Here is a 266108-nt window from a genome sequence, read left to right on the forward strand (position 1 = left end):
TCCAAACACACTGGGGACGATGCCTTACTTAGCATCGGTATTCCCTGCTGTCCAGCCGGACGGGAACAATTGGAAACGGGATGGGCTCCGCCGCAATGCAAACAGAGGTGTCGAAAACTACACCGCTGCTCTTGTGTACAAGTGGCATTGTTAAAAGCAAAACATTTGCCTTTATTCTGAGCCTGAGCTGAAAGACAGCCCGGGCCTGGCAGCCGACAAACAGAAGGAGCGTCAACTGGGAGACGCTGAGGCTGTGTAACTTCTAGCCACACCTCCACGTCCTTACCTCCAAACTCAATAACGGCCTCCCATCCTGCTTCCGACTAAATTCTTCATCGTAAGCCCGCCATGCAAACCTCCGGGAACTGCGCTGTATGCTATTAATAAGGTGCAGGTACCTGATAACATTTAAATGCTCCTGAGGACGAGTTACCAAATAGCATGATGCAAACATGCAGAAACCCGCAATCCAATTACTAAAGGACTTGAAAGCGTCCAGGCCAGCTTCTCCCTTACTCTTGGCCACCTTAAAGTCCTTTTTTGTTTTGTCCGTGAGCACAAAAATGTCCACATATAAACCCTTAATAATCTTGCGCTTACAGCATGGACTCAAGCTGCGGAAGACTGCCGTATTATCACAGTGAACCCCTAGTGACCGTTTAGAACGTTTGTGAGAGGCATCGCGTGAGCGCAAGTGCTTAGAAGACTCAACATGCCGGTCGGCCTCGCCTTTAGCATATTTAGCAGCTCGCTTGCACGTCCTGGCAGAGCTGCTGGCGTCTGACACCAGCGATGACGAAGAACAACAGCTGCTAGTGTCATCATCCAGGCAAGAAGACCCACCTGATGTACTCGACTGCTCGCCACACACAGAATCAAACAAAGTCGCTTCCCCATCCACAGCTGCCTCCTCGTGACTGTCGCTGGCATCGCCATATGAAAAAGAAGGTAACAGCATCTGCCGTCGTAGCCGCCGATGCAGTCAAAGGTGCGGAAGAAAGTGTAGCTGAAATGGCTGATACTTGGGAAGGGACCAAACCTGGGGTACCTTGCGCTACTAAGGACCCGAATGCGCGCACCACTGACAAAAATTGTTTGGGCATGGTCACTGGTAATGGCGGGGGGCGCACCATCTGAAGACCCGGGCCCAGGTAGTTGTAAGAAAGCCACTATAAAAGGGGCAAATAAAGTGGCAATGTAAGACATAATGTTTATAACCCCTGCAGCATCCCTGGAGCCTGTGGGCATAGTAACGGCAGTTAAGCTGGGAGGCCCCACACCGACAGTAGCCCCCTGTGACTGTGGCCCTGCACTCTGAGAAGCCCCTTGAGCCGGATTATTCATTACAACAGAGCTGCTGGCAGAGCCCACCTGCAGCAAGCTCTGATCTTGACTACTAAAATGGCGGCTAAGCCCCGCCCCCCCAAGCAGGCTCGGGGAGCTGAGCAGAACTGCTATCTTCATTTCGGGCCTTAGCACCTGTGTGCCTTATGCTGGCCCTGGAGGCCCGAGCCGGGGCTCGAGACCAGGCTGGTTTCAACCCCACGGCCACCCCTACACTGCCAATGGGTGTCCCAGCCGGGATCCCAGTGGGGACACGCGCCTGAGCGCGTCGGCAGCTCGCAGCACTGCCGTGAGCCGGGACATATGGACAGGCAGGCACAGCAGCCAGAGGGCGCTGACCCGCCCACCGCCGAGAACTAGCAGCCACGGCCCCAGGAGTAGCCACACCACGTGACCTCATGGCGTCAGGCGTCGCGGGAGGCAAGCGCGCCCGCGCTCCACGCCCACCTGGTGAGGCACCCGATGAGGCAGCGGTAGGCCTGACAAGGGACCCGGCCCCATCAAGATAATGGCGGGGGAGGATTCTGAGAGCGGCACGGGCGGGACATGATGCCAGGGAAAGGCAGCACTATGCAGGGAAAGGTAGGTCACAGGAAAGGAAAGGAATGTATGAAAATGGAGGAAAAGAAGCAGTGAGGGAGGATAGAGATAAAAGAAAGCTAGTGAAAAGGAATGCAGGGAGGAAGAAGGCAATAAGACTCAATGTATAGCACCAACTGATACAGCACTTCTTTCTGTGAAGACAGGAACAAAAGAGGCTTTGTCTCAGCCCACACAGCCTCACATTCCAAGTTAAAACACACACACCTATCCTAATAGGGCAAACTAAGTCACATGGTGTTACCTAAGCCAGCCCGAGGACTCGAAGTTTAACCCACTCCGTTCTCATGCAATAACTCTGTTTGTCTAATGCAGTGGTTCTCAAACTCGGTCCTCAGGACCCCACACAGGTCATATTTTCCAGGTCACCCAGCAGCTGCACAGGTGTATTCATCACTCACTGACACATTTTGATAGATCCACAGGTGCAGCTAACTATTTCAATTGTGATTGTGAGGAGACCTGGAAAACATGCACTGTGTGGGGTCCTGAGGACCGAGTTTGAGAACCTGTGGTCTAATGTGAAGCATTATCACACGCAATAGTGGGTAATAGAATGGGTCTCTGAAATGGATGATATGGAATCCCTTCTTAAAATTGCTACACTCGGGTGACTAAAGGTAATATGTATCTGACTGTAATAAGTCTGTAAGGGGTATATTTACTAATGTGTCGGTTTATAGAAGTGGAGATGTTGCCCATAGCAACTAATCAGATTCTAGCTTTTATCTTCTAGAAGATGTTAAATAAATAAGTAGAATCTTATCGGTTGCTATGGGCAACACCTCCACTTCTATAAACCTGCACTTTAGTAAATATACCACCTAGGGCCAAATGTAATAGGGTGAGAGTTTAGAAAATATGAGAGTTTTCTCACACTTTTTAAACTCTGCCAATCTAATAGAGTCCGAGAACAAAGCAATAGAGCAAACTCGCATGTTTTTCAGACTGAAAAAACTCACAATTTAAAATCTCATCGAGATGTTTTCCCATTTTGAAGATAAAACTCAACCAATGTTAGAGATTACTGCTAAACTCTGACATTCTCTAACCTCTCACCTTATTACATTTGGCCCCAAGTGTCCGTTTCTCTGTATTCCCATGCTTGCTTTTCTGAACAGACTGCAATATAGGAAGAGAACAGCAGGTGTCAGGGTGAGACTATGCAAAGATACTAACAAACATCTAATGCAGGAAAGGACACTGGGGTCTATTCAATTGGAGTATCCAAAATTCAAATACAATGTACTCTATGAATTAACCCCTAAACCTTTCTGTGTCACAGTGGGTTCTGCTACCCACTGAAAAAATACAGAGGACAAACACATTGGAGCGCTTAGTCTGAAGCAGTTGATGAGTCAAAAAAGTTTTATTTAATATCAATTAAAAATCAAACATAATGGTACCTATGCTGCATAATACTGCACTCAATTTACAAAGTAGTATACAAAAATACGGTTTATAAATGTAAACACCATAGTATGTAGTCCATACAGATTTTATACAATCCAACATAATTCCACTGTTTGGATATACAATAGCATTGGTAGTGAAATATAGACACTGTAGCTATAGGACAGTCTAAATGTATCCACACAGTGCACAGGGTGAATGTTAATATTAAGTGCTTACAAGGGATACTTTGTATGTCTCTTGCCGCATGCTTCCCATATTAGCTGCTGGAGAGGAAAAAGCCGAACTGAAGTCCAGTGTAAAATATGAATTCACTGATAGATTGGGCTACCAGTATGACAGGCTATTCCATAGAGCAGTGGTTCTCAAACTTGGTCCTCAGGACCCCACATAGGTCACGTTTTCCAGGTCACCCAGTAGGTGCACAGGTTTATTCATTATTCACTGATTTTATTATCACATATTTTAAAAGATCCACATATGGTTATAATTATTTCTCTTTTGATTCTGTGAAGAGACCTGGAAAACATGCACTGTGTGGGGTCCCGAGGACCGAGTTTGAGAACCTGTGCCATAGAGCATGTGTGGATGCGGCTCCTGTGACAAAGAAGCACCTGGTAGGAGAAGGTATAGTGTCCCGACCGCTACACATGCAGCCTTCCCATTAACTGTGGTGCTCCTGCTTTTTAAACAGACTGTGAGCCAGCAGTCCTCACAATGCGGGCTGGGGTCTTGTTGAGAGCCTGCTAGTAACACCAGTGCAATTTTTCATTTAGTATCACTGTGATACAAATGAAAAATCCACTGGTATTTACCAATCCTTACCCCTCTGGCAGGGGTCCAGCGAAGTCCTCCTCCTTGGCGAGGTCCTCGGCTGGGCTGCTGGCAGCTTAACGCTACCCGTGATGGGAGCCTTGTGAATTGTGCATGCACGGTGGTCCGTCTGCGCATGTGCATGACACGGGGACCCAACAGTGCCTGGAAGGCTTCGCTGAAGCCAGAAAGGCACCGCCGGGTCTCCATTGCCGGCAATAGGGTCCGCATCACTCTCGCCATCTTATACTGTGACAAACAGCGGTGATCTTAGATGACCTCTGTTTGTTAAATCAAGAAAGGTGGTATAACCCCTTTAGCGATGCTTCGTTGATAACTGGGACCCTTAATATTAACACTCACCCAGTGGACTGTTTGGATACATTTAGACTGTTCTATAGCTACAGTGTCTATATATCACTACCAATGCTATTGTATATCCAAACAGGAAGGGAGAGGTTAGGATACTTACATACCGCCAGGGGTGTATCTAGGGGTCCGAGCGCCCCTGGCAAAGCAAGAGTCTGGCAACCCCCCCCTTCATATTTTCAGAATAATTACACTCTATGAAGGGTACACTGGGGGCAGCCTTACAGTCCCTGCTCTGGTATACTTCACTGCCTGTGTTATTCTGCTCCCCCCTCCTCCCCTTTGTCCCCATTTCTTCCCACCTGTGTGATTGTGCTTCCCCCTCCTCATCTGTGTTACTGTGCCTCCCCCCTTCTTTCAATCTGTGTTATTGTGCTACCCCCTCTTCCTCATCTGTGTTAGTGTCACTGTCCCCCCCTTCTTTTCATCTGTGTTATTGTGCTACCCCCCCTTCCTCATCTGTGTTATTGTGTCCCCCCTCGTCCCCATCTGTGTTATTGTGTCCCCCCTTGTAGATATGTATTCTGCTAGGACCCAGGAGGATGAGACTTTCCATGGGGCTATGCATGCTGGGAGGAAGTTCCTGTTTGTTCTCAGTTCAGTTACTGATGTTGTTGTAAGTAAACATGTTATGCTGCACTCCTGAGTCCATGAGTCTTATCTGATATACAACACGTCTACATGGTGACAGAAGCAGGATACCATGGCTCAAGGACTCCGCCACATCAACCCCCTCGTGTTTGATGAAACTATCGCTGACAGATGGGTGCAGTTCAGGAGAGAATGGGCTGTGTACCGCATGGCTAGACTGTCCGAATAATCAAAGCAGGTACAAGCATACACATTGCTTAATCTGGCTGGTGCAGAGGGAGTCACTAAAGAAGACCCAGATGTATTAATTGCAAAGTTTGATGAGATTTGAATGCCTGTAAAAAATTTCATTATGTACAGACAGACATTCATCTCTACAAACCAGAACACTGGGGAAAATATACAGTCATACGTGTCCAACCTGAAACTATTGGCAAACAAATGTAACTTTGGAACAATAGCTGACGAGCTGATCAGAGACTGTATCATATGTGGTACCCGTAGTGACGCAGTACGTGCACACTTACTACGAGAAAAGGAGGGCACAAAAGAGTTACGAGGGAGGGTGAAATATGCAGTGTACAGCGCACACGAACGCAGTAAGGCCATGTTACAACTGTGGGGGGCGCCATGCATTTGCGTGGGAGATGTGTCCTGCCTTTAACAAACGCTACAACCGCTGCAATAAGCTTAACCACTTTGCAAAGTGTTGCAGATCCAGACAAACTGTGACACACAGTGAACCACAAGTAACACAGGTAGACAGACAGATGCATAAAGTCAACTACGTGGGCACGGAGTCAACAGCGTACACCGATGAGACAGTATATTGTGAAAGCGTCAATCTAATTGCAAACCAAGGAGAGATTTTCACTAACTTATGTGATAAAAAGAGTGGTAATACATTGAAGATTAAAATTGACACTGGTGCCAAATGCAACGTGATGTCCAAGACTCTGCTGCACAAAACCAGCCCGCAAGCAACAATAGATCACACAGACACTGTAAACTTAGTGGCATATGAGGGTCATATCATCAAGACTGTGGGCACCACCACCATTGAATATACATGTGCACCGCTGCTATTCCACATAGTAGATAGTGACATTAGGCCATTGCTTGGACTGCCTGACAGCATGCACCTTGGGTTGATACATTTGGGGCCTGAAGTACACATGATACAACAAGACACCCCAGAGTTCTGCGACTTCAAGGATTTATTCACATGCGACACCATCGGCAAACTACCCGTCATATACCACATGCGTTTAGATGAATCTGTCATCCCTACAGTGTGTGCACCCCGGAGGGTTCCAATCGCCATGAAGGATAAGGTCCTAGCTGAGTTAGAGCACATGACTGCGCTTGGTGTTATTACCCCTATTGAAGAAGTGACCCAGTGGGTATCTGCAATGGTTGCTGCTATAAAAAAAGATGGGACTGTCAGGATTTGCATAGACACTGTGCACCTCAATAAAGCGCTGCTAAGACCCCGCCACCCACTGAGGACAGTAGAACAAGTCATTGCTGACATGCCAGAAGCCAAGGTCTTCAGCACGTTAGATGCAAAATGTGGGTCTTGGCAAATCCCATTAGACAAAGAATCGTCACACCTGACTGCTTGTATGACACCAGCTGGGAGATATGCCTTTCTACGCATGCCATATGGATTGACTACTGGCAGTGAGGTGTTTCAACGGTGTATAGAACAACTGTTTGCTGGATACCCCTGTGAGATTATAGTCGACAACATCCTCGTCTGGGGCCATACTATGCAAGAGCATGATGAATGTCTACACAAGGTATTGGACAGAATACGTGCTATCAACTTAAAGCTCAACCCAGATAAGTGCAGATTCAGAGTGGCTGAAGTCCTATACGTGGGTCACCTCCTCACTAGCCATGGTGTTAAACCCAACCCTGACAAAACGGCAGCCATCCAGGGCATGCCTTTGCCTGTGGACAAACTTATCCTCTAATGCTTCTTAGGGATGACTAACTACCTGTCAAAATTCATCCCCACTTACAGTGAGATAACTGCACCCCTGCGGCATCTTCTGTACCAAGACACGTAGTGGTGTTGGTTGGAACAGCACCAGGCCGCGGTGTCAAAACTTAACTTCATACTCACCAGCCCTCCTATTCTGCAATACTTCAATGTACACTTACCGGTGGTGATCTCAGCTGACGCCTCACAGCACGGGCTTGGTGCAGTTAGCCTCCAGAACAATGGAGCAATTGCTTTTCATTCCAGGGCTCTGATGGACACAGACTCTCGTTACGTGCAGATCGAAAAAGAGCTGTTGACGTTGGTGTTTGCTTGCCACAAATTCCATGATTTCATCTACGGGCGGCCGGTCACCGTCGAAACTGACCACCAACCGCTTATTACCATCCTGCAAAAGCCCCTGCACAATGCATCTGCCTGTATTCAAAGGATGATGCTAAAATTACAGAGGTACCACCTAGATGTCTACAAGCGTGGCAAAGAAATGTTCGTGGCTGATGCCGTCTCCAGAGCGTTCCTACCCCATTCTGCTCCGCTGCAGGTTGATGATGACTATGATGTAATGACTGTGCAATTCCTGTCCTCTGACCGAATGGAGGAGCTGCGTACAGAATTTTTGGTGGATAAGTTATGTCAATGCCTCTCTCAGGTTATACTACGAGGCTGACAACAGTCTTCCAGGAAGCTACCCCAAGTCTTACGCCCATTCTTTGCCATGCAAGATGAGTTATCACTATCATATTGGATTGTTTTGTGAGGTCAGAGATTTGTTATACCCTACACATTGCAAAAGTACTACACCAAGCAACTGCACCAAGGCCACCCTAGTCTGGAGGCCACGGACCAGGGAACTGCTCTTTTAGTCTACCATGTTTCATGATCTAGAATAGGAGGTCACTGTTTGCGGCCCTTTTGCGGCCCTTTATGTACACCAATCTAAAGAGCCACTGCATCCGCATGACATACCAGATCTTCCCTGGTCTGTCACTGCTGCTGATGCTTTTGTATGGAGGGGTAAGGAGTACCTGGTTCTCACAGACTCTTACTCAGGATGGTTTGAAATCGATCACTTAACCACTGTTACCAGCACCACCATAATTACCAAGCTCAAACAGCACTTTGCCACATGGAATACCTCAGAAACTCATTACAGACAATGCCACACAGTTCACGAGCAATGAGTTCAAGCTGTTCGTTTGTACTTGAGATTTCACACACATCACCAGCAGTCCACTATATCCCCAATCCAATGGACTCGCAGAAAGAGCTGTTCGTTCCGCCAAGCATCTGTTAGAGAATTGTGCATGAGAACGGACCAACGTTTGTCTGGCACTCCTTAACTTACGTAACATACCGCAAGATGGATTACCATCCCCTGCCCAACAGTTGTTACCACGTCGCACCAGAACCCAAATCTCAATTACCAAACAGCAATTACAGCCTCAATTACAGACACAAGTGCCGGCAGCACTGGCTGCTAAGCGCATGTCTAATAAAAGGAATTATGACCGTACAGCACACGCTCTCCCTCAGTTGGTCCCAGGACAAGCTGTTTGACTACAGACCGCTGGAAGATATGACAAACTTGCTACTGTTCTAAAGGAAGCCGCCCGGCCCAACAGCTATATTGTTAAAGCAGATGGAGCTGTGTATGAGCGTAATCGTCGCCACCTCCTGAGTGTACCTGAAGAGACTATTACTGTGCCCAATGTAACAGTGGATGGAACAAACTCCTCTCACATCACACCAAGCCCGAGGTTGTCAGAACTGTGGCTTCCTCAATTGATAATGAACCGCCATCTGACTCAACAGCACCAACAGGTATCGCTTGCTATGACCAGGCTCCCATTCCGCACATGTATCTGTGTTGTTGTGCTCCCCCTCCTCCTCATCTATGTTATTGTGCATACTCCCCTTCTCCCCATCTGTGTTCTTGTGCTCCCTCCTCCTCCTCATCTATGTTATTGTGCATACTCCCCTTCTCCCCATCTGTGTTCTTGTGCTCCCTCCTCCTCCTCATCTATGTTATTGTGCATACTCCCCTTCTCCCCATCTGTGTTCTTGTGCTCCCTCCTCCTCCTCATCTATGTTATTGTGCATACTCCCCTTCTCCACATGTGTGTTCCTCCTCCTCATCTATGTTATTGTGCATACTCCCCTTCTCCCCATCTGTGTTCTTGTGCTCCCTCCTCCTCCTCATCTATGTTATTGTGCATACTCCCCTTCTCCCCATCTGTGTTCTTGTGCTCCCTCCTCCTCCTCATCTATGTTATTGTGCATACTCCCCTTCTCCCCATCTGTGTTCTTGTGCTCCCTCCTCCTCCTCATCTATGTTATTGTGCATACTCCCCTTCTACCCATCTGTGTTCTTGTGCTCTCCGTGTCTGTTCTGCTGTCTCCCCTCATCCCCATCATTGTCTGGTTTTCTGCATTCAAACCCCCCCTCATTTATTTATTTATTAACAGTTTCTTATATAGCGCAGCATATTCCGTTGCACTTTACAATTGGAAACATTGATAGAACAAAACAGGGTAATAACAGACAGACATAGAGGTAAGAGGGCCCTGCTTGCAAGCTTACAATCTATACCCATCGGTGTCCATTATTGTGTGCTCCGGTACCCCACCCTCTTCACTTACCTCTTCTCTGCTCCTCCTTCACTGTCAGGGCACCTCCACAGGTCTTTGAAAAGCTGGGGTGATGGTTACATCTAGATCCTGGGCGACTGGCAGGGGAACAGCCGGGCAGACAGGCAACGCGGCGTGCATGACCTGTGAAGTCATGCTGCTGCGTCTAGGCATGGCCTGGGCACGTCTGAGCCTCCCAGAGGAGCTCAGCGGCAGTGCTGCTCAGTCCGTTCTGTGCTCTTACAAGTCAGTGTCTGGATTTGGGCAGAGGAGGCGGAGCTAGCCTGTGATCTGGGGTATTGCCAGCCCCTGCTCCGCCTCTGGACGTTGCCCGACTAATGGATCATATGTGTCCAGCTGGCCCTGGTCACCCTCCACTCTCTTCCCCTCCCTCTTTGTTCAGCACTGAGGCCTGCTGATGCTTCTGGCTTATAAGAGAGCAGCAGCAACACATACAGATTTGGCCACGGGTGGCAACGCTGGGCGCTGCCTCCCTATCGGCCGACGCCCCCTGGCGAGTGCCATCCTGGCCAATAGGTAGATACGCCCCTGCCTACCGCTGTCAGCATGCGGGCTTCCACTGTTGGAATTTCAGCCAGCGGCTTATCATACCAATTCTATCCAAACAGTGGAATTATAGTTGGATTGTATCAAATCTGTACGGACTACATACTATGGTGTTTACATTTATAAACCATCCTTTAATATACTAACATTGTATTAATTGGACTGGATTACCATTCATATGCTGATATTTATTACACTGTTAGTTTCAAAGTATTGCAATAATTTGTCAAGCTGACCAACCATGTCACAGTCTTCCCATTCTGGTCAGTCCCTACACTGACTGTCACAAATACGAGCATTGCTTTGCATCATTTGGCTCCAGGTATCACATAGATTTTAAATACACATTATGCTTTTTTCCATGTGTTTAAGTGCTGGCTCCTGGCTTAATGGTGTGGCACTGCAGATGTTTGAGTGCCGTGGATTAATATATATACAATACTGTGAAAAATAGATGCAGACAGGTACTTATCCATCATGCAATACCTCCAGGGAGGCATCTGATTGGCTCCAAATTTATTCTACAGCAGGACAATGACCCCAAACACACAGCCAATGTCATTAAGAACTATCTTCAGCGTAACGAAGAACAAGGAGTCCTGGAAGTGATGATATGGCTCCCACAGAGCTCTGATCTCAACATCATCAAGTCTGCCTGGGATTACATGAAGAGACAGAAGGATTTGAGCAAGCCTACATCCACATAGGATCTTTGATTAGTTCTCAAGCATAACAACCTCCCTGCCAAGTTCTTTCAAAAATTGTGTGCAAGTGTACCTAGAAGAATTGATGCTGTTTAGAAGGCAAAGGGTGCTCACAGAAAATATTGATTTCATTTAGATATCTCTTCTGTTCATTCACTTTGCATTTTGTTAATTCATAAAAATAAACTATTAACACTTCTATTTTTGAAAGCATTCTTACTCTGCAGCATATTTTCCACACCTGCCTAAAACTTTTGCACAGTAGTGTGCGTGTATATTGTGACACAGTTAGGTTAGAGGGTCCCTCTCCTGGGTAGAGGACTCCTTCCTTTCACACACAGCAGCTGGGAAACAGTACGCCAGACTGGATGCAAGTACAAGCTGGTCGGCGCCAGTCTTTATTGTGCAATGTCAGAAATAACACAAAGAAAACATAAACGTAAATCCTAGCCCTGTCGGGGCTCTAACTTCACAGGTAGTTCCCTCACTACCAGAACCTGGCAGGGCCTAATGCCCTCACCAGCAACAAAAGCACAGCACAACACTTACAGTTAGGTTTTCAAGTGTCTCTGAGCAAACTCCCTGTCTGCTCTCCCAGGTGAGACAATCAGCCCTAAACAAACTAGGCTTATATTGGCCACTCTCAGCTGGAAAACTAACAAGCCTGTTACCAGGCTGCGAGAACCAAAACCTGGAGTGGCCGTGGGTGGAGCCCTCCCTCTCCTCTCACCCACAACCCCCAGGTCCCAAACCGGCTTTTCAAAAAGCCGAGACTCAAGCCTGCTACACTGCAGACTTTCTCCTGGGGATTTTAAACACATAGGACAGGAATCTGGGATAAATGTCCCTGCCACAGACCACTTTACCAGTGATCCTATCACATATCCCCCCCCTTTGTTTCGACCTATGGGGCGGAACCACTGAAGACCCCAAACAATGAACGCGTGACAACGCATCTGCTTTAAACAACAGGCCCCCTGGCCTGTGTTCCACTGAAAATGTAAAAGTTTGTAACGCCCACTTTATGGCCAACGCCTCCTTCTCCACTGTGGCACCGGGTAGGCATTGAATATTGAACCACTGTTCAACTTTCGGAAGTCATTGCAGAAACGCACACTCCCGTCGGGCTTTGGAATCAACACAATGGGACTTGACCATTCACTATGTGATACTTCAATAACCCCTAACTCTAGCATATTTTTAATTTCTTTCGACACCGATGCTCTTGGTGCTTCTGGTAACCTATAGGGCTTTAGATTAACTTTAACCCCTGGGTCAGTGATGATGTCATGTTTAACGACCGAGGTTTTCCCAGGTACGTCAGAGAACAGCACCCTATTTCTAACCAGAAACTCCTTGACCTCTCGTTGTTGAATTGCCGATAGGGTTTTTGCCACTGTCACTTCGGGAACTAAGGGCCCTGGACTTACTGGAGGGGCTCGGACGGCCGACAGTACCGTTCTATCTTTCCAGGGCTTTAACAGATTTATATGGTATATCTGTTCCGGCTTTCTTTTCCCCGGCTGGTAAACTTTGTAATTGACCTGTCCCACTCTTTCTAAGATTTCAAAGGGCCCTTGCCATTTAGCCAAAAGTTTATTTTCCACAGTGGGAACCAACACTAACACTCTGTCCCCAGGAGCAAAGCTGCGTAACCGAGCATTGCGGTTGTATACCCTCTGCTGTGCCTGTTGAGCCTGTTTCAGGTGCTCTCTCACTATCGGCACCTCTATAATAGGCAATGGAACTAGTGGTCCCTTAAAACGTGGTCTGGGAGCATGATACTGACACTAAGGGCAGTATGCGCAAAAGTCAGATACCTCTTTATGAAGCCCGGGCCAGAAAAACCTCTGCATTATTCGCTCAGTGGTTTTCTCTACCCCTAGATGACCTGCCGTTATACGACCATGGGCCAGATCCAACACTGTTCTTCTGTAGGCTTTGGGAACTATTAGTTGTTCCACAACATCTTCCCCTTCTTAGTCACCTGATATAACCAATCCTGACACATTGCCATGTGGGGATAGGACAAAGGACTATCAGGGTCTATGGGTTTACCATCAACTACTTTTACATTCTCCCTGGCTTTTACCAAAGTAGGGTCATTCAACTGCTCCACGGCAAAGACCTCTCTTCTGACCTCTAAATCAGGCAGATGATCCACTGGCCCAACAACACTTCCCACCTCAATGGGAGGCACATCAGTTAGCGGGCCACCGTCACGCTCCGCATTCTCTAGTTCGCCAACCATAGTAGGAAAAGGGAATAACTCTGACTCAGAAGAAACTCCCTCCTCCACTATATCGACAACCTTCTCAAGTGAACCGGGGTTGTTCACTTCTGGAACAAAACGGCTTTCCCACAATTTCCAGAAGTGAGCAAAGTCTCTCCCCAATATTGCATCGTACATCAGACCAGGCACCAAACCCACAGAAACTATAGCAGAGCCACATGGTGTCTCGTTGTTCACCTCGGCAGTAACATAATATCGATTATTCCCATGTATGCAGGTCACATCAACAGTTTTCCCCTTATGCCTCGAGGGGTTCACCAGCTCAGCTTTTCTAAGTGTCACCAAGCTACCAGAGTCTAACAGTGCCTCTACTCGGTTGCCATCTACAGTGAGTACACACATGTGCTTATCAGTCTCAGCCTGCCGGTCAGCCGTACAGGCTGTCTGTGCAAAGAAAGACCCCCTGCGGTAGACATGAGCAGTATCACATTGCATAGGTTCAGTTGTAAGTGAACAATTAGCGGAAATATGGCCGAAGTCACCACACCGGAAACACTGAATCATATTAATGTCTAGTCGTTTACGGGGCAAGAACCTTCCTGGCCTGGCAGGCCTGTCTCCAGGTTCTACACCCTCAGTCTTAGGTACATCCCACCGCCCAGCACCCTTCTCCCCTGGAACAGTCTTACCAGTGTCTGTGGGAGTTCGCCGGTGCACCATGGGGGCTTGGTGGGGCATACTCCTCAGCTCCTCAGCCGCCACGTACCTCTCCACTAGCTCGACCAACTGGTCCGCGGTCTTAGGGCCTGCATGGCTCACCCACTTGCGCAGAGTCGCGGGTAATGATCGCAGGTACCGGTCCATCACGACCCTTTCCACGATCTGTGGTCCCATCAGCGTCTCGGGCTGTAGCCATTTTGAGGACAGATGGACGAGGTCATGCATCTGTGACCGTGGAGGCTTGTCCATATGGAACTCCCAGCGGTGGACCCGTTGGGCACGAACAAAGGTGGTGACTCCCAAGCGAGTTAGGATCTCCTGTTTTAGTTTTTTATAGTCCTTGGCATCAGCCAGGCATAAGTCGAAATATGCTTTTTGTGGCTCCCCAGCCAAAAAAGGTGCCACCAGACTTGCCCACTGCTCCTGGGACCAACTCTCCCTTTCGGCCGTTCTTTCAAATGCGGCGAGATAGGCCTCCACATCATCGCCCGAAGTCATCTTTTGGAGGAAGTGACTGGCTCGTACGGAGTGAGTGGTGGTGGGAGGACCAGTATTAACATCTCTGGGCAGGGCGACCAGGTGCTGTACCACCTCTCTTATGGCCTGGCTGTTTTCCGCTAAGGCCTGGCGGGTTTCCTCAATGGCGACCTGTTGAAGTCTGTTAGTCTCCTGCTGAGCTCTGGTAGCTTCCTGCTGAAGTTGGTTCATCTCCTGCTGAAGTTTGTTCGTCTCCTGCTGAGCTCCTGTAGCTTGGAGCAAGGCCTTAATAATTTCCTCCATTTTGTTCTGGGGTGTAAGTTGGAAGCTGAACCTTGCCTCTCTGAGCATTGGCTGACGCCTCCTCTATGGGACTTCAAGGACACAGTGTTATTTCCACACTCACAAATTGGGTGTCTGTCCCTTTAATTTTTAAACGGAAAGTTTTCCTCTCGCTGCAACTTCAGTGTGTGTGGTTGCCCGCATTCTCCACCATATTGTGACACAGTTAGGTTAGGGGGTCCCTCTCCTGGGTAGAGGACTCCTTCCTTTCACACACAGCAGCTGGGAAACAGTACGCCAGACTGGATGCAAGTACAAGCTGGTCGGCGCCAGTCTTTATTGTGCATTGTCAGAAATAACACAAAGAAAACATAAACGTAAATCCTAGCCCTGTCGGGGCACTAACTTCACAGGTAGTTCCCTCACTACCAGAACCTGGCAGGGCCTAATGCCCTCACCAGCAACAAAAGCACAGCACAACGCTTACAGTTAGGTTTTCAAGTGTCTCTGAGCAAACTCCCTGTCTGCTCTCCCAGGTGAGACAATCAGCCCTAAACAAACTAGGCTTATATTGGCCACTCTCAGGTGGAAAACTAACAAGCCTGTTACCAGGCTGCATGAACCAAAACCTGGAGTGGCCGTGGGTGGAGCCCTCCCTCTCCTCTCACCCACAACCCCCAGGTCCCAAACCGGCTTTTCAAAAAGCCGAGACTCAAGCCTGCTACACTGCAGACTTTCTCCTGGGGATTTTAAACACATAGGACAGGAATCTGGGATAAATGTCCCAGCCACAGACCACTTTACCAGTGATCCTATCACAATATATAATATATATATATATATATATACATATATATATATACATATATTCGTTTTTTTCTGCTGGGGTGGCTGTCCCTGCGTGCGTATTTTAATACATCCAGGCAATCATTAATTTCTTATTGCTGCAGATAGCGTTAATGAGAGATTATAATTATCGGGTCTAGAAGCACACACAGCACAGTGATGATGTAACCCAAGTGCCCTTCTCACAGGGAATACGTGACCCTAATCATAAGCAAGATGTGTGATGGGGCATCCGCTGCACTATGCACTCCTTGCATACAAAGTAAGACGTGGTGGGGTTAGATTCAAGGGAGGTGTGAGCCAGGCTGTGATGGGCGGAGTCATTTCTTCTTCTTCCCAGACATTACTGGAAGGAAGAGTTTTCCATGCAAATTAAAATAATTGCACATCATTGGAACACTGCAGCCTGTCATTTTACAACCTATAAATACCATCTCCTCGAGGTACTAATAACCTAACTAAGGGGTTAATGTATCTAGCAGTGAGACATGAACCAGTGGAAAAGTTGCCCTCTCCATCTTTCCTGGCTGGTGACTGCCTCTGTTCTCTGACAAGCACTTCAGTGATGATGATGGGAGCGCCAGGGGTATGAATAACAATTCAGCATCCTGTTTGTGTCATTGAGTTCTTGTTACTTTATAACAGAGAGCAACACAAGATCAGATTTGTCCCTGTGATCATGAGATTTCCTGGGCTGCATGGCATAGCAGTGCTGATACGTCTTTGTATGCAGCGGATGTGCCCAAATATGGTAAAACTGCAGGAGGTGTCTTGAGTTGGAAGACGCCCACTGCCGGCTTCTGTGATCCGCTGCCTGGTATGAGGATGCAGCACTGGATCAACTGCGTGACCATCGGACATCTGAGTAACCCCCAGGTATCGGGCAGAACTCAGCCGCTGGCATTGGCACACGCAGAACACAGGGCTGACGTCACCGTTTTCTAGGACACTGCCGGCCAACCGCCATTGGCTTGTCAGTCATGCTGCAGCGTTTGGGGCGCTATGAGCGACATCGCAGATCTGAACATGCGCAGTACGGCTTCTGCGCAGATCTAAAACACTGGAGATGTGCATAAACATCAAGGTTACGTACACCTCTGCATTAGGCCCTTAGGTGGTTCTCCAGCTCTTAGAGGACATGGGATACTGATATGTCTCCAAAACAAAAAGAAACATAAAAAGTTTCATGAGATGAGACACAAAGATTCCTGCTGAATCAAGGACCCAGACAGAATGTTACCTTATGCCCGCAGATGATGGTTAACAACTGCTATGGAAAGAACATTTTCCTAAGTGGCTACAAACTGTTTATTTATTATCCAGACTTTACAGAGGATGTATGGAAAAAATACTCATCTATCTGCGTACAGGGCTATTATGCTAATACTTTCATGACTGTGTAAATTCAGCAGGTGCAAAATACTTCATCTGTATGTGGGTCTACGGTTTCTGATCAAGTGTCTTTGGATGAACACTTAGGGGAGCAATTCAATTCGGGGATAACAGGAGGCCAAGGCTGCAATGTGTCATTGCAACAGCGTTGGAATACCAGCAACAGCGCTCTAAATTGTGCAGATTTCACCCTGATTTTTTTGCGCATTTTGGACCGCAGCCTAAACATACGCAAATTGGGCTACCATCTGTGTGGCACAGGAACGCACTAAATCACAGGCATTGTCCCGCATTGAACTCACTCCAATTCTTACTTTGTGTCATTTCCTGCAGTCTCAGCTTTATTTGGATGCTTTTCTATATGGCAATACAAAAAGATGGTTATACACACAGGCGCCTGAGTGTATAACAATCTTTTTGAATTGCTTAAATTTACTGTTCCTGGTGGGGACACTGGTCTGTACACTTTTGGCAGCTTATTGCGCCAGTGTGTGTTCTCTAAAATTTTGTTCCTTTTCTATATGGCTACATATCAACTTGTCGGTCTTAACTTATATGTTCCACAGATTTGCTAGTCTAAATAAGAGTATTTATACTTGAAAGCATTGCTTTTATATGTGAGATTCCTGAGATACTTTTATTTCATTTCTTTTGCTTTTTTTATATAAAATATATTTAAATTGTATTATCATGTCTGTTGTGGTTTTCTGCCTTATTGAACTATAGTAATTTACCTTCTTTATTAGCGTAGGTCGATCGTAGAGATTTTTTTGTTATACAAAAGAATAAAACATCTGAAATCTAAAACAAAAGAGCAGGTTTAAGAGGTTCTATAGTCGTGGAGTGAGAACCTGATTGTGGACATCACCCCATCTGTATGCACAAAACATCCCTATAGCTAACCACCAAGGTGATGCACTAAGGCACATACTCAGACCACTATAGACAGTTATTCCAGTTGTTTTTATCCTTCTCTCCTCACACTCAACACATCTACCCTACCTCCAGTTCTCCCTCACACAATCATGACAGGACATTCCTAAATCAAGTCAACTCCAAACAGTGAACAGTTCCAAGAAGCTGTTGTGTAAATTAGCAGCACTCTACCGGCTGCGGATTACTCTACTCACAGATGTGGATGGAATGGCAATATTTAAGCAGATTGAGCAATTGTTAGCCATACGTGTAAGCCGCACTATGGGCCTGATTCTGTAAGGATCGTAATTGCAAAGCTGCACGCAGACTATAGATATATGATGTATGCACGCAGGCTATAGATATATGATGTATGCACTCAGGCTATAGATATATGATGTATGCACTCAGGCTATAGATATATGATGTATGCACTCAGGCTATAGATATATGATGTATGCACGCAGGCTATAGATATATGATGTATGCACTCAGGCTATAGATATATGATGTATGCACTCAGGCTATAGATATATGATGTATGCACACAGGCTATAGATATATGATGTATGCACTCAGGCAGCTTTGCAATTGCAATCCTTTGCAGATATGGTAATGCACAGGAGGCATCATGCCCCCTGTGCATTTCTTAACCGAGCTGCGTTGTTCAACGCAGCATCGGTTAATCTGCGTACCATCAGCCGGCTGCAATGACCCATAGGGTCCCACAGCCGGCCTTCGCAGTTTAGAGGAAGAGGCCAGGATATCTCTGTCACCTGACGGCGATCCTGGCCTCTACCCTCCCACGCCCCCTAACGGAGGCGACACGTCTCTGTTTAGGGGTAACGGAGGCTGTCGCCGCCCCCTCCGCACCCCCAAACGGCAGCAGACTGTCTTTCACTGACAGTCTGCTGCCAGTTTGCAAGCGGACTTGCAGACCTGTTCTGCACATATAAAGAACGGGTCTGGTGCCTGCGCAGATTCCCAAACATTTGGAATCTGCGTTCAGCAGTGCCTTGCTGAATCAGGCTCTATGCACGCGCGTCGCACTGTCATTGAATTGCGATTATGCTCACACAGAAAGGATCCACTCGCAAAGTGAGTGACAGCTAGTCAGCATTTGGGGGAGGTAATGGTGTGTGGATAGAAAAACGCAAAGTAGCCACTGCGTTCTTGTTGGCAGCAGGAGAGCCCTCTGCATGTCTCGAGACCCGTTATGTCTGCAACAGCTTAGACTTACTCAGAAGACTGATGGCCGCCTAATCTGCGTCCAATGTTTCTGGTTTAGTTTGTGATCGGCGTATGTGAGATGCTTTCAGTGGGCGTCTCTAAGCACTGGATAGAGAGTAGCTCATTAGCATATTTTTGCACATTTTCGCAATTGCGATCTGTGAGAGATTGCAGCTGCGATGGCATTTGTGTCCACATCTGGATCAGGCGGCGGCCCACTGTTCACTACTGTCACTGTGATAGTTTAGCTGCTTAGTGTGACCTCCTAGCACTTCTCTGGGCCTAGGATGCTCTGCTAAATTAGCCCTCGTCTCCATTACCAGGTAAATCAGAGCTCATTGGCGTCATGCTACCAAGCAGGTTACAGTAACAGGGCGACCACTGTGTAATGTAAGTGTGGAGTCACCAGTAACCAGGATAGTGCTGCTACTTTACACCTCTGCTTCATAATTCAATTTTCTATGGAAGGACAGAGATAGGTAATCTGTGTGCAGTTTGTGACCCTGCATGCTGAGAATTGTAGTTCCACAACAAACTTTTTCTCTTTACAAATCCAGCCACGGTGAGTCTGCTGTCTGCTCTCTGTCTCCCCCCTCCCCTTTGTTAACCACTTCTTTTCTGTCTGCTATTCTCTTCCCCATCATAATCCCTCTGGTTTGTGTAGTGGATTAACCCTTCTGTGCTTTGCTGCTCTTCCCTACCCCCTGTGTTATACCCTTCTATTCCTCCAGTGTACTCTAATCTTCCCCCACTGGTTAACCCCATCTCCTCTACTCAAGCGTTAACCCTTCTGTTTCTTAATTTCTTCCTCTGTGTGTTATGCCACATGCTGTGTTGTGTGATTCCATCCATTCTTAGCCTCTCCTTCCCTGTCCCAAGAAATGGGCTCTGTGGCATGTACTGTAGCAGCACAAAAACCAATAAGAACACCAGGGCCGTAGCTAAGGTAGTGCGGCCGATGCCATCAACAGGGCACCACAGGGCAGGGGGCGCTGTTTGGTCCTGTCAAATTTCTGTTTATTATCATTCTTGCTTGTAGCTTCCTCTTATTTCATCCCCAGCATCTCCTGGCCTCTCCTATCTCTTCCCCGGCCCTTCCCCATGAAGCCATGGCCCTTTTTTGGGTGCATTATGTCCCTTTGAAAAATGACGGGGGCGCCAATGCTCTTTATGGCACAGGGCACCAAAAAGTCTAGTTACGGCTCTGAAGAACACCATCAGCCACTTGGTCACCTTTGCTATTATTTATATAACAATCCTGTATATGGATAGGTTGTACGATCTCTTTAAAAAATAACTCCAACCAAGATAAAAAATTTGGTGCGAAGAGACAAAAGCAGAAACTTTTACTTACTTGCTAAGCTCCATTTGCAGGATCAGCCAGGGTTCCCAGTGGGTCTTATAGTCCAACATCTCACTACACTCTTCTTCCCCAGCTCATTGCCCTGAATTGGTAGTTGGCAGAGCAGATTTATGGATATCTGCTTGGATAAGGATGGTGGAGTTATTCTTCCACATCTCTTACCATCATACTCATGATTAATTTAAGGCATAAATAAAAGAGAACAATATTTTTTGTACAAAAATAGAAATGTTTTTATATAGTGCTATACATAGAGTACATGGCCATAGGTGTGTGGACACCCGAACATCGCTCATGTGTGTGATTGTTGAACATCTCATTCTAAAACCATGGACATTAATATGAAGTTGGTCATTTGCTGATTAACTGCCTACACTTTTCTCAGAAGGCTTTCTGACAGATTTTGGAACATGACTGCTGTGAAATCCATTTAGCCCAGTGACGTCCCTTCACTGAGTGACAACTGGTGCGGGGACGGGGAGGCTTGTACTGCGTGCGGCGGTAAAAAAGGGTGTGGCATTGTGGCAAGGAGGTGTAGCCTCGTGGGTAGGGAGCATGGCCACACGGCCTGAGCCCCCCGGTTTAGTCTCTCCGGGGGGTCCCGGAGGTGCGGACTGCCCCCAGGGACCAGTGTATTTGCCATAATGCTACAGTGCAGCACCCAGCTCCTGTCACTGAGGAGGAGTTGGCACTCTGGTATAACCCCTCGGCGGGTGACACCTGGGTGTGGCCGGCACCCCCCTTGTGATGCCACTGAATTAGTCACAAGAGCATCAGTGTGGGGGGAAGTGTTGTTGGGTGTTAAGGCCTGCCTTATGGTCAGTGTTCCAATTTATCCCAAAGGTGCTCACTCACGCAGAAAGAAAGTCATCGCATAGTGAGTGACATGAGGTTAGCGTTTGGGGTTGGTGACATGGGAGTGGTCAGAGAAACACTGGCGTGCCCGTCTGTTTGAACACCGTTGCATGGGTGTGCATAAATTAGCCACTGCAACGGCATACGCAGCTTGAGTACTCACTGCGTTCAACGAGGTTAGCGATATCTGAGTAAGGTCAGACCTGCTGTAATTCTACTGAGGGACCGATGTTACCAATGTACTCGCAGGACTGCAAGGTATTACGGATGTGCGATAGTGGTATTGGGCATCTCTATGCTGGCTGTGCTACGGCTTTGTGATTGCATTCATTACCATATTTTCGCAGCAGACCTCCGTGCGTAATCACAGCTGCAATAGCGATCCGTAGTGAATCAGGCCTTTAGGCAGGAAGCATTATCCTGCCGTCCACCATGCCCAGATTCATCGATCAGAATGCCAGATGGTGAAGCATGATTCACCATTCCAATTAACACGTTTCTACTGCTCAAGAGTCCAATGGTGGTTTGCTTCACACCACTCCAGCCATTGCACGTGGTGACCTGAGATTTGTGTGTGGCTGCTCTGCCATGGAAACCCCATCTATGAAGCTCCTGATGAACAGATGTTGCTTCCAGAGGCAATTTGGAAATCAGTAATGTTGTGCAGAGAGAAGATTTCTCTTGCTGCTCTTAAGCCGAGCACACACTAGACCAGGGGTCTTCAAACTTGGCCCTCCAGATGCTGTGGAACTACACATCCCAGCATGCACTGCACATAGTTTTAGCATGCTGTTATATCAAAAAGGTGGCAGTGCATGCTGGGATGTGTAGTTCCACAGCAGCTGGAGGGCCAAGTTTGAAGACCCCTGCACTAGACGATATGTCATCTAATCTGGCCGATCGGATGACATACAGTATTGTCCACATCGGGCAGTGTGAATCAGCTAGGTCGCTGACGATGTGTTCTCCCACGCGTCATCAGCGACATCGATGCAGGTCTGATGGGCGTAATTGTCAGCAGGGGCCATGCTGCCAAATGCAACAGCATGGCCCCCGCTGTTGCGCTCCCGGCATCGGCAAGTGTGGGTCCCATCACTAATGAGGTTGGTACACACTAGACATCATCTAGTCTGTACCGGCCATTAGACAATTCTATTTCAGTATGCCAGCACTTACATCTGACCCCCTTCAGCTCTAGCAGGGCAGAAATCTGACAAGTGACTTGTCAGAAAGGTAACATCCTATGACTGTGCCACATTGACAGTCACTGAGCTCTTCAGTACAACCCATTCTACTGCTAATGTCTGACTATGGAGATTGCCTGGTTATATGCTTGTTTTTCTGCACTGTTAACAATGGGGTGGCCAAACAGGCTAATTAGGTGGGGGATCCACATACATGTATGTATGCAAAAGACAGACATGTGCAAAATAAAATAAGTGTTGCAGTTTACAAATTCCTGTCCACCCCACGTCCTTTATCCCTTTTATTTTATTGCCTTCTTTATTTTGTCTCATGTTTTGTACTTTTTTTTTCTCACTTTTTCCTTTTCTATATTTATCCTCTTTTCATTCTCGTGTTTGTCTGTGTCCTGATATCTGTACTATTCTCTCTCTTTTGAGTAAATGCTGTGTGGCTGAGACAGAAGGGTCTACATTTCAACATATCTTTTACGTTCTCATGGCACATAAGACCCTTTTTCTAAGTAAGACTGAAATAAGGATTTTGGGAACCCCCACCCATCATGTCATAGCCTGGCAGGGGACCAGCCAGAAATCTTTACCACGAAACTGTTATGGCAACACATGCAAGTGAGTCTTAAAGAGATAGTTAATTGGATTACTGTATATTTCAAAAAGAAAAAACTACGTCAGGTCTTTCCAGGACTGTATAAACCTGTCAGGGTTCCTTCACTTCAACAGGCCTCCTACACAAAAGTGGAAAAAAATCACAAATGATAATAAGAAAGAAATGTCTGATGGATACTTTGTGTAAAGATAATTACTCCTCTTTGTGAAATGTACTTTTCCTTAAAGTGCTGTATGATAATTCGATCAGTGTCATTAATACTCATTTATACAGAGATACAACTAGGTGCCTTACTACAGAACACTACAGTAAATATATATACTATAAAACTTAGTCCTCTCCTTCTTCATAGCCACCTGTAATCCTGAGCCCCCTTTGATGGAGCTGATAGGGTGAGAAAAAAGGAGGGGTATGTGTCTAGCTGCCCGGCTATTGGTGGGCAGTGAAAGCCCAAGTGTAAGGGGAGAAGGAGTACAAGAGATTTCTGTTCTAAGACTCTGAGAGAGGGAGGAACAGGAGGAATAGACATTATTATTCTTTACACTATTAAATCCCCATACTGGGATTTTCTGTCAGTCTGCGCTCACACTATCAGTTCTCATTATTCTCTGACTGATTTATTCATTCTATACATTCCTGCAAATTCACTCCATCCTGTTCTAATCCTGTATGTTTCCTTTCTCCTGTAATTATCCTTCTTTCTCTGCTGTATTAAACCTTCTGCAAGCGATCTCTCCCTCTATTCCTTCTATACTGTAGGTTCGCTTAGAAATCTGCAAGTTCTCTTATGTCTTTGTAAACCTGCAAGTTCTCTCTCCTATCTCCATCCTCCTGTACGTACTGTTTCCTATCTCCATCCTGCTGTAAGTACTCTTTCCTGCCTTCATCCTCCTGTAAGTACTTTCCTGCCTTCATCCTCCTGTAAGTACTCTCTCCTATCTCCATCCCCCTGTAAGTTCTCTCTCCTATCTCCATCCTCCTGTAAGTACTCTTTCCTTCCTTCATCCTCCTGGAAGTACTCTCTCCTATCTCCATCCTCCTGTAAGTTCTCTCTCCTATCTCCATCCTCCTGTAAGTACTGTTTCCTATCTCCATCCTCCTGTAAGTACTCTTTCCTGCCTTCATCCTCCTGTAAGTTCTCTCTCCTATCTCCATCCTCCTGTAAGTACTCTTTCCTATCTCCATCCTCCTGTAAGTTCTCTCTCCTATTTCCATCCTCCTGTAAGTACTCTTTCCTATCTCCATCCTCCTGTAAGTTCTCTCTCCTATTTCCATTCTCCTGTAAGTTCTCTCTTCTATCTCCATCCTCCTGTAAGTACTCTTTCCTGCCTTCATCCTCCTGGAAGTACTCTCTCCTATCTCCATCCTCCTGTAAGTTCTCTCTCCTATCTCCATCCTCCTGTAAGTACTGTTTCCTATCTCCATCCTCCTGTAAGTACTCTTTCCTGCCTTCATCCTCCTGTAAGTTCTCTCTCCTATCTCCATCCTCCTGTAAGTACTCTTTCCTATCTCCATCCTCCTGTAAGTTCTCTCTCCTATCTCCATCCTCCTGTAAGTACTCTTTCCTGCCTTCATCCTCCTGTAAGTTCTCTCTCCTATCTCCATCCTCCTGTAAGTACTCTTTCCTATCTCCATCCTCCTGTAAGTTCTCTCTCCTATCTCCATCCTCCTGTAAGTACTCTTTCCTATCTCCATCCTCCTGTAAGTTCTCTCTCCTATTTCCATCCTCCTGTAAGTACTCTTTCCTGCCTTCATCCTCCTGTAAGTTCTCTCTCCTATCTCCATCCTCCTGTAAGTACTCTTTCCTATCTCCATCCTCCTGTAAGTTCTCTCTCCTATCTCCATCCTCCTGTAAGTACTCTTTCCTATCTCCATCCTCCTGTAAGTTCTCTCTCCTATTTCCATCCTCCTGTAAGTACTCTTTCCTGCCTTCATCCTCCTGTAAGTTCTCTCTCCTATCTCCATCCTCCTGTAAGTACTCTTTCCTATCTCTATTCTCCTGTAAGTTCTCTCTCCTATCTCCATCCTTCTGTAAGTTGTCTCTCCTATCTGCATCCTCCTGTAAGTACTCTTTCCTGCCTTCATCCTCCTGTAAGTTCTCTCCTATCTCCATCCTCCTGTAAGTACTCTTTCCTGCCTTCATCCTCCTGTAAGTACTCTCTCGTATCTCCATCCTCCTGTAAGTACTCTTTCCTGCCTTCATCCTATTGTAAGTACTTTCCTGCCTTCATCCTATTGTAAGTACTTTCCTGCCTTCACCCTCCTGTAAGTACTCTTTCCTGCCTTCATCCTATTGTAAGTAGTTTCCTGCCTTCATCCTCCTGTAAGTACTCTCTCGTATCTCCATCCTCCTGTAAGTACTCTTTCCTGCCTTCATCCTATTGTAAGTACTTTCCTGCCTTCATCCTATTGTAAGTACTTTCCTGCCTTCACCCTCCTGTAAGTACTCTTTCCTGCCTTCATCCTATTGTAAGTAGTTTCCTGCCTTCATCCTCCTGTAAGTACTCTTTCCTGCCTTCATCTCCTTAAAGTTCTCTCTCCTATCTCCATCCTTCTGTAAGTACTCTTTCCTGCCTTCATCCTCCTGTAAGTACTTTCCTGCCTTCATCCACCTATGAGTTCCCTCTCCTGACATATTCCTCCTGTAAGTTCTCTTTCCTGCCTTCATCCTCCTGTAAGTACTCTTGCCTGCCTTCATCCTCCTGTAAGTACTCTTTCCTGCCTTCATCTCCTTAAAGTTCTCTCTCCTATCTCCATCCTTCTGTAAGTACTCTTTCCTGCCTTCATCCTCCTGTATGTTCTCTCTCTCCTGCCTTCATCCTCCTATGAGTTCCCTCTCCTGACTTATTCCTCCTGTAAAAACACTTTCCTGCCTTTATCCTCCTGTAAGTACTCTTTCCTGCCTTCATCCTCCTATTAGTTCTCTCTCCCGCCTTCATCTTCCTGTAAGTTTTCAATCCACCTTATTCCTCCTATAAATTTGCTTTCCTGCCTTCATCCTCCTGTAAGTTCTCTCTCCTGCCTTCATCCTCCTGTAAGTTTTCTCTCCTGCCTTCATCCTCCTGTAAGTTCTCTCTCCTGCCTTCATCCTCCTGTAAGTTCTCTCTCCTGCCTTATTCCTCCTGAAAGTTCTCTCAGCTACTGTATATCCATCCTCCTGTAAGTTATCTCTCCTGCCTTCATCCTCCTGTAAATTCTCTCTCATGTCTCCATCCTCCTGTAATTTCTTTATATAGTTCTAATCCTCCTGTAAATTCTCTGTCCTGCTGTCATCCTACTGTAAGTTCTCTCTCCTGCCTTTATCCTGTAAGTTCTCTCTCTGCCTTTATCCTGTAAGTTCTCTCTCTGCCTTCATCTTCCTGAAAGTTTCCACTTTCCAGTCTTCATCCTTCTGTCAGTTCTTCTCTATCCTATCTTTGCACTTTCATAAGCTCTTGTGTCCATCTTCTTCTGCACATCCTCTCTCTGCTGTCTTGTCCTACAATCTATATACATTGGCTCTAGTCTTCATCCTATTCTCTTAGTTGCAGACCTGTCAATGTGAGTTCTGTATGATTAGACTGTCAGGCTGCACAATGACTGCTGTCCCATTGACCTTTCTCCTATGGGTGGCTGGTCTTTTGTGGAACCAGTCCTTGGCTCAGCACCCCGAACCGGCCTTAGGTATCAGACAGGAGAATGAAATGTTGGTCCCAAAAACCAATGTAATGTTTCATGAACTGAGGAGGATCAGCCACAGCAGTACAGAAGAATGGAAAAATAATCACACGTTCCTTCCAAATTCCAAGAAGAAAAAAGTTAAAATCATTTCGAAACAAGTAAATAAAGAAAGAAAATCACTTCACACAGGACTCCACAGTATAAGGTAAGATAAATAAGTGTTCTAATTATGTCTGTATGTGTACAAGTGGGTGAGAGGTCAGGCCTGTGGCCTGATGTATGTGTACCAGAATAAGGTAAGATGACTGTGTATTAGGAGGAGGTGAGAGGTATGTATCCTGATATCTGTATATTAGGAAGAGGTGAGAGGTATGTGTCCTAACATCTGTGTATTAGTAGAAGGTGAGCAGTCTGTCTGTGTATTAGGAGGAGATGAGAGATCTGTGTCCTGATATCTGTGTATTAGGAGGAGATGAGAGGTCTGAATCCTGATGTCTGTGTATTAGGAGGTGAGAGGTCTCTGTCCTGATGTCTGTGAATTAGGAGGAGGTGAGAGGTCTGTGTCCTGATGTCAGTGTATTAGGAGGTGAGAGGTCTGTGTCCTGATGTCTGTGTATTAGGAGGAGGTGAGAGGTCTGTGTCCTGATGTCAGTGTATTAGGAGGTGAGAGGTCTGTGTCCTGATGTCAGTGTATTAGGAGGTGAGAGGTCTGTGTCCTGATGTCAGTGTATTAGGAGGTGAGAGGTCTGTGTCCTGATGTCTGTGTATTAGGAGGAGGTGGGAGGTCTTTGCCCTGATGTCTGTGTATTAGGAGGAGGTGGGAGGTCTGTGTCCTGATGTCAGTGTATTAGGAGGTGAGAGGTCTGTGTCCTGATATCTGTGCATTAGGAGGTGAGAGATCTGTGTCCTGATGTCTGTGTATTAGGAGGTGAGAGGTCTGTGTCCTGATGTCTGTGTATTAGGAGGAGGTGAGAGGTCTGTGTCCTGATGTCTGTGTATTAGGAGGAGATGAGAGATCTGTGTTCTGATATCTGTGTATTAGGAGGTGAGAGGTCTGTGTCCTGATATCTGTATATTAGAATGTGGTGAAATGTCTGTATCCTGATGTCAGTGTATTAGGAGGAGGTGAGAGATATGTATCCTGAAGTCTATGTATTAGGAGGAGGTGAGAGGTCTGTGTCCTGATGTCTGTGTATTAGGAGTAGGTGAGAGGTCTGTGTCCTGATGTCTGTGTATTAGGAGGAGGTGAGAGGTCTGTGTCCTAATATGTGTATTAGGAGGAGGTGGGTGTTCAGCGTCCTAATAGCTGTGTATTAGGAAAAGGTGAGAGGTCTGTGTCCTGATGTCTTTGTATTAGGAAGAGGTGAGAGGTCTGTGTCCTGATGTCTGTGTATGAGGAGGAGGTGAGAGGTCTGTGTCCTAATATATGTGTATTAGGAGGAGGTGGGTGTTCTGCGTCCTAATAGCTGTGTAAGAGGAGGAGGTGAGAGGTATGTATCCTGATGTCTGTGTATTAGGATGAGGTGAGAGGTCTGTGTCCTGATATTTGTGTATTAGGAAGAGGTGAGAGGTCTGTGTCCTGATGTCTGTGTATTAGGAGGAGGTGAGAGGTCTGTGTATGAGGAGGAGGTGAGAGGTATGTATCCTGCTGGCTGTGTATTAGGATGAGGTGAGAGGTCTGTGTCCTAATATTTGTGTATTAGGAAGAGGTGAGAGGTCTGTATCCTGATAGCTGTATTAGGTGCAGGTGAGGAAAATGTTTCCTGATATATGTGTAGTAGAAAGTGTGAGGTTTGTGTCTTGTTGTATGTGCATTACATACATGCCTACTCTCTTGGGACTGTCGGGAGCCTCCCAAAAATTGGGTGCCGCTCCCGGCACCCCGCAAAAGGAGGTAAGTCTCCCGCATCGTCCGCCGCCCCCCCCCCCGGTGACAGACCGAGATCCTGGCTTCTTCCCTCCCCCGCAACGGCGGCGACATGCCTCCGTTTTGGGAAACGGAGGGCATCGCCGCCCCCAAAAGGCAGCAGACTATCAATCACTGACAGTCTGCTGACAGTATACGTGTGGGCTCGCAGACCCGTACTGCACATGCGCAGAATGGGTCTGGTGCCTGCGCAGATTCCCGAACATCGGGAATCTGCGTTCAGCACTGCACGCTACTGCTGAAGTAGGCCCTGTGTCCTGATATCTGTGTATTAGGAGGAGGTGAGAGGTCTGTATCCTGATGTCTGTTTATTAGGAGGAGGTAGTAGGTCTATGTCCTGATGTCTGTGTATTAGGAGGAGTGGAGAGGTCTGTGTCCTGATGTCTGTGTATTAGGAGGAAGGGAGAGGTCTGTGTCCTGATGTCTGTGTATTAGGAGGAAGGGAGAGGTCTGTGTCATGATGTGTCCTGATGTCTGTGTATTAGGAGGAGGTGGGAGGTCTGTGTCCTGATGCCTGTGTATTAGGAGGAAGTGGAAGGTCTGTGTCCTGATGTCTGTGTATTAGTAGGTGAGAGGTCTGTGTCCTGATATCTGTATATTAGAATGTGGTGAGATGTCTGTATCCTGATGTCAGTGTATTAGGAGGAGGTGAGAGATATGTATCCTGAAGTCTGTGTATTAGGAGGAGGTGAGAGGTCTGTGTCCTGATGTCTGTGTATGAGGAGGAGGTGAGAGGCAGGGCCGTAGCTAGGGTAGTGCGGCCAGTGCCATCGCACAGGGCACCACAGGTCAGGGGGCGCTGTTTGGGCCTGTCAAATTTCTGTTTATTATCATTCTTGCTTGTAGCTTCCTCTTATTTCATCCCCAGCATCTCCTGGCCTCTCCTATCTCTTCCCTGGCCATTCCCCATGAAGCCATGGCCCTTATTTGGGTGCATTATGTCCCTTTGAAAAATGAGGGGGGCGCTAATGCTCTTTCTGGCACAGGGCACCAAAAAGTCTAGTTACGGCTCTGGTGAGAGGTCAGTGTCCTGATGTCTGTGTATTAGGAGGATGTGGGAGGTCTGTGTCCTGATGTCTGTGTATTAGGAGGAGGTGGGAGGTCTGTGTCCTGATGTCTGTGTATTAGGAGGAGGTGGGAGGTCTGTGTCCTGATGTCAGTGTATTAGGAGGAGGTGGGAGGTCTGTGTCCTGATGTCAGTGTATTAGGAGGAGTGGAGAGGTCTGTTTCCTGATGTCTGTGTACTAGGAGGAGGTGAGTGGTCTGTGTCCTGACATCTGTCCAATAGCATTAACATTTTCACCTACTTTTGTATAAATTGCGTGCCACACTCAGGGGCCTATCATCGGGGGCTGTAAGTAATCATCTCACTGCAAGGGATACTTAAGTATCCAACTCACAGTGGGGGAAACTTGACACCCGAGCAATTCATCATTGCTCCAGTGCGGGGACAGCTGCTCCGAAAAGCAGCTGATCCCGCTGTTAGTAGCGCAGCTACAGAAGTAGCTGCGTTACTTATCTCTCCCCTTTCGGTGCGGCTACATATGCGTGATCCGAGGTCACGAATGCGCAAATCCACCAGAGAAGTAGTGAGAAGGCAGCAAAGGGATTCGCTCGGATCCCTCTTCACATCCCCGGAACCTCTTCCCATAGGAAGGAGCGGGGATCCAAGAACAAGAGCAAAATGGCGCTTGTTCCCGCAAGCAAACTCCAAAAACTTTTAGTTTTCGGAGTTTGCTGAATATCAGGGGGTCCGTTTGGGACCCCTGATGATGAATGGCCTGGTGACCTAAATATGTGGAAATGCTAGTTTCCGCATTTTTAGGTGTCTGAGCTATTGATCGTTTGATGAATAGGCCCCTGTGTTGGGAAATTCAGTGGGCCGACAGTTGTGATAGTGCATCTGTGTGTAAGGTCCATGGCCCGGGGCAACTGTACACATTGAGCACAAAGTGTTCCTTTAATTTGTCGCATCAGTTTGGCTACAAGTTTATTCAGGCAGTGGGCGGCCAGGGTTGGGGACAGCTCCGGGAGACTTGCCCACTTCTCCGGGCGGTCATGAGGGTCCACCTCTGAATCAGGTGCAATGTCCCTTACAATTGCTTGTTATTACAGGTTGATTAAGCAGGCTGTGCTTTGCTAGTTTGTATGTACATATGGTGAAATATAAAAATAACATTTGGCTCCACTCCATTGATGCTGCATCTCGTTTAGGCAACGCCCCAAACTCCCCACCCACCAGGCATTCGTGAACCTACTTTACTAAAAAATAATAGCACTGGGCATTTAGATTTATCAATGGCAGGTGATGGAAAGGTGAGGTGAAAGCCAAGACCAGGGATATGTAGCCAGGAAGCCGGCTACATATCCAGATGCCTATCATTAGCTCCACGCCTAAATCCCGACACCTGGCATACCGATTGTAGATAAGCTGGGCGTCGGGAGTGAATAGCCCCGCGGAGGGGGGGGGGTTAGGTTTAGTGTCTCCCGGGGGGACTTAGGGTTAGGCGCCCCCTAGGAGGGTTAGGCTAGGGGAAGTGGGGGTTAGGGTCAGGCACCCCCAGGGGGAGGATAGGCACCCACCCCAGGAGGGTTAGGTTTAGGGTGCGATGAAGGGGGTTATGTTTAGGCACCCCTGGGGTGAGGTTAGTGTTAGGCACCCCTAAGGGATGGTTAGGGCAAGAGGGTTAGGGATAGCCTTATACTTACCCTGTCGGGATCTCCATATGCCGGCCTTCCGGCATCGGTATTTCACCTGCCGGGCTGACGTCCGGCGGAATAACATACCGATTCCTGACCAGATAGGAGGAGATTACAATAGTCAAGGAGGGTGATGATAAGAGGATGGATAAGAGTTATGGTTCTATCTTTTTAGTAATATTTCGAAAGTGGAGGTGACAAGACGGCAAGCAGGACTGCATTGCCTTATTGAGGCGTGAGCGAGTGGCACAGTGCCCTGGTGGCAACACCCTGCATCTGGTTAGTAGGGTGTCTGGAACGCTCTTCGCATGCACCCTGCAGTTGTCACAATTGGATGTCCTCGAGTTACCTGTCTCAGGTGGTGATCGGATTTCAACGGAGGCCGGCATGACTGGAATCACAGATAATGTAAATAGCTCTATTTGCAAGACTTGGGTAGCAGTGAAAACTGCCTTTGATGATAAATGACAGGAACTGGAGGGACCGGACTGGGACCGGCAGGAAGACTTGTTGAATTGAACTGATGAACTAAGAACTGGACTCTGGACTGGAACAACGTAGACTGAACTGATGAGCTTGGAACTTGACTCTGGACTGGAACAACGTGGACTGAACTGATGAGCTTGGAACTTGACTCAGGACTGGAATGTGACAATGGCTGAAGGGAAGTCAGGTAATGCTGAGACGAGGGCTAAACAGGGTAATCTGGAAATACTATGACAAAGGCTAGAACTCAGGTGCAGGCTGGATTGGATAATAGGGAATAACAGGTTTCAGGAAGGAATGGGTAAGTTTGGGGATTTGCAGGCTGGACAGGATAATTGGAAATAACAGGTTTCAGGAAGGAATGGGTAGATTAGGGAATTTTAGGTTCAGGGAGGGAATAGGTAGGAAACAGGGGCAGGAGTTGATCCACAGCAGGAAGCAAGGCAGGGTAACATGATGCAGGTTTACAGAGTGCCAGGGACCAACCAGGAGTAGGACTAGCAGCAGAGCACAGGCCAGGAATTGCTGTAACAGGACGTCTGGATGCCAGGTATTACTGTAGCAGGTTTTCGGGATGCACCAGAGGTTGCTGTCAGCAGGCTTACTGGATTGCCAGGTTTGGCTGTAACAGGTTTTCTGGATAGCGCCAGGGATTGCTGTAGCAGGTTTCAGGGAAATACTTGAATGCAGAAACAGAATGAACCATACACCACGGGAAGACGAGATGTTCAGGCCCAGAATGCTATCAGGGAAGGAAACATATACCCTGGGTCTGGCAGCAATTGGTGGATATGGACAGGTGGTCTGGTAGTAGCATTCTGAGTGGTGGAAGGCACAACATGCAGAGGGAGTATTCATCTCTGCAGCTCTGAGAATCAGAACCACAGCTGTGATTCCAATCAGGGCTAGCAGTGGTCACAGACAGAGGAGAGGCCAGGTGTAATAATCAGACCAAATCCTCCAGGCAAATGACACACACAGCTCCATGGGGAAGCTGACAGGGGTAAGTCTCAAGGCAAAAAGGTGCCAACTAGACAGGGTCATGACAGCAGTGTATAGAGCCACCCAGAGCAGCCCGGCAGCTCTGTACTTTCTCCGGCCCCTCGCATGATGTCATGGGTTCAGGGAAGGGGTGCAGCACAGGGCGGCAGCCGGCAGTGAGCACTGCTTCAGCGTTAAGGGACTGAATGTATAAAGTAAAACAAGAGGGTTGAATCAAGGGTGACATTAAAGCACTAGGCTTCGGGGACTTACAAAATTGTAGTGTTGTTAGAGAGCACTGTCTCCTTTCTGTACATTCATACTGGCACTACGCTGATTGTAGAATGTGCCTCGTACCTTTGAGGGGGGCGTGTTATGCTACGCCCAAAGGATGTATCTAGCTTCACATGTGGCGGTATCTATGCTTAAATGCTTGTTGCGAGATATTTCTATACAACATTAGTAATAATTTATTTTGGGAAATTTAGCAGGTATTGATACTAAGATTACTGCCTGCAATACTGGATTTCTTGTTTACAACTAATCGCTGTGATATTTCTTTTCTTCTCACTCAGCACAATCTACATGATAAATGTGATATTTATGCAATAAATTCCAAGTGCAGTTTGACCTTTTGTGAATTCATCACTAAGCATTTATATCTTGCCGTGTCAACTGTGAATATGCTGCTAAGAGGACTTGTGTTTCTGATCCTAATACCATTTAAAGAGGTTGCTTATAGGGAATCAGTATGTACTACCACCTAAACCTAAACCCCCCCGACCCCGCAGCCTAGACCTAAGTCTCCCGTTGGGGTGGGGGGGAGGGGTGCCTAACCTCCCCACGGGGGTGCCTAACCCTACTGGGGGGGGGGGTGGTGTGCCCCGGGAGCCCTCAAACCTAGCACCCCCCCCCCCCCGCACGGCTGTCCGGGCCTTCGGCTTACCTTCATTCTGTATGCCGGGCATCGGGCTCCCGGCATAGGTCTAATGACAGGCGTCAGGATTTCGATGCCTGTCATCAGTACCCTGCCGGAATTTGACAGTAGGGAAGCCGGCGGTCTGCATTTTGACCGTCGGTTTCCTGACTGAATCCCGCTTATAGTCCACCACAAATCTGTGTCTTAACCAGCTACATAAAATATACTACCTTTATATCAAGCTTATTGAGGTAGTCATTATTTTGATGTTCTATTTTAGATATATATTGTTTAACTATTTTTGAACCTATATTTTTTTTATTTTTTTATTACCAGTGGTTTACCACATTTTATTATTATTATGAATTCATTTATTTATTTATTTATTAACAATAACTTACATAGCATATTCTGCACGCTTTACAATTGGGAACATATGATAAGAAATTGTAGACTTACTTTAATGATCATCTCTCTGTAAAACAAACAAACAGATTTTAAATAATTTTGTTGTATTGCCCTTTTTGTGTGCCTAACTAAAGATTATTAATAAAAAATTCTTACTGTCAGTCACAGCTCACACTAGCAATAGTATTAGACACTGAGCTAAGAAGACACTGATCACAGGGGTCAGGCAAGCTGTATTCCCTACAGCCATGGGTCCAACAAGGAGTTGCTGAGAGTCTACAGCAGAGGCTGTAGAGTCCAGACAGCAGTCATTGGCGGCCTATTCATTACGATAAATGGCCCGGTAACCATGCGGAAATGCTAGTTTCTGCATGTTTTAGTTATTGGGCCATTCATCATCAGGGGTCCGAAAAGGACCCTCTGATATTCAGCAAACTGTGAAAACTGAAAGTTTTTGGGGATTGCTTTCGAGAAAAAGAGCCATTTCAGGCGGCACTTGTTCTTGGATCCCTGCTCCTTCATATGGGAAGGAATTTGGGGGATGTGAAGATGGGTCTGCTGCGTCTCCTCTGTCTGTGAGGGGGAGTGATCACACTGATGCCCCCTCCCCTGGATTTGCACCGGGCTGAGGGGCTCACAGCGCTTACCTACCCAGTGCCTCCAGGGATAGGCCATGCCCCCTTCCCCTAGGCCCGGGCCGGCTCTCTACGGCCCTGTGTGCATATGATATGCTAATCCATTATTTGTCAAGGCTATTGTTGACAGTGAAACGCTCCCTATTGAGAATAATTAATATCTGTACTAGTTTGCTACATGTGCATACTATGAAGTGGCTCTGATTGTTACCTACACCATAGAGCTGAGAAAATTTACAAGGAACAATTTCCAATCAGCCATCGGCATCTCATATGGTAGCTAGAACCATCTGAGAAATAGCATTATAAAGTGTCAACATGTGCATGACCAATTCGGAGTGCTAACAACCTGAGAAGCCTCCCACATTTATTTCTACACTGACTGTGATATTATGTTAATAATATCTCAATAAACTGAATATTCTTAGCAGTCCCAATATATATGTGGTGTCAATACATCTAGGGCTAAATGAATTCTGAACCATAGGAAAAGCTGCTATGGAAGTAATATATGCCAGCAGTAGCAACTAAATGATATTGTGCTATTCTCTGTCAGTAACTATTTCTGACATTGCAACAAAATGTGCAACATTCATGTGCAGGATTGTTTGTATGCATGCATGCTATTGGGAATAACTAGATACAATACTCTCTCTGTATTCTACGCTGTGGATTTAATTTATTTCAAAACACTAAATATTTCAATCAGTGTAAGGATATTTCTATACGAATTTATTAATCCAATATTAACAATTGATCATCTTTATGAATAATGACATCTGAGGTGTGAGATCAACAACACACCTTTAATAAGTCTGTATTTTCATTTGATAATAATTGATTTCCTGACCTTCTTTTATCTTATGCACCTATTAATATTGGGAGTTTATCAAGTAATTCAACTTCACTGTTGGTATAGACAGGAATTATAAGCCAATAACAGGTGAGTTATATATAATAGTTTAACCAATTAATATCCTGGTCTAGTTGAAGTATTTCATTATAACATACTCCAATTACATCTAGTTACACAATATTATCCTATAGGGAATAAGATTTATCAGTGGACCTCGCTTTTTAATTATGTGTATTTCACATTATTTTTAATTCCCCCCTATTTTTCTTTGCACATACACTTGTATTGTCAGTTTGTATTTTTTTTTTTTTTAAAACCTTTATATTTCACTGTATAATCCCTTTGATTTGGGATAATCTTAGTATAATACCTAATAAATGTTATATTTTATTAAGTTAATTATTTTTGTGCGCCCAGTAACGCAACCCCTGATTTTCTTTTTCTTTTTCAACTCCACGATTCAATTTGGTTGACCAGGGCTACACCCCCATGATTTAACATATTATTTATTTGATTATATTTGGGGCCTAACGTTTATAAATTTCAGGCCCTCATTCAGAGTCTCTCGCAAGATGCGATCGGTCACTTGCAAAAAGGGACCGGGTATGCAAATCAAGCGATCGCTCTTTGCGCTGTAAGGATGCCCTCTATGTCTTAGTGAGCGACGGCAGTTAGCGTACGCTCTACTATCAAACCTCCCACCTGTCACTCGCAGCACACGTCATCTCCGGGAAGAGTCTGATTAATCGTGAACATCGAGGGCCATCGGAGCTGCTCGCAGCGCTTAGGGTTGACCTAACCTACCCCAAGCACTGCGAGCAGTTCAGGCTAAAAACAACCAAGTCACGTGTCCAATGACGCTACTTTGCTAATTATGCACACCCATTAAACGCCCTTCTGACGGTCAGACACGCCTGCGTTCGCACATCCACACCCCCGTTCACAAGTACCTTCCCCTGTTACCACCCACAAACGGCACTATCTGTCACTCAAAGCAATGACCTGAAAGTGGCTTGTGAGCTAGCAAAATCAGATCGCAACTAATGACTTGCGCACGTGCACTGCGAATTATACGCATGCGCAGATGTGCGATTATCGCTCCCAGCGAGCGAGTGTGCCCTAACGAGAGTCTCTGAATGGGGTCCTCAGTCTACAGATACTTTCCTTCTCTCTGTCCTTTTCATGTGCATATGAATGTGCAAGACACCCACTTTCAGTTTCTGCAGATGCTGTAATACCACCTGGTGTGTCTTTAAACGCCACCATCGGTCGCACCATCGAAAATAGCACCAGCCCTATGCTCTCCATTGTGAACGATGAAGCATCTGTGGGCCTGATTCAGCAGGGATTACAACTGTGATTACTCACGTAATCGGCCGATTGTTGCGTTTTGTGCATATGCATCGCAGTGCGTGTGTGCGAACCAGCCACTGCGATCGGGACTGGAGTGACTATGCAGAACCATTGCATAGTGATTGACAGGAAGTGCCATTTGTGGGAGGTGGTGGGGGTGGGTTGGTCGGTGAAATGCAGGCGTGCCATGGTGTTTGATCACCGTTGCAGGGTTGTGCATAAATTAGGCACTGCGATGCCATACGCAACTCGAGTACTCAGTGTGTGCGATGAGGTTAGCAATTCCTGAGCAAGTTCACAGCTTGTGCAAGTGTGTGTGAGGCTGCGATGGTACCAATGTTACCGATGGTTTTGCAGTCTTGCTAAACATTAAGGATGTGTGTAAGGTAAGGTGGGCGTCCCCATGTAGTGCTGCGATGGTATAGCTATCGCAATGATTTAGCATATCATCACAGTGCGTCTGTTTAGCCACCTCCCAGTCACCGCCCATGAACGCCTAGCACTTATTACTAATACTGCGCATCTCAATCGCAACTGCGCCTTTGTCCATACATACTGTGTGACGCATGCGCCATACTAGGTTTTAGTACCTTTTGCACACGTGCAGTAGCAAACACTGTGAGCATCAGCATCAGCCCTGTATGAGCAATGTAGTTCAATGTAGGTAAACAAGCCGAGGCTCACAGGCGGTTCTAGAAGAACAATTCCCAGCTGACAGCCCCTGATCACACTTGTAATACCATAACAAGCGAAAAATCCATCGTATGCCTAAATTTCCCAATACCGTATGGCTTACGTCCCTGAAACCATTGTAAACTCAGACACAGAGGAACTTACTATAAATGGGAGCATCACCCAAAATCAGAGAACATACGAGAAACCCCCAAACAAAGATGAGCTCATGACAGGATACTGAAGAGATGGAATCTGCCATTTACAGTTTTTTTCCATATTATTCTACAATCGCTTTACATAAGTCTCCCTCAAATATTATAATTATACCAACCTAGAGTTATTTGTACTGGTCTGCAGTTTATTTTATCTGTATATACTCTCTTCTCCGTCCCTGAGTGTCTGTTTATATTGGCAACTACACTATAACACCCATCACGGTAACAGCTTATAAAATACTTTCCTAACAGTACCCGCAGTGTACAGAGACCTGAGTAACAATCTGGTTTGACCCTGACTTGTTATTTCTAAGATATCTAAACACACAGACATATTAAATCCCTCAGTAATAAAATCTGAGTATTCCACCCCTTGCTGGAGATACTGAGACTGATAAGCATGATAAGTTCTTGTATAATCCGGGGACGCTGACAGACCTGCACTGGGTCATTTACAATGAGCCCCGATGTGAACAAGCCTCAAGGACGATGGAATTAAACAGATGAGAAACCCATCATCTCTTCTGATATACACAAAAGGGAGCATTCTAGTTGCTTAAGACAGAATTAAAAGACATTTTTGAGAGAAACATCACACAATTATACACAACACACAAACTTTATTTACATACAAAAATATGTGAGGTCGTAATGCTAACCATTACACCAACTGTTTCGCCCTAGGTTACTCTACCCCCCCTCACACTAACTACCAACACCCCAGTCCCAGCAGCATTCACACTCCCCCAAATGCACATTCACTACCAACATCCCAGCAGTACACAGACACACACTCTCTCCCCTGCTTTCACTGCCAACATCCCAGCAGCACCCAGACACACACTCTCTCCCCTGCTTTCACTGCTAACACCCCAGCAGCACCCAGATACACACCCTCTCCCCTGCTTTCATTGCCTACACCACAGCACCACCCAGACACACACTCTCTCCCCTGCTTTCACTGCCAACACCCCAGCAGCACCCAGACACACACTCTCTCCCCTGCTTTCACTGCCAACACCCCAGCAGCACCCAGACACACACCCTCTCCCCTGCTTTCATTGCCTACACCACAGCGCCACCCAGACACACACTCTCACCCCTGCTTTCACCGCCAACACCCCAGCAGCACCCAGACACACACTCTCTCCCCTGCTTTCACTGCCAACACCCCAGCAGCACCCAGACACACACTCTCTCCCCTGCTTTCACTGCCAACACCCCAGCAGCACCCAGACACACACTCTCCCCTGCTTTCATTGCCTACACCACAGCAGCACCCAGACACACACCCTCTCCCCTGCTTTCATTGCCTACACCACAGCACCACCCAGACACACACTCTCTCCCCTGCTTTCACTGCCAACACCCCAGCACCACCCAGACACACACTCTCTCCCCTGCTTTCATTGCCTACACCCCAGTAGCACCCAGACACACACTCTCTCCCCTGCTTTCACTGCCAACACCCCAGCAGCACCCAGACACACACTCTCTCCCCTGCTTTCATTGCCTACACCACAGCAGCACCCAGACACACACCCTCTCCCCTGCTTTCATTGCCTACACCACAGCACCACCCAGACACACACTCTCTCCCCTGCTTTCACTGCCAACACCCCAGCACCACCCAGACACACACTCTCTCCCCTGCTTTCACTGCCAACACCCCAGCAGCACCGACACACATTCTATCCCCTGCTTTCACTGCCAACACCCCAGCCGCACCCAGACACACCCACTGCATTTACTACCAACACCCTAACAGCACCCAGACACACATTATCTCCCCAGCTCTCACTGACAACACCCCAGCAGCACCCAGACAAACTCCCCTGCTTTCACTGCCAACACCCCAGCAGCACCCAGACACACCCACTGCATTTACTACCAACACCACTAACAGCACCCAGACACACATTATCTCCCCGGCTCTCACTGACAACACCACAGCAGCACCCAGACAAACTCCCCTGCTTTCACTGACAACACCCCAGCAGCACCCAGACACACCCACTGCATTTACTACCAACACCCTAACAGCACCCAGACACACATTATCTCCCCAGCTCTCACTGACAACACCCCAGCAGCACCCAGACAAACTCCCCTGCTTTCACTGCCAACACCCCAGCAGCACCCAGACACACCCACTGCATTTACTACCAACACCACTAACAGCACCCAGACACACATTATCTCCCCGGCTCTCACTGACAACACCACAGCAGCACCCAGACAAACTCCCCTGCTTTCACTGACAACACCCCAGCAGCACCCAGACACACCCACTGCATTTACTACCAACACCACTAACAGCACCCAGACACACATTATCTCCCCGGCTCTCACTGACAACACCACAGCAGCACCCAGACAAACTCCCCTGCTTTCACACCAACAAAGCAGGAAGGGCCATGCACTCCAGGCTCTGCCCTGCCCCTTTTATGTATATTGATGCCATTTCCTTGCTGGAGATCTGTCCCTAGAGACTGGACTCCAGGGTGGGGGCCCTGGGAGAGGGAGGACTGCGGCACATGCCCCCAGGCTCTCGGCTTATTCCTGCTCTGGGGCACATAAAGCAGAACCTGGAACAATGGGAGGAGGTCAGTGTGCCCCCTTCAGGGCTGGCGCCCCGTAGGCGATTGCCTTCCATTGTCTCCTGTATTTATGCCCCTGCACCTTGTTGAAGCTCTTCTGTTGCTGCTCATTGCAGCGACAGAGAATATTACTTTTGGAAATTTATCAGGAAAAGACATTGTGGCATCTGAGCGAAGCTCATCTCTACAGCAACAATGGCAGGCAGCAATAATAGTGGTCTTACCACTCGCAAGGCCAGCCAGTTGTCAGTAAGTGCATGCGTGAGTGATACAGCTTCCTTGTTCCCGCTTGCACACCGAGGCTTCCAGTTCCAGGTTCAACATAAAAAAAAGTTTGTAAAAAAAAAAAATTATAGAAAAAACATGAAAAAATGCTTTATTTTACTAATAAAACGTTGTTTTTTTTTCCCCCGTCAGCTTGGGTTAGCACTGACAAAAGCCATCGCCTGGAGTAGGACTTTCATAAATAGACCTCAAAAAGTTGTATTACTGTTAGCTATAACCAGTACAGTAGCTTATCTAGTAGTCCAGGCATCTCAGGCAAAGTGACAGACCCAAGGGTGCCGAGAGAGGAGACAGAGTACTACTTATCTGGGTCCGGGCTTGACGGAGGGCCCCTTCCCCCCCCCTGCTGACCTGTCAGCGGCAGCGGCCTGTGTCTCCCCAGCCCAGCACACACTGCTGTGTGCTGGACTGCAGTGGGTCCAGGGAGGCTGCTGCCATTGATCAGCAGCAGCAATCCCCTCTGCCTGTCCCCTCACACTGATGGCCCCCTCCCTGGATTTACACCCACTGTTCTTTTATTCACTGGGCAGTGGTCCAATCCAGGAAGGGGGCAGGGCTTTATGGGTCATAACACGCCAGGCAGCAAGCAGTCGGGAGGGGGATTGGCTTCCTGGCCAGGTCAGGCAGCAGCCAATCAGGGGAGGGGGCAGGGCTTTGCAAAGCTCTGTTGCCCCATAGCCAAGTACTATTGGATCTCCGCCATTGACGGCAAAACCATCGATTGTCAATTGCCTTTCCTACTCTTAAATTTGGCAGTTCTCTCAGAACAGGTGACAGTCCTGTTAAATCTGAAAATGGGGGTTTGACTCCTGTAATATAGGGGTCTAGTTACTAAGGGGAGAAAAGGTGGAAAAACGCTAATGACAGAGAAAATCCCTGTACATACTGCTTCTCAGTATGTACTAAAGGGATTTTCTCTACCTGTAGCCTGCCAGCGCTAAGTGCAGGCTGCAATATCACACTGCAACTAGGGGCACTTAGCGCTGCCATAAACACCTATGGCAGCGCTAAGTGTCACAGGTATTACTAAGAGGCGATGTCACTTACCGTCTGCTGACTTCTCCAGCGCTGATATCACTGCCGGTATAGCTGCCGGTATCTGCTTCTCTTCACTAGAGAAGCAGGACTTGAGCTGTGTCAGTTTGGCTGTTTTTAAATAAAGTTTGTTGAAAAAAAAAGTCACTGCTGCTCCTGCCTGCCGGAGCCCGGAGACGGTGAGTAACACTTCGGCCCACGGGTGGAACACCACTGAAAACGGGATGTTGGGGAGGGGTGCGCCCTCTATGGGTGGCGCCCCTGTGCGACTGCTCAGGTCAAACACCCCTAGAGCCGGCCCTGCGGCAAGGGGGGGACTTAAGGTTCACCCTCCTCGGCTGGTTTATTTTTAGTAACTGCTGCATTAGCCAGCTCCTGCTTCGCAGCAGTAGCAGGTGAAGCAGGAGTGGCATTAACGCAGAGTCTTAGTAAATAGACCCTACAATTGCACGATAAATACCTGCATAACTCTCACCTCCATCACTCATTTAAAACAGCACTAACCATATAGAAGAGGAACAGAAAGTAAACAAATAGATAAAAAAAATTGGAGAGGGGTTCGAGGAAACACAGTAAGTGATAGCCATAGCAGCTGCCACAACCTACGGTACCTCAGTGGCATAACTAGGGTCTTTGGAGCCCAGGGCAAATTTTAAATTTGTGCCCCCCCCCCTCCCCATAGAAAATATGTTTTGCGTGCCTTCGGCGTGTGTCAAAAATGGGCGTGGTCAAATGAAAAGGGCATGGCTACAGAAAATGGGTGGGTCAACATGACACTCCACCAATTTCTTGTTAGTCTGGGAACATTCCTTTCTATTCCATATGCACCTTACCTCACAATGTGGAACCTCTGAAGAAATACATCCTCCTTGGGATGATGGCGTCTTCAGTCGGTATTCACTATTCATGTTGGTCACATCGTCCGGAAGATGCCTGTTTGTGTAGGAATATTAATAAGGTCATCATCATACAACAGCAGATCAACCAGACTCATTCCCCCTGTGTAACTTCCTGCCCCCTGCATCTCTCAGCCGTACCATCATCTCCCTCCCTGTGTTGTCTCTTCTTAGCCACACCATCGCCTCCCCCCGTGTCATCTCAGCGCACCATCACCAGACCCTTGCGTCATCTCTCAGCACAACATCACCGCCCCCCTGCATCGTATTTCAGCACACCATCACTGTCCCCCCCTGCATCTTCTCTCAGCACACCATCACCGCCCCCTGCATCATCTCTCAGCACATCATCACCGTCCCCCCTGCATCGTCTCTCAGCACACCATCACTGCCCCCCCTGTTTTGTCTCTCAGCACAATATCACCGCCCCCCTGCATCATCTCTCAGCACATCATCACCACCCCCCCTGCATCATCTCTCAGCACACCATCACTGCCCCCCTGCGTCGTTTCTCAGCACACCATCACCACCCCCCTGCATCATCACCGTCCCCCTGCATCGTCTCTCAGCACACCACCACTGCCCCCCCTGTTTCGTCTCTCAGCACAATATCACCGCCCCCTGCATCATCTCTCAGCACATCATCACCGCCCCCCCCGCATCATCTCTCAGCACACCATCACTGCCCCCCTGCGTTGTCTCTCAGCACACCATCACTGCACCCCCTGCTTCGTCTCTTGGCACACCATCACTGCCGCCCCTGCGTCGTCTCTCAGCACACCATCACTGCCCCCCTGCATCAACTCTCAGCACACCATCACCCCCCAGCGTCAACTCTCAACACCCATCACCTCCCCCCTGTATTGTCTCTCAACACACAGACACACACTGACACATATACATACACACACACTGACACATATACATACACACACTGACACATATACATTCACACACACACACTGACACAGATACACACACTGACACAGATACACACACACTGACACACATACACACACCATTCACCACAAACGCAGCCAGCCAAGTAAAAGTCACCCTTCCCTACCCCCCCTGCGGAAGTCCGACCCCCCCCTCCCATCCCTGCTCCCTGCAAAAAAAAATATACTCTTACGTGGCTGGTCCGGAGCAGAGAGAGCGCCGGGGACAGAGAATGACCCTCCAGTCACCTCTGGTGGCACCCACAGCTCTCAGTATAGAGAGAATGGGGAGACTACCTGGGAGGAGCTGCGCGCTTCTGCTGCAGCTCCCCCTACAGTCCCCCAGCAGCACCAACAGGCACACTTGCCTGTTTGTTCTATTTTTAGTCCGGGAGCAATGGAGGTGCGGGGCTGGGGGGGGTATGGTGTCCTGGCCAGTGGCGCGCCCCTCTGCTGGGCCTGCCATGGTCCCCAGGGCACGTGCCCCGCTTGCCCTGCCCTGGTTATGCCACTGCGGTACCTACATGGTAAACACAGTCCTGACTGCAAGTCCTGACTGCAATTATGTCTGTGGAAGCCTATGGAGATGGGTGCAGCATTCATTGCCTTTCGGTGCTATAACCTTGTCCTTCACTGTCTGCAAAGGTAAACAGGTCACTTTAATGAAAACAATAAAATTAAAGGGGCAAGAATTTAGATAGAGCCCATCATTGTAGTCTTCAGCTTTCTACATGTCGTCTGGGATCTTCAAGGTAACTGAAGCCCCAGATAGCTGAATCAGTCAGGACATAATCCTACAGCCAAACACTGCTGTTCAACCGGACGTCTTGGCTAAAATTACCCACCCTAGCCCCCAATCACCGCACTCATGTGGTATATTAAACTGACACTTGGCTTAATTATAGAAAAAGGGAAAGTAAGTACTCTCTTTTTTGGGGCACAAGAATCTACCTTGGATTGTAAAACTTAACTTTGAAGCTACATACACACACAACAATTTAGTAAATGAACGATTTTAGTAAATGATTTTCGTTCATTTTTTTCAAGGGAAAAATGGATGAAAATCGTTTAGCAAAATCGTTCATTTACTAAATGTAATGGACGATTTTTTGAACTACAAACGATTTTTGCATAGTCCCTTAATGAAAATCGTTGAGTTGGTCAGTCTGACTGAACTACAAACTACAAACGTGAACGCGCATGAACGATAATCGTTCATCGTTTTAACTCAGAAAGTGAACTATAAACGATATCGTTAACGATAATCGTTAAAAAAATCGTTGTGTGTGTATGCACCTTTAATTTGTCATAAAAGAATCATAGGAAATGAAAAACTTAAATTATAAACATACAATAATATACGTATAATAATTGCAGAACGCCATATTAAAAAAGCTAACACTTGTATCATATCAAACAGCACATCAGAGAGTGGTCAAGATTTATGTAAATAGATTTAATAATCCAAGGTACCAATACCACAATACAAAATGTAAGGGAAACCACCCCTAATTGGTTCTGATGCAGCTGTAGCCAAGGTGAAGTTTTAAGTTTGTATATATATTTTCTATACAAGGGAAAAATATCCCAATATCTGTAAAACAAGCACAATCCAACCGCATATGAATTAATAGCAGATGATTAACAGTTAATAATCTATAATCTTCTGAGGAAGAAAAAAGCAAACAAATGAATATTCAGATCACAATATAGGACAGCATTTTTCCTCATACTGTATATCATGTAATCATCTCAACATAGTATCTTTTTTATGCATCTGTAAAGTAAATATTCTTTCAGACTAGGGGGTAAATTTACTAAGAATCGAGTCTGGGAGGGTTTGCTGTTTTTGAAACTCGATTAGCTACACCGAAACTCGGGTGATTTGAGGCTCCTGAGAAGTGAGTTTAGCTGAGAGTGAGAAGTCTGATGGTGAAGCAGAACAAGATTACTCCCCCTAGTAGCAGGTTTCGTAGGAGATGACTCACCCGAGATTGCAGTGTCTTCTCTCTGCAAAACTCTCCCGAGCAAGCAGTCTGCACATGTCAGTGATATATGTGAAGGCTCATGTGTTCTAGCCTGTAAAAAAACGGGTTAAAAGTTAAAAGAAAAAATGACATAGGGCCCCCTCCCCCCCCTAAAGCTTAACCAGCCCCGGACTTGCCAGCCAGTCCTGGTTTCTAAAATTACGGGGAACAAAATGAGTAGGGTTCCACCGTAATTTAGAAACCAACACCAGGCTGCAGGGCCAGTCCTGGTTTTAAATATAGGGGGGGGGAATTGTGTAGGGTACCCCCTATATTTAAAACCAGCAGTGGACCCAAAACGGCCGGACTGTAATGCCACAGCCCGGAGACCCTATTACCGGGTCTCCACGGCCAAAGCATTATCAGCCCAAGCCGCTCAGGGAACTGTCAGTAGCCGGAGCCAATCAGCGGCCACTGATTGGCTGGCGGGACGTGCAAACCCCGTGCAGTCCAGTCAGCTGACATTCGCTAGGTATCAGTATGTGTAGCAACACACATACTGATACCGAGTCCATCTGGTCGGCTAAGTCGTTTTGTTTTTTTGCCAAGTCTCGGGGATGCTACGGAGACCAGTGCCAGGATGAAGGTGAGTATAGATTATTTTTTGCAGGGCCAGGCATTATGGATTCTACATGGGACAAGTGGACAGACCGGCTGGCATAGAGGTAAGTATGTGTGAGTGGAATCGGTATGGCCGGAGGTTCAATTCCCGGCAGCGCCTGGCCGACCAAAGCAGAGTTCCCGGCAGCGGAAGCCCGACAGCACTGGAAATCCCGATCGTCGATAGGTAAGTACTGACTTACCTAACCTCCTAACCTAACCTAACCTCCTAACCCTCCTTAGGGGTGCCTAACCCTAACCACCCCCAAGTGCCTAACCCTAATCCCCCCTCTAAGTGCCTAACCCTAACCCCCCCTTCCCCGTTGCCTAAACCTAAGTGCCCCTGGGGGGTGCCTAACCCTAAGTCCCCCACGGGGGCGCCTAACCCTAACTCTCCCTTCCCCCTAGCCTAACCCTCCTGGGGGGGTGTCTAACCCTAAGTCCCCCCTGGGTGCCCTAAACCTAACCCTCCCCCCCGGGGTGTCCGCTCGCGGCGCCCGGCATCCCTTCGATCGGGATGCCGGGTGCCGGTCTCCCGGCATCGGGGAAATGTCAGGCGTCTTCATCTAGATGCCCGGCATTTCACCCTCACCTGGATATGACAGTCGGGAAGTCGGCTGCCGGTATTAAGGCAGCCGGCTTCCAGATTGTATACCGTGTGAGTGGGGAGGTGTATGCAATAAACTTTTATTTGTCACGATGTGTGTGTTTTGTCTTTATTTAACTATTTTATAGTGGGGGTACAGGTGCCACCCGTCTGCTGGCACTTGTAGTTCCACAAGTGCCAAAGGGCAGGCATGCTGGCACCAGTAGTCCCACTGTAAAATGCAATTGTTTAATTCTATTCTTTATATTAATAACATCATACCCAATGCTCCAGGGGTGCGGGGAAGAGCCCCAGGCTTCAGTCCAAGTCTGGGGTTTGGGGGGGGGACCCCTTCTTCTGGGGGCCCCCACCTCCCCTGAGATTCCCGGCTTGGCCTGATAATGCTTTGGTCCCGGAGCCCCGGTGAAAGTATCTCCAGGCTGTGGAATTACAGCCCGGCCGTTTTGGGTCCGGTTCTGGTTTTAAATATATGGGGTACCCTACGCATTTTTCCCCCCCTATATTTAAAACCAGGACTGGCCCTGCAGCCTGATGTTGGTTTCTAATTTACGGTGGACCCTACACATTTTGTTCCCCGTAATTTTAGAAACCAGGTCTGGCTGGCAAGTCCGGGGCCTATTAGGCTTTTTTGGGGGGGGACGCTATGTAATTTTTAAAAAAACTTTTAACCTTTTTTTTCCAGTTACAGGCAGAAACATACATGGATCACAGTGATCTGTGTATGTTTCTGCCAAACTCGCGGATCACAGGCAGGTGAATTTTTGTCACAAGTTTTTACAGGAGAGTTTTCCCATCTCATGAGAGTTTAGAAACTCTCTGCTTGGTAAATTCCCGAATCCTATCTTCACTAGTGAAAAGGTTCTCGAGTTTTGCCGATGGTGAATTGAAGAGAGTTTTCTAACTCTCCGGTATTTTCCCATAGCAAAGGAGATCTCTCTCCCGAGTTTGCAAACTCTCCCAAACTCTCACTTTAGTAAATTTACCCCTAGGTGCAAAATTGACAAAGCCACTCTCTGGTGAAATGTGCATCTTGACTACGGAGCCCCCGCTGTGCACATGGGGACTCCACTGACAGCACACCACCACTATAGCAGGCTCAACATCAGGTATTATTATTATCCTTTATTTATATGGCGCCACAAGGGTTCCGCAGCGCCTCACAAAGTACATCAGGTACCTTTTTCTTTTCAGGGACTCGCTGGGTGTTATCACCTCATTAATTTTGGGCCACCCACTGCGCTGTCTCAGATAACAGTGGGGTGAGAGTGACCTATACACACCAGCTCTCTCCCCATATCTTTCTTATTTTGGGATTGGAGCTTCCTGAACCGCTCACCTCATATTCCCTGAGATTATATCTCACAGCAGCATTCAGGATTTCCTCCTTCTCATGATCTTCTGTTTATTTCTAATGCTGCATACACAACGATTTTCTGAACGATTTTCTGTCAGATTATCTGTCAGATTTTCTTAAAGTGTAATGAACGATTTTTTTAACTACAAACGATTTTTGTAACTTCCCTTAATGAAAATCGTTCAGTTGGTCAGTCAGAATGAACTACAAATGGGAACGCGCATGAACGACAATCGTTCATCGTTATAACTCAGAAACTGAACGATTTTTTCAACGATTAAATGATAACGACGTCGTTATAGTTAAATCGTTCAAAAAATCGTTGCGTGTGTATGCACCTTCATACATATGGCACTCTCATTTACTGGACACTGCGCCAGGGAGTATGCGCTAATTTCACCAGACTCCCGGTGAGATAGACTGGATAAACAGCAGATGCCAATATCTTTCTTCATACTGCCAGGGTATAGGAGGCAGATCCGCTCATCCCCCATTAACTACACCTGTATATGGGATACAGCAGCCACTTGCACCATACTATACTGAACAGTATATTGTTTTCACTATCCCTTTTGGTACTCACCTGATACTAATTACTGTGGTATGTAATTACTGCCTTTACCACACGTTAAACAATCCAGACTAGTGTAACTAAATTGATCCACAATTTTGACCCCTACACAGATATTTTTTGCACCTAGTCTGAAAGAATATTTACTTTACAGATGCATAAAAAGATACTCTGTTGAGATGATTGATATATGAGGAAAAATGCTGTCCTATATTGTGATATGAATATTCATTTGTTTGCTTTTTTTCCTCAGATGATTATAGATTATTAACTGTTAATCATCTGCTATTAATTCATATGCGGTTGGATTGTGCTTGTTTTACAGATATTGGGATATTTTTCCCTTGTATAGAAAATATATATACACACTTAAAACTTCACCTTGGCTACAGCTGCATCAGAACCAATTAGGGGTGGTTTCCCTTACATTTTGTATTGTGGTATTGGTACCTTGGATTATTAAATCTATTTACATAAATCTTGACCACTCTCTGATGTGCTGTTTGATATGATACAAGTGTTAGCTTTTTTTAAATAGCATTGTGCAATTATTATATGTTATTGTATGTTTATAATTTAAGTTTTTCGGTTCCTATGATTCCTTTTTGACAAAACATAAAAAGTTAAGTTTTACTATCCAAGGTAGATTCTTGTACCCCAAAAAAGAGAGTACTTTCTTTCCCTTTTTCTATATGCTGTTCTTACTCTAATGGATGCACCTCCATAAGGATAATATATCCCTGATACTACTATTTGCATTTTTATTAATTTGGAGTAATTCTACCTTTATCTTAATTTATTTGGCACCAGTGCTCAGTCTCCCCTTTTCCCTTCCTGGACTGGACCCATACTTGGTATTATCCAACCTGTCAGCAGACGAAAGCTAATCCTCTTAGAGCTTGAGGCACAGAACAGCGGAAATGGTTCGTTATCTGCCTGTGCTGTCCTTATCGTCTCTGAGTTTTTCCATACATGTAAATTTACACATCTTTGTATATGTCCGTCATCATCTTCTGAGTTGGACACAACTTGGCCAGATCTGTCTTGCGTGAAATAAGGTGTTTCAGGCGGGAAGTGGGCAGCCACCATGCGATCGCATTGAACCACCCTGAGTGTAAAGATAATGCCATGCGAATGTTGTAGGTGTGTAGCAAACTCTCAATGTGTTTCTGAGTTGTGTGTACAGGGGAGGGAAACCTGTTCTGACCTGTTGCCTGTAGCGGAGCTTAAACAGAGTATACCGGTCACATGACCTGGTCCATTAGGTACAAAATGCTCTACTCCTGGATTTCCTTCTTAACTGATGATTGCAGCCACCTGTGTTGAAACACCCTTCTCAATCAATCAATCAATCAATCAATTAACTAGTTCAACACAGGTGACTGCAATCATAAATTAGGTAGAAGTCTAGGAGCAGAGCATTTTGCACATGATGGAAAGGGTCGTGTTGGAGGGTAGGCAGTCGGTGACTGTATCCTATGCAAGTGGTACCAGGATTTCTAGCGGTGCTAGCAGCTCTCTGGTGGTGTGGAATTGTGCTAGTCGCAGGCCTCTCTGTAGCTAAATAGACGACATCAGTTTTCCACTGCGGCACTTCAACACAGTGACAACAAGATGGCGCCATGCATGTGCACTAATAAGGTCGGTGGCCATCTTTGGTTAGGGATTTGAAGCCTCCCTGTAGGAACCTAAGTATGCAGTATACGCAGTAGTGCTCTCCAACTCCAACAATAACGTCAATAGAAATTTTGGACTATGCTCTTAGCTGGCGGTATATAGACAAAGGGGCATATTTATTAATTATCAGGTTTCAGACCCGATAATTATGATTTCTTATTACCACTATTTGCAGCAATAAGAATTTATGTTCCGCCTGGATGTTTTACGAAACACATCCAGGGACAGGGTTTCCGATAGGAGTAAATTAAAGTGACTGCTGATGTAATTACATGGAGTAATAGAGACAGAGATCACCAGAGGGTGAGTTCCCACAACATCTCTTCAGTGACCCTGCATTGACTGGATGGACTCCGCACGGTTAGTACATCCTGCCCCGAGAGTGAAAGGTGAAAGGTCAGCAGGAGATATTAGTGCATTAACTTTATAATAAATAGTCCTGATTCTTAATTTCTACAAAAGTAGGTGAAAATATTAATTTTCACCTGCTTTTGTAGATATGAAGTGATGATGAATAGATCCCATAATAATACCTCTCCCCCAAGTCCGTTCAGCTACTCTGATACTGTACGTTCGTCCTGTACTTGTGCGAAATTGTCATGTTTCTGGGTTTTTTTTACTCCTGGAGAAAAGTTCTCTCTTTATAGATCCTATTAGATTTACCACTTTGTCTTAGTTGGAAGAGAGTGCCAGCCTTACTGTGTATTTAACTGTTTGCTGTCAAAGAGGACTGCACGTCATTACAGTGCATCCGGAAAGTATTCACAACGCTTCACTTTTTCCATATTTTGTTATGTTACAGCCTTATTCCAAAATGGAATAAATTCATTTTTGTCCTCAAAATTCTACACACAATAACCCATAATGACAACGTGTAAAAAGTTTTTTTGAGATTTTTGCAAATTTAATAAATAAAAAACATTAAGAAATCACATGTACATAAGTATTCACGGCCTTTGCCATGCAGCTCAAAATTGAGCTCAGGTGCATCCTATTTCCACTGATCATCCTTGAGATGTTCCTGCAGCTTAACTGGAGTCCACCTGTGGTAAATTGAGTTGATTGGACATGATTTTGAAAGGCATACACCTGTCTATATAAGGTCCCACACTTGACAGTGCATGTCAGAGCACAAACCAAGCATGAAGTCCAAGGAATTGTCTGTAGACCTCCGAGACAGGATTGTCTCGAGGCACAAATCTGGGGAAGGGTACAGAAAAATATCTGCTGCTTGGAATGTCCCAATGAGCACAGTGGCCTCCATCATCCGTAAATGGAAGAAGTTTGGAACCACCAGGACTCTTCCTAGAGTTGGCCGGCCGTCTAAACTGAGCGATCGGGGGAGAAGGGCCCTAGTCAGGAAGGTGACCAAGAACCTGATGGTCACTCTGTCAGAGCTACAGCATTCCTCTGTGGAGAGAGGAGAAGCTTCCAGAAGGACAACCATCTCTGCAGCAATCCACCTGTCAGGCCAGGATATTAGAGTGGCCAGACGGAAGCCACTCCTTATGCTGTACAATTATCTGTCCAATATGGCTGGTTGGAATTAAAACCTGGTAATGTATGGGAGCAATTGACAATCTATTATATGGTTTTAAACACTGGAAAACAGACGAATACAATTGTTCAAATTGGATAAATTTGTTTTATTTAACCAATTTGGCTGAATGTCCATTTTTGTCTGTTTTCCAGTGTTTGTGAGCAAATGGATGATTGTAATTTGCTCCCATACCTTACCAGATTTTCATTCCAACCAGCCAGATTGGACAGATATCTGACAGATATGCTAAGCATACACTATAAAAATAAGTAAAAAGCACATGGCAGCCCACCTGGAGTTTGCCAAAATGCACCTGAAGGACTCTCTGGTCTGATGAGACAAAGATTGAACTCTTTGGTATGAATGCCAGGTGTAATGTTTGGAGCAAACCAAGCACCGCTCATCAGCAGGCCAATATCATCCGTACAGTGAAGCATGGTGGTGGCAGCATCATGCTGTGGGGATGTTTTTCAGCAGCAGGAACTGGGAGACTAGTCAGGATAGAGGGAAAGATGAATGCAGCAATGTACAGAGACATCCTGGATGAAAACCTGCTCCAGAGCGCTCTTGACCTCAGACTGGGGCGACGGTTCATCTTTCATCAGGACAACGACCCTAAGCACAAGATATCAAAGGAGTGGCTTCAGGACAACCCTGTGAAAGACCTTGAGTGGCCCAGCCAGAGCCCAGACTTGAATCCAATTGAACATCTCATGAGAGATCTGAAAATGGCTGTGCACTGACGCTTCCCATCCAACCTGATGGAGCTTGAGAGGTGCTGCAAAGAGGAATGGGCGAAACTACCCAAAGATAGGTGTGCTAAGCTTGTGGCATCATATTCAAAAAGACTTGAGGTTCTAATTGCTGCCAAAGGTGCATCAACAAAGTATTGAGCAAAGGCTGTGAATACTTATGTACATGTGATTTGTTCGTTTTTTTTGTTTATTAAATTTGCAAAAATCTCAAAAAAACTTTTTACATGTTATCATTATGGGGTATTGTGTGTAGAATTTTGAGGACAAAAATTTATTTATTCCATTTTGGAATAAGGCTATAACATAACAAAATGTGGAAAAAGTGAAGCGTTGTGAATACTTTGCGGATGCACTGTACCTCATGTTGTGAGACTGACCCAGCCACTAATTGAGAACTGTGATCCAGTGAAGGAAATTAGAGAATTCAAAGTACTCATCACATTAGTTTCTCTATTCAGAACATACTGTTAAGTCTACATTATATAATATTTCCTTCACCTTCACCTTCACAAACACATGATCATAAAATATAAGTTGGGCTGCTTTCCCAAGTTTTAGTAAATCTTCATTGTACAATGGACAAGTGACTTTTAGGGCTCTATTTACTACAATCCGCATATTGAATGCGGATTGTAGTGTGATATTACCGAGTGAATTCGCATTGCGAATTCAGGTAATATCACAGGGATTTACTATAAATCCCTTGCAGGGACAGAGCTTGCGATAAAGCTCTGTCCCTGCGGATCCCATCCGCACTCTAGTCGCGGTATTTTCGGAAAAAATACCGCGACTAAGAGCCCGCGCATGCGCCGACCGACCACCGCTACTACCCCCCCACCGACGCTAAGCCCCGCCCCCCGGTGCTAAGCCCCGCCCCCCGCAATCGCGGACCACCGCGACCCCCCCTCCCTTCATTCCACTTACCTGCATCCTCCTGGCCTCAGGTGGACTTCTCCGGGCTTCGCGATCAGGTGATCTCCCATACTGCACTGGGGCCCGATCACCTGATGACCGGGCCCCAGTGCACTGTGGGAGACCAGCTGACCGGAGAGGAGCCATCACCGGAGGCCCGATCACCGGTCCCTGGATTCAGGTAAGTAAAAAAAAAAATGTTTCATTTTTATTTTATTTTTTTTACAGCAATCAGCTTGCGGTCTATTTAGACCACATAGCTGATTACTGGTACCGGCTCCCGGCTCTGCTCTCCCCGTTAGAGCAGAGTGGGAGCCTGGTAACCGGGGGAGACCCTGGATAACGCCACCTCCAGGTGGCGTTATTATCACAGGGCTTCCCCCGGTATTTTTTTACAATTTATTTTTAGTAACTTGCACACAGATCACATTTCCCATTACAATTATGGGAAATGCGATCTGCTTTACTAAAAATAAGTGATACTGGGGGTTGGAGTAGAATTTTACTAATTCTACTCCAATTGCCCTGTAATAAATACAGGTGAAACTAAATAATGTGAAAAGGGTGTGAAAACACCCTTTTTCACTTTATTTTAGTAAAAATAATGTTAATAAATAGAGATCAGTGTGGAGTGAGAAAGTGCTCCTTGCTCAGTGCTCATTGCAGACCAAAATGATATGTTACCCGGTGGCTTTGAACAAGAGTTATATACAGGCTAGGCCTCTCCTGCGAGGCACCATGTGAAATATATGAATGTTATACAGTATGTACCTGGGAAAACAGAAGACGGAACTGTGCGGCATTTTACATTTGAAGCTTGTAACATCACTGGCATCTCTCCAGCTACAAACCTAAATACTGGTCATTGTTATATAAATGATCTGATATAAACTAAAGTAATTTCCTTCCTAATGGATTTGATGTAAAGATGCAGCAGCCCCCGTCAAGTTGAGCCTTAAACCCATTAAGACACTTGGCAAGAGCAGAAAGCTTGTTTACCGCCCCCATCCTTCTCTGGTTTTCCCATTTCTCGAACCCGAGGGAACCTGTGGGGGGCATGAGAGGAAGCACCTGAGCAGGCATACAGGATGTCCCTCTGCTCATTAGTGGGATCTGGTTATACGATAAGACACAGTGTAAATCAAGGACTTGTGTTCCTTTCAGCATATCTCCTATTGCTTCCTATAACTCAAAAAGAGGTGTCTGTCACTTATTCACTGGTGATATATACAGATAGTATCTTTTGCTTTGGCTTTACTGAGAAGATCATATCATGACGCAGCTTTTGTCATATGTGCTAGTACATTTTTAGTTTTACTTTTATGCTATTTATTTATTTTGCATAATTTTTAGGCTTCAGTATCAGTCAGGATTTATATAGCTTTAAACTTTAAAGCTGGGATAGTGAACCTCAGGCTTAGGGGCCGTATAAGGCCCGCGGAATCATTTGGTCTGGTCCTCGGAGCTATTTTCTGCTAGCCTCATCTGGGTAGCAGGGTGCCGAGAATGCCACTCTGCAGCCAGAATCTATGGAGCAGTGCTGTCTGGAGCGTTCTTAGGATACTTCAGACGGTCACAACACTGTCCCTACAGCTCCCCAGAGCATCCTCAGGATGCTCCGGGCATTGCTGTAATCACCAGCGACTGTGGCCCCATGTGACATCACACGAATCGGGGGTGGCCTGCACCAGGTCTGCGAATAATGTTATATATATCAAAATGGCCCTCGGCAGAAAAAAGGTTCCCCACCCCTGCGTTAAAGGAATAACAAGAAATTATTTTAACAAATTGCCATCTTCCTACATTGACGTAAACCTTAAAAACATAAAATGTCATGTAATTATACCACTTTGGTGAACACTTACAAAGAATTGGATTTTGTAGTTCACACCTCTCAGCGGGTTAAACCCCAAAATTTAAAACGGTAATTAAAAATTAATCATGCCATGTTTTACTTTAAATATCATTGCGGCTTTACATTTTGGGGTCAAACCCCGTGGCTTAGTAAATTTACCGTCTTGTTTCTACAGGGGAATAAGCCATAAATGGTATGGTTAAACAATTATTTGGAGGATTTAGGGCATAATTCAGTGATGGAGCAGATCACACAGCCACTGGTTACTCAGGATAGACAGGAAAGAGTCGCGCTGCAGGGGCCAGCTAAGCTGCGTACAAGACACCCAGATAACGGGGCCGACATGCCCCCCGTCCCCATTTTCTGTAATGCTGCCTGTCGCCGCCCCCAAATGCAAGCAGCATGTCAATCACTCTGTGGAATTTGGGTCACTGCGAGCGACATTGCAGCACAGCATCTGCATATGCACAAGCGCAGATCTAAAAACATCAGACGTGTAAGTAAACGGAAGCGGTATGAAATACCGCCGGCCGCATGGAATCCTGGCAGCGTGAGGCAGACAGCTGGAGAGATCCCGGCAACGGCAGCCCGACAGCGCTGGAAATCCCGATTGTCCCTAGGTAAGTACTTACTAACCTAACCCCCCTAACCCTCCGTAGGGGTGCCTAACCCTAACCTCCCCCCGTGCCTAACCCTATAACCCCCTCTAAGTGCCTAAACCTAACCCCCCCTTCCCCGCTGCCTATCCCTAAGTCCCCCGGTGGGTGCCTAACGCTAACCCCCCCTTCCCCTAGCCTAACCCTAACCCTCCCGGGGGGGTGCCTATCCCTAAGTCTCCCCGGGAGCCCTAAACCTATCCCCCCCCACGTGGCTGTCCGCTCACGGCGCCCGGCATCCCTTCGATCAGGATGCTGCGTGCCTGTCTCCCAGCATCAGTAAAATGACGCGTCTAGATATAGACGCCTGTCATTTAACCCATGCTGGGATAATGCAGTCGGGAAGCCGGCTGCCGGGATCACGTCAGCCGGCTTCCCCATTGCATCCCTAAGTAAACATCGGGGTTACGCACATCTCTGAATTAAACACATAAAACAGGTGTTTTTTGGCAGTTCCTACAAATAATAAGTATCTCTGCGGGATAAATCCCCTATTTTAAAACTGCAGCCTCATAGGTTTCTGTGGGGGCTACATAATTGCTGAATTTACCAGGTTCCAGAATAAAAATCATTCCAGAGTTTTTCCGGGAAGCTATCGCCATCATCTAATTGCATCAGCCGCTGTAAGCTATTGGTTACACTCTGCAATAGTTCCTGGGAGGGGGGTGGCCTCTCGCACATGCGTGGTCAGAAGACCGTGCGTGCACAGTAATGCTGCCGACTCATGAAGAAATTAGTGATCATTTCACTTCTAACACATTGCAGGGTCAGACACCTATCAGAGACCCTGTCCCTGTGTGTGTTTTTTTAATACATTTGGGCCAGCCTTAGGGCTCAACCCAATTAGGTGCGAATGGCGAGTAGCGAGTTTGTATCATGAAACTTGCACATTTCGCAGCGAAGTGCGCTCCCGAGAATTCTCTAATCCAATTAAAAATGCCTATTCGCACTACTCGCAGCGGAGGGTGTGAATTGACTGCCAAATGAGATTTGCGAGAAATTCATGAAAATGTGGGGAGACCATCCTGGTCCCCCATAATGGATAATTGCATTAGCAGGACCCTATAGAAGGCTGTTTGTGGGCAGTAGGAAGGTAATGTTTTTAAATGGTGTCAAATGGATGATTTGTGTTTTTTTTTGTTTTTAAAGGCAAGAAAATGATAAAAAACAAACTTTTTTCGTTTAACGAATTAAATGAAAAATGCAAAAAAAAAAAGGATGAAAAAGGGTGTTTTTGGGGTACTTTGAGGGGACCTTGAAGAATGTTAAAAATAAATAAAAAATAAATTCTAAAAACAATTATTTTTCACCTAAAAAAATTATTGTAATTAAATTTGGGGTGCCTAAACTAACAAAAAAGTTGATTTTGGGGTAATTTGAGGATTTTTTTTTTTACCCCCAAAAATGACATGTAATTATTGGACTAATTAAGCTAATTGGAAACTTCCAAATGCCTAATTAGACATTAGTGGGGGGTTGTCCAAAGGGTTAAGCACAGTGTCCCGACATTTTAACCTTAAAATAAAGATTTTCCTTTCCATCACCCTCAGGGAGGTGCGAGTGGAAAGTTGCGAATTCAGTCTGACTGATTCAGAGCGAGTTGCTAATTGGATTGCAAAATGAATTTGCTACGCAAATTCGAGGTGAAAATAGCAACTCGCACCTTGCAATTCGCACCTAATAGGATTGGATAGGATTGCCCCCTTAATTTCTTAAGAAGTTATCGGCACTAAGACCTAATAATGAATAAGCTGTTAAATGTGGTTGACGCAAAATGAATCTCCCTACATAAAAATCTACAGGCCTTCCATATGTTTTAAACTTGTCACTGTCATGAGATCATGCTGTTCCGCACACATCTTTAACTTGTTAAACCGCTCTCATTAGATCACTTCATTCCCACACATCCTTTGTCACCGTATTAAAATCACGTAGTTCCTTTATGGACCTGACAGATTAATCCATTAAACATGTCACCATTATTAGATCACTTTATTCGTACATGAAACTGATCCTATAACCTATTAAACCATGTCACTGTCATTAAATCACATTTGTGGTCTGTGTAGAATGTGGCTGAATTATTATTGTTTGTCTTGGGGAAAATATATGCCAGTACATAGGAAATCACATTAATTTCCCCACCATACAGTTGGCTGGCGGCCTCCCCAGCTCCTCAGGCTGAGAATATAGCACTTACCTGTGATATTGTAGCCCAGGGCCGTAACTAGGGTGATGCGACATGTGCCACAGCACAGGGCACCGCAGGGCAGAGGGCACTGCTTGGGCCTGTTAATTTTCTGTTTATAGTCATTCTCACTTTTAGTTTCCTTTCCTTTTATCCCCATCATCTCCTGGCTGCCCCTATTCCCTCCGTGGCTGACTCCCCCTCCATCTGGGCACCTATACATTTCAAAATACTGTCATACCTGGGACTCAAACCCATCACCTCTCACATGTCAGTCAGACACCTTACACTTGGAACTATCTGACTCACAACCTCTGATGGCAGCCCATGAGGCCACACCCATCTTATGTCCCTATTTGAAAAATGGTGGGGTGCCAATACTCTTTCTGGTCCAGGGCATAAAAAAGTCTAGTTACGTCTCTGTCATAGCCAAGCGACACACTACTTGCCCATCATTGACGATAAGGCGCAACAGCCAGCAACTTCACATGGAAGGTGGCGCTAGTGGGGCATTCAAGTCATTGGATGGGTGACTGACTGTCAGAGGCATCTTTTTTCACGGATGGCAATAGCGAGTTTTAGCATACAGCACATGCGCAGAAACCGAGTTTACCTATTTTTGCATATCTCCATCCATTTCTGGGTCGGACGGATTTTGGGCAGATTAGTCTTCGAGTGAAATGGACATTTTGGGGCTGGCGCTGGGTGGCGGCAATGCGATCGCACAGAACTGTTCTGTCCTGTGGGACTGTCGTGGGCACGTCACTTGAGTTCAGTGGTATGCTAATTCGTGTGTGCAGAGCCTGCCTCAGACTGATCTCTTGCACCAAGCATGGGGCTGGTGCACGTGCCAGTATAATGATGGCGGCTGTGACTGTGAACAGAAATACAGTGGGCGAGGCAGCCTGATGCTGGAAGCCTCATGGATCTCCGTATTAGCCCTACGGAAACTAGCATCAGCATAAGGTAGTATATCCACAGCATCACGCAAAAGCAGTCACTATGCATCCTACTTAGAATCAGCCCCATTGTCTCTCATCATTCCGTAAGGTTGGTGAAAAGATGATTTTCCGCATACTTGTGAAGCAATGACGTATCAGACTGATTCATTATATAGGCAGCATAGGAGATATCACCGATGTCACCTGCTTACCTTGCAATCCCCATGTAGCCCATTGTCTCCATACAACATGGATGCTATCATCATTTTGCAGAAATAAGATCCGAAGTTGCACCCCTACGCTGCACATGTGTAAACTTTCGGCACTACCAATTAGCAGCAAAAGTGTTAGTGGTAAGGTAGCTGTTATCGCACTGGAGCAATACTGAATTGCTCCGTAACTTTGGAATCCTCAGAAACAATTTGCGGCGAGTCAGATGGGGCGTTATGAGGAATAGGCTCTTCAGAGTTTTCAGCATCCCCTAACCATTCTGCAACTACGCATTTACCCCTAGTAATGGGAAATCAAAAGCCCTGGAGTGTTCTTAAAGATTAGCTGGCATGCAAATAATTTACTGTGTATTTTTGAATTCCATAGACGCGATTTGTGTAACTGCTTTGGGAACCAATTTGAAAAAAAAAATAAAACAATTTGAGCATCTGTAATTTTCTAATTGGTCTGACCTGAACAGCTACAGATTGAAAGTGAGCAGGGTATAATACTCCGAGGGTAAAATTTACTAAGCAGCGGGGTGTTAATCCCCGGCGGTTTGGTGGCGGTTTGACAGCGGGTTCTAAACCCCGTGATTTGGTGGCGGTTTCTAAATGACAGTCCTGTTCTATTCTAAAATTTGTTTTGACTGTGGTTTTGTAGTGGTTTTACAGCGGTTTTGGCTTTAGTAAAAAAATGTTTTGAAAATGTAAGATCATTGAGGGCAGGTAATCTCTACTGGTTCTGCAGCATCTGCACTCTGATCAGGGAAATCTTTTCAAGTAGAACACTGATATAAGTGGGGAAGTGGAGAAATTATGGCTGTCGGGTCCTCACTTGACAAGGAGATGTTACTCAGTGTTTTTCTCTTTTTGAAGGCCTCTCTTCACACTTAGGAGACACTGGCTGACCCCAATCACCCCTAGTCAATCCCAGAACAAAGAGTTGGGTCAGTGCCAGCTGCTTCTATACTCACATGACCTAAATTTAAACATACAAAGCAAAATTGCTACTTCATAAAAATCATAGTTTTGATCTACTTATATATGAGACACATATACGAGTATAATCAGGGTACTGAGGCCTAAGTGTTGTATAAACATATTTATCGTGTGAGGAAACAATGAAATTACTTATTAATCAAAATATGGGTCATTTCATAGTGATGTGTGATATCTATGGAAAGGTAAATTGATTGCGAGTCCACAAAAAAAATTATTATGTTTCCAAAGACACTCAGATAAAGAGATATGTAACATATAATGATTATGTTCAAACAGTAATTTCAGAGTGGGAGTAATTAAAACTTCAATTCAGCCAGCCAGTTACAGGAGTCCTGTGAATTACATCACAAGGGGTGTTACAGACATCCATTCTTATAAGGTCTTCTGACATTTAATTTTAGAGGCAGTTTCTGGTAATCATGTAAATTGAGAAACGCTACCCTATATCCTCCTGTCCCAAAAGCTATCAAAAGATACAATCTAAATTTAATAAGTGGTGTCCTTATGTTCTAAAAAAATGAATTAGCCTTCTAGAGTAAATGATTGCTAGGCCTTGTTAATTGTTGAAGGCTATACGCGGCTATCGCGTCCAATTTCTGATTACTGCGGCTGTACACGCTCACAATTCTCGCGCTATCCAATTGAGAACATTGGGTGTAATCATTTTTGCAGCAAAAACCTATGTGAAAAAGATGGGGAGAACAGCCTGTACCCTAAAAAACATCAAACAAATATTGGATAACATTATTGATATCTATTACTGTTGCTTTTAAAATAGTTCATATTGCATATACCGTAAGTTCATTTTTTTTACTAGCAGTGAAAAAATAGTAGAAATCATATAGCAGAGAAAAAAGTAATAGCATATTTTTTTTCATTAAAATAAATACTGCAGTTAAACTTGGCGTGCATAAAAATGCCATTAAATTGATATTTTAGTGATTTGAAGCCACATCATTTTAAAAATAAAAACACCTGTAAATCCAACCAGCAATGTTTAAAACACCTGTCCCATACATACAACACTTCCATATACCTGTTCCATACATAAAGCACTTCCATATACCTGTCCCATACATATAGCACTTACATATACCTGTTCCATACATACAGCACTCATATACCTGTCCCATACATACAGCACCTCATATACCTGTCCCATACATACAGCACTCACATATACCTGTCCCATACATACAGCACTCACATATACCTGTCCCATACATACAGCACTCACATATACCTGTCCCATACATACAGCACTCACATATACCTGTCCCATACATACAGCACTCATATATCTGTCTCATACATACAGCACTTCCATATACCTGTCCCATACATACAGCACTCATATATCTGTCTCATACATACAGCACTCACATATACCTGTCCCATACATACAGCACTCATATACCTGTCCCATACATACAGCACTCATATATCTGTCTCATACATACAGCACTTCCATATACCTGTCCCATACATACAGCACTCATATACCTGTCTCATCCATACAGCACCTCATATACCTGTCCCATACATACAGCACTTCATATACCTGTCCCATCCATACAGCACCTCATATACCTGTCCCACACGTACAGCACTCACATATACCTGTCCCATACTTAACTCACTCACATACACCTGTCCCATACATACAGCACCTCATATACCTGTCCCACACGTACAGCACTTACATATACCTGTCCCATACATACAGCACTTCATATAGCTGTCCCATCCATACAGCAATCACATATACCTGTCCCACACGTACAGCACTGACATACTGTATACCTGTCCCACACATACAGCACTCACATATACCTGTCCCATCCATACAGCACCTCATATACCTGTCCCATACATACAGCTCTCACATATACCTGTCCCACACATACAGCACTGATATATACCTGTCCCATACATATACTTCCATATACCTTTCCCATACATACAGCACTCACATATACCTGTCTCATACATACAGCACTCACATATACCTGTCCCATACATACACTTCCATATACCTGTCCCATACATACAGCACCTCCATATACCTGTCCCATATATACAGCACCTCATATACCTGTCCCATCCATACAGCACTCACATATACCTGTCCCATACATACAGCACCTCATACACCTGTCCCATACATACAGCACTCACATATACCTGTCCCATACATACAGCAACCCCATATACCTGTCCCATACATACAGCACTCACATATACCTGTCCCATACATACACTTCCATATACCTGTCCCATACATACAGCTCTCACATATACCTGTCCCATACATACACTTCCATATACCTGTCCCATACATACAGCACTCACATATACCTGTCCCATACATACACTTCCATATACCTGTCCCATACATACAGCACTCACATACTCACATATACCTGTCCCATACATACAGCACTCACATATACCTGTCCCATACATACAGCACTCACATATACCTGTCTCATACATACAGCACCTCATATACCTGTCCCATACATACAGCACTCACATATACCTGTCCCATACATACAGCACTCACATATACCTGTCCCATACATACACTTCCATATACCTGTCCCATACATACAGCTCTCACATATACCTGTCCCATACATACACTTCCATATACCTGTCCCATACATACAGCACTCACATATACCTGTCCCATACATACACTTCCATATACCTGTCCCATACATACAGCACTCACATATACCTGTCCCATACATACACTTCCATATACCTGTCCCATACATACAGCACTCACATATACCTGTCCCATACATACACTTCCATATACCTGTCCCATACATACAGCACTCACATACTCACATATACCTGTCCCATACATACAGCACTCACATATACCTGTCCCATACATACAGTACTCACATATACCTGTCCCATACATACAGTACTCACATATACCTGTCCCATACATACAGCACTTCCATATACCTGTCCCACATCTTTTAACCCATTATTCTGCACTTTGCAGAATTTCACCCCAATAATGCCATGTCATTATTGGCCCAATTAAGCTAAGTGAAAATTTCTAATTGACTAATTGATCATTAGGGGGGTGTCCAAGAGGTTTTGAACCAAGGGCCTGAGTCAGTGATGTACGCTAACCCGATGTTTAGCGCACATCTCCGATTGCTGGAGGACTGCGCATGCACAGGATGTGTACTGTGCATGTATTTCCCTCATCCAGCAGTTCCGCTCGCAGTGTCTCCCAGCCGCAGCCTGTCGGCGCTCGGGGGGCGTTCCTTGGCACCGTTCCCGGAAACAGAGGCGTTGTCCCAGTTTTCCGGGAGGGACAAGGCCAGGGTCTGCGTCGGTGGGCGCAGATTTCCTGGCCTCGTTAGTAAACAGGCACCGGCCAGGTCGGGAATAACCTTGGTCAGCACCGCGGTGTGAAAGGGGTCTGCCCCAGGTCTGACCTGGTTTGGAACTGTGGACCTCATTCAGACCTGCTTGCTAGAAGCGTTCGCTTGCATGATGCGTATGCAAATTTGGGAAGGCAGGCGATCGCATGGCAAGGCATTAGCACGCCCACTATGTCTTGGCATGCGATCGCATTGTGTATGGAAACGCCCAGGGGCAGAACTATGGGAGACAATGGAGGCGCCTGCCGCCGGGCTCCAGCACTGAAGGGGCACTTCCTCCATTGTCCACAACATATTCAACCCACTTAGGGTTGTAGTGTACCATTACGGCTGCCCAATACATGGCACCTTTGCCAACAACTTTGCCTCCGGGCGTCTGGGATTAACTTACTCCACTGCAGATGCCCACTTGCGCACGTCATCTCCAGGAAGTGTATGCAACCACTGCATCGAGTACAATCGGAATCGAATGCAGCGCTTGTGGCAGACCATACCCTACCGTAAGCACTGCGAGCACTTCAGTGTAAAATCCAGCCAGGTGACGTGTACTATGACACTGACTATAAATTCTGCACGCCTCAAACGACGTTGAGACACTCAGGCACGCCTGCGTTCGCATCTCCACTCCCCGGTTTTTAATGGCCAGCACCTGTCACCACGCACAAACGGCTTCTCCTGTCACTCTGCTGGGCAGTCTATGCGCAGCGAGCGTTGCTTCCGGATCTTTCACAGTGGTTCGCGTACGCGCAATGCGATGCGTATGCATGCGCACAATGTGAACCATCTGCAGCTACGAGCGAACGCATCTTAGCAAGCGGGTCTGAATCAGGTCCTGTGTTCCAAATCCCGGGTTTGATTAAGAATTTTAGTGTAAAAGGGGTTATTAAAGTAATACTGTTATTTCCACCAAAGTCCTGGATCTGACCCGAGATTTGGAACGTGGGGCCTGATTCAAACCCGTTCGCAAGCGCCTGCTTGCTTGTACGCGGCCGATGTTATGCATTTGCGCATGCGTATGCATCTCAGTGCGCGTGCGCAGACCAGTTTGAGTGATCGGGAAGCGTTCGCTCGCCCAACAAAGACAGCCCAGTGTAATGAGTGACAGGAGAGGCCGTTTGTGGGTGGTAACAGGGGCAGGCCAGTAGTAACGGGGGAGTGGAGGTGCGAACGCAGGCGTGCCTGAGTGTTTCAACGCCGTTTCAGAGGCGTGCATAATTAACAGGCAGCGTCATAGTACATGTCACCTGGTTGATTTTTACACTGAACTGCTCGCAGTGCTTGCGGTAGAGTACAGTCAACCACAAGCGCTGCGGTCTGATCCGATGGTTCCCGATGTACCGATGGTTGTTTATACTTCCTGGAGATGACGTACGCTAGTGGGCAGCTAAAGAAAGGCTGGTGGGCGTCTGTAAACATGAAGTGATCGCTCGCCAAAACATAGTGGGCGTGCTTATGCCTTGGTGTGTGATCGCCTGCCTTGACGTCACTTAGCTGAATTTACATACGCTGGGAGTGAGCGGCCGCATCTAGCGAACGGGTCTGAATCAGGCCCACAGTTCCAAAACGGGTCAGACTCGGGACAGACTCCTTTTCCACTGCGGCGCCGATCTGGGTTATTACCGGATCAGCGCCGTTCGCGCCATTCACACTGCACACGGGTGTATTGGAACACTTCTCCCGGCGCTTGGAATTACATCATCTCCAAGCAGTGAGAAACCCGGGAGTCCTCATGCTGTAAACGGGACCTGGGTCGGACGACCTGGGTTACCCGTTTACTCTGTAGGGTTCCATGGGTCGCTCCTGTGTTAAACCCTGCAAGTTACCTGGGTTAGATTGCTGTGTAACTTGACCCGAGAATCCAACCATGACCCCTTTTACACCTAGGAGCAACCCTGCAGTAACCCTGCAATAACCCGGGTTTTAGCTCTGGTGTAAGAGGGGTGGCAGCAAGAATGTGGGGAGTAAATCAGCTAATCGTTAGCCTGTAAGTAGGTGACTGTGAGATGATTTACCTGGGAAGCCCTTACATTAGCATTCCATGTCAGGCGTATACAGGTGTTTCCTGACAATTGGTTCTCAGCAGTGATGTATTTATATCCCTGCTAGGCAGTTAAAGTATATAACTTTTCCAAATATAAACACACACTGGGGAATAGCTGTTAACTGGTAATTAAAAACCGAGGTATGTGATGAAACACTATGTGATTACTTAAGAAGCTAAAACTGCAGTACTAATGCAATAGTTCAGTGTGGTAATATTTATTCGCAGCTACGGAGACATTAGTGTCCATCTCTGTATCAGGCCCCTAGTTATAATTTGGTGACTGTCTGTGTATGTCTAAATTACTTCATAAAGATTTCGGGGTCTATTTATAAAAAACAGAAGAGACCTATATCTGGCAAAAATACTTACGTTTCACCATGTTAAGCTGGGTACACACTTATAGATATTTTGACCGATTCCGGCAGATCGGAATGACAAATTGTCAAAATCGTTGATGGTGGGGTCGTCAACTGCACCGTCGGGTCGGCCCTACATGCAGCCCAACCTGATAATGCGGCTGACGACCACATGCAGCGGGATGGGGCAGGGGCGATATATCAGGCGTTGAGACACCGGATGGTTTAATGTGTACCGCCTGCCCGATATGTTGGCCCGTTCACTGGGGTGTTGCCCGTCGGAACGCCGGGTACACACGTCGTGTGCCCAGCTTTAGTTACATCATATTTACCATGGACAGCGGCAGTCACTGTACTACCAGTTGACCTATGATGGTGTAAGCAAATGCAGTAATCAAGAAAAACTAAATTCATTTTTTTTCATATTTAAGTGACATATTTACATTTGTTTTTTGTTGTTGGTTTTTTTGCACGTGTAAGCATGAGATAAGACTCCAGGTACAGTGCGCATATGTGACCCAGCAAGGATGATTCACGCATGCGCAAAAACGATCATTGCTGGCCGACATAGCGGTAAGTCAGTGGTCATTGCATAAGTGTCCAATATCACCAGGGAGTTATGGCAATATTTTTTTGTTAAACTCAAAATTAAAAAAAAAAAAAAAAACAGACCCCATTGTTCTAACAATTGGGAAAACAGAACTTGATGAAACCATTCTATACTTTGGTGGCAGGTGGTAGACATAAAACACAACCATCACCCACTTACTATACATGAAATCAAGGCCGCAAAGAGTGGTGCCGGGCCCAGGTACTGTAGGGGAAGTGGCCTAATTGTGAGCCGTGGCCACGCTCTCTATGAAAAAATTCTAAAAACTAATAATAGTGGTGCTGCAAAGCGGCGCCGTACACTACACAAGGTGGTGCCGTGGACCCCTCACATACCCTCCAACTATACAGTTTTAGCCGGTACAGTACCGTTTTCTAATGGTCTGTACCGGCAAACGGGGCTGTACCGTTTTGTACCGGGTTGGTACACTCACCAGATTTGTTAAGCACCGCTGCTGGGACACAGGACTCCCGCAGCGCTGCTGAGTGACAGCCGACCTCCGTGCTTCTCTGCCCTGACCGCCAGCGCCGGTATACAGAACATGCAGTATATTACTGCATGTTCTAAACTAGCCAGCGTCCGATGCCTCCAGCCCCCATGGACATGCCCCTTTACCGATTACCACGCCCCTTTATCTGCGGTCATGCCCCCCCATGTACCGGGTTCTTACTAGGAAATGTTGGAGGGTCTGCCCTCAGCCAGAGGCAGATCCAGGAGAGGGACTTATCAGTGCGATCACTTCCCCCACCTTACTCTCGCACATCAGGTGCAGGCAGAGGAGGCTGCTGCTGAGCTCAGAGGCAGCAGCTTCCCTAGACCCACTGCAGCACAGCAGGATGTGCTGACTGCTGAGCTAGGGATAGGCTGCTGCCACTGACAAGTCAGAGGAGGCTGGGTGGGGATGGGACAGCATACATGGGCCCCTCCAGCAAGCACAGACCCTAGTAATTAGTACCTGCCCCCCGACCCTCTTGGCACCGATGCATAAAAATGAGCCAAAATATACCTGTAAACATAAAATCTGTAAATATTAAACTGAATCAGGCCCACTGTCTCCTTTCCTCATGATTATGTACTACTCTAACTAAAGCTGGGTACACATTAGACCGTGTACCCAACCATCGGCAGATGCGATGGACGACATATCGTGCAGTCTGTACACACCACACGATTTGCTGAACGACCGCACAATATGTCGTCCCCTCGCTGCATACAAATGCATGGGATTGTCAATCACCTCTTCAGATTGAGCAGCATGTACAGCAGCTCTGAAGATGCGACGGACGACCCCATGGGACTGCGCATAAGGCCCTGATTCACTACGGATTGATATTGCGATAGTAGCTGCAATTACGCACGCAGGTCTGCTGTGCAAATATGCTAATGAATGCGATCGCAAAGCCGTAGCACAGCCAGCATAGAGACGCCCACTACCGCTATCTCACATCTGTAATAGCTTGCAGTCCTGCGTATACATCGGGAACATCAAGTAACATCGGCCCCTCACACACAATTACAACAGGTCTGACCTTACTCAGAAATTGCTAACCTCGTCGTACGCAGTTAGTACACCAGCGGCGTATGCCATCGCAGTGGTTAATTTATACACACCCATGCAGCAGCGTTCAAACTGACTGGCACGCCTGCGTTTCTCTGACCACTCCCCCATCGCCACCCCCAAACGCTGACCTCCCATCACTCACTCTGCAATGGCTTTGTTTCTGTGTAAGGAGTGATCGCAATGCTAACTCAAGCATGCGCACTGCGATGATTACGCATGCACAGTACGCACCGCTGACCGATCTGCATATGTGGTTGCGATCCGATTTGAACGATTTGTTGTTCTGATCAGTCGGAAATCGGCAAATCATTTAAAAAATCGTCTAGTGTGTACCCAGCTTAAGGGCAGTGCTAAATGAGAGAACACGTCGGGAATTCTTTATGCAGGATAGAACTGCAGATAGCAGTTCAACAGTCAAAAAGCTAAGATGTACTGTAACAGACAAATAGCATTTATATTCAGTTTACATCTGCTCTGACTGACCCTGCTTTGGAAGCTGCGGATTACTGGTCACAGAATGACAACATTCAACGGAGCCCATCTAACATTGGTCCTAAAGAAGGTATTATAAGTGCCAGATGTGGAATGATATGCAAAAGTTCATGATCGTATTCGCAGACCATAAATTACAAAGGATGTGTAAAGTTATCACAATGTATGTATATCTGTATAGATATAGTATAACAGTCAGCACTCCCAAAAGAGGACAATGGGCTCCGGTGCTCTAGTTCAGAAAAATATAGCCATAGAGAAGAACAGCACACGGACACTTCTTGCAAGAAGCTAAAAGTGATGTATTGCTCAATACATCACTTTTTGCTTATAGCAAGTCTCTGTGTGTTGTTCTTCTCTATGGCTATATACAGAGCCGTAACTAGACTTTTTGGTGCCCTGTGCCAGAAAGAGCATTTTGCAAAGGGACATAATGCACCCAAAAAAGGGCCATGGCTTCATGGGGAAGGGCCAGGGAAGAGATAGGAGAGGGCAGGAGATGCTGGGGATGAAATAAGAGGAAGCTACAAGCAAGAATAATAATAAACAGACATTTGACAGTCCCAAACAGCGCCCCCTGACCTGTGGTGCCCTGTGTGATGGCACTGGCTGCACTACCCTAGCTACGGCCCTGGCTATATATACATATATTGCTCATGATCATGAGGCATGTCCGAAAAATTGCCAATGCATAATCCATGCCCAGATGCATTAAGTAAAATGCTGGAAGTGTTCCTTAGTAAATTGTCTTCATGAGAGCGGTTACAAGACATACATGAAGGAAGAGGAGTGAGGAGGCAACTGTAATGCCATGATACATGCTTGTAGAACTACAGGCTTTAAGTTCTCCATTACTAAGGGTTAAACAGGCAGTTGCTGCAGAGCTGCTAAGTGGCAGAGCTGGGGTCAGAAGACAGAGAGACGTCTGTCTGGAGGTGCACCAGTGGGAAAAGTGTGGGATGATGACTGGATTCTGCAGATGGAAGATAAGAGAAAGGAGGTGTTGTGCTGATAACTAGTGGTTGCTGGACCCCTGTGTGACGGGACAGCTTCTATGCAGTGATAATTCTTGGCCTATAGAGGTGTCGTGTCTGATCCAGGACGTGCGTGCCAAGAACACAATCTGCCACCTGTATGAGAAATGCCCACTTATCTGCACTCCTAATGCACTCCTTTCCAGTCATCATTGTTCCACGAGCCAAAACGTACTTCAATAGGATTCCCTATTCCTAGTGCATGCTGTGTCCTGTTTTATACTTGAGACATCCTGTACAAGACATGATGTGCATCTGCAGACTTTAATTGATGGTGGAATGACCCCATGGACTGTCCATTTTACCACATTAGTTTGTTTTGAGGAGGCTTCAGGTCTCTGGGCTGTATCTCTGTCTATCAGTGTATTGTGGAACATGTGTCCTGCTGACTCCTGGACCTCCATCTGTATGAGGCCGACTTAGCAAGACTAATGTTTATCAATCCAGTATTCTGATTAGGGTCTAGGAATTTAAAGCCCTTTGTGTCCTAAAGTGACCGCTATGCAATTACGCGCTGTATTCTGTGTTAGTGGACCATGTACTATTAGTACATAGTGAGCCTGATCCAGATGAGGATGGTGTTGCACAGTACAATACCGTCCAACTAAAATGGAAATGCCTGTAGGAAATAAACACCACCTGGATGCATCTGAGATGCAAGTTCAGTGTCCTTAGACGCTGCCGCAGATCACTATCACGGATCACCATTTTACTCAACCTGGCCGGCTCCTGGCTGCGTGCGAGGCCAGGAAATTGGGGGTTCTATGACGCACACCCTGGGCTCGGCACTCTCAGGGAACAGGGGAGATGTGTCCCCGTTTCCTGGAACGCGTTTTCAGGGCGTTTTTACGTCAGTGTCTATGATCCTGTACGCAGAGAACATGGATACATCGTCGCAGGTATGGTGGCAATGCTGCACAACCATATACTCACTCTAGGGGGTATATTTACTAAAGGTTGATTTTGATCAATCTAAATTTATGTTGTGTTTCTGGGGCTTAAGGTGGCCATACACGGCACGATATAGGTGCTATATCGTGCCGTGTATGGGCACGATATCGTACCTGATATCGTGCTGCGCGCTCCTGCGGGGTCATCCATCGCATCCCCAGGGTTTCCTGCAAAACCATCTGACCTGGGATGCAATGTCCGATCCCATTCAAATGGTGGAGGGGGGAGCCGGCATATCGTGCGGTCTTCGGGGACCGCACGAATGCCGGCAGTGACAGCACGATCCGTCTGCTGATGGATCGGCAGTCGCACTACACGGTGCATCGCACTGTGTATGGCCAGCATTAATCACACATTTACTAATACAAAAAAAAATAAAAAATTGTCTGTTCGTGATTTAGCCCCAGAAACACATCGATGTAGATTGATTCTAAATGATTTGAATACATTTTAAATCAATCAGAATCAATTAAAATCGTCCATTAGTAAATATACCCATTGGAGTTAATATTTGCCAGACCAGCGCCCGGTGCTGTGTATGTGTACGCAGTTGTGGACAGCTATGAAGCCTCCATTGGACGTCTCAGTAGAAGTCCCAGCCGCTGTTGCATTAGTATATATTCGCACATCCACAGCTGCGAAAATCAGCATTAGTGTACAACTCTAATCAGGCTCTATAGCCTTTAATTAAACGTAGCTCCAGCTCTTTTATGCCAATCTATACCCAGGACTGACTCTGGGCCTGATTCAGAGCCGCTCGTAAGCGGCCGCTCGTTCGTTCCGAGCGATGTTTGCCCAACTGCGCATGCGTACGGATCGTAATTCACATGCGCGAGCCAGTCAGTGCGGCCGAAAATCTTTTGTTCGCTAAATAGCGAATGCCTGCTATTTTGAGTGACAGGAGGAGGCGTATGTGGGTGGTAACAGGGGAAGGTGCTTGAAACGGGGAGTGGAGATCCGAACGCAGACGTGCTTAAAGGTCAAAATGGGCGTTTTATGGGTGTGCATAATTAATACAGCAGCGTCATTGACCACGTCACTGGGTTATTTTATAGTCAGAACTGCTCGCAAGATTGTGGTAGGAAAAACCAACCACAAGAATAGCGAGCAGTTCATACGCTGGTCGATGTACTTGATTAATCTAATAAATAGCGGACATGACGTAGGATGCGAGCGGCCAGGGGGCGTAGTTTCCAAAAAAAACGACCGCAAGTTTTGTTCGCTTGTTCAGACATAGAGGTGTGAACAGACCGCAAAGAGCGAACGGTTCATTTGACTAGCCACCCCTTTTTTCAGAACGAATGACCGCAAATAGCGTCCAGCTCTGAATCAGGCCCTCTGTGTGTAATCATATTTGCTTCCCCACCCACAAAAAGTTGAACCCACCTAGTAAAAGAACACAGAAAAGACACACATGCTGTAGAATACACATCTATAAAACATACAATATGTACACATACATTATGGCACATCTATGAAAAGCAAAAATATTCAGGCCCACGCTGCTTGTCGTTTTCACAAGCGCCTTTCAAGATGCACACCCACTTCTGAGTGTTTGGAAACATCTTTGTTAAATATACAGTAGTGTAATATGTGCCTGTATTTGCAATTTTTTGGAACAATACTTGAAACATACTTACCTACATTGCTGGGCAGCTTTTACGGGAGCAGCAGGAGGGGACCTGCTGCTCTCCTCTTCGGGGGGCGGGGCCAGACGATGGATGGCATTAGGCCCCGCCCCTTTACAGAAAACCCCCGTGATTCGCGGGTCCGTGAGGAGGGGGCGGGGCTAAATGACGCGATTTGCCTAATTTAGCCCCGCCCCTTCCCGACGGACCCGATAATTTCAGGTAAAATCTACCCATCCTGCACACTTCACTAGGAAGTGGGCGGGATGCGGGAGATATGCCTATTCTTCCGGGATCGCGGGGGGTTACCCGAAAAATCGGGAGCCTCCCGCGATTCCCGGGAGAGTAGGCATGTATGACTTGAAATATGGTGGAAACATTACACTGTACAACAAATTAATACTTTTAATTAGAGATGAGCGGTTCGGATTCTGTGGAATCCGAACCGCTCCGAACATTGGGGATCCGAGTCCACCCGAACAGGCACCGCCTGACTCGGATCCCCGTTCGGGGGCCGAACGGCGGCCGCCTCATGTCGGATTCTCACTAGAGAATCCGACATCAGGGCTCCTATTGTGTAGGGTAGACCGCTGTGATAGCGCTCTGCCCTACACAGACACAAACACACAGCCGCCAGCGGCAGCTGTGTGTTTGTTACAGCAGCCAATGAGAGTCACACAGACTCTCATTGGCTGCTGCACGGAGGGAGCCGGCTGGAGGTCACACATGAGCTCCGTCTTCCGGCTCCCTCCTCAGCGTGTGACAGCAGAGCGGACGGCGCGGGAGCGGGGATTCAGGTAAGTTTTTTTATTTTATTTTTTTTACTTGTGCAAGGGCCGGGGGCGCTACTGGGGGGGTCTGCTACTGGGGGGGTCTGCTACTGGGGGGGGCTATACTACTGGGGCGGTCTGCTACTGGGGGGGCTATACTACTGGGGGGGGTCTGCTACTGGGGGGGTCTGCTACTGGGGGGGGCCATACTACTGGGGGGGGGCTTACTACTACTGGGGGGGGCCTGCTACTGGGGCAGCCTACTACTGGGGGGGGGCATACTACAGGGGGGCCATACTACAGGGGGGGCTACTACTGGGGCAGCCTACTACTGGGGGGGGCCTGCTACTGGGGCAGCCTACTACTGGGGGGGCCATACTACTGGGGGGGCTGCTAATGGGGGGCATACTACTGGGGGGGCCTGCTAATGGGGAGCATACTACTTGGTGGCATGCTAATGGGGGGCATACTACTGGGGGGGGGCCTGCTAATGGGGGCATACTACTGGGGGGCATTCTACTGGGGGCACTGCATAGGGGACCCTACTACTAAGGGGACTGCATAGGGGCATCACTGCTGGGGGCATTGTGTAAGGGACACCGCTACTGTGTTCATTGTGTAAAAGGGGCACTACTGTGGGCATTGTGTAAAAGGGTCACTACTGTGGGAATTGTGTAAAAGGGGCACTACTGTGTGTCGTAACATAAATAAGAGACACTACTTTATGGTGTAATGTGAATCAGGCCCTATGTGCGGTGTAATGTGAATAAGATTGTGCACTGTGACTCCTTGGGCCGTAGCCCACATGTAAACAAGTACTGTGATTCTGCTGGCCGTACCCCACTGGGTGGGTGCACTACTTTTCATTTCTGCCACTGCTGTGTGGCAATGTGTCATAGATGTGCTTTATACTGTGGTGTCTGTGTCGTTGTGCCGCTGCTTTGTCGCTTAGTAACCAGTCAGCTCACTGCATCCTTTGGCCAATAATGTTGAAAACAATATTATAAGCTGTGATATGGTCTAAATTGACTGGAAATTAATGTTATTGAGGTTAATAATACTCTAGGAAGAAAAAAAAGACCAATTTATGTGATTTTAGCTTTTTTTGTCAATTTTTGTAAAAAAATCCAAATCCAAATCCAAATCCAAAGCCAGTCACCGCAGTTTGGCAAATCCAAATCCAAAGCCAGACGACGAATTAAAACCAAATCCAAATCCGGCAAAAATGGTCCGGCGCACTTCCCTACTTTTAATTTGTTTCCTTTCTAAAAATAGTCATACATTACTAATTTGAGGTCAAGAAAAACTAAAATGATATCAGAATGTTTTTACTAGCTCTATTTTTTGAGCTACACTACTTGCACTATACTGTATATACATTAGTAATATAGTCATAGTGAAAAGCTATTTTAAAATAATCTCATATTTTCTTGATAGAAAATAAATAACAGTTGTTTTAATTCAATCAATCACAAATAAGAACACAAAACGAAACAAACATGCAGCATACGAAACAAACATACAGCATACGAAAGTGCTATCTAATATAGTGGCCTATTCATGGGGGTGCTTTCTCTTTGCTTGTCGCTTGTACTCCTCTTCTGGGGCATCTCTTCTCACTGTCCAACAGTAGTGATTCACCTGCCCAGATATCTTTGTTCCATTGCTGAAATGTCTTGGTGGAATCGCTCACTATGCTTGTCACTCAGTGCACCACAGTTATCTTGTGTGGGTAATCCCGTGAATCGCATATATTTGAATAGGGGAGGGGACAAATAACTGATTCATTTAATTAGGTCATTAGGCCCCGCCCCCTCTGCGCGGAACGCAGATTGCTGGTAAGATTCTCTCCATTCTGCCCACTTCACTAGGAATACCCCTACATCGTCAGAAATGGGCTATATCTCGGAACTCAGAGCTAACTGAGAGATTTAAATGTCATATTCATTCTTTGCATGCTGAAATCAATTAGAAGTAACTATTTTTACATCAGAAACATTTTCATTGTTGTGCAGTGTTACTAAACTAATTAGAAAAACGTCATAGACGATAAACCACTTTTGGACCATCCACTTACATTTTATGTCATATTCTTAGGGGTAAATTTACTAAGATCCGTGTTTGTCCCGATTTGCATTTCGGGTGATAATATCACTTTTTTTTGCAAATCGGGTGACTTCTTCATTTTTTTTCAGGTTGAACTTGAAATCGTGTGGTTTAATGCCGCAAATTTGTCCGTTTTGAACAATAGAAATGATATCACCATCTGCTCTAATCAGAAGTACTTTTCACTTTTTAATAAAAATCGTGAATTTACCATTATTCGTTTTGCTAAAGTCGCCCGTTTTACACTCAAATTGGGGACTCAATAGAAGTTTTAAATGCACCACCTCCTGAGCTGCGAGTTGCCATCGAACATACACAAATCAGTGTGATTTGTGGATGTTTCTGAATGGCAAGTGTGTTCTAAGGGTTCATTTAAAAAGAAAATGATGTGAGGTCCCCCCCAAAAGGCTAACCAGCCCCGGACTTGCCAGTCTGTCCTGGTACCTAAAATTACGGGGAACAAAACGAGTAGGGTTCCACCGTAAATTAGGTACCAGCACCAGGCTGCAGGGCCAGTCCTGGTTTTAATTATAGGGGGAAAAAAAATTGCGTAGGGGTCCCCCTATAATTAAAACCAGCATGAGACCATATATAGTGGGGGGCTGATGCCACAGCCAGGGGTGCCCTTTCATTGGGACCCCCAGCCACAGCATCAGTACTGACCGCTAGTCAGCCCAGGCCAGGGATCCCTGGGGAGTTGGGGACCCCCCAATAAAGGGGTTCCCCTCACCAGGGCACCCCTGGCCTAGGCTGATAGCCCGGGGCTATCCCCGCCACCCTAGGGCGGGGGATGGCGGGTTGATAGTGTATGTAGTGTGTAAAAAATAGAAATATTAACATTATCTTTACATTGAAACTACAGGTCCCAGCAAGCCTCCCCTGCATGCTGGTACTTGGAGAACCACAAGTACCAGCATGCGGGGCATTAAGGGCCCGCTGGTACCTATAGTTCATCTGTAAAGAAATGTGTAAAAAACACAAAACACATACCGTGAAAGTACAGTTTTATTACATTCATACACAGACACATACTCACCTACATTACCAGGAATGGTCCTGGTAATGTAGGTGTGTGTGTATGTGTACTTGATAAAACTGTACTTTCACGGTGTGTGTTTTGTGTTATTTGTGAGGGAGGCTTGCTGGGACCTGCAGTTTGACTGCAAAGACAATGTTGTTAATTCTATTTTTTACACACCACATACAATATCAACCCACCAGCCACTGCCCAGGGGTGGCGGGGATAGTCCCGGGCTATCAGCCTAGGCCAGGGGTGCCCAGAAGAGGGGGACCCCTTTATTGGGGGTCCCCAACTCCCTAGGGATCTCTGGCCTGGGCTGACTAGCAGGACTGATGCTGCAGCTGAGGGGGCCCGGTGAAAGGGCTCCCCTGGCTGTGGCATCAGCCCCCCGTTAGAAAGGGTCAGGTGCTGGTTTTAATTATAGAGGTACCCCTAACCAATTTTTCCCCCCCTATAATTGAAACCAGGACTGGCCCTGCAGCCTGGTGCTGGTACCTAAATTATGATGGAACCCTACTCATTTTGTTCCCCGTAATTTTAGGTACCAGGACAGACTGGCATGTCCGGGGCTAGTTAGCCTTTTGGGGGGTACCTCACGTCATTTTTTAAACAAAAAATTAACCATAAAAAAATAAAACTGTCTGCGCATATTTCACTGATTTGTGCACCTGCTTGTTCAGGAGAGAAATTCGGGCGGTTAAATTGGGACTTCAAAACAGAGAGGATCGACCAAATACACCATCAATCAAAACGATCCTGTCAAAACCGGGAGCTTGGTAAATTCCTAATTTTTTAAATGAAAAAAACGTTCGCTTTTGATCGATCCTGTCCGAGTTGAAAAAAGGCGACAAATCGGGACCAAATCGAATCTTAGTAAATTTACACCTTAATGTCATCCAATTACATTTTAGATTTGTTTGTGTTGCTTTACTAGTTTAGCTTAATTTATGGTTTAAGTGAATCATAAGAGAGATAGGAATTGCATCCGTATTACGTGTGATTCAGAATCAGGCCCAAAATGACAATTAGATGCACAGTCATAGGTGTGCGCTTGGTATGTGCAGGTTGTGCGGCCACACACCCCATAGGCAGCCAGAACCAGTACTGAACAATGGGCCTGATTCAGCAAGGATCGCTATTCTGCTAATATGCACGCAACGCAGTTGCTAATATCAGCAGTGATATGCAAATGTGTGCATTCGCGTTGCGATCGTAGCCTAACATAAGGATGCCGACTTCCCCTTACTCACATCAGCTTACTTTAGCAACATAGCGAAATAATCGGTAACATTGAGTAACATCGGACCCATATGCACTGTTAAGGCAGGTCAGACCTCACTCAGGAATTGCTTACTGCAGCGCACGCTATGAGGCTCTGGCTGCATATGGTATCACAGTGGATAATTTATGCATGCCCATGCAACGGCGTTGAAATGTACAGGCACGCATAAGTTCGCCCGACCCCCCCCCCCCTCCCCGTCACCACCCACAAATGGCACTTCCTGTCAATCACTCTGCTATGGGTCTGCGTAGCTGCTGTGATCACAGTCCCAATAGCAGTGGCCAGTTCGCGCACGCGCACTGCGATGCATAGGCATGCGCAGTATGCAACAATCGGCCGATTGCATGCGTATTAGCAACTTGCAATCCTTGCTGAATCAGGCCTAATGTAACCACAGCTGGGTACACACCCAAGTGACCCAGCAACCGGCCGGACTTCCCACCAACTGGGAGGCCAATTTGGTAAGCTATACACACCTACAAATCAGCCGCTCAATATGCCTGGCCAGACATCACAACTGGATGGGTATTTAAATTTGCCTGCCCAGTTGTGATGTCAATGTAGGCGGTCCCTGCAGCCAGTGGGCCTAATTCAGACCCGCTCGCGAGCGCTGGGTCGATGTTAGCCCAGTGTGCATGCGCAAGACCCGTATAGTTATGGGCAAGCCATCGCTATGGGTCTCGCTACAAAGGGGGCGTGCTGTCGATGGTGAGTGACAGCACGCCCCCTTTGGTGGGCGTGGCTGGCCAGACGGAGGCATTCCCATGGAAACGCCTACCGTCTGGGGCCAGCCCCACTGACATCACAAGTGATGTCAGTGGGAGTGCTTTCGGCTCTGATAGAACCAAAAGCACTCCAGGGCTTGCGGCAACGAGACCCTACCACAAGGGTCTCGTTGCAAGCCTGATGGTCGCAATGGTCTTGATCATCGTGACCATCTTTTTGGCCGCTCGCTATAGCTGTGGGTGGTCACCCATAGCTATGCGAGCGGCCAGGAGGCCGCTCTAAAATTCCGAGGGACGGCCCTGATTCAGAGTGAGCGCTCTGTCAGAGCATCCGGCTCTGAATCAGGGCCAGTGTAGGGGCGGTCGGGTGTTTGGCAGAAGTTCAGATATATTTGCAAAACATATCGACTGTGGCTAATCTGCAGGGCAGACCTGATATGTCTGTGAACGATGTCCATCACAGACATATTGGGCCAAATGTAATAGGTAGTCAGTTTTAGTAACAGTACAAACTCGCATTTTCTCGCACTTTTAAAAAGTGCGAGTTTGTACTGAAACTCGCAAATTCAATAGCCTGCAAACTTTTCAGCTCGAGGCTACTGCATTTGCGAGTGCAGGCGAGTTTAGGACTATGTAAACTGACACCTTTTAATGCGAGTAGCATTAAAAGGTGCGAGTTTTAGAGAAGCCATCACAGATCAGTGAGATCCGTGATGGCTTCTGTGTGTGTTAAAAAAAAAAAAACGTGTACCCCCTCCCCAAAAGCATAACCAGCCCCGGGCTTTATAAAGCCTGTTCTGGTTCTAAAAATACAGGGGCCAAAATGCGTAGGGGGCCCCTGTATATTAAGAACCAGCACAGGGCTTTGTTGAGCTGGTCCTGGTTCTGGAAAATCAGGGGACAAAACGAGTAGGGGTCCCCTGAAAATTCCCGAACCAGCACCGAACTCTTTCTAGCAGGGGGATAATGCCAAAGCTAGGGAAAACCTTTCACCGGTTTCCCCGGCCAAAGCATTATCCCTGACTGCTAGTCAGTCCAGGCCGGGGATCCCTGGGGAGTTGGGTACCCCCCCAATAAAGGGTTACTCCTCTCCAGGGCACCCCAGGCCTAGACTGATAGCCCGGGGCTATCCCCGGCACCCTAGGGCGGTGGGTGCCGGGTTGATAGTGTAAAGTGAAAGTGTAAAATTAAATTTACCATATTGTCTTTATTTGTAGAACCACAAGTACCAGCAAGCCTCCCCTGCATGCTGGTATTTGGTTAACCAGAAATACCAGCATGCGGGGCATTACGGGCCCGCTGGCACTTGTAGTTCCACAACTAAAGAAATACGTAAATAAACAAACTTACACCGTGAAAGTATAATTTTAATAAAACATTCATGCACACTCACACTCACACATACTCACCTATTATCCGAAGTAATCCATAGGGGTGTACCTGAAAAAAAAATACATACTCACCTCTCCTATGCGTAGATCACGTCCTCTTCTCCAAGTAGGCAATCCAGGGGTTAAAATAAAAAAACGAAAAAAAACCTAACCATACGGACTGAGCAAAGGTATAGACTTTGCTCAGTCTATATACCCCGGGCTATCAGTCTAGGCCTGGGGTGCCCCTTTATTGGGGGGGGGGGTACCCAACTCCCCAGGGATCCCCGGCCTGGACTGACTAGCAGTCAGGGATAATGCTTTGGCCGGGGAAACCTGTGAAAGGTTTTCCCTGACTGTGGCATTATTCCCCTGCTAGAAAGAGTGCGGTGCTGGTTTGGGAATTTTCAGGGGACCCCTACTCGTTTTGTCCCCTGATTTTCCAGAACCAGGACCAGCTCAACAAAGCCCTGTGCTGGTTCTTAATATACAGGGGCCCCCTACGCATTTTGGCCCCTGTATTTTTAGAACCAGAACAGGCTTTATAAAGCCCAGGGCTGGTTATGCTTTTGGGGAGGGGGTGCACGTCATTTTTTTTTAATTTTATAACATTTAACATAAGTACACACAGAAACATGTACATATCTCATGGATATGTGCATGTTTCTGTGTTAATCTGACCTGCTCAGGATGTACTCGCTAGCCTGAAGCAGGTCTATTATTTGGGAACTTTTGGTAATCTTTTTTTTGCGAGTCTGAAACAGACACTCTATTACATTGGGCGAGTTGATTGTTTTCAATGTGAAAACATCTGGATGCGAGTTTGAGAATGGAGAGTTTTAGTAACTCTGAAAAATGTGAGTTTTAATGAACAGACACCCTATTACATTGGAGAGTTGTGAAAAATTGCGAGTTTAGCATCAAACTCGCAATTTACCAAAACAGACACCCTATTACATTTGGCCCATTGTCTGTATATACCCGCAGATGCACTATGCGATATGTTGTTCGTGTGTTGTATGTACGACATTTTGCATAATACCCAGCATAAGCGCCAGGATTGGCTATCCTGGCACTGTACCTGGGGGCGACGCTGCAGAGTAGTGACGAATAACAGCTATTACAAGAGCACTGGAGCGGGGATGAGATCAGGGGAGTGTACTTTTTCTGGGGAGGCAACGGGGCATGAGAGGTCTATGCCGAAGGGAGGGGGATTTGCCTTAAGTAGATGGGTCCTGGGGGGATTTTATCGCACAAACCTTGAGTCTGTGCATGCCGATGTGCACAGCATAGACTACATGACAGCTCATATAATGCATTGCATGCAGCGGAACTGAGAAACCACATAAAAAGCACACGCTACACACTGTTGTGAAAACCACACTCCTGACATCCTATTTTTGGATAGGAGATAGGACATGCAATAATAGTATTACATTCACCCATTCACAGCACTGGGTATATGTGAAAACTATGATTTGTTGTACTAGGCAGGTGACGCCATTGAGTATTATGGAGGATATTGCAGTATGCTTCCCACGATCTCTCTCCTCTGTCAGACAGCAGACGCTTCAACCATGAAACTTTTTTTTTTTAAGTAACTAAACTTTATTGTTCCCACACAGGAAGCTAGAAAATCATTGGCTTTCCAGATGCAGGGACCTATTTATTATATTAACCCCAAAAATGAAGTTAATGCCGCATTTTTGGTCATCATTTTTGGTAACGCAGCATATATCTCCTTCACTCCTCCTTTTAAGGATCACAAAAACAGATCCATAGCTTTCTATGGAGACTGTGTAAAATCCCGATTTACCAAGCTCTGAAAAGCTTCGCTATTTTGGATCTTTGCCCATTAGCTATGTTTTCCGCATTTCTGTCGGAGAGGGATCTCTTGTATCTCTATGGTGGTAATTACCTATCGGAGCCAGTCCCTGCACTGATAAGTTAATAAATAGGCCCAATATATAATTTCTTATTGCCATGATATGCTGCAATAAGAAATTGTAATTATCAGGGCTAAAATGCGCTCCTTATAATAACTAGGCCCCTCAAATCTCATGGAATAGCCTGTAGACAAAACAACTGAGTCTGTGCCCCCTTTCAAAACTACAATGTAGTCTGCTTTTGATGCCACCTAATTTGCAATCAGACCACACCCCCTTTCTGACAGACATTCCCATGTATCTTCTAAAAATGGAGAGAGCTGGGAGTTAGGGCCAGCAGCAATCTATACCACTACACACCAGTTTATAATATTTCGCCTTATCTGTTCATATGTTGACACTTTAAAAAAAAGAAAAAACACAGACAAAGTAAAGCACTTAGGGGTCTATTTACTAAGCAGTGTTAGGAGACAGAGTTAAAAGTGATATGAAAGTGATAAGGTGCCAGCCAATCAGCTCCCAACTGTCATTTTTAAAACACAGCCTGTGAGATGCCAGTTGGGAGCTGATTGGCTGGCACCTTATTACTTTCTTATCACTTTTCACTCTGTCTCCTAACACTGCTTAGTAAATAGACCCCTTATACTTATTATGTTTGTTGTTCCAGCTTCAATTATGTGAATTGTGATCCAATGCTAAATCTATTTCTTTTTGGACTTTTTAAGACCCAACCGCTGCGGAGACAAGTGTTGTCCGGGATGGAGCACTGCACCTAAAACTGGAGCATGCACAAGAGGTAAGAGATAACTGTATGTATGTGTCTGATCACAAAGTGTGACGTTTATATCCCCTTTATTAAGGTCTGTCTTTTCCTCTACTTTTGCAGCTGTATGTACCCCAAAATGTAAAAACAGGGGCGTGTGTAAGACACCACAGAAGTGCCTGTGCAAGATCGGTTTTGATGGGTCATACTGTGAGAGACGAAGTTCATCATTTATTACAAGCTCCTCACCCCCGGAGAGCGTCCCTAGACTTACTGCTCCATCTGTTATAAACATGGTTGAGTCCATAGCTGTGAAGAAGACCGATGCCAACAATCTCACCTTTGTTACACTGCCTCCACTCCATCTCCGTTTTCCCCCATCCACCACCCTAATGGCAACTACAATTGCCAAGGAACCCGCCCCCAAAGCTGTGGCCGCCAACACTGGCCTGAAATCCAGAGATGACCAGATACTCAGCTACCCAGCTAGGAATAGCACATCGTTGAGCTGGCAGCCCCTCACGTAAGTGTCTTTATTTTCCCTCTTACACACAAGTGCAGGGTTGCCTGCTGGGGCCTATATACTGTGCTGTGCTATGAAAGTGATGTAAGGGTAGAGCACAATTGCTGATTATGTGCAGCAGCTTCAGTACTGTACAATGTGACAATGCTAAGCAATATTTTAAATGGAAATAAATATGTAATATTGTCCTGCCATGCCCTTTTGTCTGATGTATCCAATACTGCCTGTGTTTATGTTTGGGCAATTATATTCATAGTACCTACAAAGGTTTATTGGTCCATATAAGATGTACGGAAATGTGCATTGTGGCTGCTTTCAATTTATAGTGGGCAGTTCAGTCACTCACCGAGAGATGTTATGCCATTATGCGTCCTACACAGAATTGACCGTAAATGCGCCCGCTCGGCTACAGAGCATATACAGCGCTATAAAAACTGCAAAATCCATCGCAATACTGGCTTACGTGCAACTCAGCATGGGCCCTGGTGAATAAGTGACACAACCTGTAGGGCCTGATTCCTAAGTGCAGGATATGTCAGTGACGCACACAAGCGGCCAACGTTTTCAGTCTGCGCCCAAGACTCACTGCTCATGCATCCCGATGGTTACCGCCAAAAAGCCGCAGAACGAATTTGGGCTTAGAAAAAGGCAATTTTAGTGGGCGTTTCTGAGTGGTAACAAGGGAGTGGCTAACTAATTGTGGACGGGTCGCAATTAGCGACTGTGACTTTTGCCGCAGTTGCACTGACACCGGCAGCCATGTTCAGGGTCAGATTCAGCATCTCCCTAGGGCTGTTGCACTCTCCCATAGTGTGACCGATGGGGCATCGTAATACGCACAGCTGAGGATTAGCGCCCCAGCCAGTGGGCATCTGTACGAATCCCCTCAGCTGTGGCATTAGCATAAAGACAAAAAGACTGCAATATCGTGCATCCCCTGTATCAGGCTCATAATGGTAATGCTTATTTCACTGATTATAGTAAGTGATACAGCAGCCAATGATCTGTGTGTCAGATTTAATAACTTCAGCCAGATGTTCCTCACAGTTGCTGATCTGTCTCTTGCAGTGCTGTGGAAGCAATTTGGCCACTATTCCTCTTTGAAGGTGATGCCAGAACATCTCAATGAGGTTTAGGTCTGGACTTTGACTAGGCCATTCCAAACTGTAAATTCCTTGATGTTCACGCATTGAAATGTAGACTTGCGTGTGTTACGGTCATTATCTTGCTGCGTGTCCTAAAAAAGCGGGCAGAAAAAATGACATTCTTTTGTAGAGTCTTCTGATACAGAGTAGAATCCATCGTTCCTGTTGCAGTAAAGAATCAGGAAAAATGCTCAGACCTTAACATTGGTTTGTTCTTTACTGGATTGCAATGTTGGCTTTTTCCAGATGAGGCCACTGTTGGCCGAAAAGTTCCAGTTTTCAGGTCATTTTTCTGTACAACATTGTTCCAGTTCTCCTGAGGAGCATCCAGTTGCATTTGGGAAGCTTGAAGTGAGCACTCATGATCCTGTTAGTCAATGATGGTTTCTGCTATTCTACTCGCGATGATATAGTTTTTCTGGATAATGACTATCTGATGGAGGGCATTGGGCTTAGCTCAGGTTACCAAACTTTCACCATTTGGTTTCTGACCATGTTTCACTTGAGCTACAGATGCTTAGAAATTTCATTGCAACCGTTTCCAGACTAATATACAGCAAAAGATATAGGGCCTGATTCATTTCAGAGATGGACGGAATTACAGAGCCGCACACAAGCATCTGTGTCATTCCGTCCATCTCAAATGCAAATGCAGCGGGTGGTGTCTGACACCTGCTGTATCTGCGATCCCAGCGCTGTGACCGAGGTCACAGTATGGTTTCTCCTTTGGCTGGCACCTGGACAGCTGCGAGGCCAGGAATTCTGCATCCACCCAGAAAACAGGGACAACATGCCATAGTTTCCAGGAATGGTGGGCAACCACACCCCCGTTCTGCCCCCCAAACGGCACATGTCAATCATGCTGCGGCTCGAGGTGGTCTGCAAGCGAGATCGCAGGATCGGTTCCGCACATGCTCAGTCCCCAAACTATCGGAGTTGTACACTAACCATCGAGTTAGCGTACATCTCTGAATCAGGTCCATGTTACAGAGGTTAATAAGCTGCTCTACGTATACTAACCACTATAATAACAAACTTCTATATGGAATACCTGTCAACTTTAAATTCTTCAACTCTGGGAGTGTTTCCAGAGGGGGGGGGGGGTTGCAGCAGATCACTGTGAGCAGCGGGCGTGCTTTCAGGAGGACACACCTCATGATATAAGGTAGCCAAGCCAAGATGGTGTCCCCTCCATATTAACCATTTTACTTTGAAGTGGGTGGAATGCTGTGATCTAACCTTGTGGGAGTCCATTGGATGTTCTTCTGGGAGTACCAGATGTTCTGAGAGAGTAGGCAAGTATGCTATATGGCAACTAGTGTCGTAATACTCCAGGTCTGACCTAATGTAGAGCAAACACTAGTTTTTCTGTCACAATTACTAAAAGTTTCAGAGACTGAAACTCTGTTCCAGAGAGGAGCTCATCATATATAGGTGTTGAGAGAATTAGTCAAGGTATAACTATTTGACACTTTAAGTTTATAAATGTTTGTAACTATAACAACTACATATGTGTCTTTATGTGTGCGATGTAGCAACAGTGACAGTGATATACCAGCAAACTTGACTTTAAAGAGCTGTAGGGTATATTGCTGTAATTGGTCCAGTATTTGCCAAAATAGTACAATGCTTCTGGATCTTAATCCTCCTGGATCTCTCTGCAGCAGTTCATGGATCATGGAATTCTAATTGAGTGCTTAAAAAATCTGTGTACTGGATGGCACAGTCCTGAGCTGGTTCAAATATTTTCTCAATTCCAGGTGTGAGAGTGTGTTTGGGAACATCAGCATGTAGTGTTCCAAGGGTTCCATGATTATATTCAAAGCTTATATAGGGAGTGGGCCTCAGACTGCACACCTTGAACATATATATATATAATTGGAGGTGCTACCTGTGGAGACAATTGATATATGCACAAAAAAAGAAGTACAGGTGCTCAACTCCAAATTAACTGATTATATATAAATAAATACATTTTTGCAATGAATAGAGGTTTTTGGGATAATCTTGGCCAAGGTTATGGGCCTACCCACCGCATCCGGGTAACCTCTGTCGGGTTGGTCCCTAACATACTAAGATTCAGATCCAGAGCGCAGGACACCCCCAAACTGGCCCAGCCAAGCCGCCCCAGGGCACCACCATAGTAAGAAAAGTGCAGTGTAAAAGAGATAGTTCAGAGCAGCCAGGCTGCATATAAAGAATGAAAATAAAAAGTGAGGTCCATGTATAATAAACAAACAGTGAAGGATTAAAATGTGTTATAAAGGAAAAATGTGTTATAATGCGGTGCCCAGAAGCAGATTAACCAAAACAATCCAGGGGGACCCACGCCCCAAAAATGAACCAAAGCTGCACTACACAGTCTAAATATTTGCAGGACTTACCTATATTGTGCCTCTGACTGGTGTGCATATTACAATGCAAGACTCCATGCTCTAACCAATGTAATAAGGGTGCTAGCCTGAGTGGAAAGTGTCTCAGGCTTTCCAGGTGTGCAAAGCTGGGCCAGTTTGGGGGTGTCCTGCGCTCTGGATCTGAATCTTAGTATGTTAGGGACCTACCCGTGAGAGGTTACCCGGATGCGGTAGGTAGGCCCATAACCTTGGCCAAGATTATCCCAAAAACCTCTATTCATTGCAAAAATGTATTTATTTATATATAATCAGTTAATTTGGAGTTGAGCACCTGTACTTCTTCTTCTTTTTTTGTGCTTATATTCAAAGCTGTTTGCAATATACATGCTACCAGCAGGTGAAATAATCAGACGTCATGTCCTTTACCATATTCCCAACATTTGGAAGGTGGAAGAGGAAAGCTCTGCCTGTAGGGCATGGCGCTGTTGGGTGAGGGCATCGCTTCCTGGTGTCTGTGTGGCATGTACCCATTTGTCTTCACTCTGGGGGACACTGGGCAACCTCCAGGCTCTCTCTAGTGTTTAGATGCTATGCATAGCAGCATGTGAGAGGAAGGCCTCCAACATTTTCTCCCCCCCCCATGGGACACTGGGGCCCATGGGTGGGACAGTGCCTGAAAAGCGTGATTGTCCCTCCCAAATCGGGATGGTTGGGAGGTCTGCCTTGACTATCATGGCTTTAGAGATGGTACTCAACTATACTTTTGCTTATACGCATGCAATCGGATGATTGTTGCGTACTGCGCATATGCATACGCAATCTACGGTAGCTGTTGCGATCGGGACTGTGATCGAAGAGGCTACGCAGACCCATGGCAGAGTGATTGACAAGAAGTGTCATTTGTGGGTGGTGACGGGGGGAGGATCGAGCAAACACAGGTATGCCAATGCGTTGGGACAGCATTGGAGTGTCACAATTGGTGTCTGCGAGTTACCTGTCTCAGGTGGTGATCGGATTTCAACGGAGGCCGGCATGACTGGAACTACAGACGATGTAGATGAATAGCTTTATTATTATAAGAAGTGTGTAGCAGTGAGAACTGCCTTTGGTGATGAGTGAATGGAACTGGAAACTTGAGACGTTGGAATGTGACCAGAAGGCACTTGGAGGGACCGGACTGGGACCGGCATGTAGGCTGACTGAGCTGGTCGGGTTACTAGTAGATGGGCTTGCAGACGGATGGTAGCGTGGAAGCTACTTGTTGTGGCTTGGGAAGCCGTGGGTAGACGTTGGTAGCTGGGTGGCTTCATGGAGCGGCTGGATAGCCGTGGGTAAACGCTGGTATCTGGGTAGCTACGTGGAGCGGCAGGATCGCTGTGGGTGGACGCTGGTAGCTGGGTAACTACGTGGAGAACTGATGAGCTTGGAACTTGACTCTAGACTGGAACAACGTGGACTGAACTTATGAGCTTGGAACTTGACTCTGGACTGGAACAATGTGGATTGAACTGGAATAACGTGACAATGGCTGAAGGGAAATCAGGTAATGCTGAGACGAGGGTTAAACAGGGTGATCCGGAAATGCTGTGACAAGGTTGGAACTCAGGTGCAGGCTGGATAGGATAATTGGGAATAACAGGTTACAGGAAGGAATGGGTAGGTTTGGGAATTTTGGGTTCAGGGAGGGAGTAGGTAGGTAAAAGGAGCATGAGTTGATCCACAGCAGTAAGCAAGGCAGGGTGACACGATGCAGGTTACAGAGTGCCAGGGACCAACCAGGAGTAGGACTAGCAGCAGAGCACAGGCCAGGTATTGCTGTAACAGGACGTCTGGATGCCAGGTATTACTGTAGCAGGTTTTCGGGATGCACCAGGGGTTGCTGTCAGCAGGCTTACTGGATTGCCAGGTTTGGCTGTAACAGGTTTTCTGGAAGCACCGGGGGTTGCTGCCAGCAGATTTACTGGATTGCCAGGTACAGCTGAAACAGGTTTTCTGAATAGCGCCAGGGATTGCTGTAGCAGGTTTCAGGGAAATACTTGAATGCAGAAACAGCATGAACCATACACCACGGGAAGACGAGATGTTCAGGCCCAGAATGCTATCAGGAGAGGATATATATACCATGGGTCTGGCAGCAATTGGTGGATACGGACAGGTGGTCTGGTAGTAGCATTCTGAGTGGTGGAAGGCACAACATGCAGAGGGAGTATTCATCTCTGCAGCTCTGAGAATCAGAACCACATCTGTGATTCCAATCAGGGCTAGCAGTGCTCACAGACAGAGGAGAGACCAGGTACAATAATCAGAGCAAATCCTCCAGGCAAATGACACACACAGCTCCATGGGGAAGCTGACAGGGGTAAGTCTCAAGGCAAAAAGGTGACAACTAGACAGGGTCGTGACATGGAGGGGCGTGCATAAGTTAGCCACTGCGATACCATACGCAGCCTGAGGCCTCATAGCGTGCGCAGAAGTTATCAATTCCTGAGTGAGGTCTGACCTGCCTTAACTGTGCGTATGGGTCTGATGTTACTCGATGCTACCGATTATTTCGCTATGTTACCCAAGTATACGGATGCAGAATACCGATCCTTGCTGAATCAGGCCCCTAGTCCTTTGCTCCAGGTACTAAGTACTGAATACCAAACTTTACGGATGTCTAGCTGTGCACGAGTAGTGGATGAGTGTTTGAACCCTGATAATATAGGGTTTCTTAAGATATGAGCCCACTGTGAAAGAAAAAAACAGCATTTGGACTAACCAACTTGACTTAATGCTTGGGGGTGCAGAGGTGTAACACACAGACCATGTGCAGGATCTTGGTGTTGTCATGGATAATTAAACTTAAGCTTTCAGCCATTATCACATTTTTTTCAACTGAGGAACATAGCCAGAATCACTTTATTTTAGGGATGTGCAGGCTCGGATAGGTTCGAGTTTGCACGTTGAGTTCAGATTTTTCCCTCCAAAAAAACGGAACTCAGAAAGAGGCAAAACGTCATCTTGCATGGACGAACATCATCATTCCTGGACAAAGTAGATCCCTACTTTATTTCCTTAAAAGATCTTCCTACACTCATGCATTTTATCATCATGCTTGGGTAATGCAATTTCCTCCCAGGAAAAAAAAATGCAAATCTACTTCAAGATGAGCTTATTGACATTCAAAGCCCTACGTAACCAGGGTGATCTAGGTACCTTAAGCAGCTTCTGATCCCTTAGACTCCTACTCGCTTACTGCAAACTGCGAATGAAGGACTATTAGAAGTGCACAGAATCTCCCCTACATCAATTGGTGCTCAAGTTTTCAGCCATACAGCTCAGGGCCGTAACTAGGGTGGTGCGACCAGTGCCATGGCACAGGGCACCGCAGGGCAGGAGGCGCTCTTTGGGCCTGTCAATTTTTTGTTTATTATCATTCTAACTTGTAGCCTCCTCTTCTTTTATACCCAGTATCTCCTGGCCTCCCCTATCTCTTCCCTGGCCCTTCCCCATGCGCCACATGGCCCTTTTTCGGGTATGCGTCTTATGTGCCTATTTGGAAAATATGAGGGGGAGGCGCCAATGTTCTTTCTGGCACAGGACACCAAAAAGTCTAGTTATGGCTCTGATCCAGCTTCTAGTATCTGGAAATCATTGTCTCATACAGATCAAGAGGCCCCACTAAAGAAACCTTCAAAGACAGACTCAGACTTTCCTCACGCTATTGCCCCTTTATTCCCAAAAACAAAACACCTAAATGCTAACCTATCTTTTCTGAATTCTGTTACTGCTCTTTTGTATTATTATATATAGTTTATTTATTTGGCGCTACAAGGGGTCCGCAGTGCCTTACAAAGTACATGATGGGCATAAACAAAAATAATATGAACAATTACCTTAAGTTTATGCAAAGATTCAATATTTGCGGTGTTGACCCTTCTTTTTCAAGACATCTGCAGTTCGCCCTGGAATGCTGTCACTCAACTTCTGGGCGTAAATTTACTAAGAATCAAGTTTGGGTGAGTTTTTTTTTTAACTCTTTGTGACTCGCCGAAACTCGGGTGAGTTTCCCATTTTTAAACTCACAAATTTACTAAGAAGTGAGTTTAGATGAAAGTGAGTTTTCCGATGGTGAAGAGGAACGAGATTTTAGCCCCAAATTGCGAGTTTAAATGAGTTTACTTACCCAAGATTGTAGTGTTTTCTATCTTCAAAACTCACCCGAGCAAGCAGCCTGCACATATCAGTGAAATATGTGTAAGCTGCTTGTGTTGTACCTGTTAGAGAAGGTGTTAAATGTGTTATATAAAAATGACATAAGGTCCATCCCCCAAAAGCCTAACCAGCCCCGTACTTGCCAGCCAGTCCTGGTTCCTAAAATTACAGGGAACAAAATGAGTAGGGTCCCACCATAATTTAGGAACCAGCACCAGGCTGCAGGGCCAGTCCTGGTTTTAATTATAGGGGCCAAAAAAATGCATAGGGGTCCCCCTATAATTAAAACCAGCACCAGACCCAATCCGACCAGGGTGTAATATAACAGACCGGAGACCCTATTACCGGGTCGCCAGGGCCAAAGCATTCTCACCCCAAGCTGGTCAGGCCAAGCCGGGGATCTAAGGGGAGTTGGGGACCCCCAAAAAAGGGGTCCCCCCTCTCCCGAAACCCCAGGCTTGGTCTGAAGCCCGGGGCTCTTCCCCACACCCCTGGGCTGTGGGTACAGGGGTAATAAAGGGTTAAATCATAGTGAACTATTGTATTTTACAGTGAACTACAGGTGCCAGCATCCCTGCCCTTTGGCACGTGTGGAACTACAAGTAACAGCAGGCGGCCGGCACCCGTACCTCCACTATAAAATAAATAGTTAAATCAAGACACAACACACACACACCTACGTGACAAGAAAAAGTTTATTACACACCTATCCACTCACACATACTTACCTGCTGCCAGGTGCTCACGTCCCCTTGTCCAATGTAGAAATTAATAAGGCGTACCTGCAATAAAGATCCAATACTCACCTCCTCCATCGCACTGGTCTCCGTAGCATCCATGGGGGTCTTTGACCAAAAACAAAACGGCACCCGATCCATGTACTAACATTAGCGCTGTATGTGTGTGACCACCTACAGCGCTAACTTGCTCCCGACTGACAGTGAGTCAGGAGCTGCCAGCCAATTAGCGGCCGCTAACTATAGAGCGGCCGCTGATTGGCTCCGGCTCCTGACTCACTGAACAGACCAAAACCCACATTATATTAGATATTCAGCCAGAAACATACACAAATCACACTGATCTGTGTATGTTTCTGGCAAACTCGCAGCTCAGGAGGTTGTCTATTTGAAACTTCAATTTATCAGTGAGTTTGCTACAATCTCACACGAGATTGTAATCTCGATTCTTAGTAAATTTGCGAGTTGCATCTTTTTCATGTGAAGTACTTCCTAGTTTGTCCGATGATGAGTTTAGTTGAGTTTTCAAACTCACATGAGTTTTAACAATGAAAACAGGGAACTTCTTTCTGTTGGCATGAGAATGCAATTGAGAACTTGTGGTCAAGAGGCGGGTGGACAAGCAAAAACCCACAAATTCTGACAAACTCCAAGCATTGATTAGGCAAGACTGGGCGGCCATCAGTCAGTATGTGGCCCAGAAGTTGATTGACAGCATGCCAGGGCGACTTGCAGAGGTCTTGAAAAAGAAGGGTCAACACTGCAAATATTGACTCTTTGCATAAACTTAATGTAATTGTCAATAAAAGCCTTTGGGCTCTATTTATTAACATTATTTTTACTAAAATAAAGTGAAAAAGGGTGTTTTCACACCCTTTTCACATTATTTTAGTTTCACCTGTAGTTATTACAGGGCAATTGGAGTAGAATTAGTAAAATTCTACTCCAACCCCCAGTATCACTTATTTTTAGTAAAGCAGATCACATTTCCCATAATTGTAATGGGAAATGTGATCTATGTGCAAGTTACTAAAAATAAATTGTAAAAAAATACCGGGGGAAGCCCTGTGATAATAACGCCACCTGGAGGTGGCGTTATCCAGGGTCTCCCCCGGTTACCGGGCTCCCACTCTGCTCTAACGGGGAGAGCAGAGGCGGGAGCCGGTACCAGTAATCAGCTATGTGGTCTAAATAGACCGCAAGCTGATAACTGTAAAAAAAAGGAAAAAAAATTAAACATTTTTTTTTTTCCTTACCTGAATCCAGGGACCGGTGATCGGGCCTCCGGTGATGGCTCCTCTCTGGTCAGCTGGTCTCCCACAGTGCACTGGGGCCCGGTCATCAGGTGATCGGGTCCCAGTGCAGTATGGGAGATCACCTGATCGGGAAGCCCGGAGAAGATCACCGGATCTTCTTAGCGCCGGGGGGCGGGGCTTAGCGTCGGTGGGGGGGGTAGTAGCGACGGTGGGTCGGTGCATGCGCGGGCTCTTAGTCGAGGTATTTTTTCCGAAAATACCGCGACTAGAGTGCGGATGGGATCCGCAGGGACAGAGCTTTATCGCAAGCTCTGTCCCTGCAAGGGATTTATAGTAAATCCCTGTGATATTGCCTGAATTCGCAATGCGAATTCACTCGGTAATATCACACTACAATCCGCATTCAATATGCGGATTGTAGTAAATAGAGCCCTTTGACACTTATGAAATGCTGTAATTTTACTTCAGTATGCCATAGTAACATCTGACAAAAAGGTCTAAACACACTGAAGCAGAAAACTTTGTGAAAACCAATACTTGTGTCATTCTCAAACCTTTTGGCCATGGTTGTAGGTAAGGGTTCTCTACAAGTTACTGGGACGGGTGGAATTGCTTTTATCCAGACTAAGCAGTAGAGGGCAGGATTGTATAAGTCTTACAAAGTGAATATTGTTACATAGCCATCAGTGGTAAGGAGATGCATAGCTATTTAAGGGCCTGATTCAGAGTTGTACGCTATACTGATATTTTCGAAGTTGAGAAATTATCTTCCATCTGTGCATGCATCTGAGTCGCACTGCGCATACGTCAAGATACATTACCATAGTTGCTTGCAGTATATATTTGCAGTGTGATTGACAGTCAGGGCGGATGTACCAAACGTGCGGTACACATCCCGCCAGTCACTGCAACGATTCTAATCGCATATGCACTAACGTATACGATTAGTATCGCAAAGGACAGCTCTTGCGATAAGAGCTGCCCTTTGCGAAGCTGCCGCCGCCGGTGGAGGGGTCTCCTTGCATCTCCATCCCCTCCTAGCCCCAAGCCCCCAGTTTCCTCCTCTTCCCTGCACCCAGAAGAAGAGGAGGAGGAGTTGGGGGACCCAGAAGGAGCACCTGAAGCACGCAGGAGGCTGAGGTGAGTGGGAGCCAGCAGTGTGAGGTGCTGGGCGACTGCAGGGCGGCGTGGAGGCGGCAAAGCTGCGGCGGGGAGCAGGATGCGGTAAGAAGCCCGTAGGCTTTTATAAGGTAATGGCAGAAAAACCTGGCTTTACCCTCTGCATCGAAAATCAGGTGGCCGGGTCTTAGTACATATGAAAATGCGGTAAAAAACTCAAAACGTTTTTTACCGCATTTTTCCTTTAGTACATCCCGACATCAGGGAGAGTTTGGGAGTGGTAACGGGGAATGTTGGCTTCAAAGGCAGGCGTGGCGCAATCGTTTTGGGGTGTTACATCCTGCATCTGAGATCCGTACACAACATGTCTCCTGCGCCCAATGCTACTCCAGAGATGTACAGTCAGGGTAGGCAGGGGAGGCTCTCCTCCCCTGTCATGCTCCAGAGTTTTGATATAAAAACTGTGTTTTTAAACATGTGTGCCTCCCCAGCTATTGACCTCTCCGCACAGCACTGTTCTACGAGACCATACAGTTACTCAAGACTGCAAACATGGAATGATCTGTGGCCCTGATTCAGAAGCGCTCGCTATTTGCGAACGCTCGCTCTGAATCAGGGCGAGCCGTTTTTTTTTTCACCGGCCTCCAGGCCGCTTGCTAAGCTGTGGGTGACCACCCACAGCTTTAGCGGGCGGCCTGGCAATGGTCGCGATTATCGCGACCATCAGGTTTGCGACAAGACCCATGTGGTAGGGTCTCGTCCACCGCAAGTCCCAGTGAACTTCCTGCTCTATTATCACTGGTGATGTCAGTTGGGCCGCCCACAAATGGCAGGCATTCTTTCAGGAACGCCTCCGTTTGTCCAGCCACCCCCCCTGCATGCCTACAAAATGGGGCAAGCTGTTACTCACAATCGACAGCCGTCCCGTTTTGTAGTGAGTCCCGCAGTGAGTGAAAATTCACTCGCTACGGGGCTCGCGCGTGTGCACTGCCCGGCCATCGACCCGCTTGCAAACGCTGTGTGCTCGCGAGCGGGTCTGAATCAGGCCATGTGTCCGATGCTGCATTTTTGTAAGCAGATGCTCGGATGGGCAAAGATGCCAGTGGGTGTCTCAATACATCTTTCAGAGGCTACAACATTTGCATATTTGCGCACAGCAGCAGGGTACAGGATCGCAGCTGCAGTAGCAATGGCATACAACTCTAACTCAGGCCCTGATTCAGAGCCTCCTGGCCGCTCGTATAGCTGTGGGTGATCACCCACAGCTATAGCGAGCGGCCAGGAAGATGGTCGCGATGGTCAAGACCATCGCGACCATCGGGCTTACGACGAGACCCTTGTGGTAGGGTCTCGTTGCCGCAAGCCCTGGAGTGCTTTCGGCTCTATCAGAGCCGAAAGCACTCCCACTGACATCACTTGTGATGTCAGTGGGGCCGGCCACAGACAGTTGGCGTTCCCATGGGAACGCCTCCGTCTGGGCAGCCACGCCCCCGGCACACCCACCAAAGGGGGCGTGCTGTCACTCACCATCGACAGCACGCCCCCTTTGGTATGAAGAAAATAGATCTCAGACTGCACATTCTGGACATATATATATATATATATATAATTGGAGGTGCTACCTGTGGAGACCATTGATATATACACAAAGAAAAAATACAGGTGCACAACTCCAAATTAACTGATTATATTATAAATAAATAAATTTTGCAGTAAATACAATAGAGGTTTTTGGCATAATCTTGGCCAAGCTTATGGGCCTGCCCACCATATCCGGGTAACCTCTTGTCGGGCAGGTCCCTAACATACTAAGGCTCAAATCCAGAGCGCAGGACACCCCCAAACTAGCCCAGCCAATCCACCCCAAAACACCGCTCTAATAAGAAAAGTGAAGTGTTAAGAGCAGCCGCTGGCCGCATATAAAGCATAAAAATAAAAAAGTGAAATACATATATATAAAGGAAACAGACAGTGAAGTATTAAAATGTGTTAAAGGAAAATGTGTTATACTGCGGTGCCCTGAAGCAGATCAGCCTTTGGTACGAGACCCGGAGCGACGGCTTGCCCGTCGCTATCTGGATCTCGCGCATGCGCACAACGGAGCCAGGTCCGTCGTGCACATGCGCACTGGGCCAACATCGACCCACTTGTGGGCGCTTGCAAGCGGGTCTGAATCAGGCCCTCAGACCGTAGGTTTCTGGCTTCACAGAAAAACAACAATTGTATTTGCGCCCGAGTAGAGGATATTGCTGTATAGTATTTTCAATTGAACAAGAATAAAGGAAAATAATGGCAAAAAGTGGATAGTACATAAATCCTTTATTTTGGAGTCACAGTGCTCCGGATTTTGTAGCTTCTTGATTGAAAGGCTTTTTTTGTGGCCCCCTGTATGCATATATTTATATTCGCCTAAAAAGTTTTAGGTGGGGAATGTATTTTTAAAAACCAGGAGTGTGGGGATAGTAGTAATACGGTCTCCCTAGGGTTGGGATAAATGTGGGTTAGTGGGATGATTGTTCCCAAAATAAATGTTCTAAGGAGGGGTGGTAGGTGGGCGTCCCTCACCTCCACTGCTAGCCGTGGCTGACGGCGGGTGACGTCATTATGTGATTATGAGTGGCAAAATTTAAGTTCAGGTTCAATAGTCAGTAAAAGAACAGTCTTGGTGAGGCCTCACCTGGTCCGTGTGGTGTCCTCTTTTCTTCTGGTCGCCTGGATGACCGGACGAGCTGTTCGCTCTCCAGCGTGGTCCACGCAGTGGCGCTTACGCTTCCAGGTGCCCGCATATCTCCTTCCCAGGGTCACGATGACGCGATCAGGGTAAGCCGGGTTCCAGAGGCTAAACCGCGCGCTCTACTCGCTGGGTGACCTGGCGGCAAGGAGACTTCAATCCGTTTTTAGCCCTTCTTGAGTAATTTGAGTTGAAATGGATGTGCTCCAATGCGTGTCAGCCTGCTGGCCTTCCCCAGGGAGTAAGTGTATGGTGGCCATCTTTAGTGTGGGTATTTATTATGCCATGTGTTATGTGTATTCTTCTGGCTTCACAAATCGGTGTGTAGTTTGCCATGTATAAAACATATCTGAGTCTAGGGCCTGATACAGATATGCACGCAAACCCCATGGTGTACATACGTATCTGATGGTGAGGTGTCTGTACATCCTATGTATGTGTGGAACAGGTCCTGTGATCACGGTCGCTGTGGCCCCCTTAGCCGCAGATTGACAGGCTGCGGCTGTTTGGGAGTGGGAAGGGGGCTGTGACCGGGTCGTGACACCTCTGTTTTGTGGGAGTGCCAGGCCCAGAGTGCCAGCCCAGGGTCTGCGTCGTTGGACCAGATGCTGGATAAGGCAATAGCTTGGGGCATTCTTCCCTTGTAAAATATTTAAAATTTTTGACTATTTTTTACTTATTTTTTATTTTTACTTGTTTTCTGTCAAGAATATTTTTTTTTATTACTGGAGACACAAGTCCGTGGCACCTAACAGTCCTGGCAAACAGTGAGACTACTCTTCCTGCTGCTGGCCCGTTTTCTGTTGCTGTGATAGAAAAATCTTCTTTCCGGAGGGCTTGTAATAATACACCCCTTCAGCTCTAATCCAAAAGGAATTTTGAGATCTAATTCCTGCATACATGTTCGAAGTCATATAGTATACTACAATGTACAGAAGACTGCCGAATTAGGCGAGAACCTTCTAGACTGTGAAGAAAGCAGGCAATTCTCCCAGGGAGCACTTACCTGTCACAGTGTGGGTGGGGACATGTCATGAATTGTGTCGACAAGCCTCGTCCACCACCTAGTGCAGTAATGGGCAACAGGTGCTGGGCTGCCAGTGGGCCCCAACTTTATGACAATACTCTGCTTTATGTCACAGAGCAGAGAATAGAACTGAATGTGACAGCATCACGTGCACAATGACAGAGGGGGGGGAGAGGGGTATATTCTCCCTCCTTCCTCTACAGAAATGATTGAATATTTGTAAAACTATCATTTTTAGGCAGGGTATCAGGGTAATTTAATTAAGTAATTTACTTATAGATCAGGTATGCGTTATTAGATTAGTAGTGGGCGATCACTGGTACACCAATGAGTGGGAGAGATAGGGAGGGTTGTAATGGAATGTGGGAGGTAAATCAGGGTTTTATGTGATGTGTCTGAAGGGATTATTGGAGTACATGTGGGACCTGAGGGGCATTTTGGGTTCAGTGGGAGTATTTTATGGGCAGAGGGATGTGGGGAAATGAGAGGCATGTTTAAGCATTTTTGGGGCAAGTGTAATGTCTCAGCGGTATGTGGGGGCATTTTGGAGCAAATGAAGGTTCTGATTGGCATGTGGACAGTTTATGAGGCATGTCGGATCATTTATTAAATGATTGATGCTGGGGTGCAGAGGTCATTTTGAGTTTTTTTTTCATTACTAAAGTGAAGGGTATTGCGGCTATAGTAGTCAATGTCAGACACAGCGGAGCATTTTGTGGTTATTGCACACACGCGACGATGGGTTTGAGACGCACCAAGGATTTTTCGCAAAGGAAGTGACAGGTAGTCAACGTTTGCGGAAGGTAACGGGGGTGCTGGTGGCTACAAATACGCAAACTTATAGGGACCTGAGACAGCATAGGGTTGCTGAGATGTGCGACCGATGTGCAACAGATGTTCCCGATATTTTTTCTCTCTGCAGGCGGTGGTTATGAGACGCAGGCAGCGGTTGTGGAGGTGGGCGTCTCTGTGCTAAACCATTAGCATATTATCCCAGAACTACTGCTTTGGAATCACAGTCGTGACAGGATTTGCGTGACCCTCTAAATCAGGCCCAATGTGTGGCCCTTTTGGCATTTTAAGGGTGTCACATACTGCCCTCGAAGTGTATTAGGTTGCCCACCACTGACCAAATAGCAGGGTTACTGATGTCAGTGGGGTTTGGCAGCGTAATTACCCCGCTCCCCTTATGGTGCTAAGGGCTTGATTCAGGTTGGTTCGCAAGGCTGTGTTTGCACGCAGCCAGCCGATATTTGCATCTGCGCATGCGTATAAGACGCAGTGCGTGTGCGCTAACTGGCCACAGCAATCGGGAAGCGATCTCAGTGAGCACACAGAGGACCTCATTCAGAGGCGGTTGCACGGGAGCGATCGGTCGCACCCAAAGTGATCGAAAATATGCAAAATGAGCGCTCAATCGCAACGCACATTGTAAGCGCGGAAACACCCACAACAATGAAAGCACACCCCTATCTCTAAGGCCTAATTCAGAGTCGGTCGCAGGCGGCAACCTACGTCAGCACGATTAACACCTGTTACGTTGTTAATTGCCTACAGACATCGGTTGAGGCCGAAACCATCGCCTGCACTTGCACTGCTTAAGGTAGACCCTGGGCTACCCTTAGCTCCGCGAGCAGTAGCATCGTTATTGCAACGAGATGACGTGTGTGATGACTCGCTCAGTAATATATGCACGCCCTTAAAACGCCCTTTTTAAGGTCAACCACGCCTGCGTTCGCGCCACCACACCCCCGTTCACAAGCACCTTCTCCTGTAACCACCCACAAACGGCACGAAATGTCAATCACAGCTACGACCTCGTAGTGACTAGAGAGCAAGAGGATTGCAGTCGGAAAGACAGGCTTGCGCACGCGCACTGCCATGTGTACGCATGCGCAGTTGAACAAAACATCGCTCGCTACACCCAGTCGCTCCGTGCGACCGCCTCTGAATGAGGTCCAGAGTCTTCACACAGTGATTGACAGGAAGTGACCATTTGAGGGTGTTGACGGGGGGCGGTCAGAGAAACTCAGGCGTGCCTGGGCATTTAAACGCCGTTACAGGGGCGTGCATAATTAAGCCCCTGCGATTGTATACGCTGGCAAAAGTCTAGTTGGCGACAGGAAGTTTAGCAGTTTGTGCGGTAGGGTCAGGTCAGCCATAACTCTGCGAATGGTGCCGATGTTACTCAATGTTACCGATGTTTTCGCTGACTTGCGGATGCATGTCATGGGAAGTAGGCGGCTTTATACAGTGATGGGCATCTTGGTATAGTGCTGCGGTTGCCGTGCGATTGCATTTATTAGTATATTTTCGCAGCAAGCAGGGTGCGTACGAACACAGCCTTCTGAACCAACCTGAATCAGGTCCTAAGTCCCACCCACATCTGCCACCTCCCAAAAGTAGAAAGAGGAGGCTGGCAGGATTTCATTGTTGTAACTAACTTATTATTCATAAATAAGCATTTACTGCTGGTTTATTAATGTCTCTTATTGACTTGTCCAGCATACAGGAGCTTCAGTATATTCTGCAGAAGAAGGGCTTAGTGACGAAGGGTAAAATGGCCACTTTACTGACAAAGCACCTGGAGGAAACACAGAAGAGCCAACTGGCCAAAGAGAGCTGGAAAGAGAAACATCGTACCCCCAACTCCATACGGACCTCTAGAGGAGAATTTAATATTCACAGGCAGATCCAGAAAAATGGTGAGCAATATATTGCCGTATAAAATCTATTAAGTCATATATTCTAGATTCCTGCAACGAGGCAATCTCTAGAGCAGAATTAATAATCTTGAGGCTTTACAGATGTTGCAGCACTGTAAGTCCCAGGATGTTCCCTGCCTTGCTGAGAATTGCAGGTCTGCCTTGCATAAGACACATTAATAAATCTTCAGTAAAACTGGATTTTAAGCCTACTCGCACAGATCAGAATAAATTGTCTTAACATCATTATAACAACGCATTATTAGCTTGCACATTTAGGACCTGCTTCTTTTGGCGGTCGTGTTTCTGCAACTTTATGTAATTACCGCTACAGGCCCTTACCTGGTGTACAGCCATGCCTCAGAATGTACAAGGACTGAGATGCCCACTTTGAGAGCAATCATGCTTGGTGCATCTTTAGACACAACCATCAGTCACTCCCAACAACCCTGGGCTGAGATTGTTGGGCTAGTGATGGAAGAATTGTGAAAAATGCCCTGACAGCCATTAATGCTAGAACTACAAATGCTAGCATACCCATTGCTGCCAAACAGGGTCGGCCCATCCATTAGTTATAGTACGCAGGTGAATAGGGTGCCAGGCAGAAGAGGGTGCCAGGCTCCCGGCAACGAGCCGCCTGGCCAGCAACACCCAATGCTATAGTCCCTGCATGGAGCAACAGAGCAAACATCACCCTCCCTTTTAGAGTGAGGTGGAAGGGGGGGGATGTGAGAGGGGAAATGGGCACTCGGTGTGCTGCTTACCTATTCCAATTGGGTCAGCCCACCCCTGCTGCCAAAAGCATACTGGTGATTGTAGAAATACAAGTGCTGGCATGTCCTGGCACCGGGTGTGGTGTAAGAGATAGACAGTAATTAGTTAGACAATGTCTAGATAGACACCACATGTTGGACAGTCAATAGTTAGACAGGGAAAAAACTTAGACACAAACAAAAGTCAGGCACACTAAAGTTAGACGTAAAAAGTTTGACAGGTACAAAAGGTCGACAGAGTAAAAAGGTCGACATGAAAATGGTCGACGATTATTTTTTTTGTTTTTTAGCCCTAATCTTCACCCTAACCCTCCCCTCGGTGCCTAACCCTAACCCTCCTCCCTGGTGCCTAACCCTAACCTTTGGGGTAAGTGCCTAACCCTAACCCTCCAATAGTTGCCTAACCCTAATCCTAACCCTACACCTAACCCTAAAAAAATGTGTTGACCATTTTTGTGTCGATCTTTTTCATGTCGAACTTTTGACCCTATCGACCTTTTATACCTGTCGAACTTTTTACATGTCTAACTTTAGTGTGTCTGACTTTTGCCTGTGTCGAACTTTTATCCTTGTCTAACTATTAACTGTCTAACATCTGGTGTCTATCTAGACATTGTCTAACTAATTACTGTCTGTCTATAGTCCGGAACCCCCTGGCACCAAGGCCCCATTGGGACCTGTAATGCCCCATACTAGTATGAAAAAAAGTAACTAAACACACACAATTTTAAAATTCCTTTATTTTAAATAAATATTGACTGTGGGCGATTCAGTTGTTTAGCCGGCTGCTTTTTTTTTTAAGGCGAACAGAGCAATTCAATTGTTGCTCCGTCTGAGCATGTTAGGCGCCGGCATTTCTGCTCGCACCCTCAGGAGGGTATGAGAAATAATGTGCAAGGAACCAGTGGTTAGGGCGCCCTAACCAGGACTTTAGACGTATTTAACCCTTTACACGGCTAAATCAAGTCTAATAAGGCGTGAAGAGGGCGATAATGAGTGCCCAGAACAATTGAATTGCAAAACTGGGCGCTCATTAGTTATCGCTGCCCACGCAACAATTGAATCGCCCCCACTCAGTCCTTTGTTGCCCACACTATTGCATGTATAAATAAAGCCCCTGCTAGATGGTGCACACTGCACAAGTGACTGATCAGAGCGACTTCAGTCTGATTGGCTAGAGCTACCTGTAAGAGATAGACACATTTTTTTAATTAATTTTTAAAAAATTTTTACATTTTTTTTACGTTTTTAATTTAATTAATTAAATGTATCAAGATGAAGATTATCAGTACAGATCTTTGCAGTGTTATAAACGGGGAAAAAAAGAGAAAGCGAAAATGAATAGAAATCCCTGGAGATTCATGCTCTGGGATGAACATTGGTCCCCTGCAGAAACAGCAACCAGCTGCCTCTTAAAATGTGTCCTACTTAAAATAAGCTGCAGAGGTACTTCCAGGTGGATGGGGCCTTAAGTGCAAATTGATTGAAACTTAAAATTCCCCTGTGTGTTTACTGATCATGTGGAAGAAAGCAAGGCAGAATTTTACACCTGAGAGTTGGACTTCCATCAACTGTAATGTGGCCCAAAGCATCGTGCCAGCAAACAGTAAATTGTAGATATATAGGGGCCTATTCATCATACCTTAAAAATCGATGGAGGTAATTAAGTTTAGAACTCGCATGGAGTTCTACCTAATTACCGGAGGAATTCATCATTCCTCCTCTCCATCAGAATCTATTCCGAAAGCTGTCATTTTTGCGATGACAGCTTTTTCGGGAAATAGATACTTTTCCCTCTCTACTCTACCTTACCACAGCTGTAATCAGTGCTGCGCATGTGCTGTTACATTCGTAAACCCAGCGCATGCGCAGCACTACCTACAGCGGTGGAAAGTTTGTGTGCCCCCCCCAACCCGCCCTCCCCCATCCGCTCACTTCCCCCCTGTCCCGCACATACCTGCCGCGCAGCAGCCTCCAGCTCCGTCCTGCTGGTCTGACACGTGGTCTCCGAGCACACCACACCACAGTACAGTTTAGTTTGAAAAAAAAAAAAAGTTTTTTTTTTTTTCTAAACTTTATTGTGTTCTGCTGGGAGAACACAGTGTGCGAGCCAGAGGAGGGACCAGAGCGCCGGAGGGAGCTGCGGGGGACCTGTCCAGCTGACTGCAGGTAAGTTTCATCTGCTATTCGCCACCTCACAGTGGTGGATAGTACCTCCATCAAATTCCGAAAATACATAATTTTCGGAATTTGATGAATACCATAATTTCCATATCCTCATAATAATGTATGGGGAGTGTGGAAATTAACGCAGAGGGACTTAGCAAGGAGATATCAGTGTTATCTCCTGTGCGAAGTGTCATCATGAATACTAAAATAACGTTATTTAAGGAAAATGTCTTTAAAAACGTTATTTTAGTGTTGGTGAATATAGCCCCATAGACCCTGATGTGTTATAGTGGATGGACTGGTTTCCGTGTGGGTGGACTGGTTTTCCCAATTCATAATATATACTCAGGTTTAATCTGGGTATAACGAAATGGAGAGTGAAACTGCAGCATATGGCAGTAGGTAGTACATACTCAGGTATAATTGGTGGACATGACCCCCGACTCCCTGAGATATAAGTATGGGAGTTATAATAAAGATGTGGACTAAGGTGTGTGGCAGGTAGAACACAGACACTCAGGTATAAAGCACTGTTCTTCCCCTGCAATATTCCGAGTGACCATACCTCCTGCCAGAAAGGGTATGAAAGGGTATGGTTCGATTCCCGTCAGCGGCAGCCCGACAGGAGCAGAGTTAGAAGCAGCGGAAGCCCGACAGCGCTGGAAATCCCAATCGTGGATAGGTAAGTATAGACTAACCTAACCTAACCCCCCTAACCCTAACCCTCCTTAGGGGTGCCTAACCCTAACTTCCCCCCCAAGTGCCTAACCCTAATCCCCCCTCTAAGTGCCTAACCCTAACCACCCCCTTCCCCGCTGCCTAAACCTAAGTCCCCCGGGGGGTGCCTAACCCTAAGTCCCCCCCGGGGGTGCCTAACCCTAACCCTCCCTCCCCCTAGCCTAACCCTAACCCTCCCGGGGGGGTGCCTAACCCTAAGTCCCCCCCGGGAGTCCTAAACCTAACCCTCCCCCCCACAGCTGTCCGCTCGCGGCGCCCGGCATCACTACGATCGTGATGACGGGCGCCGGTTTCCCGGCGTCGGGGAAATGCGGGCGTCTACATGCCGGGATAAGACAGTCGGGAAGCCGGCTGCCGGTATATAGGCAGTCGGCTTCCCGATTGCTTCCCCTCCTGCCCATACCATTGTACAGCTAGTTCTAGTAATGAGATTCAGTATCGGGAGGAGGCAGCAGGTACTTGTACTGTGTGTTGAGCAAGGCGAGTGCTCGGGTGACCTCCGGCTTATCAGCAGCCAAGAAACGAATGTGCACTTTAGCTCCAATCTGTGTCCTGTCTTTGTTTTTCTGTCTGCTCCCAGGACTGAGGTCTGAAAACACCCAGCAGAAAATAACATTAATCAGACTGATATGAATTTCCTGCAGAATTCCATTAAGCAAGACTGCGATGACAGATATTACACTATTTTCCCACCCAATGCATCCTATTACTACTCACTGCCATCTAATTTCATTCTCTATGTGCATACTTGTCCGGGAGACTCCTAAATTTCCAGAGAGAGAGAAGACAGCGCTACAGGACCCACCTGCTTCTCAGGGAAGTGAGCAGGGTGAGTCTGTGGTTCACTGTGAAACGCATCATTGTGGCCTCGGCCCCTGCGAGTACTGTCGTGATTTATACATTGTGGGGCCTGGGCCATTATGATAATGATGTCAATTCTGGACCTCCCACCTCCCCAGATAATCCGGAGGGTATCTTAAAAAAGTACATAAATATTGCCTGGTGCTCATTTTGAACTGTAAGTTATATTGCACCTGATTCAGTGTTGTACGCAACCCTGACGATTGTGAGAGACGTGCAGGATCTGTGCTGCGCATGTGCAGGTCTCCCTCTGCGAGATCGCTCGCAGTTCCCGCAAGCCGATTGACAGGTTGAGACGATTTGGGGGCAGGGAGTGGGCGGAGCTGGCCTCCGTTCCAGAAAATGGGGGCGTGTGACCCCTGTTTTCTTGGAATGCCTGCCTAGGATAGGGTCATACTCAGATTGTTGATGTCTCGCAGAAGATCCGATGCTGCGGCTGAATAACGCTAAATCCGGGCCATTGTGTAGAAGTAAGAAGAAAGGGGAAGGGACTAATAAAACTAATTACGTGTGTAGTATTACATTGGTACCTGACAGGGTTGTAATGAGGAGTGTGCGACCAGTTCTGCAACCCAGTATACTAGGCTGCAGGGGAGGCACAGTTGCTGACTTATAGCTTGTGGGGTGATCCCATCTTCCTGCTCCCCCGGTGCTTGTTGTGTGATAACAAGATATCACATGAGGTGGAGGTGAGGTGTACTGTGACAGGACGCTTCTGAGCCCAGCTGCAACCAGAAACCACGTTTCATCCACTTGTAGGTAGAAACGATCCATATGACAAGGATCCTGATATCCAGCGGTGCTGTGTCTCTGCAGAGAAGCACAATCTGATCACCATCTAATGCTGGCCGCACACTAAACGACTTGCAAACGATGCAATGTCGTTAACGACTGAACTCCCCGACAGCTCCCCGGCAGTGCTGGAAAAAACGATATTGTGCAAAAAGTGTTCAACGACCTAACGATATATATCGTGTGATTTCCATACTCTGTCAATCTGTCGCTAACGATATTGACAGATTTTCCCTGCAGTAGGGAAGATCTAAAGATACGACTTTCGACCGGCGGGAATGCGCATCGGATCGTTATCGCTCGTGGAAACTGCACGATTTGCACAAATTTGAACAATTTATCGTTCCGATGCGTAGAAATCGTGCAAATCGTGAAGAAAATCGTCCAGGGTGTGGCCAGCTTTAGAGACAGATACTGAAGACAATGATCGACAATTCTGGAGGATTTTAAACAGTTCAACAATTAACCATGTACTGTAGTTTCCTGGCTTTCTCAATAGCAGAAGAATTGGGAGAAAACTGGCTAAAGTTGCCTAAAAAAAATAATCTGTGCGTTGCCAGCCTTATAGACAATCTGCTAGATTTGTTTTTTGCTAAAGCTCAAGGATGGAGCTGGCGTGACCATTCGGTGCAGGAGAATGTAAGGTATACAGTGAGTTTTACCCTCTCCAGCAATTCTTGCATATATTTATATTACAGCATCTATTAAGTGAGCCTTTGCAGGGCTGACCTCACTGGCATCTCCCGTTCATACAGGCATTACCACATACCCTCTTGGTGCCAGTGAAAGAGAAGTGATCTGTGCACAGGGCAGAGCAGTGAAGTCATCCTGTACTGTACTGTATGACTTCACATTCTGGCCAGCCGCTACAGCTGGGTAGGATAATGGCTAACACTTGTGGCAGAGCAGATCTAATGAATCAAGCCAGCTGCCTGTCAGGAGCCATTTGGGGCTTGACATTCAGCTGCTGTTTGTTGATGAGAGACAGCGGATGTGAGAGCGTTGCCTAGCACGCAAAAGGTAACATGAACTTCAGTGATATGAAGCCAGAACATAGGGGGGAACTCAAACATGTAACCTGGCAGGGAGCAGCAGGGAGCTCACCAAACGCTGATTAGATGGCCTTACACTGGCCTCTTATTCCTAACGGTCCACAATCTGACTTTAAGCAGAACCCATTAACCCATTAAATACCTTGCTGTCATTAAAAGGACCCTCGTTTATATATTGAATATACATACATAGTACTTTAATAGAAGAGTATGTGTGCCTAATGAACATGGATCAGATGATTTCTGATGGTACTGATTGCTGATGCCACCGAGGTGACCAGGTCAATTTGTGCACCTAAAAACAACCGTGGAGCCCTACAAAATAGAAAACTCTTTAAATATGCACAAACTCCCTCCTTGATCAATCAAATCTCGGTTTGCTTCAAATTACATGGAGTTATGCCCTTCTGGGGGACCACAATGGCTGCTGCATGCAGACAACTCACCCCTCACTAAGGGCCTGATCCAGACCCACTCGTGAGCGGCTGTCCGCTCGCAAGTGGGTCGATGGTGTGCACTGCGCATGCGCACGACGGAGGGAGCTCCTTCGTGCACATGCACGAGACGCGACGAGCGAAGGACTTTCCTTCGCTCGTTGTGTCTGATCAAAGGGGGCGTGCTGTCGATGTTGATTGACAGCACGCCCCCTTTGGTGGGCGTGCCGGAGGCGTGCCTGCCAGACGGAGGCGTTCTCCAGGGGAACGCCTACCGTCAGAAGCCGGCCCCACTGACATCACTAGTGATGTCAGTGGGAGTGATTTTGGCTCTGATAGAGCCAAAATCACTCCTGGCCTTGCGGTTGAGAAACTCAACCGCAGGCTTCTGGTCGCACTGGCGATGGTCAAGACCATCGCGACCATCATCCTGCACGCTCGTATAGGCTGTGGGTGGTGACCCACAGCTATACGAGCGTCCAGGAGGACGCTCCATAATTATGGAGGTGGGCCCTGATTCAGAGCGAGCGCTCTGGTCAGAGCGTCCGGCTCTGAATCAGGGCCTAAGTACCAATTTGCAGCAGTATTTAAGAAAGGCTTACTGGAGTTAGGGGTAAATCCGTCAGAATATGGTACCCATTCATTCCGCATTGGTGCTGCTACTTGCACATTGTTCAACGATTAGCGTTGAGCAATTGGGGGTGTGAAGGGATTTTTTCATTTTCCCTCCCGTTAGCCATGATCTGGCCCAATTTGGTTCACTGGTAGGTTTTTGATCCCCCCCGCAGAGACGACAGGAGTGGCGAAAACGACAGCCTGAACCCCTCATACACTTGGAGTCATTATAGGCGAAACATTTTCCTCTCCCCCTTCCTGTCGCCCTCTGTCTGTTATTTGTATAAATCTTACGAGGAGGCACTCCGGGGCCGATGCTTCTGAGACAATTCCAGCCATACCTCTACGTCTTTAACCCCAAACGGAATGACTAGAGCACCGTCATGCTTCTTGCAGAATTTAGAGTCATATTCTCGCCACGCCAAATTACAAGACCGGACAAACATGTCAAGAACCAAGAATAAATATCTTATTATGTTAACATGTTCTTCCGCCCTGGTCTCCAAGTAACATGTCGCGAAAATGAGCATGCCCTTCAACCATGCTTTAAAGCTGCAAAAGGCATCCTCGCCAATGCCCCCGTCTTCGTCGCCTGTGCAAAACCTTTTTTCATCTCATCGGTGAGCGAGAAAAGGACCACGAATTTTCCTCTACGAATCCTGCCTCTGACACTTTTACGCAAACTACGGAGTACCGCAGTATTTGCACAGTGGACCGTGTCTGCGCCTGCTTCCTGCGCCTTAGCCCCTGTCTCATCATCCTTCTTAGCAATGTTACTTGACTTTTTAGCTAAACGCCGTGCCACCATTCTAGCAATCTTACCAGGGCGTGCAGGGGAACCAGAAGAGTGTGAGGAGGAAGAAGAAGAATCGGAAGAAGACATTGCAGTTTCATACTCACCGGAACCGGATGGGCCAGGAACCTCTTCGCCCACTTTTTCTCTTGACCCCGCCACTATCCCGGTCACCGGGGTTGATTTGTCTTGCGCCGGATCATGCAAATAAGGCACCACTGACACCACTTCAACTTGACCGCTAACCACATCTACACCTAAAACTGATAGAGACGGGTGAGGCACCGGCAACATGGACAAGGTAGCAGTTGTAGGTGGGGGTGTCGGGTCCACAACAGGAGGGGAAATGTGTGGGGCTCGAGTAGGAGATGCCTGACTGAGCCTATCAACAGCGGGAGTCAAGGGCACCGTGTTTGAAATGGGAGGATGAAGCGGTGGCTGAAGAGGAGTTGCGGCCGGGGCAGGGTGGTAAAATTACCAAGGCGGCATGTAGGGGTAATAAAATTGATGTTGTTGTAAAGCTGAAGGATATAAGATAGACAGTGCCGCGAAGTGTGACGAGTACATGGAAGTGGGAGGGGCCACCGCAGAGAAGGCTAAAACAGGTGGAGCTACACCTGAGCTCCATGATGCTTGGCTCCAGGTAGGATCGGCCATGGCAAGGGGCATTGGTGCAGCGCCTGCAGCTGTCTGACTACCTGCTGGCGTGAACCAAGGGGGCTGATATGACGACTGCGACACTACACTGATTGGCACAACCCCACCATGAGTGGGGAGCCAACTGGGTGCTGTTATGCGCGGTGGAATGCCGCTGGGCAGCTGACTGGCAGTGCCAGCAAAATATGGGGAGGTCATCCCCAAAATGGCACCCGGCTGTAAGATGGCCGCCGGACCTGCTGTATGAGCCAGGCCGACGTGACCACCCTTGACCAGCGAGGCAGGGGAGGAGGTATGCGGGGAAACAAGCCCGGCACCCGGGCCTGCATAAGGCCATGCGGAAGGTCCCGTCATTTGACTAAAAGAAGCAGAGGTAACGGCTGCCGCCGGGTGACTCGCGGAAGCGGCCCCCACAACAAAAGGTAAGAGGGGAGTACTGGGTGGAGAAGAAAGTATGGCTGAGGCCAACAAACCTGGAAGCGGAGCGGGTGTGGTGGCGCCGGAAGATAATCGCGGCGGTGGAGTGGAGATGCTGTCTGTGGGAGGGGGAGCCTGCACAGCCATCTGACTTCCCGCGTGTGAAGGCAAATAAGGGAGAGGTGCGGGGGAAGCCTGGCTGGTGGTAGGAAGGCCCTGCAAGAGGGAGGACGCGGCTAAGGAGGCAGAGCCGGTGGACGCTAGGGGACTGCCGGGGGGGGATGATAGATCCACCCGGAGACAACATGATGAGGGCAGACTGAGGAATGGGAGATGACCCGCGGGCGGGAGCGGAGTGTATAGGGCAGGAAAAATCAGCCGGCTGGGTGGGGGAGCAGAGCAGCGGGGCCGTGACATGTGGAACTGAATAAAGGGAAAAGCTGTAAAGCAAGCACCAGGGAGCAAATATGCACAAATGAGCAAACTAGAACCAACAGATGCTTAGCTTTAAGAAGATCCACTACAAGAGACTGAGCTGAGTTCTGGCAGACCTTTAAATTAGGGATGTACAGGCTTGGTTCTACTCGGTTCCGTTCGTTTTTTTTTACCGAATCTTATTGGCTATCCAAAACTCGTGACAGCTGAAACCCAATAAGATTCGGGAAAAAAAACCGAACGGAACTGAGTAGAACCGAGCCTGCACATCCCTACTTTAAATAGCCTAACTTAGCTCCTCCTTACAACAATCCCATAGGATAATCCCTCAAACTGACACACACACATTAACCCAGCAACAAGGCTGTCATCAGCACAAACAACCAGCAGAAAACCAGCAATCTTATCTTTCCTCAATTGTATACAAATTTCATCTTCCATTATCCTGAGCCTAATCCACTTTCCCGGAGTGCTGGAGAACTCTCAGGGATTCAGGAATCTCCCGGACATTGCAGTAGAGCAGGTTAAATATGTACTGTTTACGGGGAAGCACTGTTGACTCTTCTTCACATCCCTACTGTATTGAACTTGCATGTGAACAAACTGATCCACCCATCAAAACAGTAGTAGCCACAAGCATGAAATGCACTCAACTCACAATACGGCCAAAGGCAGTGTACATGCAACAAATTCTACACAAGTCATATTTTTGCGTGAATTTATATCCAACTCTTAAATCAAGCATTGAATGTAGATTGAGGTTAAAATCCTTTCTGTGTAGCTTATCTCTTCTACACTCTAAGCTCCATGACGGACTCTCCTTTCTATTGCACTGTACAGAGCAACACATTGTGTTGCCAGGATTCATGTCATAGGGAACACAATGGTTCCAAAGAACCTTTATTTATATACCGCCATCAAAATACTCAGAATATTTAATCTTTCGCATCGGTCCCTACCCCAGTAGATCTTAACGTCTATATTATCTAACACATACACTGGCATTAACCTGCTAGTATATTTTTGGGCTCTGGGTTTAGTCAGCTGCACCTAGAGGAAACAAACAAATGTGAGGAGATCATACAAACTCTACACCGATAGTTTCCTGGTTATTACAATACCCAAGTATTACATACTGGTACCTACAAACTCCAAACCTCCAAAGGGGCCTAAAAAGGCCAGTATTCATAAGATAGCTGGTCTTTTCATTTAAACAGGTGAGATGCCACAAGTGTGGGTGAAATGACTGCACAATGACAAAAGATAATAGTAACAAAAGAAGACGCCTTGTACAATGTATATTTTGCTTATAGTTCCTCTGCCCAATCAATCAACTGCTCTATGAGGATTGGTGTTAAAAATTTAATGACTTAAGGTCATTTAAGCACCTTTCATCTTATTTATCAAAACAAACACCATGTGGGCCCCCAAACCTGAATAATAACTACAAAACATTGTTGTGAGAAGTAAATGGCCACAGCCATTATTGTGCACCCATGTAAATCATTGTGAAAAGAACACGGATGCAGTGTCCAAATCCCATACCCAAGGCCAATGAAAGCTCCCTGGTTGCCCAAGGTGCCCGCTGACCAGCATTATACTGCCAGGCTATCACTGACATGGTGGGGCATTGGGATCAAGCAAGGGATAATCTTGTACCAAATTATTAGACAGCCATCTATTAGCAGACTAAAAATAACAGATCTGAAAATTCCTGTAAAGTTATACCGCTGCTTGATTGGTCTATCTTCGACCTTCTCAAGACTAGTTAGTACTACCTAACTTGATGTCTGAGACCCCAGACATCTGGCTCACTCAATGGGCTAACTCTTTCACCCATGCATAGTGCTCCAAAAAAGCCCAGGAACTCCGTAGTAATTTGCTGCCAGCTGTCTAGGGTAGAAACGAGCTTCCTCCAATCTGACACCTTGCTATGAATATTTACTGTAACTTTGTAGTAATATCTTGTCAAACTAATGACTGCAAATAAAAGAAACAACTGACAAGACCCTCCCTGCAGAGCTAACTCCATAGCCTTTCTTTCAAGCCAAGTAAAAGTTACTCATGGTAGCTACACTGAGGAGGCCCATAGCATAACAAACCACAAGCTAGTGGAAAAACCATAAAAGAATCCTAATGTCTGCAATAATTGCTCCATGTGCTGGACACCACAGGTGATCGCCTACTCCAAACAGGCGCATAGGAAAGCATCTGCTTGTGGAACCAATATTTGAATTTCAAATTTAAATCTGGACAGTGCACCTACTATACCAGTACTGATCCCAGGAACATGACAGGTCTAGAAAATTATATTTTAGACATTTAAGCACCAATGCCCGAATGAGGATGTCCAAACAAGGAATTGAAAGCCTCTACTCCCATGGTAAGTGTTTGCTTATTTGGGAGCTCACCGCTCATCTGTAACATAACCCAGTGACCATTCTAGAAAGACGGATTTTATGCACCAAAATCGGTGTTGACCCAACCCTGTCACAACCGTTGTGCACACCACGTACCAGCAAAAAAAAAACCCTCAAAACCTACAATCCCTGACGTGTCCATGAAGAGCTGTAGTTCATGATGGCAAACATTCCTAAGCCAGTTGGTGCATCCATTGTTTGTATCCAGGAAATGTAGCCATTCCCTTCATGGTTAACCATACAAATTGGAGAGTCAGTAGACATAATCCTAGAGGATGCAAAGGGAAGCCTACAAAAGACGCCACCATGGCATAACTTGCTATTAAATGAAATAAAACTTATTGAGGGTAGTTTTTTTTTTTTACATGAAGCGAATTAGAAATCAAGAGCTGAAATCCCATAGCTTCTGTTCTGGGAGACATAACTCCTGGATCCGTCTGTTAACAAGACTTACTCAGTTGTGTAGTCAAGGCCTTTAAACACTTAGGGTACCCTGCAGGTTGGAGAATCTGAAGTACCAAGAAGAGCAAAGTTGTCCCAAGAAGGACAAACTTCCCTGTTCCTGGATTCCATTCTTGTCACATATACAAAATTTAACTAAACACAAAGACAGGAGATGAGACAGCCCAGAGGGAGGCAACAATTACGGAAATATTTTACATCCCAGCAGAAGTAAGCAGGTGGGTATATGAAGAGCAATCTGAAAGTGGATTGTAATACTGTCAGCATAGAGAAGATATTGTCAAAGGAGGTGTAAACTACACAGCATAGATCAGAATATATGGCATCATCTACTGTTTGTCCCTTCAAGTAGGAGAGGTAATAAACTATCCTGAAAGCCCCAGAGCTTTTGGGTGGAACCAACCAGGGCCGTAGCTAGGGTAGTGCGGCCAGTGCCATCGCACAGGACACCACAGGTCAGGGGGTGCTGTTTGGGCCTGTCAAATGTCTGTTTATCATTCTCACTTGTAGCTTCCTCTTACTTCATCCCCAGCATCTCCTGGCCTCCACTATCTCTTCCCTGGCCCTTCCCCATGAGGCCATTCCCCTTTTTTGGGTGCATTATGTCCCTTTGAAAAATGAGGGGGGCGCCAATGCTCTTTCTGGCACAGGGCACCAAAAACTCTAGTTACGGCTCTGGAACCAACCCTAGAGGGGAGATTCTTAATCTTCAAATAGTAGATGGCAAAGGATAAGCCATGTCATCCACTGACAGTTTTTTGGACAACTTCTCCTGAACCACTTCTCTAGGCTCTAGAAGTGAAAATGAAGTCTTCTCCATGCCAGCAGAGATTGCTTGCTCACAGGAATAGACTACGATAAATCTGTGAAAGAGAAGCTGGGAAATATGGTAACTGTGTTACCAACTGTGTGGTTGTTACAGCTGAGAGACAGCACCCAGAGCCTGAGTGTCCGTGCCCTTACTGCCTGCTCCACCAAAAATAAACACTACATAGGATGTCCTAGCTTTAGAGAGAAGCTGAAACACCATGTAAAGAAAACAGAAAAACAAGCCTGGCTACAGGAGGCTCCTATTACCTTCACCCAAATGATAGCATAGAAGAGGGTGACCATGTGCAAACTTCAAATATATCACCAACAGCAGGATGTTATGCCTCTCATCCAACTAGCTCCATCTGCATATCACCGAAAATCCCAGGGCCCAACTCCCCATACTGGCAATGCTTCCTACCCCAAGCAGTAAGTATCAGAGGGACTCCCTGGAGTTGCTGGCTTGAGGATTAGTAAGCATCAGAATGTAATGCAGCCAAATGTTCCATTTAATTTCCCCTTTTTTAGGCCAAAGGGACTCACATGTTTTTTTTTCCACTCCACACTAGAATGCTGATAGCACAATATTTTTTGTCACTTTATGAGGTGGCTCTGAAGACTTTAGAGTCATTGTTTGGTTTATTGGCTCAGTGGAAATGCGTGAATAGAAAAATAATACTTTGCTTGACAGGGATATAAATACAGGTTGAGTCTCCGATATCCAAAATGCTTGGGACCAGGGGTATTTTGGATAATGAAATATTCCGTATTTTGGAATAATTGCATATCATAATGAGATATCTTGGGAATGGGCCCCAAATATACACACAGAATGCATTTATGTGTTATATACACCTTATACACACAGCCTGCAGGTAATTGTATACAATATTTTCAATAATTTTGTGGCTCAAAGTTTGTGTACATATATAAAATTAATTTATGTTTCATATACACCTTATACACACAGCCTGAAGGTAATTTTATACAATATTTTTAATAATTTGTGCCTTAGACAAAGTTTGTGTACATTGAACCATCAAAAATCAAAGGTTTAATTTTCTCAGTCAAGCCAAAAAAATTCCGTATTTCGGAATATTTGGATATGGGAGACTCAAACTGTATAAGAAATGGTGATCGTCCTGCTGTGCGCCTCAAATAGTAATGTCAAGGAGTCAAGTACTCCGTAAGGTTTGTAAATGTTATCAGTTATAGCTCCTATTAAAGCCACAGGGCAGAGGTTCCCAAACTCCATCTTCAAGGCACCCTAACGGTCCAGGTTTTAAGGATAACCATGCTTTGGCACATGTTATGTGACTTACTGTAATTAGTACCTCAGCGAATTTGATTTAACCATCTGTGTTCAACCTTGGATATCCTTGAAACCTGGACCGTTAGGGTGCCTTGAGGATCAAATTCGGGAACCATAGGGCCTGGTTCAGAGCTGTACACAAGTCAGCCACACTGCGCTGCTCTCGGGAATAAATTCAGATCTTGGACTGTACTCAGAGTTGGCTGCATCGCCCCATCCATCCTCTAAAGTAGCCATCGTCACTACCAGTGCGCATTTGCACCGGTCCTAGCCTTGGTGCACGAGAGATGCGCAGTGGGGAGCGGGGCGCTGTGAACCCCTCAGCCCGGCGCATAGCCAGTGGGGGGGCATGATCAGTATGATTAGTACCCGCTCCCCCCCTCTCAGCGCCCCTGCGTGTATGCATCGCAGTAGCGGCCACTGTGATCGGGACTGTGATCGTAGTGATTATGCAGACCCATCGCAGAGTGATTAACAGAAAGTACCGATTGTGGGTGGTGATGGGAGGGGGGGGGGTGGTCGGCGAAACGCAGGTGTGCCAGTACATTTCAACAGCGTTGCAGGGGCATGCATATATTAGCCACTGTGATACCATACTCAACCTGAGGCCTCATATCGTGCGCTGAAGTAAGCAATTCCTGCGTAAAGTCTGACCTGCGTAACTGTGCGTGAGGTTTCAATGGTACTCGATTGTACCGATGTTTTCACAGTTTTGCTAAACATTATGAATGTGCATTTACGTGAAGTGGGCGTCCTTATGTAGTGCTGTGGCGACATTGCGATCTCTATGGATTACCATAAATTTGTAGTGAAACTGCGTGCGTACACTATAATAGGATCCGTAGTGAATCAGGCCCTGAGACGCATCACATAGGTCTTGGTACAGTGCTGGACGGTGACTGGGAGGTGGCTAAAGAGACGCAGGGAGATGGTCCGTCCTATGGGCGTGTTATGGGAGTGTCACAGCCGTGTCGCTGAAGAGTTTGCGTGCACTGACGCTCAATGGTTACAGTGGAGGCCATACTCAGGGAAAATCAGCACCTGCCATAGGGCTGGTGCAAGTCTCAATGGAATGACTAATGGTGGAATCTAAGGACGCACAAGGCGGTATTACAGCGTCTACAGATGCTGAAAGTGGGCGTCTCAGGCCTTGCTTATTTATACCTACACCAGGGAAGGACTTTGTAACGGCATTTGCATAAAATCGCAGATGGACGACCAGCAATAAACGCGGCCGCCCCTGCATCAGTCCCTTAGCCTACTTACAAAAGCCAAAGTGCTGACTAGTTACACGGACGCAGTTGCAGTTGTACATGTTACTGAGATGTGTATGAAATGAAGGTGAATTGCCCAGAGACGTGGGGATCCCAGGTGAGGCCAGAGGCCCTGATTCAGAGCCAGACACTCTGACAGAGCGCTCGCTCTGAATCAGGGCCGTCCCTCTGAATTTAAGAGCGGCCTCCTGGCCGCTCGCATAGCTGTGGGTAATCACCCACAGCTATAGTGAGCGGCCAAAATGATGGTCGCGATGGTCAAGACCATCGCGACCATCGGGCTTGTGACGAGACCCTTGCGGTAGGGTCTCGTTGCCGCAAGCCCTGGAGTGCTTTAGGCTCTATCAGAGCCAAAAGCACTCTCACTGACATCACTTGTGATGTCAGTGGGGCCGGCCCCAGACGGTAGGCGTTCCCATGGGAACGCCTCCGTCTGGGCAGCCACGCCACCGGCACGCCCACCAAAGGGGGCGTGCTGTCACTCACCATCGACAGCACGCCCCCTTTGGTGCAAGACCCATAACGACGGCTTGGCCGTCGTTATTCGGGTCTCGCGCATGCGCACAACGGAGACGGCTCCGTCGTGCGCATGCACACTTGGCCAACATCGACCTGAATTAGGCCCAGAGTACATTCTCTGCAGAACAGACTCAATGAAAGAATAGGGTAAAGCCAATGAATGCAGAGGGGATACCAGGATAGATGCATGGACGTATTAACTGGAGAGACAAACTACTGACTGCAGAGGGGACACAGGAGATGTATAGGGACAAACTATTGTCTGCAGAGGGGATAAGTGTAGGGACATCCCACTTATAGCAGAGGGAAGGGAATGGGACCACATATAGGGACAACCAATGTATTGCAGTGAGGATGCCAGGAAAGGTGCAGGGACAAGAATAGGAGTTGACTAATTAAAACACTAAACAAAAAAGAATTGTGGGACAACTGGCTTAATTGATATATATGCATTTTATCTATAGCACTAACGACTCAAGAAAAATGAATACAGAGTGACTCGTATGCTGTACATGAGAAATGTATAGGGCTCCGTCTATTCCCGGGGTTGGATATAGACGGAGCCCGGGGATATAGACGGAGCCCGGGGTTGGGAATAGATGGAGCCCTTATTACCAAGTGCAGAAGTGAATTAAAATTAATTCTAATTAAGTCACCACCTTACTATAGTAGCAGTTCAGGCCTGTTGTGAGCTGATGTTATAGAGAGGAATAACTGTACTATACAACTTAATAATCTACTGTATGTAACGTCTGACAGCCCCTCTATTACAGCCAACATGAACCTCATGCATATGACCCAGAGCTCAGACTTCCACAGGACACGCACAATAGTCAGTAGGGATCGGTGCTCAGATGCCAGTCCATTGGAACCCTCTGTATACATTCCTGGACCCTCTCTGCAGAACCAGCACACCATTCCATCCCGATGTAACATCACTATCTATTATGTTTCTATCCCCAGAGGCAGGTGCAGAAAGCATGCTGGTGTTAGATCTGTGCAGTCTGTCTGGAGATGACCTTTGGCCTCTTAGGCTAATGTCTAGTTGCCCTGGTTGTTATTTGCACCCAGCCTGTATAAAAGTGTTTGGAGCAGGGAGTGAATGGGGTTAAAATAAGCCCTACTAATGGCTGACAGGATACCCTTGTAAACATTGTTGTTGGATCACTGCCCAGTGACTGTTTTTAATTAGTTGATCCACATTTCATATTGTAGCCAGCATGCTGTGTAACCGTTCTCGCTTTCTGTCACTCCCTCATCCGTCCTCCCTCGCTCACTCTCTTCTTTCTTTTTTTTTTTTTTTTACTTTCTTTGCTTTAATAAAGTGAGAGTGTCACTCAGTCCAACTCTGCAGTCTCTTGTGTGAGGGGTTCTAAAAACACCAGACCCCAAAGGAACAAATAACCAGTTCCCACAAATCTCCCCCATTTCTCCCTCCCTTCTCGATCTACGTGAGAGGCAGGAGGAGTTCAGGAAGAAGACAATCTCTGCAAAAACCCACACAGCCCCAAGAACAAAACTGAACTGAACCCACTCCCTGGGGCCCCCAAGAGCTTGCAATCCATCGGGGCCTCTGGGAGTGAGAGTTGAAAATGGAAGGGAAATTAATCCTTCTTTCTGTGTCTCTTTGCTGCTTGGGGTGGATACCAGCATCTGGACAGGTGGAGAAGGTGAGAGTGATGTTCACACCGATGATTTGCCGTGTTCAGTGTTTGGGGGACCGGTGCACTAATAAGTGTGAGAAAGGCAACATGACCACCGTCTACAGCGATGAAGTCTCCAGGAACAACGGGGAGCACGGATTCCGAGCCTGTGAGTATGACATTATTCTCTCTCACTGCATGAAAGTTTTGTACATAGAACATACACATTGTGCTTTGTCATACATTGCTATCGGTTATAACAGAGCAACTCCTTGGTTTGTATGTAACAAGATTCCAATGGCAACTGTATAACTGAGATATTGATAAATAATGCCTGTATACTTAAATAACACTGACATTTAATACTCTGGTACGTAATACGCTCCAGAAACCACAGAGTTTACCATCTAATTTATGCTACACACAAAGGGCCTGATTCAGCAAGGATAGCAGATGCTAATACATACGCAAACGGCTGATGATTGCTTTCTGCGCGCTAGCGGCTCACTGCGCACGGGAAAGCGATTGCAGAAATCACGCAGATTCATTGTAAAGTGATTGACAGGAAGTGCCGTTTGTGGGTGGCGGGGTGTGGTCGGCCGAACACAGGCATGCCAGTGCGTTTGAACGCCGTTACAGGGGCGTGCATAAATTAGCCACTAAGACGGCATACGTAGCTTGAGTGTTCACTGCATACAGGAAAGTTAGCAATTTATAAGTGAGGTCTGACCTGCCTTAATTGTGCGAGTGGCTCCGATGGAACTTGATGTTACCAATGATTTGGCTGAATTGTAAGGTATTATGGATGTGCGAGAGGGGAAGTGGGCGTCTGCATGTTGTCCGTGCGAGAGCTTTGCAATTGCAGACATTAGCATACTCTCGCAGCAGACTTGCGTACGCGATTGCAACCGCGATCACATTAGCGATCCTTGCTGAATCAGGCCCAAAATCTGAAGATAACGCAACAAGGAAAAGTTAAGGCATAACACGTAGCAATTTGCAAAGTGCAAAATGGCTGCTTCACAGCGCAGAAGCAACTTTAAAGTGCGCAACTGTGCCTAGATTTATCCCGGGCTGCATTGGCTAACGGTACACTATGCAGTTTGCTCAGGGGAGCAGTTGGGCGCAGTGAAGGTGTTCCTAGCAGAGCACATAGTGGGTGTAGCAGCGTGCCATGTTTTGTGGATTACTGCAGAAATGAGATCTCAGGGTGAAAAGATTAGAATGATATAACGGGGAGGAGAGGGTAGATTGCCAGTGGCGTACCTTGCTATGCTAAAGGGGTGTTACCATTTAAAGTTCCATAAAGGAGTTTTGCAACAGCTCAGACTTGGCACAGATTTTCTTTTATCCTATACAATTAATGAGACCCGCATTGCACCTCAAAGTTGCACTTAGACAGAGAGAATCATTTCCAGCCGCACTCAATGTAATAAAATTCTACACACCTGCGTGCGCATGTAAAGCCATAGCTCATCGGGCATTGATGTGGGATTTACACTTTTGCATAGTGACCCTAGATGAATGCGTACACAAATGTGCAGTTTAATGAGGTATATCCTGATAGCGGGCATGAAGGGACTGAGGGCCTGATTCAGAGCATGCGTACGGATCGTAAATTCGTAATACGCATGCGCGAACCAGTCAGTGCGGCCGAAAATCGTTTGTTCGCTAAATAGCGAATGCCTGCTATTTTGAGTGACAGGAGAAGGCGTATGTGGGTGGTAACAGGGGAAGGTGCTTGAAAACGGGGAGTGGAGATCAGAACGCAGGCGTGCTTAAAGGTCAAAACGGGCGTTTTAAGGGTGTGCATAATTAATACAGCAGCGTCATTGACCACGTCACTTGGTTATTTTATAGTCAGAACTGCTCGCAAGATTGCGGTAGGAAAAACTAACCACAAGAATAGCGAGCAGTTCATACGCTGGTCGATGTACTCGATTAATCTAATAAATAGCGGACATGACGTAGGATGTGAGCGGCCAGGGGGTGTATTTTTCAAAAAAATGACCGCATGTTTTGTTCGCTCGTTCAGACCTAGAGGCGTGAACAGACCGCAAAGAACGAACGGTTCATTTGAATAGCCAGCCCCTTTTTTCTGAATGAGCGAGCGCAAATAGCGTCCGGCTCTGAATCAGACCCTGAGGCAGAGCTGTACGTATGCCTGTTTGCAGAGCGTATCTTGTGTACATTCACACTGTGCATGCTCCAAAAATGGCAAATAAGGACGATGCAGAGCCACAAGCAATCACATCTACGCTTGCAACCAAAGTAGGTTGTAACTTGTAACATGGTGTTCATGCAACCTCGGGCTGTGTAGAGATGGACGTATTCTAGATTGCAGGCGTAGCTTTTGTGCCTAGTATAGGGTAGGTGCAAATCGCACGGATGGTGATGATGACTGGATAAGGCGTAGAACTCTGCGTATGGGCAAATATACAGATTATATCCGTGTGCGTTGCCTTTGAGCGATGTATGCCCAATTCACTTCCAAATCTCTGTATCAGGCCCCAAGTGTTCATTGAAGGTACTAAAGAGGCACTAAACATTGATCTTCAAAGTGTGCACACTTCCAACATGAAGGGCCTGGTAGCTTGGTGCGGTCCATACAAAAAACAAATGAAAGAAAACAGCATTTCAGATTGTTGCAAAATCATTGTAGACTCCGGGTTCAAGACTAGGGGCCTGATTCAGACCCGGTCGCTATCTGCGTACGCTCGCTAGATGCGAAATTTTTCAAAGTGACGCCACGGGAAGTGATCGCTTGCCAAGGCATAAGCACGCCCACCATGTCTTAGCGAGCAGCCACTTTGTGTATGCGTACGCCCAATCGCACAGGCAGAGCCGCCCACCAGCAACACGCCATCTCCAGGAAGTGTATTAAAACATTGGTACATCGAGCACCATCGGATGTGAACGCAGTGCTTGAGGTAGCTTTACCCTACCACAAGCACTGCGAGGAAATCAGTGTAAAAAAATGACAAGTGACGTGTACTATGTCGCTGCCTGTTAATTATGCACGCCTCTAAAATGGCGTTGAAACACCCAGGCACGCCTGCGTTCGCATCTCCAAACCCCGTTATTAGTGTCCTGCTCCTGTAACCACCCACAAACGGCCTCTCCTATCACTCATTACCCTGGGCTGCCTTTGCTGGGTGAGCGAGAGGGTTGTGAACGCAGTGTGTAGTTCGCGCACGCGCAGAACGAAGCGTGCGCATGCGCGTACGCAGAACATCGGTCCGCTTGCGAACGCATAGCGTGAGCGAGCGGCTCTGAATCAGGCCCTAGGTTTGGAGTTCAATCCCTGTTGTTGCATCATAACGACACTAGTTGTTGCACAGAACAAACACAGTCAGAATGTGTTGTAATGACAGGCGGGATGTCTCTGATCAAACACGGATTGCTAGTACGAACGCTCTGCTGTCACTGGCAGCTTGGACATCCTCATTCCACACTGGACATTCTCTTGGTACAGTAAGAAAATCTACTCGTACACTCCACACAATCTCAAATACTTGTCATTCTCACTGGAAGTGATAACAGTGGGCGTAACTATAGCCATACTAGTCCATGTGACTACAGGGTAAAATATGTGCTTCAATTTGTCAGGGGGGAATTGGGACTAAGGGCTGCGGTAGGCAGCTGAAGTTTACCGCAGTCTGTGGGTCCTGGCCAAGAAATCTCCATCCACCATCGCAGACCCTGGCCTCGTCCCTCCCAAACGGCGGTCAGCCATGTCCCCACTCCGCCACCAAAAGCGCTGCAGCATGTCGGGTTAGCGTACCTCTATGAATCAGGGACTTACTGCGTGCGTCTTTGTGCACACAAAAAGGGGGCGTGACTGCACATTACGCCCTCTTTGCACTTCACATAGGGATCGTGGTGGCACATTACCTTTGCTCATGGCGTTTGGGGCATGCCTAGATCTTCCTGTTCTGTTGGGCTGCAACCAATCTACAGTGTGTAGATGCGTGTGGCATCCATTCACAACTGCTCTGCTATGCAGAGCATCAAGTTGGAGAGCGGCTTTCCCAAACCTAAACCCCCTGGGAAAGAGTCCAAAAAGCAGGACTTCCCGTCTGAATCAGGACAGTTGGGAGGTCCTGTATGCTGTAAGTACTATATAATTATAAACATGATGGGCCTGATTTAGAGATTAGAGCAAAGCGAACAAAAAAAGAGGAAATTTGCACATGGGCCATACCATGTTGCAGTGCAGGTGGGGCAGATTAATGTGCAGAGAGATTTAGCTTTGGGAGGGGTGTGTCCTTGCTGAACTTTATATTGCAGTGTAAAAATAAGGCTATCCGGTATTTGTGGGTTTCTTGCAAAAAGCACATTAAATGCCTCACTTCACTTTTGCTATGGACAATACTAGTTATTCCCCAGCTGTGCAGGACAAAGACTATTCATTAAAGGGGGAGATTCAATGAAGCACACATTACAGGTAATTAGTCGGGGGACTCATGCGTCTTTGCTCACATCATTATAGGGTGCTAGCAAAAATGAGTGAGGTTTTCCTGACAGATTACCCACGTTGTATTGCACTACATGAATATTCCCCTAAGACGGGGCAGGCCAGCTACATGCAGAAATAATCTAATTTGTTACTGAGACTCTGGAAATAATATGGTCTCATTATTGTAGGATCGTCATATGAGATCACACAGGATGTTCTTACTGAACGATTGCACAGGGCTAGTAGTATTGGGACACTTGTGAAAATAACAAACAACACTCGCTGAAAGGCAGAGTGGTCTCATTGCAGACGGGACAAGCTCACATTAAAATTACTAAATCTAATTTCATGAGACACCCACAATAAACACAGGGCCTCATTCATTAAGGATCGCTATTGCGATCGCAGCTTCATAATCGCACGCAGCTCTGCTGCAAACATATGCTAATGATTGCAATCACAATGCCTTCGCACTGCCAGCATAGAGACACCCACTGCCTCCCACTACCACTATCTCACATCCATAATACCTTGCAAACCTCCATAAACATCGAGTAACATCGAGTACCATCGGCCCCTCACGCAGAATTACAGCAGCTCTGACCTTACTTGGAAATTGCTAACCTCGTTCCACGCAGTGAGTACTCAAGCTGCGTATACAATCGTAATGGCTAATTTATGCACGCCCATACAACGGCGTTCAAACGGACAGACACGTCTGCGTTTCAATGACCACTCCCCCGTCATCACCCCCAATTACTCACTGCCTGTCAATCACTTGGCGATGGCTGTCCGTGGTCTGTGTGAATGCAGTGCGATTGCAGTGGTGCCTTTGCACATGCGCACCGCAATGCATACGCAGTACACAACAATTGTCCGTCTGCGTACGCTTTAGTAATAGCGATCCTTAATGAATCAGACCCACAGTCTGAGGTTAACAAATCTTATGCTGGGTACACACTATGCAATACAAGGTACGCCACTGTACACAGATATAGGTATATCATGTCGGCCGTGCTGCACAGCCAATGCAGGAGCGTTTCCAGGGCCTGATTCAGAGATGAACGCAACTGCAAATTGCACGCAGATCGAGCGATTGTTTGCCTTTGCACATGCATATGCAGTGAGCGTGCGCGAAGGCAGCAGTGCGCTCACCGTTCGTTCATGCAGACCCATTGCAGATTGATTGACAGGAAGTGACCGTTTGGGGGTGTTGACAGCGGGTGGCTAGCGAAACGCAGGCGTGCCTTGCCGTTTGAACGCCGTTACGTCGGCGTGCATAAATTAGCCACTACAATTGCATACGCAGCAGAAGAGCTCCCTGGCCCTGCCGCAAGGGTAAAATGGCCACCGATGAACTTCGATGGTACCGATGTTTATGTAGATATGCGTAGTCGCACGCAGGTGAGAAGGCAGTAGTAGGTGTCTTTATGCTCGGGTGATCTTTGCATATTTTTGCAACTGCATTGCGTACGGAAACGCATTTGCGATCAAATTAGCGTCTGTCTCTGAATCAGGCCCCTAGAGAGGAGGGAGCCCGTGTGCAGTCTCCGTCACAGACCCCCTCCTCTCAGTCCGGCAGGCGGCAGGGCACTGAGTGCAGCGCGGCCAGCGCCGCACTGATAGACTCTGGGCACTAGAGTGTATGCGCAGGTCACTGGGAAAATGGCCGTGGTGGCCATTTTCCCTATACTGCGCATGCGCAACACAACGGGGAAATGGCCGCGGCGGCCATTTTCCAAACATTTGACAGTACTGACACCAGCGCCGACGTGGGACTCTGTGGAGAGGTAAGTGTAATATGTGTGCAAGGTGTGTGGTGCGAGCCCCCTCTGGACCCAGAGGCCCTTGTACACCGCTAACACCCTGCACCCATTATAAATACGCCCCTGGGCCAATGCAATATAACTTGCAGATATATTGTGCCTATCTGCCAATGTGTATGGGCGACCCACCGACTGCCCAGTACACTGACTGCAGGAACTGCCGACACTGACATCACAACAAATTTAAATGCCCATCCAGTTGTGATGTCTGGCCAGATTGGTAAGTGTGTATGCTGGGATGGTCGACTTGCCGCTGGGTCACTTAAGTGTGCACCCTACATTAGCCTTCAAAATCACCTTATGGAGATGTTCAAAAAAGATATTGCACAAAAAATGTTTTCCATGGTACATAATATGCTATATTTTGAGAAAAAAAAATATATAGCACACTCCTGGACTGAGAATGTGAAAATGTAGAACCAGACGTCTAGAACTTATAATCAAAATACTATTAACAGGATTTGAACGTATTTGGATTTATTAAATCTCCAGTATCACATAAGGGTTATTTTATAATATTGCTTACATATATAAATCAGAACTAATAACCCATCATAGTATGATAAATGACCCTTAATGAAAGAATAAGTATGATGATCATACTTATACTTTCATTAAGGGTCATATACGCGTATTCTCTGGCTCTCCCACATAACAAGTGATTTTGTGCAGATGCTCATATCCTTCCCAGCATGACGGACCCTGGTCTGCCCAACTTGTCTCTTCAGAAGAAGCAAGCTTCTCATCACCTGCAGACAGGGTGTCTCTCATAATCGTGGGGCCCCCAGAACCGATTTATCAAGGCCTCTTTCCTTTCCAACCCTCATTCTATACTAGTGTTTGAAGCTGGCTTCCGATCTAATGGTTAGTGTATGACAGGACCTCCAATATGATGGTTAGTGTATGACAGGACCTCCAATTAGATGGTTAGTGTAAGACAGGACCTCCAATTAGATGGTTAGTGTATGACAGGACCTTCAATCTAAAGGTAAGTGTATGACAGGACCTCCAACTTGATGATTAGTGTATGATAGGACCTCCAATCTGATGATTAGTGTATGAAAGGACCTCCAATTAGACGGTTGGTGTATAACAAGACTTCCTCCAATCTGATTGTTAGTGTATGACAGGCAGAGCCGTTCCCCAGTGGCAGAAAGAGCATTGGCGCCACCCCATTTTTCAAATAGGGACATAAAATAGTTCACCTGAAAAATGGGAAGGGCCAGGGAAGAGATAGGGGAGGCCAGGAGGTGCTAGGGATAAAAGAAAAGGAAGCTACAAGTGAGAATTTTAATAAACAGAAAAATTGACAGGCCTGAGCAGCGCCCCCTGTCCTGCGGTGCCCTGTGCCATGGCACAGGTCGCACCACCCTAGTTACGGCCCTGATGACAGGACCTCCAATCTAAAGGTGAGTGTATAACAGGACCTCCAATTTGATGGTTAGTATATGACAGGACCTTCAATTAGATGTTTAGTGTATAACAGGACCTCCAATATGATGGTTAGTGTATGACAGGACCTCCAATCTGTTTAGCTAGTATATTTCAGGACCACCTATGGGCTGGCTAGTGTACATCAGAACCTTCATCCTGCTGGCTAGTGTACATCAAGACCTCCGATCTAGTGTCTAGTGAAACCTCTAATTTGGTGGATAGTGTTTAAATCAGACCTCCAGTCTGGTGGTTATTGGATACCAAGACATCCAATCTGATGGCTCGTGTATAAAACAGACCAGTTTGCCAGTTCCTGGCATTGCGATAACTGTTTTAGATAATTACTTATCTAAAATAGTAAATTTTAGCAGAACTTTTGGTAATAGGGACATATGGTCACCACGGTATGCAGTCGGGAAGCCGCATCTAAATCTAGACGCCTGTCATTTTACTGATGAAGGGAGACTGGTGCCCGGCATCCCGATCGAAGGCGCTGGGGGGGGGGGGTTGGAGGGTTAGGTTTAGGGTTCCCGGGGGGGACTTAGGGTTAGGCACCCCTCCGGGAGGTTAGGGTTAGGCTAGGACACAGGTTTAGGTGGCAGGGAAGGGGGGGTTAGGTTTAGGTACTTAGAGGGGGGATTAGGGTTAGGCACTGGGGGGAAGATTAGGGTTAGGCACCCCTAAGGAGGGTTAGGGGGGGAGGTTAGGTAAGTTAATACTTACCTTTGGGACGATCAGTATTTTCAGCCATGTCGGCCAGGCGCTATCGGGATTTGAACTGCGTCCGGCGGTAATTCATATCGATTCCGGTCACCACAGATAATTATAGTGACACATGTCTACTTTTATATTTTCAATGAAGTCGTCTAGGCCTTATCTATGATCACAAATAGAATTGTAAAATTCCTGTGGGGGATCTTATTACTTCCAAGTCAATGTTGAACTGCTACCTGGGGCTTGTAAATCATGCTCTAGTAAAGTTCATTGAAGAAAATATCCTCAGTCACTTATTTGTCTGATCCACAGAATACTTTGACAATAGGATCGTGCAGGAGGGAGGATGGGGGTAGAGGGGAGGTTTAACAAGTCTAACGCCTGAAGATGTTTGCTGTTATATTTATAGAGGTTAAACAGCTCAAAGTTAGAGGTCAAGTAGAAAAAAAAAAAAAAGATAATAAATCTTCAAGCACTTCCACTTGGCAATCGTATACTGTTTCCAGCTCTGATGATCTTCAGGTGACGGAACCCCTACCAGGTCTCAAAGCGTATTTTATAAATATGATATCCATAAGAGTGATGGCACATGTGCAGAACGGGTCTGCAATCCCACAGAGATTGACAGTCTGCTGCCATTTGTGGGCGGGGAGGGGGCGACAATGGCCTCCATTACCCGAAACGGAGGCGTATCGCCGCTGTTGGGGGGGGGGAGGGAAGAGACCAGGATCTCCGTCGGCTGACAGAGCTTTCCTGGCCTGTTCCTCTCATCTGCGACGGCCGGCTAGTGTAACTCCATGGGCCACCTTAGCCGGCCGATGTTCCCGCAGAGTATCCGATGCTGCTTTGAACAACGCAGCTCGGATACGTAATGTAGTAGGAGGCGTCACGCATTACCATATCTGCAAGGATCGCAATTGCAAAGCTGCCTGCATGCATACATCATATTTATAGCCTGTGTGCATACATCATATATCTATAGCCTGAGTGCATACATCATATTTATAGCCTGTGTGCATACATCATATATCTATAGCCTGCGTGCATACATCATATATCTATAGCCTGAGTGCATACATCATATATCTTATCTATAGCCTGAGTGCATACATCATATATCTATAGCCGGAGTGCATACATCATATTAATAGCCTGTGTGCATACATCATATATCTATAGCATCAGTGCATACATCATATTTATAGCCTGCGTGCAGCTTTGCAATTGCGATCCTTACTGAATCAGGCCCTATACCCCCAGGTCTCCTTGAAGCTGTTTGTGTGGACCAGTACATATCCCTTGACATGTTAAGTGTGCCAATTACCACCTTATAGTGGAGGCAGCCAATATGAGGACACAGCCGATCAATTCACTAGGAACTAGTGACACATTCATTGCTTGCAGTGTACCGACTCTAGGTTGTAAAGGCGACTGAAAATTTCCCTTTCCTAAAATGCACAGTTTTTACTTTCAACAATTTTGTGGGTGTCATCTTTGCTCTACCAGTGGTCCTAGAGAAGTGGTGGAACTCACCCCCCATCTGCCGCTTATTTAATAAAGGGACTGCGAGCACTGCAAAAGGGGGTGTGGTCTCAAAAAAGGTGTGAACTCAAAAAGAAAGGGGCGTGGTCACACAATAGTATACGCAAGTCAAATTACGCCACACAGTAGCACAATCTTATTCACATCACACTGCACATAGGGCTTGATTCAGAGATGTACGCTAACCCGATGGTTAGGGCACATCTCCGATGGCGGGAGGACGGCACATGCACAGGAGGCGTACCACGCATGTGCAGGTCTCCGTCTGCGAATTCGCTTGCAGAGCCTCACAGCCGCAGCCTGATTGACAGGCTGCGGCGTTTAGGAGGCGGAGTTCCCGGAAAAAGCGGCGTGAAACTCCCCATTTTCCGGGAGAAACGAGGCCAGGGTCTGCGTAGGTGCACGCAGACTTCCAAGCCTCGCAAACTGCCAGGACCTGGTCAGGCTGCGGTAAGCTTCAGCTACCGCAGCCTGGCTGAATGGAGAACAATCGTGACTGATGTTCGCAATTGTTTCGATGGTGATCCCAGGCTGCGACCTCGGTCACAACGCTGGGATCATGCAGATGCAGCAAGGAGGTGTCTGACACCTCCTTCTGCATTTGCATTTTAAATGGACGGAATTGCACAACCGCTTGTGTGCAGCTGTGCAATTCCGTCCATCTCTGAATCACAGCAGTAGTGCCCATTACACATAATGCCCACAGCAGTAGTGCCCCTTATGCAAGGCCCACTGTAGTGGTAGTGCCCCTTATGCAGTGCCCATAGTGGTAGTGCCCTTATGCAGAGCCTACAGTAATGGTGCCCCTTATGCAGTGCCCCCAGAAGTATTGCCCCTTATGCAGTGCCCCCAGGAGTGTTGCCCCTTATGCAGTGCCCCCATTAGTAGTGCCGCCAGTGGTAATGCTCCCATTAGTAGTGCCCCTAGTAGTAATGCCCCTAGAAGTAATGCCCTCAGTGGTAATGCCCCATGTAGCAGTGTCCCCTGTAGTAGTGCCCCTAATGATAATGTCCCCAGTGATAATGTCCCCAGTGGTAATGCCCCCTGCAGTAGTGCCCCCAGTGGTAATTCCTCCATTAGTAGTGCCCCATGTAGTATTAGTAGTGCCCCTAACACAAGAAAAAACAAAATACTTCCCGTTAGCCCCGCTCCTGCGTCCGTTTCCAGTTTGGGCTACTGTATTTGACTTTAAAAATAGATTGGACTTGAAGAGAGACTTGGAGGAAAATCTCTAGTGAAAGGGAACTCATATTCAGTATCTCTTCTATAGAAAGGAACTGGCCACTCTTGCATTGCTATACCATGTCACCAGCCACCTCCACCAGTGGAGCATTCCACCTTCCAGTTCCCATGATTAGTGCATCTTCCCTTATGCTCAAGTTTATGTTTCCTCTGAACAGGACATCCCTGTGGATTTTATTAACTTTATTAACTGCAGAGTTTGTACTGTAAATTTGTACCGTTGTATGCGTAAAAGAAGACCTCCATGTAACCCCTTGTTAGCTAAGTATAACACACACAGTGTTCATGCAGAGTAACAGCAGTATGAGCTCATGGCTGGATAGAAGGTACTGCTCAGCCGCTCTGACACTATGATTGGATGGTTGCCAGTGATGTCCCCCCCTCTGGCCCACATCATTCTCGCCGCAAGTTCCTCCCTTTATAAACCAGTCAGATGTATAATGTAACATGTAGGGAGGGGAGTTTGCACATGGAAACCACACGCTGAGCGACTGTGAGTTTCCATGTGCTCACTTGCTCACCCAGTGGACAGTAATTTGGTGGAATGGGTGGAATGTCACAGTTGTAATGAGGTACAGGCCCTTCTGGAGCATGTAACTCCCTGCAGGAGGGAAACCTGCACTTAGTTTGAGTGTTCACTAATCACAAGCAGATCTATAAAAATCTGTAATAAACCTGGGGATGATTCTTAGCAGATGGAAAAGACTGGCAATAGTTTGCTTAAAAACATAGGAGACCCATAGCTTAGCCCTCCAGCGGAGGTGGCACCCAAAGATGAGAAGGCCATTTATGGGCAACTGAGCATAAGTGTAAGCTGTACGTAGTACAAGCACCAGTGTAAGATTGATAAAGATGTCATTAATCCTTTACAGTGTTGGTTGTTGTTTCAGGCGAGAGCATTTGACTTTAGCAATAAATGGGCTTTGGAGTGATGGAGGCCAAACATATTGAACTTATAGGAACAGGCTTCCAGGGAATTAATAGGATACATTGCTATTGAAAGGTTGCACCCTAATAAATATCAGTTTGGTGCAACAGAGGCAGCCGCAAGTGTAGTACAATTAAATGTAGTTATGTGCACCACCAGTTAATACAGGGAGTTGCATGTGTGCAGCATAAGTAGAGGGCAGTCTGAGTTACAAAGATTGGGGTTTACCAGTAATTGTGGTAGCTGTGATTTGGCTATATTTTGGCTTTAAATTCTGTAATGGCTGGGGCTAGAGCTCTATCACTACATTGAAACGTTGCAGTGAAGGGATGGTAAACATATGTACAGTATAATCACTCACTTACGCCCTGTACATTGCCCACTTTGTGCTTCACAAATATTGCTTAGTATGTTTAGAAATGAAGAATAGTCACCAGTCGCACCCAGAGGTGTTTCCTGTTAGAACAATCCATGAAGAATGTATGGCAGGTGGACTGTAAGCCCCAAGGCCATAGACCGTGACATGTAACGTTTGTGCTTTCTGATTGGCTTCTTTTCGTTCCATGACTGGCATGATTCGTCTATTATGTGGCAAACTTTTGGCGAACTCTAGTCACAGTGCATTATATAAACTGGTGGAAGATGGACGAGAGATTTAAAGCTTGGGCCCCTGCACCGCAGACAGCAGATTATAAGTATACTAAGAAAATGTGTTGTTTAATGACATATAACATCATTCTTATTACTGTGATGTCTCCCTGGCATTAGGCAGGTTGTAAGATCATCGTGATCTTTGGCAATAAGGGAGCAGTTTGTATAAAACATACATGATCGTGTCATTATTACTGGAATAAGAGTATAATGTAGGTTTTCTTCTTGACAATTGTCTCTCTGAAGATCTGTGTTGTTATCTGTAAGCCTCTCGTCTGAAGTCACTGGTAAATTCATATTAGACTCTGGGGCTGATTCACTACCGTACACAACTGCGAATACGTATGCAATCGGACGATTGTTGCGTTCTGGGGACTGCAATTGCGGTGACTACGCAAACCACCCGCATAGTGATCAACAGGAAGTGCTGTTTGTGGGTGGTGATGGGGGTCGGGGAAACATAGGCATGCCAGTGCGTTCGCACACCGTTGCAGGGGCGTGCATAAATTAGCCACTGCGATGCCATATGCAGTCTGAGGTCTCATAGCGTGCGTGGTTGTTAGCAATTTCTGTGAAAGGTCAGAGGTTGTGCAAGTGTGCGTGAGGCTGCAGTGGTACTCCATTGTACAGAAGTATTACGGATGTGTGCAATATAATGTGGGAGTCCTTATGCAGTGCTGAGTTTGCATTGAGATCTCAATGAATTAGCATACTATCGCAGTTGAACGGCGTGCGTATGCAATATTGCGATCCGTAATGAATCAGGCCCCCTGTCCACACAGAACCAGGAGAACCCCTACAGGTACAAAGTAATTCATTTAGAGATCAAAAGCACCTGGGCATAATGATGCCATATATACACCATTACTTCCGCACTGTTCATGTCTTCAGAATTTGTAATTACTCTTTTTTAATGGCCCATGTAACATTATAACTAACATTTTGTCATAGGGCAACTAAAATTAAATATCCAATTCATATACCCACAAAAAATTCCAATATACAGTAGCTATTAAAGAACCATACAAATTAAACATACATCCATAACAAATTTGTACCTTTCCATTAGAAAAGCTTATTAATATCTATCCTTAACTCCCGTCCCTACTGTCCCGATTTCAACACGACGTGGCAATCCTGAATCAGGGAACTGAACTGAAAGGGCATGGCGCTTGCACAAACACTGGTGGAGTTTCGTCCCAAAGTTAGCGCTTTGGTGATGATCCGGGCAGAGTTTGGATAAAACCAGAGCAGAGTTTTGGGTGTTTGGGGGCAGAGTTTTGGGTGGCTCGAAGGCAGGGCTTAGATTTTCCCAATTTAGTATTTAATCATCACTGATATTTAATGGCCATTTAACAGGTATGTGCATGGTCATTTATTGGCTGACGTAAAGCTGGGTGTAAATGACATTTTCTTTGTGCAAATACTAGGGGTGTGCACCGGCCACTTTTCGTGTTTTGTGTTTTGGTTTTGGATCTGGATCTTTCTTCGTGTTTTGGATCTGGATTGGTTTTGCCAAAACCACCCTTCCGTGTTTTGGGTTCTGGGTTTTGTGTTTTGGATCTGTATTTTTTTGAAAAAAAGCATAAAAACAGCTAAAATCACAGAATTTGTAGGTTTTTCTGCTCCTATGCTATTATTAACCTCAATAACCTTAATTTCCACTCATTTCCAGTCTATTCTGAACACCTCACACCTCACAATAGTGTTTTTATGTCCAAAAGGTTGCACCGAGGTAGCTGGATGACTATGCTAAGCGACACGAGTGGGCGGCACAAACACGTGACCCATCTAGGAGTGACACTGCAGTGGCAGACAGGATGGCAGTTAGAAAAACTAGGCCCCAAACTGTACATAATGCAAAGAAAAAAAGAGGTGCAAGATGGAATTGTCCTTGGGCCCTCCCTCCCACCCACCCTTATGTTGTATAAACAGGACATGCACACTTTAACAAACCAATCATTTCAGCGCCAGGGTCTGCCACACAACTGTGGCTGAAATGATTGGTTCGTTTGGGCCCCCACAAAACAAGCTGGCAATTAATGTGTCCCTGCACAAACTGGCTCTACGGAGGCAAGATGTCATCCTCATCCTCCTCATCCACCGATTCCTCACCCTCTTCAGTGTGTACATCCTCATCCTCACAAAGTATTAACTCGTCCCCACTTGAATCCACCACCACAGGTCCCTCTGTACCTTCTGGAGGCTGGTCTCCCTGGAAGAGCTGATAATTCATTTTGATGAACATCATCTTCTCCACATTCTGTGGAAGCAACCTCCTATGCCTTTCGCTGACAAAGTTCCCGGCTGCACTAAACACTCTTTCGGAGTACACACTGGAGGGGGGGCAACTCAGGTAAAATAGAGCCAGTTTGTACAGGGGCCTCCAATTTGCCTCTTTTTCCTGCCAGTACAGGTATGGACTGTCTGACATGCCTACTTGGATGCTGTCACCAATGTAATCCTCCACCATTCTGTCAATGGTGACAGTATCATATGCAGTGACAGTAGACATGTTAGAAATTGTTGCCAGGTCCTTCAGTCCGGACCAGATGTCCAAACTTGGTCCTACCTGCCCTGCATCACCGCCAGCGGGTTGCTTAGGATACCTAAGTTTTTTCCTGGCAGCCCCAGTTGCGGGAGAAAATGAAGAAGGAGCCGTTGACGTGTCACGTTCCGCTTCAGCTGACAGTGTGTTCACCAGCAGGTCTTTGCACCTCTGCAGGCTTGTGTCGGCCGGAAAGAGAGACACCACATAGGCTTTAAACCTAGGATCGAGCACGGTGGCCAAAATGTAGTGGTCTGATTTCAACAGATTGACCACCCTGGAATCCTGGCAAAGCGAATGAAGGGCTTCATCCACAAGTCCCACATGCTGAGCGGAATCGCTCCGTCTTAGCTCCTCCTTCACTTTCTCCAGCTGCTTCTGCAAAAGCCTGATGAGTGGAATGACCTGACTCAAGCTGGCAGTGTCTGAACTGACTTCACGTGTGGCAAGTTCGAAGGGCTGGAGAACCTTGCACAACACGGAAATCATTCTCCACTGCGCTTGAGTCAGGTGCATACCCCCTCCTTTGCCTATGTCATAGGTGGATGTATAGGCTTGTATGGCCTTTTGCTGCTCCTCCATCCTCTGAAGCATATAGAGGGTTGAGTTCCACCGCGTCACAACCTCTTGCTTCAGGTGATGGCGGGGCAGGTTCAAGAGTGTTTGCTGGCGCTCCAGTCTTCGGCACGCAGTCGCTGAATGGCGAAAGTGGCCAGAAATTTCTCGGGCCACCCAAATCGTCTCCTGCACGCCCCTGTCGCTTTTCAGAAAATTCTGCACCACCAAGTTTATTGTGTGAGCAAAACATGGGACGTGCTGGAATTTGCCCAGATGTAATGCCCGCACAATATTGGTGGCGTTGTCAGATATCACAAATCCCCAGGAGAGTCTAAGTGGGGTAAGCCACTGGGCGATGATTTCCCTCAGTTTCTCTAAGAGGTTGTCGGTGGTGTGCCTCTTACTGAAACCGGTGATACACAGCGTAGCCTGCCTTGTAACGAGCTGGCGTTTCTGAGATGCTGCTACTGGTGACGCTGCTGCTGTTGCTGCGTAAGGTGATTCATCTACCCAGTGGGCTGTCACAGTCATATAGTCCTTAGTCTGCCCTGTTCCACTTGTCCACATGTCCGTGGTTAAGTGGACATTGTGTACAACGGCATTTTTCAGGACACTGAGGACACTTTTTCTAACGTTTCTGTACAGTCTCGGTATCGCCTGCCTAGTGAAGTGGAATCTAGACGGGATTTGGAACCGGGGACACACTACCTCCATCAATTGTCTAAATCCCACTGCACTAATGGCGGATACCAGACGCACGTCTAACACCAACATAGCAGTCAAGGCCTCAGTTATACGTTTTGCTTCAGGATGACTGCTGTCGTACTTTATCCTCCTCGCTAAGGACTGTTGGAGGGTCAATTGTTTAGTAAAAGTAGTGGTGTTCCTACTTCCTCTCTGGGATGATGAACGACTCCCAGCAGCAGCAACAGCAGCAGCGGCAGCAGTAGGCGTAGCAATGCAGGATCCTCCGGAGGAATCCCGGATAGGAGAGTCAGTCATGCCAGTGACATGGCCTGCAGGACTACTTCCGATCCTGACTAAGGAGGAAATTGACGAGGAGGGAGTTGACAGTGTGGTTTGCAGGCGCTTGGATACAACAGGACAACGGGATTTAGGTGTCCCTGGACTGCTTACGGTCTTAGCCAAAGTTTCTGAACTTGACAGTAACTTTTTATGAACGCGCTGCAGGTGCCGTATAAGGGAGGATGTTCCTAGGTGGTTGACGTCCCTACCCCTACTTATTTCACCTTTACATATGGTACATATGGCAAGACAGTTGTTGTCCGGATTTGGATAGAAATATTGCCAGACCAAAGAGGTGGAATGTTTGGTCTTCTGCCCAGGCATGACCGTGATGGGCTTTTTCATCCCACGGACAACAACTGTCTCCCCCGGAGCCTGATTTAAACAAACCACATCACCATCAGAATCCTCCTCGCCAACTTCCTCCTCAGCGCCAGCTACACCAGTATCCTCATCCTGTTGTACTTCAACAGTGACATCTTCAATTTGCATATCAGCAAGTGGACTGTGGGTGCTCCTTTCAGCACTTGCAGGGGGCGTGCAAATGGTGGAAAGAGCCACCTCTTCCCGTCCAGTGCTGGGAAGGTCAGGCATCGCAACCACCACCACACTTGGACTCTCCTTGGGGATTTGTGATATCTTCTTAGAAAGCACAGTTCTTCGCTGTGCTTTTGCCAGCTTAACTCTTTTGATTTTTTTAGTGGGAGGAGGGCTTCCATCGTCATGTGAAGCTGAACCACTAGTCATGAACATACTAGGGATCGACCTTAGCCGTTCCTTGCCACTCCGTGTCGTAAATGGCATATTGGCAAGTTTACGTTTCTCTTCAGCTGATTTAAATGTTTTTTTCAAGGTCATTTTCCTGAACTTTGTCATTTGGGATTGTATGTGCCCTCTACTATGACATTGGGCATCGGCCTTGGCAGACGACGTTGATGGCATGTTATCGTCTATGTCATGACTAGTGGCAGCAGCTTCAGCACTAGGAGGAAGTGGTTCTTGATCTTTCTCTATTTTATTTTTATCGGAGAAAGTTTGGTCCTCCATTTATGTTATATCGATTTGATATATACGTGCGGCTAAACACAGAAAATAATTTTTTTTTTGGTTTGGACTGGAGTGTACTTTGGGGGTTACAGCACCCTTTAATGGTCAAGCCAGCCGGCCCTTTACTTATGACACAGGCGCACGCTTGGCACTACTTTGTTGATGCACGTGCGGCTACTGCGCACACAATTCACAAACACAGAAAATAATTTTTTTTTTGGTTTGGACTGGAGTGTACTTTCGGGGGTTACAGCACCCTTTAACGGTCAAGCCAGCCGGCCCTTTACTTATGACACAGGCGCACGCTTGGCACTACTTTGTTGATGCACGTGCGGCTACTGCGCACACAATTCACAAACACAGAAAATAATTATTTTTTTGGTTTGGACTGGAGTGTACTTTCGGGGGTTACAGCACCCTTAACGGTCAAGACAGCCGGCCCTTTACTTATGACACAGGCGCACGCTTGGCACTACTTTGTTGATGCACGTGCGGCTACTGCGCACACAATTCACAAACACAGAAAATAATTTTTTTGGGGGTTTGGACTGGAGTGTACTTTCGGGGGTTACAGCACCCTTTAACGGTCAAGCAAGCCGGCCCTTTACTTATGACACAGGCGCACGCTTGGCACTACTTTGTTGATGCACGTGCGGCTACTGCGCACACAATTCACAAACACAGAAAATATATTATTTTTTTAGCACTTGGGGGGAGCACCCCTGATGGACAGAGCACCCCCTGGACAACACTACAGCACCCCTTTAGGACTGGGACACTGCACAGGACTTTGGAGTGGACACAGCCCCTATGGAGAACTGACTGCACAACACAGTCCAGCCAGCCCCTATGGACTTTGAAGTAGTGGACACAGCCCCTATTAACAACAGCAGCACAGCACAACACAGCCAGCCCCTATGGACTTTGAAGTAGTGGACAACAGCAGCACTACACTACACAGCCCTAACTCCCACCCTCCCTCTTCACTGTCCACAGCCGAGTGAGAAAATGGCGCCGACGCGGGTACCTTATATAGGATCCAAAACCCGCGAGACTCGGAAGGCGGGATGATGACGTTTTGCCTCGATTTCAGATCCGAGTCAGGCGGGAAAAGTCGAGCCTGACTCGGATCGGGGGGGCTCGGGGGGGTTCGGATTTCAGAAATTTCAGAAATCCGAACCCGCTCACCCCTAGCAAATACGCATGTATCCATACAAAAGGCTTCAGGCGCATTTTGAGATGCACAACGGAGGATGGAAGGGGTGTGCCAGTTTTAGCCAAAAACAATAAATGCAGTGGCAAACGCAGGATTTCTAGAGGGGGGTTTCCAAATGCTTGATTTTAGAGCGAGTGTGGCCAGTCCATGAAGAGGGCATAATTACCACTTATCCAGCTTTAATATGTTACATACAAAGTATATTGTGTGTAATAATCCCAGCATATACAGGACCAGAGATCACAGTAAGCTATTAAATGCGGCAGTAGGGCCATCCTGCCTGAGCTGAATGTTTTTATTTTAGATGTGGGCACCATTCCAGGGCATGGGAGCAAGTCCGAGAGTCTGGGGGAGCAGCAGAATAACCTAGCACTGCCCTGGACATATATGTACATATTGGGCTCAATAGCAGTACATCCCTAACAGTGCATGTTTTTCAAATCCCTTAATTGGTGCACAGGTTATTTATTACTGGCTGATACATGTTAAAAGATCTACAGGTGGTGCTATTTATTTCATTTATGATACTGAGAAGAACATGCAGTGCTAGTAACATTCCATTATATTACTATTTCTATTGGGGTGGGCTGGGGAGGGGGGTTTCCAGGGAGACGGACCCCCCCCCCTGCGTTTGCCTATGAAATGGCCATTCTCTGATAAATGCCAATGCCTATTGAGAACAAATACCCATTGCATTTAGAATTGTATATGATAAAGTTGGGTTCATGGCATCTTATAGTATAGTGCATTTAGCAAATTCCTCAACTTCAATACACAGTGGCAACATAACCTATAGATAACACTGTATCTCCTCTACCAGCATGTCCACTGGCACCATCAGCACTGCTGTCCTGCATCACACCGCAGGTCCTAGCTGTCTCTAATTTGCTGGGACAGACCCAAATTTCAGGCTGGCAGATACTGTATATTTGGTCTGCACTGCCCCTGCCATTATGAGACATGAAGATAAATGCGCCGTCGGAGCCTTTGGAAGGCCATGTGCTGAACAGCCAGTTCGCGTTTAATTTGCCCGCCTCTGTTTGTGACCAAATTTGGCGCTAGTGTAGCGACCCTTTAAGATTTGTCTCTGAAAATGTCCTGATTGTTCAATACCAGTTCATTTCACAGTACAGTCTTTTATTTTGTATTCTTCATTCTTTTGTTCACCAACTATTATTTATTATATCTATTATATCTTATAACTATTATTTATTATATCTATTATATCTTATAACTATTATTTATTATATCTATTATTTCTTATAACTATTATTTATTATATCTATTTATGATTTATTATAACTATTATTTAAGTATTTATCACGGTTTAAAACGTAATATTTATGAAAGCAGCGTATGTAATATGCAAACACCACTATGGGGCATATTTATTCATGAACAAATTTAGACCTGATCATTATAATTTATCGCTGCTTATCGCGGCAATAAGAAATGAAGGATCGCTGACGTATTAAAAAACATGCGATGTCTTATAAGTCATCTCCAATGCGATCACATTACTTCCAGGTTCTTGACCCAGCCACGTTACTGCACATGTGCAGCCATCGGATTGCGCAGCCTTTCTTCACCTAAAGGTGGCTTTAGCTTACGGGACCACGCTTGGTAAATTTGACACTTTAGCAGCACCCATATAAACCTATGGGGGCTGCTTTTGCAGTGGAGGAAGGAGGACATGAGCAGATACAGCATCTCCAATATCTGCTGCAGTCCTCCCCGGGATGCTTAATATTTGCGAGTACCCCTGAAAATGGATGTTTCCAGGATACGTCTGGCAAATATTTTTTTATAAATATGCCCATTTATAATCAATAGTAAATGGGCCAGGATGCGGATTCTAGTGCACAGTATAAGTGTCTGTCTAGACAATACCATATGTGATGTGACGTGTTTAGTTGCACCTGCTCAGTAGCAAAGGGCCCCTGGTATTTTAGAATGGTTGAGCTTATTTGCCCTTCGCGCTAGGGTTCCATGTCCATAAAGTCCGCCTAGAGAAGAAACTTGACCCCTCGCGGCCACGCTTCACTCGCCACACTTCGGGCACGGTGGCTCGCTACGCTAGCCACAAGATTATATTCCCCCTCTATGTCCACCTGGATGGTAGGGAATGACGTTGGACAGTAGCTGAAGGCGTCAGGGTCCTCTCCTCGGAGAGAATCTAGACACTACTATTCCAGAATGCAGGCACGTGCCACAGTAGCCATGGTCCATCCTGGCTTTCTCAAAATCAACAGACTGGAATCCACCTGTAACCGGTGCAATTTGTTGATGGGGTTACAAAAAGCACGTGTCTGGCTTCTGGAGAAAACGTTTCAGTGGTACAACCTTATCGGAGTACATGCAGGCGGCCATTAGTCATGTAGATTAAAGCTGTCAAACTACTCATTCATCATTGCACTGATTTCGTGAGAGCCAGACCCCCACCCAGCACTCTCACGCACAGGAATTAAAAATAATGTGTACTGTATTTCCTTACAGAGGGCGAAAAGCTGGCTAATCTCCTGTCTGGGGTTATTACGAGCAATATGGACTTTTATCCATAGTTCCGTTTAATCTTGAGTTTTGGAATAATTTTGCATTTCCAGCATAGAACATCAATTGAGTGAACAATGCAACAAACTACACACTGTTACATTGGTTTTAGGGGTATAATTATTATGAGAGTTTATAGAAGTGGAGATGTTTCCCATAGAAACCAATAAGATTGTAAGTATTATCTTTTAGAAGGTGCTAGATAAATGATAGCTAGAATCTGAGTGGTTGGGAATCGATATGTAACACCTCCGGATCTAAGACCGGCAGATGAACTCCTGGCGCCGGAAGACCGGCAGATGAAGATCCCGACTAGGGTAAGTATTAAGTTCCCTAACCCTCCCCTCTCCCTCCCCTAACCCTCCCTTAGTGGTGCCTAACCCTAACTCCCCCCCCTAGTGCCTAACCCTAAACCCCCCCACGGGTGCCTAAACCTAACCCCCCCTCCCCGCACCCTAAACCTAACATTCCTGGGGGGGCTAAACCTAACCTCCCCCCGGTGGTGCCTAACACTAACCCCCCCCTTCTCCCTAGCCTAACTCTAACCCTCCCTTGGGGTTGCCTAACCCGAAGTCCCCCTGGGGCTAAGAACTCCCGACGCCCGGCTTACCTACGTTCGCTATGCCGGGCGGCGGGATTTCGGCGTGGGGCTAATGATAGGCGTCGGTATTCAGACGCCTATCTTTAGTCCCATGCCGGGCTTTCACTGTCGGGATTTCGGTAGTTGGCATTTCGACCGCACTTTAATAAATATACCCCTTACTATGTACTTATAGGGCGTTAGAGTAGATTGCAGTGCTGGCCAGGGTACTTCCAAGAGCGTAATTTATCAGCAGATCACTAATTTAGATTTCTTCTAGTTTACATACCTGCTTATAGATGTTACAACTGTTCCTTTCCAATGCATAATAATCATAAACACGTAAACTAGAGTATGCATGCTAGCCGCTAGCCTCTTCATGTTAAGACATAACATATATAATGGACAGCATTGCCCTATCTGCCCGTACATCAGGAGCTTTCTCTGCTAACATCTCCTTGCTAGTAACCGTTAAACTATCTGGTTGGGTCCAGCAGCTGAAGGGTTGAACAGACCAAGAGGAAGGGGCCTTGATTATTCATGTAAACAGTTCCAGTCTCCATCTGGATCCGAGCCTCGGAAAATAAAATGTTCACTGTTATGTGTTCCCTTGTTGATGTGTATACAATAGAAAAGCTTGGAAATGATACAGGGAGATTGGGGGGATTTTGAGGGCGGTCCCATAATAATGTCCATTTGTAGCATAAACATTGAAGAGGAAGTGTCCTGGCAACAATTCCCGCTGGGCCGCTGCAGCCTGAAGCGTGCCTGCGAAGCCAAGAAATTCAGAGGCCGAAAGGCGTGTAAGCAGCAAGACCGATAACACTGTAAATGAGTATCGGCCACATGCTAATGATCTACACTATTACACAGGGTGGGCACAAGGTGGTCTATATTACAGTAGGGGCACAGCAGAGGACAAGCGCATTTATAATGCACCAGGCTGGACATTATAAATCAGTGCGGGTCTACGGTGCAGGGCAGAGGAGTGTACAAACTGGTTAGTCAGCAGAACTTGATGATGCCAGAGGCAGGTGTAGGATGAAGCAGAGCAGAATACCCGGCTCTATAGGGCTAATCTGACGCCACAAGCTGCTTATTAGTGAGATGCAGAGACCAACACACGTTGGTTAATACTAAGAGACTATATGGTCAGGAGCTGGTCTAGTCAGGGCCGGTGCTACCATTAGGCATGTTTAGGCGGCTGCCTAGGGGCGCCAGCCATTGGAGGGCGCCGCTGAGCCCACAAGAAAATATGACATCTCTTTTAGTCCCGGCCGTGACCATTGTTGACCAAGGCTGACACAGGAACTCCCTCAATCCCCAGCACTGCACTCTCACTTGTTAGTGTAGTAGAGTCTGCAACAGTGGTGGTATTATCAATTGGGAGCAGTGTTATAAGGCACAGTATGATTTTGGGGCTCTGCTGTGTGGCATATTAGTTGGGATATTTCTATATAGTATATTATGAATTTTGGACACTGCTGTGTGGCATATTATAAATTGGGTCACTAATATGTGGCATATTATACATTGGGTCACTAATATGTGGCATATTATAATTGGGTCACTAATATGTGGCATATTATAAATTGGGTCACTAATATGTGGCATATTATACATTGGGTCACTAATATGTGGCATATTATACATTGGGTATGTGAAATGTTGCCTAGGGCGCCCAGAAACCTTTCACCGGCCCTGGGTCTAGTGTGCAAGACAGAGGGTTCACTGACTGGTCTGCAGTGTGCTAGAACCGAGGTCATAGTGGGAAGCAGAGAGAGCGATAAGCTTTCCCAATGGATGTGGCAGAAGTGCTGAGAAGTTGTGGGGCACATTGTGAAGGGTTTGCAGGGGTACCGTTGTATGCTGTCTGTGTTTCTAATACTTTGTTCCTCCTTAACACAATAAGCGGACTGTGGGCCTGATTCAGACCCGTTCACTATGCTGCACTCGCTCGCATTGAGCGATTTTTCTCAATCTGCGCATGCGTATAATTAGCAATGCGCGTGCTTGAACCAGTCAGTGCGATGGGAAAGTGCTCGCCCGTAGCCTGCAGTCAGGCCGCTATTTTGAGTGACAGATAGCGCCGTTTGTGGGTGGTAACAGGGGAAGGTGCTTCTGAACGGGGGAGTGGATGTGAGAACGCAGGCGTGCCCGACCGTCAGAACGGAGTTTAATGGGTGCGCATTATTAGCAAAGTGTGACTTGGATGATTTTTCCATGAACTGCTTGCACTGCTTGCGGGAGGCTAATGCAATCGGAACTGCAGTTGCCTACAGATCACAGTTGCTAAAATATGCTAATACCTGGCAAAGCACAGTCAACATAAAGACGCCCACAGCTACCTTCTCATATCCGTCCAATGTCTCTCTTCTGCATAAACATCGGTACCATCGACATCCTTCTGGCAGTCACGCAGCATTTACAAGACTGTCCGGTGTTAAACGTGGCAAGTTTCGCACGCACAAGGCTCTCATGCAGCCTATGCAATCGCAGTGTCTAATTTTTGCACGCCCATGAAATGGCGTTCTAACGGACAGACTCGCCTGAGTTTTTATAACCACCCCCTAATGCTGACAGCCTGTCACTATCTTTCAGAGGGATTCCTCTGTGCGTCCGTAATCGTAATGAGATTGCTGTGCATGCAGCTTATACGCATGCACTATGGCAAACAATTGCTGGATCTGTGTCCGTATTCGCCATTGCATCTGCTGATGTCCTGATGTTTTTCCTAGTATATTTTCCAAGTATTCAGCTAGTCTGGAGGTGCAAATTTACAGCCGCAATTTCTCCCATTGCAGCCTGCATGAACTTAGGGCCTGATTCAGAGCCGCTCGTAAGCGGCCGCTCGTTCGTTCCGAGCGATGTTTGCCCAACTGCGCATGCGTACGGATCGTAATACGCATGTGCGAACCAGTCAGTGTGGCCGAAAATCGTTTGTTCGCTAAATAGTGAATGCCTGCTAATATGAGTGACAGGAGGAGGCGTATGTGGGTGGTAACGGGGGAAGGTGCTTGAAAACGGGGAGTGGAGATCCGAACGCAGGCGTGCTTAAAGGTCAAAACAGGCGTTTTAAAGGTGTGCATAATTAATACAGCAGCGTCACTGACCACGTCACTGGGTTATTTTATAGTCAGAACTGCTCGCAAATTTGTGGTAGGAAAAACCAACCACAAGAATAGCGAGCAGTTCATACGCTGGTCGATGTACTCGATTAATCTAATAAATAGCAGACATGACGTAGGATGCGAGCGGCCAGGGGGCGTAGTTATCCAAAAAACGACCGCAAGTTTTGTTCGCTCGTTCAGACATAGAGGCGTGAATAGACCGCAAAGAGCGAACGGTTCATTTGAATAGCCACCCCTTTTTTCTGAACGAACGACCGCAAATAGCGTCCGGCTCTGAATCAGGCCCTTAATACAGATATCTAATTGAATAGCAAAATCTCACTGCCGCGATTTTTACCCGCCTTAAATGTTGTGCGACCTAGTCTGTGGCTAAATTCTTATGTCTACAAATTATAGTATCTGCAATGTAGAAAATCTCAACATTCAGATAATGGGGGTGATTCTGACTGGGTCGCACTGCCGATGTTGGACGCAGTTGATTGATTTTATTCCTCTACGCATTGCGTCTAAGTCGCACGATAGCATATTTTAACAACTGCGATCCCTGAGAGAATGCAGTTGCGATTGCATTAGCGTACATCTCAGATTCGTGCCCATTATTCACAGATCAATATAAAACTTTTGACTTTGTAGAATTTTCTGGGTGAGCAAAAGTTTCATAAATTGCCCATTAATTATCTGTGAACAGACTGTGCCTGTCTGTCACTCAGATCTAAGCTTAGTGTAAGTTGAGGGTTGTGAATGTATATTTATTATTTACTTGTCTTGTGCTGTACAGAAACATGTAACCATTACATACTGTACAGTATATCAATGATAATCATGCACAACGCTACAGTACAGGTCTGGCATAACCCCGTAGGGATATTACACTCAGAGGGTTTGTTATTATAAGTAATGACTTATACAAGTAATCCAAGACTGACTAATCCAAGCGCCTTACAGCGGAAACCAGCGTCGCTGGGAGAGTGCTTGTTCTGGCACTGCTAAGCGGTGGGAAGGTCTGTATCTGTAATAGAGACTGTAATTATGTACAGATAGGGGGTGTATTGTATTAAACTGGGAAAGGGGGGATTGATTATATACATAATGGGGTTTTATTATACATATAGTAATGTAGGGACTGTGGACTTCATTCAGAGTCGGTCGTAAGCTGCCGCTCGGTCGTACACCTAACTACCGCAAAACTGAAAAAGGAAGCAATTGCACGCCCGGTCGGTCACAACCAAAGTGACGCCTGTATGTGAACAATGCACCTCCTCTAGCTAGCGAGTCAATCGTTGTCATTCGTTGTCACTCGCTGTATGTTAATTTTCTTCTGATGGTTGCGGGCGCTTGTGTTGTGTGCAAATTACACCAAAAATTAACAAAAAACCGCATAGAATAAGCCATCCCCATGAAATATATTTATTCTTGTTATTGTCTAATGCAAACGCAACTGAATCAATTACAAGCCAATTAGCAGTGTTATTAGCAACAACAAACGATTATTAGCTGCTTGCATTGTGTGTCACAAAATAGAAACATCATTCCTAACATCAGTAACATTCGATAGTATCGATTGTACTCTGGGGCTTGAGAGAGCACGTACCCAACCTCAAGCTGTAAGATCAGCCAGGCCTCTAACCTGCTCGCAGAGTGACGTTTTACTACTTCCGGCCTTCTATGTCGGTCGTAGCAGGTAATTTATGTACGCCCCTAAAACGCCCTGAAAACGGTGAGGAACGCCTGCGTTTTTAGACCACCAACCCCGTCACCAACCACAAACGGTCTTTCATGTCAATCAACTCTCGGAAGCCACTTCCTGCTCGTAAACCGTATGATCGACAGCATTTTGGATCCCAAGGTCTCGTACGCACATGCGCACAACTTAGCGTACGCATGCGTGGTTTGGAAACATCGGATGCGTACGACTGAGCTGCCGCTTACGACAGACTCTGAATGAGGTCCTGTATGTGTGTATTACACACAAGAACAAAATGTATATATATTTTGCAAAGAGCAGGGGGTATAAGTGTATTATACACAGAAAAGTAGGAGCATCTGTAGTATAGTTGAGGAATCTATTTAATAAACTAAAAAAGGCTTTTATACAGCATTTTAGCGGAGAGGGGAATCGTGGGCCACTCTGCCAGCAGTGGTGAATGGATGAAGCACACATGTGAGCGTCATCTGCACGGTGCCGGGAGAGGATGGGGGCTGCTGCTCCTAGAGAGCTGGGCAAGCCCCCAGCATGACGAGAACAGGGACATGATGCACAAAATGTGTGCAATAGGGGGCGTGGCCTCGCACGTCCTGAGGCCATGTCCATTTTTCAGGCACCTTAGGCGCACGCACATAGGACTTGTTTCATTACCGATTGCAACTGCGATTATGCACGCAATCGGCCGATTGTTGCATTCTGCGCATGCATCGCAGTGTGCATACGCAAAGACTCCACTGCGATCGGGACTGAGGGCCTGATTCAGAGCCAGACGCTCTATCAGAGCTCTCGCTCTGAATCAGTGCCCGCCTATTGTATTTTTAGAGTGGCCTCCCGGCCGCTCGCATAGCTGTCAGTGGCCACCCACAGCTATTGCGAGAGGCCAGGATGATGGTCGCGATGGTCAAGACCATCGCGACCATCGGACTTGCGACGAGACCCTTGTGGTAGGGTCTCGTTGCCACAAGTCCCAGTGGACTTCTTGCTCTTATAGAGCAAGAAGTCCACCCACTGACCTCACTTGTGATGTCAGTGTGGCCGGCCCTAGACGGTAGGCGTTCCCATGGGAACGCCTCCGTCTGGGCAACCACGTCACTCAACATCGACAGCACGCCCCCTTTGTAGCGAGACCCGGAGCGATGGCTTGCCCGTCGCTATCCGGGTCTCGCGCATGTGCACGACGGAGCCGCCTCCGTCGTGCGCATGTGCACTGGGCCAACATCGACCCGCTTGCGAGCGCTCAGCGCTCGCGAGCGGGTCTGATTCAAGCCCTGAGATCGCAGTGTCTACGCAGACTCATCTCAGAGTGATTGACAGGAAGTGACCATTTGGGGCTGGTGACGGGGGGTGGTTGGCAAAACGCAAGCGTGCCAGTGCGTTTGAACGCCGTTGCATGGCCATGCAAAAATTAGCCACTGCGATGCTGTACGCAGCTTGGGCTTTTACTGCTTGCGATGAGGTTATCAATTCCTGAGTAAGGTCAGACCTTGTGCAAGTGTGCGTGAGGTTCCGATTGTAATCGATGTTACCGATGGTTTCGCAGACTTGCAAAGTATTACGGATGTGTGTAAGGTTAAGTGGGCATCCTTATGTTTGGCTGCGATGACATAGCGATTGTAATCATTAGCTTATTTTTGCAGTGAGAGCTGCATGTGTAATTGCAACTGCGATCACAATAGCGATTCGTAATGAATCAAGCCCATAGTCCTAACCCCATTCTCCCCATTACTGGAAGGTATGCTGTGGTATAGACAGGACAGGGGGTGTAAGTGTTTTATACACAGAGCAACAGCAGGTGCATCTGTGGTATAGACAGGGCAGGGGGTGTAAGTGTATTATACAGAGACCAGGAGTTGGTGCATCTGTGGTATAGACAGGGCAGGGGGTGTAAGTGTATTATACAGAGACCAGGAGTTGGTGCATCTGTGGTATAGACAGGGCAGGGGGTGTGTGTATTATACAGAGACCAGGAGTTGGTGCATCTATGGTATAGACAGGGCAGGGGCTGTAAGTGTATTATACAGAGAGCAGGAGTTGGTGCATCTATGGTATAGATAGGACAGGGGATATACTTGTATTATACAGCGAGCAGGAGTTGGTACATCTGTGGTATAGACAGGACAGGGGATATAATTGTATTATACAGAGAGCAGGAGTTGGTGCATCTATGGTATAGATAGGACAGGGGATATAATTGTATTATACAGAGAGCAGGAGTTGGTCCATCTGTGGCATAGACAGGACAGTATTATACAGAGAGCAGTTCGTATATTTTCTAATCGATTAAAAAAATCGATCAAAATTGATGTTTTGTTTCTGGGGATAAATCACACATTTACTAATACTTAAAAAACGAATTCAAAAGTTGACTGTTAGTAAATGTGTGATTTAGCCCCAGAAACACAACATCGATTTTAATTGATTTTGATCGATATTAAATCGATTAAAATCGCCCTTTAGTAAATATACCCCCAGGAGTTGGTGCATCTGTGGTATAGACAGTACAGGGGGTTGTTAATGTATTATACATAGAGGAGTTGGTGCATCTGTGGTATAGACAGTACAGGGGGTTGTTAATGTATTATACATAGAGAAGGTGGTACATATGTGGTATAGACAAGATGTGAGGGGGGGGGTGTAAGTGTATTATACACAGAACAGTAGATGGTACTTATGTAGTATAGACAGGACATGGGGTGTAAGTGTATTATACACAGACGTGACAGAACAGTAGAAGGTGCGTAAGTGGTATAGACAGGGGCATAACTAGGTATTTGAAGGCCCCATAGTAAAAGTTTGTAAGGGCCCATATGTACCACCTAATGGTGAAAAGTGTATATAACACATGTAACTTTGACAAGCAAGATGGGCCCCCCTAAGCCCCATCGCACCTGCACCCCTTCCACCAATAGTAGTTATGCCCATGGGTATAGACAGGAAAGGGGGTATAAGCAGAGCCAACCTGGTCAAATTGGTATCTTTGACAAGAGTTTATCTGGTGCCCAGCTTGCAAACCTTCACAAGTGCAGTGGAATGGACAGACAGGATCTGAAAACATGGCGAGAAACGTATTATCCTGAAAAAAGTTAATGTACGTGTATTATACACCAAACAGTGGGCCTGACTCCGATCCGGACGCAAAGTCGATGTTTTTTACGCAGATGGAGCGATTGCCCGCCAATAGACATGCGTATTGCGTTTGAATTGCAATTTCTGTCACAAAGAGGATTTACACTACACACAAACTGATTGACAGGTAGACGGCATTTGGGGAGGTAAGAATAGACGTGACTTATGTTTGTTAGGTTTTGTATGATCCGCAAAACCTATTTCCTTTACAGCCCTCCTTCCCCACCAGCCTCATTTTGTTGTATTTGTATATTGTAATCAGTGCATGGGTTGTTCATGTATGAAACACGTGGTCTGATATGTATTATACATAATGCAGAGTGAGGTACATGTCTTATATGATTAGCGGGGGAGTTTACAAAGTTTAAGATCTCAATGTTCTCCGAAATGAAAGCATAGAACAAAAAAAAAATTGGAGCTGAAAAGGAAATCATAGACTCATTTTAACAAAATTGAACTTAAATTTTTGACTCATCAAAGTAGTTGCCTCTTGCAGATATAACCGCCGAACACACTTGTGGCATCATTTCTACAATGAAAATCAAATATTTTTCTGGAAGTTTTTTACAACACTGTTCCCACAAATGTGTTGCACTTGTAGGTTACTTTGCTTTCATCGTTTTGCCCAGTTTATACCAAATCAGGTTGATGGGGTTTAATGGGGAATTCATGAAAGTTTGGAGAGAGATAAAGTGGAGAGAGATAAAGTAGGAACCAAACTGCTCCTAATTGTCACTTTACTGGCTGTGTTTGAAAAATGACAGCTAGGAGCTGAATGGTTGGTACTTTATCTTTCACAATTTTCTTTCTCTCCAAGCCTCCCCCCCCCCCCCTCCCCCAAGTTTGAACACCGTGCAGGTCATGATTTGCAGCCTTCTGACATGTTCTTTTCCTGTATGGTAATTCTGACATTTAAGTTTTGGGTCTTGCTGTAGGATGAACCTTTGACCGACTAAGCATAGACTAGAGGTGATGCAATCACCATGTTGACATTCAAAATTCAATTCAATATTCATAACATGAACACTATAATATTCACAGTTATAAGGCTGACATTGTTAAAATGTTGACGTTGAACATGTTGATATCTGCATAGTGTTGACATGCTCACAATGCTTCGGGGAAGGGGGGTGTTAGGCTGTAGAGTGGAGGCTAGGGTTAATCTGCAGGGTGAGGGTTAGGGTACTCACTGCCAGAACCAATGATTCAGCCGGAACTCTCCATCAGCTGACATAGCCGGACCAGAAGACACACTGAACACACTTGAACCCAACTAGAAGGTATTGCATGGTGCTCCAAAATGTTGTAGTAGCCCTTTTACTTCTGTTAGTCTTTGCAACTCACTGACTCGGAATCCAGCAAAAGAACCGCAGGCCATCACATGTCCTCCTCCATGTTTGTTTGGTATCACAGGAGTTTCTTTAGTTGCTACTAAAAGCATTGCCCTTTTATATTTTGGATTTAAATACACCAGTAAATAAACCCCAAACACTGAGGAACCATTCTTTTGCCTACTCGCTGGCATACAAAAGCCCTGCGTGATGAATCAAGGATATCACATTTTGATTAATCGGTCCATAAATAGAATCCTCTGTTCATTCCATGGACAGGTCATCTGTACGTTTTTAAAATGAATGATCTCCCAAGGCTGCTGTATGACTTCCAAGCTCTCCCAATAGCCGACCCCCCCATTGTTCCTCCTATCCCTACAATGCCAATTCTCTAAATTTATCTGGACGGGAAGGTGACCGAGGGTGAGGTTTTACTCTCTTATTAAACCCGTCAAGGAAGGAGACCTCGGTGTTCCTAACCTCCTATTATTATTATTATGCCACTCACCTCACCCACTGTGTGCTTTAGCACTCCCCTACTGACACCAGACTCTGGGTCACCATTGAATCCTCTTTAGCTAAATTTGCCTGACCTGTACTGTGTATCCCACCGTGTACCAGGTCCCCTTATTACGAGTCCCCAGGTGGCCTTTTCAATTAAAATGTGGGATAGAGTCACTAGGAAATTTACCCTTATCTCTGACCCTGATACCATGCATAACGCTGCATCCCCTCCAGGCATCGACCATGTCCAATTCTCCCCATGGATCCCTGATATCTCACCTTCCTTGTTGATATTACTCCCCCCTCCCCCTTCCTATGATTAATTCCCTCTTTTGCAGACATTCAGAAGAAATTCCTAATTCCCACTACAGGGTTCTTCCAATTCCCCCAGATACGTCACCTGTTCCATACCTTAACTAGACATCGAGGCTGCTCTCTGGGCCTGATTCAGAGCCGGACGCTCTGACCAGAGTGCTCACTCTGAATCAGGGCCCTCCTACCTAAACTTGGAGTGGCCTCTTGGACGCTCGCATAGCTGTGGGTTACCACCCACAGCTTCTGCGAGCGTCCATGATGATGGTTGCGATGGTCAAGACCATCGCGACCATCGCGACCCTGCGGTAGGGTCTCGGTGACCGCAAGCCCTGGAGTGATTTTGGCTCTATCAGAGCCAAAATCACTCCCACTGACATCACTAGTGATGTCAGTGGGGCCGGTCCCAGACGGTAGGCGTTCCCATGGGAACGCCTCCGTCTGGCAGCCACGCCCCGGCACGCCCACCAAAGGGGGCGTGCTGTCACTCACCATCGACAGAACGCCCCCTTTGGTGCGAGACCCAGAGCGACAGTGCTTGCGAGCGGGTCTGAATGAGACCCTCTGTTCCTCGTTGGAGACCTTTTGCTGGCTACGATCCCTGTCTAACTCTGAAATTTATATTATTTTTCATTTTTTGAACATGTAAGAACATTTTTTTAGTCTCTAGCAGTTTACCACCAAGTTTGTACCATGTGTGTTTAATCACTGGACTTGAATTGCTTACATTTCAATTTTTTTTTAAATGGCAAAATGTGAAATACAGCTGGACCACCTGGCCGGCGGTTCAAATCCCGACAGCGGCTGGCCGACAGAGGAGGAAATCTCGATCATCCCTAGGTAAGTATCAACTAACCTATTTTTCCCCCTAACCCTCCTTTAGGGTGCCTAACCCTAACCCCCCCCTGTGCCTAACCCTAATCCCCCCTCTAAGTGCCTAAAACTAATCCCCCCTTCCCCGCCGCCTAAACCTAAATCCCATGTGGGGTGCCTAACCCTAACCTCCCCCCGGGGATGCCTAACCCTAACCATCCCTCCCCCTAGCCTAAACCTAACCCTCCCGGGAGGGTGCCTGAGCCTAAGTCCCCCCGGGAGCCCTAACCCTCCCCCCCGCGGCTGTCCGCTTCGGCGCCCGGCATCCGCTCGATCAGGATGCCTGGGGCCGGTCTACTGACGTCGGTAAAATGACAGGCGTCTAGATTTAGACGCCTGTCATTCCTCACTTGTCGGGATTAAATTGTCTGGAAGCCGGTGGTTGGCATTCTGTCCGCCGGCTTCCTAAACGTATACCGTAAATAATACCTTTCTATCATTCACAAGCCTACAAGAATGAAAGCTTTGGAAGCAGGTATGTACAGTTCTCTAACATTTATCAATGCGCAGTATGTCTGCTGCACCCCCACCTCTTCTCTCTCACTGTCGGAGTACTCTTGGCACACGGCTGTACATGATCATTACCAGTTCGCCTGTGTTCTACAATGTGTCAGGCACTCTTCCAATATCTCTAAACAGCTGGGGACATTGCATTAAAACTGTACAATAGCAATGTAAGATCACAGCTCATTCTAAATCTAGGTTTTATGACCAACTGTCACACCCTTAATTTTAATGAGCCATTCCTAATAATCTCACTTGCCATACAAGGCATAATGGCCATTAACAGAGCCATGCCAAAACCTCTGGGAGTGGGGTTATGGGTAAAATGTTAGTACATCACCCCGTCTTCAGGGAGCGGATTGGGAAGTTAAAATGGCCCTGGAAAATACTGTGATAGAAGTCTAATGGTATAGCCAAACTGTTGTAGGCCAGGGTAGGACCATACACCGTCATGTACTGGAGTGGGCATGACTATTATGCAAGGGGCTTGGCTATCTCTTTTGACAGCATTATGCCACTTTCAACACCTTTAATTTCCCATTCAAACACATGAGTAAGGTGGCGCACAGAACTGTTCTATGTATACGGCTGTCATCTAGACTACACGTACACTTGGGACAGGTCACCAAAATTGGGACTGCATCACCAAAATCGGAGCGGACTGTGCTGCTTTCTTCTACTAGCTCCTGCTGGTACTCATGTTTAAGTGGGAGATCAAATAGGCGTGAGGTCCTGTAGGACGCGGAGCCTCGGACGAAGCATCTCAACAGGATATCGCTGGTACGAAACATTCCTTGTTTTTGCATGAGAAGTCCAGTTTGATTTCTTCCACATGATATTTCCGATTGTAGGCAATGAATTATCATCCGATTCGGCTCATGTCTGTAGCAAAAATATCCAAAAACAATGGAAATCAAAATGGGACACATTGCGCGTCTTTGTAAAGAGTATATTTGGCCATTCACACCAGTCCCTGCCCCAATGGAGTTTATAATCTGTACTCCCAAATGTAGGAACCTTGGAATGTTGTGGGCTCTGGATGAGGGCAATAGAAAATGGCTTGAAAAGAAAGAGATATATTAGTCTCACAATTTTTTTGTGAAACAGAATAAAACAAACAAAATACATCAGTTAACTGCAATATTCAATCCTTCGCCTCAGTATTTACATGAATATTGGCTAATAAGGCACTGCATTAAAAGGTGTTAACCTCTTTACCTATTACAAAGTTGTGCAAACATAAAAAGTGCAAGATATGGTGTCAGCAAAATAAATATACTGTAAAAAACACATAAAATTGCACTTCTGAACCAATAAAATATTTAGCGACATCTGGTAAACAAATTGAAACAGCATATACAATAAGTAAGTAACCAGTAAAAAAATATTCAAATATATAAGAAATTCTTACTTTTTGGAGATTGCAATGGGTACGTCTCCATGTCGGTGGCTTCCTCTGCTGTTTTTATTGCTATTATTTGTACTGGCTGCTTCCTTTGTTTTAAATTATGCTGGCGCAGCACAGATAAATTTAATGATGCCGGTGTTACATCCCTTGCCCCTTCTTCATGATGGCTTGGTCTGATCATCTAAGATGGAGGCGGAGGCGGAGCCGTGAGTTGTCACTCATGGCTCTGCTCCGCAAAGGCCAATGGGAGGAGTGGCAGTGGCAGGACATGTGCAGCACGCCCTCCTGTGGCCATCTTGGCTCTTCCTGTAGACAGAATGAGCTTCTGTGCAGAAGCTCATTCTAACTAAGGGCCATGGGCAAACGCATGATTTTTAAAGGGGGGTTTCCAAAAGGTTGATAAAAGAAAAAAAAAAAAAAATAGCAGCTACATATAGTCTTGTATGTGTATATCTATCTATCCAAATACATAAGTACATATGTATATGCGTATATACATCGTACATAGACAAAAATGGCAGCAGTTCTGGATTATATATATATATACAGTATATACAGTATGTACACATGCATATGTATACACACACACACACACATATATATATATTTATATATATATATATATATATACACAAATATATTTGTATATATATATATATATATATATATATATATGTGTATATATATATATATATATATATATATATATTATTTATATATATATATATATATATATATACACACACACATACGGTCACACACTTACATCTATGTCATGCTTCCCACCATGACCCATGTTACCTTACTGGGAGGAGTAGAAGCGGCTCCCCAGGTCCCAGGCTTGTCATTACCTCCAATAAGCTGCCGGCCTGCCGCGCATGGGCGGTTGCTCTGAACACACTCTGACCACAGCCCGTCTGGAAGGCAGAGACTGCTACTGCGGGCGGATGCGAGTCACAGTCACATGACTGGCCTGACCATCCGCTCCGCTGCCCGATCGGAGAGCTCCGATCGTGGCAGCGCACTGGGAGAGAGGGAGGGTAGCTGCGCCGGCGGGGTGGATAGCGCGGTAGGTAGGGGCAGCGGCAGAGCCCTGAAATGCCCCAAGAGCATTCCAGTTGCCCCTAGGCATAGGCTTATAATGCCTATGCCTAGGGCCGGCTCTGAATATTACTAAAACATATGATCGCCTATATAAAGCAAACTATCCTCCTTTGCTTAAAACAATTGAACAGGATATTCTATAATGGAAAACTTATTTTATCTCATGGATTTGGCGTATTAATGCAATAAAGATGAATGTTCTACCAAAATTGCTTTATTTGTTTCAGACTCTACCTGTGGCAATTCCAACCCAAATCCTCAACCAACTCCAATCTCTATATTGTAAATTTATATGGAACTATAAAAGACCCCGTATACGCCGAGATATCTTAGCCAGAAGATCATCAGATGGGGGTCTAGGTTTGCCTCTTCTACTACGGTACTATAGGGCTTCTCAATAGAGTCAGATGGTAGCCTGGCATGCTCCTAGTTTTACTAAACGCTGGGTTGACCTTGAGAATGATTTAGTGGGTTTTGATTCAATCTCACATTTGCCTTGGTTACCTTGCAAATACAGACCGCGCACCACCCTCTCCATACCAACGGTAGCTCTGACACTCTTCAGATGGCATAATCTTAATAAAAAACTCTCTCTCTCCACCTACCCGTCTCCTCAAACCCCCATATGGAATAACCCTTCCTTCCCACCAGGCCTCTCTCCTACCATGGCATCTGCCTGGTCCAGGGCGGATATTACCTGCCTTCGTCACATTATAGGACAATTCGCCCCTCAATCGTTTAATGAAATTCAGGAAAAACACGGCATCCCCAAATCGTTACACTATCAATACTTGCAAATTCGTCACTTTATCACATCTTCATTTTCCACTACCTCACCTCGAAATCCCTCTCCTATAGAAAGATACTGCATACACCGATCTACTGACAAGGGTACTATATCCTTTCTTTACCATTCTATAGTGGCACCAGAATCCCCCTTACCCTCGACACACGAGCTCGCATGGGAGACAGATTTGGGACACCCATTGGGCAATGACACCTGGGAGGCAATACATCTCACTATTTCTAAATGTTCCATTAGTGTGGCAATCAAAGAAAATTCATATAAAGTTCTCACCAGATGGTATTTAGTCCCAAAACGCCTCCATCATATGTATCCCAACACCTCTAACCTGTGCTGGAGGCAATGTGGTCATGTCGGCAGATTTTTTCAGATTTGGTGGTCGCGCCCAAAGATAATCCCATTCTGGAATATGGTTCGCTCCCTCATATCATCTGCTGTTACCCTACCTTTCTCTCTTTCTCCCACTAACATTTTACTCTGTGTCCCGGTTGATCAGGTTTCCAAAGATGCTAACAAATTAATTCTCCACATCTCCTGTGCAGCCAAACACCAACTGGCACGCAACTGGAAAAAAAATAGCACTCCAACTGAACCAGAACTTTTAAATAGAATCTGGTTTGCATCTAAAATGGAGTATACTACCAGCCTCTTGAATAACTCAGTGCATAAATTTCATTCAATATGGTCTCCCTGGTACTCCTCCCAGGCGGTTACTCTTCCTGGTCTTACATGATCCATGACCCCTATCTCTGCTCCCGATGTTTTCATTTATCATTTTATATCATGTTGTCCCGACTCGCTTACACACTCTCCCCTCCTTCTTTTTTTCATTTCTATTTCCAAAAAAACGGAACTCAGAAAGAGGCAAAACGTCATCTTGCATGGACAAGCCTCTTTCTGAGTTCCGTTTTTTTGGTGGGAAAAATCCGAACTCGGCATGTAAACTCGAACCTATCTGAGCCTGCACATCCCTAATTTCTATACTTTCCCTTCATCCCAAATACCCTCTGACTGAATTTTTACTTTTTGCCACATCTTACCAATGTTGTTACGAATACTTAAGATATTTTTCACAATTTCAAATCAACTGAAGAATCTTTACTATTATGATGTCACCAGTGTATTCTTTCTATATGATTCTATACATTGTTTTTGGATAATGTATCTATTGTGATACCGAACTGTTCTGTTGTTTACTTCTGATAACTCTAATAAATGATTTAAAAATGTACATGACTGGGTGATCCTGGTGGTACTTGGGTGTTTCAGTGCGTGTTTTGGACAGATTAGGAATTTTGTTGTTCCCGAATTTGCTTTTTTGAAATGTTGAGATGTGTGGAGTTATGAGTTCAGGAGGATTACTGCAGTGTGGAGGAGCTGTTACATTATAGGAGGGGAAACATGTTATGCAATGTCTCTTTCCTGGCTCTTCAGATTGGCTCTATAACTCACTTCTGTTTTCATTCAGCAAGATATTAGCGTGAGTCACTACTTACTGTACTGTATATTACTTAGAAACAGTAAAATAGGCAACAACCTTTCATTGATCTCAGTGGGTTCTTTCTAATCCCGAAATTAAACATACTGTAACAATATTCCACTGTATTGGAGCACAGGCATTTGTATATTACCCTGATCCTTTAAATGCTCCTCAAAATAAAATGTTGGGTGATGGACACGTTTATACTCTACCTCCGATGTTCCTGTGGTTGAATGATCCTTGTAAAACATTTTGGTTTGTTTACTGCCATAAGGGTTAATCGGGCATCATCCCTAACTGGACACAGGCCCAGTCTCAGTTATACTGCACAGTGCTCTTTCTGTGAGTGTCTGCTTTACATCAAATGTCCTGCACGGTGCAGGCTCTGGGGGGTGTTTGGCCTGAGATCTAGCGGGCCAGGAATGTCCTGGACCTACCCTTGTTCCGTCTGCTTCTCCTCACTGTCACAAAATGCTCAGTGCTCAGGGACCTGCGCAGTTTTGATATTCGGATGGGAGGGAAATGAACGCTGATTAGTAAGGTTGGCCTACAGCAGAGTGTGCCTGTCATCTTATTCACATGTATATAAATGTTCCACATCTGGGTGGGCTGCCGTTACCCACTTACAAAGCAGTGAGTTGAAAGAAAGTGGAGTCTTTCCAAATATCTGTCTCAGGGGCATCATAAAATGATATGTACAAAATAAATGTCTCCACCCAATTGGTAGCCAAGAAATTCGTGCTGTGCTTAGAATTACTAGTGTACCCTTCCTTATGTCCGTACTTGCCGACTTTCTGACTGCCCCTTCCGGAAGGGGGCAGCCATGTCGGCGCAGCAGGGGGTGTGGCTTTGGCAATGGTGGGTGGCTCGGGGTCGTGGTGGCGCGATCACGTCATATTGCAGCCTCGCCCCCAATATATACAATAACGAGATTACCAGCAATGTAAAGCAGGGGCTGGTGCTACGATGACGCGACTCAGTGGAAATCATGTCATCGGGCCCCCCCGGGACTTGCTACATTCACTCAGTAAGTGAGCGGCTGCGGGGATTTTGCGTGGGTAGCCTTCTTTTAGGAAGCGCCACCCGATTTTCGGGACCCTACCGGCAGTTCCAGGAGAATAGGCAAGTATGCTTGTGTCCTACTAGCTGGGATACCTGGCGTTGTCTGGGTTGAAGATTGGACCCTGAAGTACATTTGCAGCCTTTATTTGTTTTTTATATTGTCACCCAGTCACGCACACATGTCTGTCCATCAGCTGTGCAGTACAGCCGACACGATATGTCTGTGAACAACGTCGTTCACAGACATATCGCTGGTACACAATGGCCGACGGACACCAGATATATTGGCCGATCAATTGACCGGCCAATATATCTGTCAGTGTGTACCCAGCTTAAGCCACAGAAACATCATAAAAACACTGGCACCAGGACCGGCTCTAGGGGTGTTCGACCTGAGTGGTAGCACAGGGGAGTCACCTATAGAGGGCGCACCCCTCCCCAACATCCCGATTTCAGCGGGACATTACTGTCCCGCTGTTCCACCCGTGGGCCGAAGTGGCCCGCGGGTGGTTAAATCGGGAGGTTGGGGACCCCCCACTGCCGCAGCTGTGCAGCGGTGCCGGACCCCGAAGACGCATGCGCGTGGCATCCATTCAGTAACGGGAGAGGGCTGGGGGAAGCCCAGCTAGTGAGGCTCCCCCCAGCCTGACGTTATTTGGAGGCGGACAGTCCTCCTAATACCGTCACGTAGGGGGCTTGACCTATAGTAATTAGGCCATGGTTGCGCACGGCTTTGCAGCACGTGAAGAGAGGCCGCGCTGGAGGGAGCCGGCACGGTGCTCTGACCCCTGGAGCCGGCCCTGGCACAGACCCAAGCTAATCTAAAGGGAGATTTGTGGACAGAGAGGAGGGAGGAGTGTGATTGACAGGAGTTTGTCCTGTCAATTTCTGTATAGTATTTTGAACTTTGTCTAATTTTTTGTCTAGTCTAATACTTTTTTTTCTCTTTGTCAGTGTTTCTGTGTTTGTCAGTGTTGCATGTGGAGTGTGTGTGTTTAATTTGTTTCTGTGTAGTTTGTGTTTTATAGGCAACATAATTAAGTTTCTACTATAGAATGTTGTTTAGAACCTAAAATTGCCTGTTTTTTATAAGTCTTTTTTTTTTTGTAGATTTTTCAGTTGGTTTTGTAGTCGATTTTCAATCTGACTGTTGGTAAATAAGGGGATCCTGTGTTGGTCTATGGAAAAATACAGTATCAATGTTTGGTCGATTTTGGTCGTGATTCGGTTTTATAGTCAATTTTATCTAAAGTAAATCCCTGATCTGCAAAATCTAATACATATACAACGAAAACCCAGAATCGACCAAAATCAACCTTTTGTAAATATTCCCCCTAGTGTCTTTAAGCTACTACACTGGCACCTACTGCTTACGTGGTTCCATATTGAGTCCCAGAGCAATTCAGCAAGAGGGTCTGTTTGCCCTGCATGATTTTAGCCTTCTGAACTCTTCCTCATGCTGACTGGCTGGAGCAGCTGGTCTCACATTATGGCAGGGAACCCCATAATGCCTGTGGCAATGTGACCAGATGAACCTGCCATGGACTGGTGTTGATTTCCACTTTTGCATTCACTGTCCTCTTGCTTTAGCTGTGGTTGCCATGGTGCTGAATACTCATTTGGTCAATACCATATTAGTTAGTTACATCATATAGAATCGCAATTTAGAATTGTAACTCATGAATACAGGAATAGAGTAATGTGGTGAGTGATTATCTCTCTGCAGTATTATTCCCTGCCACCAGGGGTCACCAGGCCTCTGGTTATGTGAGCTGTAGTACTGGTCCTTACCAGCTGTGCTGCTCTTTGTACTCTGTTTTGTGCCCAGGTGTCAGGTAATTAATGACTCAATTACCAGCATAGACTACACCTGACAGCTGGCTATTTAGTCTGTATGAGCCAGGCAGACCAAAATATGATAGGGATCAGCAAATTGGGGATTTTTTGGTTGAATCTTATGTGTTGTTGTTTTTTTAAAACATGTTTTTATTAAACACATCACAAACTTTACAGAGTACATTGAGTAATAATAAAGGGAATGTACACATAAGACAATAAGAATAAAGTACAACATGTAGACAAGATCAGTATATAATATATAATACAAATTGTACTCTAAACTCATACAAAACTGTCAGAAAACAATTTAATACAAATAAATCAACAAATAATAATGAAAGAAATAAAAAGCAAGGGAAACCTGCAGCCGCGTTGAGGGTGGCACGGTGTCAACATAGCTTTCCCATAGTTCAAAAAAATTCTGCCCCCTAGCCTCCTTATGGAGGGATGCTTCCAGCCAATCCATTCTAAAAAGGATAAATAATTTGTCTTGAAATAGAGACAAACTAGGAGGTTTGGGATGAATCCAGTGCTGGAGTATGGCTTTTTTAGCAGGAGCAGAGATAATGAGCTGGAGTTTCTTACCTCCTTTAGTGTAGCTAGCTCCCGGGGGAGTTATGCCGCACATCCACTAGCAGACTTTGAAACGACTGCATGATTACGACATTGTAATCGTGCAGACGTTTCACAGTCTGTGATGAGCCTGCACCGAACGATCAGTCATCCAGTGTAGGCACATCAATCATCCCCTGACATGCTCAACCTGACGTTATCATCAGGTTGACCAACATGTTCGGGCGATGATTGATGTTGGAAACGACCAGCGGGAACGCGCATCCCTGGTCGTTTCCGACATTAATGTGCCCGATTCATGCACGATTCATGAGCGATTGAACGATAATGATATTGTTATAGTTCAATCGCTCATAGAAATCGGCAAGTGGATGTGCGCCTTAACTCCCAGTATGACCCACTCTGGTGTCAGTGGCAAGTAATTGAGGAGGTGGGCAATAGCATACTCCTTAATCTGCACCCAGAATTTTTTAATTGGAGGGCAGTCCCACAGACAGTGATATAATGAAGCATTTATACAGGCACACTTAGGACAAGCTGAGTGGGTCTGTAATCCCTTCAAGCTACGTCTGTACGGTGAGAGATACCCTCTGTAAAATAAATGGAAATACATTTCTTTGTACATAGCAGCCAATAATGTTTTATTCGAATATAGCAATTGGGTTACAAGTTTTTTCTAGTCTCGTCTAGGTGTGGAAATTGTGAAACCCATTGAGTAATACCCGTATGTCTATGTTTATCATAATAAAGTGCACGCAAAAAAGTGTAAAAATATGAAATAGCTTCAGTTACGATATTCTCGTTATTCATATCTATAGTAGACAATGAGGCTAGGACAGTGGAAGTGTAGTCTTGTGTCTGTACATGAACAGTGAGAAATGGAAAAAGCAAACTCACCGCAGAAAAAGAAGGTGGCTTTTTAGTATCTACATCTGTTAAATGTTGGACACATGTAAGCCCCCCCACCTTGCCCAAGAACAAAAAGGAAGTGCAGCCTCCCCATTCTGAGACTCAGGATTCGCCAAGAGGGGAAGAAAGAGAGAGTGGTGACTGTTAAGATTCCAAGCATTTCGTACAGTATGCCAGGTAGACCAAACAGTCATTAAAAGGGGGTTATCTAACAAAGGAGGGGGAATCTCTTGCCTATGCATGTGTAAGAAAGAGGTCAAAACTGCTGCTCCTGTAATGGATCAACATAAGTGTCTTGTTTATGGAACCAATCTTTAATATACTGTATTTACATTGGGCAGCTTGTGAATGGAGCTGGACATCCAGGAAATGTATGCCGCCGCCCCATCCTCCTCTTCTGTAGAACGACCGTGCTAATTTTTGGGGTTTTTTGTCTTTCCAAATAAAGGAACGAAATGATTTGAGAATGGCAGCCTCATCTGATTTAGAAAGTATTATAGCTAATAGTTGTAGTGGATATAAAATTCTCGGAAACACAATCATTTTAATAAGATCGGCTCTCCCTAAAAAGGAGAGAGGGAGGCGACGCCAACCGCCCAGTACATCAAGCATTGAGAGAATATAAATCATGAATATTGCGAGGCAAATAGATTCCCAAAATATTAAAAATAAATTTTCCCCCAATGTAAGCCAATGCCACGTGCCCAGGAGGGTTGCACCATAGCACCCAAGGAAAGACCAGATGATTTTTCAATATTAATAGCAAAACCAGAAAATTCACCAAAATTAGCAATTTTATCTAGAATGGGCAATAAACTCCTAGCTGGGTTACCTATATATAGAAGTAGGTCATCAGCGAATGCCGTTAGCTTAACTTTCAACCGTCCTATTTGAATACCCTTAAACTAATGCCAATTTTGAAGTGTTCTAAGGAGAGGGTCAGGGACAAGGTTAAAAAGTAATGGGGAAAGTGGACAACCTTGTCGAGTACACCTAAATAAAAGGTAGAAGGTCACTCCGTAGATCATTGATAATTAGTAAAGTCGTTGGGGAAGTATAAGTAAATTTAACAAAGTGTTGGAAAGAGGAGCCAAAGTCCCTAATTGCCAAGCTATTATGTAAATGAGGCCATAGAATATTATCAATGGCCTTTTCGGCGTCTAAACTTACGATAACATTTTGTGAGTTTTGTTGGCCCGTACAGTAGATGCCAAAACAGCTGCCAGTGCCGTTCTGACCCCATTAACTGAATGCCTTGCCATGGGTAAAGCCCAATTGATGATATGTAACTAAGGAGGGCAACAACCGCTGCAATCGATTTGACATAATTTTGGTAAATAATTTAAAATCTTAGTTTAGAAGGGAAAGAGGACGGTAGGAAGCAAGCAATTCTGGATTCCTATCTGGTTTTGGGATTAAAATAGTATATGATATGTTAAAGCCAGGATAGAATAAATTTGCTGCGTGGAACTTTTGAAATAGGTTTGTCAACGTGGTCACCAGGTCATCTTTCAGTAATTTGTAATAGTCTCCATTCAGACCATCAGGGCCTGGGGACTTATTAGAGGGCAAAGTGGAAATGACACCGAGAACCTCATCTTCAGAAATCTCCTCATCCAAGACCTCCCTTTGTAAAGGAGTCAGTTTGGGTAATGAAGCTTCCAAAAGTATCTCAAGGTACAAACCAGCATCAACATCTGTTGTCTCATACAAATCAGAAAAAATATTTATAAAATAAGTAAGAGATACCACTATGTGAGGTACACCGTTGCCCAGTGCCAGGGTCAGTTACCGATGTTATATAGCATCTACGGCGGTGTTGCTTAGCAATAGATGCCAAGAGCTTCCCTGATCTATTGCCCCACCGATAGTACCTATTTTTGGTAAAAATCCAACCGGCACTGGGCCTGTTCTGTCAAAAATAATTCCAAAAGCTGCATATTTTGGGTATAAGCCTGTAGGTTATCATTGTTGGGGTTATAAATAAAAGTGTTATACCACAGCACCAATTGGCCATGCAAAGCCTCATATTTGACTAGATAATCTATCCGTTTGTTGGCTAAATAGGAAACCACCCATCCCTGCCTTCGATGTCTCCCAACACAACACAGGTGTGTCCTAGTGAGCAAAATTATCTTCAAGGAAATTATTCCAATGATATTTGAGATATTGCTTGAAATCATCACTCTGAGAGAGGTATTATGGGAAATGCCAAAGGTGGCTGGAGCAACAGGGAGAGACCGTAAGGGTCAATTGAATTGGGGCATGGTCCGATATAAGGATGGAATGAATTACAGTGCGCTGAACCCTAGAGAACAAGCCAACCGCAGTGAGAAAGTAATCAATTCTCGACAGGGTATCATGAACCAGAGAGTGAAAGGTATATTCCCGACTATTATCATGGCCAATTCTCCATAGGTCAACAACGCCAAGTCTGTTTTTTCAAATGTGGATCCCCCCAGGGCACGCGCCAATGAACTCGAGGACAACGACCTATCTAAAGAAGGTTGGTCTACAATGTTAAAGTCCTCCCCCATGATAAAGTTGGGAGTATCAGCCTCTAGCAACAGATGTGAGATTTTCCTATAGAAAGATTGGTTGGGAGTATTAGGAGCATAAATGTTCAGCAGCGTAAAGCGTTCTCCCTGGATTAGAACATGCAGAAGCAATTACCTACCCTCTGTATCTATTAGAGTATTGCAACGCCACGTTTTTTCTTGGCAAATGGGGCTACAATACACTCCCTAAGCCAGGGACTCGTAATGTACTATCTTCAGTGTCTATTCAATGGGTTTCCCTGAGAAATATAATATCAGGGTGAAAGGACGTAAGGTGTGTAAGCACCCTCCAGCGTTTTATAGGGGAATTAAGGCCAGCTACATTCCAGGAAATAAAATGAAGGGTATCAGACACCGTCGTAGATGCAGACTGTGGTGTTAGGAGTGTGAGTCATCCTATACCTGTCTTGCAGAAGCGTAATGCCAGAAATATCTTGTAAGATGGAGACTTGACCCTGTCCCAACAAGCTGGGTCAAGCCACCAAGGTTGAACGAGAAAAAAGAGAATTCCACATGGTCTAGAAACAGTAGGCCAAGGACACTGTGTCACCCCAAGGAGGACCTGTAAAGGAAAGGGGAAAGAGAAAAGAAAAACAAGCAAAACATCCAACTGTAAAACATCCAACTGGAAACATTTGAAAACAGTATAGAAGAATACACCAGATTCATGCTAATACATGACCTCTCCGGAAAATGTCAATACAACATCATTATCACCTAAGGAGTAATGACTCTCACAAGAAAAGTGCACCAGCAATTAAATGACAACCAAGCAGTAAGGATATAAGAGTCAATCCGGAGGGGGAGGTGATCGCGTAGTAGAGGGGGATAGCGGATCATCTAGACCAGCGGTTTTTAAACCACTGTGCCGCGGTTAAGTGTGCCGCGCGGTCAGATCCACTGGTCAGAGCTGCCGGTCACATCTGCCGTACTATGGACCGGGCAGCGCTGAGCTCTTCTGGAAGTCTCAGGCATGCCTGGGCCATCACCTATGCCGCATTTCCAGTCAGCCAGCCCGCCCATCAGCCCTGCGGCCCCTGCGGCATCTAGAGATGCCCTGCATGAAGGCCACCAGTACCCCCAGTCAACCAGCCTGCCTGCCTCCCTCCCTCACCAGCCAGCCAGCCAGCCTCACGGCCTCCAGCTCTGCTAGCACCCCCAGCCAGCCAGCCCCACGACCACCATCACCACCAGCCAGCCTGCCTGCACGTTGCACTCTGCTAAGAGCTCTGCCGATGAGGGACAGGTAGGGTCAGAAAAATGTAAATTTATATTTTATTTGGGAGCCAGTGTACTGTTTTTTGGGAAGCAATGTTGGTTTATTTTTCTTTGAGGGCCAGCAATGTCTTTTTTTTTTATTTGTGGGGGCCAGCCAATGTTATTTTTTTTCTGTGGGGCCAATGTATTGCTTTTTATTCCTGTGAGGGCCAATGTACAGTATGTGGGTTTTATTCCTGTGGGAGCCAATGTATGTGGGTTTTATTTCTGTGGGGGCTAATGTATGTGTGTTTTATTCCCGTGGGGGCCAATGTGTGTGGGTTTTACTCCTGTGGGAGCCAAAGTATGTGTGTTTTATCCTGTGAGGGCTAATGTATGTGTGTTTTATTTCTCTGGGGCCAATGTATGTGTGTTTTATACCTGTGGAGGCCAATGTGTGTGGTTACTTTATGTGGGAGCCAATGTATGTGTTTTTTCATAGGTCGCGCACACCACATCGCCGGATAGTGTGCATTGGCAATTTTAAGATCTTGCGTAGTATGCCTTGAGTAAATAAAGGTTGAAAATCACTGATCTAGACAGAAGTGAGATCTGGTTGCAGCTGGGGAAAATTGGAGATTTTTAACTTGAAAAATTTCACAGATTCCCCGACCGGTCGGCGATCATCAATGTCCGCCGATCTGCATTTCAGCGGACATTGGCAATTTCAGTGGATTGGCAATTCCGGCCCGATTGGGGAAATGGGAAAACAGTCGGCAGATTTATAGGAACCTGAAGAATACAGCAGAAGCACTCAGTATTTACCCTCCATGCAAAAACAATAAATGTATTTATTTCCCTTGCACTGTAACATGGTTTGTCCAAGATGCATAGTTACTTGCTCTTTTTGCTTTGCTCCCTACTTAGAATCATCTCCATAATGTGTTACAAATGTGCAACTGGGTCAGTAAATGGAGCTACACATATATTATACACTTGATACACGGTTCTTTATGCACAAAGCAGCTGCAACCCACACCAGCTGCAATTCGCTTTGATTGATCTACTAATGCACAGGTTCTCAAACTTGATCCTCAGGGCCCCACACAGTGCATGTTTTCCAGATCTCCTCACAGAATCGCAAATTAAATAATTAGCTCCACCTGTGGATCTTTTAAAATGTGTCAGTGAGTAATGAATACACCTGTGCTCCTGCTGGGTGACCTGGAAAACGTGAACTGTGCGGGGTCCTGAGGACCGAGTTTGAGAACCACTGTACTAATGGATAGACGATAAAGACTGTTGTTGGTTATTGTATATTTGTACATAAGCCTTAGTATTCCTGCTGCTTCATCTGTTACTTTGAGGTAAAGATCTCTGAGGAGGACCCAAGTCTTGTTCTCAAGGTCATTATAATCTGTTTTTATGACTATTTATCATTTGTCTTTTTACAGTTCTTTGCCCACTATTGTGCCATAATGGTGGTGTATGTATAAAAAAGGACACGTGCCTCTGCCCCCCAAACTTCACAGGGAAGTTTTGCCAGATTCCTGTTTCCTTAAATGGTGGTGTGGCTGCGTACACGATCAGGAACAGTACTAGCGAGGAGCAGAACTTATTGACTAAATCTGTGTACACTTTACCTCTATCCAACCACCAGCCGGAGAAAGACGGTACGAGGAACAAACAGCTAATTTCCCTATGTGTGTCTGTAATATGTAATCTAGTAGACCTGGGGGTAGATTTACTAAAGCGTCTAAACATTAAAAGTGGTGGTGTTACCCATAGCAGCCAATCAGCTTCTGTCTATCATTTTCTAGGATGCAACAGAGAAACGATAGCTAGTATCTGATTAGTTGCTATGGGTAATATCAAGGGGCGCCAAAAGGGGGGGGAGCGGGTACTAATTACTCGGGCCCCGGCTTGCTGGAGGGGCCCGGCGCCGTCCCCCCTCCTTCTTACTTCAAAGCAGCCCAGCACACGCTGCTGTGTGCTGGGCTGCACTGGGAGACTGCTCGCGGCTGCTAAGCAGCAGCCACAGCTGTCTACAATGCCTATGGGGAGAGCGATCACGCTGCAAAAATGTTTTTTTTTTCTTCTTGTCCCTAAGGGGGCATGGCCATGTCTCCCGCGATTAGGCCACGCCCTCTTCCCCCGGGCCCGGCGCGGCTCTCGGCGCCCCTGGTAATACCACCACTTTTCAGTTTTAGAAACTTTAGTAAATCTAACCCCTGGTGTTATGTCATATACTGCTGTAATCGGGCTGTTTTTTTATGATTGTAATCAGTGACTATAAATGTGAGAGACTTTTCCAGAAAAATGGTAGCATTTACTGAGAAACTTGGGAATCATGTTTGCGTAAACAGGGCTGATCTGACACCCAAGGATTAATATAGATAACGTCCCCCAACTCCATAGCACAGATTTTTTATATAGACTGGGGGATATGCGTCAAACCTTCTAACTAAGACACTTGGAGAAGTTGCCCATAGCAACCAATCAGCTTGTAACTAATATTTATCTAGGACATTCTATAAAATTATAACTTGAAGTTGATTGGCTGCTACTGTATGGGGAACTTCTCTCCATATTAAATAAGTCAACCAATGAGAGAGCTCCATTATTCCTGACCAGTGGCAAGGTAAATGGATGACAGTCAGCAGCTTCACTGTATTGTATGATGGAAGAACCCAAAGAGCATTAACATGTATTACTGTACAGTATCTTATAGTCTGTTTTCACTATTACCTTTACCTTAGAAGGACAGCTTCATTCTATTATAGTTTAGTGATGTCCATGGTGTGTTATCGTATGCTTTATCCCAGCTCTGGTCCTGTTCCTACAGGAAGAGCTTCCATCGTGAAGGTCCATGTAAAACACCCACCAGAGGCTTCTGTGAATATCCATCAAGTGGAGCGTGTGGACGGACATGGGGGACAGACGAGTGCTGGACGCAGGGAGGTCTCCCAGAGTCAGACGGGCAGGATTCCAGTGTACAGAGTGCAGGCTCAGAACAGCCCCAGAACCGGTTACTATACAGAAACCTCTGGCTATGGGCACTGCTTCAGACGACTTGACAATGGTCAGGTACAAATTGGTTCCTGAAGATACTAGATAGCACGCAAAGTCTTCTCATGACAAAGCCATACTGCAACTTTGCTGTGCTGCATGTTATACTGCAAGGTACCTGACTGTGAGTGTTCCTGAGGACAAAGATTAAAAGACGCTATGGGGTCTTTTCATTAAGAACATGAAGTGGCTCACGATAAACATCGCTATATATCGCATCACATCGATGCGATATATAGTGATGTTTAGTAACCATTCATGTACACTTACCTGTATGGCGTCTTTGGGCGCTGTCCGGCCCCTCCGTGATCCCTGGACGTAGTGAGAATACAGACATATCGGACGCCCAAAATGTCGGTATTCATACTGCGCGTGCGCTGGCGTCCGAGAGCAGCAGGTCAGGTCAGACCTGCTGCAATGGACGCTGGGAAAAGGGGGCGGAGCCAGCCCTGGCTGCCGGGCAGTCAGCAGGGAAGTATGCAGCTCCCCTGCTGTGTTCGGCTTGCGGTACAGATTACGCCATCCTGAGATGGCGTAATCTGTACAGCAGGAGAGGAACGGATAACTGAGCTTTCCGTTCCTTTATGAATTGCACTCACCATACAAAAGTATGGTGATGCGATTCATACATGAAGCGGAGGTGACGCTGGAGAAGGAATAACCTCTGCGGTAACCCCCCCTCTATGAATCACCGAAAGCAGTAAAAAGCCCTGTTTTCAACTAAACAGGACTTTTCACTGCTTTATGAATAGACCCCTATATCTTCAGTGGATACCTCTGGAACAGCAGACTCTCCAACAAGTTCCCTTCAACCTAGTACATAATGCTGTGCAACCAAACATTACACTTCATTTACTATTACGGTTACCTGAATAAATAAGTTGATGTTTTTGTGAAGCCATGTGTCATATAATTCAGCATATTAAAAAACATTTGGGAGCAGGGCATTTTTTGCTGGGTGCAAGCAGTGTCATCACCCCTTTTTTTATCCCCCATTATCATCACCACCCCTATTATTCATCACACCCCTTTATTACTCATCCCAGACCTGTTGTTCATCTTTCCCTTCTTTTTATTTAATCTGTTTTTATTGAAAACGAAAACAGCACAGTACATATATGGCCTACAATGGCCCACAGAGACAGCAAATAAAGTCAAATAACAATATGAATTCAGTGGACAAATATAATCATAAAACATGAAATAAAGGAGCAAGAGAGAATAAATCTCAGATCGCTTAGTTTTGAACGTGCTTTCAAATATTACTAACTGAAATAAAATAAAATAAAAAAGATAAAAAACAATATAAAAGCAAAGATCAAAATAACTAATAAAATAAGATACATAAGAATGGAAATAATATATAAAAAGATAACAAAATAATGGGGAAAAGTAAAAGAGGATGTCGCCATATCCTTAGAGGCACTTAAGTATTTATTTTGTACTCAGCAGTCTCTTTAGAAGTCAGCCAGCAATACCAAATGTCAGTAAAATCTAAGGGAGATGATTTAGACAATGAGAGGTCCTCCATATACATATACTGATCTATTCTCTGGAACCATCGAGAGATGGGAGGACAAGTCGAAGACCTCCAATAACATGGTACAGTAGCCCTCGCAGCATTCACCAGATGACGCAACACGGATTTTTTATATATGGATATTGGAAGGTCAGATAAATTTAGCAACCAAAATTCAGGTTTATCAGATAAAGGAAGACCAGTAATCAATTACGATAATTCTCGAACCTTCCTCCAGAAGTCAGCTATCACCGGGCATTGCCACCAAATATGGAAAGGGGTGCCCACCGCCTGTTGACAACGCCAGCATAAATCAGATAAATTTGGAAACATCCGGTGGATGTGAACAGGGCATCTATATCACCTTGCCAAAATCTTATATTGGGTTTCTAGAACTTGGAGTGAAGAGGAACTAGCAAAAGTAAAATCAAATATTTGTGACCACTGATCCTCAGTTAGTTCCCTTCCTAGTTCACCATGCCAAGCAGAGACATAAGAAGGTAGAGATGGGTTAGAGCACTCAAGACATATTTGATATATGGAAGAAATAAGGTGTCTTGGTGGGTCTACTGCCATATATAAAACTTCAAATTTAGTTGGAGCATCTTTCCCTTCTTAACTCCCAACCTATTATTCATCAGCCCTTTCATAATCCCATGAGCAGACGCAGTCAGGAGTTTCTCCAGCCTGTGCTCATATTATGTAAGCTAAGAGAAGCAACAACCAGCAGCCTGTGAGATGTCTCCTTTTAGATTATGACACACCCCACTCCTGAGGAGGAAGGGGCCTGGGGTATGTTACTATTGGTATATAGTGTTCATTCTAGCACCCTGCATCCGTCACAACCTGTGCAGTTCCTCATTCCTGCTTGGGGTGTCGCTCATTGCTCTGGTGCTTCTAGCACACTCTGGTCTGTATCTCAGTAGTTTGTTGCATCAGCTGGGTGTGCTAGAAACACCAGAGCAGAGAGCGACTCCCCAGGCAGGAAAGAGGAACTGCACTGGTTTTGACAGGTCGCGGGTGCTAGAATGAACACTAGGGGGGTCTATTTACTAAGCAGTGTTAGGAGACAGAGTGAAAAGTGATAAGAAAGTGATATGGTGCTAGCCAATCAGCTCCCAACTGTCATTTTTCAAACACAGCCTGTGAGATGACAGTTGGGAGCTGATTGGCTGGCACCTTATCACTTTCTTTTCACTTTTCAATCTGTCTCCTAACACTGCTTAGTAAATAGACCCCTAGGTATGTATAGAGACATACCAAGGTCCAGCTGCTCTGCCCACTCTACGCCCCTTCTCCTGCCTCCCACATAATGGACTTCATAAAGAGTCGGTCGAAGTGGCCGCACGATCGCATAGAAAAAGGGTGCGGATATGCAAATGATGCACACGCATGTTGCATCCCTAAGGTCGGATCGTTAGCTGGCCGACCAAGGGGTGGATGCGGTCGGATCGCTAAAAATATGCCCACTTCTCGTATGCATAACACGTCATCTCCGGCTACATAAGTATTAATCGCGAGCATCGTATGCCATCGGAACTGGTCGTATAGCTAAAGGTTGACCTGACCCTCTCTTAAGCTCTACGATCATGTCAGTGTAAAACCTCCCCTGTCACGTGTGCCATGACACTACTTTGTTAATTATGCACTCCCTTAAAACGCCGTTCGCATAATGAGGCACGCCTGCGTTCTGATCTCCACACCCCCGTTTTCAAGCACCTTCCCATGTTACCACCCACAAACGCCGCAATCTGTCACTCAAACTACCGACCTGGCAGTGTTCAAGGAGAGAGAAATTTCTGATCGTAGCCGCTAGTTTGCGCACGCTCATTGCGAACTGTACGCATGCGCAGATCAGCGAACATCGGCAGCTTCGACCGACTCTGAATGAAGTCCAATGTGCTTTGCTTTTTTTATTTTTCCTATGCTGACCTTGCATTTATATGTGACGACCTTCTCTCATATGTCCACCTCCTGCTGGTGTTTGCTTTTGAACCGATTACGCATTAATCAACATTAATCATAATCAGCTACCTAATTTATGCCTCCTACTCATGTTTCCTGTGCACTAACCTTACTATATACCTATACACTCATTCCATCTAGACCCTCCTTGTAAAATTGACTACAGATTGGATTATGACTGCTGAGGCAGGTGATCAATGTGAAGCAAAGTGACCAGGCAGAAGTACACCAAAAAAAGTAAACAAGGAATAATCAGGATTTATTTATATACTATAAACCCTATTAGCTTATATACAATAATTAACAAGGAGAGAACATATAACATATAATAAACCCGGACTGTATTAGAATGAAAGTCCTTTATCTGCTTGATCTTACATTCCTGAAAGGCCATACCATAAATATGGAACACAGGATAGGGAAACATGTATCAGTCTTACAAAAGGGCATGAAGCGAATGGAAATGTACCCTTCTTCTGGGTACTGCCAACCACAGCCAGCATGTAAAGCATTGGTACAATATCTGCAGCCTGGGGAGTTGGTTGCATATACAGCTCACTGAGGCTGCTGTTTGGAAAAGTTTGGTCCCACTTGCCCTAAGTGATGTTACTAACTCTTATGATTAGCAGAGAAAGATCTTTTGCCAATATATGACTGCACCGTCTCATGGGGTCTCATCAAAGGGCCTATCCCTTTATGACTGATCCATCATTGTCCATGTGACAGAACAGCACGGCCTTGGGAAAGCATGGCAATGAGTCAGTTTAAAGGACAGCAATTTTATTGCTTTCCCATGGGGAGAAATCTAAGTCTAGTGAATGTTAGGTCCAAGCTATGACATATCTCCAACCCGGCTGCCAGAACATCTGCTCTCCTATCATGTAGATTTAGCCTTCTGCTTATATTGCAGTGTGCTTCACCTATGGCTGGCCTGAGGACTCAGGATATCTGCTGCCGGGACACTGGAGTGGCCTGGGGGGTCCATGGCTGTACACCCTGCCCTGGGTACCTCGGTAAGTTATTCCCCTCTGGCCGGTGTGACTGCTCCTCTGTACAAAACATAAGCACTTGTGTTTCAATCACTGAATGCTTTAGGTTCTAGGCTTTAGTGAACAGGAAATATTGTGTTTTCATGACATGTAGGATTTGCTTTCCTGGTGCTAAGCTGTTGCAGAATATATTGTATAAATAAAGGTTATGGAGTAGATATATTTGCAAATAGATTTTATTTTCTAATTCTTAACCCATAATGGTTTATTACAGAGATTAAATCTGCAGAACTAGAACACACAGGCAAGCCAGTACTAAGAGTACTATGGTGTGATTTACACTCGGGATGAGCATAGCCCCCAGCAGTGTAGTCTCACTGGAGACAGATGACGTGTGATGTACACTTAGGGTGAGCATAGCCCCCAGCAGTGTAGTCTCACTGGAGACAGATGACGTGTGATGTACACTCAGGGTGAGCATAGCCCCCAGCAGTGTAGTCTCACTGGAGACAGATGGCGTGTGATGTACACTTAGGGTGAGCATAGCTCGTGATTCCATCAACATGCCCTCTGCACTCTTTCGATATACTTGAGAATGCTCCATTCCCGCTCAGTTACAACCCTTCAGGCTCAGCCACAAATGGAGATACTGTATGACTGAGTTGCATATGACTCCGATTCACCCGAAGATGCATGCCCATGGCTCTGGAGCATGCGTAGCAGGAAAACACACATAATTTGTCAGAACTGACTTGGGTTCAACTATGAGCTGGCCCCTAAGGATGGAAAAGTGACCAATGTGGGGAACACTGAGTGAGGTGTAATCTCAGGAGGCTCAGGTGATAAGAGGTCTTCCTAGTTCCTGGTGTTATGTATATTAAGCATAGTGAGGTTCCCAGGTGACTAGTTTGGGGTGCAGTCTCAGGAGAGCTCAGGTGATAGGAGGTCTTCCTAGTTCCAGGTGTCGTGTATATTAAGCATAGTGAGGTTCCCAGGTGAGTAGTTTGGGGTGCAGTCTCAGGAGAGCTCAGGTGATAGGAGGTCTTCCTAGTTCCAGGTGTCGTGTATATTAAGCATAGTGAGGTTCCCAGGTGAGTAGTTTGGGGTGCAGTCTCAGGAGAGCTCAGGTGATAGGAGGTCTTCCTAGTTCCAGGTGTCGTGTATATTAAGCGTAGTGAGATTCCCAGGTGAGCAGTTTGGGGTGTAGTCTCAAGAGAGCTCAGGTGATAGGAAGTCTTCCTAGTTCCTGGTGTCATGTATACTAAGCGTAGTGAGGTTCCCAGTTGAGCAGTTTAAGGTGGGAGGTCTTCCTAGTTCCTGGAGAAATGTACACTTATGCCGGGTACACATTAGCCGACCGGCTAATGGTGCCGATGAACGATATATCGGACGGTCGGTACACACTGCACGATCAAGTGACTGCCCGCCGTTATGTCATTTACCGACACCAATGACCTTGCTGGCATCAGCAGCTGGGCCACTTCATCGGTAGTGAGATCTCGGTTTGGGGTGCAGTCTCAGGAAAGCTCAGGTGATGAGGTGTTCGTAGTTTCAGGTGTAATGTTATACTAACGGTCAGTGGCGCAAGTTCATCTCAGATGCCCCGGAGGCACCAGGCAGGCCGGCGGTTCAAATCCTGACGCCGGCTGCACATGGTACAAAATCCCGACAGTGCAGGTAAATTTACTATCCCTACTCCTGTCCCCCCCCAAACCTACCTTAGGGGTGCCTAACCCTAACCTCCCCCCCTAGTGCCTAACCTCCCCCTGTTAGTGGCTAAACCTAACCCCTCCTCCCCGCACCCTAAACCTAACCCTGCCAGGTGGGTGCCTAACCCTAACCCCCCCCCCCCCGCCAGTGCCTAAACCTAACCCCCCCTTCCCCTAGCCTAACCCTAACTGTGTGTGGATGAGCACAGAGGATTTTCTCTTGCTGCACCGCACCTGGCGATCTTCAATGTACAAGTATAGCATCCTACCATATCAAGGTTTTCAGCAAAGGCCCAGGCCTTAGTATATAACTATAAGTATCTGGGGCTACCATTGGTTAGGGAAATGCTAGGTAGAGCTGTTTTAGCTATTCCTCATACTTTGGCAAAATGTCAGGGGCTGATCTAGATATTCACATGCCCCCTGCAATTATTTGGCCGGGCAGAACATTTTATTACTGTGACCTGGATATGTAAATGTGTAATGACTGTTCCTGACTATGTAATCTATTTGAGCTTGTCTTGTGCCATAGAAATATCACTCTTTTTATTTTTTTAAATGTGTGAAGACAATTTGCATTACGTAGCCCTCAAACCATTTTTCATTCTTAAGGTGCGTACACATGGGACGACTGCACGACGATCAGATAATGATAACGATTGTTATCTGATTGTTCTGCATGTGTTGGATGATCGTTATCGAACATCCAACACATGCATTAACCTAATCGCGGGTCCCTATAGTAAACAGACTGAAATGGTCGAAATCGACCATGTATGCCGGTTTGCCCGGGCGACAGACGATGGTCGATAACGACCATTAGTATCCGCGCATCGACCATCGTTTGGTCGTTTGCAGGGGCATTAAAGTGAACGATTTGAACGATAACGATAGGATCCTTATCTGAACGTGTGTACGCAGCTTAAGTCTAAACACAGACATGCGAGTTGCACAGCAGAAAAGAGGCACATTAACAATTTGTGCTGTACTTTATTTATAGGGCTGAAAGACGCCAGATTTGATAATGTCCCTTATTGCGTGTTAAAAAAGTGAATTACTGGAACAAGACACAATGTCCCTGACTGATAACTAATGGGCACAGTTAGAACTCTTGCACAGTGCAAGATAACTCTCCACCAGCATCATCACAGATTACCTCAGGCTACACCAGGCTTAAGTTGAGAACACATGCAGCCAGCCCTTACAGGGGGTGCTAACATGTTCCAGAAACCACCCACATTATCCTACGGCGCAAATCATGCCAAGTCCACATCTGTCCAATCTGTCCTTACAGAGCGCCCAGTGATCTTGTCCATCTGTGATAGATAAATGTGATTACAAAACAGAGAGATCTTTATTGGGTTCACAGGAGGCCTTCCCCACAACTGTTAACCACTGAGGGACAGTCTTCCAAAAGATGACTTTAGTTCTGCTGCAGTTTGGCAAACTGATAACTAACATCTATCATCTCCTCTCAGTAACAAATTATGGTATTAGTTATTTGGCGTTAGTAGGCTTTTAAATAGGGCTTACTGGTAAATGGATTGTATTTATATTTCATTCACTTTCCCTCAATCCATCTGCTTTTATCTCATAAATTGCTACAAACAAAAATGCTGTAAGGTAAAGCTGAGCGCATTGTTATAAATCATTAACACTTGCATGAAAAAAATAAATGAAAATCAAACAAGCCAAGCGAAACTGGTAATTACCAACAATCTTCTCATAGAACTAGTGATTCATGTAAGAAAAACACACCTAATTTACATATATATATATATATATATATATATATATATATATATATAAAACATAGCAAGGTGCGGCACTCTGGGCATAGTAAAAAACACAACCAGCCGAGAGTTGTGTGTTTTTTACTATGCCCAGAGTGCCGCACCTTGCTATGTTGTATCATTTATCCACGTGAGGGCACGGAGTGTGTTGTTGGTAGTGCCAGGCTCATTGGAACTATATATATATATATATATATATATATATATAACTTGGTAAAGACCGGCACTCCAAATATCTCTAGTATTTGCCCTGGTGCCCTCCAAGGGGAGTCTGTAGCTAAGTTGCTAGTAGAGGCACTCATAGAAAGAAAAACACTGCAGCAGAAATATATATATATATACTGTGTAAATATATATATATATATATATATATATATATATTATATACGTTGTTGTAGCCCCACTATACAATGCCTGCTTTCTGGGCACTGTGTAGCGGTTGGCGGGCCCACGATGCCACATTCGTATTGCCACGCTTCCTGCACTGCCAACCTTTCTGCCCGCCATGCCCCCTCTGTGCCGACCTGGCTGAAAAGTTGGTAAGTATGCAGAAGTATGCATCTCTGAGTGCACAGAGCATTAGACCTTGATATGGGCTATGGCAGCAATAGTCCACACTGGTTTCCACTCCTGTCAGTTAACAACAGAAAACTGAGGCTACAGCGGCCACGGGTGTAGAAGGTATTACCGCCGGACGCATGTCCGGCGGTTCAAATCCCGACAGCGGCAGCCCGACAAGGGTGAAGATCCCGATCGTCCCTAAGGTAAGTATCGCTAACCTAATTCTCCCCCCTAACCCTAACCTCCCCCCAAGTGCCTAACCCTAATCCCCCCTTCCTCGCCGCCTAAACCTAAGTCCCTCGGGGGGTTGCCTAACCCTAAACTCCCCCCGGGGGTGCCTAACCCTAACCCCCCCTTCCTCTAGCCCAACCCTAACCTCCCAGGGGGTGCCTAACCCTAAGTCACCCCCGGGACCCCTAAACCTAACCCTCCACCCCCCCCCCGCGGCTGTCGGCGCACGGCATCCCTTTGATCGGGATGCCGGGCGTCGGTCTTCCGGCGTCTGGTTAATGACAGGCATTTAGATTTAGACGCCTGTCACAAGTACCACGCCGGGATTAGAACGTCTGGAAGCCGGAGGTCGGGATTTAGACCGTCGGCTTCCAAACTACATCCCGCGGCCATAGGTCACCGAATATGGACAGTTGGAGATTGGAAGAATATCTCCCGATTTGCCTGATCTCAGTTTATTCTCTAACATGCAGATGGTAGGGTCAGAATTTAGTGTAAACAACATGACTCAATCGGCCCATCCTGCCTACCAATTGAGCAACTTTTATATGCTAACCATGGACATCCTTTTATGGCCACAGTATACCCAACTTCGAATGACTGCTTCCAGCAGGATAAAGCTCCCTGTCACGGAGCACACACCATTGCAAACATGACAAATTAATTCAGGGTACTCCAATGGCCTCTGCAATCACCAGAACTGCATGATGCTGTCATGTAACCACGGGCCAGAATTCCTAAGGAACAACAACTTATTGAATCCATGCCACAAAGAATACAGACATTTGGGGAGCAAAGGAGGCCTACTGTAACTGTACATAGTACTTGAAAAGAGCCTCTGAGTGTATATATGTGTGCGTCTAGGAATGTGAAATTACTTTCATACATTTTGTGTCTCCACAGGAGATGCTGCATCTGGAGTTTCCCAACGCTCTCCATGCCCTAAGGGATTTGAGAGTATCAATGGAACCTGTATAGGTAAGTGGATTTATATAGTTTTACATCTACAACCTTACACTTACTGGGACTATACTCATGTACTATTCTCTTGCTCTCCACAGACATAGATGAGTGCAGTGATGCATCTTTGTGTCAGAATGGTGACTGCACCAACATTAGAGGGAGCTTTAGCTGTCTATGCAAAGAAGGGTATCTACTTGATTCCTCAAGGAGCAGCTGTATCTGTGAGTGAAATTCTGTATATATTATATCATATTAAAACAACTTTGTTATAAACCTCTATCATTATAAGATGCATGGATGGTATGCAATCGGGAAGCCGACTGCCTAAATACCGGCAGCCGGCTTCCCGACTGTCATATCCCGGCAAGGGTGAAATGCCGGGCGTCTAGATATAGACGCCCGGCATTTCCCCGACGCCAGGAGACTGGCGTCCGGGCATCCCGATCGTAGTGATGCCGGGCGCCGCGAGCGGACAGCCGCGGGGGGGGAGGGTTAGGTTTAGGGCTCCCGGGGGGGACTTAGGGTTAGGCACCCCCCCGGGGGACCTAGGTTTAGGCAGCGGGGAAGGGGGTGGTTAGGGTTAGGCACTTGGGGGGGAGGTTAGGGTTAGGCACCCCTAAGGAGGGTTAGGGGGGTTAGTTTAGTAGATACTCACCTATCCACGATCGGGATTTCCAGCGCTGTCGGGCTTCCACTGCTCGGAACTCTGCTGATGTCGGGCTGCCGCTGCCGGGAATCGAACTGCCGGCCATGCGGCCGGCGGTATTTCATACCGTTTCCGCATGGATGAAGTGAGAGTTATGCCGGCCATACACGGTAAGATTTTACATACGATATGCACGATTTCGATCAATTGCAACAATCAATCGTGCACATCGTGTGTGTTTTGGCATGCTGTACGACGGCAATGCGCGTCCCCGCCGTCGTACATCGGCATCGTAGATCTTATGGAAAAACCATAAGATCTGCGATCCGTCATGCTGTTGAATAGGTAACCGAAGCATCTTGTAAGATGCATCGTTTACCAGTCACAGCAGCATGCGATGCATCGGGCTGAATTTGAAAACGTACCGAGGTGTCGTATGTTTTCAAATCGCACCGTGTGTGGGCCGCATTAGAAGAACTGTATTTGGAGAAGGTGAGAGATCTGTGTCCTGATGTCTGTGTATTAGGAGGAGGTGAAAGGTCTGTGTCCTGATGTCTGTATATTAGGACTCGGAGGAGTATGTATCCTGATGTCTGTGTATTAGGAGGAGGTGAGAGGTCTGTATCCTGATGTCTGTGTATTAGGAGGAGGTGAGAGGTTTGTGTCCTGATTTCTGTGTATTAGGAGGAGGTGAGAGGTCTGTCCTGATGTCTGTGTATTAGGAGGAGGTGAGAGGTCTGTGTCCAGGGGGTTTATTTACTAAAGTTTGATTTTGTTTTCTGTTTGATTTTGGTTACATTTTCTTAGGGGAGATTTACTAAAACCCAAATCGAATGTCAAATCGAACAGAAAAACTAATTTCATGTCAAATCGAATTTCTGCAAAGCATCAATGTTTTTCCATAGAAGATTATAGGATCCCTATATTTACTAACATTCGATTTGCAAATCGAAAGTAAAACGAACTCCAAATCGAACTGCAAATCCCTAAATGATTTGAAGTGCTTCATGCTTTCGATTTTAACATGAGCAGTTCTATTTGACACAGATGCATGCATACATCAGTGATATGCATGCATGTATCTTACTGTAAAATGCTTGTTAAGTGTTAATTTTTTTTTTTTTTACGTGGGGTCCTCCCCTAAAAGCACAACCAGCCCCGGACTTTTCATAGCCAGTCCTGGTTGTAAGTACAGGGGAAAAATGCGTAGGGTTCCCCTGTACTTAGCGCAACCAGCACCAGGCTCTGAGCTGGTCCTGGTACTGGAAATACAGGGGAAAACATGCATAGGGTTGCCCTGTAATTTCCATAAACAGCACCTTGCTATTTCTAGTGGGGGGGGTAATGCTACAGCCAGGGAAATCCTATCGCCGGGTCCCCCGGCCAAAGAATTAACCCTGACTACCAGTCAGCCCAGGCCGGGGATCCCTGGGGAGTTGGGTACCCCCCTAATAAAGTGGCCCCCCTCTCCAGGGCTCCCCAGGCTTAGGCTGATAGCCGAGGCTATCCCCGGCACCTCTGAGCAGTGAGTGCGTAAAATTAGTGTAAAAATATGAGTAAACATTGTCTTTAACAGTAGAACTGCAGGTCCCAGCAAGCCTCCCCCGCATGCTGGTACTTGGAGAACCACAATGCTATCTGGGCATGACATTACCACCCATGATTGCATTGCAATATGCGATCATAGAGCCCTGATGTATCATCCGGCACATGCAGGGACACGGGCTCTGGAAGAATCCCGTCCCTGTGATGTGCCCGGAGAGATACTGGGGCTGCTGCGCATGACCAGTCACGCTCATTGCACATGCACGGCCGCCATTGCCGGGAATGTTTCCAGTTGAACCCTCCACTGGCTAATTATGCACAGTGTAGCCCATAGGCTACAGTGGCTAACTCCATCTTCAGATGACGTTAGCTGCGGGGGCCAATATCCGGAATGCATCGCATTCTGGATATTGGTAAATATGGCAGCATCGCATCCCTCATAGAAACCTATGGGGGATGCGGCTGCCTGCGAGAATGGAGGGATCACAGCAGGTTTTTGGGGATTATACCTCAAATATACAATGATAAATGGGCCCCCTGGTGTCTGTGTTTTAAGAGGAGGTGAGAGATCTATGGCCCTCATTCAGAGCCGTACGCTCTGAGCAGAGCGCACGCTCTGAATGAGGGCCGCCCTCCATAAAAATGGAGCGTCCTCCTGGACGCTCGTATAGCTGTGGGTCACCACCCACAGCCTATACGAGCGTGCAGTTTGATGGCCGCGATGGTCACGACCATCGAAACTGCGAGCCGGAGCCTGCGGTTGAGGTTTTCAACCGCAAGGCCCGGAGTGATTTTGGCTCTATCAGAGCCAAAATCACTCCCACTGACATCACTAGTGATGTCAGTGGGCCGGCTTCTGACGGGAGGCGTTCCCTTGGGAACGCCCCCGTCAGGGAGGCACGCCCACCAAAGGGGGCGTGCTGTCAATCAACATCAACAGCACGCCCCCTTTGATCAGACACAACGAGCGAAGGACTTTCCTTCGCTCGTCGCGTCTGGCGCATGCGCACGACGGAGCTCCCGCCGTCTTGCGCATGCTCAGTGCAGACCATCGACCCACTTGCGAGCGGACAGCCGCTTGTGAGTGGGTCTGAATCAGGGCCTATGTCCTCTTGTCAAAGCATTAGTTGATGTGATATTACATCTCTATATTTTACTGACACTGATATTCTCCTCAGCACATCACGTGATCTCAGAAGCCAAAGGTCCATGTTTCAGGATATTGCGGGAGGATAATTGCTCTCTCCCTATCCTCAGGAACATAACCAAACAGATTTGTTGTTGCAGTCGTGTGGGAAAGGCTTGGGGAAAATCATGTGAAAGGTGTCCTCCCTTTGGCACAGGTATGAAACCATCAATGAATCTGGTGTTTTTCTCCATCCTAGACCACTCTTGTAATTCTGAATTCATTAGACAGCTAATACACCTGACGCTGTTTCTGAATCCTGCAGCTGACTTTAAGGAGACATGCCCTGCTGGGCCTGGATATCACTACTCCCCTTCTGACTTACGAATTAACCATCGCTTTGTTGGACAAGATCAGGCCAGGGTACCAGTCCTGCTCCAGCCTGGATCCAGAATTTCATCTGTCCCCACTGCTGGGACACTCCTGCAACCTGTCACTGGTAAGACACCGCTAGGTTCTTCAATGATAATCTGTTGCCAGTTGACCACCATACAATACACCATACAAATACAAGCCCTATGTTACTTGCAGCCAAATCAAGTTCTGCGTCACAATTTATTTGCATGTCTGCATAGAGACGGTTTACAAGGCACTGAGGAGCACATGACAACATTCATCCTTCCAGATACATGTGGTTGGTCCACTCGGGGGTGCCGAGGGGGTGCCATATTACCCTGGCCCCTGTAGGGGTCCATGAAGTACAGGGGAGATATAACCACACACTCCTGCAATGCCTCGATCATTCCCCCAGATACACATGCCACCATTGCTATATATACAATGAGAGGGTGTAGCTGTACCCCTCTAGCATCCTTTTCCCCCTAGCCCCCAGGACCGCAGTTTCCACTCAGAAACAGGTTCCACTCACTTCATTACATGATGACCCTTTTCAATCTGGCTCTACACTCCACTGAAACTGCCCTCACAAAAGTCCGCAATGACCTCCTTGCTGCTAAATCCAAGGGCCACTACTCTCTGCTTATTATCCTTAACCTCTCTGCTGCTTTTGACACTGTGGACCTCCCTCTCCTGCTGCAAATCCTTCACTGCCTTGGTCTACATGACACTGCCCTCTCCTCTCCTGGCTATCCTCCTATCTTTCTTACCGATCCTTCTCTGTCTCCTCTCATGACTCCTCTTCCCCTCCGCAGCCTCTTACAGTAGGTTTTCCCCAAGTTCTGTTCTTGGACCCCTCCTATTCTCACTCTATACGTCCTCACTAGGTGAACTCATCAGCTCTTTTGACCTCCATAATCATCTCTATGCTGATGATACTCAGATCTACCCTTCCTCCCCTGACCTCTCTCCCTCTATCCCTACTCGAATCACCAACTGTCTCTCTGCTATCTCTTCTTGGATGTCCCAGCGATTTCTTAAACGTAATATGTCTAAGACTGAGCTGATCATTTTCCCACCCTCCAACATAACCACACTTCCCTCCATTTCTTTATCAATTGATGGCACAACTGTCTCCTCTAGCCCCAAAGTGCACTGTCTTGGAGTTATCCTGGTTCCTCCCTCTCCTTCAAACCACATATCTAGAATCTCTTGCAGTCCTGTCATTTCCATCTTAAAAATATTTCCAAGATTAGACCCTTTCTCACCCAGGATGCCACTAAGACCCTCATAAACTCACTGGTTATCTCCAGATTGGACTACTGTAACCTCATCCTATCTGGCTCCCCAACTCCCTTCTCTCTCCTCTCCAGTCTGTCCTCAATGCTACTGCTCGGCTTATCTTTTTCTCCAAATGCTCTGCATCTGCCTCCCCTCTCTTACAAGCCCTCCATTGGCTCCCCTTCCCTTTCAGAACTCAATTCAAGGTTCTCACCCTCACTTACAAAGCCCTCACCCATTCCTCTCCCATTTACATCTCTAACCTCATCTCCCTTCACTCGCCTGTCCGCCCTCTTCGTTCAACAAATGCACGCCGCCTCATGCCAATTGATTACTTCCTCCCACTCCCGCCTCCAAGATTTTGGCCGCGCTGCTCCCCACCTTTGGAACTCTCTCCCTCTTCCCATCAGACTCTCCATCTCTCTACAATCCTTCAAACATGCTCTCAAGACCCACTACTTCATCAAAGTCTTCCAGCCCTCATCTTAACTTTCTGCTACATTCTCCTTCCTCCCTGTCTACCCCATCTGTGTCACACCTGTTTGTCCGTGCCTTCCACTTTAGAATGTAAGCTCTTACGAGCAGGGCCCTCTACCCCCTTACTTTACTTTAACCTACTTATTACTCCCCACTAGGGCACCTAACACTTGGTTGCTTTGCTCTGCTGCTTATCTGGGTGTTATGGTCGCTGATGTAGCAATGTATATTATCCTTGTCCTCATCCTGTATTGTATTGTACTGTAAGTCACTGGTCAACCTATTTATTTATGTACTTTGTAAGGTGCTGCGGAACACTTGTGGCGCCATATAAATAAATAAATAATAATAATACAGTTATGAATGCAAGGTCAGTCAAACTTGCCTACTCTCCCGGAATGTCTGATGACTCCTCTGATGTCCAGCCCATCCTTAGCGAAGTGAGTGGGACGAGGCTCGATAACACAATTTGCAGCAAATTATATCATCATGCTGCTCCCACCACAATGTTGCAAATCGTGTCACCATGCAGTAGGCGGGTGAGGCCATGATGATGCTACATTGCCATTGTCCTCTCCTCCATGATCCACCAGAGATGAGGTCCAAAATGCTTGTTTGAGTTCAGTAGGTTAGTACAGTGTAGCTGATTATCTTGTCATTTATACAGTAAGTACTTGCTGAAGTACCCAGCGTTGCCCAGGTTTAAATCTTCACGTTAAGTTTTATTATGTGATGTCGTCCAAATCCATACAGTGGAAGGCCCAGAACAGGCTCCCTGGGTCAAAGTTCTTCACGGCGCACTCCGTCGTGAAGTCCGACCAGGACCCCTGCCACTTTATTAGGCTTCCCATACCAATTGCCACCCCTCTGTTTAGTTTTCATCCAAATCTATCCAGTGGAAGGCCCAGAATAGGCTCCCGGGTCAAAGTTCTGCCCAGCATCCCTGGGTCAAAGGTATGCAGAGCGTACACCAACGGGAGGTCTGACAGGGACCTCAAGCCCCTAGTATGTCATCTGGGATCCAATGTTTGTGAGTTGCACTGGTATGGAATCGGTATGTAATGCCGCCGGATGTAATGCCGACGGACTAAATACCGATGCTGGAAGCCCGAACCGTCGGGATCCAGACTGGGGCTGGTAAGTACCCTAACCATCCCCTCTCCCACCCTCCTAGCCCTCCCTTAGTGGTGTCTAACCCTAACCTCTCCCCAGTGGGGCCTAACCCTAACCACCCCCAGTGGTGCCTAACCCTAACCTCCCCCCAATGATGCCTAAACCTAACCCCTCCTCTCCGCAGCCTAAACCTAACCTCCCCCCGGTGGTGCCTAACCCTAATCCTCTCTCCCTGCACCCTAAACCTAACCCTCCCGGGGTGGTGCCTAACCCTAACCTCTCCCCAGTGGTGCCTAACCCTAACCTCCCCCATTGATGCCTAAACCTAACCCCTCCTCTCCGCAGCCTAAACCTAACCTCCCCCTGGTAGTGCCTAACCCTAATCCCCTCTCCCCGCACCCTAAACCTAACCCTCCCGGGGTGGTGCCTAACCCTAAGTACCCCCGGGGTTTCCCTAACCTAACCCTCCCCCCCCCCCCGTGGCTAAGCGCTAACACTGTCCGGCTTACCTTCATTCGGGAAGCTGTCTGTCTAGATTCAGGCGTCAAGATCTAGACGGGCATCAGGATTTCGATGCCTGTCTTTAGTCCCGCGTCGGGATTTAGACGCCAGGATTTAGTCAGCCGGCTTCCCGGCCGTCGGCATTTTGACCACATCCCATTATACTGAATTTCACAGGTTTATTAATTATATTTACTTGTTTTTACTTTCCAAAATAAAAAGTGATGAAGTTGTAGCATGTTATATGCCTTTCTAGGTCGTATCAATGTGGATGAGAGGAGACCAGGCAGGGAACAGAGCAGAGTAGAGACTCCTGACAGGACACGTATACAAATTAGCAGACCTTCCTTTACCCTGGAAAGACTACTTCCAACCAAGATTCCAGCACGTGTAGTCACTGCGGTGGTGCCACCCGCCCAGGGTAAGTATGTCTAATGACATGATGAAATGAAAAGTATATGGGCTCTATTTATTAACATTATTTTTACTAAAATAGGATAAATCAAATCTCATGACTGCAACACCATGATAATCTATGGGATGGGTAAGATGCATGTACTACATAACAGTACATAAGGCTTATAGGGCTCTATTTACTACAATCCGCATATTGAATGCGGATTCTAGTGTGATATTACCGAGTGAATTCGCATTGCGAATTCAGGCAATATCACAGGGATTTACTATAAATCCCTTGCAGGGACAGAGCTTGCGATAAAGCTCTGTCCCTGCGGATCCCATCCGCACTCTAGTTGCGTTATTTTCGGAAAAAATACTGCGACTAAGAGCCCGCGCATGCGCCGACCAACCACTGCTATTACGCCACCACAGACGCTAAGCCCCGCCCCCCGGCGCTAAGCCCCAATTGCCCTATAATAACTACAGGTGATACTAAAATAATGTGAAAAGGGTGTGAAAACACCCTTTTTCACTTTATTTTAGTAAAAATAATGTTAATAAATAGAGCCCATAATAATAATGTTCACATTAGCACATCGCATAAGCCAGAAGTCCATTGTCTTAGGAGTTTGCCGGAAAGAACTATGTGAAAGTGTTTTGGATGAACCAAAACATATGTATTATAATTATAACCATTACAATACAATGAAAGCACATATCTTTTACTATTACTTCCAACAAATAATAAAATAACTAGTATGAAAACAATTAATGTATTATAAAGTGTTCACAATTCAATCTGGTGTTCATTTTAAACATTCAGTTACAAAGAGCCAGAAGTATTTCACACCTCCATATGTGACATAAAATTGTTCTTAAAGCCAGAGCTTATTTTCAGTGTTAGTTAGGAAATGGGGTAAATGTCCCTTGCAGAGCCCACGGCTCAGTCTTATATGTAAGCTGTGGAGTCTGGGTTAAAGGAGGTCTTTGTTAGACAACATTGTACCCTGTTCAGATGTCTAGTTGTAATCGTTTACATTGAGAAATGGGTTACATTTTAAACACTATATAAGACTTTAAGGGGTCTACTCATCATCACTTAATTTCTACAAAAGCAGGTGAAAATTAACATTTTCACCTGCTTTTGTAGAAATTCAGTTTTTGGGTCATTCATCAAAAATGTAATGCAGGAAATATCACAGATTCTCTCCTGAAATGGCCCACTGTTCCCATGCACTAATAATGGGACATAATTCATCAAGGGGGAGATGTACTAACGGCGAAAATGCGGTAAAACCCCCAAAAATGCAGTTTTCGGGGGATTTACCGCATTCCCCGTATGTACCATCGCATTCTGCTTCTTTCACGTCGCTAGGTAACGCCACCTTCAGGTGGCGTTACCCAATAGAAGCCTATGGGCTTCTTAACACGATGCTGCTGGCTGGGAGGGATCCGATCCCCCGCGGTCCACATGAGCAGAAGGACTTCTGGGTGTTCAACCCAGGAGGCCCTCTGCCCGGCAGCATCGTAAAGGACAGCTCTTATCGGGAGAGCTGTCCTTTGCGAAATCCTTTGTACATACCGCGGTAATGAACTGCAGTATGTACGCGAAGTCAGGGGGAATGTACCACATCGCGATAGCGAAGATTAGTACATCTCCCCCCAAGCTCCGAAAATACAATATTTTCAGATCTTGACTGCGGGAGCATTCGCCATCTTCAGTCCCTCAGCCCCTGTCCAGCTCCTTCCATCGGACGCCGAGCTTTTGTGCGCATGCACATGACTTGTAGGTGTACTAGTTTCACTGCTCCAAGGAGTAGTGAAAGCATTCGGTCAGACAGCTGAAAATCATGATGAATTGCTCCGGCACTCGCACCGAGATAGAATGTTAATAATTAACATAATAAATAGAGCCCTAAGGGTCCTAATTATACTTTTTTAAAAAATTTTATTAAAAAAAATTGAAAAAGGATGTTTTCCACACCTTTTGAGAGCCAGCGGTGCATTCGCGGTCATACTCTCAGGGTATTTTTTTTTTACGAAAAATACCCTGAAAAGTGTGCGAAGAGAATTCGCAGGGACAGAGTTTTCCCACAAGCTCTGGCCCTGATTCAGAGCCGGACGCTCTTTCAGAGTGCTCGCTCTGAATCAGGGTGGTTTTTTTTTTTATTTGGAGCCGGCCTCCTGGCCGCTCGCTAAGCTTTTGCGAGCGTCCAGGTGATGGTCGCGACCATCGGGCTTGCGACGAGACCCTTGTGGTAGGGTCTCGTTCCCACAAGCCCCAGTGAGCTTCCTGCTCTAATAGAGCAGGAAGCTCAACTACTGACATCACGAGTGATGTCAGTAGGGCCGCCCTCAAACGGCAGGCGTTCCTTTGGGAACGCCTCCGTTTGGCCAGCCACCCCCCCCACCCCGCCTACAAAACGGGGCGAGCTGTTGTACATCGACAGCCCCCCCGTTTTGTTGCGAGCCCCGGTGCGTACGCACTGCCCTGTCATCGACCAGCTAGTGAGCACATGGTGCTCGCGAGCGGGTCTGAATCAGGCCCTCTGTTCCTGCATGCGATATTTCAAACATCCATGCAATGTATTCAAATATCACATTGCAAAGCCTGGCGAATTTAGCACATCTCACCCGCATCTGATATGCGGATTGTGATAAATAGGGACCTAAAAGAACTTTATAAACTATAGGTGATATTAAAAGTTATGTTTGTTTGGTTTTTTTTTCTTCATTTTATTGCCCTAACTTATGAACTTGATCTAGTTTCGTGATGACATTTGAGCTCTGTACATTATTTTTCATATCAAAGAGCTAAAACTTGTGTTTGGTTTCCCAGAAAAGACTATGGAATGAAAGTAAATTCTTAGAGGCGACTTACAAAAGATTACGGCATGAACTATAAGACTATTAGGTTGAATTCCATGAAGTCCTCTGATATAAACCAGCACTTGTAGAAGTACGCCATTCATGAAAGCTGATAGGGTGAAACAAAAATATTTGAGGAGACTCCAAAAGCGAAAACAATCCCTGACAGCATAGATGATAACCACATCTCCGCTGGGAGTTTCTGTGCAAACAAATCAGTCACACTACATCTAGTGCGGAGAAATTTCAATTCATCTATGTTTATAAACATTAACATGGAGGGAGGCGTAAAAATCTGGAGAAATATGATTCATTGTGAGTCCGTTTATTGTTGTTTTGCAGAAACTAACTTGTGTGAGCTGAACCCAAAGATCTGTGGACCAGGACGGTGCGAGCCGCGCTCCGGCAGCTACACTTGTATATGTAACAATGGCTACTGGCTGAGCACACAAGGCACCCACTGTATTGGTAGGATTTTATTCTTATTGCCTGATGTCTACATGATGGTCTTTAATGAGAAAACACTAAGGCCCTGATTCAGAGGCGGACGCTCTGAATCAGGGCCCACCTCCATAAATATGGAGCGTCCTCCTGGACGCTCGTATAGCTGTGGGTCACCACCCACAGCCTATACGAGCGTGCAGGATGATGGTCGCGATGGTCTTGACCATCGCGACCATCGCCAGTGCGACCAGAAGCCTGCGGTTGAGTTTCTCAACCGCAAGGCCAGGAGTGATTTTGGCTCTATCAGAGCCAAAATCACTCCCACTGACATCACTAGTGATGTCAGTGGGGCCGGCTTCTGACGGTAGGCGTTCTCTTGGGAACGCCTCCGTCTGGCAGGCACGCCCCCCGGCACGCCCACCAAAGGGGGCGTGCTGTCAATCAACATCGACAGCAAGCCCCCTTTGATCAGACACAATGAGCGAAGGAAAGTCCTTCGCTCGTCGCGTCTCGCGCATGCGCCTGACGGAGCTCCCTCCGTCGTGCGCATGCGCAGTGCACACCATCGACCCACTTGCGAGCGGACAGCCGCTCGCGAGTGGGTCTGAATGAGGCCCTAACTGTATTATCAACAAGAAATGGAATGACAAACTACGTAGCTGACAATCATACTTCAAAATGGTTTTTTTTTACCTATCACTAGAAGTCCAGCGTGCTGTAAAGTTACAGGGGTTTAGTTACTAAGCAGTGTTAGGAGACAGAGTGAAAAGTGATAAGTAAGTGATGAGGTGCCAGCCAATCAGCTCCCAACTGTCATTTTTCAAACACAGCCTGTGAGATGATAGTTGGGAGCTGATTGGCTGGCACCTTGTCACTTTCTTATCACTTTTCACTCTGTCTTCTAACACTGCTTAGTAAATAGACCCCATAGTGAGTGTACTGTCCACTTGAAAGACACCCAAACCTGTAAGGGTTTCCCATGTAAAAGGTTCAGGGTTGGATGTATCATGCAACGCATTTTGAATGCGGTACATCCTGCCACTTACCGCATGTATAGCAGCTTTTATTAACGCTCTATGCATGTATTTTTGCGATTAAAACCGCAAAGGACAACTCTTCCAATAAGAGCAGTCCTTTGCGGTGTGAGGACTTCCGTGTTTATAATGACCTGTGAGCAGGGTCAACTACAGGTGGAGTAGCGCCCTGTGCATGCATTATTTGGCGCCACCCAACAGAGGCGGGGACTGGGGAAGGAGAAAGGCTGTTGGGACCAGGAGGGAGAAGACGCAAGCGACCAATGGAGGGCTGTTTGGACTCGTGAAGGAGAAGGCGCAGGTGGGCAGCGCAGGGCTGTGGGGACCGGGAAGGGAGAAGGCGCAGGCATCCAATGGAGGGCTGTGGGGACTCGAGAAGGCGCAGGTGGGCAGCGGAGGGCTGTGGGGACTAAGGAAGGAGAAGGCGCAGGTGGGCAGCGGAGGGCTGTGGGGACTAAGGAAGGAGAAGGCGCAGGTGGGCAGCGGAGGGCTGTGGGGACTAAGGAAGGAGAAGGCGCAGGTGGACCTTGGAGGGCTGTGGGGACCGGGAGGGAGAAGGCAGAGTCTGAAGTGCTGTGGGGAGGGAAGAGGCAGAGCATCCAGCTACTACTGCCCGGCTCCGAACACTAGGTGGCAGCTACACTGCGCCTCTATGGAGTGGCACCCCTGTTCGCACTGGTCGCCTTGAGCCGGCCGGGCTCGTGAGTCCTTCTGCACATGTGCGGCTGTTGGCCAGTGCATGCGCAAGCCACGGGGGACCCTGGGAGGGATCCTATTAGATCCCTCTCTGGGAATTATCCTATAAGAAGCCTATAGGATTCTATTAGGCAATGCCATCTATACATGGAGTTGCCTATCGGGTGTAAGCTTAATTCACAATACAAAATATTTATTGGCAGGACAATGGAGCAATACACTGAACTACATTCGGCTGCAAATGTGTGCATTCGTTTTAGCTAGCAAAAATGACTATGGGCTCTATTTACTAACATTATTTTTTACTAAAATAAAGTGAACCCTTTCACACCCTTATCAGATTATTTTAGTTTCAGCTAACTTTACTAAAGGGCAATTGGAGTAGAATTCTTAAAATTCTACTCCAAGCCCTAATTATCACATATTTTGAGTAAACATATCGCATATCCCATAATTGTAATGGGAAATGTGATCTGCCTGAGATTTATTAAAAATAAATTACCGGGGGAAGCCCTGTGATAATAACGCCACCTGAGGATGGCGTTATCCAGGAGCCAGGTACCAGTGATCAGCTGTGTGGTCTAAACAGACCACAAGCTGATCACTGCTAAATAAAAACTAACACTTACCTGCATCCAGGGTGACCGGTGCTCCGGTGATGTCCTCCGTGGCTCCAGTCAGCTGGTCTCCTGGATCCTGAGCTGTGACCCGTGTCAGCTGCTGCATAGAACAGCTGACCGGGTCACAGTGCAGGATGGGAGACCAGCTGACCGGGAGCCCCAGGGGAGGACATCACTGGAGCAGTGATCACCGAGGTACGTAAAATGGAGGGGAGGGTCGTGGGGTTGTGTAGCGGCGGGCGGTGCAATCGCGGCACCTTGTCACTGTATTTTTTGTCTGAAAAATACAGTGATAAGGCTGCGTAGGGGATTTGCAGGGATAGAGCTTTATCGCAACCTCTGTCCCTGCAAGGGATTTTTAATAAATCCCTGTAATATTTCCTAAATTCGCAATGTGAATTCAGCCGGAAATATCACACTACAATCTGCATTTTATGTCCATTGATAAATCAGCCCCTTAATCTTTTGCAAAAACAATAGGGATGGACCAACCACAAGCATTGAACCAATTGTCCATCAATGTCTGAATGATGCAGCTGGAATTATGATAACATCAGTGGCTTCCTCAGACATAAGCACATTTTGGTTGGTTTGCAATCATGCTGGCACAGGATACAGGATGGAGCTCTAGTGGATGGGTCCATTTGCTTCATGAATGGGACAGGTGCCGCCATATTGGGGTTCCCTCTCCTGTTGCACATGTGCAGACAGTCTCTCCTTGTAGCTTCTATAGTACTTTCCAAGTTGGTTGCATACTGGATTTCCGTAGGCGTAGCATTATATTTTTACCATGTCCTAAAGGCTAATTTACGCGCTTGCAGGGGGTGTTACCGAGTACCAAGAAACCCCCCCTGCCCGTTGCTCCATCTACCCACACCCGCTCCAGTTGCCCAACGCCGCAGAGATTTTTTTACCAGCGGGCGCTTGGTTCCTTCCCCGCAGTCTGGGCTGCCAGATGCCACACCACCAAGCCTGGTACAGATTTCCACCTGGGCAATGTAGGAGGCCGGCTTCTTCTTCTTTTTCGCCAGCCCGGACTTTTTCCCAGTCTGGGCTGGTGACCATGTCGAACACCTTGGTACATGGGGTGGTTTCTCAGGGCTACTCACTACCCTTCCGGGAGTGTCCTCTATCCCGGTTACAGGCCTTCCGGGAAAAGCAGGAGCCCTGCTGGAGTGCATTCTCTTCCTTCTGGTTGCCAAAGTAATTTTCCCGGTACCCTGTATCCTGAGAAAATACTTGATTCTAGGTCAACTTCTTCTTTGTTCAAAAGCCGAGCAGATCTGAAGGCTCTCAACCGCTTCCTGCGGGTCCACAGGCTCCGCATTGAATCTTTATGTTTTATCAGTCTGCTGCTGGAACAAGGGGATTTTATAGCCTCACTGAACATTCAGTAGTTTCCTCCAGTTGATGTCTGGGGGGACCATTACCAGTTTCTGGCTGGGCCATTTGGTCTCTGCGCGGTTCCTTGTGTCTTCACGCGAGTTGTGGCACCTCTGTTAGGGCACATAGGCGTCACAAGTCTCCCTTATCTGGATGATCCTTTTATCCTGGCCCAGTCTCTAGTGGTCCTCAAGGACATCTTAACCTGGCTATAAGATCTGCTCCAGTCAAGAATGGATCAGCTATTAGAGATAGTCTCCCTTAACTCCTTCTTAGTAGATACTCCACCTGGGTGTCTTACTGGACTTCACTGTTTAGGGAGTTTCCCTTCAGGCAGACAAGATTCAGGTCCTTCAGTACAGGATGCACTGTGTCTTACATCTCCGCCAAGTGTCCATTCACTCCTGCATGCCAATCCTGGGCTCACTGGTCTCCACCTGCGACGTGGTGTAATATGTCCAGTTTCACTCCAGACCACTTCAGTGGGAAGTTCTGATTGTTGGAATGGTTTCAATCTCCTCATCAGGTCGGAGACCATCATCTTCTCTCGGGAGGTCCGTATATCCCTCTTGTGGATTCAAGTTTGGATCCTTCTTGCCACCGCCGCTGGCCTGCGTGGGTGGGGGGCCGAGGAATGCCCACAGTTTTTCCAGGATCAGTGTTCAGTACAGAGGACCCATCTTCCAGTCAGCATTCTGGTGTTCTGCATGGTCTCTCTGGCTTTGTGTCCAGCGCACCCCCAGCATTGTTCGTTTGGTCCAGGTTCAGTCCAAGAAAGCAGCCCCTGTTGCCTACATCCACCATCAGGGATGCACTTTCTGTTGCGGCACCATATAGTAGGTCAGTCACATTCGTGGCTGGGCAGAGACTCTTCTTCTTCTGGCTATTTTTGTGATTTCATCCAGAGTTGGGTAGCAGACTTCCTAAGCTGCCAAGACTATCACTCAGGTAGGTGGTCTTTTCATTCAGACGTCTTTCGGCCTCTGGTTCATTAATCCGAAATATAATATGTTTCTTGCATAGATTTAATCTATGCCTATTAACAACCATGTTTCCTTTTGATGCCTTTTAATATTGTTGATAAAGTGTTTCACTCAAATCATTGGGCTTTGATTGATAACCACCTGTTCTGCATGCACCTAATTTTAGATGCTATTTACATGCCTGACAATATGAGCACTATACTCAGACGCCAGAAGGACGTTGAAATGCGTAGGTGTCCCACCTGATCTGTTAGTGCCTGCAACTATTATTCATTTGAACTTTAATATTCATTTTTGGGACTACGTGATCCTCCTGGCTCGCCTCTTGCTGAACGGACCTTAGAGCGGCTATTACACCTGCTCCCCTCTCCAGGGTTGAGCTATCCTGCCTGCCACCCGTGGATACAGCTGGAACTACCATCCTGTCAGTCAGGGCTTTTCACCTACCCCCAGCGGAAATTTCACCACCTCCCGCACTCGCCCCCATTCTCTCCGAGTGGCTACACTGCATTACCATCAAGCCGGAGTTTCCATTAGAGTACCTGCACCGCATCACACGCGGCTCCACGATTTCCTTCAGCGGCTTCCCTATTCCCCCTAACATGCTCATATCCCGGACTGTGTTTACCATCATCTGGGAGGAGAGAAGTTTCTCCGCATATTAAAGTCCGTTGCTTTTCAGGACTCCATGAAAGTCTGCAGGTAAATTCTCCTTGGAAACCTTGCCTTGCAATATAGGTACATATTCACTCAGTACCTCATTGTTGTCGGAGACTGTCAATATTAATATACATGGACATGGCTCTATTTTAATAACTCAGGGATTCACATTCAGGGATGGATCTATTAGTGCTATTATTTTAACCTTTTTTTGCATCTGCATTTACAATGTTTATATTTTTTTATTAAGATTGGATATTAATTGCCATTTATCTAAATATTGTATAATAAATATTCACCTTTTTACATATTGATTTGAGTGTGACCTATTTGTACTTCCAACCCCATGGTTGCCTTTTATATATAGCCTCTGGTTCATTGCTGGGCTTTTTGGATGTCGGCTTGATGGTGCTTTGATACAGCTACAGGCTACTGAGGTAAGGTTCTCGCACAGGGGCACCGTGAGCTTTTCTGGTAGAAGCTTGCGCGGTTCGGTGGGTCTTTGATTCATGTACATATTCCCTCTGATCTCACAGGTTCTCCGCAGATTTACTCAGGAAGGAGGCACCATGCTCCTTGTGGTGGCACTGTGATCCTCGGGCTCCCAATTGGCCACGGAGAGCTTGACACACAGCTCTTCTGGTTCTCTCCATAGAAGCTTCTATACGTCTTCCGCTATGGCCTGATCTTCTGTCTCAGGGTCTGTGCTTTTATCCAGTTGACGGGATAACTCTTGAGACATCCATCCCGAGGGCCGGGAGTTTTTCAGGTCGGTACTATGCCCCGTGCCCACAAATCCGTTTCAGCTAGGCTGAAATCACCGGTTTTGGAAGAGTTCTTTATCTTGCTTTTTCATCAGGGGCCTTGACCCTGGGTCTTTTCGTCTACCCTGGGTTCTCTACCTTATCTGCAGGCAGGCCTGGATTGGAGTTTTGGCCTTTTGCTCCTAGAGGTTCAGGTTTTTTGCCCTCTTTCAGAGACTGTTTGCGTTGTTGCCTGACATCATGTCTTTCCATCAAGGAGTCTTCCGTGTCCCCTTTGTTCCTCGGGTGGCTCCTTGGGACTTGTGCTGAGGCTCTTTAGTCTCCTCCCTTCGAGCCTTTGGAGTGGGAGACCTTTAGTTGGGAAAACTCTATTCCTTCTGGCCATTACTACAGCTCGGAGAGAGTGTGACATGAGCGCACTGTTATGTGGCTCTCCGTTTCTGTTTTTTCACCCGATTGATTTGGCTACCATTCCAATGGTCGTTTCTCGGTTCCACATCAACCAGGTGTTTGTGGTTCCGGCCTTTCAGTCTTCTGATTCTTCGCTGGTGGTGCCCTCTCTGGATGTGGTGAGGGCCCTCCGAATCTAGGTGGACCACACTAAGGACCTCCATACGTCTGATCCTATCTTTCATACTCTATGGGTTTCCCAAATGGACTGGCTGACTGCAAAGCACTTGGCCCACTGTCTTCTTTGGTCCATCTGCCATGTATTCATGGTGGCAAACCTCCCTACAGCGACCGTGGTGACTGCTCATACCACCACGTCGGTAGGTACTTTGTAGGTAGCTCGCCAGGGTGCCTTGACAAAGCACTTTTTAGGGCAGCGACATGGTTCTCTGTCTACAAGTTTTTCAGCCTCTATTCTTGTATCGCCTCCATCGACGTGGATTTTGGGCGGCAAGTTCTCAGTGCAGCTCTGGAGCGTCTCCTCCCATGGGAGAATTGCTTTGGGGTGTCCCAGCATAGTCCCTGTGTCCCCTATGGAATGTGAATAAGAAAAGGAAATATGTCTTACCTGGTTAAGACATTTTCTTCAAACTCCATAGGGGACACAGGGCGCCCACCCTGGCGCACCTGGCTTTCAGGGGTTTCTTCTGTTCTGGTTCCCCTGTTTATCTCTATGGTGTGTTTGAATTGGTGGGTGTGCCAGTCTTCCTTCTCCTTTCTCGCTCCTGCCTTGGGTTTGCTAACTTAACTGGCCTTTCTGGGGCTGGGGGCGGGTATAGGGGAGATAGGAGGCTGGGCTGCCTGGGTAGTCAAAGACTTTAAATGTTTGGTGCCCAGTCCTCATTCGGCACAGCCTATACCCATCGTAGTCCCTGTGTCCCCTATGGAATTCGAAGAAAAGGACTTAACCAGGTAAGACATAAGTCTCCTTTTCACCCAAAACAAAACAATTAGTTTTTGGTGGAATAAAGTGAGATAAAATTAAATGGAAAGTGCTACAGTACTATCCTGTTGTCCATCAATATAGCGATTTCTCAAAATAGTCAAGAATAGCTGATCCTCCTTCCTGCTCGTGCGGGCTTGTTCCAGAGCTGTTATAGTCTGGCCTCTGTTAACTTCCCTTTCATGTAAATAATGGCTTTAGAGCTAAGAGCCTTTAAGAACCTCTTGCAAGCAGAAGAACGTACTTAATGGGATACCTAGTACCTATTGGGAGCCATAGTCTGGAGAAAAACTAAGCAGGGGTAGCCAACCTCTGTCTTCAAGAGCTACTAACAGTTCACGTTTTCCAGACCACCTAGCTGGTGAACTGGTGTATTCATTACTCACTAACACATCTGAAAAGATCCACAGGTGGAGCTAATTATTTAACTTGTGATTCTGTGAGGGAACCTGGAAAACATGTACTGTTGGTAGCTCTCGAGGACCAGGGTTGGCTACCCCTGCACTAAAGTACAGTATATAGAAGTCTATTAAACCCTATCGCCAGCAAAAAATTTAAGTTTTCACCAGAAAAAGGAACTATTTTACGTAAATGGCTATGGGCTCTATTTATTAACATTATTTTTACTAAAATAAAGTGAAAAAGGGTATTTTCACACCCTTTTCACAATATTTTAGTATCACCTATAGGGCTCTATTTACTACAATCCGCATATTGAATGCGGATTGTAGTGTGATATTACCGAGTGAATTCGCATTGCGAATTCAGGCAATATCACGGGGATTTACTATAAATCCCTTGCAGGGACAGAGCTTGTGATAAAGCTCTGTCCCTGCGGATCCCATCCGCACTCTAGTCGCAGTATTTTTTCCGAATACCGCGACTAAGGGCCCACGCATGCGCCAACCCACCGTCGCTGCTACCCCCACCGATGCTAAGCCCCGCTCCCCGTGAACGCAGACCCCCGCGACCCCCTCCCCGCGACCCCCCCCTTCCCTTCATTACACTTACCTGCATCCTCCTGGCCTCCGGTGATCTTCTCCGGGCTTCCAGATCAGGTGATCTCCCATACTGCACTGGGACCCGATCACCTGATGACCGGGCTGCAGTGCACTATGGGAGACCAGCTGACCGGAGAGGAGCCATCACCAGAGGCCCGATCACCGGTCCCTGGATTCAGGTAAGTAAAAAAAAAATGTTTAAATTTTTTTTTTCTTTTTTTTACAGCAATCAGCTTGCGGTCTGTTTAGACCACATAGCTGATTACTGGTACCGGCTCCCGTCTCTGCTCTCCCCGTTAGAGCAGAGTGGGAGCCCGGTAACTGGGGGAGACCCTGGATAACGCCACCTCCAGGTGGCGTTATTATCACAGGGCTTCCCTCTGTATTTTTTTACAATTTATTTTTAGTAACTCTGGTCGGATCACATTTCCCATTACAATTATGGGAAATGCGATCTGCTTTACTAAAAATAAGTTATACTAGGGGGTTGGAGTAGAATTTTACTAATTCTACTCCAATTGCCCTGTAATAACTACAGGTGAAACTAAAATAATGTGAAAAGGGTGTGAAAATACCCTTTTTCACTTTATTTTAGTAAAAATAATGTTAATAAATAGAGCCCCTTGTTATTACAGGGCAATTGGTCACACCTCCTCTGCTTCACACAATAGGGTCTTCATCATTTTCAGATCTAGGCCCATGTGGCCCTTAATATGGCTCTAATTAAACCCCTAATGCTGGAAATAACACTGATTTTTTTTCAAAAGTTTACTTACTTCTAGATCTCTATGGGGATTGCAAAATTACTTGATTTATAAACCTCCAAAAAGTTTAGCTTTTCAGAGCTTGTCCACAGTAGTAATCGCCCATTAGTAAAGCTCTGGTGACAGTGACCTTTACCATTTGCCAGTGTGTGACCGACATTCCGTAGTATTTACCAGAAAGCAAAGGATCTGATTCTGCGTCGACGTTAGTCTGATATTCACGCAAATGTGAGATGTTTTTTCGTCTGTACGTGCATTTGAGTTGCACCACGCATGTGTCGTGATTATGTAATTACAAAGTCACAATACAGATTGATGCACAGTAGCAGAAATGTACGGGGCATTCCTGGACATTGACTAGGAGGTAACGGGGAACGCTAAAAAGACGTGCAGAGATGTTGCATCTTATGGGAGGGTTGCATGCAGAGACACACACTCGCTCATATAGAACGCCATACAGACGGTGAAACTGCGCCAACCACAGGGCATGTGCAAGTTTTCAATGGCGCACTGTCTAAAGATGCCCCCGACGGTATATCAGTGTGTATGGATGCTGACAGTGGGCATCTCGGGGCCTGATTCAGCAAGGATCGCAATTGCAAAGCTGCAAAAAGGCTATAGATATGAGGTATGCACGCAGGCAGCTTTGCAATTGTGATCTTTGCAATAATGCAAATGCAGCAGGAGGTGTATGACACCCCCTGCTGTGTTTGTGATCCCAGCACTGCGACGGAGATCGCAGGCTGGGATCACCATCGCAACCATCAGTGGTCGATGGTCACGATGGTGGAGGGTGCATGGTGGCCGGCCCGCTGAGAAAACCTCAACTTACTCAGGCTGACTGGCTTGCAAGCCCAGCAGACTGCGTTCGTCCACGCAGTCCCTGGACTGGCCACTCCCAGAAAACAGGGCTGAAATGCCCCGTTTCCGGGAATGCCGGCCAACCCCGCTCCCTTAAATGCCTCTGCCTGTCAATCAGGCAGGCGCATTCAAGGGCTTGCGTACGTCTTAGCAGGACCCATTGTGCACACTCGCAGAATGGGTCCTGTGCACACGCAGATTCCATTTTGAGATGTACTGAGCTGGCAAGAAAGCATTATTAAATGCCTCAGACAATGGACAAATTATTTGTTGTTTATCAAGGAAACGCCCATAAATAATAAATAGGGTATTTTTTTAACCAGCGTTTAATACATGATAACATTTGGCAATCTATGACTAGCACCAATTGGCATTGCTTACGCCTGGACAATACATAGTTTACTAACAAGTTCACATATTTTATATTTGGAATAACTTAGTCCAAAAATTCCAGGAAAAGCATACTTATGTCTCTTCTTTCCAATTAAAGACTATAAAAATTCTAAACATTAATCAAATGAAGAAAAAAAAAACATGCAAATTGCATTTGGCATCTTCCCTAACACAAGAATGAGAATATTACTCTAGCAGTGTAGTCTGAAAGTCTATTGCACATGAAGATGACGCCTGTTTCCTAGTGTTTCTCAATCTCATCCCCAAAGGCCATGGAAACGGTACAAGAAAGACAATCAACGTCGTAAAGTTTTTGTGCGCACGATGGAAAGTCACATAAATATACAGGTTCTGTTCAGCTTCTCATGCAGTGATGTCAACAGGATGCTGTTCACTTCTCAGAGAAGTGCCGTCACATAGGGCCTGATACAGAGGTGGACGCTAATTCAGCCACGACTGTGTCTTTTTTTTTCGCAGCACTTCTGCGTCTTTATGCTAATGTAATAGCTGATGGGATTCGTTACCTCTGAGGAACGCCCACCGATATTGCCTCTCTCGCCATCCGAGTTTGTTCTGTACTTCCCCTCCCCCATCCCACAGTAACCATCGGGCCGCCTGCGCATTGTGACTCGGACATTGTCATGCAATAGTAGGTGCATCCCTATTTTACAGATGTAGGTCACAGGAGTATTATGTAGGTGTTCTAAACAGCAGAACGATAGGCACATAACTGCAAAGTCTAGCACACTGCACATGTCTTGCAGATAGTAAATCACTCTCTCAGAGCCTTGTAACCTCTTGTGTTGAGACATTTCTTCTATTTTTTAATAACAAAGAACTCATGATCTAAGCAGCAAGAGATAATTCACTCTACATACAAACGTATAAACTATCTTAGGGGCCTATTCATCATAACTAAACTTTTTCTGGAAGTAATTAGGTTTACAACTCGCATGGAGTTCTACCAAATTACCGGAGGAATTCATCATTCCTCCTCTCCTCAAGTATCTATTCCGAAATGCTGTAATTTTTGCGATTACAGCTTTTCAGGAAATAGATACTTTTCCCTCTCTGCTCTACCTTACCGCAGCTGGAATCTGTGCTACGCATGCGCTGTTACATATGTAAAACCAGCGCATTCTGTGTGTGTGTCCCAACCCCGCCCTCTCCCCTCCGCCCTCCGCGTACCTATCCCCCCCCCCCATCCCCGACTTACCTGCCCGATGCAGCCGTCTCCGGCTCCGTCTGCTATGCTGACACGTGTTCTTTCGGCAGAACACAGTACAGTTTAGAAAAAAAAAAAATATTTTTTTTTTTCTAAACTTTATTGTGTTCTGCTGGGAGAAAACAGTGTCAGAGCAGCTACCGGAGCCAGAGGAGGGACCAGAGCGACGGAGGGAGACGCCGGGGGACCTGCCCAGCTGAAAGCAGGTAAGCGTCACCTGCTATACGCCACCTCACAGTGGCGTATGGTAACTCCATCAAATTTCCGAAAATACATAATTTTTGGAATGTGATGGATGCCATAATTTTCATATCCCCATACTAATGTACGCAGGCGGACTTAACCAGGAGATATCAGTGATATCTCCTGTGTTAAGTGTCTTCATGAATACTAAAATAATGTCAATTAAGGAAAATGTCCTTAAAAACTTTATTTTAGTGTTGATGAATATGCCCCTTAATACTGTATTATGTAAGGAATCTGGGTTTTGTTTGTGGGCACAGGAACTGGGACCACTGATGAAGCTGATATGAGTGATGTCTGATTACGTAGTGCTTAAACTGTAGTGGAGAACTGAAGGAGACAAGTTTTTCAATAAGATGAATGGACTGGAACCAGAAGGTGACCGGACTGGGACTGGTATTGAAGCAGGACTGAAACTTGGAGATAACCGGACTGGGACCAGCTAAGCTGGATTCCGCACTGGGACCGGCTAAGCTTGTTGCCGAGCTAGGACTGGCTAGGCTGGAGGTGGCTAAGCTGGATGCCAGTCTTGGGGCAGCTAAGATGAATGCCAGGCTGGGGCCGGCTAAGCTGGATGCCGGGCTGGGACCGGTAATGCCTCTGACCAGACTGGGACTGGTAATGCCTCTGACCGGGCTGGGACCGGTAATGTGTAACCATGAAGATGGGCTAGGAGCAGTAATGCTGGAAACCGTAGTGCTGCAGAACAGCTCAACGCTGGAAGCTGGATTAACCAGGCTGGCACTGGTATTTCTGGGAGCAGTAGTGCTGCAGACCAGGTCAATGCTGGAAGCTGATTAACCAAACTGGAACTGGTATAAGACACACTGCAGGTCTAAAAGGCAGCAGACTGTAGCACCCTGGTGTTTGGATCACCTGAAGCTTCACAGGTGGAAAGCTCAATTAGGAGTGAGACTCACAGAAGCATTAAGATGCAGGCATAAGAACAAATCTGTACAATGGAATCCAAGCAATGTAGGAACATCGGAGGCACTGGGTTTCGCTGTAACTTGGAGGACTGAAAGTCACAGCAGCGCTGATACTTGGAAGCATAGAGTATTTGCAGAGTGCAGAGAGATCCCAGCAGTACTAAGACACAGGAAACTCAGGTGGAGACTGCAGATTAGCTGCAGACCAGGAACCAGGAAATCAGCAGTATGACTTATTGATCTGGCAATGGGCTAGTGAACAGGAAGTGTTTTTATAGGAGCTGTAGGTCACAGATTGGCAGCCAGAGTCAGCTGAGGTACAGAAGCAATCAGACCGGACGAGATGAGCTTATATCATGAGAGTCGAGATGACCTCATGACCTAACCCTATACTTGCCTTCTCCCGGGAGTGCCGGGAGCCTCCCAAAAATCTGCAAGTGTAGGTAAGTCCACTGGAATGACTGCCACCCTCCTCCACGCCCTGCGGATCCCCGTGCACGCCCATGAAAGTGGGCGGCTCGGGGGGGGGGGCAATGACACGATTCGCGCTGAATTGCGTCATCGTAGCCACACCCCCTGCTTTACAATGCCGTTAATATTGGCATTATAAAGCGGGAGACGGAGCCCCGATGATGCAATCGCGCCGACACGCCCCCACTCCGCCAAACTTAATCCGCCACACCCTCCCTGCTGCACTGACCTGGAGGGGGCTGCCAGAATGTCGGTAAGTATGCTGCTACACCCATGCTGAAATGGGCCTAATCACACAGTCAAACTATAAATAAAGGCAATGCAGGGAGTGACATGCACAGGGTGATCCAGGAGACTTGGCATGCACAGAGTACCACAGGGCATGCCAGGGTGCCATATGAATAAGGTGAGCTGATCTAGAGGAGCAGGGTGTGACTAATTCATCATAGTACTTCTACAGATTCATTCAAAAAGTGTCTCCTATACTCCAGTATTGCACCATACCATTGGGTCTATTTAACATATCTCGCATTTTTGTGAAAATTACTGGTGTTTTTCAAGGGTTTTTGCATCCTCGTCTGTGCAGTATGTACCATTTGTATTGTATCCTTTTGGGACAGCACTTACATAAAACAGCTGTCCCAGTGGAGCTTTTTGCAACTTGAAGAATTGGCTAAGCTCCCATTGTGCGGTGGCACTAGGAATGCCAAAATGTAAAAGTGGAGAAATCAGTGATTTCTCCATGGTTTTCTAATTAAATCTTTTTAATTAGCAAACCACAATAAAATAGAACAAACAGATGTTCAAAAATAAATTACAGCATAAAATATCCATATGGGATATAAGTTGTAACAATATATAACAATAATGTAGTGGTTACATTTTTAATTGTAAAGAAACATAGATGCAAGAGAAATATCTCACAACAACGGTGTGGCAAATCATTAAAAGATAATAGAAAAAAGGAAAAAGAGAAAGAAAACAAAAGTAGATAATAGGAGGTAAGGGTGGGTGAACTCTAAACGGGAAAACATTCCTTCAAACTAAATACAATAAAAAGGTTAAATATTGAATGGAGAGGGAACATTTTGGAGTGCCAACCAAGGGCCCCACACTTTGTTAAAGGATTTTGATGTGTTACATAAAATAGCAGTCATATATTCCATCTTGTAGATGTACCAATATATTATTACCTGCATAGGAGAAGGTTCGGGATTTTTCCAATCCGCTGCTATCTGGCAGGTCATAGCGGACACTATGGGCCAAATGTAATAGGGTGAGAGTTTAGAAAATGTGAGAGTTTAGCAGTAATCTCTCACATTGGTTGAGTTGTATCTTCAAAATGGGAAAACATCTCAATGAGATTTTATATCGTGAGAGTTTTTTAAGTCTAAAAAAACATGCAAGTTCGCTCTGTTACTTTGTTTTTGGACTCTATTACATTGGCAAAGTTTAAAAAGTGTCAGAAACTCTCACTTTTCTAAACTCTCACCCTATTACATTTGGCCCTATATGTCGGAATAACTTATTCTGGTGCAATCGCGCCGTGATAAGGAGGGCAGATATAAGGGGAGAAGAAAATGTTGAGGATCGGAGGGAATAGTGGTCTCAAAGAGGCGCGAGAGAAGATCAACAATCTCCTGCCAAATACTAGTGAGTTTGGGACAAGTCCACCAGATATGCAAAAAAGTACCTTCACCACTACAACCCCTCCAGCACCGATCCGAAACATCGAGAAACATTACTTTCAGGCGCGAAGGCACATAATCTCCATGGTTTTCATTATGTTAAACGATGGAGAAAAGTCGCTTGTACTTTTAATAGCAAAAAAAAATCTATATACAGTAGGGTTATTTACCAATACCGCAAATGAAATCTAAAATCACAGCAACCGAACTACCTATCACTTGCTTGAACCATGAAGCTTGCACGCGTTATAAGATTATTGCTGATTTGGCTGTGGCAGTTACTTATAATGCAGTAACGTTTGCTCATAACCTCTATGTCAGGCACTAACTGCTCTGGGACAAACTATTACAATTTGGAACGGTCGTAGAAATGAGGTATGGTTGATAATTGTGTGTGTATGTATATATATATATATATATATTATATATATATATATATATATATATATATATCTCTTCTGCCATACAGGGTAAAACATGGAATAGTAAAATGTAAGAGATATAATAAGGGAAACTGTGCTCCATTACAAAACACATTGCCCTCAAAATAGCTGTAGTGTTAGAATAGCACAGGCATGTGATATTGTGTATTGTGTTCTTTCATCTATATTAACATCACTATGGAAACTCACCTTCTTTGCATGTCCCCCCACAGACATGGACGAATGTCGACAGAACCCTAGTCCTTGCACGAATGGGCGCTGTGAGAACACGGTGGGCAGTTACCGTTGCGCCTGCTCAGCTGGTTTCAGCACCAACCCTCAAGGCACAGAGTGCACAGGTGAGAACTATCTTCTAACCTTACAGTGAACACATCAAACACATCCTTGTGTATTATTTGTATGCCTAGAAAAGATTTGTCCGGGGATTACAATACATTTACAGCAATAGACTCAATAGTAGTAGTTAACAATGCTGCATTTTTTACATCGTGCTTGGAAAGGGCATGTAAGTGCATCACATGGAATTTCAACAGCTGGAAGTCTTAAGGTCTTGCAAATCAGTCATGAGATACACAAGTAAGCTCCAATTAGATAGAACACTTGGGGTCACTGAGGCAGGGGGAGATCATAGTTGAGGGTGATTCTGAACATCCTGACAATCTTTAGGATGTTTTTGGGAGTCCTCTGCCTCCTCTGTTATAAGTTGGGGCATCTGTGTGGTCAAGACGTCAGCGTGATCTCAGCCTTCCCAATTCAATGTTTCTCCCTGGATTGTTTTTTTCTTTTTTTTGCATCGAGTGGATGCCATTTGCCATTAACTTTCTTGGAGTACCGCAAGTACCTTTTATACGTAGAAATCTTGCATTCCTGTATATAGGTAGAGGATATTTACCAGGGTTAAGTACCAGCGGTTGCTATATTGCGATGCATCCACACAGAGCCGTAACTAGACTTTTTGGTGCCCTGTGCCTTAAAGAGCATTGGCGCCCCCCCCCATTATATTTCAAATAGGGACATAAGATGTGCACACGAAAAAGGGCCATTGCCTCAGGGGAAGGGCCAGGGAAGAGATAGGGGAGGCCAGGAGATGCCGGGGATAAAAGAAGAGGAAGCTACAAGTGAGAATGATAATAAACAGGAAAATTTACAGGCCCAAACAGCGCCCCCTGCCCTGCGCCATGGCACTGGTCGCATTACCCTAGTTACGGCTGTGTATCCACATCATTGTCTAGCTCATACTTCATGCTCTTTCTTGCAGACATTGACGAGTGTAACAGTGGACAACAGCTCTGTGCCAATGGCCGGTGTGAAAATACTGCTGGTAGCTACCGTTGTGTTTGCCCATCAGGCTTCAGCCTTAATGCACAGGGCAAAACTTGTGTAGGTATGTACTGTGTGGTTGAGATCTTGTGACCATGATGACTTAGCTTTACGGCTTAAAGATGCCTATGAACGTGGAGTTATGGATGCTTAGAACCGCGCAGATGCTGCATCACTAAAACAACTCCATCTGCCAGAGCACTGAATACAACAGGGCAGCCTTAGCTTTGTCATTGTCTCCCATCAGATATACATCACATTGCCAGTCTTTTAGGGCCCAAATACACTGTGATTTCCAGCTAATTGGGTCTAAAACAACCCGTGGCCATCCAAACCACAGCTTAGCACTTTACATCTTCTCTCTCAATCCACTTACTGGGAATATTCACAGACTCAATATTATTATATAGACCTTTTTTTTTTACGATATTATCCACAAATATGTGAAAGTAACATATACCAAAATACTTGGCTCATGTAGCAGGACGATGTTCTTTTTGTCTACTGTAGATATCGATGAGTGTCGCCTAACTCCCAGACGCCTGTGTCTAAATGGTCGATGTGAGAACACCCCTGGAAGTTACCGCTGTGTATGTCCTGCAGGGTTTACCGCCAACTCTCAGGGCACGGATTGTCAAGGTGAGACATTCAGGAGATATAACTGAGGGGCAGACAGCAGCAATATCTCACTGCACATGCCACACGCCAACAGGGCATTATTAACGATTAGTCAGAACGCACGGTGCAGTAGCCCACAAGCAACCAGTCGGAAATGAGCTTTTTATCATCCTTGTTCAAGCCATACAATGAGAGGGAAGATCTGATTGGTTGTTATGGCTTACTGCAATTCTGCTGTTGGTAACTAGTCTTCAGTGAGTGAGATTCTGTGCAGGAAATAAAACAGATTATTGTGTGAAATCTTCAAATATAATGTGTGTGATCTAAACTAGAGGACTGAAGTGTGGTGACATGCCATATGTGTGCTGCAGAAACAATACATGTGCCAGATAGAAGAGACAAGGTATTGCTACAATACCTTCTCATTACCCTGCATATATATATATTTATGTATCTCCCTGTTAGACATAGATGAGTGTCGCCATACACCACGTCCCTGTGGATCTGGAAGGTGCCTGAACACCCCTGGCAGTTTCCGCTGCTCTTGTCCTACCGGCTACAGACTGAACCCACAAGGCGGTGACTGCATCGGTAAGATGTGCTTGAATTACTGAGCACAGTTATCAGTACACTCTGATCCTAAAGACTGTCACATACTGTACATGTTGCTCTAAGGTTTTACCTGACGTGTTGGTGGGAGGTGTGTACCGTATCTCTGCTGCACCTTTGCAAACTCACTGCAGTCATAAAACCCCATTTTTCTAATCAAAAGGGTCAGATAAGAAAAGACCCCCCCTCCCCTAATTGTATCTACACGTATTATATGACCATCTAACCAGTCCTTTACTTGCTTTATTATACTGCAGTTTACAAGATCATTGGAAATCTATGTGTGTTTGGTGTTGTAGTGCCATACCTGGACTTTGCCCTTCCTTCACAAATCATGTGTTTACACGGACACCCTTCCTGCATGATACCTTAAATTCATATTAAATTATATTAAATTTAGTATTGCAGTTTTTTGGGTGAATTCAATGTTTAAGAACACCTATTATTCATATCATTAACTCAGCCCAGGTAACTGCAATTGCAAATAAAGTGGGAAATCTGTGGATTTTATTATTAAATGATTTTTTTTAACATAAAGAATATTCAAATGACGAATCATCAAATATTGGTGCTTCTGCCTCGCTGTTAGGATTAGCAGCAGATGATTGCGGCAGGAACCGTGGAGGTAATATATAGCTCTCTCTCATAGAGATTTGGGTAGCAGTGAGAACTGCCTTTGGTGATAAATAAGAGCAATGGATAGCTGTGATGCAGCCAGGAGAAACCCGACTGATCCGACTGTAGTAACTTGCAGAATTGGACTGGAACCAGTAGGAGAGGAGTTGGGTAATGTAACTTCTTTAAGCGATGGTAGAGTCAGTGGTCAGACTGAACTGGACCGGTAGGAGAACTTGTAGTACCGGACTGGGACCGGTAGGAGCAGCTGGGTAATGTAACGTCTGTAAGCGATGGTAGCGTCAGTGGTCAGACTGAACTGGACCGGTAGGAGCAGCTGGGTAATGTAACTTCTGTAAGCGATGGTAGCGTCAGTGGTCAGACTGAACTGGACCGGTAGAAGAACTTGTAGTACCGGACTGGGACCGGTAGGAGCAGCTGGGTAATGTAACTTCTGTAAGCGATGGTAGCGTCAGTGGTCAGACTGAACTGGACCGGTAGGAGAACTTGCAGTATCAGACTGGGACCGGTAGGAGCAGCTGGGTAATGTAACTTCTGTAAGCGATGGTAGCGTCAGTGGTCAGACTGAACTGGACCAGTAGGAGAACTTGCAGTACCGGATTGGGACCGGTAGGAGCAGCTGGGTAATGTAACTTCTGTAAGCAATGGTAGCGTCAGTGGTCAGACTGAACTGGACTGGTAGGAGAACTTGCAGAACTGGCACCGGCAGGAATAACTTGCAGAACTGGACTGGGACCAGCAGGAGAACTTGCAGAACTGGACTGGGGCCGGCAGGAGAACTTGCAGAACAGGACTGGGACCGGCAGGAGAACTTGCAGAGCTGGACTGGGACTGGCAGGTGAACTTGCAGAGCTGGACTGGGACCGGCAGGTGAACTTGCAGAGTCAGACTGAGACCGGCAGGTGAACTTGCAGAGCCAGACTGGGACCGGCAGGAGAACTTGCAGAGCCAGACTGTGAGTGGCAGGAGAACTTGCAGAGCCGGACTGAGACCGGCAGGTGAACTTGCAGAGCCAGACTGGGAGTGGCAGGAGAACTTGCAGAGCCGGACTGGGACCGGCAGGTTAACTTGCAGAGCCGGACTGGGACCGGCAGGTGAACTTGAAGGGCTGGACTGGGACCGGCAGGAATATTGGCCGAGCCGGGCTGGGACCAGCAGAAATACTGGCAGAGGCAGATTGGGACCGGTAGGAGCCTAGAATAGCAACAGGGAGAATGTAACTGCATAACCTGTTACACCGCAGATAGTAACTATTGTTCAGACACTCACTGGCTCCCAGTCCCCCTCAGAACCCATTTTAAACCCTTCATCCTCAGGTATAAAGCCCTTAATCATTCCTCCCCAACCTACACATCTAACCCAATTTCTCTCCACACTCCCGGTGCCCCCTCCGTTCCTTCTCTGATGGCTGCCTCACCTCTGTTTTGGTCAGTTACTCTCATGCTTGCCCACAATAAAACCCACACCCACACCAAGTCCAACTTTCTACCAGTCTTCCCAGCTGTAAAAGTTCCCTAAAAATACACCTTTTTTTCTAGAGCCCACCAGCAATATTTCTAAACTCCTCTCTCACTCCCTCCTCCTCCCCAACGTTTTACTCCATTCCTTTTAGACTGTAAGCTCTCAGACAGGGTCCTCTTCACTCCTGTTCTTCCACTTGCACCAGAGCTCATTGTCTTAAGTCTCCTTCTCCGCTCTAGTGACTCTGGTTGCTCACCCATACGATGGGTACAAAACCATTGAGAGCTGCTGTACCTTTCCCCTGAGACTCATCACTGCCTGCTCCTAAATGCTACAGCTAGTTGCCCTACCCTTCCCCCTGTACTTGTCACTCCCTGTCTGTGGTTTCACGCAATGTCTTGCAATCGTTCTATGTACTTATGAGATGAGTCATTGCTGTATACTGTATTGAGCAGTTTACTTGATTTTTTTATGTATACCCCATACATGGTGCTGCGTACATCTTGTGACTTCTAATAAATAAAAGATAATAATAATACTAGTTATTAGAACATGAATATTTGTTGTAAGGACAAAGTAGATAATGGTCTCATTATGAAGATAAAAGCATAGAAAGAAAGGCTTCAATAATAAAGATAACAGTGGAGAGAAATGTTTACAAAGCCTATTAAGTCACGCGTTTCTCCACATCTGTGGTTTCATCAGAGACATTGGGTGGATTAAAGCATTTAATCCCAGTTTAAATATCTCTTTTAGCCAAAAGACACATCTTATTAAATAAAAACTAATTAGGAGCTCATGGCCCATAGAAATAATATATTGCAGACTTAAACAAAAATGTAATTTAAAATACACACCCAACTGGAATATGCATATACTTAAATCAATACATATTCATAACGACTAATAAAAATCAATCTAAACAATCTGGGTAGCTAAAATATAAACAAGTGAATAAAATAACTACAAAACTAAGGTACTAATGCAGGGAGGTTAGGGTTAGGCTGCGGGGTGTGGAGGTTAGGGTTAGGCTGCGAGGTGTGGAGGTTAGGGTTAGGCATTAGAGGGAGGGTTATGGATAGGGCAGTTATACCTACTGGAATGCCGGAGCATCCGATCACTCCGCCGGAACTGACAGTCACATGACCACCGGACCTGGAAGACACTGTAGCTGCTGCAGTCGTCGGCACCAGGTAAATAACCGCTTGGCCAAGAGGGACAGTAGGTCGACATTCTATCTTGTCGACATACCATCCATGTAAACACGATATCGACATGGTCACTGTCGAAATGCTAAGCATGTAGAAATGTCAGCCATGTCGACATTCATATGTTGCATGTCGACATGAGAACTGTCGACCTAACATACCACACCCTGCTACCACACACATAATTGCTATTCAATAGACACTACTTCTGATATTCAGACTAAAAATAAAACAAATTTTGCCTAAAGAGACTCAGAGGTTGTGTGGAAAGTATCTGAGCTTTTCATCGTCTGTATCTCACCATATTTCTGTGAATCCTCATGCCGGTACGGAACATGTGTTACAGGACTGTCCTGGGGATGAGATAACTGTTGTCAGTAAGACTTCTTTAATCAGCCACTGCACACATGCTCGGTCACGGATGCGCAGGTCTGCTGTCCCGGATTCCTGATGGCGATTTCAGAGCCGAGGGAGCAGTGAATTATGGGAGAAAGCAGGAAGAAAACTGTCTCTTCCCTGCTTTTATCCACTTCTGTCTGCAAACCATACATAGAACGCCATCCAGATATGGCGTCATGTTTTTGAGAGAACCTTCACTTTTTTTATCTTTATAAATATTGTTTCTGTGCAGCCCCCATTGAAACCGATGAGGGATGCTAAACTGTGCAGGGAGAAACAAGAGGTCTGAGTAATCAGTGTTCTCTCCAGACAGTTCTCTATACTAAATATGGAAATATGATATCTTAATCTTTCTCCAGATAAAATGTTGGAGAAAATCCTTTTTTTTATACTAAATAGAGCTCTTAGAAGACAGGTTACGTGAAAATTTTGGCATATAAAAGTAACTAAAATAAAATGGTAATTATCAATGTGATATTCCATTGACTCTCGCAGACATTAATGAGTGTGAGAATCCGGGAGCCTGTGCTGGTCAGGAGTGTGTCAACACACCAGGGTCCTTCCAGTGTCGGCAGTGCCGTGTCGGTTATAGACTCCAGAACAGACGCTGTGTGGGTGGGTATCCTATATCTTGCTATGTATTGGTTAGAATTAATAAGTAAAAGAAAAACAATTAGCTATTATATCTTATTCTTGCCATTTAACGTGATCACAGAAGAGGTCCACTGTGTCTCTTATTTCTCTTTCTACTTCCATCCTTATGTCTAGACATCAATGAGTGCCTTACTGAATCTACTTGTGGGCCAAATGGGAAATGTATCAACACCGATGGCTCCTTCCAGTGTGAGTGCGTGCCTGGTTACCAACTCAACAGTGATAAGACAAACTGCACAGGTCAGAGGAATTTATTGTGGCTTATGTAATATTCCTCTTAAGTAAACCTTAGTTTCAAACAATAAGGAGGTTTGTCTCCTTGTTCTACTATGAACTAGAGTGAAACACCAAGTAGGAAGCTGTCATTTTAGTCGGCTGTAAACTGATCAAATTGTGAAACCACTATAACTGATGTTACCTACTTGCTAGAATGATCACCGACACCATTATTGGAATGCTCATGTACTGTATATGTCTACTCTGCTGTAGTCTTGAACAAATACTTGGTCATTTCAGATATTAACGAATGCCTGGAAGGAGAGTTCTGTTTCCCACACGGAGAATGCCAGAACACAAAGGGCTCCTACAAATGTGTGTGTGCTGAGGGCTATGTCACCACCCCTGATGGTTCATCGTGTGTGGGTATGTTCACAAATATGATAATTGTGCCCACTATGTTCACGAATATGACAATTTTGCCCACAAGTCTCTAGTAGAGGTATACAGAAGGACTTTGATCTAGAGTTCAGGGTGGGACTGACTACCATGCTGTTATGTGACATGCTAGCATTATGGTCCAACACTCCAGAATAATATTGAAGGCTGAATTTTACGAGTGACCATGGCTGCATAAATTATTACATATATAGATCACAGCGGAGCGCTAACGGCCAAAAATATACTCTCTCTTTAATTAACTTCAGTATAACCGAAGTATACAGTTCTCTTTTGTTGATTCTCAGCTGATGAGATGTCTAACACAGCTGTATGGGTGGTGGTGCACTAGATTACAGACCAACCATGGCCAGAGGAGCAAAAGACCCACAACGTTAACAAACTGTGAATTAGAGCATTCGCCAAGTTATTGAGCTATAAAGAGGAGATTAGTTTAGAGTATGTTGAGAAGGAAATGTAATTAACATTACTAATATTCTGTTAATTGTAATAAATGTATTTTTATGGTTTTTGATAAGATAAGGATGAGTGTCAGCAAGGAAGCCTTTGCCAAGGAGGACGGTGCACCAACACTGTGGGGTCTTTCCTTTGTGCTTGTCCAACTGGTTTCAAAGCCACCTCTGACAAAGCCAACTGTGCAGGTGAGGTCAAGAGGAAACTGTACTCAGGAAAGGTAAATTCTTGCTCTCTGAGCAATCCCATTGGATGCAACAAAATAATGTGTATTCTGTGTGTTCCTCCAGATATTGACGAGTGCCAGGAGAGAGGGGCATCTATTTGTGGGACACAAAGATGTGAAAACACACTGGGGTCATACAGATGTATTGCATCTTGTGACAACGGTTACAGGTTAACTTCCTCCGGTGACTGTGCCGGTAAGAAAATAATGTCTGATCTGTCCCCATGATCTCGCCTTTCCTCCGTTATGGTAATCCAGATGTATAGTTTGGTACATTGGGCCTGATTCAGAGTTGTACGCTATTGCACAGCCGCTGCATACAACTGTGCAATAATATGCTAATGCCGCAGGAAGAGTCGGATTATGTGATCCGCTGCTGAATCCAAAGACGAAGCATCAGATCACTCTGCGGGTCACAGGATGGCCGGTGTTTTCACGCAGCCAGTACCTTGATGCAGCCACTGGCTTTAGCACGCCCGCCGGTACACCCCCGGTTTTTGGTTAGCATAGAACTTGTATCAGCCCCATAGACCATTCATAATCTTCACATTCAGGGAATATTGACCATTACTGTATCAGTGTAAAGAAAAGCTTAATGTAGATCATGCCATGGAGCCTATAAGCACAATTGCTGGTACTGCGCTTCCTTCACCATTTTTAGATACCGTGCTGCTTGCTTATGAATATGAACACAAGGCAGTTATATAACATGCTAATTGTCTACCAACCAGCAACCATGAAAATGTATGTGTCATTGCGTTTGCACAGTGAGCTCTTTAATACTTAGTGTTTCCACATTTTCTACAGATATCAACGAGTGTGCTAACTCCACAATCTGTGGAGACAATGCCGTTTGTGAGAATCGCATTGGCTCCTACCAGTGCCTGTGTGACCGTGGTCACGAGATGTCCAGGGAGGGCCGGAACTGTGTGGGTATGTCACGTTTCCAAAATATGGGGAGCTAATTTTGATAAAATGCCAACGTTTGAGGTGGATAGCACAAAACGTAGGTCCATGGTATATTGTACATAAGGCCATCTAGGACTGAGTTTAATAGGTTCTGTAATTTGTCATAAAGCAGGGCTATTTTTGGACAGGGTACACTAAATATACAGAAAAGTAGCCCTATAGCCACCATTTTTCCAGCACTCGGGTTGTACGTTAAGGGTTACTTATTGGGAGTGTAGTACCATCACTATTAATACATTTTATATGAGATTTCTTAGATGAACACAGGAAGCCCATGTCTCACCTTTTCCCACTCATGTCTGTCTTGTGGGCCTAAAACTAGTGAAATAGGGTGTTGAGAGGCAAAGTTTACAAACGTACATTGAGCACCTCAGTGAAATGGAATAATCTCAGAAAGTGGATGACTTGTAACAAGTGAAAAATATAGAACATAGGGTGTAATGCGGGGATTTCCAGAGAAGCCTAAAGCCGGGCTACACATTAGAACGATACGTAGCTGACAGGTCCCAAAAGTGACGGGACCCTGCATTGGCAACTGCATACACACTTGGATGATGCAGGGGGCATCGGCTCTATGTAGAATGCCATGGTGCATTCCGCAGCATGGCATCGTACACGATATCTTCTGATTGACCGTGCAGCATAGCCAGCAAGAAGATATCGCATGCGGCCGCGGGAGCGCGCAAATTGGGTATACACACTTAACAATATGCCTAATTTGTAGTTCCGATTTGCCCGGAAACATCAAATCAAAGCTGATATCATTCTACGGTGTACCCACCTTTAGTCCCCAGGTTTGTCATGTAGTTTTCATCTCAAATCCAGGGAATAGTGAGAGAGAAGTCCAGAAAGGAGTTGAATCAGAGTTCTGATTAGGCGACACCCAACTTCTGCAAGAGTCACAGATTTTCACTGTGGATCTTGTGAAGGTCATTCTGTGTTGTTTTGGAAGGTCACACAAAGAGGAGAGGTTAGTTAGGTTTAGATAGTTGTCCTCAGTACCAACCTATGTCAAGGTGGATATTTTTGTTAAATATTCTGAGAAGTATCTTTTACAGCTTTTTATCCCTGACAAATTCAGGCATTCATGACAGTGACAGTGTATGACAGTAATAGAGACGTTCTGGGAGGATGTTCATCTTAAATTCAATGACCCTGTCCAGCTAGGGAGATTGTGAGCACGCTTCAAGAGAAGAGGTCAGCTGTGATCTTGTCAGTGTGCCCAGGGAATACAAGGATGTAATGAACACTCCTAAATATCTGATGGTTATTTGTTTTCTATTTCAGTTTACATCAGGTTGGAAGATTTTATTTTTGTTCTGACTGTTCGTTTTTTTAACAGCATGGCCTCCGATTTAGAGAAGATGATCTTATATCCTGAGACATTACTATGGGCCTCATTTATCTACAAGTTTTATCATGTACGAGTGATAAAACTCATTGCGTATAATAACGGTGCTCCAGCCAATCAGCTCCCAACTGTCATCTGTTTGAAAAATAACAGTTGGGAGCTGATTGGCCTGAGCACAATTTATCATATGCAACAAGTTTTACCACTCGCTGTGAATGATAAAACTAGTTTATAAATGGGCCCCTATATAAGTTAATAACTTTTTAGAGATTTGGTAGGCATATCCTAGATTGCAGAAGGGACCTTAGACCATCACTTGCAAAAAAAACGAGATCTTGCTCTCAGAATCAACCATCCTCATCCCATATTAAAGCACTACGAATAGTTGTTGCTAAGTTCTTATCACCAGAGGAGATGGTTATGTAGTTCTACTACTAGAGATTGGGTCTGAGTGGTTGTCATTCACCATGACTATTTCTGCTGGTGGGAAACATAGAACTTGGATACCAGCTAAATAGTCCCCTGACAAACCAAAAGGCTTCAGTTTATGAATTGTCAATTGCCAAGAGTCCATATCGAATACATTTTTTAGCTTTGAGGAAGGCTATTAAGACAGGGGCCCCTATGGAATTGATATGATATGAATCTGGTCAGTGGCCCTACCATTTTTATCTCTGTCTTGTTCCCCTAGGATGAACTCTACCTGATCATTGTGTTTTCAGGCAGGGAGCACAGCATTTAGTCTACAGTATTTAGCAAAATTGTAGTATATAATGTGAAATTATTAAGATTGACAGAGGTCCCTAATTGGCACAACTGTGGATATCTTTAGCCATTAAATACTACTACTATTCTAGCCTCTAGTGTGTCTCTAGGAAAGCGACGCCCATGGATAATTGCATTGTAATGGGTGTGGAGGTGAGGGGTTAGGATAGCCATGAGGTCCTTAGTGTTTATTCTAGCATGCTGCACCTGTCACAAACCGTGCAGCTCCTCTTTCCTGCCTGGGGTGTCGCTCATTGCTCTGGTGCTTCTAGCACACTCTGGTCTGTATCTCAGCAGTTTGTTGCATCAGCTGAGTGTGCTAGAAACACCAGAGCAGAGAGCGACACCACAGGCAGAAAAGAGGAACTGCATGGGTTGTGACAGGTGCTAGGATGAACAGTAGGTCCTGGGGCTTTATCTGATTTTTGTGCTTTGATAACTTGCACATACCCTTCCTCCAAGATTTATTTTACACGTTGTTCAGCCCCAGAGCTAGAATAATTTATTAAGGTTATCTTCTTCTAGAAATGTATTGATAATTTGTACTGGTCCTTGAAGATGGTAAGGGATTATAGAAAATGGAATAAAACTTTTGGAACTCTTCGCAAATAATTTGTGGGTCATAAGATTGGAGCACCTTTAGGGTCTATCACCAATGAGATCAGAGATGCTAGCCCAAAGTTTTAAGACAAGGCCTTTTTTTCTTCTTCTTCTTCTTTAGATATAGATGAATGTTTGGATTATGGGGATTCAATCTGTGGAACACTGCGATGCCAAAACACCCCAGGATCCTACAAGTGTATAAATGATTGTGAGCCTGGATATCAGCTGTCTCTTTCAGGAGACTGCAATGGTGAGACCCCCAAGAGATCTGCATCTTTCTTTGTAAGGCTGAAGTGTTGAGGCAGACAGTTGTGTGATTGAGGCTTGATCTTCTTGCAAACAAATGCTTAAAAACAGGAAGCGCTGATGCTTGTGTGAAACTTAACCACGAGGTGTGTTCCTGTGTCAGATATCAACGAGTGTCTAAATAAGACTGTCTGCGGGGAACACGCAATGTGCCTCAACCTTGTGGGAGCCTACCAATGCCTGTGTGACCGGGGCTATGAGGGGGAGAGGGGCGATCAGCACTGTGTGGGTGAGTGCTTTGATTGGGGGCCAGATGAGAGAAAATACTGGCGCTGTATAAAGAAATTGTAATATTACCACCTAGACCTTTTTTTGTTTCCAAACTGCTTTAGAGTTTTCTCATCAAGAAAACTAGTCCTATTGGTTTGTAAAACTAGTTAAATCTGACCATCTGAGCACGCATGTACACTCACAAAAAAATTGGTCTGATTTTGGGACGTCTGCTGCCCAAAAAAGGTATCCCAGAGAAATGACCCAATCTAACTCCTGGGAGCATTGTCAGACATGTTGGAATATACAATCAGCAGATGACCGCCATTGCCGATCACAGTGATTAGCAGGCCTTGATGGATCGAGTCACCAGATCAAAAGTCCTGAACTGCCACCTCTCATCCAAATTGGTCATCTATGCATGTGGCCAAATTTGTCAACGAAGTTGTCATTTGGCACAATGCGCCAGCATCAACCCTTGTATGGCTAGATTAATACGTAACCTATATCCAAGTTCTCATGTTATCTGATATCCACTGTAGACAGAGGACTGACGTTTGAATCTCAACATTCATTTCCTATGCACTTGAGGTTTACTACTGAGCCATCAGTAATCCTCTGTGTACTTGGGGCCACCAATCCTCTTGTATACTTCCGGAGTAGACTGAGCCATCAGTAATCCTCTGTGTACTTGGGGCCACCAGTAATCCTCTGTGTACTTCCGGTGTAGACTGAGCCACCAGTAATCCTCTGTACACTTGGGGTATAACACTGAGCCACCTGTAATCCTCTGTGTACTTGGGTTATAACACTGAGCCACCAGTAATCCTCTGTGTACTTTGGGTGTAACACTGAGCCACCAGTAAACCTCTGTGTACTTGGGATGTAACACTGAGCCACCAGTAATCCTCTGTGCACTTAGGGTGTAACACTGAGCCACCAGTAATCCTCTGTGTACTTGGGATCTAACACTGAGCCACCAGTAATCCTCTGTGTAGTTTGGGTGTAACACTGAGCCACCAGTAATCCTCTGTGCACTTAGGGTGTAACACTGAGCCACCAGTAATCCTCTGTGTACTTGGGATGTAACACTGAGCCACCAGTAATCCTCTGTGTACTTTGGGTGTAACACTGAGCCACCAGTAATCCTCTGTGCATTTAGGGTGTAACACTGAGCCACCAGTAATCCTCTGTGTACTTGGGATGTAACACTGAGCCACCAGTAATCCTCTGTGTACTTGGGATGTAACACTGAGCCACCAGTAATCCTCTGTGTACTTTGGGTGTAACACTGAGCCACCAGTAATCCTCTGTGCACTTAGGGTGTAACACTGAGCCACCAGTAATCCTCTGTGTACTTGGGATGTAACACTGAGACACCAGTAATCCTCTGTGTACTTGGGATGTAACACTGAGCCACCAGTAATCCTCTGTGTAGTTTGGGTGTAACACTGAACCACCAGTAATCCTCTGTGTACTTGGGATGTAACACTGAGCCACCAGTAATCCTCTGTGTACTTTGGGTGTAACACTGAGCCACCAGTAATCCTCTGTGCACTTAGGGTGTAACACTGAGCCACCAGTAATCCTCTGTGTACTTGGGATGTAACACTGAGCCACCAGTAATCCTCTGTGTACTTGGGATGTAACACTGAGCCACCAGTAATCCTCTGTGTACTTGGGATGTAACACTGAGCCACCAGTAATCCTCTGTGTACTTTGGGTGTAACACTGAGCCACCAGTAATCCTCTGTGTACTTGGGATGTAACACTGAGATACCAGTAATCCTCTGTGTACTTGGGATGTAACACTGAGCCACCAGTAATCCTCTGTGTACTTTGGGTGTAACACTGAGCCACCAGTAATCCTCTGTGCACTTAGGGTGTAACACTGAGCCACCAGTAATCCTCTGTGTACTTGGGATGTAACACTGAGACACCAGTAATCCTCTGTGTACTTGGGATGTAACACTGAGACACCAGTAATCCTCTGTGTACTTGGGATGTAACACTGAGACACCAGTAATCCTCTGTGCACTTAGGGTGTAACACTGAGCCACCAGTAATCCTCTGTGTACTTGGGATGTAACACTGAGACACCAGTAATCCTCTGTGTACTTGGGATGTAACACTGAGACACCAGTAATCCTCTGTGCACTTAGGGTGTAACACTGAGCCACCAGTAATCCTCTGTGTACTTTGGGTGTAACACTGAGCCACCAGTAATCCTCTGTGCACTTAGGGTGTAACACTGAGCCACCAGTAATCCTCTGTGTACTTGGGATGTAACACTGAGACACCAGTAATCCTCTGTGTACTTGGGATGTAACACTGAGCCACCAGTAATCCTCTGTGTACTTTGGGTGTAACACTGAGCCACCAGTAATCCTCTGTGTACTTTGGGTGTAACACTGAGACACCAGTAATCCTCTGTGTACTTGGGATGTAACACTGAGCCACCAGTAATCCTCTGTGTACTTTGGGTGTAACACTGAGCCACCAGTAATCCTCTGTGCACTTAGGGTGTAACACTGAGCCACCAGTAATCCTCTGTGTACTTGGGATGTAACACTGAGACACCAGTAATCCTCTGTGTACTTGGGATGTAACACTGAGACACCAGTAATCCTCTGTGTACTTGGGATGTAACACTGAGACACCAGTAATCCTCTGTGCACTTAGGGTGTAACACTGAGCCACCAGTAATCCTCTGTGTACTTGGGATGTAACACTGAGACACCAGTAATCCTCTGTGTACTTGGGATGTAACACTGAGACACCAGTAATCCTCTGTGTACTTGGGATGTAACACTGAGACACCAGTAATCCTCTGTGTACTTGGGATGTAACAATGAGACACCAGTAATCCTCTGTGCACTTAGGGTGTAACACTGAGCCACCAGTAATCCTCTGTGTACTTTGGGTGTAACAATGAGACACCAGTAATCCTCTGTGCACTTAGGGTGTAACACTGAGCCACCAGTAATCCTCTGTGTACTTTGGGTGTAACACTGAGCCACCAGTAATCCTCTGTGTACTTGGGATGTAACACTGAGACACCAGTAATCCTCTGTGTACTTGGGATGTAACACTGAGCCACCAGTAATCCTCTGTGTACTTTGGGTGTAACACTGAGCCACCAGTAATCCTCTGTGTACTTTGGGTGTAACACTGAGCCACCAGTAATCCTCTGTGTACTTGGGATGTAACACTGAGCCACCAGTAATCCTCTGTGTACTTGGGATGTAACACTGAGCCACCAGTAATCCTCTATACCTTTGGTAACCTGCTGTGGATTTGCAGGATACTTGTGAGGTTGCTCTGCACATGAAGGTTATGCATTGGCCCTCAGTAACCCTCTGCGCACATAGAGGCTAACAAGAATACTTCTGTATTCTCTACACATGAAAGCTATGCTTAAACTAATATTAATACCAAATGGAATTTGCTAGTACAGTAATCTGTATTTTCTCATTTCCTGTAATTTGCCAGACATTGTTAGACAGGTAAATAATTTCTGTACATGAAACCATTTACTAAGGACAACACAAATGACCAAGTACATCCATGGTGCACAACCTGTTTAATGGTCTGAGGTCCATATTGAGCAACTTTAACCATTTGAAGGGGCTTCAAAATTGTTAAAATATAAGATACTTTCAAATTAATGTAAAATACATTGTACCACAGGAAAAGGGAAACCTCTGGGCCTGAGTGAGAGAAGGACGTAATTAATGCGCGGCTACGATTTCTTACAGACTCACAATAGCAAAAATATGCAAATGGCGGGTTTCAGCATTCAACTTCTGTAATAGCGTGTGACAGACTAGGTAACCCTGAGACGCCCACCTCCACTATCTGAGCACAGTGCAAATCTGCTGGTGGTGAGGAGCATTCCACCATAGTGTATCCATCTCATGTCCCTCAAGAAATGGCTGCAGTGCTGCAAAAGAGAACGCAGCCGCCTGCACTTACACGCCCATGACACGCTCATAAGACGGCCTCTTTTTGCATTCACTTCAGGTCACCTCCCAGAAATGCCCATGATTCCCAGGGGCCTTTTCTAATGCCTCTAGTTCCCGTACGCAACTGAAGCCACTATCGTACAGTTAGGTTCACGCATATGGGTGTCTCAGACATTTTGCGCAGTATGAAAACATTGCTCAATTGTGCAAACATAAGCACCGCCTCCATCTTTTAATCAGGCCCTCTGTGCAGTCATGCCACGCCTAATAACGCAGATAAAAAGTCCTCACCGGGATAGGATCGCCAGTATGAAGACCTTGCTATAAGGTGGCATGGTTTTGTCACCTATTTGGCTTCCTTGCCTCTGTAATACCCCCTTCTAGCAGCACATTAATTCACTTCATCCCTCCCCTGTAAAAATCCTCCCCCCATCTGTAGTAGCATGTTCACCATTCTTTTTCCCGCTCTTTAGTAACACAATTCTTCCCTCCACCTCTCATCTGTGACACACATTACTTACCAGTTTACGCATCAAAACTTACGTCTCACTAGATAAGACTTTGATCTCACTGGTGAGAATACGCTCCGCAGTACAGTGACAGCCTGGCAGTGAATTAGAGTGCAGCTGATCCATTCCGATTCATTGCCAGACCTTAGTGAATAATGACTGGGACTCACTGCAGCTTGTGGGAGTGATGACTGGGAGAGTCCCCACCACCTGAACCACATCATGATTGGTACAAGACAGATAAGGTTGGAGCCAGGATGCTGGGACAGAGATACTACTGTAGGGCTTCTGACCCGCTTCCTGTGGGCCACAGGTTGTGCACCAGTGAAGCACATGGTATTGTAAGGCAGGAACATTCACTGCATTTACCAGGTGACTATAGCACAGTATGCAGCCTCACTGGGTCAAAGCAACCCCTTTCCTAAAGATAATGTATGAAGACCGCAATAATTCCAGTGGCTGCCAAGGCTTCAGGCTAAATTGCACCAACAGCCCAGGAAATTTCCATGGAATTAAATGATTTATATTGAAAATTACACACACTCTGGTGGGATTCATTTGCTTAGTATATCTTGTATTTTGAGTTAGAGGAGGTTGTTGTTGTTCTTCCTCTAACAGATGTCAATGAGTGTGAGACACTACAAGGTGTATGCGGGACAGCCCTTTGTGAGAACGTGGAAGGATCTTTTCTCTGCATCTGTGCGAACAGCAATGAGGAGTTTGACCCCATGTCTGGGAAATGCATACGAACAAGCACTGCTGGTAAGGGGCCTGATCACTATATAATGGTTAAGGGCTGTGTTTTATTGCTGAAACATAGGGCCCGATTCAGCAGCTATCGCAATTACAATCGCAGCTGAGATTTCACACGGAACGCAGCTGCAAAAATATGCTAATGCTTGTCAAAGCTCAGCCGGCATAAATACGCCCACTACTGCGTTCTCACATCTGTCCACTGTCGCTCTTCTGCATAAGCATCGGTACCATTTACAGCAGGTCTGACCAGCCACAGACACTGCAAGTCTCTACGCATGCAGAGGGCTCTCAAGCTGCGTATGCAATTGCGCTGGCTAATTTATGCACGCCCAAGCAACGGCGTTCAAACGGACAGGCGTGCCCGCGTTTTTCTGACCACTCCCCCGCCATAACCCCCAAAAGCTGACAGCCTGTCACTCAGTCTCTCTGTGATGGATTACTCTGTGCGTGCGTAATCGTAGTGCGACCGCAGCGCACGCACAGTACGGCTTATGCGCCATAGCTAACAACCGCTCGATCTGCTTACGTAGTCGCATTTGCCATCGCTGCTTAATCAGGCCCATAGTTACTTTAACACATCCAGAATGCATGTTATGATTATTATTGTAATTGGCATCTTCCCTCTCCTGCCACAGTACGTCCCGTGTATCCCAGCAATTCCGGCTTTTCCCGGGTAGACTTTGTGCTATCCTCAGCCCTTAAAGACTGTTATTACAACCTGGAAGACCCCAATGTGTGTGAGAACGTGCTCGCTAGCAATGTCAGCCAAGTGGAATGCTGCTGCACAGTTGGCAAAGGATGGGGCCGGGCCTGCCAGCTCCAGAGATGCCCTAGCATGGAGTCAGGTAAAGGGGAAGGAGCTCTGCTAACAGCGCACAAGTTCTCTGGTTATTATTAATTCACATACTTTCATAAATGAATACAGTATATTATAGACTATTTGATTAAATATCTAACAATTTTAATTATTTTACCCGGATGTAGATAATCTAAGGACATCAGGAGTTTATTAATGTAGTTGAATGGAAATAGATTATTTGCCTCCAGCAGAAAGCAATTTAATAAGACTTTGAAAGTGAAATAACATCCCTGTTGGGGTTGGGTACAGGATACCGCTGGTCGGGATACTGCCGGTCAGAATACCGACAGCGGAATCCCAACAGTCAGAATCCCAACATTACAAGGCACCCTAAACCTAACCCTCCCCCCTTAGTGCCTAACCATAACCCTCCTCCTAGTGCCTAACCCTAGCTCCTAACCCTAAACCTAACCCTCCCCCCTTAGTGCCTAACCCTAACTCCTAACCCTAAACCTAACCCTCCCCCCTTAGTGCCTAACCCTCCTCCTAGTGCCTAGCCCTAACTCCTAACCCTAAACCTAACCCTCCCCCCTTAGTGCCTAACCCTCCTCCTAGTGCCTAACCCTAACTCCTAACCCTCACCTAACCCCCGATACTTACCTTCTGGATGCCCGCGGTTGAGATACTAGAGCCAGGATCCTGACGCTGTCAGGGATTCCGGTGCTGCTATTCTGACGCCAGGATGCTGACTACATCCCCCCTTGCTTATGCTCAAGCAGTGATGACGGAAAAGGTCAGGTGTCCGCTTTATGGAGCTGTGGACAGATAATAGACCTGTGCTGGTCCAGACAGAAAGCAATTAGTAAATAACCTACCAGAAAACAGTAATCCTGGCTATGTTATTCTGACAGCCATATGTAACTTCTCAGAGACTTTCTCTTACACACGATATCTGCTTGCTTTATTTTTTCAGCTGAGTACCGGAGCTTGTGCCCTGAGGGAGTGGGGTACGTGGTATCAGGGCAAGGGTATAAAGGTAGGTAGTAGACTGCATTGTGTCTGCACAGTACTGTGTATTTTATTGCAGGTTTCATTCAAGTTCTTGATAGAGGAATTATCTTGAAGGAATAAAAAGTCAGCACCTCTGCTGAAGAGCTTAAGGTGGGTACACACTAGACGATATGTCGCCTGATCCGGCGACATATCGCCCACATCAACAAGTGTGTACCCAGTATGAGCGGCCATGCGTGCTCCCGCGGGGTCGTTCATCGCACCGACAGATCGAGCCTACATAATTGCTCTATCTAGGAAAACAAAAATATATATATCTCAAGCGCACCTAATGGGAAAAAATATCTCTTCACTAGTCCAATTATGTAGCAATGAAAGTCAATATGTGGTGATTTCACACCACTAGGTCCAAGATTTTTATATATATAAATTAGGGGTGTGCATCGGCCACTTTTCGTGTTTTGGTTTTGGATCTGGATCTTTCTTCGTGTTTTGGATCTGGATTGGTTTTGCCAAAACCACCCTTCCGTGTTTTGGGTTCTGGGTTTTGTGTTTTGGATCTGTATTTTTTTTTAAAAAAACATAAAAACAGCTAAAATCACAGAATGTGTTGATTTTTCTGCTCCTATGCTATTATTGACCTCAAAAACCTTAATTTCCACTCATTTCCAGTTTATTCTGAACACCTCACACCTCACAATAGTGTTTTTATGTCCAAAAGGTTGCACCGAGGTAGATGGATGACTATGCTAAGCGACACGAGTGGGCGGCACAAACACGTGGCCATCTAGGAGTGACACTGCAGTGGCAGACAGGATGGCAGTTTGAAAAACTAGGCCCCAAACAGTACATAATGCAAAGAAAAAAAAGAGGTTCAAGATGGAATTGTCCTTGGGCCCTCCCACCCACCCTTATGTTGTATAAACAGGACATGCACACTTTAACAAACCAATCATTTCAGCGCCAGGGTCTGCCACACGACTGTGGCTGAAATGATTGGTTCGTTTGGGCCCCCACAAAACAAGCTGGCAATTAATCTGGCCCTGCACAAACTGGCTCTACGGAGGCAAGATGTCGTCCTCATCCTCCTCATTCACCGATTCCTCACCCTCTTCAGTGTTGTGTACATCCTCATCCTCACAGAGTATTAATTCGTCCCCGCTGGAATCCACCACCACAGGTCCCTCTGTACGTTCTGGAGGCTGGTCTCCCTGGAAAAGTTGATAATTAATTTTTATGAACATCATCTTCTCCACATTTTGTGGAAGCAACCTCCTACGCCTTTTGCTGAAAAGAATCCCGGCTGCACTAAACACTCTTTCGGAGTGCACACTGGAGGGGGGGCAACTCAGGTAAAATAGAGCCAGTTTGTACAGGGGCCTCCAAATTGCCTCTTTTTCCTGCCAGTACATGTACGGACTGTCTGACATGCCTACTTGGATGCTGTCACCGATGTAATCCTTTAACAGACAGACGCACGCTTGTCGCTGCTGCTTTGAGGATGCAGGTGCGGCTACAGCCCACACAATTCACAAAGACAGGAAAAAAAAGAAGAATTTTTTTATTGTTTGTGGAGCGCACTTTGAGGGTTACACCACCCTTTAACAGACAGACGCACGCTTGGTCGCTGCTGCTTTAAGGATGCAGGTGCGGCTACAGTCCACGCATTTCACAAAGACAGAAAAAAAAAGAAGAATTTTTTTATTGTTTGTGGAGCGCACTTTGAGGGTTACACTACCCTTTAACAGACAGACGCACGCTTGTCGCTGCTGCTTTGAGGACAGTATCATATGCAGTGACAGTAGACTTGTCAGAAATTGTTGGCACGTCCTTCCTTCCGGACCAGATGTCCAAACCGGCCCTTGACTTATGACACAGGCGCACGCTTGGCGCTGCTACTGTGTTGGTGCACATGCGGCTACATCGCACACAAGTCACAAACACATAAAAAAATAGTTTTTTATTTTTTGGAGCACTTTGAGGGTTACACCACCCTTTAACAGACAGACGCACGCTTGTCGCTGCTGCTTTAAGGATGGAGGTGTGGCTACAGCCCACACATTTCACAAAGAGAAAAAAAAAGAAGAATTTTTTTATTGTTTGTGGAGCGCACTTTGAGGGTTACATCACCCTTTAACAGACAGACGCACGCTTGTCGCTGCTGCTTTGAGGATGCAGGTGGAATCTAGACAGGATTTGGAACCGGGGACACACTACCTCCATCAATTGTCTAAATCCCACTGCACTAATAGCGGATACCGGACGCACGTCTAACACCAACATAGCCTCAGTTATACATTTTGCTTCAGGATGACTGCTGTCGTACTTCATCCTCCTCGCTAAGGACTGTTGGAGGGTCAATTGTTTAGTAAAAGTAGTGGTGTTCCTACTTCCTCTCTGGGATGATGAACAACTCCCAGCAGCAGCAACAGCACTAGGAGGAAGTGGTTCTTGATCTTTCCCTATTTTATTTTAATCGGATAAAGTTTGGTCCTCCATTTATGTTATATTGATATATACGTGCGGCTAAGGTGCACACAAACACAGAAAATATTTTTTTATTTTTGCTGGAGAGTAGTGCACTTTGTGGGTTACACCACCCTTTAAGAAATGAGCCAGCCGGCTCTTTACTTATGGGACACAGGCGCACGCTTGGCGCTGCTCCTTTGTTGATGCACGTGCGGCTACAGTGCACACAATTCACAAACACAGAAAATATTTTTTTATTTTGTTTGGAGTGCCCTTTGGGGGTTACAGCACCCTTTAGCGGTCAATCCAGCCGGCCCTTTATTTATGGGACACAGGCGCACGCTTGGCACTACTTTGTTGATGCACGTGCGGCTACTGCGCACACAATTCACAAACACAGAAAATATATTTTTATTTTGTTTGGAGTGTACTTTGGGGGTTACAGCACCCTTTAACGGTCAAGCCAGCCGGCCCTTTACTTATGACACAGGCGCACGCTTGGCACTACTTTGTTGATGCACGTGCGGCTACTGCGCACACAATTCACAAACACAAAAAAATATATTTTTTTGTTTTGTTTGGAGTGACCTTTGGGGGTTACAGCACCCTTTAACGGACTAGCCAGCCAGCCTTTTACTTATGGGACACAGGCGCACGCTTGGCACTGCTTTGTTGATGCACGTGTGGCTACTGCGCACACAATTCACAAACGCAAAAAAATATATTTTTTTTAGCACTTGGGGGGAGCACCCCTGACGGACAGAGCACCCCCTGGACAACACTACAGCACCCCTTTAGGACTGGGATACTGCACAGGACTTTGGAGTGGACACAGCCCCTATGGACAACTGACTGCACAACACAGTCCAGCCAGCCCCTATGGACTTTGAAGTAGTGGACACAGCCCCTATGGACAACAGCAGCGCAGCACAGCACAACACTACACTGCACTACACTACACTACACAGCCCAGCCAGCCCTAACTCCCACCCTTCCTCTTCACTGTCCACAGCCGAGTGAGAAAATGGCGCAGACGCGGGTACCTTATATAGGATCCAAAACCCGCGAGACCCAGAAGGCGGGATGATGACGTTTTGCCTCGATTTCAGATCCGAGTCAGGCGGGAAAAGTCAAGCCTGACTCGGATCGGCCTCGGATCGGGGGGGCTCGGGGGGGTTCGGATTTCAGAAATCTGAACCCGCTCACCCCTAATATAAATGTTACTGTGTCCTAGAGGTGGAGCAAATAGTCTCCAATAGTTCACCGTAATTCCAACGATACCAGGTCGTCACTCCAAATTCCTCTTTAAGATCTTTTATCCACGGATCACCTCCTCTGTATAAGATTCCTAATATGCAGACATGCAAAACAAAAGAGGGTTGCCGCAATAGTGTAAGATCTTTCAAAATTTTTATTCAAGTTTAAAACATACAAATGGATGCGTACAATAGAAGACCTTTAAAGCAAGGCACACTGTTGTACATATAGTGGTATTAATCTGCTCCCCCTATAGAGCGTTACCCGGAGCCTGAACTCAGTGAGCGCTGCGCTCCAGGCAGTGGAGCGCAATGCACTGAGTAACGGGGATTGAACGGACCATGTGATGCGCTCCGTGAGGCTAGACCGCATCACGTGTGTGCATTTGAAACGCAGCATTCCCGGGCCCTAAAACTGCGGTCACGTGGTGCACCACAGCGGCGTGCACTTCAGAACCAAGGGAGCTTAAGACAGCACAGCTATGCTATATGTAAGTAACCCTGTATTCACTTAATATAATGGGTAGCTCTACCCATTATGGCTATATATACCAGTCCAATTATTCCTTACCATATCCCTTGATAAAGACCTCAGCAGAGGTGGAAACGCGTTGGTTTTATGGTGATGACATTTGAAGTACCCAGACTGGGAAGGTAATGCTCTATAGGGGGAGCAGATTAATACCACTATATGTACAACAGTGTGCCTTGCTTTAAAGGTCTTCTATGGTACGCATCCATTTGTATGTTTTAAACTTTAATAAAAATTGTGAAAGATCTTACACTATTGCGGCAACCCTCTTTTGTTTTGCATGTCTGCATATTAGGAATCTTATACAGAGGAGGTGATCCGTGGATAAAAGATCTTAAAGAGGAATTTGGAGTGACGACCTGGTATCGTTTGAATTACGGTGAACTATTGGAGACTATTTGCTCCACCAGTAACATTTATATATATAAAAATCTTGGACCTAGTGGTGTGAAATCACCACATATTGACTTTCATTGCTACATAATTGGACTAGTGGAGAGAGATTTTTTCCCATTAGGTGCGCTTAGATATATATTTTTTTGTTTTCCTGCATCATAAACCTGTGACGTGTGTAAGTCACCTTCTTTCTCAAGCTGCCCTATTTAATGTGGAGCGCGATTGTTGTATATATTTTCTATGTTGCTCAATCTGTCAATTTGATGAACGACACCCATGCCTGTGGATGCGACTGCTGATTGACATATCGTGCGGTCACTCAGTATATCGTGCGGTGTCAAATGACCACACGATATGACGTTCATCGCATTGTGCGTCGGCCGGGTACAAACATTGTGTAATGTGTACATGACTTTACACTATAGTCTGTTTATATAATCTCTATTTCTTACATATGATCTTCAAACAAATCCCATTGCATTTATCATATCATCACGCATTCTATAGAGGAACTCTTCTCTGTAAAGGACCTTTCATTTTTAGCCAGACTGCTTGACATAAGACATTGTAAAACGCGTTGTATTTTATTTGTCTGCTTAGAATTAACTTCACATTATCTCTGTTTCAGATGTTGATGAATGCAAGCTCTTTGGGCCAGAACTGTGCAAAGGAGGCGTCTGTCTGAACAAGGCACCGCTGTTTGCCTGCTACTGCCCTAATGGTTATTACTATGATGTCCACCGCTTGGAGTGTGTGGGTAAGGGTGTTCTAATGACACACACCAGTAATATTACAGTGGAAATAAGAGTGCACATACTGCAAATCTAACAAAATAATGTATATGCCTTAAATTCTTTAATAGGGGCGCATCCCATAGATTAACATTATCCCCATCTGTCACAAACACAATTGTTAATATATACAACTTTAGTATTTTAGAATGACTACAGTCATCAGCCCTGCCTAGCTGTAAGTGAAATAATATGATATTATACATATTTCCCTGCTGTGTCCCATGCTGAGGTCTGACTACAAGTCCTCACTCTACCCTGTATGATAAGGCAAGTACAGCGGGAGAGTTACGGTAGCGATGAGCGCTCTAACCCAAGGGCATGCAGTCTGTGGTTCGGGAACCAAGTGAGGTGCCAGAATCTGATATAAAGGCCTCCTGATAGTCAGATGTGCAAAATATTGTATCGTATTCACCTGTCCTACAGTACCAGGACAATGACACACTGGCAGAAGGATGAGCCACACTGGGAGATGCCCCACCTTGTCCGTGCCTTACAATCCAGTGTGATCACTGTAAAACCATCTGCACCTTGTATGAAAATACTCAAACATATCCAGTATGACTACTTCTGGCTTAATATACCATTATATCTAACAGTAAATGCCTGCCAGAGCACAGATTACCTCTATATATAGTAATCGTTAGATAAAGCGGTGTATGTCTGCCAGTGCCAGGAGTAAGTGTGCATGTAAATATACCATTATAGTGCATGGTGTATGTCTGCCAGTGCCAGGAGTAAGTGTGCATGTTAATATACTATTATAGCACTCGGTGTATATCTGCCAGTACCAGGATTAAGTGTGCATGTAAATATACCATTATAGCGCTCGGTGTATATCTGCCAGTGCCAGAAGTAAGTGTGCATGTATATATACCATTATGGCGCTCTGTGTATATCTGCCAGTGCCAGAAGTAAGTGTGCATGTATATATACCATTATAGTGCGCGGTGTATGTCTGCCAGTGCCAGGAGTAAGTGTGAATGTAAATTAATATACCATTATAGCGCTCGGTGTATGTTTGCCAGTGCCAGGAGTAAGTGTGCATGTAAATATACCATTATAGCGCTCTGTGTATATCTGCCAGTGCCAGAAGTAAGTGTGCATGTATATATACCATTATAGTGCGCGGTGTATGTCTGCCAGTGCCAGGAGTAAGTGTACATGTAAATATACCATTATAGTGTGCGGTGTATAACTGCCAGTGCCAGGAGTAAGTGTGCATGTAAATATACCATTATAGTGCGCAATGTATGTCTGCCAGTGCCAGGAGTAAGTGTGCATGTAAATACTATATACCATTGTTGTGCGCGGTGTATATCTGCCAGTGCCAGGAGTAAGTGTGCATGTAGATATACCATTATAGTGTGCGGTGTGTATCTGCCAGTGCCAGGAGTAAGTGTACATGTAAATATACAATTATAGCGCTCGGTGTATGTCTACCAGTGCCAGGAGTAAGTGTACATGTAAATATACCATTATAGTGCGCAGTGTATGTCTGCCAGTGCCAGGAGTAAGTGTACATGTAAATATACCATTGTTGTGCGCGGTGTATGTCTGCCAGTGCCAGGAGTAAGTGTGCATGTAAATATACCATTATAGTGTGCGGTGTGTGTCTGCCAGTGCCAGGAGTAAGTGTACATGTAAATATACCATTATAGTGTGCGGTGTATGTCTGCCAGTGCCAGGAGTAAGTGTACATGTAAACATACCATTATAGTGCATGGTGTATGTCTGCCAGTGCCAGGAGTAAGTGTGCATGTAAATATACCATTATAGTGCGCAGTGTATATATCTGCCAGTGCCAGGAGTAAGTGTGCATGTAAATATACCATTATAGTGCGCGGTGTATGTCTGCCAGTGCCAGTAGTAAGTGTGCATGTCAATATACCATTATAGCGCTCGGTGTATGTCTGCCAGTGCCAGGAGTAAGTGTACATGTAAATATACCATTATAGTGCGCGGTGTATATCTGCCAGTGCCAGGAGTAAGTGTGCATGTAAATATACCATTATAGTGCACGGTGTATGTGTGCCAGTAGTAAGTGTACATGTAAATATACCATAATATTCAGGATACTACTGTATCTGCTATGTTGCCAGTTCCAGAGATAGGCACTAAGCAATACTAAGAGGGTATTTTCGCCAACAGATAACGATGAATGCCAAGAGGAGGAGTCCTGTGAAGGAGGCAACTGTGTGAACACAGTGGGGTCCTATTTCTGCACATGCAACCCCCCACTAGTGCTTGATACATCCCACAGGAGGTGTGTCACCAACACGAGCCAGGCCATAGGTGAGGAGACTAGAATAATCTAGCAGTTTTTGTATACTGGTATAGCACGTATATGCAACCTGTGTCCTTCATTTTGTTTTCCCTTAGATAATAACGTAGCTTTGTGCTGGCAAGCAGTTGGGGCAGATTTGATGTGTAAGCGCCTTCTAATGGACAGACTGACAACTTACACAGATTGCTGCTGTCTGTATGGGGAAGGCTGGGGTATGAACTGCGCACTTTGCCCAGCAAGAGATTCAGGTAAGGATGAGAAAATAAGAAAATCAGGGACAATGAACGGTGCTAATCCATATGAAGCACACACAGGACATTCTCCTGTACAGAAAGTGTATTGTCATCTGCCTGCATTTTCAGAGATCTATTGCCAAAAGTGTTGCTGACACGTAGTCACTGAAGAGTCTAAATCCATATCCCATATGTCCTCGTTGTAATGTTCCATGAAAATAAGATCTGGCTGCTATAATCATGTTTTGCATTTGTGCCAGACCAATCAGAGCTTTGATGAAGCCAGTACTCAATATTTGATCTAAAGGTGGCGTTAGCTATTTGGGCCAAGCTCCAAAAAAGTGTAACTTTTCAGAACTTGGATAAATCTGGTCTTTTCGCAGTCCCCATATAGGGACCCCAATAACAAAGAGCCCCCATACTTAAGTAAGGAGGCAATCCTTAGAAAACTGATATTTTCGGAGGATTAATGTCAAAACTGCTTTAATAAATAGGTACCTTTGTCTGTTAGTATACACATTATGGTTTATCATTGGTAGTGAAGGGATGCGGTTGTCCACAGTGAGTATGTCGACATGACCACCGGCACCAGGATTCCAACATGAGTGTAATGCTACTTAGAGCATTTTACCCATGCTTACCGGCATGTTTAAAGCTATAACACTCGCACAATTAAAATTCTCTAAGTAGCATAACACCAGTATCAGGATCCAGGCACCGCCATTGTCATGTCAACGTAGACTATAGTGTGCGATGACCTCCTGTACCGCACCCATAGTGAATGTAGTGAAATTAGACTTAATAATCTTCTGTTTGTATCTTTCAGATGATTTTGAAGCCCTTTGCAATGTTCTGAGATCTCCAGGATATGAAAATCCAGATCCTCCTCTTGATCCCTATGAATATGGATCAGAATATGGTCAAGGATATGGTGTCCCTTATGGAGCTGATTCCTTCGCCAACCCTCCTCCTAGAATAGTGAGGCCTGGATATGAAGCCTACCCAGCACCTCCTGGAGTCGGGTTTGGATCACGTCCACCCTCACCCTACGACCCACGGGACTCGGTGTACAGTCTCCCTCCTTTTGAGTCCCCAGACTTTGATTCAGATGTTTCCTATCCAGACCCAGGCATAGATGAGCCAAGACCACCATTCCAAAGACCAGAACTTGGATATGATCCAGTTTTGCGACCATCTCCTCCACGTTCCAGATCTAGGAGCCCTAGCTCTACAGGGATAGGATTAGAAGATCGACGAAGGACACCACCATGGAGATCTGGAGGGCGTGATTCAGACAGTCTCCCCGATTGGAGAGGAGGCGTAAGGGAAGCACATGATGGTAAAAAAAAAAATCTCCTTGGTCATTAAAACTTATGCAAAAAGGGTTGATGGAAATCAAGAGGTCTTCTTAGGGATATGGTTTAATTAGATATTGTCCATTGCTAACTTTTTGTCTCCTAGACCGCTATGAACAATTTGAGGGTCTGCAAGCGGAGGAATGTGGGATCCTCAATGGCTGTGAAAACGGCCGGTGTATCAGGGTGCCTGAGGGCTATACCTGCGACTGTTATGATGGGTACAGGCTGGATATGACACGAATGGCATGTATTGGTAAGTGGCAATCGAATTAGGGGTTACCGTAAGGTGCCACGATGGACATAACAAAAATGTAGTTTGTGTTTAATAACCACTAATATGGGCATTTAGAAGACACCCGGTTACTCTAGCATGACTCCAGTGTCCTATGTGGAAAACCGCTATTAGGGATAAGTGTTAATGAACCTTGCTGTTATGGCTTGGGCATAACTTCATGTCAAGTATTCCAAAGGCCACCCAATGCTGTGTTCTGAGACCAGATACATACAGACTATGCCGCTGCCTAGTAATATAGAGAGCACAACAGGGATCATACTTGCAGTCACTATCCAGAGTGAGACTAAACAATGGGACCTGAGTCAGAGTTACGCGCTATGCCGTTGTTTACGCAGCTGAGCAATTATCGCCCATTTGCAAATGCGTCTCGAGTCGCACGTGTCAAGGCACATTACCATAGTTGCTGATAGCGAGTATTTATTTGCAGTATGATTGACAGGCACGGGAGCGCAACTGGGAGTGTCGGCTAAAAATTATTTACCGTTTCGGGGGGTGTCACATCCCGTGTCTGTGATCCCGTACACAGTAAGCATGACTCCGGCGTCTCATTTCCCGCGGCCATTCTGCGCAACCATAGGGTTACTCAGGACTGCTAACGCCGAATAATCTGTGACCGATGCTGCGTCTTTGTACGCATTTGCCTGGATTTTCAAAGACGCCAGGGGGCATCCCAATACTTACCCGAGGTCTGCGTCATTTGCATATTCTTGCACAGAAGCTGCGTACGGGATCGCCGCTAGGGTGGCAATAGTGTACAGCTCTGAATCAATACATTGCTTTTTCTCCAGCTCTATTCCATACATTTCAGCCAAGTCCTTATTTATATGAGCAAAGTTGTTTATTTTTTTGTTTTCTATGACACAAAGGGCCATATTCAAAGGAGGATGCAGTGTGGAAGCTGCACACAAGCGTCCCGATGGTTACTGCCAGGAGCTGCAGAGAGTGACAATTTCAGTAGGCGTTTCTGGGTGGTAACAGAGGGGAGGCTAGCAACCGCGTCTGGCTACCCACCCGTCTTTTGCCGCAGTTGCGGCCATGTTCAGACGGATAATCTGTACCTCCATAGGGCTGGTGCAATGTGTGATGGTGCGGCTGACGGAGCCTCTTAATGCGTACAGTGGTGGATTAGCGCCACAGTCGCTGGGTGTCTCTGTACGAAGTCTATTAGCTGCGACATTAGGAATCTATAAGAAAGGAGCAATACATTCAGTAAAAGTTGCAGTACAGTACTAGGAGGGAGGTTTGGTTTAGACACTAGGAGGGAGGTTTGGTTTAGACACTAGGAGGGAGGTTTGGTTTAGACGACACTAGGGGGGAGGCTTGGTTTAGGCACTAGGAGGGAGGTTTGGTTTAGGCACTAGGAGGGAGGTTTGGTTTAGGCACTAGGGGGGAGGTTTGGTTTAGGCACTAGAGGGAAGGTTAGGTTTAGGCTCTAGGGAGGGAGGTTTGATTTAGGCACTAGGGGAGAGGTTAGGTTTAGGCACTAGAGGGGAGGTTTGGTTTAGGCACTAGGGAGGGAGGGAGGGTTAGGGTTACAGTAGGAAGAGGGCGAGGGATAGGATACTGACTGATAAGTGTCTGTATCCTAACGCTGTTGGGATGCCGGCGCCGGGATTGTGACTGCCAGGATCCCGAGCGCTGGCATCCGGCTTCCAATCCCCCTGTATTACCTAAGCTTCTCTCACCTTCATTTCACATGCATTTAAGCAGCAACCCGACAGGCAGAGTTTGTGACATATGAAAACTGTAATCTCTAAAGGTCAAAAATTAAAACCGATTTGTAAATTCTGAATCTGTTTCTTTAGATATGAATATTTGTTTCTTCAGATATAAATGAATGCGATGAGGCCGAGGATCTCTCTCTTCTGTGCCTGAACGGGCAGTGCCGTAACACCGACGGATCCTACGAGTGTGTCTGCCCCCGCGGATATGTCCTGTCCCGACAACACAACTACTGTGTACCCTCCCAGGACTAATTCCCCACAGCCCGTTCTTGGGAGAACCAAAGACTTCCTATGGTGGTTAGCCTATGTCCACGTCATTGTGAGGTCCAGTGGCTTGCGCGAAAGACGGGAGGGAGATATTTATTTATCTGTATATATTGCCGAATGTTTCATGATCTCTTTAGTGCAGTCAGTTGTGGGCAACCCCTGAGAGCTTTATATGCTAAAAACTTTTAACTATGCTGTTTATATTACTTGGAGCATTTGGGATAGTGACTTCTCACATGTCACCAATTGGCGTCTGTCTATTGCCTAAAGGACATCAGGACTAAAAGTCATGACTTTTACTTCTATTTCTAAGGCCAAAATCCATCCAGGGTGAATCCAGAAGATTGAAGAAGTGGTTTCAGTGAGCAAGATCTGCTTCAGCCGGTGACAGAGAATTCTCTGTCTCAACCAAAAATTTGGAAGACGGTGGAAAGTTTTGGCCTGTGCAGATCCTTACAATTCCCTTGAGATCACCATTATCCAAAACTTAAGAGACTTTCCTAACACAACAAAGTATTCATACGCCTCTGCAAGTGCCTGGAATTTCTGTGCCATAAAGGAAATATATATGCAGTATAGGGGCACATTCATATACATCCCTCCATCCATCTACCATCATTTGCTAACTTCTCAACCATTATGCAGCCTCAGGGGCCCCTTGTCCGAGGGATCAGTATGTGTCTCCAGTAATAGCTGCTAATACAAACCACAAACTGAGACCCCTGGAGAGTGCACCCTCCATATGCTGGGTCATCACATACAGTATGTCTGTATGCCTCTGCCTCCCATCGCAGGTTATAGCATCTAATTTATCTATTTTTTTTAAAGAAAACACAATTAATTTTCTACACACACACGCACAACTTGTGACTTATACACTTTTTATAGGCATTGTTTAAAAAAAAAATTCAAATAAAATATATATGTATATAACAAGAATCTCTTTTTTTATGTCTGCGTTTTAATGTGTATATATCATCAGCTAATGGAGAACTCCTGGCAGAAGCGAGCTCATCGTGGGTGAAGCCGCGGGCAACAGCATTAACTAATATTGTTAGAATGTTACTGTTCATTACTGCTGGCATATTACTCGGCGACTAGTGCTGACATATAATCACAGCTGATATATGGCTACTGGCATATAACTAATACTGCTGGCATTACTACTAACATATTATTTATTGCTTGGGTCCAAAGGAAGCATTGTCTCTCCAAACATGGTAAAGTTAGGAGGTATGATATTTACTGAGCTTTTGGTCATTTGCCTCAGACTATAAAAACTATAGGAATATTGCGTAGAAAGTAGTACATAGTCGCCATCTAGTGGAGATTCTTATACTCCAAAAGCTGCAGTTGGGCGTCTCAATACATCTCCCAGCGGCTGCAACATTTATTAGAGTAGTTATGCCTTTCATTGACAGCCCAGGAGTGATACAGGCAGAGATGCTAGAACATTAGGGGGTAAATTTACTAAAGTGAGAGTTTTTAGAAGAGAGTTTTAAAAGTGATGTTGCCCATAGCAACCAATCAGATTCTAGCTATTATCTACTAGAAGGTGCTAGTTAAATGTTAAGTAGAATCTGATTGGTTGCTATGGGCAACATCATTATTAAAACCATCTTCTAAAAACTCACTTTAGTAAATTTACCTCTTGTCATCAGTATTAAATGTAATGAATTTCACATGACTGCTGGCCATGATTATGTTCACAGTAGAATCGCAGTTTCGGTTCAAAGTATGATTGTTGCCAAGGTTCGCCATTACAAGTTAGTGTTATTAAATATTTTTATTTTTAAACACTATTAAAATAATAATATTAAATAAGGAAAATATATTTTAACATTTGTTTATTGGAACTGTAAACACTACTGTGTTTGACGTGTAATGTGCACATTCAAGGTTTGCCATTTGCAATTAGAAACCATTATGATGCATCAAGTTAAGCTTGGACATGTGCGAACCAGCTTGCAACCGTGTGAACTGGCTCAGCCATCACCGAACCATCTCAAACATGGGGCCGGATTCAATTAGAGGCGAAAAGTGCTGTTTGTAGATAAGTTTCCACGGATTCGGACTTTCCGCCTGTTTTCAAAGTATCTCCATATTTAATTCTAGGACGATTTTGCCTAAGCATAAACTCAATGCAATGTAATAGGCGGAAAAGTATCTCCTATAAATAGCAGGTGAAAAAAAGTGCAAAATCGTTATTTTGGGGTGCAAACGTGGGGAAACTACTTATAACGCTTGGGACAACCCCCCAAAGGACAAATCAGCAAAACAGTTTTACAAAAATTGCCTCAAAACACCCCAAAAAAGTACTTTCGTTTTGGGGCGAAAAAGTTAAAAGTGGAGGGACAAGCATAAAAACTACCTAAAAAGACTTCTTGGGGGTCTGCAAGGATGTGTCAGGTGTTTTTAGGATTGCAGGTGCGTTTTTGAAGTGTTTTAAAAGTTCACTTAAAAAACATTAAAATATGCTTGCACCCATTTGCAAGTACCTCAAATTTGACTGGACTACTTATTTTCACCAAAAAATACAGCTTTATACTATTCTTCACCACTTTTGCAAAGACGCTAATAAGAAGCAGTCTAAACAACTTAAATACCCCAAACACTTTTATTAGGGCTATTACTGTGGTGTAATTACTGCCCCCGCAGTGGCTTGGAGGCGCTGGGTAGCTTGGGGGCGACGGGGGCAGTAGTTACGCCACTCAGTGGCAGAAACTCCCGTAACTACGGAGGGTGCAGGGGGTGCGGTCACACCCCCTGCACCCTCCGTAGTTACGGGAGTTTCTGCACCCTCCATCTGCCGCACCCCCTGCACCCTCCATCTGCCGGGCACCCGCTGAGTGTGTTACCAGCGGGCGCCCGGCTCCTATGGAGTGTGGGGTTGAGAGTATGGGCACCCTGGTTTTTGCATGATAGTACCCCTGGATTCCAGACCCCCGTTAATGTGGGAAACTGTTACTGAAAGGCCGAGAACTCCCAGCTATTATAGACTCAGGGAGTGAGCTAGTTGAAGTACCCTGCGTTCATGGGTCCACAGAAAACTTCTGCCAGGTGTGAGTGAGCCTCACCATAAAGGGGCACGCTTATGAGGTGGTCGCCACGGTTGATCCTAAGCTCCCCTATCTTATCATATTGGGACGCAATTTCCCAGGATTTGTTGAGCTTGTGAAAGAACCACAATGTCAATGTAAAGTCTCAAAGACCCTATGTGAAGGTCTGGGTTTGTTGTGGACCCGGGGTGGTGACAGGAGCAGACACAGAAGCAGATTTAAATAAAAAGGTGGAGTTTTTAATAAGTGATTTAGCAGACATGGGAATGGCAAAAGAAAAAGTCCAGGTTTAGCACTAAAGTGCACTTGATAACTGTGGTGAAGCAAATGGGAGAATGTCCAGACAGGAAATGTCCAGTATGCAGGTTTGGTGAGCTGTAACAAAGTACAGGCAGAGGTAATGAAGTCCAGCTGGGAGTTAGAGTGTGAGGCAAGGTGCAGGGAAACAGCAGTTTCAGGTACTCAGGCAGGGGAAAGGTAGATGTAGGGTGCAGGGTGAGTCCAGCAGGTTTGGAGCAGGCAAGGTAACAGGCTAGTAGCGCTTCCAGTCAGACAGGTAAGGCACAGGTACTCTCTCTCAGCTGCAGTTGAGAAACACGTTGCACTGACAATGAATGAAGGCTCTGGACCTTCCTAAATACCAAGTGCCGTGCTGTGACTGACTGGAAAGAGCACATGACCCACCAGGATTGGACAGCTTGAATCACATGACCTGAGGCAAGATGGCGGCGCCCATGCCAAATGGAACGGAAACACCACCAGGCCTCAGCGACAATGTGCCCGTACAGAACCACACGCAGCCAATGACCCTCGCCAAACACCAGCACCGCTGCCAGAGACCCCTCGCCAAAATGACCTCTCAGGTAATACCAGGTGACCACCATGCCGAGAAACCCTGGCCGTGACAGTACCCCCCCCTTTATGGGTGGCCACAGGACACTCACCAGGCTTCTCCGGATGGGCAGCATGGAACCTCTTGATGAGTGCAGGAGCATGGACATCTCGGGCATCAGTCCAACACTGTTCCTCTGGGCCGTAGCCCTTCCAGTCCAGTAGGTACTGCAAATGTCCTCTGCGGAGATGGGAATCCAAGACCTGGGAGACCTCAAACTCTATGCCCCTTTCAGTCTGGACACGGGGAGAAGCAGGCAGGACTCTGTGGAACTTGTTTAGCACCAGGGGTTTCAACAGGGAGACATGAAAGGAATTTGGAATTTTCAGATAAGGGGGTCCCCGACTCCCTCTGAGATCACCGGCTTGCGCTGACCAACTTGGCATGCTAATGCTTTGGTCCTGGAGCCCCGGTGATTGGGTCTCCGGGCTGTGGCATTACACCACGGTCGGTTGGGTCTGGTGCTGGTATTAAATATAGCCCCCTGTATTTAAAACCAGCACTAGTCCCTGTAGCCTGGTGTTAGTTTCTAAATACGGTGGAACCCTACACTTTTTTTTCCCCTTATTTTTAGAAACCACCACTGGCTGGCAAGCCTGGGGCTGGTTTGGCTTTTGGGGGGGACCTTATGTCATTTTTTTTTTGTACATTTTTACTACTTTTTTTACAGGTTAAATAAAACGGGAATTTTTGAGAAATATTCTAGGGACCCTCCTAAAGATGTGTGGACATGGGGGATCACTATGGGTACCGCCATTTTTAACTACTGAAGGAAGTCGGGGTTCCTAATAGCCGCGGCAGGTGCATAAATGCGGCTTTGAATAAGGTGATGCAGAAGAGCATTTAGAAGTTTTTTTTAGGGCAAAACAACTATGGCCATCAAATTTGGGGTACTTGAAAATGGGGTTCAGTATATTTTAAATTTGCTAAAGTCACTTAAAAAAATAGTGAAAAACCCACCTGCCGCAAACACCTGCAATCAAAAAAACACTTGGGGCATATTTGAGGACCCCCCCCAGAGTCAAGTTCGCTATTTTTTAAGTTTATACCCCAACTTTTTTTTTCACCCCCTTTTTAAAAGTCAATTTTTGAGGTACCCTTAATTTTATTTTTTTGACACAGATTACCTTTGGGGGACTATCTGAAGGCTGCATGGGGGTTCCCGATATGTTGCACCCCAAAACCCCAATTCTGCACTTTTTAACGCCTGACATTCATAGGCGATACTTTGCCGCCTATTACATTGCATAGACTTTCCGCCTAGGCGGGGTTAAACTAAATCAGGCGATAGACGTCATCGGTGGTAAATTACTGCGAATCCGGACTTAACTTCTCAAATTGAATATGGCCCTTAGTCTCTGCCTATATTCAGGTCAGGGAAACAGATTATACACTCGGCTTGCAGCCGTTGATTCAGTAATACACAGAGCAGTTTATCAGCGGCTATTCCCCTATTTCAACTGTGGGCCGTCACGATAGTATAAACTAGGCTATTCCATAAATAGCACACATAGAGTTTTAGACATTAGATGTAGTCTAGATTCACATTATTATAGCAGCCGCAAGGACGCCGATGGCCGTTTCACCACAGGCTTTCTCAAGGCTCTAACCTCTAACCTTGGGGGTACCACATGAATCAACACTACATCTAATGGCTTAAACTTTTTGTGTCCTACTAATGTAATAACTTAATTTACACCTATCGTGACGACTAATGGTTATAATAGAGGAACAGCCGCAACTGCTCCGTGTATTACTGAATCAACGGCTGCAAGCCGAGTGTATAATCTGTTCCCTGACCAGAATATAGGCAGAGACTAAGGCTGACTTATTGATACCGAAGGTCATTGTGCCACATGATATATACACTTCATAAGATATATGTAGTGGATCAATTATAAATGTGGTGTGACACATGATTGGGATCCCCCTGGCCGTGACAGCTGACCTATGAAATCACGGCATACAGGATACCAGCCGCTAATAGGTTGCCCCATATTAGTGGCTGGTATCCTGGTATTGCATGTTTTCAGTGGAGACCAAAAACTATAGATACAAAATAATGTAGCAAACATTGTATCAGACTCTTTATTTTTTGACATAATATTGTTACTATATAGGATCTCACTGTTGACACAAGAAATATAAACATTACAACCATTAGTGCAGTTAACAGAGCAATTGAGCATATTATATAAGAGATTAAGCAGATTCACATTATCTAAATAGCAGCCGTAATATTTTAATACATTTTTCTTTTCTTCTACCAACTACTGATTTTTTATATTTCAGCGATTCGCCATATGTTATTTTACTACATACCAATAAAAGTTTACTTTTTAGTATTAGTTGGCTCAGAGTGCACCGTAAAAGATGCTTTCTTCTTTTCTTCTTGCTTGAAAATAAATGTTCAGAAATGTGTGTAGGGTTGAAGTGTTTATCAGCTGTATATTACTTATTAAAGGAACCTGAGGTAATGTTTCCCAAGTGATGTGATATACTGGTACGGCAGAATTTATTAAAATGTGTCTGTAATAATACCAGCTTCTGTATAGTTCATCTGCATTCAGCTGCCCACTCTAACCAGCTGCTCGCTTGCTTGGTGATGTTAGAAGTTACCCGTCTACGCAGCTGACTGCCTACCTCTGCCATCCTCCGCGCGCACAGCTTTTAGAAGCTGGTAGCTACCGAAATAGCTCCTGAGAATAACAAGTGTCTTTGGGCCTGATTCAGAGCCGCTCGTTCGTTCCGACCGATGTTCGCACAACTGCGCATGCATACGGATTTTAATATGCATGCGCGAACCAGTCAGTGCGGCCGAAAATCGTGTGCTCGCTAAATAGCGAATGCCTGCTATTTTGAGTGACAGAATGAGGCGTTTGTGGGTGGTAACAGGGGAAGGTGCTTGAAAACAGGGAGTGGAGATCCGAACGCAGGCGTGCCTAAAGGTCAAAATGGGCGTTTAAAGGGTGTGCATAATTACTAACGCAGCGTCATCGACCACGTCACTTGGTTGTTTTATAGTTAGAACTGCTCGCATGATTGTGGTAGAAAAAACCAACCACAAGAATAGCGAGCAGTTCATACACCGTCCGATGTACTCGATTAATCTAATAAATAGCGGACATGACGTATGATGCGAGCGTCCAGGGGGCATTTTTTTCAAAATTACGTTCGCATGTTTTGTTCGCTCGTTCAGACATAGAGGCGTGAACAGACCGCAAAGAGCGAATGGTTAATTTAAATAGCCAGCCGCTTTTTCTGGACGAGCAAGTGCAAATAGCATCCGGCTCTGAATCAGGCCCTTTGTTCCTAACTTTGAGCATTTGGAAGAAAGTGTAAAAAAGCTATATAAAAACAATTTTTTTTAAAATAATACTGGTACATTGATCTCCATAGGAGTAATATGCTTAACATTGACTGCAAGGTTCCTGACATGAATAAAAAGTGCAAGTGAAAGCCTATTGCGTTAGGGAACGAACAGCTTCTGACAATAATCTAGGCCGAGTACAGTACACACAGCGATGTGTGTGTCAGTGATGGCACAGGCTATTGCGAGGAGAGAATTTCCTTTGTTTGGTTTGTATAAATATTCTACATGTAATTTCTGGTTCAGACAGAATTTGTCTAAAACCTTTTTTCATTTCCCCTTTGTATTTATCTAATGTAAAAACATGTCTTGCTGCAGGAGTTTCAACTATTTTCTATGCTGGTAGATACATAGGGCTCGATCCAATTAGGTGCGAATTGCAAGTAGCGAGTTTATTTCTTTAAACTCGCACACATCATCGCGAAGCGCGCTCCCAAAAATTCTCCAATCCAATTAAAAATGCCTATTCGCACTACTCGCAGCGGAGGGGTGCGAATTGACTGCCAAATGAGATTTGCAAGAAATGTATGAAAATGTGGGGAGACCATCCTGAAACCCCCAAAATGGATCATTTCGTTAGCAGGACCCTATAGATGGCTGTTTGTGGCCATTAGGAAGTTACTGTAGGTTTTGAAATGGTGTCAAAAGGCTGATTTGTGGGGGGGTTTAAATGCAAGAAAATGATAAAAAAACAAACAAACTTTTTTCCTTTAATCTCAAACGAATTAAATGAAAAAAAAAGTAGGAGAAAGAGTGAATTTGGGGTACTTTGAGGGCTCCTTGAAAAATGGAAAAAAAAATTATAAAAACAATTATTTTTCAACTAAAAAATGATTGTAATTAATTTTGGGGTGCCTAAACTAACGAAAAAGTTGATTTTGAGCACTGGGCTAACATCGACCCGCTCGCGAGCGGGTCTGAATTAGGCCCTCAGTCTGACTGATCAGTACGAGTTGCTAATTGGATTGCAAAATGAATTAGCTATTCTAATTCGAGGTAAAATCGCAACTCGCACCTCGCAATTCACAACTAATAGGATTGATCCCATGGGCACCGGAGCAATCCAACATTGTTCTGGGGCAGAGACAGCTGATCAGAAGATTAGCTGTCTGCGCGATTTCTAACATTGCTTCTTCCCGCAGTAGTGTAAACTAGCAATGACGATTCTGACACGGCAGTGCTACTGCGCATTCGCGACCTCCAATGGAAGGAGTGGGGCGGAGGCATCTGAATGGATCCCTCTTCGCAACCCAGGACTCCTTCCCAAAGGAAGAAACTGCAGCCGTGGACAAATGACATCTGAGGATGAAGTTAATGTCCGCAGTCAGTAAATGTATTATTTTCGGACTTTGATGAATTTAGGTCCCCATACTTGTGTATGGGGGCAGGGCCGGATTTACCGCTAGGCATCCTAGGCGGATGTCTAGGGCCCGGCGGGTCCCAAGGGGCCCGTGGCCGGGCCCCTCCGGGATTCGGCTCTGGAGAGAGCTTGCATTTTAACTCCACCTCCTCCTTCCCTGTCCTGGTAGGAGCAGGGCTCTGGACGTGCTGCTGCTGTGTCTCCTCTCACCGGCCGGTGCCAGACGCAGCACCACCATGTCCAGAGCCCTGCTCCTACCAGGACAGGGAAGGAGGAGGTGGCGTTTAAGTACAGGGCCAGTGAACGCTGGCCTCTGAAGTGATCGGAGGTAAAGGAAGCCTCCGATCGCTTCAGAGCCAGCGTTCCCAGAGATGCACTGCGCGGGTGACGTCATGACGTCACCCGCGCTGTGAGGAGCCTGTGCGGCCGCGACTGCTGGATCAAGTCAGATCCAGTCAGTACGGCAGCGGGAGCGGCAGCCCGGACGACGGCCACGTGGAGTCAGGTAAGTATGGGGCGGGGGGTGGGATACTACTGATGCAGGGTCACTACTACTACAGGGGAACTACACAGGGGCAGTACTACTACAGGGGCAGTAATACTACAGGGGCACTAATACTACAGGGGCAGTACTACTACAGGGGCACTAACACTACAAGGGCACTATACAGGGGCACTAATACTAGAGGGGCAGTACTACTACAGGGGAACTCTACAGGGGCAGTACTACTACAGGGGCACTAATACTATAGGGACAGTACTACTACAGGGGCACTAATACTACAGGGGCAGTACTACTACAGGGAAACTACACAGGGGCAGTACTACTACAGGGGCACTAATACTACAGGGGCAGTACTACCACTACAGGGGCACTACTATTACTACAGGGGCACTAATACAACAGGGGCAGTACTACCACTACAGGGGCAGTACTACTACTACTACTACTACTACAGGGGCACTACTACCACTAGAGGGGCAGTACTACTATTACAGGGGCACTACTTTAAAGGGCACAACTACAGGGGCACTACTACTACTACTACAGGGGCACTACTTTAAAGGGCACAACTACAGGGGCACTACTACTACTACTACTACAGGGGCACTACTTTAAAGGGCACAACTACAGGGGCACTACTTTAAAGGGCACAACTACAGGGGCACTACTTTATGGGGCACTGCATATGGGCACCACTACGGGGACACTGCATATGGGCACAACTACAGGGGGCACTACATATGGGCACAACTACAGAGGGCCCTGCATAAGGGTCGCTGCTACAGGGGGCATTACATAATGGGCACTCCTACAGGGGCCATTGCTTAAGGGGCCCTGCTTAATGGGCGCTGCTACCACGGGCTTTGCATAATGAGCAGTACTACAGGGGGCATTGCATAAAGGGCACTGCTACAGGGGGCATTGCATAAGGGGCACTAGTACAGGGGCATTGCATGAGGGGAGGGGGGTCTATGCTGAGATGGGAGAGGGGTCAGTGAAAGAGCGGGTCTGTGCTGTGAGGGGAGGAAGGGGGCTGTGATGTCAGGGGAAGGGTTGGGTTTAGGCTGCACGGTGGGTTAGGGGTAGGGTTAGGATACTTTCCGGCAGGTATCAGTATCCTAACCTTGTCGGGATGCTGGCATCTGGATCCTGAGCGCCGGCATCCCGTACCCAACCAATACCTACATACATACATACATAGCCAATGTTTCAAGACCACAGTTGACCTTTTCTTAAGGGTGCTGTACAGGGGAATGAATCAGAAATTAAAATATAGTGCTATGGAATGTTTGAGGGAGGGGGGCCCCAAAACTGGTATCTTGCCTAGGGCCCCATGAGATCTAAATCCGGCTCTGTATGGGGGTGGCGGGCCAAATCAGGGCAGGAAATATCAGTGATATCTTCTGCGTTACCTTTATAATGAATAGCCCTGACACTTAACACAAAAGTAGGTGACAATGTTAATTTTCATCTGATTTTGTAGAAATTAAGTGATGATTCCACCCCCAAAAGTAGAGCTGTTCTGTTTGCCTTCTCTTTCTCCTAATTCCTTTCTCTCTACCCAGAGCCATGCTAATAATCTTAGGGGTATATTTATTATCGGGTCCTAGCCCGATCATTGTAATTTCTTATCGCCGCTATGCACGGCCATATGAATTTAAATGTTTGCCCGAATGTATTAAGTTACACTAGCAGGGACATGAGCACGGAAAGCAGCCCATCCCTGTGGCGTATAAGAAGTGAAGGAATGGCATTAGCATATCTGCGGGAGTCTCAGAGGTGCATTCATTCGCTAGGAACGCCAGGGAGGAAAGTCGCACCAACATGGAGTGACGGAGGCAGTGCAGGAGCGCTTCCTATCCAACAGTGTTTTTAATCGTGATGGCGACGTCTAATGTGGCACTATGTGAAGCAGCGATTTCCTTATGGGGTTTTCAGCCATTTAGTTTTTAGTAAATCTTGGGGTTTAAAAACTGCAAGAAAAGTCACCGAAGAAGCTGCTGCTGGTAGATTTCTGTGGGCTTAATGGCAGGGCAGGCGCTAGACTTCTAGGCAAAACTTCTGCATGTACTCTTGCAACCCCCCCCCCCGTACTCATTTAGCCCCTCAGGTGAAAATGGCTTTGCACAGGTGGAGTGGCGGATAAGTTTTGTGTTAAAAAAATATATATATTTGATGCGTCTAACTACTAGAGATGAGCGGGTTCAGTTCTCCGGGAACCAGACCCACCCGGATTTTGGGGATCCGGGGGAAGATCCGAGACACAGTTCAGATCTCCCCGCCCTCCCTGGATCCCTAATCGAGGCAAAACCTCGCGATCCCGCTGTCGGATATTGAGGATTTGCCTCGAGCGGCCATTTTAGAAAGCCCCATTAAAAATTCAATGGGCTTAACACTTATTGGCTGAGAGAGCCGTCTGTCACGGCCCCCCCTACTGCCGACCCCCCACTGGCGGCACCCCACACTGCCGACACCCCTGCATTGAGGACACCACCGGCACCCATGCACTGCCAACACTGTCAGCACATGTGCACTGAGGACACAGCTAGCACCCCCGCTTTGCCCGCACCCTACACTGAGGACACTGCCAGCACCCCGCACTTCCCACATACTGAGGATACCATCAGCAACCCCACACTGTCAGAACTACCACAGCGATGACACCACCGGCACTGCCAACAATGTCAGCACACGTGCACGGAGGACACTGCTGGCATCCCCGCTTTGCCGACACCCTGCACTGAGGAGACTGCCAGCACTCCTGCACTGCTGCCCCACGTACTGTGGACACCGTCAGCGACCCCACACTGCCGACAATCCCACACTGAGGACACCACCAATGCCCCTGCATTGCCGACACTGTCAGCAGAGCACATATGCACTGAGGACACCGCTAGTACCCCTGCTTTGTTGACACTGCCGGCAATCTGCACTAAGGACACTGCCAGCACCCCCGCATTGAGAATGCCATCAGCAACCCCGCACTGCCGACACTCCCATGCCAAGGGCACCCCTGCATTGTTGACTCTGTCAGCACCCCTGCATTGAGGACATCGACGGCACCCTGCACTGAGACCACTGCCTGCACCTCCACTCTGCAAACACTGCCAACACTTCCGCACTGAGGACACCACCAGCACCCCGCACTGCTGTCACAGTTCATGCACTATTGGTGTATCCAACCCACACTGTATAACATACCGTATCCGTCCCGCACTGAATTCAACCCACATTGTATCCGACCTGCACCATATCAGACCCGCACTGTACCCTGCACTGTATCCGGCCTGCACTGTATTCAACTCGCACTGTGCCCCTGATTCAGAGCCGGACGCTCTGACAGAGCGCTCCCTCTGAATCAGGGCATCTTTTTTTTTTTATGGACCGGCCTCCTGGCCGCCCGCATTGCTGTGGGTTGCCACCCACAGCTAATGCGAGCTGCTAGGATGACGGTCGCGATGGTCAAGACCATCACCACCATCGGGCTTGCGACGAGACCCTTGTGGTAGGGTCTCGTGGCCGCAAGCCCCAGAGAGATTTCGGCTCAAACAGAGCCGAAAGCTCTCCCACTGACATCACTTGTGAACGCCTCCGTCTGGGCAGGTACCCCCCCCGACCCGCCCACCAAAGGGGACGTGCTGTCACTCAACATTGACAGCACGCCCCTTTTGGTGCGAGACCCGGAGCGACGGATTGCCCGTCGCTATCCGGGTCTCGCGCATGCGCTCTGGGCCACCATCGACCCGGTTGCGAGCGCTCAGCATCAGGCCCAGTATCCTGCACTATATCAGACCAGCAGTGTATCCCACACTGTATCTGACCTGCACTGTATCCAATCCAGTGTCCCGCACTGTATCTGACCTGCACTGTATCCAATCCACAGTGTCCCGCACTCTATATGACCTGCACTGTATCCGACCCGCACTGTACCTGACCCGCCTGTATCCGACCCGCATTGTACCTGACCTGCACTGTATCCGACCTGCACTGTATCTGAGTCGCAGGTACGGAGCACTGTTTTCAATGGTTGGGGAGATTTTGAGGAGCTGCTCAATAAGAAGGCTGATTGATCGGCGCTTTACATGGGCACAGAGTGCCAGTCATCGGTGGCCCAGCGCAGGATTTTTATAATATATATACACATACACACACATATATGTCACACATACATTAGAAACACACACACCACACACTTACCATGCTGCAGGTTGGAGATGGAGATGGGACCAGGCACCATGTCAATAAGCTCCGCCCCATTGCGGCAAAATGCTGCGATTCACGGGTTAATTGGGAGGGGGCAGAGCCAAATTATGCAATTCTATTGCATAATTTTGGCTCCGCCTCCTCCCCATTTGCTTGTGGCCCTGAGGGGGTGGGGCTTAATAACATGGTGGTGCTAGCTCTCCCCTCTGTCAGGGGAGGTTTCTGGGTACTCAGGAACCCCCCCTGCATGTGCTACTGGCCCAACGCCTCCAGGAGGGAAATACAAATTGGGCACTGAGAATTAGAGATGTGCACTGACCCTCGTGTTTTGGTTTTGGATCTGGATTGGTTTTGCCAAAACCTCACCTCTGTGTTTTGTTTTTTGGTTTTGGATCTGGATTTTTTCTCAAAAAAATCATAAAAACAGCTAAAAATCACATAAAATTGGCCTTTTTATTGTTCCTACAGTATTATTAACCTCAATAACATTATTTCCACTAGTTTTCAGTAAATTTTGACCACCTCACAATATTGTTTTTTTCATCTAGTTTAGGCCCAAAATTTGCACCAAGATAGCTGGCTGACTAAGCTAAGCTGGAGCAGTGGGCGGCACAAACACATGGCAGTTCAACTTCAAACACAGCACATCAGGAAACACTTTTATTATTCAAGAGAGGCCTGAGGGAGTTGGAGTATGTAGTTGAAGGTAGGGCAGGGACAGGAATGGTTGATTGGCAGCAAATTTAATTTTGTTTTTTGATTCCGAAGAAAATTTATGAGGGAGAAGGGGAGGGGAGGAGGCATTTACAAAAAAATGTGACATATTCACATCACTCCTTGCCACAGAAGAATCCTTGAGCATGGCTGCTGCTGCTGCTCCTGGGAGTTGATTTTCTCATCCCAGAAGGGGACCAGGAAGAGTGCTTTCCAAAAACAAATAAACAATTGACTTACATAATCCTTTGCAAACCTTCTATAAAAGGCATTTACCAACCTGTACAGGGACATTAAAAAAAAGCATAGTTAGTGGCCTCAAAGTAACACTTAACCAGCACAGATATGTGGACAAGCGTAAGATCTATGATTTAAGGCAGGAGTAGCCAACCCTGGTCCTCGAGAGCTACCAACAGTGCATGTTTTCCAGGTCTCCTCAAAGAATCACAACTATTATAATTAACTACACCTGTGGATCTTTCTAAATGTTTTGGTGAGTAATGAATACACCTGTGCACCAGCTAGGTCATCTGGAAAACGTGAGCTCTCAAGGACCGAGGTTGGTTACCCCTGATTTAAGGCCTTACATTGTGTCTTTCTTGAGAATCCTGCACCTGCTTCTGTGGCTAGGAGTGGATTTTCATCCCAGAAGGGGACCATGAAGAGTGCTTCCAAAAACAATTGACTTAAATAATCCTTTGCAAACTACTGTAAAGGAATTTCCCAGCCTGTACAGGGACATAAAAAGTTAGTTAGTAGGCTTCAAACTGACGTTGTTCCCACTGTCCACTTAACTATATCAGATATGTGAACAAGCGGAACAGAGCATTAAATGCAACATTTCAGATTTAAGTCTTACGTTGTGTCTTTCTTGGGAATTCTTCTTGAGCACCATGCCTGCTTGCTGGGAGTGGATTTTTTTCATCCCAGAAGGGGACCAGGAACAGGAAGTGTGCTTTCCAAAAATAAATAAACAATTGCCTTAAATAATCTTTTACAAACCTGCTGTTCTGTAAAGGAATTTCCGAACCTGTACAGGGACATTAGAAAAAACAGTTACTGTAGTTAGTGGCCTTCAAATTGCCGTTGTTCCCACTGTCCACTTAACCATTTACTTAGATATGTGAACAAGCGGAACAGAGCATTAAATGCAACATTTCAGTTTAAGGTTTAAGTTTTACGTTGTGTCTGGAGATCATTTAGAAAGCAGAAAAAGAGCTCCACCACAAGCGGCAGATGACTAAACTCACACACAAAGGTTTAATAGAAATAGATACAACACCAGATCAGATGTTTACCCTGGAGGATCTGTCTGATTCATCATGGTGCCCCCAAGACCAAGATTGTGCAAATTCTGCCAAAAGAGAGACTGACACCACGGCTAACCATAAGAGTCACCTTCTGGATGTGAATTGTATCATTTGCATGTGAAAAACCCAACCCTCAGATGAGATGGATCTCAGCCAGTGGACAACATTGAAATCACCATTAAAAAGTCATAATGGAAGACTACAGTGTGAAGAATCTTTCTTCACAGTCAGGAGAGGCCTCAGAGAACATGAAAAAAGATGCTCTAGGTGCTGAACTTCAAGGGATTTCTCAATCATGTTCTGCAGTGTGGAAAGGTTTCATTCACATTTTTTCTATAAAGCAGTTCAAAGTCATAGCCTTCAAAGTGTCTGGCTATAACACCCACCTTTGCCAGGAATTACCAAAGATTATCACAAGCAAAGCATCTGTCTGGAATCTGTCTGGGATTCATGGATCGAATCTGGCCTGAATGCACGAAGACATCCAGTGATTCTGTGTTCTGTAGCAGACTTTATTCCTACCTGAATCGCAAACTGAAATACAGAATAGTGAGCACAGACAACATGGAGGCCTTTGTTATTCCGCTGCCTGCATGCCAACCAATACCTCCCACATTACACCCACTGGGTCGACTAGGTCTTGATAATGATCATCCCCATCTGTTGCTAGGCCTTTTTCTTCCAAACCAAAAAGGGTGAGCAGGGTACAGAAAGAGGAGCTAGATGTCCGCGATGACATTTTTTTTCATCTATAATAGATGATGTGGAGAGAGAAGAGCTTCAGATGTTGGAACTTGGGCTCCAACCTATTTGGCTTCCCTCCAGAGAGCAGAGCTCTGTTCCTCAGGAAGTGTCTATGCCTGAGCTGATAGGTAGTCTCTGTCTGATGGTAAACACCCTTCAGTAGATGGCAACCCAAAACAATAACAATTATAATAATGTGTCCACTGATAACCAGCCTGATCCCTTAACAGCAACATACCCCATATGGCCAACACATAACATGACACCCAGTTTGCAGCCTCCTCTTCCTTATGACACTAATCCAGTCACCATGGTTGGTCAATCAGCCATGTGTGGTCCACCCAATTTTTGGCCTTCTACATTCTATCATAATAACACACTACATTTATAATCTTTGCTTTTGTTTACGTTTTTGAATAGAACAGTTTTAGAATTTAGGATGTCCACTCTATATAGGTTTGTAAATAAATATAGGCTTTAGTTTTTTAGAGCATATAACTTTATAAGTTGTTAGGATAACATTTCTGCTATGTTTAAGATTATTGTAACCCAATAACTATAAAAAATAAAAATAAAGATTTCATTGCAATATTCATGTTTGTTTGTTTTTTAAAAAGATTTTTTTATTACTGGTTTTGTTTACAAAATGCAATAAAAATATTTATCAAAAAAATGTGTTTATTTATTTTTGGGGCAGCAGCCCTTGACAGACAGCAGCACAGCACCCCTGAGCAGCTATGCCGATGACAGGTGTGGCTAACACGCCACACAAAAAAAATGTTTATATATATATCTTTTTTTTAACACTGGGGTGAACCCCTGAAGGAGGCAGCAGCCCCTTAACAGACAGCAGCACAGCACCCCTGCACTGATGACAAGTGTGGCTAACATTAATTTTTTTATTTCCTACACTGGGGGTGGATGAAGAGCACCCCTGAAGGACAGAGCACCCCCTGGACATCACAGCACTACAGCCAGCCCCTATGGACAGGACAACAGCCAGCCCCTATGGACAGGACAACGACAGCCAGCCAGCCCCTATGGACACGACGACAACAGCCAGCCAGCCCCTCTATAGACAACAGCCAGCCAGCCCTTATGAACAACAGTAGCCAGCCCCTATGCACAGCGTCAGCATGCAATTAATGTTATAATTATAAGTTAACAACAGCACAGGTCCCAGCTCCCTCCCCACAGCCAGAATGAAAAATGGCGGCGATCGCGGGACCTTTATAGAATCTAAAACCCGCGAGAATCCTACAGCGGGATGATGACGTTTTACCTCTTTTTCAGATCAGAGCCAGACGGGAAAACCTGAGCCGACTCGTATCTGCCTCGGATCCCTGAAGTTCGGGTGGGTCCGGTGCTCAGGGAACCAGACCCTCTCATCCCTAACAGTTACACCCACTGGATGCTCCATAAAAGAGCAGACCCGAGTACACAGATCCACACCGTCTACAGAGGGGATATATACGATTCCCCGCCGGTTGTAATCCCGACAGCGGCATTCCGGCAGAGGAAGAAATCCCGATCGTGAAAGGTAAGTATATACTAACCTAGTTCTATCCCCTAACCCTCCCTTGGGGGGGGGGTTAGGCACCCCTAACCCTAGCCTAGGCCTAACCCTAACCCCCCCTTCCCCTAGCCTAAACCTAACCCCCCCCACACGGCTGTCCGCACCCGGCTTACCGGTCTCCGCACCCGGTTACCGTCGACCGGTAAGCCGGGCGCCGGGCTCCCGGCATAGGTAAAATGAAAGGCGTTGAGATTTCGTCGCCTGTCATTTGTACCTTGCCGGGATTAAGCAGTCGGGAAGCTGGCGGTCGCGAATCCGTCCATCGGCTTCCCGACTGCTTCCCCTATAGAGAAGCATTGTGACTACTCATAATAAACGTTTTTTTTTTTTCACTCCACATTCTGTTTCCTCCATTTATTCCACACCCACACCACAATAACACAGTGGATTGTCACATCCATACCAAGAATCCTTACCATCATTACTTAACCCCAACCATCTTTCACGCACATCCAATACACACCAGCAGACAAAGACATACACACACCACATACATACCTTACACCCACGCACAAACACACATATTCCCCCTCCCCTGCACCTACACCATAGGACATGCACTCGTTGCCATCCTTTAATTGCATATTTAATAAATCTTGACTTAGGGGGGGATAATCATGAAAGTTTGAAGATAAAATTGTGAGATAAAGGGCTTCATTCAGAGGCTACGACCGCACGACCGCCTCGATGTTTGTCCAGTGCGCATGCGCACGAGGGAGCCGGCTCCATCGTGCGCATGCGTGAGACCCGCTACGACTGACAGCGCCGGTCGTAGCGGGTCTCTTTCCAAAGGGGGCGAGCTGTCGATGTTGATTGACAGCTCGCCCCGTTTGGAAGGCGGGCCGGGGGGTGGCAGCCCAAACTGAGGCGTTCCCATGGGAACGCCTGCCGTTTGGGGAAGGCCCCACTGACATCACTAGTGATGTCATTGGAGAGCTTCCGGCTCTGACAGAGCCAGAAGCTCTCCGGGGCTTACAACAAGTGAGACCCTACCCTAGGGTCTCGTCGTAAGCCCAGATGGTCGCGATGGTCTATGACCATCGCGACCATCACCCTAGCGGTCGTTAGAGCTGTGGGTGTAAACTCACAGCCTAACGACCGAAACAGAGGCGGGCGGTCAGGATGCAAGCGGCAGCCCAGTTTCTGAGCGACCGCTTGCATCCTCCGACCGCCTCTGAATGAGGGCCAAAGTACCAACCAATCAGCTCTTAACTGTCACTTTACAGACTGTGGGCATGATTCAGCAAGGAACGCAAGTGCTAAGATGCACACAGTCGGACAATTTTCACGATCTACGCATGCATCTCAGTGCGTGAACTAGCCACTGCGATCGGGAATGAGATTGCAGTGTGTACGCAGCCCCATCGCTCAGTGATAGACAGGAAGTGCCGTTTGTGGGTGGTGACGGGGGGGGGGCGTGCATGAGTTATCCACTGCTAACCCATACGCAGCCTGAGCACTCACTGCGTGCATGAAGTTTAGCAACTCCTGAGTGGGGGCAGGTCAACCACTATATTGCGTATGGGTCCGATGGTACTCGATTGTATAGATGTTTTCGCTTTCTTGCTAAGTATTACGGATGTGAGTAAAGGGAAGGGGTGGCTTCATGTAGTGCTAGGCATCTGAGTATCATGCTGCGGAGCCATTGCAATCGCATTTATTTGCATATCTTCGCTGTGGCCGGGTGCTTGCGATCCTTGCTGAATCAGGCCCTGTGTTTGAAAAATGACAGTTAAAGTAGTAACCAATTAGCTCCTATCTCTCACAAATGTATCTCTCTCCAAGCTTTCCTGAATACCCCCCTTAGTACATTACAAGGCAGACTAACATTCCACAAATCATGAAGCCCGAAGGGCGGAGCCATCCCCCTCCACCCAATGAGTTTTCTGTAGCAATGTCAAGGCTGGGTGGCAGCTACGGATATGTGTCAGGACTTTTTTCTTTTAATTGGTAGATTGAGGCCACCCAAAGTCCTTGAAATTACAGTAAATTGAGACAGTCTATGGGACGTAGCTAAAGAATTATGGCCCTCATTCAGACCCACTCGCGAGCGGCTGTCCGCTCGCAAGTGGGTCGATGGTCTGCACTGCGCATGCGCACGACGGAGGGAGCTCCGTCGTGCGCATGCGCGAGACGCGCCGAGTGAAGGACTTTCCTTCGCTCGGAGTGTCTCATCAAAGGGGGCGTGCTGTCGATGTTGACTGACAGCACGCCCCCTTTGGTGGGCGTGCCTGCCAGACGGAGGCGTTCCCAAGGGAACGCCTACCGTCTGAAGCCGGCCCCACTGACATCACTAGTGATGTCAGTGGGAGTGATTTTGGCTCTGATAGAGCCAAAATCACTCCTGGCCTTGCGGTTGAAAACCTCAACCGCAGGCTGTTGCTCGCAGTGGCGATGGTCGCGATGGTCAAGACCATCGCGATCATCATCCTGCACGCTCGTATATGCTGTGGGTGGTGACCCACAGCTATACGAGCGTCCAGGAGGACGCTCCATATTAATGGAGGTGGGCCCTGATTCAGAGCGAGCGCTCTGGTCAGAGTGTCCGGCTCTGAATCAGGGCCTATGTCTTGCAGCCATTAATCATGAAAAAGGAGGACGGCGGCAACCAGAGAGAGTCAGACAAAAGGGGGGAAGCCGTAGTGAGGTGATACGCCACACCACACAACCCCAACTCGCAATCAGAAATAGAAAAACGTGTAAACGTGTTCAATTTGAGGATTGGAGCTCTCATCGTGTATTCATTGAGCTCAGAGGTTTACGACAATTACTGTATGTAATCACTCAGTTGAGAGTCAGTCACAGACTCTGGAATACCTATGATACGCAAATTGCTACGTCTATTTCGGTTTTCCAAATCATCTATTTTTTTAGACATGGTTTGGATGTTCTGGGATTGAGCAGTCACTGACATTTGAAGGGCATGTACCAAATCCTCGGTATCACTAGTAGTCTGTTCTGAAGTCACTATCCTGGCAGTGTTGGAACGTATTTTAGCCAGTGATGCATCTAGCCTTGCAAGCAAATCTTCACGTTGTCTGTCAATCAGGGGTAGAGGGGTGGGAGCTACAGGTGGGAGACCCCATGCATTTATGTGCTTTAAGAACTGTCCGTAGCTAGTTCTGCCAACAACTGGTACTATAATTGTCTTATCTACAGCCACATAAGGATCATTGTATATCCATTTATACCATTTTTATGGAATATTCTAATTCGTATTAATTTATATATTTTTTGTTGCTTTTTATTAAATGGTATCTCACTATCTCTCTCTCACTATCTCTCTCTCACTATCTATATATTTTTTTTCCTCTGATTTTGTGGTCATTCACTATTGAACTTATTGGTAGGCATCTCTCTGTTTGTTCGGGTTAATCTTGAGAACTACTGGACGGATTTTGATGTAGTTTTCACTATTCTATAGAGCATTTGTAGGTTTATGAAACATTGATGTATGCAAAAGGCAGCTGAGCAGTGACGATTTTAGTGAAGCAAGACAATGGAAAACCGGATGTCCCAGGCTTTTTTTTGGCTTATGCTGCCTAAACCGTTAAAGATATATCACAACGATGGACTTTATTTTATACCATGTAGAGATTGATACGTATTATAAGATTATAGATTGTAAGCTTGCGAGCAGGGCCTTCCTACCTATATACAGTATCCGTATGTTATTACCCAGCTTTGTTCTATTAATGTTTCCAATTGTAAAGTGCAACGGAATATGCTGCACTATATAAGAAACTGTTAATAAATAAATAAAAATAGTATTCGGTTCCTCCAGAAAAATTGATGTAATCCCTGTTTACTGATACAAAATTTCAGTCTTTCCCTTTTTTTTACCGTTCCTATTTTATTTATGTAGAAAACGATTCTTTCATTTCAAAACGAGTCCATTCCCGAAGTCTGCTTTGACATGGCAATAAATAAAGCACAGGGACAGACACTTAACGTGGCTGGAATTGACCTAAGTAGAGTTTGTTTTTCTAATGGACAACTTTACATGGCACGTCAACACTAAGGGCCTGATTCAGACCCGCTCGCAAGCTGGTCGAAGGCCGGGCAGTGCGCACGCGCGGCGTATGCGATCCTCGGAGCGAGTGAGAACTTCACTCGCTCGGGGCTCGCAGCAAAACGGGGCGGCTGTCGATGTTGATCGACAGCTCGCCCCATTTTGTAGGTGGGTCGGGGGGGTGGCTGGCCAAACGGAGGCGTTCCCAAAGGAACACCTGCCATTTGGGGGCGGCCCTACTGACAACACATGTGATGTCAGTAGTGAACTTCCTGCTCTATTAGAGCAGGGATTTCACTCTGGCTTACGGTGGATGAGACCCTACCACATGGGTCTTGTCGCATGCCCGATGGTCGCGACCATCACCTGGCCGCACGCTAAAGCTGTGGGTGGTCACCCAAAGCTCAGCGAGCGGCCTGGAGGCCGGCCCAAAAAAATAAAAAAAAAACAGGCCGCCCTGATTCAGAGCGAGCGCTCGCTATATGCGAGCGCCTCTGAATCGGGCCCTAAATCTTTTGGCGTTGCTGTCAGGAGGAAAAACGACTAATGTCATTGCAATGAAATCTTATAAGATCTCTGATAAAAAAAAAAAAAAAAAAAAAAAAAGACTATTGTCGTAACTTCAAAATTGCTCCCGTGCAAATCCGGGTCGCTAGTAGGGGTGTGCACCGGCCACTTTTCGTGTTTTGTGTTTTGGTTTTGGATCTGGATCTTTCTTCGTGTTTTGGATCTGGATTGGTTTTGCCAAAACCACCCTTCCGTGTTTTGGGTTCTGGGTTTTGTGTTTTGGATCTGTATTTTTTTGAAAAAAAGCATAAAAACAGCTAAAATCACAGAATTTGTAGGTTTTTCTGCTCCTATGCTATTATTAACCTCAATAACCTTAATTTCCACTCATTTCCAGTCTATTCTGAACACCTCACACCTCACAATAGTGTTTTTATGTCCAAAAGGTTGCACCGAGGTAGCTGGATGACTATGCTAAGCGACACGAGTGGGCGGCACAAACACGTGACCCATCTAGGAGTGACACTGCAGTGGCAGGCAGGATGGCAGTTAGAAAAACTAGGCCCCAAACTGTACATAATGCAAAGAAAAAAAGAGGTGCAAGATGGAATTGTCCTTGGGCCCTCCCACCCACCCTTATGTTGTATAAACAGGACATGCACACTTTAACAAATCAATCATTTCAGCGCCAGGGTCTGCCACACAACTGTGGCTGAAATGATTGGTTCGTTTGGGCCCCCACAAAACAAGCTGGCAATTAATGTGTCCCTGCACAAACTGGCTCTACGGAGGCAAGATGTCATCCTCATCCTCCTCATCCACCGATTCCTCACCCTCTTCAGTGTGTACATCCTCATCCTCACAAAGTATTAACTCGTCCCCACTTGAATCCACCACCACAGGTCCCTCTGTACCTTCTGGAGGCTGGTCTCCCTGGAAGAGCTGATAATTCATTTTGATGAACATCATCTTCTCCACATTCTGTGGAAGCAACCTCCTACGCCTTTCACTGACAAGGTTCCCGGCTGCACTAAACACTCTTTCGGAGTACACACTGGAGGGGGGGCAACTCAGGTAAAATAGAGCCAGTTTGTACAGGGGCCTCCAAATTGCCTCTTTTTCCTGCCAGTACAGGTATGGACTGTCTGACATGCCTACTTGGATGCTGTCACCGATGTAATCCTCCACCATTCTGTCAATGGTGACAGTATCATATGCAGTGACAGTAGACATGTCAGAAATTGTTGCCAGGTCCTTCAGTCCGGGCCAGATGTCCAAACTTGGTCCTGCCTGCCCTGCATCACCGCCAGCGGGTTGCTTAGGATACCTAAGTTTTTTCCTGGCAGCCCCAGTTGCGGGAGAAAATGAAGAAGGAGCCGTTGACGTGTCACGTTCCGCTTCAGCTGACAGTGTGTTCACCAGCAGGTCTTTGCACCTCTGCAGGCTTGTGTCGGCCGGAAAGAGAGACACCACATAGGCTTTAAACCTAGGATCGAGCACGGTGGCCAAAATGTAGTGGTCTGATTTCAACAGATTGACCACCCTGGAATCCTGGCAAAGCGAATGAAGGGCTTCATCCACAAGTCCCACATGCCGAGCGGAATCGCTCCGTCTTAGCTCCTCCTTCACTTTCTCCAGCTGCTTCTGCAAAAGCCTGATGAGGGGAATGACCTGACTCAAGCTGGCAGTGTCTGAACTGACTTCACGTGTGGCAAGTTCGAAGGGCTGAAGAACCTTGCACAACACGGAAATCATTCTCCACTGCGCTTGAGTCAGGTGCATACCCCCTCCTTTGCCTATGTCATAGGTGGATGTATAGGCTTGTATGGCCTTTTGCTGCTCCTCCATCCTCTGAAGCATATAGAGGGTTGAGTTCCACCGCGTCACAACCTCTTGCTTCAGGTGATGGCGGGGCAGGTTCAAGAGTGTTTGCTGGCGCTCCAGTCTTCGGCACGCAGTCGCTGAATGGCGAAAGTGGCCAGAAATTTTTCGGGCCACCCAAAGCGTCTCCTGCACGCCCCTGTCGCTTTTCAGAAAATTCTGCACCACCAAGTTTATTGTGTGAGCAAAACATGGGACGTGCTGGAATTTGCCCAGATGTAATGCCCGCACAATATTGGTGGCGTTGTCAGATATCACAAATCCCCAGGAGAGTCTAAGTGGGGTAAGCCACTGGGCGATGATTTCCCTCAGTTTCTCTAAGAGGTTGTCGGCGGTGTGCCTCTTACTGAAACCGGTGATACACAGCGTAGCCTGCCTTGTAACGAGCTGGCGTTTCTGAGATGCTGCTACTGGTGACGCTGCTGCTGTTGCTGCGTAAGGTGATACATCTACCCAGTGGGCTGTCACAGTCATATAGTCCTTAGTCTGCCCTGTTCCACTTGTCCACATGTCCGTGGTTAAGTGGACACTGAGGACACTTTTTCTGACGTTTCTGTACAGTCTCGGTATCGCCTGCCTAGTGAAGTGGAATCTAGACGGGATTTGGAACCGGGGACACACTACCTCCATCAATTGTCTAAATCCCACTGCACTAATGGCGGATACCGGACGCACGTCTAACACCAACATAGCAGTCAAGGCCTCAGTTATACGTTTTGCTTCAGGATGACTGCTGTCGTACTTCATCCTCCTCGCTAAGGACTGTTGGAGGGTCAATTGTTTAGTAAAAGTAGTGGTGTTCCTACTTCCTCTCTGGGATGATGAACGACTCCCAGCAGCAGCAGCAACAGCAGCAGCGGCAGCAGTAGGCGTAGCAATGCAGGATCCTCCGGAGGAATCCCGGATAGGAGAGTCAGTCATGCCAGTGATATGGCCTGCAGGACTACTTCCGATCCTGACTAAGGAGGAAATTGACGAGGAGGGAGTTGACGGTGTGGTTTGCAGGCGCTTGGATACAACAGGACAACGGGATTTAGGTGTCCCTGGACTGCTTACGGTCTGAGCCAAAGTTTCTGAACTTGACAGTAACTTTTTATGAACGCGCTGCAGGTGCCGTATAAGGGAGGATGTTCCTAGGTGGTTGACGTCCCTACCCCTACTTATTTCACCTTTACATATGGTACATATGGCAAGACAGTTGTTGTCCGGATTTGGATAGAAATATTGCCAGACCAAAGAGGTGGAATGTTTGGTCTTCTGCCCAGGCATGACCGTGATGGGCTTTTTCATCCCACGGACAACAACTGTCTCCCCCGGAGCCTGATTTAAACAAACCACATCACCATCAGAATCCTCCTCGCCAACTTCCTCCTCAGCGCCAGCTACACCAGTATCCTCATCCTGTTGTACTTCAACAGTGACATCTTCAATTTGCATATCAGCAAGTGGACTGTGGGTGCTCCTTTCAGCACTTGCAGGGGGCGTGCAAATGGTGGAAAGAGCCACCTCTTCCCGTCCAGTGCTGGGAAGGTCAGGCATCGCAACCACCACCACACTTGGACTCTCTTTGGGGATTTGTGATATCTTCTTAGAAAGCACAGTTCTTCGCTGTGCTTTTGAAAAGCTTAACTCTTTTGATTTTTTTAGTGGGAGGAGTGCTTCCATCGTCATGTGAAGCTGAACCACTAGTCATGAACATACTAGGGATCGACCTTAGCCGTTCCTTGCCACTCCGTGTCGTAAATGGCATATTGGCAAGTTTACGTTTCTCTTCAGCTGATTTAAATGTCTTTTTCAAGGTCATTTTCCTGAACTTTGCCATTTGGGATTGTATGTGCCCTCTACTATGACATTGGGCATCGGCCTTGGCAGACGACGTTGATGGCATGTTATCGTCTATGTCATGACTAGTGGCAGCAGCTTCAGCACTAGGAGGAAGTGGTTCTTGATCTTTCTCTATTTTATTTTTATCGGAGAAAGTTTGGTCCTCCATTTATGTTATATCGATTTGATATATACGTGCGGCTAAACACAGAAAATAAATTTTTTTTTGGTTCGGACTGGAGTGTACTTTGTGGGTTACAGCACCCTTTAACGGTCAAGCCAGCCGGCCCTTTACTTATGACACAGGCGCACTCTTGGCACTACTTTGTTGATGCACGTGCGGCTACTGCGCACACAATTCACAAACACAGAAAATAATTTTTTTTTGGTTTGGACTGGAGTGTACTTTGGGGGTTACAGCACCCTTTAACGGTCAAGCCAGCCGGCCCTTTACTTATGACACAGGCGCACGCTTGGCACTACTTTGTTGATGCACGTGCAGCTACTGCGCACACAATTCACAAACACAGAAAATAATTTTTTTTTGGTTTGGACTGGAGTGTACTTTCGGGGGTTACAGCACCCTTTAACGGTCAAGCCAGCCGGCCCTTTACTTATGACACAGGCGCACGCTTGGCACTACTTTGTTGATGCACGTGCGGCTACTGCGCACACAATTCACAAACACAGAAAATAATTTTTTTTTAGGTTTGGACTGGAGTGTACTTTCGGGGGTTACAGCACCCTTAACGGTCAAGCCAGCCGGCCCTTTACTTATGACACAGGCGCACGCTTGGCACTACTTTGTTGATGCACGTGCGGCTACTGCGCACACAATTCACAAACACAGAAAATAATTTTTTTTTTGGTTTGGACTGGAGTGTACTTTCGGGGGTTACAGCACCCTTAACGGTCAAGCCAGCCGGCCCTTTACTTATGACACAGGCGCACGCTTGGCACTACTTTGTTGATGCACGTGCGGCTACTGCGCACACAATTCACAAACACAGAAAATAATTTTTTTTTTGGTTTGGACTGGAGTGTACTTTCGGGAGTTACAGCACCCTTAACGGTCAAGCCAGCCGGCCCTTTACTTATGACACAGGCGCACGCTTGGCACTACTTTGTTGATGCACGTGCGGCTACTGCGCACACAATTCACAAACACAGAAAATAATTTTTTTTTGGTTTGGACTGGAGTGTACTTTCAGGGGTTACAGCACCCTTTAACGGTCAAGCCAGCCGGCCCTTTACTTATGACACAGGCGCACGCTTGGCACTACTTTGTTGATGCACGTGCGGCTACTGCGCACACAATTCACAAACACAGAAAATAATTTTTTTTTGGTTTGGACTGGAGTGTACTTTCGGGGGTTACAGCACCCTTTAACGGTCAAGCCAGCCGGCCCTTTACTTATGACACAGGCGCACTCTTGGCACTACTTTGTTGATGCACGTGCGGCTACTGCGCACACAATTCACAAACACAGAAAATAATTTTTTTTTGGTTTGGACTGGAGTGTACTTTCGGGGGTTACAGCACCCTTTAACGGTCAAGCCAGCCGGCCCTTTACTTATGACACAGGCGCACTCTTGGCACTACTTTGTTGATGCACGTGCGGCTACTGCGCACACAATTCACAAACACAGAAAATAATTTTTTTTTAGGTTTGGACTGGAGTGTACTTTCGGGGGTTACAGCACCCTTAACGGTCAAGCCAGCCGGCCCTTTACTTATGACACAGGCGCACGCTTGGCACTACTTTGTTGATGCACGTGCGGCTACTGCGCACACAATTCACAACCACAGAAAATAATTTTTTTTTGGTTTGGACTGGAGTGTACTTTCGGGGGTTACAGCACCCTTTAACGGTCAAGCCAGCCGGCCCTTTACTTATGACACAGGCGCACGCTTGGCACTACTTTGTTGATGCACGTGCGGCTACTGCGCACACAATTCACAAACACAGAAAATAATTTTTTTTTAGGTTTGGACTGGAGTGTACTTTCGGGGGTTACAGCACCCTTAACGGTCAAGCCAGCTGGCCCTTTACTTATGACACAGGCGCACGCTTGGCACTACTTTGTTGATGCACGTGCGGCTACTGCGCACACAATTCACAAACACAGAAAATAATTTTTTTTTTGGTTTGGACTGGAGTGTACTTTCGGGGGTTACAGCACCCTTTAACGGTCAAGCCAGCCGGCCCTTTACTTATGACACAGGCGCACGCTTGGCACTACTTTGTTGATGCACGTGCGGCTACTGCGCACACAATTCACAAACACAGAAAATAATTTTTTTTTGGTTTGGACTGGAGTGTACTTTCAGGGGTTACAGCACCCTTTAACGGTCAAGCCAGCCGGCCCTTTACTTATGACACAGGCGCACGCTTGGCACTACTTTGTTGATGCACGTGCGGCTACTGCGCACACAATTCACAAACACAGAAAATAATTTTTTTTTGGTTTGGACTGGAGTGTACTTTCGGGGGTTACAGCACCCTTTAACGGTCAAGCCAGCCGGCCCTTTACTTATGACACAGGGGCACTCTTGGCACTACTTTGTTGATGCACGTGCGGCTACTGCGCACACAATTCACAAACACAGAAAATAATTTTTTTTTAGGTTTGGACTGGAGTGTACTTTCGGGGGTTACAGCACCCTTAACGGTCAAGCCAGCCGGCCCTTTACTTATGACACAGGCGCACGCTTGGCACTACTTTGTTGATGCACGTGCGGCTACTGCGCACACAATTAACAAACACAGAAAATAATTTTTTTTTGGTTTGGACTGGAGTGTACTTTCGGGGGTTACAGCACCCTTTAACGGTCAAGCCAGCCGGCCCTTTACTTATGACACAGGCGCACGCTTGGCACTACTTTGTTGATGCACGTGCGGCTACTGCGCACACAATTCACAAACACAGAAAATAATTTTTTTTTAGGTTTGGACTGGAGTGTACTTTCGGGGGTTACAGCACCCTTAACGGTCAAGCCAGCCGGCCCTTTACTTATGACACAGGCGCACGCTTGGCACTACTTTGTTGATGCACGTGCGGCTACTGCGCACACAATTCACAAACACAGAAAATAATTTTTTTTTTGGTTTGGACTGGAGTGTACTTTCGGGGGTTACAGCACCCTTAACGGTCAAGCCAGTCGGCCCTTTACTTATGACACAGGCGCACGCTTGGCACTACTTTGTTGATGCACGTGCGGCTACTGCGCACACAATTCACAAACACAGAAAATATATTATTTTTTTAGCACTTGGGGGGAGCACCCCTGATGGACAGAGCACCCCCTGGACAACACTACAGCACCCCTTTAGGACTGGGACACTGCACAGGACTTTGGAACTGACTGCACAACACAGTCCAGCCAGCCCCTATGGACTTTGAAGTAGTGGACACAGCCCCTATTAACAACAGCAGCACAGCACAACACAGCCAGCCCCTATGGACTTTGAAGTAGTGGACAACAGCAGCACTACACTACACTACACTACACAGCACTAACTCCCACCCTCCCTCTTCACTGTCCACAGCCGAGTGAGAAAATGGCGCCGACGCGGGTACCTTATATAGGATCCAAAACCCGCGAGACTCGGAAGGCGGGATGATGACGTTTTGCCTCGATGTCAGATCCGAGTCAGGCGGGAAAAGTCGAGCCTGACTCGGATCGGACTCGGATCGGGGGGGCTCGGGGGGGTTCGGATTTCAGAAATCCGAACCCGCTCACCCCTAGTCGCTAGTAAATAATAAATCAATGATACATAGAAAAAAGAACAATGTTGTACTAATCAGGTGTCATACCACAAGAATATGCCTATTAAATCTGAAATTACTGTGAACCCACTCAAATGGAAATGGCAGTAGGAATACTGTAAAATCCTAAAGAGATATAACAGACATATGGGCTCTAGTCCAATAGCAGTTAATGTTTCACAGTCCCTATGGAAAACAATGTCTTTCCGGTTTAGTTGGCTGAAAGAGAATCTCACGGAAAACTATGGGCCTGATTCAGAGCCGGACGCTATTTGCTCTCGCTCGTTCAGAAAAAGGGGCCGGCTATTTATATTGAGTGCTCGCTCTTTGCGGTCTGTTGACGCCTCTATGTCTGAGCGAGCGAATGAAACATGCGCTCGCTATTTTGTAAAGACGCCCCCTGGCCGCTCGCATCCTACGTCATCTCCGCTATTTATTTGATTGTACATCGAAAGGCGTCTGAACTGCTCGCAGTGCTTGTGGTAGGATTTTCCTACCGCAATCATGCGTACAGTTCAGGCTAAGAGACAACCAAGTGACGTGGCTGATGACGCTGCTTTGTTAATTATGCACACCCTTAAAACGCCCGTTTTGACCTTTTGGCACGCCTGCGTTCGGATCACCACTCCCCGCTTTCAAGCACCTTCCCGTTACCACCCACAAACGCCTCATCCTGTTACTCAAATTAGCAAGCACTCACTATTTTGCGAGCACTCGATTTCCGACCGCAATGAATGGTTGGCGCATGCGCATTACGACCCATACGCATGC

The 266108-nt window shown here is 46.2% G+C and overlaps 1 protein-coding gene and 1 pseudogene across 1 annotated transcript; one reads left to right on the forward strand and one right to left on the reverse strand.

Moving 5' to 3' along the window:
• LOC148501675 (uncharacterized) overlaps window positions 1–35 on the reverse strand; it is a 3017-nt pseudogene extending 2982 nt beyond the window's left edge.
• Window positions 36–26734: 26699 nt separating this feature from the next.
• Window positions 26735–236527, forward strand: LTBP4 (latent transforming growth factor beta binding protein 4). The gene is made up of 35 exons (XM_088450149.1): window positions 26735–27024; window positions 82603–82673; window positions 82764–83163; window positions 100235–100434; window positions 118618–118779; window positions 166807–167025; window positions 168198–168439; window positions 172816–172918; window positions 178092–178166; window positions 178250–178372; window positions 181521–181685; window positions 181794–181967; window positions 185493–185657; window positions 188846–188971; window positions 204711–204836; window positions 205757–205882; window positions 206329–206457; window positions 206902–207027; window positions 211245–211364; window positions 211518–211643; window positions 211920–212045; window positions 212597–212719; window positions 212822–212953; window positions 213565–213690; window positions 216564–216695; window positions 216855–216980; window positions 222054–222197; window positions 222827–223036; window positions 223964–224026; window positions 229283–229411; window positions 231597–231740; window positions 231828–231980; window positions 232792–233304; window positions 233427–233576; window positions 235446–236527. Exons 1-35 carry the CDS (start codon window positions 26735–26737, stop codon window positions 235592–235594), a joined length of 5688 nt encoding a protein of 1895 aa, XP_088306275.1. The 3' UTR covers window positions 235595–236527.
• Window positions 236528–266108: the final 29581 nt, after the last annotated feature.

Source organism: Taudactylus pleione, unplaced genomic scaffold (assembly GCF_031769625.1).
Source record: "Taudactylus pleione unplaced genomic scaffold, aTauple2 ptg000507l, whole genome shotgun sequence".
Classification (NCBI taxonomy): domain Eukaryota; kingdom Metazoa; phylum Chordata; class Amphibia; order Anura; family Myobatrachidae; genus Taudactylus; species Taudactylus pleione.

Bases quoted from the DNA above. Each gene is read 5' to 3' on its own strand.
- LTBP4 (XM_088450149.1), top strand. From the start codon at position 26,735: ATGACTGCTGTCCCATTGACCTTTCTCCTATGGGTGGCTGGTCTTTTG. The intron at 212,046-212,596 runs GTATGTTCACAA...GTTTTTGATAAG, and splicing joins TGATGGTTCATCGTGTGTGG to ATAAGGATGAGTGTCAGCAA. The intron at 222,198-222,826 runs GTAAGGGGCCTG...CTCCTGCCACAG, and splicing joins CATACGAACAAGCACTGCTG to TACGTCCCGTGTATCCCAGC.